The sequence below is a fragment of the Sinohyriopsis cumingii genome, chromosome 11 (assembly GCF_028554795.1).
Source record: "Sinohyriopsis cumingii isolate HCF-2022 chromosome 11, ASM2855479v2, whole genome shotgun sequence".
Lineage (NCBI taxonomy): Eukaryota > Metazoa > Mollusca > Bivalvia > Unionida > Unionidae > Sinohyriopsis > Sinohyriopsis cumingii.
Genome location: NC_142971.1, coordinates 109,628,066 through 109,916,423, shown reverse-complemented (window position 1 = coordinate 109,916,423; position 288,358 = coordinate 109,628,066). Strand labels below are relative to the sequence as shown.

Here is a 288,358-nt window from a genome sequence, read left to right as displayed (position 1 = left end):
TATAAATAGCACGATAGATATGAATACAAACTCAGTTTATTTTTCCCCTTTCTCATACATCATCATCATCATCATCATCTCTCTCTCTCTCTCTCTCTCCATGCGCATGCGAGTACTGGACAGTATTTTGCATTTGAAATATTGATGCTGAGTATAATTATTAAAGTATTTCAAAATTTAAAACGACATGCTCTAATCAAATCAGTAGGTTATACATACATACATACATACATACATACATACATACATACTATGCGCATTTAGTTATAGCGCCCCGTTCTAAAGAATTCTTTGATTTGTGTGATTACTTTTCTTATTGGAATTCTGTGTAATGGAAATATTCCTTGGCCCAAAATAACTAGCCAGTTACTAGGAGCAACTGTCACGGAGTGGAGTGTTAGTGAGTTTCCATTATGCCATAGTTCACTTTTAGTGAATTCAGGTCAAAACCGAATGAGTGTCCCTGTCGTCCCTATTAAAATCTAGTGGTGTACATTGGTGGTGTGACTGCAGTGACAGTGTTTACGGTAGGAAAGGGGAAAGGGGTAAATTACACAACGGAATCAATAAGAAGGGACTTGGCAGATACCGTTTATGTCGCCTTGGTGGCAAAAATGAAGCAGTTTAACTGGCTAAATGTGCCTGGAAGCCATGAATTGACTGGCCTAAGGATGCGTAGTTAAAACAGATCCGTGTGCTGGGGGATAGTTGTATAGTATCTACGGCATGAACTGCTGACGGTACGGAAAGTTGATGAAGAGAAACCATGCAGATGTGCAGTTGATAGACAATTGGCAGTTTGTGAGATCTGTTGTCTTCGATTGATTAGAGTATAATTTATGTATAGAATGGACACGTCGTGCTTTCTAATTTACAACTGAAGTTGTATAGAAGTCTTTGGAAATTTGGGGTAGATATTGCATTATCTTTACGTTTCTTTATATATATATATATATATATATATATATATATATATATATATATATATATATATATATATATATATATATATATATATATATATATATGTGTGTGTGTGTGTGTATGTGTGTATGTATATATGTGTATATGTATGCATATGTGTATATAGGTATATGTGTGTATGTATATCTGTGTGTATGTATATATACGTGTGTATGTATGTATATGTGTATGAACATATGTATGTGTGTGTATATATATGTGTATGTATGTATATATATGTATATGTATATGTAAAGCGTACTGTAAGTCCATTAATGTCAAACTATGTTCCTATCTTTTCTGTATTAACGAAAAAATTAACTTAATGAAATCTCTTCTGAAGAGGAAATAAAAAAAAGTCAGTGAGTCATACATACAAACAAACATACATATATACATACATACATACATATCTGTATGTGTGTGTGTGTGTGTGTGTGTGTGTGTGTGTGAGAGAGAGAGAGAGATCCTTAGATAACGCGTTTAAGTCAACAAAATTATACACAAGAGTTATCCTCATAGTAGCTATTATTATTAGTACCGGAAGTCTTCTCTAATATAGAAGATAATGAAGACGGACGAGTTGTAATTTTAACGTTATCATAGATGTTATTAAAATAATGTATGATATGGTACCTATCCATCACACACCATCACACACACACACACACACACACACACACACACACACCATATATTTCCCAATATTCCCACATTAGAGTAAACAGATTAGATTACGTTTAATTTCCTACACAGGAAGGAAAAATATCTCGTGCGTGCGCAGACCCAGTGCGGATTTACGAGTCTGTCATAATAAAAAAGCCCAGAGAATTTCAATAAACACTTGTGCTTTTATTGTCAGAGCATGTTTCGTAACAATTTCTTTTTATCTGCTTGTTTGTTCATTGATGATTCCCTTTGCAAAAACTTAGTATTTACTGTTGTTTCAACTGATAGTACCGAATCGAGTTGAACAAGGTCATAAAAGGATATATCGATAAGCCATGCAATTACGAATAATAGAACTCACTAGCAGACATTAATCTAATCTTGCTGTTCCTGCGTAAACCACGAAACTAAAATAAGGGTATTGTTGTTGTCCTTTTTTTCAAATTCAAAATGTCGAATGATATTTTTGAATTGAAAAGTTTCTGAAAACACGACAATACAATTTTTGATAATAGCCGTATTTCAGTACAAATATTGTGACTATATAACATTTGATTTCATACTGAAATGTGCACTAGTTAACCATAACGATTCTGTCAGTCTTATAAAAAATAAGTTTCGGTAAACAAATTTTTTTTTCACGAGTGTGGCAGAAAGTTTACAATGGCACTCAGTTACATCACGTAAAGAGGATACAAAAAAGTAGATATCCAGATGAAGGTAATGATGCGCGCTGTTTATATATCATTGTAGGCTGTTTTTCCGATTCTGTTTCATTTTATAATAATTACTCAGTGGAATTCACATCTCTTATGTATGTAAGTGGGTATTGGGTGCAAATTATTTTGTGCAAGTTAAATTTACATACCTTAAAGACAATTCCTGGGCGAAGAGATAAAGGAAGAAGACAACAAATGTTGGTGTTGTTTTTGCTTTTTTGTGGGTTTACATGTCCGCCTGTATCAGTGGTAGAGGAAGAGACCGGGAAAACCCCGGTAAGACCCGACAAATCCATGGGAAGAAAGCAAATAAGAAAAGAAGCATCAGATGGCATCTTATTATGTACAGGCACAGGAATTCAGGAGAGGTTACAAAACTGCTGTCTTACACTCTGTACCACGAGCTTGCCATCTGCACACTCAATCAACGCCCGTATGAAACGACAGGTTATTTGTATAGCATCCAAACTTTTGGGGTCAAAAAAGTGCGGTGACTGTGGTCGAAAGGCAACAAAAGAAGCATTTACCAATGATTTCGGAGACTGTTATATATGTATATATATATATATATATATATATATATATATATATATATATATATATATATATATATATATATATATAGAGAGAGAGAGAGAGAGAGAGAGAGAGAGAGAGAGAGAGAGAGAGAGAGAGAGGAACTGTTGAGAAGTGTAGTTGCTACGAGTATAGTAAAAACAGTGATATGAAAAAATAAAGAAAAACTACAGGTTGACACTTGGCATATTATTAAATAATTTTTTTCAAAAGAGAGATCGAGTAGATTATTTCAGAACATGTTACATCTATAATCAGTGCACTTTCCGTTAAGGAGAGACATTGACGCACAGGGTGACAAATCTGCAACAAGAACTGGCAACTCATCAAAACCATTTTGTACGTCTTTACTTTGAAGAAAATAAACTACATTTTATGGAACGTATTGCATGCGAAAATTGCGCGATGTTAGTGTACTTTCATTTAACGGCTTAACTGCGATTTGGCTTGGGGCTTTTTTTGTCGTCGGCCCCCTGATATTGTTCATCTGTTTTGAAAGTCATAAGTAGTGAATGGGGACGATTCAGCCTCAAGGGGAATTAGCATTACAGGACCCCCTGGGACTGTTTAGCCTCAATGGAAATTTAACATGGGAAAAAATCGTGGGACTGTTTAGCCTCAAGGGAATTTAACATGGGAATAGATTTTGGGTCTGTATAGCGTCAAGGGAAATTTAACATGGAAATCAATCGTGGGCCTGAATAGCGTCAAGGGAAAATGGAATAGGGTCGGGACCCTATTTTAATATGGTCCCGACCTGATAGGTCTATGGAAAGGGAACAGGGGAGAGGGATATAAAACACACACACACACATATATAAAATGGGGTAGGCAAAATGAAAGTCTATCTCTTTTCGAGAAACGAGGGTGGCCCTGAAAAGGGCCTTTGGTTTCCTTCTTCTTCTGATTTCTTCTATTTCTCCACCAGCTTCTTATTTTCTGTCCAACACTTTTTCTATTCTTTTCTTTCTTTTCTTCCTCCTTTTTCTTCTTTTTCTCTTCTTTCTGCTTCTCCTCCTCTTCTTTCTTCCTCTTCTCATTTTCTTCTTCCTTTTCAATTTTTTCGTTCCATGCTCTCATCCTTATCTTTTCCTCTTCATCCTCCTTCTCCTCCTTGATTTCTTTCAGCAGAGCACTGATGATTTCCTTAAGTTTTCGTAAGTTGTTAATCTCCATCTTCACTCGATAGGGACTATAAGAATAGTGATCCTCGTTTAGCCTAACTAACATTTGCTCCATCATGCCCAAATTGTCCAGGACGTCTTGCAATTTTTTCATTTTATCAAGGTGGTTCGAAGCCATCTTCTTTTTTATTCTTTGCAGAATGGTGTGAATGACGAACTTTGTGGGTTCTTATAGTTAAAGTGCGGACGTGAAGGAAAACATCCCCCTAAAACAAAATTGATCTTACCTAGATTATCACTTAAAACGTGCGGACGTGAAGGAAACCATCCCCTACTTTTCTCATTTCATATTATCTACTATTCACATACGTGAAGCAGCAATAAACAAACCCTAAATCTACTATCCACACACGCAAAGCATTATAATTAAACTCAATAATCTACTAACCACATAAACTTACTTGAGCCCTTACAAACACACACACACACACACACACACACACACACACACACACACACACACAATTTAAAAAGAGTCCGTGTTTATATTCACACTACTCTACATACACACATTGGCAAATCGATTACTATTTCTTTTCTAAAGGTTTGGGTAGCCCTGAAAATAGCTGTTTGTTTTTGAACTCCAGTGCCACCTGGTTAATGATGGCACCTTCCAGGCCTGGTACCACACACACATCTTCTTCCCCAGTCTCCTTTTACTTTTTTTCTTGGGAGTGCAGAGGCGGGATGATTGGCTTCAGCACCCCAATCCTCTGTCTCTGGTATCTTGTAATTCATCCTCTCTCCTATTTTCTTTTCCTCCTCTTCCCTCTGTCTTCTCTCCTCCTCTTCTTTCTTTATCCTTGCCTCTTCTACTATGGCCTCTGCAGCCAGCTCATTCACTATACACCTGGCATATTCCAGGTGTACATGAAGTTCAATCAGTTTTGCTAGTCTGGTGTTCATTCTCTTGATCAATCAACAAGGGTAGCTAGACTGACGAGCGATTTTCAATTTATACTAAAAGCGCGGACGTGAAGGAAAACATCCCCTAAAACAAAATTGATATTACCTAGATCATGACCAAACAACGCGCGGACTTAAAAGAAACACTCACTGACATTTTTATACTACCCATTACTATTCTAAAACATTTCATTAAACAAATAATATACTATCCACTAACGCATAGCAGTCAAATCAAACCCCAAATCTACTATCCACGCACGTCAAACAGCAAAAAAAAAACCATGACCATAATCTACTATCCACACAAACGTACTTGAGCACTTACAATCACTCACACATATAAACATATACAATCACACCAGAAAAGAGTAAGTGTTTATATTCACACTACTCTACATACACACATCGGCAAATCCATTGTTATTTCTTTTCTAGAGATTTGGGGTAGCCCTGAAAAGGGCTGTTTATTTTGCTTGCGTGAAGTTGAAGCTAGGGCCATCTTTTAGTTTCTAAGAATGCGACGTCCTCTGACGATAGACTTTCTCTCGATAGGTCTGCTTCTTCGGAAAGAGAAGAAGAACTCTTTGGTGTCGGTACGACAATCGACAAAACCTCTGCCAGGTTCAGGTTGCTGCTGTTGTTGTTGTTGCTGCTCTCTCTGCTGTTTCTGAAGTCTGTACTTCTCTGTCCAGTCTTCGTTCTCCTTGTTCATTTCTTCTCTGAAGAGCTCTTCTATCAGGTCTTCAGTGACTTTTAACATTCTCACATTCTCTATCTCTTCAGGCTTTGGTATCAGACTGTGTCTGACCCTATGCAAATTCACGTAGGCTTCGTTTAGCTTAGCTAGTTTGGAGCACATCTTCGTAGGAGGATGAGTCGACAATGGATGGGTAGACTGGAAACTACCCCGGTTCTTAAAGTCAAAGCGCGGACGTGAAGGAAAACATCCCTATACGGTTTTCGAGCCGGAACGTTTAATGAGTGTCATGAGAGAGATAGAGAGAAGTCAAAGTGCATGAATCAACATTCTTATAGCCAAACAAAAGACAAAGGCATTTTATCTTCAAAACACAACATTTTTTTATTCAAAAATCACTTAACACTAACCAACAACAATAACATTTTTAACAATAATCTAACAATTTAACATCAAACATTTTTTTCAAATACCAAACTTTTTAATTCACACGTTATTTTGGACAGGGCTGACAACGTTGTGAATGAAATTGTGATTTCCACTGTTGGAAGTCATTAGGCCATTGATGGACACTACGTTTCCTAGCTTGAGACAAAAGATAAGCATACTGGTCACAAAACCATCGATCTACTTTCACATCGTTTCTAGAAGACGAACGAGGATCAAAATGAGTTACTAAATGTTCTAAGGAATAGCCCAGGCTGCGATGATGCAGAAAATACACACAATATTGTCCACACACCGAGGAATCTGTGCCTTGTAATTTCACATTATTGAATCGGGTGGTCTGAGCATTTCTTCTCATAAAGTCAATGATATCGTCTTCCAAAGGAGGCAATCCATAGGAATTGTAATATTCCACACATCATTCTTGAGGAAAGTAGACGGCTACCTAGTGGGTTCCTGGGAGATGACTGTCGTCCGAGTTGATCACATAAGCTTGATGGTCTTGAGGTTTGCGATGAGGGAGTTCATCTTTAACACAGACGACAGGATTCCAAGAAGCAGTGTACGAACTGTGGTTCAAAAGGTAATAAAGTTCCCAGGTATCCATGTTTTTGTGTTGTTTTTTTTCTTCACAGGTAATGATAAATCATCAATTCGATGCTGACTTTTTGCTTGAAAATGTCTGACAAGTAAAAGGCGTTTGGCTCCGACTTCTTATTCTGGTCAAAGAGAGATTCGATGCGACGGCACTCCAGAGTCGTTAATGGAGGAGAAGAATGTTTATCCAAGCCTTTATACCACCCGTTCAACACGAATTCTATCTCGATGATTCCCCAAGCTTTGTCCAGATATTCGTCCAATTTTTCTTCTTGACTCAACATCAGACATTTGTCGTGTTGAATTTGACTGGGATGGTCGTTGTGACATCCATAGCACTCTTCCTTGATCAATTCTTTCATTATATCTGTCAGGAATGTAGCAAAACAGGAGACTAAATGGGCTTCTTGTTCTGGCCATCTTGACTTCATCATGATAACTTCTTCGTCTTTGTCTTGGGATTCTTCTTCCGCGGTCTCCTCACATTTCATGTCCAAAGTTTCTCCACTAGGTAAAGAGGGATAACAGTCTTCCACGGCTTCTAATAATCTAGAATGACTTCTCTTAAACTGTTGATTTCTATGGTATTGTCAAATTCTGCATACAGGAGGACGTTCACTGTGTCAGGTAGAGGATTAGTAAACTGAAGTTCCACACGAATCTGGCCGGAGTTTATAGGGTGGAAATGTCTCTCGTCGCTGCCTTGGTCTGGAATGAAATCAAACGTTCACAAACCGTAGCCTCCTGTACAATCCTCGTACGATATGCCGTGACTGGTGTTGGTTCCTAACTGTCCGGTGGCTTCGTACAGGGACAAGTACGACCTCAAGTAATTCCTGTCACCAAACTTAGGCTCAAACGGTCGGGTACACAGTGCCTTGCCATCGCGACTGACTTCGATCTTGGCTACGTTGTAATGATGAAACAGGAAAGGATTTTCGTTGTGGACTCCGTTGAAGGCTGAATTCTTGACGATACCAAGGATCAAACGCTTGGGTAACTGACCTTGGAACAGATGATCTTCGATTATGGATCGCTGTCCAGCAGGAATGGTGAACGTTTTTACTTCCACGCGTCGTATGGGATACTTGGCGGTCGTTCTGCTCAACGTTTGACTGATGTCGTTTCCCACTTTGGGTAACACTTCCACGCGTCGCACGTAGAGTCTGGCTTCTTGGATGATGGTTTTGTACTCGTTAGCATGGGCCAACAAATGGAAAGCGGTACTGCTACGATTCAGTCTCAGGCGAATATCCACTCCGTTCAGTAAATACTTTTCTTGTAACCACATGTCCAAATGTAAACGATCCATCAGTTCTAAACTACGTCCTTGCAGAATTTTATTTCTACGTGTGTTAAACCCCACATTGTGAGGATCGTCATCTGCTGTGAGGGCTGTATCGTTAAACGTGTTATCACCCGCTGTGTCAGGTTTCCATACCACGCAAGCATCCAGATGAGTATTCTTGGCTTCTTTTCCGTACGTCAAGAGATTTTCAAGGTAGGCACGATACGGGTAAGTATCCATGCTGCTGCTGACCAGTTTGTTATTCAAGTACAAGTCCACTTCGCTGAACAAGGAATGCATGAAATTGTTGACGGGCGCTACCCTATCATTGACTCCAGGATTGGTGTTGTCCGTTTTGATCACTTTGACTTTCAAATACAGGTAACTGCTATTCAGATCGATGTAATCTTCGGGCTGACCTTTGATGTCAAACTCGATGGGAGCAGAATCCGTCAAAGAGGAGACGGGATGAAATTCCACCCACTGGGATTCTTGCATCGTCATCATGGTGGGTGGCATGGCAAACAGATCCAGTTCCGACCTGGAACAAGCGCAAGACTCTCGGTGCATCATTTTTTCTCTGAGTCTCAATATTTTAATAATCGAAAACGTCTAAGTCTCGAACGGTTCTTCTTTTCTTTGTCTTTCTAGCTTTAGAAGTATGAAGTCTGGTGAAAGGGTGTTTTCTTCGTCGTCTCTTTCTGCCTTGTTCTTGCTGAATGCCTGAGTCGGTAGCATGCAGGGCATTTATAGGCGTTTCTCGTCGACCCAAAAGGTCTTTACCCGTTTGCAGCAAGACATTTTTGCCTGCCCTCAAGAAAGCTTCTTTGGGGTTTTGTTTGTCGATGATGACATTTTGGAGAAATTCTTTGCCTTGTGTCAGTGCCGCATCTTTCAAGGCGTGGAATCCGCGTGTCACCATCGATTTCAACACCGGAGCCACCGAACGAAAAGCCGATTTTAACATATCTCCTAAACCGTGTCCTCGCTGTCGAGCAACCCCTCGGTACACTGGATACATGACTTAACGAGTCGTGAGAGAACCGTTTTCGAAAATGGAGTTTCACCGTGACTTTCCCTTTGGTGAATGAAATATTTTGTCCCAGATCTCCTTTTATAGCAATGTTGACCGTGTCCAAATAAGACTTGCTGACAGGCAAATAGTGAGGATGTACAAATTCGCGGTGAACGTGATAAGTGTTTCCACCTTCCTCGTCAGTGGCCGTGGCAGAATCCACTTTGAAAGGAATGACACGCAGTAACGGTACAGAGGTGTCTCCCACCACGTTGTACTCCACCATATCGGAGTACACAAAGATCAAATTCAGTCCTTGGTTCAGTTCTACCGGGGAACGAAATAACTTGTTAAAAGAATCGTTGTCGGAAATGACTGGTAATTCGTTTTTCTTGATCATGGCCATTCTCATGTCCATGTCTCCGCCCAACATGTCAAACAATTCAGGACAAAATAAAATGGACACGATTTTACCCCCGTCAAATTTCATCAGGAAGCGACGAGCTGCTTTGTGGTACTCCATGGTGGCACTTTTTTTGACACTTTCCAAAGCTTTCAGAAACACGACATTAAATCTGGAGGTAATGGTGCTGACCAAATGTTGACCACTAAAATAATAGCCTGAGGGAATGAACAAGTGGTAGGACCACTTTTGAGTTTTGTCATCATAGGTTTTGTGATCATATTTGAGATGGGTATTCAAGTACTTTTGCATTGACTCGTCATGAACTTCCACCGTAAAAAAATTTTGATTAGGAAGGACATTGAGGACTTGGGTCGGGTGAATGATTTCCACTAAAGCCACTTCCCAATGGGCTTCGTGATCTAATGGGATGGCCTGAGGTAATTTGGCCGTGTAACAGCACAACGTGTTCTTGGGAAACACCTCCATGGAACTGTCACTGGGTAACGTTAAGTAAAATTGGTTGTTATTGCTCATAATTCCAGAGTTCTGTGGCTGTCCGAGGGGTTACTGGGCGTCAGAGGTGTGTCTTCGCCCAAAATGGGGTTATTGTTGTTATTGGAGTGGTGACTGGCACTGACACTGGACACAAGGTTCCCGTTGTTCCCGTTAGAGGTGAATTTCAGGGAGGGATTAGGAAGCAGGTAACCGATGCAACTGCTCATTAAAATGGTCGCAATTGTTTGTTTCCTTGTTGTAAACTCAGATTGGCAATGGCTGCTCCGATGACACAATACACCACGAAGATTTGGCAGAAAAAGACGATTTGCGTTTTAGGCACACGTTCTCCACACCACACCCACAAGGGTTGTTTTTGTAAATCTTGCAGAGAAGAACTGGGTGAAGGAGTGGTAGCCGTAGTAGCTGCGTCTGTGTGAAAGGGCATGATGGTCACTTCTTTTTATAGTCGATGACTTGCGAAGCGTCGATCCAAGAATCGAAACTGGGTGGATATCCTTTCCAACGTACTTTGACTTCTTTGACACGTGGTTTGCCCACGTTACGGGTTCTGCGTTCGAGAATGTTTTCGATGTCGTACACGTCGTCTTCTGTTTTGGCGACACGTTGTAACTCGGGCAAATAAAACGTTCCTTTGAGTACTTCTCCGTTCATGTCTTCCAATTTATAGACGGCAGGATCACGGCCATGCACTCGTCGAGTGACACGAAACAATTCAGTAGTCCAGTTAGGTAAGTATCCTTTGTCAAAAGTGCGTTTGGTTTTGCCAATGCGCACCCCATCTCCAATGGCCAACACTCCACAAACACTAGCACTTCGTTGTCGGGAGTCACTTCTTGCGGGGCACGTCCGATGCTTCGATGGTAAGATTGGTTGTACACTTGCACTAGGTGCGGAAAGATGTCAATGTACTTCAGAGTGTGGTGATGCGTAAAATATTTCCACATGCGTTCTTTCAAAGTGCGTTGAAAACGTTCTACGATGCTGGCTTTGGTTTCAGGATTCTCGGTGGTAAAAAAATGAATGTGACGTTTCTTTAATTCTTTTTGGAAAGCTTGGTTCAGAAATTCGGTACCTTTGTCCGTTTGCCATCGAAGAGGGTGACGACCGCTTTGTTTCAACACCCGCTGCAGGGCTCGCACTAACTCGCTGCTCGATTTGGAAGTCAAGGGCACGACCCAGGCAAATTTGGAAAAGACGTCGATGACACAAAACAAATATTTGTAGCCACGATTGTAGCTGGCGAAATGAGAGACATCGGCTAAATCGGCTTGCCATTGATGATCGATGCCTTCCACTTGGGTGCGACTTCTGGCAAACTTGCGTCGAATGGGTTTGTGTAAAGTGTAGATAGCTTGTTCTTGTAACCATCGTTGCACTTGAGGTAAACGGAGACTTTTCAGTCGCGTTTTGGCAGCACGATACAATTTTTGAACTCCTGCGTAACCTGCAGGATGGGAGGGATCGTAATAAATGCTGGCTAACACTTTTTCCATGTGTTGGTTTGTGTGTTAATAAGGCACCCACTCTTCGAGCATGCTACTTTGGGAGGGACGAAAGGGTGGTTTGGAAACGGATTTACGTGTCCGATGGGCTACGGGAGTAGAAGTCGAAAGTAGTAGTGGTGGAGGTGGCAATGGAATGGCTTTGATCTTCTTTTCTTTTTTCACTTCTGGTTTCCCTTCTTTCTTTTTCACTTCTGTCGAAGGAGGAGTGGACATGATCTTTTTAACCCATGCTTTCATTTCTTCTCGTTGGGGTGTGGGGGACGGGGTCAACAAGGATGCTGCAATCTTACTTGACATGGGAGCTGCTGACGGTGTTTGAAACACTTCTCGTATCTCTTCTTCCTCAGGTCTTCGTGGGGTAGCATCTCTGGTGACCCCTGGGAATGGTAGTAGTGGTGGTGGTGATGGTGGTAGTGATGATGGTGCTGGACTTTTCATCAAGGTCTTAAAATCTTTCAGAGTGGGTAGAGCTGTTTCGTCTAAATTTTTCTGGTGAAAGAGTTGCAGTCGTTGCAAGAGTTGACCGTACTTTTGCGATTTTTCTGTTTCGGACAAATCTTGGCGATCCATCAAGGACTGCAATTCGTGTTGTAACTGGGACATCTCGCTCAAACTGGGATTGGGAGGTAAATGCGGGGTGCGTTGTTCTTGCCAACGATGGTATTCCATCCATCGTTTGTAAGGTACTAAAGCTAGTTTTCGTCCTTCCATGGGCTGTCAGGGGTCGATTCTGAGATCTTGGGACTCCAGAGGGCCTTTTTATCTTGTTCCCACCAGTCCTCCCAACACGGTTCCCAAGACTCCTTTCAGCAACGGGCCTAACAAGAGGGGTAAAATTCCTCCACGTTGAACTAAGATCTTCTTCTTTTGACGAAGGGGGATTTTCTTTTGAACCATTTGGCGAAGAACATGACGATGTTTGCCTAAGCATTGTTTCTGGTGTTTGGAGAAAGGGATCGTGCCTTTCAAGACGTTCAAACAACATTCGCACACGGTAGCGATGACCTCTTCGGAGGCTGATTGAATGAGTTTTTTTCGTAGGGGTGGAGAAGCTTTGGACAGGACAGATAACATGTCCCCATGTTTGACTAAACGAGGAGGCAGTCCTTTCCTTTTCTTTCCTTGGGTTTTAGAAGAGGGATGTTTTCTGGAGGGTGACATCTTTGAGTCTTCAGCACCAAAAACACTGATACCCCTACTTAGTCACAGACCTTTTTTATACTGGAACGCGTCGCCACTGATTGTCTTTACGTCGTATCAACTTGAGGACAGGCATGACACGTCGTGCAGGGGTACGTAACGGACTAAATCGGACCAGTTCTTGCTTGGACAAATCCAGTAAACTTTGTAACATGCCCGATCTCTCTTCGACTTTGATTTTGGGAGCAGGTACTTTGTGAGCCGCGTCTACTGTCGCTAAATGGGAAGGTCCTGCCACTGGGGAAGTTCTTGGTGTTATCAACGTCTCCAAGTACTGTTCAGTTCTTGGTGACATCAACGGAGAAGTGACTGAACTTGAGGCTACCGGAGACGCAGTCACCGCCGTGGCAGGTCGTGGTTTGCGAGTGTAAGGTTGCGTCCTGGCCGAAGTGCCTCTCTTGCGACTAGTTTTCTTCTGTGGGCTTTTCTTTTTCTGGGGACTTTTTCTCTGTTTCTTTTTCTGGGGCTTTTCTTTTTCCGGGATGGTGTCTGGTAAAAGGAGGGTCCCGCCACTGGAGAAGTTCTTGGAGACTCGGGTCTCTTTGGGGACCTGGTCTTTTTCTTCTTCTTGGAGCTTCGTTTGACTTCTTTTTTCTTGGGGAGAACTTTGGGAGCATTAGGATCCCATCTTAAGAGAGAGCGAATGATGACCCCTCCCTAGAGTACCGCTCCCTCCAGGTTTCAAAATGATTTGTTTTTTGGTTTGAGTGTCGATGCGGGGATCGGCCAGTTGGGTCAAAGCGACTTTGTTTCGATCAAAAAAGCGTTTGGTTTGATGAGGAATCTGAATGATCCCTTGGAGTAATTGACGTGCTGCCACCGTGAACCATCGTAAGACTTCTTTGATACTAGCTTCTAAGACACGAGCTCGTATTTGTGGATTTTTTTCTCGACTGATGCCATACAAGGCACGAATCAATTTGACGGGAAGATGTGACTGAAGGGACGTCATGCTCACACTGTGTGAGACAGACGAAAAGTGTCTGAGGTTTTTATAGATTTTTTTAGAGTGAAGTTAAGTCGAGGACGGAGACGTGTACAGGACAGGCCCTCCGTCTTGGCACCAGTGGTGAAACAAGTGAGTACGAAATCGCAAATCCTCGGGGGTCGTAGGTTTCAAATCGACGAGTAAATAGGCGTGTGGAGTGTGAGTGGCATCGTCGTACGCCTGAGTCAGCCAAGGCGTTCCTAACTGTTTGGCTGAGACTTGCACTTGCGATTTATCTCGAGGGCTTTTAAACAAGACCACGTAATGCGCATTGAGACCGATGGTGCGATGGGCTTTACTTTGTTGAAACAAATTTTGAGTGATGCAAACGTCACTGGCATTACGATGATGCCCTTTGCGCGTGAACCACAGTTTAATTTCTTCTTCGTCTTCTCTTAACATGTCGTCGAAAATGACCAAATGGGTTTGACGGGAGTCAGATACAATGCCATCGTCTTCTTTTGGAAATGCCTTCCACAAACACGATGGAATCGCCTTGACTTTCTCGCAAGAGACTGTATGCGGATTGCCACTCTTTGTAACACCACACGATGCGTTGAGGTGGACGATCGATCAAATGATATTTGTGTTCGATCAAACGTTTGACAAATTCGGTTTTGCCTGAACCGCTAGGTCCAGCAATGAGCATGTTAAAGGGATGGCGAAGATACAAAGCCTCCCAACTGGCACGATCTAAGTGTTCGTCGATGACTTTGACAGTAGAGGAAGAGGAAGCAGAGACAGCAGAGGTAGCCATAGTGTGAGGAATGTCACTTGTGACACGAAAACAGACAAGACAAGAGTTTATATACCTTTTTCAGGACACGTTTATTGAATGTATTGAACATGAATACGAAAGACAAAAATACATAAAAGCCAAAGGCTTAACTACAACGATAAAAGGCACATCGAAATTATCAACGTGGAATAGAAACAAGTGTCTGTACGACATGTTTTGGGTAAGGTTCTGACCAGTTCTACAGGGGGTAAGGTCACACAAGTGTCCTTCCGAAAGGTTCTTTCAGGCATGTCCACGACAGTCCTGTCCTGGGTGACGGGTTCTTCTGGCACCGTCACTAACACAGGTTGAAAAGTGACTTTTTTCCTTGAACAACTCTCGTGCATACTGGGCCACTTCTTGGGTCCAAGCCTCAAAATCCCATTCTTTCCAGGCACGGACATCTGTCCAATGGGGGTGTAAGTCACAAGCTACACACACATCGTCATACACGTCTTGGGTAGCTAAAAGTTGACGAATCTTTTTTTCCCGTAGAGGTCGAGAAGTATCCAGATGAAAACGCAAGGCTTTGAGCAAAAGGAGTCTTTCGTGACCATTTAAGGCCATTGGGGTGGTAAGTACTGATCGTAAAGAATCCACAAGGAATCGGCTGGTAAACGAAATCCTAGAAAACAAGTCACTAAGACACACACCACTTGTCGACCCAAATTGAATGGATACAGTTCTTGTAATAATCGATATTAATGATCCACGGTTTGAATATGGTCATTGAGTTCCTTCCACGGAATCTGTTCAATTACATGTGACATAAGTCGTGGCATGGCAGCCTGTTTTTATAGTCTCTTTGTTTCGGAAACAATACACGTACGTTCTAGCCAGAGATCTTCGTTCTCCAGTGGGGAATCTAAATCTTGCATACTGTAACCGAAACGTCAGAGTTCGTTTAGAAGTTTCCTCTTCAGCTAAGTAGATTCCACATGAAATATGTTGGTAATCCTTTAACTTGTCTTCCTCAATGCTCTAGGTGAATCTCGAAGTAACCAAAATTATGAACACGTGGATCATCGGGGGCCTGGAAGTATTGAACAAGGTCTGACCACTGAAACAATTTCTGACGAATCAGTTCTCTTATACCATTCAGGTACCAGTGGCTAAAGATCTGGTGACGTAACGGATGCAACTGTTCTTTACGTTTGACTTGTATTTTGACCAGCTCTCGGTAAATGCGTTCTCTCAACTCCACAGGCAAAGCACGAATGTTCTCTTGTAAAGTATCCATGAATAGGTCATACTAAATCCTCTTTTGTCTGACACAATAAATGTACTGTTTGCACAGACATGGTTTTAATTCATTGTCGAATCTAAATCGTTTAATCATTAATTTACACATTACAATTCGTTCAGAAGTTTCCTCTTTCACTAAGCTGACATTGTGTAAAAGATGTTGATAATTCGTTAACTCATCCTCTGGAATTCGATGCAGTAAGTTTACAATGTAGTAGATAGAATTATCAGTACCAAACCAATTCTTTTTAAAACCAGGGGATCGTTGATCAATGTCTGTCCAATGGAACACTTTCAACTCAATCAGTCCTTGTATAGCATTCAGGTACCAATGGTTCAAACACCGGTGACGTAACGGATGCAATTCTTCTTTACGTTTGACTTGTATTTTGACCAGCTCTCGGTAAATCCTTTCTCTCAACTCCACAGGCAAAGCACAAATGTTCTCTTGTAAAGTATCCATAAACAGGTTATGGTAAGTTACTTCAATGTCTCGGTCCCACTAAGGGTAAGTAATGACAATTCGGTGACCATTGAGCATGTTCTACGTAGGCCGAATCTTGTGGTTCCCAGTGGTGAAGTGACACACCGCAACTGAAGCACTTGACTGTATCCCCGTCGCCCAAGTAGAACAATCCGGCTCTGGCTAATTCTTCGAGGGTTGGTCCTCCCAGATACTTAGGCCATTTTCCTTTGAACGATTGAAGACGATTTTCAAAGTCGCAGTATTCAGACAAACGCACTGGAAACGAATATTCCTCTTTCACAGGTTCGTTTCGATGAGGGTTGGGTGACATGGACAGAAGTTTGCTCAGGGCTGGATGACATCCGTAGGGGGGTAAACGTGAAGGTTGACATCCTTCTTTAAAATGAAACCCAGTAAAGTGTCCAAGAGAACGAGCGGCATCGCTTTCGCATCCCTAAGGTTTGGCACGCACAGCATCACTTTCCATGATAGGGGTAGTGACACTAAAGTTCCCATGATGCTTTACGGCATCGCTAAGGTCACAGCGTACAGCATCGTTCCCATCGCAAGGCTCACAATCGCATTCTACTTCAGAAGCGCCACACTTGAAGTGTACCTGTCTGAACTTGTTTTGTGTTTGTCTGAAAGTATTCATCTTGTTCGCTTGGTCTTGTTAGTCACAATGAACTATCGATCTTGACCATAGCCCCTTTTTATACTAGTCGCAATGCAGTCTCAAGCTTGTACATCGTTCCTTTTTTATGTTTTTTATGTCTAGTTTTGGAAGGTACCGTCTCTAAGGTGCCGTCATAATTGTACCGTAGTGTCATGGGTGGAAAGGCCATAGAAAGGTAAGGACAGTGCGGAGACCATCGAGTATGTTCCAGAATAGCTGAATCTTTGTAGATACATAGATCCATTCGTAACTTCAGTCCGCAAGCGAAACACTGTACTTCGTATCCCAATCCTGACTCAGGTCCCAAGTAGACAAATCCTGTTCTAGCTGAAACATGCGAAGAAGGTAATCCTTCCCTATCCGTAGGCCATTTCCGAAACGTGTCCAATCGACGGGCACAATCACAATAGTCAGGTAAGAAGACTGGAAAAGGGTAGGGTTTGAACTTGGAGTTCTCATCGGGTTTCTCACTCGATTCTTTCTGTGGCGAAGTCATGCTTCTGGTGGGTGACTATCCACTTACAACCAATGGTTTATACCAACGTGTCCATACGGTAAAGTAAAGTGGTTGGGAAGTCGCACTCGCTTCTGGTACACGATTTGATAGACTTTTTCCAAGGGTCGACTGACGAAGTGATGAGTGGGTAAACGTACAATCTTGTTCGGTTGGTAGGTGGTCACTTTAAAGTTTGCATCCTCTCCCGATTGCAAGGCTTCTTTCAATACCCCAAAATTGACCACACGACTGGTACGATAATTTAGAGTCAATCCTTTCACTTTACACTTCGTGTGCACTTCTCCTTGTTTGTCCCGGTATTCGTAGCCGTACTTTTTAGGACCGCCACTGGCAAAACTTAGAATCTTGTCGTCGGGGTGCTCGTCTGTCCAGGCTCCTAAACGGTCTCCTTCGATGTCAGGGTGCTGTTGACTCGGGTGATCGATGTAAATGCAACTGTATGTGTCAAAGTACAGGACACGTTCCCTTAACAGTTCTAAAGCTTCGTACAATTTTAAGCGAGCATGAGCTGTCACGTAAGCCGCAATGATGACATTTCCAAAGGGGTCGTCTTGTACAAAGTCCAGATCTTCTTCGTAATTGACTAAGATCGCGAACGACGTCCACGTGTTTCATGAATTTGGTTTTGTCGTGAATCATCTGAAAGTAACGGGAAGGTTCTGTCAAATATTCCATCTTGGGTAAACACGGGCGTTGTGCCATTTTACCCCACAAGCAATTTAACATCACTTTGGCAAACGATCGCCTGCCTTCGTTTTTCTCGATGTGATCTAAAGTGATGCCTTCTTGTTCATAGTATTTCTCTTTGAATTGTATTTGGTCTTCGGGAGTGTGACACCAGGAAGGATAGCCGCTGATTTCTTGTTTCAGTTTCAAAAAGGCATCCACGTAGTCTGCGAAAATGCCTTTCTGCGTGGGGTCACCCTTGTGGTATTGTTGTGTCTTGGGAAAGTGGCAAATTTCGTACACTTCTAACAGTTGGTATCCCATGTCCAGAGCTTTGAACAATTCTACGCTGACCCACGTCCCCGTCAAGGCCCGTTCTTCCTGGGTGTGCTGACAAGTCTGGTCTTGGTTGCACGTTTCGGCACAAGTACGGCACAAAGGAAACATCAATTTGCCTTGGCAATGGTGAGGTAAGACAGGATGGTACAAGTTCCTGGGAGGTAAAACTTTACACTTGATCAAACCTTCGTATTGTCGAATGTTTTTCAGGTCGATGTGTTCCGTCAACAATTGTGGGTGCCCTGCAGGAAAGCGACAATATTTGCACACGTAGGGATACAGCGAACACACGTCCAAGTATTTCATTTCTTCTCCTTTCTCTTCATCGGCTTGGTACAACAAACAGGTGGCATTGGTCCTTCCTCCGTACAAACTATCCCTCGGGTTCAGCGGGTCCATGAACTAGTAACTTTCCACGAGGCGTTTAAATTCGGGATCGGTTTTCAAACGGTGATCGTACTCGTGTTCCCACATTTCCACCACTTGGTATCCTTGCTGTTCTAACTTTAGGCGTCGCTGACAAGTGGCCTGGTACAAGTCTTCCATGGTTCGTTGTAAAAACTGATTTTTAGTGCCACGGTCAGGGTAACAGACGGGACATCCGTGAAATAAGCAGCCGTTAAACTCGTACACGATCTTGGGGTTTTCTAAGTCCCAGCCATCGACCGAATGTGTTCCGATGGTCTTTTCGCCCCCTCCGTTGCGGGCATGCTGAATCCACTTGTCTTCCTTGTCGCACAAGTAATGTAACCAGCGTAGGGCTTTGAACGAGTATTGACGTTTGACATAGTTGGTCGTTTGAGGACTGATGACAGCCACGGTGTTTTCAGGCTTGAATCGTTGTCTGTACACTAAGGAACACGCTTTGGCAATGGTGCAAGCTTCTTTCAAAGGATCGACCCCTCCGTGTTCCATGAACAGTTCTCGAAATTTTCCACAGCATCGTCGTAAAATGTCCACGTCGGAACGACAATACTTTAACATTTCTTCTTGAAAGTCGAAAGGGTCGGAGGCATGAGCCTGGTACCAAGCGTAGAAAGCTTCTCGTTGTTCGGTACCCATGTTGTCGGGGTCGTAACAGTGAGCCTCAGGTAAATGGGGTAGAACGGCGTGTTGATTGGCTTCGGTATTGAAAATTGAGGAAAATACCCTTTAGCCATTTCTGTCATTCCAAATGTTTTAGGCATTCGGCTCAAAGGCATGGCGAAGTAGCTCATCAAATCTTTAAACTGTACTTGTCCCACTTGCATGAAAATGATTTTGGCTCCGTTCAAAGTGACTTTAGGACGCTCGGTGCCTTGTTCCGTATAGTATCTGAGAAGAAACTGTCCATCGTATCCGGAGAAATTGTGAGCCATCACCGTGGCATGACGATGACAATCTGCGTAACGTTCGATGTCCTCTTGGCTCCACGTCTTGTCGATGGGGTCTAAGACCCATCGAGCGAAATCGGCTAGCGTGTTCGGTCCTCGAAAGATTTTTTCACGCCCTCCAGGAATCTTACTGCAGTGAGGGCAATGACTGAAGATAGGTTCTTGAATGAACTTTTCGCACGCTCGATGAGCCACGCAGAAATTAGGAATGTGAATACCGGTCTCTTGCATGTATTCGAAATCGAAAAAGATGAAATTGCCTTTCTTCTTGTGACCATCCTCTTTCTCTGATTGGGGTTGGTATTTTTGCACGTAGCATTGGTGTTCCAAGTCCACGATGTGGTGACAAATGTGACATTTTTTCTTTCCTGAACATAAGTGTGCCTTGGCACTGTTGGTACGTATGCCTTGTCCACACGTAGGGCACAATCTCAGGAGCTGACAAGCACATTTCTGCTGTGAACCTTGCGCCTTCAGATGTTGTTGGTAACAGGCAGGGCTGACAAACGTGCGCAGACAAGCAGGACAATGCACTGGTTCTTGCCCTTCGCTCAGACAGGGTGGAGAGGCCAAACATCCTGAGCATTTCGATCCGCAATGCTTGTGTTGCTCTCGATTATTATAACCATGGTCACATTTCTCACAGTAATAACCGTATCCCAGGAATGCAGTGATACTGGTAATGGTATCGAAATGGTCATCGTGATGATAAAGGTGAATGTATTTTCCATCCTTAAAGTCTTTCCCTCGAAACAACAGAGGCCCGCGCACTTCTTGAGGGTGTACTTTCAAGGTGTAGCGTGGAGCTAGGACATCTTGCAATTTTTGCATTTCAGGAATGCCGCAGGGTGTGTCTGTGGACAGGCCGGCTTGTTGTAGCAGGAATTCTGCTTCACTTCGTTGTTTGGCTCGGTCCGATTGTCGAATAGTTTTCCAGGCTCTTTTCCATTCTGCCGTGTCGTTCTTGTTGGCATAGGTTCGTCCCACCACGATAGCCCTGGCTAAACACATCTGATCTTGAGGTTTGTGAATTTGGACGAGGCTCTTTTTGGTGCTGCGAAGGTCGTTCACCAATAACACTTTATTGCGTTGTCCGGTCCCTTGAGGAGGAGAGACGTGGGTCATGTCCAGTGTGGCTTTTCCATCGGTGATGTCAAACTGGTCATTGGATTGTTGCACGTGTTGAATCTTGTCCATGACTTTGGAAGCGGTCAATTCTGCAGGGCTGCTAAACTCGATCCAAACAGGGGATTTTAAACCGTCGTGTTGTATGGAAAGTCTCAAGCGATCGTCTTCTTTGGGTTGACATTGTCGCTTGAGTGTGGTGAGTAAAGAATCCCACACCCCGGTGATGAACCCTTCTGCTTTCTCCAACTGTACTTCGGACTTGAAATCTTTAAATTTCACCGTGTATTTGTAAGCCGTGTTTCTAAATTTTCTAGAGGAGCGCTTTTCTATCTCTCGAATGGAATAGTATTTTTCAGGGTTAACTAAGGGTGGTGAATTTTGTTTAGAGGGTTTGGATTCTGGTTCACTCATGTCCTCTTCAAAATCACTGGCATGAATTTGTGCCAAGACTTCAGCTCTGGTAAGAGGCGATAGATCACGTTTCTGCCTCTTACTTTCTTCTTCTTTCTTCTCAAATGAATTGGATCGTTTCATCTTGAAAGCAAAAAGTCAAATGACTAAAGTTTAAACACCATGGGCTACTTTATAGTTATGGCAGACCAGAGTATATAAAAGGGTATGTGTCTTGTCCTTTCACTATTCATTTCACTCTCTAACCGAACACAACGATGGAAGAGACTAGCCAAATCGAACGTTTCATCAAAGCTTTGCGAGGGGTCATTAGAAAATTTTCTTCAGACCAGCCTTCAGACTACTCTCCTTCTTTTCGAGATAAAAGTGAAGATACTTGCTATATCTGTCAAAAGAAAGGGCATTGGTCTTCAGAGTGTCCAGACCGTCAAAAAAGAAAAAAGGGGCTAGAAAAGACAAAAGTCAAGATACCTGTTATCATTGTCAAGAAAAAGGACACTGGTCTCCAGATTGCCCAAACAAAGAAACAAGAGGAGTCAGAAGAAGAGAGGGATTCATGAGAGAAAGAAGAAGAAGAGGAAGAAGAGGAGGAAGAAAGCAGACAGGTGAAGAAAAAGAAACAGGAGAAGAAAAGAAGAAGGGAAGAAAGTGAGGAGGAAGAAGAGGAAAAGACTGTGAGGATGAAGAATTTGAAAATGCAGAGAGAGTAAATAATGAGACAGAAGAAATAAATGAACTTTTTAAGAGTGATTTGTTATGAATTGTGAATTTGAATTGTAAATATTGATAAAAGAATAAATTAATTATAAAAGGTAAGTGTCTTTGGTTTTTTGATTTTAAAGTAAGAACCTATACTCACGCACTCATACACAGACACGTACTATAGGGGTAAAATGTTTTTTTTTTTTTTTTTTTTTTTTTTTTTTTGAGTTGTTGGCAACTGAAAGTCTATCTCTTTTCGAGAGACGTGGGTGGCCCTGAAAAGGACCTTTTTGGTGTAGGGGTGAGTTTAAGCAATCAACTTTAACTGCCTTAAGCCTTTGCCACGGCCGAGGCCTACTTCTGATGATGATTTGGTTGAAGTCACTAAGGGTGGTACGGGGGGTTTAGTCACAGGGCTGGAGTGTTTAGCTCGGGAAGGTCGTATTCTCTTCGGTCGTGATAAAGAAGTCTGATACAATTGTTTCAGAATTCTTAACTCCGCTAAAATGTCCAACAGTAGCTTGACGGTTTGACTTTCACCCTCTTGTTTCTTTGCTGCTTCTTCTTGCTGTTTTTTTCTTACCTCTTCTTGCTGCTGTTGCTGTAGAAGAAAAGCTTGTTCTGCTTCCTTTTGCTGCTGCATAAATTTCTCCAATTCTTCTTTCTGTCTCTGTCTAAAATTCTCCACGTGTGGTAATGAAGGAGAAGGTGACGAAGGTTCTGGAACAAATTCTTGCGAGGTAAGAAAATCCACATAATCCCAATTTACCTCTTCTGAAAGTAAGTCCGGGTTCCCTTCTGTAGTCTCAACGGCTGGTACACCCCAATTGATCGTTTTCTGAGTTTCCGTCATGTTGAAAAACTGTCACATGGATTGACTACACACAGGCGCTAGCGAATCTATATAGACCACGTGACGTCACAGACTGCTCTCTTCCGATTGGACGTGGGCTGACTGAATTTTGTAACGCGTGTTTGGATTGGTCAATGAACTCAATCCGTTTCAATCCTTCCTCTACCTATAAATAAGCGCAGTTCACTGCATTGATTCACCTGTTCTCGGCGCCTCAACATGTGGACCGACGTTCAATCTTCTACGCTTGTGTCTTCGATGATGTTCAGGACGGACATACCGATGTATGTCCGGTCCAAGTGGACAGTTGTCCATAGGACCACCACCAGCCTATGGATACGTAGGATTTACGTGGAGAGGCAAGGATGCCTCAAAAGAGTCCTGATTTACGGTCCTACAGTGAGGCGCAGCCTAAGAACAAGAAGACCAATGCGGTGCCCTTTATGTTAATGGATACATTAACATAAACCCAAAGGCCCTTTTCAGGGCCACTCCAATTTCTCGAAAAGAGATCTACTTTCAATTGCCTACCCCCAATTTTTATTTTATATATGTGTGTGTGTGTTTTATATCCCTCTCCCCTGTTCCCTTTCCATAGACCTATCAGGTCGGGATCGTATTAAAATAGGGTCCCGACCCTATTCCATTTTCCCTTGACGCTATTCAGGCCCACGATTGATTCCCATGTTAAATTTCCCTTGACGCTATACAGACCCAAAATCTATTCCCATGTTAAATTCCTTTGAGGCTAAACAGTCCCACGATTTTTTCCCATGTTAAATTTCCATTGAGGCTAAACAGTCCCAGGGGGTCCTGTAATGCTAATTCCCCTTGAGGCTGAATCGTCCCCATTCACTACTGTCATACATAAAAGAACTATTTGCAGGCAAGATTATATATATATATATATATATATATATATATATATATATATATATATATATATATATATATATATATATATATATATATATATATATGTATGTATATGAGAGAGAGAGAGAGAGAGAGAGAGAGAGAGAGAGAGAGTATTATAAATATACACCAGACAGAACGGAAAGTGCTATTCCTGGATTCCTATAGAATAATGCTTGACAATAGTAGACAGAATTACTATTTTAATACAAATAATACTATTAATAATAATAATAATCTCATTTTTATATACCTCTAAATTTCAGATAATGTTTAATAAAATCACTTTACTTAACTCAAAATCAAAATAAATTGCTAAACATTTAAAGCGTTTTTATTCGAATTTCAACCATGAACAAAATTACATATTGATCAGCGGACATGCTTGTGACTATCGCAGATTTTGAATGAAGTTTGCGAAACAACTCATTTTAACCATGATAACTGCACAGATTCTTCGACGCGTGGAGGCAGCTTACCCATAAACGTGATGTACAGATACTGTGCAGTTCTCAAATTTTGCATCACGGAGGATTTCAACAGCTGAGTCACTCTGAATGTATGTCTCTGAGGCTGGCTAACGGTGTGAGATGCTCTGATGGGGTCTTGGTATGAGAATTACGGTATTAGATTGACAGTTATTTACAACCGGATTGGACAAATTGTTCGAACATGATGGTACCGATTTGTTACAGAAGCCAAGCTATGTTACGGTTTAGTTGTTCACGCTTGCCGGGACATAATCTAAGAAAAAGTATTTCCAGCCTCGTTTAAGAGGATGCTGATATGAGATCAGCAAACGAAAATATAATTTTCCGACTTGCATACAATGATGATAAAATTCTGTCTCTTTCATGAGTATAAAGTTGATTGGTGTGTAATAAAACTCCTTCCACAGATACTGCCAACTTCGTAAACTATGAAATATGGCAGTACTCATTCGTACGTAAGCAGCCTTGGTAATTCAGCCAGTAGCAACTTAAAAGAAATAATGTGTGTTGTGCAATGGAGCCAGAGACTCCGCCAAGCATAAAGACAGAAGGAGGGTGAAAAGAAAACATCATATCGTCTATGAAGCAAATGAAGATCAACCAGGAACAGTATGACGAGTTACCCCTTCCACATGCTCACTCTCGTACAACGGAGGTTAGAGCACCACTACCTTCCTTGAAAAGGCTAAATGGAAGGTTACACCAAGAAGTAGATCTCCGTGTTTTGTTGTAGTTGACACTACTGGTACCGCTAGTAATAATGTTCGAAAAAGAAGAGAAAAAAAAAACCGAGATCTAATGAAGAAAAAAAGAACATAAAAATAAATGAAAAGACATACAGAACTGAAGTGGTTCATGTTTGTTTTGAAATGACACAATCCACAGATAATTCAATTCTAACTGCATTTGTAAATGCCCGTGTTAGTAATGATATGGTCAATCCCATAGATGTTAAAAACGTTAAAATTAAAATAAAAAACGTAAAAAAGCGCATTTTTTCTCAATAAATAAAAAACGAAAAAAAACGTTCTAGTAGTTTTTAGGCAACACAAAAATCAATATTTTACTTATTTACACGCTACATACCAGTTTTAAAGTTTCAGTGATACAAATATGAAAAAATGTCAAAAGTTTTAAACCGTAGTCCAGATAACATTGAAATTTTTTTCACTCAATGGTCGTTATCACCATCTGACTGACCTGACCACTCTATGGTTTCCTCCATATAATTTATATTGTCCAGCTTTTCCTTTAGGCGAAGATTTGCATGCACAAACACTACATCTCGCACTCTCTTGCACTGCATACGGTTTCGCTTTTTCGTGTGAATGAAGTCATATAAAAAACGCAAAAACATAAAAAACGTAAAAAGAACGCGTTTTTCGAGGTAAAATAAAAAACGAAAAAAACGTTTTTATCATCTATGGTCAACCTCTATACATCTTTTATAGTATGCAGACCCAGAGCGCATTGTATATATTACTTGTCCAAACTTCATTCACTTTCCTACAGTGTATATCGACGTGTTTTTTTATTTATTTTATTAAATGCATTAATCTTAATATTCAGATGAGATTATCTAGTGAGATAAAAAAAATCATTACATTGCAACCAATATTGTTACCAAGCAGGCGATTTAAAAAATCCTTGTGATGCAGACTGTCAACGCGATTGGCGGAGTCTGTACGTTTATATTATTTATAAGAAATAACATTTTCTATCAGTTCTTATCTCCTTATGTTGGGACATTTAGACAGATTATGTGTATGGTTATTGTAAGAGGCAAGTTTGCAGATTAAAGATAAGTAATGGCCGACTTTCACATATGGATGATGTCGACGTATGTGTCTGGCGAACACTAATAGTTCTTGGAGAATAGCTTAAGATATCACATCGAAGGCGTACTGATAACAATTTAATAATTTCGTCATATTCCTTGTGTTTAAAGCTAACGTGATTTCAAACAGTACTCTTTAGTTGCTTACTGAGGTCTTTACACTGGCTTATTCAACAGTGATTGACCGTAAACCATTACTAAACCATGTGTTCAACCGATTATGGTATTCTTTCTTTCTTTGTACAAACTTTCATTCAATAGGCAAATCTGAATTGTGTACACACTTATTAAGTACATGTGTACCTTTAGTAGCTATCGATACTAGAATTTTCAGGCCATTGGAGAACTTTCCATTCATGTGAAATATAATTTATAGGCGTATATTATCTTAAATTTGTATGTGTGCTTCATTTTTTTATATTAACCAGTTGCAATATTAATTCTTTTTCTTTATTTCTAACGTAAGTATCTGAATATCTCAATACCTTCTACACATATCAAGGGAACATTGCATGTCAGCATGATTATCTACGAGAAGTGTAGTGTCATCAACGTATAAAATCTATATAACATAACATATTTACAAGATCATTATGTTTGGAGGGTACATCATTGATTCTAGGTCATTTACGAATAAGAAATATAATAACGGAGATACTTTTCCATTGTCTTAAATCTTTTCACAGGAGGATAAACCGTGAAATGCAATATTTACACAGACACGTGATTTGATATCATTATAAATAATTAATATAACAATAAAACATAGCAATAAAACACGTTCTTCTGTTGACTAACAAATACAACTTATGCCATAATCCCGCTCTTCGTTAACAGTCAAAAGTACTTTCAAAATGATCAAACGTACCAATTTTTTTGTTATATCAGCATCTACTAAATTCAGCAATGCTGTACAAAAGAAAGTTATTGTCTATTTTTAAATAACCATTTCCAGTTTGAGTCTCAGGCAGTAAATTGCTTTCATCATTGATTTAAGATAATCTTAAATTTAATATAGCTGTAAAAACTTTACCAAAAAAAACAAAAAACAAAACAGATAAGGCAGTAGGTCTATTATTGTATATATTGGTTTTATCAACTGTATTTTTATCAATTCACACAATAATACATTTACTATAAACCTCTGGTATGAAGCAATTATACAAAGATTATATTATAATTTCCTACATGCCCATTTAACATTTCAGCAATTGAGATTTTTTTATATATTCGTTCAATATACTATCAACTTGATTTATTATATAGAGATTTTAAAAAACTTTTAATATGTGTTCAGCTGTAATTGGTCCATTTACACGATTTATTGACTGCATCTGCCGCTTGCGCCGTTTCGCGGATTATTCGCTCGTCACTCTGTGTCCACTGAATTTATTGCTTTCAAATATTATTGCAGTACGACATTCTGAACGCGTCTTTTCTTACCGACATTATTTATAATATTCCAGTATCACTTTCCTCTGCAATGTTTTTATTATAACGAGAGTGATTATTTGCGCCAGTTTTCTTATACTGTCTACTATGATGACCCCGGGTGTCCGAGTGATCTAAGGCGCTCGCCTTTACAGAATACTCACAGATCTCACTGATGTCAGCACAAGTTTGAATCTCGCGTAGACCAAAGCGGATATCTGATAAAGCTTGCCAGTAGCTTCCTGTGGGTCGGTGGTTCTTCCGTGGGTCTTCATGGATTTTTATAGTTTGGTTCTCTGCTTTGTATCCTCCATGCATTGCACTCGGCGGATGAGCATACTAAGGTTCCTCCTTCACCAATTATATGGCCGCCATATATAACCTATCATGTGCTGAAAAGTTCCGTTAAACCATACAGAACCAAATAATATCGTCTACTTGCTGTTAGCATATTGGCTTTATGCTCAATGCATCTGTTCCACTTTCGTGAACTTTCCTATACAAGTGGTAATGCTTTTTCTGGCTTACATACGCGTATTGCCAGACTCAAGCTTAGAGTTGGCTTCATATTTCTTACATCTATCCATTTGATACCGTCAAACGCTTACTGGGTCAAATTCTGGGTCAATATTGCTACGCTTCAGCATTGTTCGCGATACTGAAGGGGCCTCAGATACGGTATATGTAAGATTCTGGATTATAAACATCAGCAGTCGGCCAGGGAAGGTTTTGACGTGGAAATAGTGGGTACCCATTCACATATGTTGTTGCTATCTTTTCATGCGTTAGTTTGCCGTTGACAGTATGTTTGCAAGAAGGTTTGACTCTTAAAGTTATATCTTTCTGTACTTTCCTGAAAGTTAAAAACGGTGTTCGTCGTTCGAAAAATGTTTTGAAAACTTTTCATGTATGCGATGCCGTCTGCCCTTGTTTGGAGGTACTGTTTGTCTTAAGGTTTCGCGATTCTTTTAGTGAGGGTATTTAATAATAATCGGTCGAAATTTTAGTCCCTTCATTTGGTGTTTATCCACCGATGTTCCCGTCTTCGATGAATTTATCACACGCACGCGTTCAAGTCCAAGATTTGTGGGATCAATCTGCAGATCTTTTGTCGTATAACATTTTTGCGCACCTTTTCATCGTTGCAATCTTCGTTTCGAGTCTCAGTTATTCAAGTAAATACCAAATTGTCTCTTATATTTATACTTTTTCTTTTCAGGTTGTAACGTAGCTAGTGTTTTGTCTATACTACTCGGTTGCTTTCTTATCCTTGGTTGTTTTTTTTTTGTTTGTTTGATCAGTCTGCTTGTTTGCCTTAAACCGCATAGATGTTTCAAAAGATTCATGATGACTTCTCATACATAGATGTCCATGTTAACTCTCTGAACTGAGTCTAGATCATCTATTTTTCTCACATGATACATAGCAGAACTTAATTTTGTCTTTTATCCTATTTCCACTAAATATTGTGTAACATCAGAATTCCGTATCCAGGCCTGACCAACTATTCTATTACAGTTTTTACTTCATGTAGTAAGTGGTAAGAGCATCCTTGGATGCAGGAGATCGATGGTTTGAAACCCGGTCGAGTCATAACAAAGACATGAAAATGGTACAAGCAGTTGCCTCGCCAGGCGCTCAGCATTAAGAGGTTAGTGCTAGGACTGGTCGACCTGGAATCAGGATAATGTGACCGGGTGGAACATAATGCTACATGTCTGCGACATGATGCCCCAATGCTAGACATCTCTTTAAGCTGTCACATTGCAGACTTTGAAGCGATGTGACTGAAAAATTGTTAAAAGCTACGTTAACAGTCTAAACACACACACACACACACACACGCGCGGTGTTAACGTAGTATGATAATAATAGGGTTGAACTTTTGTAACAGTTACAGGTCAAAGTGTTCTGCTTCATATGACTCTGTCCTCGCAACACAAGCGTGTGCATGGGAGGTCACATACGCACCCGCCAAACAAAGTTAGCATGAGGTGCCCATGCCAGAGAATATTCTAGGTCTCAAATATTGATTGGCACTTCCACTAACAATAATTGGAGTACCATTTCACATTGATAATTATCAGTTTGATCGGCTCTTGCATAAAAACGAGAAATGTTTAATTCTGCTTGAAAATAATAAGCGCCCCAGCATACTCCTTTTTTTTTGGTTAAGAACTACTGGTAATGCACGATTTAGTATAGATGGGTGGGGTGGTACTCTGATTCTGAAGAAATGGCTAAAAGTGTGGTAATAGCGACATTCCATTTCTCGTAGTTAATTATCATGCACCGTTTAGCAATGAGAATGTAAAGGAATAACGTATAATAAGCACAGTTCTATACTATTTTTGTCCACAGATTTTGATGTAGTGCACGTCAATATGGAGTTTGTATGTGGTGAAAATGAAATGCCACTGACATTTGTGAATAATCCAATTAGTGTCAAGGAGAAGTGGATTTTTAATAAAACTTTGAGAAATTGAGCATGAATTCTTGCTGCACTCGCTGTTTGCAAATAAAATGGATTCTAGTCAGTTCTGAACAACCTTGACACTAGTTCCTAAAAAAATGTATGAAGGCCTGAATTAACCATAATAAGCAATTAATTTATAATGAAGACAATAACAATTCTTCATGCATCTGCGTGATAATGATAATAATAACTAGTAAAAATGCCATGATGTTCCCCTAAATCAAGAGTCTGGAATATTTATATACTCTGCTCACATGACTTCCTGTACATGCTGAACTATCTATTGTACCACAATTGTTAATTCAGTTTTGTGAACTTCAAAAATGAATGATTTAGAAATTTCTAACAACTTTCTTAGTATCCTAATAATGGTCTAAAGGCAAAATGTACGAAGTCTAAGACTTTGTTTTAATATTTTCACTTTATGTTGACCACCAGCCAAATTAAACTGAATCATTGTATCTTGAAGAGTTCATGTTAAGTATAAGGTATGATGAGAAATCATTTTTCCTATATCTGGAAATGTATGTCAGTGAATCCCTAATTAGCAATGTAGCGTAGTTACGATAATAAGTGAAGTCCACCAATTCGTGTGTAATTAAGCTGCGAATTCTCTTAAACCGAGAATAGCAGAGCGTGTACCGTCTGACATAGTTTTAATGTATAGCCACAGCGAGGCGGTAATAGTAACTGAGGGGGCTAATACCTGACTGAACAGTGGAACGAGAGGCTAGTCTGCAATCAAGAGGATGATGAAGAGAGAGAGAGAGAGAGAGAGAGAGAGAGAGAGAGAGAGGAAAAACAATACGGAAACGCCTACCTATCACCAACAGCCATTGGGAAAAGACCGGAAGCACCCGGTCATGCTGACACACCGGCAATTTGAATTCGAGCAGTCACTCGATTATACGACGAAATATGTTCTATCAGTATAACAGAACGGCAAATTGAATTTTGCATACATTTTGTTATTCTATTTCCAAGGACGATGGTTTGTTAGAAATTTTTAGATTCGGAAATTATACCCCCACACATTACTTTACAAATATGGATTCAGTGATACTGCATTATGTCTTTCTGAATGTTAGGTGCCGTATAGCAATTTGTCGTTTAAAAAAAAAAACAGGGTTATACCCAGACTTTATCACCTTATAAATATGTTTTAGGGTTTTATATCGAATTTTACACTGAATAAGATATGAATAGCAAACGAGTTGCTCAATCATTCAACTTTAAAAAGAGATCAGTATCCGAATATTTAAAGTATAAATGAAACGTGCTTACTGTCTGGAAGAAAACAATACGTTCAAAGTTGGATTTTTAAAAAGGAACTAATGTGACATGATGTAAGCAAAAACTGACATCAAAATGTGTTACGCATGCATAAAACGAAGGTTGCATCAGGATAATTTACTGGAATAGCAATGCCTAACGATATAGCATTTGCAGGAAGCAGACATCTGATCAGATTATTTGATCTGAAAGGAGTTGATGACGACAGAACTAGGCACGACACTATCTGGGTTTTAGACTTAATATAGCTCTTGTGTAAACCTTGGAAGTGGTTGAAAGTGGAACTAAGTCCACGAACCGGGAAACATCTGGTTCCAGTCAGTTTATGATGTTCGTCCATCGGTGTCGATGAGGACCATTTAATGTCATCGATTCACTAGGGGTGGGTCCGGAGATAGCTGATCAGTCCGATCCAGGCCCGGAAGAATCTGCTGCAGTGGTGACATGGCTGTACAGGTTGCTGACTGGGAGGTGCGAAACTGCTGTTCCTGGATTTGTGCAGATCACGTTTCTCATCTGCGTCCACCAGTCTTTTATGCTCAAAGGCTGTCGCACGAGCAGTGACTAGACTGCGCCAAGCAGATCTATCCAGTCAGATACGATTACTTCGGTCGTAATCACCCGTGCAATCAGTAAATGACCGAAAAGGATTCAATGCAACCTGGACAAACCTTACATGCGATTCAGCCAGAAGGAACTCAAAGTATGTTATGGCAACTTGCATAAAAGAATGTGATCTATAAAAGCTTTTCAACTTAGCAATAGAAAAATCTTAGTAATATTACATGTCTGCTAAAAATGATCTATAATTGGACAACAGTTTGCAAAAGACACTACGTATTTACTTGATGAAAAAGAAAAGCAAAAGTTAAATAGTAATGGTCTTCATACATGTTACACTGATAACCACTGCATCTGTATGATTTGAATAGATATGATAAGAAACTGTATGGTAATGTTTTTAAATTGGATAATGTTCATCACGGAATTCACGTTTAAACCATTAGAAAAGAAAATATAGATGCTCGCACAATGTATAATTATTTTTGTCTCAGATGCTCGTACAATAATTCAAAACAATCAGCTAAGTTAATCGTATTTTAGGCATGTATTAATGTCTTTTAAATAATTTCGCAGCGTGATAGTATGTAGGTTGATAGTAGTGAAGGGGGATACTTTACGGACAATGGGAATCAGCATTACAGAACCCCTTGGGACACTTTACGGACAATGGAAATTTAACATGGCGAAAAATCGTGGGACACTTTACGGACAAGGGGAATTAACATGGGAATAAATCGTGGGACACTCTACGGACAAGGGGAATTTAACATGGGAATAAATCGTGGGACAATCTACGGACAAGGGGAATTTAACATGGGAATAAATCGTGGGTCACTTTACGTACAAGGGAAATTTAACATGGGGAATAGATCGTGGGACTGTCTAGGGACAATGGGAAATTTAACATTACGGAAACCCCTGGGGGATATAGCCTCAAGGGAATTTAACATATGGAAATTGAACATGGTGGATCTGTATAGCGTCAAGGGGAATTGAACATGGTGGGACTATCTAGGGACAATGATGGTAGAGGGTCAAACACAACAGAGACAGAAACATACATACACTAGTACAAGCGTGGGATTTATATGTAAAGCATTACCAAGACCTGAAATCTTGCTGGGGTGTTCAAAAATTTGCATAATTGTAATGATGCTATAAATAGCTATAATCAAGGAAATGCTCAACGACAAAATGGATGTGACTAAAAGTAACGTTAAAATGACGAAATTGTCCCAGAATTTAAAGGAAAGTAAACATATCCCCGAAAATTAAGTTACAATGGTTTAGACTAAAATGGATAAAATTAGTAACTACTTACAATATCAACTTCTGTGACGATCGTGGATAAATACCTATGTATCTATAATCAGCTGAAATTCCTATGAAATCCCACTATCTATTTATAGCTCCAACTTGTGGGTTTTTCCTTTGGAAAATCCCACTATCTTTTTATAGCCTCAGCTTGAGTGACGTTCCTGTTTATGAATTCTAGTATATATGTATAGCTACAAAATGTGGAAATCCCCAAGTCGATATTTATAGTCTCGAAATTTCCAGCGTCAGTGACGTCACTGTACTGAACACTAGGGATAAAATATCAACAGTGTTGCAAGTGGCTGACCTGAATACGCGCTACTGTAGGTAGGTAGGTAGAGTGTATCTGATAGGGATAAAGTGAGTTTTATACGGACAAACAGAGACCAATAGACACACACAACGTACGCGCGCAGACACACACACACACACACACAAACACACAAACACACACACAACGTACGCGCGCCGACATACTCACACACACACATATACTCACACACACACACACACACAGAAACACACAACGTACGCGCGCAGACATACTCACACACACACATAAACACACACACTATAAAATAGATAAAATTAGTAACTACTTACAATATCAACTTCTGTGACGATCGTCGATAAATACCTATGTATTTATAATCAGCTGAAATTCCTATGAAATCCCACTATCTATTTATAGCTCCAACTTGTGGGTTTTTCCTTTGGAAAATCCCACTATCTTTTTATAGCCTCAGCTTGAGTGACGTTCCTGTTTATGAATTCTAGTATATATGTATAGCTACAAAATGTGGAAATCCCCAAGTCGATATTTATAGTCTCGAAATTTCCAGCGTCAGTGACGTCACTGTACTGAACACTAGGGATAAAATATCAACAGTGTTGCAAGTGGCTGACCTGAATACGCGCTACTGTAGGTAGGTAGGTAGAGTGTATCTGATAGGGATAAAGTGAGTTTTATACGGACAAACAGAGACCAATAGACACACACAACGTACGCGCGCAGACACACACACACACAAACACACAAACACACACACAACGTATGCGCGCCGACATACTCACACACACACATATACTCACACACACACACACACACACACAGAAACACACAACGTACGCGCGCAGACATACTCACACACACACATAAACACACACACTATAAAATAGATAAAATTAGTAACTACTTACAATATCAACTTCTGTGACGATCGTCGATAAATACCTATGTATCTATAATCAGCTGAAATTCCTATGAAATCCCACTATCTATTTATAGCTCCAACTTGTGGGTTTTTCCTTTGGAAAATCCCACTATCTTTTTATAGCCTCAGCTTGAGTGACGTTCCTGTTTATGAATTCTAGTATATATGTATAGCTACAAAATGTGGAAATCCCCAAGTCGATATTTATAGTCTCGAAATTTCCAGCGTCAGTGACGTCACTGTACTGAACACTAGGGATAAAATATCAACGGTGTTGCAAGTGGCTGACCTGAATACGCGCTACTGCAGGTAGGTAGGTAGAGTGTATCTGATAGGGATAAAGTGAGTTTTATACGGACAAACAGAGACCAATAGACACACACAACGTACGCGCGCAGACACACACACACACAAACACACAAAGACACACACACACAACGTACGCGCGCCGACATACTCACACACACACACACACACACATACTCTCACACACACACACACACAGAAACACACAACGTACGCGCGCAGACATACTCACACACACACACACATAAACACACACACTATAAAATAGATAAAATTAGTAACTACTTACAATATCAACTTCTGTGACGATCGTCGATAAATACCTATGTATTTATAATCAGCTGAAATTCCTATGAAATCCCACTATCTATTTATAGCTCCAACTTGTGGGTTTTTCCTTTGGAAAATCCCACTATCTTTTTATAGCCTCAGCTTGAGTGACGTTCCTGTTTATGAATTCTAGTATATATGTATAGCTACAAAATGTGGAAATCCCCAAGTCGATATTTATAGTCTCGAAATTTCCAGCGTCAGTGACGTCACTGTACTGAACACTAGGGATAAAATATCAACGGTGTTGCAAGTGGCTGACCTGAATACGCGCTACTGCAGGTAGGTAGGTAGAGTGTATCTGATAGGGATAAAGTGAGTTTTATACGGACAAACAGAGACCAATAGACACACACAACGTACGCGCGCAGACACACACACACACACACACACACAAACACACAAAGACACACACACACACAACGTACGCGCGCCGACATACTCGCACACACACACACACACATACTCTCACACACACACACACACAGAAACACACAACGTACGCGCGCAGACATACTCACACACACACATAAACACACACACTATAAAATAGATAAAATTAGTAACTACTTACAATATCAACTTCTGTGACGATCGTCGATAAATACCTATGTATCTATAATCAGCTGAAATTCCTATGAAATCCCACTATCTATTTATAGCTCCAACTTGTGGGTTTTTCCTTTGGAAAATCCCACTATCTTTTTATAGCCTCAGCTTGAGTGACGTTCCTGTTTATGAATTCTAGTATATATGTATAGCTACAAAATGTGGAAATCCCCAAGTCGATATTTATAGTCTCGAAATTTCCAGCGTCAGTGACGTCACTGTACTGAACACTAGGGATAAATATCAACAGTGTTGCAAGTGGCTGACCTGAATGCATGCTACTGCAGGTAGGTAGGTAGAGTGTATCTGATAGGGATAAAGTGAGTTTTATACGGACAAACAGAGACCAATACACACACCCACACAACGTACGCGCGCAGACACACACACACACACATACACACACACACACACACACACACACACACATACAGAGGGAAGAGGAAAAAACAAACCCCAAATATACTATCAACACAGAAGGGAGATGATACAAACCCCAAATAAACTATCCACACAAACGTACGCGAACGCATACAAACCCCAAATATACTATCAACACAGAAGGGAGATGATACAAACCCCAAATAAACTATCCACACAAACGTACGCGAACGCATACAAACCCCAAATATACTATCAACACAGAAGGGAGATGATACAAACCCCAAATAAACTATCCACACAAACGTACGCGAACGCATACAAACCCCAAATATACTATCAACACAGAGTGAAGAAGTAAAAGTTTTTTGAAAGCACCTAAGCCCTCACCTGCAATGACCAACTCTGCCAAACACCTACACCCCACCCCACCCCCCCACTCCCAACACTACAAAACCCATTTAACCCGTTATTTTATGGCATCAGTGTGTGATTTAGGAAACATCAAGACACAAAATAATGGAGGAATAGACTGACTATTGTTTACCGACTTGCATGCCTAAAGAGCGTGCGTGAAGGAAAACATCCTTCCATTTCAATTCTAACTAAAACATGATCCAGAGGGATAGAGATAGGTGAAAGGGCACAATTTCATAAAGTGTGAGTAGAAAACAAAACACGCCATCCTTATTATACAATGTCAAGACCAAGAGACACGTACGTGTTCTTTCTGGTCTATTCTCTTTTAGAAGGTAATATGAAATTTCACATCAGGGCCAACGCATCGGCTCACATTGTCAATTTTTCCATTTCCATGTCTTTACTGGCACAAGTTCTTCATCATCTTCAATTTCCTCTTCTTCTGAATCCCTCTTCTCTCTTTCGTCTTGTTTTTGTTTCTTCTCTTTTCTCGTAGGGCACTCTTGGCCATTCTCGTCACTGTCTGAATAGCTACTCAAGTCAATTCGAAGCGAACGCGGTAAGAAAATAAGTATAGCCAATGAAATGGCTTACAACGGGTGATGCATTGTTTTGTTCTAGGACTGTGTGGCATAATAATCCCTATGTTCTTGCGTTGTTACCATTACAGTGCAGACAGACTGAAATGTGAACTTACAAGCCCTCTTTGTGTGTGTTGTACCATTTCCTCTTACCACATCAAAATACTGAGCGTCACAGTATTGGTTCGCGTTTTCAAACTGACCATTTTTTTTATATCTCACTTAAACATTTCGACATAAACACTCACACTCACATCGGTAGAGTCAGAACAGACGTGTTACAGTATTGAGGGGCATGTTATCTTTTCGTTTTCAAACTAATAAATTTGGGGCTTGTATGAAGTAAAGAACCGAAAGTACAGTGAAACTCAAGGATGATGACCCAATCTGTCTGTCTATTGATGCGTGTATTTACTTAAGAAGAAATATGACCTCTAAAACACAAAGAGATACGGCAAGCATGATTAGATCAAACACAACGATGTTTTCCTTCACGCCCGTGTAATTTAGAGTTTCAATCGTCTTTGAAGACAAACTTGGTCTCATTTTGTAGGGCTTGAAATAATAAAAGAAACTGAAAAATCTTAAGCACTTTGCTATAGATAATTTCATCAACAGACTAAACAACATAAATACCGTTACAACAATAGAAAGCCTTAAATCTTCTATCAAAAAGAAATGCATGAAAAAAATTAAAGATTAACGATAACTAACCAATGAAACCGAATTTAACAAAGGCAATGACATGTGAACAAATGCCTCTCACTTTGGAAAAGTAGGCGAATGTACTCTGTCATGCACCATCAACTTGAAAAAAATTATAAACAGAGAGAAACCTGAATTCCAAATTCAGTTGTTTCTTTTTCTTCAAAATTGTTTCGTTTCTTTTTTCTTTTTTTTTGGAACAAATCTAAGCACTAATATAGAGTGGAAAAGGGAAAATGCACATACAAGCTTTGATATTTCTGAAAAAATGAGGGGATATTCCTAACGTTCATAACCACCTATATATGCTTGGACTTGTCTGTGACTTATCCACAAAACAAGATGTACATATTTCTGGTCAAGCTGCAAGTGTGTGCGTGTTTTTGAAAATGGTAAAAATGGGATATACAATTTTCTCGTGACACTTATAAAGTGAAGAGTCTGTGCAAGTGTCAAAAGCCAAAGTCATATAAGTTTTGTATTTTGTACGGCTTGTAAAGATTTCCACTTTAGAAAATGTGAAGTATCACAAGTTATTATCACAAACAGAAGTGGAACATAGGGGCTTGCAAGAAGGAAAATAACCCAGACAGTTGGTGTCATCAAGAGTGCTAGAGACGGTACCCGAACTTGCTTGCTTGCTTACTTGAATTAAAGTGATTTTCGCTCTAATGGAGCATGTATCACTGGTTTAATAACGCACCGCGTGATTTTTAATTACTCCTGGGGAAGGAAAGAGAGCCTCATCCCCCCAGGCTTTTATGTACTTACAGACTACTTTTAAATTTAGCCAATCAGGTGTAGGACTAACTAGTCCTTAACAACCTGACTGAAAGGCTTTAAACATGAGTGGGAATTGTCTCACCACACACTCATTTTTCTGTCCGAGCGTGGTAAAGGAGGAAAAAGGTGCTCAGCAAGACAGCCATGGATGTTAAGTACTCACCAAAACGCTAGCCCGTACTTATTTCAAATCAAGTCGTGTCACCAAAAAAGACGACGTGTACGACATCAAAGGCATTGTCAAACGCAGAATACCTCAGTGCTAACTGGCTAGGTCTGCATTTCTTGCTCCCGCTGCTGTTGCGTATATTTCTTCCCTCCACACCGAGTTCTGGGCCTAATTCTTTAAATTTCGTTGTACCCGAACTTATATTATCCATATTATCACCAACAAAAAAAAAAAAAAAACAAAAAAAAAAAAACAAAAAAAAAAAACAAAAAACGCACAGACCTAAAAGAAACACTCACTCACTTTTTACAGAACATTACTATTTTTAAAATTTTGATAAGCGACGGAAACGAACAACTTAGAGTCACACTTTCTAACCAAGATAAAGAAATCATGTGTTGATAGACTCACTTCTGTATTTTTTCTTCTAACTGACTAACATATCATAGGCAATGGAATGTTATTTCTTTTCGAGAGTATGGGGTAGCCCTAAAAATTTTTTGGGGAACTTGAATCGATCGCCAAAGCCATAGCTTCAAGTTCCCCAAAAATTTTTAGGGCTACCCCATACTCTCGAAAAGAAATAACATTCCATTGCCTATGATATGTTAGTCAGTTAGAAGAAAAAATACAGAAGTGAGTCTATCAACACATGATTTCTTTATCTTGGTTAGAAAGTGTGACTCTAAGTTGTTCGTTTCCGTCGCTTATCAAAATTTTAAAAATAGTAATGTTCTGTAAAAAGTGAGTGAGTGTTTCTTTTAGGTCTGTGCGTTTTTTGTTTTTTTTTTTTGTTTTTTTTTTTTTGTTTTTTTTTTTTTTTTGTTGGTGATAATATGGATAATATAAGTTCGGGTACAACGAAATTTAAAGAATTAGGCCCAGAACTCGGTGTGGAGGGAAGAAATATACGCAACAGCAGCGGGAGCAAGAAATGCAGACCTAGCCAGTTAGCACTGAGGTATTCTGCGTTTGACAATGCCTTTGATGTCGTACACGTCGTCTTTTTTGGTGACACGACTTGATTTGAAATAAGTACGGGCTAGCGTTTTGGTGAGTACTTAACATCCATGGCTGTCTTGCTGAGCACCTTTTTCCTCCTTTACCACGCTCGGACAGAAAAATGAGTGTGTGGTGAGACAATTCCCACTCATGTTTAAAGCCTTTCAGTCAGGTTGTTAAGGACTAGTTAGTCCTACACCTGATTGGCTAAATTTAAAAGTAGTCTGTGAGTACATAAAAGCCTGGGGGGATGAGGCTCTCTTTCCTTCCCCAGGAGTAATTAAAAATCACGCGGTGCGTTATTAAACCAGTGATACATGCTCCATTAGAGCGAAAATCACTTTAATTCAAGTAAGCAAGCAAGCAAGTTCGGGTACCGTCTCTAGCACTCTTGATGACACCAACTGTCTGGGTTATTTTCCTTCTTGCAAGCCCCTATGTTCCACTTCTGTTTGTGATAATAACTTGTGATACTTCACATTTTCTAAAGTGGAAATCTTTACAAGCCGTACAAAATACAAAACTTATATGACTTTGGCTTTTGACACTTGCACAGACTCTTCACTTTATAAGTGTCACGAGAAAATTGTATATCCCATTTTTACCATTTTCAAAAACACGCACACACTTGCAGCTTGACCAGAAATATGTACATCTTGTTTTGTGGATAAGTCACAGACAAGTCCAAGCATATATAGGTGGTTATGAACGTTAGGAATATCCCCTCATTTTTTCAGAAATATCAAAGCTTGTATGTGCATTTTCCCTTTTCCACTCTATATTAGTGCTTAGATTTGTTCCAAAAAAAAAGAAAAAAGAAACGAAACAATTTTGAAGAAAAAGAAACAACTGAATTTGGAATTCAGGTTTCTCTCTGTTTATAATTTTTTTCAAGTTGATGGTGCATGACAGAGTACATTCGCCTACTTTTCCAAAGTGAGAGGCATTTGTTCACATGTCATTGCCTTTGTTAAATTCGGTTTCATTGGTTAGTTATCGTTAATCTTTAATTTTTTTCATGCATTTCTTTTTGATAGAAGATTTAAGGCTTTCTATTGTTGTAACGGTATTTATGTTGTTTAGTCTGTTGATGAAATTATCTATAGCAAAGTGCTTAAGATTTTTCAGTTTCTTTTATTATTTCAAGCCCTACAAAATGAGACCAAGTTTGTCTTCAAAGACGATTGAAACTCTAAATTACACGGGCGTGAAGGAAAACATCGTTGTGTTTGATCTAATCATGCTTGCCGTATCTCTTTGTGTTTTAGAGGTCATATTTCTTCTTAAGTAAATACACGCATCAATAGACAGACAGATTGGGTCATCATCCTTGAGTTTCACTGTACTTTCGGTTCTTTACTTCATACAAGCCCCAAATTTATTAGTTTGAAAACGAAAAGATAACATGCCCCTCAATACTGTAACACGTCTGTTCTGACTCTACCGATGTGAGTGTGAGTGTTTATGTCGAAATGTTTAAGTGAGATATAAAAAAAATGGTCAGTTTGAAAACGCGAACCAATACTGTGACGCTCAGTATTTTGATGTGGTAAGAGGAAATGGTACAACACACACAAAGAGGGCTTGTAAGTTCACATTTCAGTCTGTCTGCACTGTAATGGTAACAACGCAAGAACATAGGGATTATTATGCCACACAGTCCTAGAACAAAACAATGCATCACCCGTTGTAAGCCATTTCATTGGCTATACTTATTTTCTTACCGCGTTCGCTTCGAATTGACTTGAGTAGCTATTCAGACAGTGACGAGAATGGCCAAGAGTGCCCTACGAGAAAAGAGAAGAAACAAAAACAAGACGAAAGAGAGAAGAGGGATTCAGAAGAAGAGGAAATTGAAGATGATGAAGAACTTGTGCCAGTAAAGACATGGAAATGGAAAAATTGACAATGTGAGCCGATGCGTTGGCCCTGATGTGAAATTTCATATTACCTTCTAAAAGAGAATAGACCAGAAAGAACACGTACGTGTCTCTTGGTCTTGACATTGTATAATAAGGATGGCGTGTTTTGTTTTCTACTCACACTTTATGAAATTGTGCCCTTTCACCTATCTCTATCCCTCTGGATCATGTTTTAGTTAGAATTGAAATGGAAGGATGTTTTCCTTCACGCACGCTCTTTAGGCATGCAAGTCGGTAAACAATAGTCAGTCTATTCCTCCATTATTTTGTGTCTTGATGTTTCCTAAATCACACACTGATGCCATAAAATAACGGGTTAAATGGGTTTTGTAGTGTTGGGAGTGGGGGGGTGGGGTGGGGTGTAGGTGTTTGGCAGAGTTGGTCATTGCAGGTGAGGGCTTAGGTGCTTTCAAAAAACTTTTACTTCTTCACTCTGTGTTGATAGTATATTTGGGGTTTGTATGCGTTCGCGTACGTTTGTGTGGATAGTTTATTTGGGGTTTGTATCATCTCCCTTCTGTGTTGATAGTATATTTGGGGTTTGTATGCGTTCGCGTACGTTTGTGTGGATAGTTTATTTGGGGTTTGTATCATCTCCCTTCTGTGTTGATAGTATATTTGGGGTTTGTATGCGTTCGCGTACGTTTGTGTGGATAGTTTATTTGGGGTTTGTATCATCTCCCTTCTGTGTTGATAGTATATTTGGGGTTTGTTTTTTCCTCTTCCCTCTGTATGTGTGTGTGTGTGTGTGTGTGTGTGTGTGTGTGTATGTGTGTGTGTCTGCGCGCGTACGTTGTGTGGGTGTGTGTATTGGTCTCTGTTTGTCCGTATAAAACTCACTTTATCCCTATCAGATACACTCTACCTACCTACCTGCAGTAGCATGCATTCAGGTCAGCCACTTGCAACACTGTTGATATTTATCCCTAGTGTTCAGTACAGTGACGTCACTGACGCTGGAAATTTCGAGACTATAAATATCGACTTGGGGATTTCCACATTTTGTAGCTATACATATATACTAGAATTCATAAACAGGAACGTCACTCAAGCTGAGGCTATAAAAAGATAGTGGGATTTTCCAAAGGAAAAACCCACAAGTTGGAGCTATAAATAGATAGTGGGATTTCATAGGAATTTCAGCTGATTATAGATACATAGGTATTTATCGACGATCGTCACAGAAGTTGATATTGTAAGTAGTTACTAATTTTATCTATTTTATAGTGTGTGTGTTTATGTGTGTGTGTGAGTATGTCTGCGCGCGTACGTTGTGTGTTTCTGTGTGTGTGTGTGTGTGAGAGTATGTGTGTGTGTGTGTGTGCGAGTATGTCGGCGCGCGTACGTTGTGTGTGTGTGTGTCTTTGTGTGTTTGTGTGTGTGTGTGTGTGTGTGTGTGTCTGCGCGCGTACGTTGTGTGTGTCTATTGGTCTCTGTTTGTCCGTATAAAACTCACTTTATCCCTATCAGATACACTCTACCTACCTACCTGCAGTAGCGCGTATTCAGGTCAGCCACTTGCAACACCGTTGATATTTTATCCCTAGTGTTCAGTACAGTGACGTCACTGACGCTGGAAATTTCGAGACTATAAATATCGACTTGGGGATTTCCACATTTTGTAGCTATACATATATACTAGAATTCATAAACAGGAACGTCACTCAAGCTGAGGCTATAAAAAGATAGTGGGATTTTCCAAAGGAAAAACCCACAAGTTGGAGCTATAAATAGATAGTGGGATTTCATAGGAATTTCAGCTGATTATAAATACATAGGTATTTATCGACGATCGTCACAGAAGTTGATATTGTAAGTAGTTACTAATTTTATCTATTTTATAGTGTGTGTGTTTATGTGTGTGTGTGTGTGAGTATGTCTGCGCGCGTACGTTGTGTGTTTCTGTGTGTGAGAGTATGTGTGTGTGTGTGTGTGTGTGAGTATGTCGGCGCGCGTACGTTGTGTGTGTGTGTCTTTGTGTGTTTGTGTGTGTGTGTCTGCGCGCGTACGTTGTGTGTGTCTATTGGTCTCTGTTTGTCCGTATAAAACTCACTTTATCCCTATCAGATACACTCTACCTACCTACCTGCAGTAGCGCGTATTCAGGTCAGCCACTTGCAACACCGTTGATATTTTATCCCTAGTGTTCAGTACAGTGACGTCACTGACGCTGGAAATTTCGAGACTATAAATATCGACTTGGGGATTTCCACATTTTGTAGCTATACATATATACTAGAATTCATAAACAGGAACGTCACTCAAGCTGAGGCTATAAAAAGATAGTGGGATTTTCCAAAGGAAAAACCCACAAGTTGGAGCTATAAATAGATAGTGGGATTTCATAGGAATTTCAGCTGATTATAGATACATAGGTATTTATCGACGATCGTCACAGAAGTTGATATTGTAAGTAGTTACTAATTTTATCTATTTTATAGTGTGTGTGTTTATGTGTGTGTGTGAGTATGTCTGCGCGCGTACGTTGTGTGTTTCTGTGTGTGTGTGTGTGTGTGAGTATATGTGTGTGTGTGAGTATGTCGGCGCGCATACGTTGTGTGTGTGTTTGTGTGTGTGTGTCTGCGCGCGTACGTTGTGTGTGTCTATTGGTCTCTGTTTGTCCGTATAAAACTCACTTTATCCCTATCAGATACACTCTACCTACCTACCTACAGTAGCGCGTATTCAGGTCAGCCACTTGCAACACTGTTGATATTTTATCCCTAGTGTTCAGTACAGTGACGTCACTGACGCTGGAAATTTCGAGACTATAAATATCGACTTGGGGATTTCCACATTTTGTAGCTATACATATATACTAGAATTCATAAACAGGAACGTCACTCAAGCTGAGGCTATAAAAAGATAGTGGGATTTTCCAAAGGAAAAACCCACAAGTTGGAGCTATAAATAGATAGTGGGATTTCATAGGAATTTCAGCTGATTATAAATACATAGGTATTTATCGACGATCGTCACAGAAGTTGATATTGTAAGTAGTTACTAATTTTATCTATTTTATAGTGTGTGTGTTTATGTGTGTGTGTGAGTATGTCTGCGCGCGTACGTTGTGTGTTTCTGTGTGTGTGTGTGAGTATATGTGTGTGTGTGAGTATGTCGGCGCGCGTACGTTGTGTGTGTGTTTGTGTGTGTGTGTGTGTGTGTCTGCGCGCGTACGTTGTGTGTGTCTATTGGTCTCTGTTTGTCCGTATAAAACTCACTTTATCCCTATCAGATACACTCTACCTACCTACCTACAGTAGCGCGTATTCAGGTCAGCCACTTGCAACACTGTTGATATTTTATCCCTAGTGTTCAGTACAGTGACGTCACTGACGCTGGAAATTTCGAGACTATAAATATCGACTTGGGGATTTCCACATTTTGTAGCTATACATATATACTAGAATTCATAAACAGGAACGTCACTCAAGCTGAGGCTATAAAAAGATAGTGGGATTTTCCAAAGGAAAAACCCACAAGTTGGAGCTATAAATAGATAGTGGGATTTCATAGGAATTTCAGCTGATTATAAATACATAGGTATTTATCGACGATCGTCACAGAAGTTGATATTGTAAGTAGTTACTAATTTTATCTATTTTATAGTGTGTGTTTATGTGTGTGTGTGTGTGAGTATGTCTGCGCGCGTACGTTGTGTGTTTCTGTGTGTGTGTGTGTGTGTGAGTATGTATGTGTGTGTGTGTGTGTGTGTGTGAGTATGTCGGCGCGCGTACGTTGTGTGTGTGTGTGTGTGTGTGTTTGTGTGTGTGTGTCTGCGCGCGTACGTTGTGTGTGTCTATTGGTCTCTGTTTGTCCGTATAAAACTCACTTTATCCCTATCAGATACACTCTACCTACCTACCTACAGTAGCGCGTATTCAGGTCAGCCACTTGCAACACTGTTGATATTTATCCCTAGTGTTCAGTACAGTGACGTCACTGACGCTGGAAATTTCGAGACTATAAATATCGACTTGGGGATTTCCACATTTTGTAGCTATACATATATACTAGAATTCATAAACAGGAACGTCACTCAAGCTGAGGCTATAAAAAGATAGTGGGATTTTCCAAAGGAAAAACCCACAAGTTGGAGCTATAAATAGATAGTGGGATTTCATAGGAATTTCAGCTGATTATAGATACATAGGTATTTATCCACGATCGTCACAGAAGTTGATATTGTAAGTAGTTACTAATTTTATCCATTTTAGTCTAAACCATTGTAACTTAATTTTCGGGGATATGTTTACTTTCCTTTAAATTCTGGGACAATTTCGTCATTTTAACGTTACTTTTAGTCACATCCATTTTGTCGTTGAGCATTTCCTTGATTATAGCTATTTATAGCATCATTACAATTATGCAAATTTTTGAACACCCCAGCAAGATTTCAGGTCTTGGTAATGCTTTACATATAAATCCCACGCTTGTACTAGTGTATGTATGTTTCTGTCTCTGTTGTGTTTGACCCTCTACCATCATTGTCCCTAGATAGTCCCACCATGTTCAATTCCCCTTGACGCTATACAGATCCACCATGTTCAATTTCCATATGTTAAATTCCCTTGAGGCTATATCCCCCAGGGGTTTCCGTAATGTTAAATTTCCCATTGTCCCTAGACAGTCCCACGATCTATTCCCCATGTTAAATTTCCCTTGTACGTAAAGTGACCCACGATTTATTCCCATGTTAAATTCCCCTTGTCCGTAGATTGTCCCACGATTTATTCCCATGTTAAATTCCCCTTGTCCGTAGAGTGTCCCACGATTTATTCCCATGTTAATTCCCCTTGTCCGTAAAGTGTCCCACGATTTTTCGCCATGTTAAATTTCCATTGTCCGTAAAGTGTCCCAAGGGGTTCTGTAATGCTGATTCCCATTGTCCGTAAAGTATCCCCCTTCACTACTGTTGATTAACTACGGAAAGAACTTGTCTGTATTTAATATGATGAGAGACTGAATACAATAACCATTTTTTACTTATTATAGAAACTGGGTACAATAGTATTTATTACTGTATCGTCATTAGTATTTATTATTGTATCGTCATTCTCTGTCGAACGCTTCTACAGAACACCTTTGAGATGTAAAGTGGTTGGTCATTAATAAAAAGGGTATAGTGATAGTTCCTGGTGATAAATTGGGTAAGATGCTCGATGATTTCTAACGAGGAATCAATACATGTATTTCGTTTATGATTGATGAGTATCATTATGTTGAAGATGTTACAAAATAGAACTATCCGAACAAAAGTAGCTTCTAGTGGTAGACGTTTTGAATATCATTATGAATAATTATACATAGTACAACTTCTTTATCAGGCTAAAGGGAAAATGCAAGAATGTTAGTGGAATTCTACAGCAAGGACGAGTCAAGGTTAGTTTGGACACTGTGTGTTTTGTTCGATAAACAACTGTCAAATTTTTCACAACAACAAATTGCAACATATGACCAACAACAGTGGAACATTTCTTGCTGAAAGTCACAAGGGTCAAAATAGGGAGACCGGTGTAGAAAAAGTCTCGCTATGCCCAGCTCACATATTAGCTGGTCTAATATATTGTGTTTCGGGAAAATGGGGTAGCACTAGGTGTTCACTTTTCTCGATGTTAAAAATTTTAGGAAACTATCTTTTAGCCATTTCAGTCATTTCAAGCGTTTTAGTCATCTTACTCTAAGGCATAGACCATTTAGCCCGTGGTATCATATTGGCTCGAACGCATGCAGAGAAGAACTATACAGCATAACGAAAATTAATATGAAAAAAAAAAAAAACATTAGACGATCGGAAAGACTCAAACAACGGAGATAAGCAGAACTTCTTGTAGAACAAGTAGGCATTTGCAAAGAGATCGTGTGTGTAGTTCCAGAAATGCAGGAAAAGTGTCTTCTCAATTCGTTCGTGTAGACCTCGATACAACCTTATCGTAAAATGGTGCATTGGTCAGTCATTACAACTACGACTCTATGGTTTTAAATAAAGTAATAGAAAACGAAAACCAAGTTTTTAAAACTTAAATAATTTATTTCCCTAGAACACAAAGTGAAAATTTAAAAAGAACTAAAGAGTATTACGAATTAAATCCCCAAAAGTCTAAAAAGTTCCATCACCAGACCTAATGAATAAAGTTCTAATTAAATCATAATGGTAATCTAAGTAAGATCCAGCGCTGAAGGCATCGATGTGTCTGTATTCTTGAGTGTTTTATGTACCAATAGCCTGAAGTGGGATGATGTACTGATTATCTTCCAATTAATCAAAATAATATAATCCAATATGTCCTTGTCTAAATTCACTATAACTCCGAATTCATGTTCCTGTCCAAGAATATTATAGATGAGCACTTTGGTATTTCCAGTAGAAAATATTCTGAATAATTAATTTTACCAAAAATAAAACCTCAACACACCAATACGATTGATTCTGCATATAGATGTTAAAGCAAGAATGAATAATTTTTCAAGTGAATAAGATTATATAAAACTAATACGATACAAAAGAAGAGCCAAGAGGTAGGTTCAAAGTTCATTTCTATAAAATTCTAAACTGTAAACAGATAAAATATGTTACTAAAATAATAAAAAGAATGTGATAAATATCAGGTACAACAAGTTATTGCTAATGATCTTAATATTGAAACCATACTCATATGGAAATATTAACTATATATTATTTGTTTACCAAACTAAAAGTTACTGGTCAGGTAGCTAATGTACTTGATTTTGGACTAGGTCAAGTCCAAAATACAATTTTACATACCATATAATCATGGAAAGAAAAAACCTAACAAATAATTCAAATTAAATATACATAAAATTACACATTTATATTTTCAGTGGGTTAGAGGGTTCGAGGCTCCTGGCGGCAATGTTATTAGTGGCGCCCATACTCTACCACAAAGAACAGTTTTTGTGTCACTTGTCAGCGTTCCTCCTTCTTAAACATGTTTTGTTAAGAATTAAACCGTTACACTAAGGTGAGGTGTAATACTATGAACAGCTATAAATAAATAAATGATAAATAAGAAATAACTCCAGACGCCAGGGGGCAAGTGCCACTATATATATTAAAACTACTTGTAACTGTAGAGTAAAACAGAGTAAGATATATTCAATGAAATTGATTTTTCGTTTTTAATTTTTTAATAGAATATATCTGGGATAGTGGGCAAGTAACACGATTATGATTTTTATGTAACTAGTTATATAACAAATGTATGTATGTATGTATGTATGTATGTATCTATGTCCGATGACGTAAGTTAATAATTTATTGTTTATAGTGGGTGAAACAGCTCAAAGAGGCTGATGTTTCTCATTATGTTATGTAAGTTCGACTGAAAATATTTTATAAAAGAAATGTCAGTGTCTATATATTTTCTTAATTCTATTAAAGTTAATCAGCTGCTTCGTTTTCATACACATAAACAGGGCCGGATCAGTTCAAGTGGGGGATCGGGGAAGGGGGGGGGGGTTAAAAATTTAGAAAGGGCCTCGACTTTCCTCGAAAGGGCGCTACAGCAAAAGTCTATTTACTCAAAGCGTGCATAATACCCAAGAAACGTATGCAAGATGATATAAAACCCAAGGATGGCCCCCTCCCCTTCCAAGCCCCTAGTGAAAATACCGAGTTTCATTAGATGACTATCACTGGACTTTGAAAAAGTTGTCACTCAAAATGTGCTCAACTTTAAAAGGATATAATAAACAATGTTCACATTAAAACCGAGTATACAATATTTAAAATCAATCTTAAAAGTATAGTTCTGACAATGTATATTTTTAGATGTTGTAAGCTGGAATGCATTCTCGAAGAGGATATTAGTTTATTGTAAACCTAACTAATTTTGAGCACTGTTTGCCTTCCCGCTAAATCGGAACCGGAAATCATGGGTTAGGAACATGCGCCTTAATTAGCGCACGGATCAATATTATCCGGCGAGACGCTATCCCAAATTTTGATACATATTCCTTGGATTTAAAGAGATAAAAACTTGAAAGCTGATAAGCACAAGGTATGTTTTATTCCATGTGTCTTTACTGTATCGCATGAATAAGTATTGTTGATCCAGTAGTGTAAATTATTACTCTAATGTATGCAACAGAGGGTCGTTGTCTGCATGAGCGTTCATGTTGATGGGGGAAAACAAAAACATTTTCTTCCATATCAACATCTAGACACTGGCATATGTTATGGACGTAGAATTGACCACAAACAGTTGGTTTCATCAATATTCTGTACGTGTATTTTGTATAGAATGTCCAGTCTTTGGCTTCACATACGTAATTTTACGTCTAAACCGGAAGTGGACAGCATGCATCGCGCAGGTTATCTCCCCCACCACAATTTGGAATTTGATTACTCGATTTACGTCGCGTGCGCCCAAAAGGGCTACAGGAGTAGCAGTACAACCCTAAATCTAAACTACCAAGGTGGAACTCGGGCCTAATGTAAGCTCTTACATGGGCTATGATAGTACATCGGGTAGTTATATGGTTAAAGAAGGTCATTTGATGGATAAAACATATATCAACCCTGCTAAATTTATACCACATTATTGTTTTCATTCATCAAAACCAGTATATTACCGGGAGGACAGGGAAAACCCGCACCATAAATTTTTTTTTTGAAAAACAGGGTGTCACTTCTAAGTTCTAACCAGCCATATATGCTGGGATGGAGCTAAGAGGTGTCAACAAACAAAAGGGCATGTGCGACGGGATTATTTATGCATAGCGGGATGTTAAATGTTCCTGGGGGAAGGAATTAGTGCCACATCCCACAGGCGTTTATGTGCTCAAGGAGCACAGCTAATTTAGCCATCAGGTCGTAGGACTGTATGTCCCTAAAGACCTGAATGAAGGGCTTTCATGAGTGGGAATGGACCCGACACAATCCGTTATTGACTGTACTAGGTGTCGACCCAAGCAGTATGTAATGCCTGTTGCGATTGGTCGCAACAGTGACGTCACATCGGGACACCTAGCTTTAGGCGGGTGGAAATTGTTCCACGTCTCTGCCGTTATACGATGTCCAAGAGAGGCAAGAGGGCAAGGAACTCAGCAAGCCAGCCATGGATGTCGTGCACTCCCAATAACGCCAGCCCATACTAAGTCAGATTTAGTCTAGTTATACTTACTAATGGACAATAAAAATGTCAATAATGTGTTAGCCACCTGTGCAGTTGGGTCAAATCAAAACAAGTTATAAAATTTTCCTATATACTAACAATCGGAAAAATTCTAGTACATAGTGTACATTGTTATTGCCCTACAAATTTGTAATAACTAATATGTCTGAGTGACATAAAACGTTTGGTCACTGCTAGATCATAAAAGGTTTGAATTTTGAAGTGGTATATTGAAGGATTAAGTTATTAATAATAATAATAATGAGGACTTTGTATAGCGCCTAGTCTTTAGAAGCTCTAAGCGCTTTACAACATTAGACAACACCTATAAGATAAAAAACATAATAATATTATTACAAAAACAGACATGAAATTAGAAAAACATTAAAAAAATAAAAAACATGCTGAGAATATTTCAGGTAAGAAACATTATTAGGTCTTTAAGTTTGTTCTTGCAGTCGAAATAAGTGAGTTTTGAGAGCCCTCTTGAATGTGATCACTGTCTTTGTGTCTAAGTTCAGTGGGCAATTCATTCCACGTTGCTGGGCCCTGGTATACAAAAGAATGCTATCCATATGACCTTGTTTTCATAGTGGGAATAATGAGTATACGATCGTCAGAAGAGGAGCATAAGTATCTTGCTGGTGTGTACACATGGGTGAGGTCAGATAGGTATGTTGGACTAGAGTCCAACAGTGAAATATAGCACAGAGAACAAATTTTGTGTTTGATTCTGGATCGAATGGATAGCCAGTGTAGGGTACAGAGCAGCAGGGAGGTGTGCTGTGATCGTGGTACTCTAAGTATGATCCGAGCAGCTGTGTTTTGAAGTTTCTGGAGTAGATATTGAGATAAACCAGACAGAATTGAGTTACAATAGTCCAGTCTTGAAAGTACTAATGAACACACAAGTGTTTTAGTGGCATCAGCTGAAAGATATTTGTGAATTGAGCTGATGCATCTCAACTCAAGATATGCAGCCTTGCATATGTTCATGACATGTTGGTGCAGTGTGAGAGTACTGTCCAGAGTAACACCTAGGTTTCGTACTGATTGTGTGAATTTAATGTTGGCGTTGCTGATATTTATTGTTTGAGGTAAAGGATGTGAATGAGAAAGTCTTTGTGTTGTGATCAGAATGGCCTCAGTTTTATCATCATTCATCTGCAGCTTGTTACAAGTCATCCATGATTTCACATCAGAAATGCACCTCTCTACACCTTGGATGGTAGCATCAACTTCAGTTGGGTGGCTAGATTTGTATATTTGGGTGTCATCAGCGTACAATTGGTGAGACACTGGATGATCTATGACACTTGAGAGCGACTGAGTGTATAGAATGAAGAGAACAGGTCCAAGAACAGACCCCTGTGGAACACCACAACATAGATCAACTGGGCTGGAGTGTATTCCATTTGCAGATACAATTTGTGTCCTGTTGACCAAGTAGGACTTGAACCACAGCAGGGCTGAGAAAATTTATTTTTTAACCACTAGTCCAGGACAAGTGGTTTCAGAAAATTCACTAGTCCCACCTTACTTTTCATGGCTTCCAAAATGGTAATCACTTGCCTAGATTTGATGAGACGTATATACCTAATCCATAGAAAGAAAGAAACAAAATAATATACATAATAATTTTTTAAAAGAATTTAACTTTTCAGAAACATTGGTTGTTATACATTTGGCTTCTTCAGGTTCATATATATATGTTTTTAGCTGATGGATTTGAAAATATGTCCATGTATATGTCTGCCAAATGCACCAGCACTAAGCCAGCAGTTGACAGCTGTGTCTGGGTTAAAGTCCTCAAACTCTGGTCCATTTGCAGAAATGTTCATTAGCATTTGTAAACTTTCTTGGTTTAAGGAATTCCTTAAAGAAGTCTTGATTAAGTTCATTGAACAAAATCCTCGTTCACACCCAGCAGTGGATGGGTTTATTACAAACATGATTTCTAATAGTTAGCATAATTGACTGAGGCAAGGTGGAGTATTTACTAAGAGTGTGCCAGTTTTGTATATTGTTTGCAGTAAATGTAAAACATCTTTCCTTCGAAGTCAGTATATTCAAGCCAGGGATGACAATCAACCCAATGCGGCTGAAAATTTCTGTCTCTTAGTAGTGTCATATTTGACATTTTTTTCCATCACAGATTGTTGCTTATGTCTCTTTGGAGAAATAGCTACTGCACACTGAGTATCTGTCTTATGTTTTATCCCTTCATTTTCAAACAAATTTACCTTCTCCGAATCACCATTTTTACCTTCCTTGTGAAAATAATTTAACAAACTCATTTTATCCACAGAGTAACTATCAGCTTGCTTGACAACTACTTCGAAAGTGATCTAACATTAATTTTCTCTTTTAAATACGAAATGAAACAGCTCATTAATTAGCGTAATTGTTTCACTTCAAACACAATATTGCACGTGGAAGTTAATCATCTGTATAATCAGTTATAAATTAAAGAATCATTACTGTCATTTAATCAGTTCATAAAGGAAACCAACACTGATGTCGGTAAAGTACCTTTCATTAATTTAATTACACTGACTCGCTGGATTAAAATCATAGAGAGCCGCTCGTTGCGATCTAGATTGAGTAAACTCATTGTAACAAAAACGCTTACAACACTGCTAATTGATCATACTGGCTTTCTTTTGTTTGATGTGTTTTGATTTGCCGATAATTTGGTCTCTTAGTCCAGTATGCAGTCAAGCTGTAACAGGATGTAAATGTATACACAAGGAGGGGTAGAATCAAGTATTCATTATGCCCGGAGGGCATGATTGGCCAAATAAAGAGAGATATAGTGATTAAAGCACGAAAAAAGAACTAGTCCGACTTTTTTAAAAGTACACTTCTCCCGGACTAGTGACTTGGAAAATTTTACTTGCCCGACTTCAAAAATGACTAGTCCGGGACGTCAGGCTATGGGATTTGCTCAGCCCTGCACAGTAAGGCTGTATCATGAATGCCAAAAACATGCTGGAGACGGTGAAGTAATATATCATGGTCTGTTGTGTCAAATACTGCAGACAAATCAAGGAGGGCGAGGACTATAATCTTTCCGCTATCCAACGCAGAGAGAATGTCATTAACTACTTTTAGAAAAGCAGTGTCAGTACTATGGCAAGGGCGATATACAGATTGTACATTGCTAAAAAGACTTTGAATTTAGGTGAGATACAAGCTGGGATAGAACAACTTTTTCTAAGATTTTTGAAATGAATGGGAGATTAAAAACGGAGCTGTAGTTCTTTAAATCGTTATGGTCTAGTGCTATAATATAGTTTTATCAAAACGGAATACCAAGCCAAAATGGTTTCCTGGATAAGAGGCAATATTGGTAGCCCTTAGACTTTTTAAGCAGAAGTTCCATGTTTTTGTTCTGCTTCTTTACATTTCGACGCAGTCCTATTTCCTCTCAGGTAATTTCAGGGAAATGGTTGCTGTGTACCATAGAAATATAGTTAGCTGCTGGACTAGGTAGTTCTTGTAGGCTTCTTGATAGAGTTGTGTAAGGTTTCTGACACCATAGTGCCACTCGCTGTTCATTTATTTTTGCTTTTATTTATGTTAGGTGTTTCATGCACACGTTGCACGCTTATTTGTGTCCCACCGAGGCAAGGGAGGAAGTGACCAGGAAGGCAGGTGACCATCTGCAGGCAGGAGTCCACTCGTTCTAGGGTACTGTTCTAAATGGATGTACTTGCACGAATTTTGAGTTTTGGTTCTTGTGTCCGAAATTGTTTTAAAGATGAGCTACATTGGATTGGATGGAAAACTCTGTGCTGCTTTAGTATTAGTATGGTCTATATCACAGAAGTAGGCCGCAGTATTATCTTGCCTGTCTTTCATCTTAGGGCTTGGTAGAGAGCAGAGATTTTTAGAAGATATAAAATATTTGATTTTTAAGGATATATTTGTGATTTAAGAAGACAGGAACCTTTGCTGAGTATTCAGGTCCCTAGGGATGTATCAAAAGCGCCCGTCTGTTAATTAATTGTTGCTGTTGTTGTAGGGTTTAATGCCATTTTTCAGCACACGATAGACTATACATGGCGGTCAGTAGGCCTATTAATGGTGGAGGAAGAACCCGAGAAATCCCCGGAAAGAACCACCGACCCACGAGAAGCTACTGGCAAGCTTTCTCACATACCCACATTGGCTGAATCCAAGACTCGAACCCACACAGACAGAGGTGAGATGGCAGTGATCTGTAACGAAGAGCGCTTTAGACCACTTGGGGCCCCAATGTTAATTAATCTAGTTTTAGAGAGTGTTTGGGTGGGTTATGTCTGTTTTACAGGTAGTTATGTTTGAGGTAGAGGGACACACTTGCTCAGTACCCAGGACATGTCAAGGGTGCCCATCTGCTAGTGGAAATTTATTTTTAAGTGAGGTCGGTTTGTTTGTTTTTAGGGTGTTTTATATTTTTTCTTTTAGCTTGAATGTGTCTAGGAATTTAAGTATGTTATGGTAGGTCAAATTTATATTGGGGTTATCATTTTTAAGGAAGTCTGGGTAAGTGGTAGGGGATCCAATTTTTTTTGGGGGGGGGAGCTTTTTGAAATTCAGTTCTGGCTACCTGATATTTTGAGCAGCTATTGAATATATGCGACATGTCTTTAATGGTTTTGCAGTGATAGCAAATGATATTAGCAGGCTTGGGCCCTAGATATTTGCAAAAACTTCCCGCTGATTTTGTTTTTTCGGTTACGATGCGATTTATAATTTTTTGGTCCAGGCTGTTCACTTTGGGTGGTTTGATGGACCTATTGATTTCTTTTATAATGGAGTAGAGTATTCTGCCTTTGGTAGTGGAGTTTCAGTGCTCCTGCCATTTCTGGTTAATATAGTTTCTTGTTATGTTTTGGGCTTCTGTTATGCTGTATTTGAGTGGGGCAGGGTTAGGGTTCCCTAATTTATGTTTTGCGACTTTTTTGGCTAGCTCGTTACCAGTGATTCCTATAAGCGAGGGTATCCACATGAATTCAACTATCTGATCCACTGTGGATAATTCCTTAAGCATATAGAAAGCTTTAGCCAAGAATTGCTCTCTTGATTTGGTGCTGTGAGATTTGATGGATTCTATTACACTAAGTGAGTCACTATTGGAACTTTTTGGTCTTCAATCCATTTTAATGATTTTATTATTTCCCTGAACTCTGTGGTGAAAATAGAGCAGTGGTCTGGTAATCTGGATCCCATTTGTATGTTGAATTTGTGAATAACCACTGCAGCTGCTGATCTGGAGGATTCGGTTGTTTTGGACCTGTCAGTGAAAATTTTTATGAAGCAGATTAAGTGTCTTGTATTTTCTATTGCTATGACAGTTTTGAGTTTAGATTCTTGGTCAATTTGTTTCCATAATTGGTGACTCTAGTGTTGATCCTAGGGATAGGGTTTGTCCAAGGGGCGGGATCAGGGAAGTGAGTGTACTCTTCTTATAGAGCAAGTGTTGGCAGCTTTTCTAGGATGAGTTCTAGGATTTGTTTGCCACCTGGTGGGTTAGGAACTAGTTTGCGCCTAAATGGTTTGTTGCATTTGCTAATGGCTATTTTTGTAGGATGTGAGTCGGGGTGATTTGTTAATCAATTGGGGTATCGGATGAGCATTTCGTGTCTTATCTTTAATGGCAGTTCACCGGTGAGGACTTGAAGTTCATCCAGTGTGTCGATGGTAGAGTGCCAGTGCAAACAGATAATGCTTTCCTTTGGATGGTACAGTAAAACCTGTTATGAGAGACCGCCCCTTCTGCCAACCAAAAGTGGTCTCTCAAGACAGGTGGTCTCTCATAAGAGGTGTGTGAAGATGGACTGGTTTTCAGGGTCAATAGTTAACATTGTTGAAAAATAAATAATACCCATACTCACTGTACATGTATCATATCCTTTATTCATAAATCTTGTTAAATATTGCATGCATTCCTCTCAAAATATCTTTATATAATAAAGATATACATCTATCAAACAACGAGAATAAAATTTATATTTCAACATCACATTAATATGTACAAATAATGAACAGTTAGATATGATGTACATGTACTCCTTGCAACACAAAACCACCCCCATACTCACTCGTTCAGATCTCCGTAAACTGTCTGTCGTGCCGTGGCATATTTCCTCTGTGCTTGTGCACCTTTCTGCCATTCGTTTCTAATGGACTTCTTGTCTTTGATTACATTTTGAACTTGCGTTTTACCGACGCTTAAGCTGACTGCTATTTTGCGAGTGGTTTCGCCTTTTTCATTTCTTTCAATGACATTAATCCTTTCTTCCAGTGTTAAAATTTTTCTTTTTTTCAGCGGAGATTCTGCCATTGTTATTAGTGTTGACGTTATAAAGACTATCAGTTTTGATTAGGTTTTGCGGAAATGTGGAATAAATATATATTATATACCAATGATTGAAACCAAAAGACATAATTAACTCATCAAGAAACAATACATTTATTCTGAGACGAAGTTTAAATCAACAGCATTATAGCTCGATAAACAAATGTTCCGACCATCTGCACCCAGGTAAACAGATGGTGGCTTGGTGAAACACTAACAAAAGAAATAAAAAATAATTTTTAAAAAATCCGGAAATGATTCTCACTTACTAGGATTAAAGACAATGAGCTCATTCACCCTCCAGGCATTATGGATTAAGTGGAAAGACAAACGACGTACTCAAACCTACACTGAAGCCCTTTCAAACGATTTCTCACTGGGACATAAGGGCTACCGGCGTTTATTGAGTTTTCATAAAGATAAAGAAAAAATACAAACCTCTAAATTGACTGCGTATATCCATCATTACTCCCTTTGATGTTACTCTTACTGGCTATTCACATGACTTCGGCCACTACAATGGCGGTTAGTGACATGTACTTTAGTCTGGTTTACTGCAGTTTACAAATGACACCGTACGCTGGAGTTGTAAATTTCACAAAACTGGTACTGTAGCAAGACAAATTCTTTTCAAATACTCTATTAGAGCAATCTTTGCTATTTATGCAGTCTTTGTTACAAAGGATTAAATGATGGTTAGACATGTTTATCCTGATATATGGTTGTTCAACTATAGTGTTATTTAATGTGCACTTTGCATACTACATTTATCCCGAGCTCTAGTGTTTACAAAGGATTAAGTTAAGGTCAGTGGTGTCAATCTGTTTTGATTTTTTGGCGATGCGGTCGTTCATAGCAGTGTCAAAATGCATATTTTGCCAAGAAATCGTGGTCGCTGGTCGCGTTCAGCAGGTGGTCGTTCATAACAGAGCGTTTATATAGTAAAATCGATCCGTGCATTACGATTGTGGTCGGAAATGACAGGTGGTCGCTCATAGCAGAGGTCGCTCATGACAGGTTTTACTGTATCCAGTTTGTTCAGTAATGTTTGTTTCGCGAATTGTAAACTTAGCATCCATAATGTAGCTTTGACCTTATAAGTGATCTATAGATGGTTAATAAGGTTTCTTGTTTGGATTCCCAGTTGGTCCCTTTAAGATTTCTTAAGAGATTAATATCTTTATTGCAATTTTTAATTGCTTGTTCAATCTGGTGTTTCCAAGTTAGAAGATTATCAAAGAACACACCTAGGAATTTTACTTCCTTAGCATATTTGTTTAACTGGTTTTGAATATAGAAGTTGGGATAAATTGTCTGGTTATTGCATTTAGGGGAGAAGATTACTGCTACTGTATGTTCATGTGAGATCTTAAAACCCCATTTATCTGCCCATCTCCCTATGTTATCTAGGCTTTTCTGGATTTCTTTGACTACTTGATTGCTAGCAGGGTTTCCTGCCCTCCAGACACTGCTGCCATCAGCGAATTGGGAAATTTTAACCCACTTTTGTTGCTAGGTTGAGGCCAAAGTCATTAATCATGATGTTGAATAGCATAGGACTGAGTACACTCCCTTGTGGGGTACCAATTTCAAGGGGGTATTCTTTTGAGGTGGTGTTTCTTACTCTAGTGTTAGGAAGTTTTCGATCCAGTTAAACATGCATCCATTAATTCCAAATTGGGTTTTTCAATCAATCCTTTCGTCCAGACAAGATCAAACACTTTTTCAAGGTCAAGAAAGATTGCTAAAAGTTGTCTGGTTTTCTTTTGGAGTTGAAAGCTAGTTTGATATCCGCTTCTAATCTTAAAAGTTGATCTGTGGTGGAGTGCCTGTTACGGCAGCCACATTGGTTTTTTGATAATAGTTTGTTACTTTCTAGGTGGTGTTTTAATCTGTTGGCTAGGATTGTTTCCGTCATTTTATATATGTTATTACTATTAGTGAGTGATATGGGATGATACTAGTTAATATTATTAGGGTCTTTACCTGGTTTAGGGATTGGGATGACAGTTGCTTGTTTCCAGCTGAGTGGTAGTTTTCCATTTTGCCAAATTTGATTGAGCAGTTTTATAAAGGTTGTTGTAATGTTGTTTTTTATATATGATATATCCAATTTGATCTTTCCAGGTGAGGTTTCTTTTTTAGACCCTAGCGCTATTTTCCATTGGTATATAGTGATTTTGGAGTTCTTGAACCCTTTGTCGTTAAAGAGGTTAGGAAGTGTGGTTTCAGCTTTCTGTCTGTGTTCTTGGAAGTTCCTAGTGTGGTTGGTATTACTGCTTGTGGCTGAGAAATGGTTAGCAAGTAGGTCAGCTTTGTCATGGTTTGTTGTAGTGTTTTTCAGCTTAGGTGTTAAGTTAATAGCTTCCCCCGGATAGATTTTATGTTGTCCCATACTTGTTTAAAGTTAGATTTGAGGTTCAATTTGGAGCAGAAGTGTTGCCATGTTTATTCTTTGGCTAGTTTTATGATCCCTTTAAGGTGTTTTTCTTTGTCTTTATATTGGATGAAATCTATTGAGTCTCTTGTTCGCTTATATTTGTTAAGTGCTTTTTTAAAAATATCTGTGTGCTTTTTGACATTGATCATCCCACCACGGTGCTGATTGTTTAATTTGAGTGTTTGTTTTGGGGGTAATATTTAGAGTAGCTGCATTAAGAGTGGTATTAATTATGTTGTCATGGAATATTGTTATATGTGGGCCTTGAAGCTCTTTGGTATTAATAATGACTAGAGTGTTTCTAAAGTTATCCCAATCATCTTTGTCATATCTCCATTTGTGTTGGGCTTCATGGGGGTTGTGCTGAACTGATATTTGGAGGGAGATTATGATGGGGAAATGGTCGCTAGCTAATGTGTTATCTAATTTTGGAATAATAATAAATGATAAGTAGAGAATATGCCCAGACTTAAAGTATATTAGGCATGTCCAGATACATTAATTCAGACTTGGTCACTGTGAAATAAACCTGAACTTGAGCTTTCTTTCAAACTAAAATTAGCTTCAGAGTATAATTTTTGCATAAATCAGTTTGTACGTACCCCCCCCCCCATTCAATAACAAAAATCGTTAATGTGATTTTTTTTAAAAATGCGCAGAATTTAGTAATTTCGTTCATTGACTTATAATTTCTAACCTGACTGTGACCAGGGTGGCCATAACACTATCATTGTAGGCACATTTCATGCTTAACGGAGTGTTGATACAAACACTGCGCAATATTATGTACACTATGGTTAAGTATATTTTCCTCAGACAACAGAGTGACATGGTTCATCCTCTTCAGTAACTGATGGATAATTTCATAAATTACTGCAAGGTTGAGTTATATCCCATTGCACAGATGTGTATAGAAAATTACCCTGCCTGTTCGCATTTCAAACCAGTTTGAATGAGCCTATAGTCTGACTATACATCCCCATTTGTTTGTACCCCCATATCACTTTTAATAATGAAAAGGTTTAATGTGATAACAAGTGTACAGAACTAAGTCACCCGAGTCATTGATTTATCATTTCTAACCTGACTGACCAGAATGGCACTAATACTGGCATCCCCTGCACCTTTCATACATTACAGACTTTACATACTACACCACTCCCTCGATAACTCGCGCACATCGGGGTCCAGAAACATCGACCGCACTATAAGCGAGGGGCGAGTTATCGAGGGACCTATAAAATAAGCCCAAAACCAATAAAGTGATTGACGACATAACGGAAAAATGGGGGGGGGGGGTAGGCAGATTATACTGTTGAATACTCACTTTATAATCGTTCTGAGATTAACTGTTAGTAAATATCTCTTCATAACGGTGTACTTTATTATTTTCTCATAGGACAACATTAAAAATTTCAGGATTAATTACAGTATATTGAGGCGATCATCGAAAACATTATTCCACGTGGTTTCCGTTCGCTGAACATGTGTACCACTTCACACATTGTGTACTACGTCACTAAGTTTTATGTTGAATTGTATACATTCTAGTTTCATTGTTTGAGCCAAATTAGAAGTTTTTTATACACAAAAGATCGACTCTTTTCGAGAAACAGTGTCGATCGAACGATAGATAGATAGATTTTAATGCGATAGAAGTAAAATGGAAAACAAAAAAAAAAACAAGAGTTAATCAGTACTGACATATTTAATTGGTCTACAAATTTAAAACAACGTAAATTAGAACAAGTTAATACTTGCCGTTTGTGCCACGCTTGACAAATATCAATACACTTTTTGAAAAAATCAGTTAATTTTTTTTGTGTGTGTTACTCCTTGGTTTCTCTGCCGCCAAGCAAAATCCCTCAGATTTCTCAACTGCATGAGCTTTACGTAGTCAACATTTTGGGTCTCCAGCCACCTTATGGCAATATCAAAATATTTGCTTCCTGTGCAGAGGGGTGGGGGTGCAACATCTGTGTCTGCATCACTTTCAACACTTGTGTTACTCCAGTTAGAATCGTCTTCTGCTGCAAATTTGTTCGCTATAGAAATAATTATAGTTTCATCTGACATGTATTCGGCTGTAGGGCAATCATTGTCAGCACAAATCCACTCCTCCATCAAGAGAAACGCCCATCTCAGGACCATGAGTCTTTACTAATTTCTCCCAAACAGCCTCGGCATTAATGACATCAGTTTCACTGAAACATTCGAAGTCACTATCGTCGTCGTTGTCTCTGTTACTGTTTTGCTTTACGTCAAAGGCAGCTCCAAGACCCTTAATTCAGCACCCGAGGTCTCTTGTAACCGATTTTTTTTTTAATGCAACAAACACTTCCCCAAGTTGTTGATCAAAACAAAGCCGGCATGTACATGTAATTAGGTTCTCACAGAAGTACTCACGGGTTTCGATGTGACGGTCGATTGACTCTTTTCATGTTTTCAATGAACAGACTATGTTGTGATTATAATGTTTACACTGAAACGGAATTAAAGGATTAGAACGTGACTTTCACACAGGAAGTCGTTTAATTGGTGTTTATTTCATTCTCTGTTGCCACCTGTTAACAATTATCAGAAGTTTTCATTGATCGCTATTTCACCAGACTGTTTATTTACAGTATAATGACAACTATTTATCCTAAAAACTTACATAATATATGATATCTTTAAACAGACGTCTCACTAGGATTTTAAAACTGGGTCTTTCTGCCTCTGAATTCAATCACTAAATATCAGTATATTTTCTCACTCGGCCGCCAAGTCAAAGCCTTTGAACTAGCCGCCTAGCTGTTGCATCATGTTCTTTTTTTTTTAATGTACTCTTATGAAATAGCAACAGTACATCAAAGAGTCTTTCAGTCACTGAATTCTGTCATTGTAAATATCAGCACAGTAAACTGATCAACACATTTTCCCACAAAGCAGGTGGCTGAAACAGGACCGGCAAATCTTTGAATTTTCCCGCGCACCTATTACATGCGTACGGAGGACTCCAGCCTCAGTGATTTTCTGCGTCCCAGATCAAAAATTGGCGTCCAAATACGCGTAATTAAGCGTTTTCGAGATCTCTGAAATTAATTCTTCTCTAAAGATATTTTAAATACATTTTGTCTGGAAAAAATCGGGAGCCAAGACGGACACCGCGTTATAAGCGGGATCGCGAGTTATCCGGGCGCGAGTTATCGAGGGAGCGGTGTATCACGGTGCCATACTGTATACACTTTGAGCTAGTTTATTTCCATCGGACAACATGATGACTTAGACTCATCCTATTCATTAACTGCTGGATAATTTAGCAAGTTACCATAATGTTGAGAGTTTGGAATTTTATCCCTTTGCACACATGAATATAGAAATTAAACTGCCTGTTAAATCCATGTGAAAGATGAATTTGTTGTTGTCATTCTTTTCCTTTGCTTGATTCGACATTGTAAATATCGGAAGCACGTGGCATATGTATGTACATATCTAGTCGTGCACACACCTCTTTGCTGAAAATGGACTTGTCCAGAAACTGGAAATGGATCTTGAGCATGTCTGTCTGTTATATTGAAAACTTCTGTTAAGCATGAAACATGCAGATATTAATAATAGTGTTAAGGTCATTCAACTCAGCCAGATTAAAAATTATAAAACAATGAATGAATCGACTATGTTTTGTGCACTTTTAATCACTTTAAAGCTTACCGTTTTTTAAATCGGTTGGGGGGTACAAACAATTGGGGAGGTACATTACAGACTTGATACAGACTTATTTTATAAAGTAAATTTTAAATTTTTAATTGATATAAGCGACTTGGGCCCTTTACAGTTGACAAGTGCCATCCTTTGTTAATCTGTTAAGTTTAGACTACAGAAACGTGTTATCTAAGTAAATGTTCCCTTGAACACTAAACAGTCCCACATGTGTATCGCACTCACAGTTTGCAATAAACATAAATTCATAACACGTGCAAATGACAATCTTTTTGCCAACCTGTTGAACAGCAAGATATCCCCCCACCCCTGATCATTCCTTATTTCGTACTAATCACATTTAATTGCTTCTCAGTAACATCTTATTCCTCATCTACTGACATGATCTACTGACTGCCACAGAGAGTGAGAACAGGTATTAGGCGGCCTGCGACACTTGTATTAATCCTGTACTGAAGTTACATTGTGCAGTGCACTATAAATAGAGCACTGTTACCTAGTTAACTCCATACACATAGGCCTGCCTGTTGACTGTTAATAGCAGTGTAGTATATGTTACGTTCAACAACAATTTAAACATTTGACATTTTCTGCATACATTTAATATGTTCAGAAATATTTAAGAGTAAAATCTGATCATTATAGCTCAGTAACTTTTTTTAACTGAAGAATTTTTTATGTGCCTTAAAATCTTGAGCGAACTTGTTCACTGTCAAGCCAGTGCAGCTGTGTGACCAACCATCACTGCCATTTCAATTATTAAAACAATGGGTATAATCGGTATCGGCAGAAATAATCTGTACCAATGTAAACAAATTTCCAAAATATAAATTCATTTATAACATTCATCTTGACATGTCTTAAATTTTAAATCAGAATTAAATAGTGGAAATTAAGGAATAAACATTTGATTTGGGGGTTAATTGAAAGACATTCTTAAAGTAAATACTTTTTAACACACTTGCTGTAAACTACTGCTGATTGTCTGCACTCTACAAATTATCAATACCATGGTGTGTGCATCCATCTAGCCACATGGACAACTTAGTAGTAACTTGATTTCAAACATTGTTTCAAGAGCGCGAATTGATTGGATTATTAATATTGACTAGCGATTGTCCACTATTAAAAATACTACCAAGCCTATGCAAAATGTCGAACTTGAAATTCTCAAGTTTAGTCTGGAATTACTTCAGAGTAAATGCAGTTGACGAGTCCAAAGCAAATTGCACGCTTTGCAAAGCATGCATATCCAGAGGTGGAAAGGATTTTAAAAACTGTATGACATCAAATAAGTCCAGCACTTGCTCTGCAAGCACATTGTCGAACATGGCCTGTTTCTGGCAGATAAAAAAGAAAAGAATGCTGCGCAGTTAACCTCAGCAGCTACAGCAACTCATACTCTGACTAGCCATTTGCGTTTGATGACCCGAGATCTATTTGTTGGCACAGAGCTATTGTAGAGTTCATGGCAGTATATGTGCAACAGTTTTCCGTTGTTGAAGACATTGGATTTTGATGTATGATTGCCAAGGTAGAACTGCGCTATAAAATTCCAAGTCATAAGTACTTTTCCACATCCTTGATAACTGAAAGGCTTAATGAGATACAAAGCAAGGTGCGTGATTTAGTTTCTGCCCAATCTTACCTTAGTTTGACCTCTGATGCGTGGTGGTCAGACGCGTCCATTGTCGTAGCCTTGAGTCTTTACTGTCTTATGGCACACTGGCTGACAGAAGATTTTCAGTGGAAACAGGTGATTTTAGCAGCAACACCTCTCGATGAATCACACACAGAAGAATATTTGGTGAGCAAACTGGACAAATTATGTGAGGAATACAACATTCCCAAAACTAATATCCATGTTCTGCTGTGTTATGGAGGTGCAAACATAGTTAAAGCAATGCGCCTGGCTGAAATCAATAGCATTAGCTGTTGCAATGAGCTGTCAAAGATGTTCTAGCAATCTCGCGATCCATAGTCGGCAAGTTCCGGCACTCCATCCTGGCATAAAAGCATCTCGAAGATCAGCAGGAAAAATATGGTGATGCCCATAAGAAACTCATCCAGGATGTCCAGACACGCTGGAATTCTACATACAATATGTTGGTTTCGTTATATGGACAAAAGCAAATCTTGGGGGCTTACACTACTCTAAGACCTGCCTAGCCTAACAGTCCAGCAGTGGGTATTGATTGACAATGTTGTGGACACGTTAGGCCCATTCGCAGACATTACCAAGGAAGTAAGTGATAGCCAAACATCACTATCTCATTCTTACAAGCTGAAAATGCTCCGAATGTTGCTGGCTAGAGAGCATGAAGCAAGTCAAGGTATTCAGACAATGCGCCGTGATATGGTGACATCACTGAACACATGCTTTGCTGATGTTGCCAGCAACAAGAAGCTTGTCTTGGCTACCATCTTGGATCCACAATTCAAACATCAGCTATTCAGCGAAGAATTACTTGTGACTAGATCCAAGAATAGCTTTGAGCAGAATGCATCATAGTTGCATCAACTGACAAGCAGGAGTACCTCCCACCCCCGACCCAAAAAATAAAAAGTGCAACTGAAACAAACGCCATTGGACCATCAACAACATATCTCTGGGATTTGTTTTCCGTGGCCTGTGATGAAACTTGTCCCTACCATCAACGACACTGTTGACTTGATGCTTGAATTGTATCTGGCCACCCGTGTTGCCACGAGAAGACATACGGCTGGTGGAACACTCACAGGTTTCAGTTACACTACTTTGCCAGATAGCTAGATGATATTTGTCTGTACCAGTTTCAAGCATTCCAAGCGAGCCGCTGTTTAGTGGTGCAGGCCAGGTTTTTTGGGATTGCTGTGGATTGTTACTTGGTGATAAGGGTGAAATGTTACTGTTGCTTAAACATAGCTGCCAACCCTCACGAATTTGGTGTGAATTTCAGAACTTTTTCAGTGATTCATGGATTCATGCCGCAAGCCAAAAATTCACGAATTCTCCAATCCTCAATTATTTTAAATCTTTAATAAAATAACTGATTTCCCGTTAAGCACTAGTCGTGATATTCTCAGTTGCTGAAACTGTCCGGTACTGCTGATCGCGATATTACTAGATCTACAGCCGATCAGTACAGTTGGCCCGGTAGCAAGCATTTTAGCCTACTTTGAATCTATATGTATAAGAGTAGTTTTACAAATGCTTTTGAGAGAAACTGGGGCCTAACCGGAATTTTGCGCCGCGCATGCATCCCCAACACTGATTTGAGTTAACATTCAGCATCGCATGTAAGATCTTGAAAATGTCTTCACCAGCAAGGAAAAAGAAATGTATTACTCAAAAGGTGTAGTTTGGAATATATCAAAAATTGGCCATGCATTCTGCCATTAAACATTGATATTCATTATGCTTTTTGCACTCAGTGTGCCGTCGCAGAGACGATGTGAGGAAGCATGTCGGTTGCAAAAAACATGTAGAAGTTGGGAAAATTAAGAATTTGCAGATTTCAGCTCTGGAATATTTTAAACCATTGGCGGAAGACCTGCAGGCTACCAACGTTGAAGCATTATTTGTGAGTTTTCTTGTCGAACACAATCGACCTTTATCAGCTGGAGACCATGCTAAACACTTGTTCTGACAAATGTTCCCGGACTAAAAAATCGCTTCCAAATTTTCCTGTGGAAGGACCAAAAGTGATGCAGCTCCTGTGCATTCCTGACAGCAACAGTGACAGCGAAAGAGTATTTTCTCTAGTGACGAAAAATAAGACAGACTTAGGGCCTTCTTAGCTGCAGAAAATTTGTCAGCAATTTTAGTCACCAAGATCAACCAGCAGGCAAGAAGTCTGAACTGTTTAGAAAACAAATTTACGATCAAGCAGTTGAGGAAGTTCAAGTCTGGCACAGTATCATGTCTTGACAAATAAATATTTCTGCATATATGTAATGTTTTAGTTTTATATTGCGAACTTGATATAGTGTAGTATTGACACTATTGAGTTGATGGAGTGGTCAGAGTGGATGGAGTTATTGTCATGGTATTTTTCATGAATTCATGTCCAAATTCACGACTATTTGTCCCTATTTTCACTAATTGTGAGCCTGGAAGGTTGGCAGCTATGCTTAAGTACCTCAACTAGGCTGTCAGTATTAGCTGCAGCCAGCATACAGTGACGTCCATCTTTAGCATTAAAGCATGCATATTATTAATTTTAATTATTATTGGGCTATTGTTATTATAGTTTTAGTGATTTATTGAAATTTAGTAATGGTGACCTGCATCATTGAACGTAAGTTAAAAGACTAGCTTAATAGATTTTCATTTATTTATATCTTAAATTAGCAAACCATATGTTTTATCAGTGTTAGTTTTAAAGATTTTCAAGTTTTATGTTTGTGTGATCGTTGTTTTCTATAAATAGCAATGTACTTCTTATCCACTTTGTTGTTGTAAAAAGTTCAAATTCACTTGTTGCATAAACAACCTTGTTATAACTCAAACGGCAAAATACCTGCTTGCATTACACTAATTGGATTATGTTTCTGAACCAGTCATTGTTAAAAAAACAAATAATAATAAAAAAATCTGTCTCATAATCAGTATAGGCAATTTTAATAATTGGCTATATGCAGTATTGCAGGGCTCGAATTTAACACTAATTTCTGTGTAGTCAGAAGGACTAGTATATTGAGAAATTTACTAGTCCTGGCAAATCTTTACTAGTCCTGTTCACAAAACAATGTCACACAGCTTTCAGGTACGTTTACCAATTCATTTTTAAAGTTCGAACAACCCAAATAACGTTCCTTTCCTCGTCATAATTCAGCCATTCCCTGTCTTTTGTCCATTTCTTCTGAAATTTTCCATTATACTTTTCCCTATCATAAGAATTATTCCTCATCATTCTTATTCAACTTTAGCTTTTTTTCTGGTGGCTGAACACCTTCTATCAAATGCCACATTTTGCCTCTCTTATAAGGAGGGAATTGTGCCTTGTTTTGAAATACGAGATGTTATAGTATAGCAGACACAAATTATTTAAAGCAAGAAAAGGAATGGCACAGTGTCCTTTATATGAGAAAGTCAGAGCAAGAAACACATTTCAAAACATGTGTCTTTGCCCCCTCCCACAATTAAATGGCCTCTCCCTAACAAAGACTTAACTTCAGCGGATGTTCTGCATGAACAAAGCAGTGGCTATTGTAAACACTGTTATAAAATATTAGCATCAGAAGAATTTCAGCCTGGAAAAGGTGTGTTCCCATCAAATGAAGCCATCTGACAATCGGCGAGTTGTATTTAACAGCTCTAGTTACGGTATCATAAGTCGTAAGTTTGGTAATTGTTCCTAATTAATCGAACCTGTGTGTTGTTGAAATTAATAATAAGGTGGAAAATTTTAAAATCTTAGATGCCCATCCTCAGAGATTTTAATTCCCAACAAATGTACGGCATTCTGCTTGGATATCTCCACGTGTAATCAATTATTTGTTCATTTTTGTAAGGTAAAAATACAAAAACTATTCTTATCATCATAGAAAAAGTAGTTGTATGGAAAGGATGTGTCAATAACGTAATCGTAATAAATTGATCTGAATCTTATAATTATTTCGATGGAAATGTAAAATACATAGTTTCCTGTTTGTGACTGTTGGAGCGTTTTGGTAGTGAGGAAAGAAAAAAAGAATCTTAAACAAAAACGTGCAAACTAATTTCTTGAATAGTTTTTGCCGTGTTTTTTTGTGTAGTATACCGCTTTGTAGTTTGTTACTGTGGTCGAGTGAATAAAGTGTGATACCATGTCATTTTTTCATTTAACTCGTTATGAGATTAATTAGGATCAATTACCGAACTTCCGTTGTTAATGACGGGATCATAATTTACGCTGTTAAGTGAAATGCACAAAATCAGATGGATTCTTTTATAGAAACGCACCTTTCCGAGGCAGAAATTGACTTAATCTTCTCATGGTAATATTTTATGACTGTGTTTACAATGGCCACTGCTTTGGGTCTACATAACATCTGCTAAGTCAACTCTTTATGAATGGCGTAAACAAATGCTGACTATTGATAACCGAAACTTACTAGCCCATCGGACTATTAACATTATGAAAGTTACTAGTCCGACAGGAAATCTGCCAGCTTAGGGCTAGCGGACTATCACTAATTTCGAGCCCTTTATTGGCATAATCGGCAAAAAGTGACATCATTACAGCTTTATGCAGAAGAGAACAAGTCAACATGATTTCCGTGTTTCAGTAGTGAAGTCATTGGTTCAGGAAGTAGGAAATGTGTCTGAACCTACTAGGAGAGGACACAAATTTGCTAATGAGCAACCCGAATGCCTCTTCGGGAGGCATTTCCCTGAATTAATTCCAGCTACACCTGGAGGTAAACGAGCACACCCTGCATGTCATTGTGTTACTTGTAATAAGAGAAGAAAGGACTGAGGGATTCAGAACAAAGCAAACATCTTTCAGATGTGAGACATGCCAAGTGGCACTTTGTGTACCTGATTGTTTTAGGTTATTCCACACACGTGTAAATTACAAAGTGAATCTAATAGTTCAGATGAGTTAGAATAACACCTGAACAAGTAATAAACACAATAGGTGACTGTAAGCTCACAAGTGGATATGAGATAATGCAAATATATTGGAATAAATAACGAGTGAAAAATTTTCATGAACATTTATTACTGACTCTGGGGTCTAAACTTACTCTGAAATTCATGGAGTGGATGTTTACAAAATTGTTACCTTTTCTTTACCTGTGATTTTCACAATTTAGATGTAACATTGTAACAGAAATAACATGTACATGGTTGAACTACTAAAGAATATAATATTGATTAGATATATTTGAACTTTTACATATATTTGCTACTGTACATGCAAATATGCTAAACTTACACTTGTGTCTTGATGCTAATCTTAAAGTTTAGACATCCACCATCATTTTTCAGATAGGATTTGTGTATATTTTTTGAAATACATGCAATTTAAAAACTGAATTTTTTTCTTTTTTTTTCTCAAACAATATAGCATTTCAAGGGTTAATATGCAGTTGTCACTAAAAAAAATGTATGGGGCAATACTATGTTGTGGAATTCGTGAGAATAGAGAAGTGTTATAAGGTCAAAGTTATTTTCTGACTTGTCTTTTATATGTGAAAGTACAGAAAAAAAGCAGATATGGTTTAACCAGTGTCTAAAATTACTACCATAAATACTGGCCACCATGTATAGCCTATTGTGTGCTAAAAATGCCGTTAAACCTTACAACAACAAATCTTCCTAAAATTCAACTTTACCCTTGCATACCTGAAATTTACCAGTTACAGTCTATATCACTAAATCATCTGCATTTGATAAATTATAAAATCTGTTGCCTACATAAATATCTGAACCTTAACTTAAGTTATTGAAGCTTTTATAGTAGTGATTTTAATCGTTCAAACTCCAGGAAAGTTCTGAACGAAATCCCCGGCCTCCATTTGGGAGAATCCGACCCCATTACTTTGAATAGCATATTACTACTAGAGTTTAAATAGCAACCATGTGGTCTGACTTAATGGTCATTCAAATCAACGAATGTAGTTCCTAATAGGGGATATTTCCCAAAGGTGGTGCTACAAAAACCAGTTCAAAATGGCTGATGTTTACAGCTGGCATCCAAAGGTGGTTGTATGAGAATGGTGTAGATGTGTCCAAAGGCACTTCATGCGAATAGTGTAGAGGCATCCAAAGGTGCTTACATGAGGTAAAGGGTTAATGAAAAATGGAAGATTTACTTTATAAAAATTTGTCACCTGCACCTTTCGCCAGTAGGTAAAAAATAGCGCCACATTCAAAATTCTCTCACATTTGGTGACAAATGCAAAGTCTAGCTGAGGCCCTGACCATGAGTTTTTCTTGTGTTCAGAAAACACAATTTTCATTAATTTTGAAAAAACCTAACAAAAAAAATATTATATGCCCATTACCTGTAGCATAAGCAGTCATGAGTAGAGCTGATGCAAAAATATCCCTTTTAAGGTTTAGATAGTGGCAATTAAAGACAAAGAGTTCACCTATAAACTACCATTTCACATTTTGCTAATTTGCATAGGGAGGATCAAGTTGTGGAACAACCCATTATACGTAAATCAAAGAGATGCTAGTTGCCTGTAAGAACGACAGTTAGTACACACAATTGACTTGAATCAGAATCTTTAAGCCATATGTATTATATTTTTGACAAGTTTGTTAACAGTGGCAGCAGTTCCTTGAAGTTGGATTTTATTGCATATATAGGATGCAAAGCAGGATCATTTCAGTTGTCATAATAGTGTTCTATTTTTGAAGCCAATTCAGGTTAGCTATCACCAAAGCCGAACAAAGATTAATTTCACAACTCTTGGTTGATGAACTTGACTTTGTGAAGCACATAAGCGTAGCTATGAACAATAATGACACTTTCATTACCTTCAAACCCCTTTGAACCCTATAGAATTTATATTCGAATTGTAGCTACTGCATTAAAAAAAGGGGAAATTTTGGGCACATGGAATTTGGAGTACTGGCTTGTGGAATTTCAGTTGGGGCTTTTGAGTTTAGTTGAGTCAACAGCCCGGGGTCTGTGTTTAAAAAAGATTTCTTTGAACACTTTTTGTTCTGAAATAAAGTTTTATGCTGTCCAAGGCTTAAATCACTTTACTTTATCTGTACAGCTATCAAGAAACTGATTGTTACAAAGAATGAGTAATTAAAAAGAAGACTTAATGGCATGCATATTTTATTACCACATTACCCCATAGTTATTTGTCATTCTCGTCTGAAATTCAAGTAGGAAACACATTTTAAAAGCTATTTTCTGGATACATCCTAATACATCAACTTCCACCTGATCTTCCAGTAACATTATGCCTATTTGTTGTTGTTGTAGGATTTAATGGCATTTTTCAGCACATGGTAGGCTATACATGGTGGCCAGTATTAATGGTGGAGGAAGAATCTGGGAAAACCTCGGAAAGAACCACCGACCCACGAGAAGCTACTGGCAAGCTTTCTCACATACCCACATTAGCCAAATCCGAGACTCGAATCCTAGAAGACATTGGTGAGATGGCAGTGATCTGTAACGGAGAGCGCTTTAGACCACTCAGCTACTTGGGGACCCCTTGCCTGTTTGTGTTACAACATCATTTTTCATTGGCTATTTGTCTCTCACATGAGCAGAAGGGTAAAAGTTGGAGTTCTTTTTTTTTGTGCTTAACGGACTGATTATTTTTGTATCGAGACCACTCTTTATTCCAAATGCCCATCTTATCCTACTTTCTGCAAAGGTTCATCTGTCTGTTTGCAGTTCATACCATTCTGCCTTAGATCTGAGACCAAAAAGTCTAAAATTTGGACACAAAATTGGATTCCGACCACAGACAAATTTTGGGTGGGAAAAAATCGGGTCCAAAAATGAGGTTTTTCCCTCTGTATTTTGTAGTGCAACTAGAAATTTCAGATTATTTGGTATCATTGTAGAGCTACATCTGTCTACCTTTCTATAATACCACCCACTTTAGTGTATCATACATGACCTTGACGCTACAGAGCTTGGCAGTAGGCTACTACCTCCTGCCATGTAAACTCGTCACCCGGGGTTAATATGTTAACCATATTATGTCAAAATTTGGGATTTTTTGAATCCAATTTTATTTATTTCATTATTAACACCCCTGTCAGCAAGTAGTGAAATACAGACATTAGTTATACAGTCGCTTGGTACAGTATGGTCACTTACTTTCACTTTTTCCACATATTCATTATATTCCCCAGGGGTGAAAAATTGAGGTTTAAAAAAATCCTTGGTGTCAGAAATGTGATTCAAGTGAAAATGTGTGTTTTAGTTGTATATTTGAGTTTGGTTTAAATATAATGATCATAAATACAATGTGCCCTGTTGTATTCAAGCGTGAAATATGTCAGTCTACCATAACAGCTATGTCAGCGAACTCTCACTAAGTGCCAACAGTTTTTTTATACCTAATTTGCATAAATATTTGTTATTTTGCTGATATCCTTGTATTACCACATTATGTCTTTTGTATCAAATAACAGGTAGACTAATTGAAAAGTTATAAGGCATGTAAATCCAACCTGTGTAAGAGCTAGCGGCCCCAGTCTAGTGTCAGGTCAACTTGTTTCAAGCAATCAATCGAACACTGTTACATTTTGGGGTGGGGAGAACGTAACATAATTAAACTACCTTAAACTAGCATACTATCAGGGCTTCTGATAATGCACAGATGTGCATCCCTGATGCAATTTAATTTAAAAATGACTTAATAAACCCCAACGTAGGGTGCAATAAAAATTGCTGACCTAGTCAACTCCAGCTTGCAGAAAAGGTTGAGGTTTCTCAAAACAGAGGTCTCAAGGATCTTCTAATGCCATCTGTTGAGGTCATGCTCATTAATTATACAGTGTGCTCATTTCTGAGTGTAGCCAAATAAGTATGGTGCATCAGATCTCAAAGGGGTGACATGCTATGGATTCAAATTAAATTAGAAGATAAACTCTATGATAATAAATATTACTACCATTTGTTGCTTTCACATTGAGACTTTGAAAAAATGCAGTTTGCAAAATTTTCACATTTTTTGGGGTTAAACGCATACATGCCGGCCATTATGCTTTTGTCGTAATCATTATACTTATTTTTCTCAAGAAATTACGTTGTATATTCTTCAGTATATGGATTACACTCTTTTGGTCAATTAAAAACGAAAGAATTAGTAAACAGTTGTCTTTATCGTTTTTAGTATTATCTCTTTAATACCACCCATATAAACTCAAGAATCTGCTTTAAAAACATCACTCTACTTAAGAATTTTCCTTGTTTTCTATATTATAGCAACTGTATATGACCCCTTTTATTTCCAAGAAAACTGACGGGTTTCATCAATTTGAACTTAGCCTCACAGATTCATTACTATTCATAATAAAATTTGGTAGCAGATCAGTCTGTGGTTTTAGAGAAAATGACACCAGATTATAAGCAAGATGGTCTACTGTGTGACTTATGGATGTTATACAATAAAAAATGTTAGAGCATGTGGATCTTTGCAAACTTCAACAACCGCTCCAGTGGCCTCGTGGTTAGAGTGTCTGCCTCGTATGCGGTAGGTCGTGGGTTTGATCCCCAGCCGATGCATACCAAAGACTTACAAAAATGGGACTAACAGCTGCCTCGCTTGGCGCTCAGCATTAAGAGGTTAGTGTTAGGAATGGTCAGCCTGGTGTCAGGATAATGTGACTGTGTGGGACATGATGCTACATGTCTGCGGCATGATGCTCCACCAGTGCTAGACATCACTTTAAACTGCCACATTGCAGATATCGTAGTGATATGACTGAAGAATTGTTAAAGCTACGTTAAACATCCAAGTCACACACACACATTATTGAGTGAGAACATTGAAAGTACTGCTTAATTCATACTAATAATAGAATGCCGATTTCTGCGGATGTGAGTGCTTGCATGTAGTTGATGAATAAAAAAAGTAACATTGATTACTGTGATTGTATCTTTGGGAAATTGACTAATGCCATAGTCCTGAGTCTGAGATATATGTACATCATTGAAAATAAAGCATTCGGATTTGGAGGAGAAAAGTTGCTTCATGTATATTATATTTGTCTTGAGTGTAATGATTATGCATATATACTTTTTCAGCATTGATACCAAGATTTTAAGAATCAGTACAAAACAAATGATACTTACCCTTGCAGATTACTTAAATCTTTAGCAGTCAATTATTAGTTATTTGCCTTTTTATTCTTTAAAAGTTGCAGGCGTATACACTTATGTGTGTCAGATTAAAGAACACACCAGCTGTCATAATGTTTAAAATTTGGCTCCCTCTATTCCTCCCACCCTTAGTCAGATTGATGTGAATTTTTTCATACAGTTGGCATGTTCAGCAACTGGTAACAAATATTGAAGTAAAGGAGACAATCCATACTTGTTTTTCCTATGATTTAAATAATTTACTGATCATTTAATAACCACATTTATGAGAAGCTTCTCCAATGCTTTATATCTTTTTTACTTGGATTGAATTTGAAGTTTTTTTGTCCAGTGAGTCTTACAGTGAAATATATTGCTTTAACTTCTGATTTGTGGTTTTTTGTTTGTTCATGTCAAGGTTAAAGCAATGATAACCACCAATCAAAACTAACTGGAGCGTATTCACTGATTTCATACTGGAAGAATTGCATCAAGACACAATCCAAATAGAAAGCAACCAGTAAACTTTGTGTAAACGTGACTGTGAAATGATCTGTAAAATACTTAGGTCATACATTAAGACAAAGATTAGAATGTATACTTTTGCGTTGATATATGCAATCAGCAACCATTCGTGTCGATAGGATAATAAAATTTATCACAGAATTGGTGACGAAGAACATTCCAAACAGTGCAGGTTACAGTCACTTTGTTAATTTCTAGAAGGCAAATAAAAAAAAAATGTGTGTTGATAATTTCCTATTTAACTGACAGATGTGAGTGCTTGTGGCCATGGCATTTGTTTTGTATCTGCAGGAAGTACAGTGTGATGGATTGGGTTGTTACTCATCTTCGCTCCCATACTTGGACTTGTTTTGTTGGAGATTTTTGTGCAGGAGAAAATTGCTCTATTTCTTTTGTTTTGAAGATAAGACTGTAATGCCTTCCAAATTTAAGTGAAGACATGAGGGTTTCAAATCATTCATGAGTGCAAAATTGGTGACCAAGATGAATCAGCTGGAATGGCCTAATAAAAATCACTTGACACCTAACATGTAGTGCTTTTCCATTTTCCTCGTCAAGGATGAGAATGGCTTATGAACAGATGATAATTCTATGTCTCTCTGTAAGCTGTATAGTGGAAATAAATCCAAGATTTTAACACATGAAAAGCATCACCACCCTACCATTGAGAGATCTTCAAGAGATGAAAAGACTCAGGTTAATATGTATATCAATAATATGTCACTCGTAGGCTGTGTATCATGAGTTGTATCGGTATGTGGCATTAGTATATCATATCACCTCTTGAATTGCCCACTTGACAATACTTTCATTTACTTTATTTTTCAGGTACAGGTTTCAACCAAGGTTCTTTGTTGTTGGCATGGGCAGGTGGCAAAATGGTTCTGGACTTTGATGTCAAAATCTTCACTGAGAACCTTAGGGCTACTAAACCACCATATGAGTGTCCAGTGAAAGACTGTGGCCGTGTTTATAAAAGTTACTGTGGAATCCGATTTCACCTTTACAACTTTGACCATGAAAATCCAGAAAATAACACTCCATCTCCCCAAAAGAAGACGCCTACAAGCAAAAAGAAGCAAAAGTGGCACCATCGACAGAAGTTAAGGCGTACACCTTCACCACCAGATTTTATTCGCTCCCCTCAGAGAGAGACTCTTAGTTATGCTGAAGCCCAGCGTTTGGTTGAAATTGACCTAGATGGCAAAATTCATAGGTTAAATATTTATGAGCCACTAGAAATCATCACTCAGGATGAAATTGACAACCACTGTAACACGGAGAAGGAAGAAAAGGCTGAAAAGTCACCCCAGAAGAATAGTAAGCACATGGAAAACCAAAAGAATCGAAAAGAGAATAGTGTTTCTAGTCACACAACCAATGTCAAATTGCCAGAGGCTCAGTTCAAAGTGATTGAGGATTATGTAAAACCTAGTCACATTTCAGCTCTTCCAAACTCTTATTATAGATATATGGAGAAGTCACCAGATGAATTAGATGACGAGATTGAATATGACATGGATGAAGAGGTATGACATAATCAGGGCATTTATTTAAACTTCCTGTCTTCAGTTTAGTGGTAATATAGTGTAGTTTATGTATATGCATGTATGCACACATTGATCTGTATGGAACAGAAATCTGTCCAAAACTATATAAGACTTGTGACTTGCACTGCACAACTTTTGCATAGATCTAATTTTCATATATTTTTGGGGTTGATAAAGAGTAGATAGTATGCAACATCTCCATTAGAAATAGAATTTTATATATTTTTTAGCAATATTTAACTGGGTTATGGAACTATTTCACTAATCTCCTAGAAGACAAGATCTAGTTATGTTACATTTTGCACTGTGGCAGTCACTTCCAGGAAATATTGCAGGTTGTTTTGGTCTAAAGATCTTTCTTTGCATAAACAAGGGGCTTTCACCAAAGTACTTCTTATGGTGTCTAGTTGGTCATAAATGAAAATGGTGCTGATCTGACAACCAATGTGGCCACCATACCAGCCATATTAAAGTTTTGTTTGTTGCTATTCCTGTTAAATGGATGGTCATAGGGTTTTCACCAAAAAACTGGCTATGATATCTATCAGCTCTTTATGAAAATGATGCCATCTTAAATGAGATATAACTGTCATAACAACCATCATGAAAATGATACTGCTGCTTCATTGGAATGGAAGGTTACACACTGTATTAACATTGGGTTTTCACCAAAAGGACTTCCAATGATGTATGGTGGGTCCTTGATGAAAATGGTGCAAATTATGCATCCAAATGGCTGGTACATCTGTGAATGTAAATATCTTATTAATGCTCTGAAATGTAAGAGATGGTTTCAAAATTCAGTAGTTAAAAGAAGAAACAGTCTCATCTTGGATTCCTGGACATTGTGGGAGGGGGGGGGACTTTTGCCTCAGGTAGTGGTATTCTGACAATTAGATAAAAACTAATTCCAAAAATTATGTTTCATGGTCAAATGTGACCATTTTTGAAAACTCCATTTTGTGATGTCTTTTGTGAGATACAGGCAATTTAGCAGTCGTCATATTTCAGATCCCTGGATTGGCTGTTGGTAGATTCTGTGACCTCCATTGATAGGTGATGAGTTGAAAACCAATTTCATTAAACAAGATTGATCTCGATGTTTACATCAGGATTGTTTTTTCAGCAGGAAAATATGTGTCGTACTTGCGTGCAGAAATGGTTCTAGCAGTGATTATTAACTCATTCAGCCCCAGACCCGTTATCAGTATCACTGCTGCTATGCCCCAGCAGCGCTAAGCTGTGTCTAGCTGCGTGTGCCCCAGAGTTTTTACCTGTTTGAAAAATTTTGTAAACATCGTGCACATGCATTCACTCTTACCTTAATTTCTCTGCTTATATCCAATTAAAATCCAAGAAAGTTTCACCATTTATTGCAAATGAATTTGTCTACACAGTGATGTATTTTTTTTTCCCTATTTGTCCAAGTCTTTCACGACTTATTTATAAAGAATTTACAAAATTATGTGCAACGTTTATCCGCAAGAACTCGATCATCATCGCTGTCAGCATCCTCATCTTCGGACGATTCAATCTCGGAAACTTCTATGTCCGAATCGAAATCTCACAAAATATCCAACTGCCGAACATATCTTTCCTCAGCTTGCTCAGTATTTTCAAGATCAAACCCGAGAAACTCCTCATTTTTGCTCTCATCAAAAATCACTCTTACATCCGCCATCATTTACGATTTTTCATGACCAGAACACGTGTAGTTAAACCGCTTTCAAAACAGGAGCCCTTAGCTTCTGAACAATTCAAATTTCCGCAAATGAAAGTAAAATCATTTCTGATTGGTTTAATAGTTGTTAGTTCTTGGAATAAACCCATTTCTAACCAATCAGAGACGTTGAATCTAACACACATTCATCACGCTTGGAGACGGGATCGGCCATTGAATGCAGTAAAAATATCACGACTACAGGCGGGATCGGCCATTGAATGCAGAAACCGGATCACGCCTACAGACGGGATCGGGGCTTAAAGGGTTAATTTCAATTTCAGGAAATGAAAATAGTATGTAAAGTTCACTACAAAGAATCAGTGGTTTGCAAAAACACCTCACTCCCCATGTTAGGTTGCTATGATCAAGCTGCATACAAGTTCATTTTTAAAGGCTATAGAATTTTTTTTTATATGAAATAGAAAAGGAACGAGTTAATTACACTGGTCGGCCTGGTGTCAGGATAATGTGACTGGGTGGGACGTCATGCTGCATGTCTGTGGCATGCAGCCCCAGTGCTAGACATCACTATAACCTGCCACACTGCAGACATTGTTGCCATATGACTGATTTTTTTTTTTAAAGCTACATTAAAAATCCAAATCATACACACACACATTTATTATATGCCTGCAGAGCATATCATTTTTTTGGCACATTTTTCTGTCCATCCATTTCTCCAACAGTTTATTCCCCATTTTGTTTCTGCAAAATCTACCATTACTCAACTTTATTAAAATGTTTGCTTTTTGAGTGAGGATGAACAATATTTGGATCAAAATTTATTAGGACAAGAGCATTGTGGCTTGAAGAAAGTTGGGTTTTGCACAGTTATTTTTATTTTAGAGTTAAGTTGCCTAATTTTGTGGATGGCTTGAAGGTAATAAAGAAACTTGTATATTTTTATGATTGGGATTTTAATGTCAATGGTCATTGTAAATTTTATGGTTCTTTATTCACATCTGCTGTTTGCATCTTTTAAAAAAATGCTGAACAAAATTGAAAAGAAAGTATCTTAGTATTAAGGTCTTTCAAACTTGTTGAAATGATGCCAATCTGCCTTCAAATCTGGCTACCATTAATAAACATAGAGGAACCTAAAGAGAACTTTTTATCAAACAATGCACAACAGAACTTGACCAGATTTGACAGAAAGCATTGTGACACAAAGGGCTATCAAATTTGTACCATTGATGCCACTTGGGACTTTTGTTAGTGGATTGCTGTGAAACTCCTATCTATTATGCTCATTATCAGAAGATACAAAGTTGACCATTCATTTTCCTCAGACTATTTTCAGATGAGTTCTACGTCATTTTCTTTACCTCCAGATTGTGGGGTTGGGGTGAGAGGAATAATAATAATAATGACTTTATTTGAAGAGGTGACAAAGTTGTATGGAACTGTTACCCTTGTGGCTCATATTGCTGTATATGAATACATGTATTTACAAGGTACATTAACAACACACAGACAGACACACACATGGACACACATGACTGACAATAAGCTATATTTATATATGGACATAATAAACAGAAAAGTTAAAAGAACAGGCTCCAACTAGGTACATTGGTATATAAGGTACAAAAGTAGTGAGACCACAAAGTGGAAGGTTAGTGAATTTATACTTTTAAGTTGTAATGTATTGGTGAAATTAGATTTTGATTAAATGCATTTATACTTGTACTTTTTTGAATTTTCTCCAACTTAGTGATCCTGAATATTGAAAACTTTTTATTTGGTTTTGGGAGGAAAGGTGGTTAGCTGAAATTGATCTTAAATTTTAAGTACTGCCTTGTTTTTAGAAGGAAGTAATTCATTTAGATATAATGGGACCATATTGTTCGAAACTATGTGCACAAGGCTAGCATTTCTCAAAAATATTTGTTCACATACTGTTAACATTTTAATATCATTCATTTCATTAGGGATGTTTTCAGCATTATCTGAGTCAGCAAGCTCTTTTTTTGCAAGCAGAATAATTTGTAAATATTCTTGTCAGGAGTATTTCCCCAGATAACATTACAGTATTTTAGATATGGTTCTGTATTGCATTTGTAATATAGTAACCTATGTTTAGTTGATATATATGGCCTTATCTGCTAAATAGCTACAGACATGAATTGATTCTGACATATGACTTGAATATGATCATTCCATTGCAAATTGTTTTCATCTGTGACCTCAGTGATTTTGTCATGGGTAACCATTTCTAGGCAGATTTAATTCAGCTTAATATTGAAACTATTTCCAGTTTTGCTCCCATTGTTTGGTAGTTAGGTGGAAAAAAACATGTTTTCCATCGTCCGACCATACCTTTTTTCCATTTCCGACCTAGCACTCCACCCCCCCCACCCCCCGTTTAAAAAAATAAAAATAATTTCAAAAAATCACATTAAATATAATTTTTTTACACCTGTCTATCCTAAATTTAAAACAGGAAACATGCATACTTTTTTTGTTGGTTCTGATCAATAATACTTTTAGTCTTGTCTGTGTTTACTTTTATGCCATTTTCCAATACACCAGGAATCCTCTAGGTAAGGCTGTCAGAAGGTCTGATTTTATCTGTTTGAAATCTGATAGTGTGGTATCATTGGCTTGTAAGTTAGTAGATGAAATATAGTTGCTTATTTTCTACAGCAGATCATTTATGAAAATGAGAAGAAGGAGTGGACCTAGGATTGATCCCTGTGGTACTCCACATTTAATTAGTTCTTCTTTAGAAAAAGAGCCATTTATTTTGACACACTGTTTTCGCATTGTTAGATGTTATGTATTTAATCTGCAGCAGCCTTCAGAAGATGTGGTCCATTAATATCTAATTGATTATTTGTTGCAGTAGTTAGCAAAAACTTAAAAACATTTCAGTTGGTACTGCAGAGATAACATTTTGTGTAAGGTGGAATTTTTTCTTAAATTTTTAGTTCATTGATTAGAGTTGACAGTGGAGGTTATGCTGACAAAAATATTTGTTGAATGTATTTGCTAATTTCAACATCATCAGTAATCTGGATTTCTTGCCACAGTAGTTGGATTTTGGATGACCTTGTGGAACACTTACCTGCACATAGTTTGTTTAAAAGAAAAACTTAACCCATATAATTCTTATTGCAATTACTTTCTAGGGCCGACTGATAGTAATTCTTCTTTGCCTGATTGATCGGTTCAGTGTATCCCCTAGGGGTGCAAGACTGAGTTAAAAATCCCCTTGATGTCAGAATTGGGAGTCTGAGTTAAAAAACGTATCAAAACTGGGGGTCATGTGAAAAATTTGCAGGTCTCTGAAGTACAAATAAGGGTAAAGGGAAACACTGTTGGTTACTTTATTTCCTCTTTTTTTTTGTAATGTGGTTGTTGGCCAAAAAATTTAAAATGATCACAGGTTTTCATAGCATGTAGGCCAAATGTAAGATGTTTTCCTGTGTCTCCCAATGCTAAAAAAATCCCACTGACTAATAAATAAGAAACTTGTGATTACATCTCATGGCCAACTCAGAAATTTTCTCCTAGGAATTAAATTAGCTTGGAGGTAGAAGTGAACTGATTAGTCAGTATATTGATGTATCAGTACTTTTTCCATATCAATACAAAAGGTGTTATGTATAGCTATATTTTATATAACTTTTGGTGCATGAATCTGTATTGTGCGCAGTTTTTGTTCATGACTGTAAATTGTAGTGATCATTTATAAACAAGATATTACAGCTATGTTTTTGTCCATGGCTGTAGATTCTATTTTAAAGATATCCAGCTATAAACAGTTGTTTAGAAGTTAAATTCAACCTATAAATTGAACCCGTTGACAGATTTGGAGTAGTTTCTCATTGGCTTGTGAGGTCAGGCAGGTTCTTGATGTTAATTCCCATTAGAAGAGCTGTTCAGATGAGTGTTTTGACTTGTGGTATTATGAAATGTCATGTGGTGAGTAGGAAACAAATTGTGTTTTAGGACAACATGAGTGTATATAAGTAGGTAGAGCTGGACAATTAATTCATTCTTATTTTTTATTTCCTATGATTCTGTTTGAACATCAGCCTGCAGATGTGTTTAAATTGTGCTTAGGTATAATTTTTAAAAGAAACATATATTTGGATTATTCATTGAAATTATAGAATACTCTCGGAGTAAAATAATATTTTGGGACTAATGTTAATTTTATCAAAGGACTTTTGGAGAATGACATTGATACATCAGAATTGTTGGCAGACCAATACATCTGATGATCTGAAATTCATTCAGAGCACTTGATTATTTTGGACTTGTAGAACTTTTTAGGATTATTTTTGGCCAATGAATGCAGAAACTGGATCACTCCTACAGACAGGATCAGGACCGAATGAGTTAATAACTACATTGCTTCACATTTTGTCTGCTTGCATTGAATTTGAGGGCAATACTTTCAGTGTGACATACAGAGAAATGTCACATTTAATTCTGATTTTTTGTTATTTTTTGTTCAGGTCCAGAGTAAAACGATAAATACCAGTCAGAGCTAATTGTGTCATTTGTGGCACACTTTAACTAATGCATCTGAACTAAGCAAATTTTGATACAGATCAACAGAGAAACTTTGTGCACATGGTGCTGTTAAATGATTAGTAAAGTACTTCAGTTGTCAACAGATTTTTTTTTGCTGGCAGAAACGAGTGTAGGTGGTGGTTGTTTTATTTACATCTGAAGGAAGTACAGGAAGGATTTATTTGTTAGTCATCTCTGTTCGTACACTGATTTCTTCTAGACAAGATTTCCCTTGCCCTTGAAAATTGCACTTTTAATAACAATAATCTCTTTTTGTATTGCATAGCTGGTACTTTTCTGAATGGAAAATACCCTAGTGAATGACCAAAATTCTGTCTTAGTATTAGGGGGAACCAGAATCTTCCAGAAACTGAATCAACCTTGAATGAGAGCCCCATATATTGGACAGGTGTAAAGCACCCTCTCATAATGTTCAGTCGCTGTGTTGTAAGGTTTAACATGCTTACATAAAAATGATTGCCTTTTACATGGGTCATTGAGCAAATTTATCATGTGTTAAATATTCTTTGTGAACTTCTGGAACTTTTGTCACTGTTTAAACTTTAATTGATCTCTCTTGAGATGTTTTTATATAGACTTTACCATGTAACGTGTTCATCATGGCATTTATTTTTCCTTGTGAGGGTCTTAGTGATTCAGTTTATTGTTTTAAATGTATTCAAATAACTTTTTCAAAGCTGCAAGGGTGGGTATTCTATTTTAATTTTCCCATTCTTATATTTTTGCATTCTGTGGAATCCCATGCCAATCTTGTTACTCACTTTGCCTATATTGTGAACTGTGACATTTTAACATGGTAGACAGATCACATGCCACTCTTTAAATTCATATGTTTTTATAGTTTATTTGGATAGCTTTCAGTAATTTTTTCCTTGTATTAGCAATTGTAACCAATTGTTTTTTTTACTAATTCCTTTATAGTCCCTTGCTTTAATAAAACCAATTATAATTAAGCTGGTTGACTAAATTATTGTCTTTTCTGTCCAGAAAGCTTAGTGTTCCTTACTATTTATTCTTGGTGAAACACTCTTTTATTGTGTCTTCCCTAAATAAATAATATTTAGGAAGACTTAGTCCACACATTTTTTCAAAGTTTTTGTGTATACTTTTCTCTTACCTTCTTTATTTCAGGAACATTGTATGAGCGTGGGATCTCACATATATTCAGTTAGACTATCAGTGAGGAAGAAGGTATCTTTGTCTTTGTCAGTGTTGCCCAGGTTCTTGTTTTCTTTAACCCATGGGTCTGAGAGAAAGGTCAGTCATGTCTCCTTGAAGACTCCTTGGATTAGTGGGCCCCTTCCCAAAGGATGGTATAAACAGGTGGAGAGTGAGTCACACCCTCCTGTAAGGGTGGAGCAGTGTCTCCATTGCATGAGGGTAGAGAGGGAAGAGGAGCACTCCCTATTGTAATCACTAGGATAGAGAGTGAGTCGTACCCTCCCCTTAGGTAGGAATGTAACCCTCACACATTTAAAAGAGGAGAGAGTCACTCCCACCCTCACATCGCTTGCTAGGGGTGAGCAGCATCCCCTGCTGACTCACAACTCAGTATTGGCTGCTTGTGAGTAGAGCCCCGTCCTATTAGATGGGGAGCAGCACCCTTTCTGTCCCAATGACCCATTGTTGGTGACACGATTTAGTTACTTGAAGAAGGGAATGGTCAGAACCAACTCTTAACAGATTAAGGATGGCTCATGCTTCAGATTTCAGTTGCCTGTAGAGTCATTGCCTGGGTACCTGTTACTGCTCTGGGCATGTATCTTTGAATTCCGTGTGGTACAGGGATAAGTATCAGGCTCATTCCTTCCCTCTCTCCGGACTACTTTTTCATCCCACGAGGGACTGGAAATTAGTCTACAGATGCCAGATGACGGTAGCGGATTGGATTAGCATCTCTTCCCTCTTATTCCTTGTAATCCCTAGTGAATGTTTGGTGTTCCACAAGGAAGCGGTTGGGCCTTTACTTTCACACAGTCTTGGTGGACTTCTAGACCTGGGATGCATAGTAGTGAGGTTGCACCTGTGGGCCATAGACCTACTTCGTTTGTATGTAAAAAGAGAAATGGAGATATACCTTCCCCAAAATGCTCTAGGCAGGCAACGAATTGCTGTAAAACATCAACAAAAATCGCATTAAAAGTTTCTGCAGGAGTAATTTTTCTCCTATCAATTCTCCTCCTGGCAGAGAGACACCTGGTCACGTATTCCTGCTTTCCAGGAGAGAGTTCAGGATAAAGATGTCCTTTCTCTTCCTGTTGATGACAGTGAGTTTAACTTGTAGGAGGCCAGTGTTGTACCCATCCATTTGGGTCACCTAGCCTTTCTCAGCCTGCAGTTAATGGGGCAGAGGAGGAGGAACCTGGTTGTTTGATAAAGCTGTGAATGTGGTGTTACACCTCTTGCCTAATGATTTGTATCTTAAGCCTTCAGGTTCTGGTGACTCCAAATGTTTTCTAGTTTAAATATACTTCCTGTGTCAAACTCTTCACCAGATCTCTTGCTACATACTTGTTCAGTTACAATCAAAGAGCTTTCTCAAAGGTTTAGTAAGGGCCAAGCCTTTGTTAGATAATGTTGGGGATGGTCTGTTACAGCCGTCACTAGATGCTTCTAGCTATATGGTTCATACTCATTCCTGATCTGCTAAAATTCACATTATGGATGATGAAGCAGCACCAGTGGCTATTTCTACAGGGACTTGGGCTTACCTTCCAGTGAAAATACTGGATCCTTACAACAAAAGGATGGTCATTAGTGACTGTATCCTCTCATCTGCTGACATCTTTTGAGCAACCTCATTCAGCCTGCTCAAGGGAAGAATCTCTTTTGTCTATAGCTTTCCATCATTTGTTATCAGACCTCTGTAGTGATGTGGTACTGAACATTTCCAAGGTCATCATTGAACTGCCCTTCTGGAGGGTTCATCCCTATTCACTTCTGGCTCTTGATCAAGAAACAAAATTATTCTGACTGCTGTCACATGCCATCAGTTAAATTCTTTAAAGTCTTGCAGCCCCAGTCGAAGCAACAGTTCCAGTTCAGAGCTGTCCTTAAGCAGGCGGTCTCAAGAAAGACGCAGGGAAGAAGTTGACATGGCTTTCGCCGTTTTGTAAGGACAAGGGTGGACTGTCCTAAGGGCTCACTCTTTCTCTCCAGCAGTCCATGCTTCTTTCTTTGATCTCTTTTGGCACCAGACTAAACCTCTTTTTGCAGGCTTGGTCTTCCCTACCAAATGTCTGCAGGAGGAACCATTGAAGATGGAGACCACAGTCTCAGTGAGGAATGCTGTAAGACCTGGTGATTGGGCAGTCTCCCTCAATCTTCAGGATGTATATTTTCACATCCCTGTCTTTCCTCCACTCAGAAAATGCTGTAGATTTTATTTGGATGAGGAGGTCTTCCAATTCTGAGCTCTGCATTTCAGCCTTTCCTCTTCACCTAGAGCTTTTACCAAGGTCATGGGTAGTGTTGTTCCGATTATCGATTATAATCGATCATCGGTTGGTTGAGTGAACCAATAAGATAATCGATTGTGAAACTCCATAATCGATTATGTGTAAAGGGAGACTACTTTTTAGTTGTATGCAAAGCACAAAGGTTAGTAAAACTCCCAGCCACTAAAGTTGACCTGAAATTTATTAATTCCCTTCACAACTACAAATAAAAAACCATATATTTCATAGGTGCAAAATTTCATAATTAGGAACATGTAGCCATTATTACAGGATCAGGTTGTTAAATAGTTAATAAATTTAAACACATTTTGTTGATTTGTTTCAGTTTTAAATGCTACATTATTTGTAGTATTTGTAAACAATGACAAACAAGAAAAGCATGTCCTTCTACACTTAAAATTATAGACACATCACATATGAATGAAAGGATTTTGGGGGATTGTAGCAGTATTTCTGTTGCATATGACTTATCAGCCATAAAAAGTTGCGTTCATTTAACAAAGATGTAGAACAAAAATAACACAACAGAATAGACAAAAATGTAATATTATTATCAGGTTAAAGTATACATGTCATTAAAAGAGATTACTCATGTACATTTACTAACATCTTGAACTATTGATCAAAGATGTAACTGAATAACAAATAAAAATTAAAATTTGCTCTTAGTAACCGATTATAATCAATTATCAGTTGGTTAAGTGGAACCGATTATCAATTATGAATTTCTGACCAATTCCCATCACTAGTCATGGGAGTAGCTGTAACCCATTTAAGGTGTTTGTGTATCTCAGTCCTCCAGTATTTTGACAGTTGGTTGATCCACAATGGCATTGTAGAGCTCCTCAGACTAGACCTGTCTTGCTGTTGGTCCATAGTGACCAGGTTGGGTCTCCTAAGAAACTTAGAGAAATGTGAGCTGAATCATTTCAAGATTTTGTTGAGGTGGGGATGAATATTCTAACATACGGGGTTAATCCGGGTTCTTGTGGACAGTACAGCTAATACTTCAGCTAGTACCATTTCAAGGTGGTTTGCATTAACTATCAAGAGAGGTTAACAATCCCATCCTGATAGGGACCTGTCCTTTGTGATAATTAAAACCCATGAAGTTTGTGCCATTGCTGCCATTGATCTTTGGAGGATGTGATGAGGTCTCCAGTTTGGCACTGGGTGGAAGGCTTGCCAGTCTTGCTTCAACTACTGAGTCAGAAAATATGTTGATCAATTGATCATTTTAGCTGTGCTGATACACCGCTTCCTCGATAACTCGCGCACAATGGGGTCCAAAAACATCGACCGCACTGTAAGCGAGGGCGCATATTACTGAGGGACCTATAAAAAAAACTAATAAAGAGATGGAGATCGACAGAGAGAGGCGGGGGGGGGGGTTTGCATTGTTAAATACTCGTTTTATAATCGTGCTGAAAATAACTGTGAATAAATATTTCTTTATAAAGGTGTTGTTCGTTTTTCTTTATAAATTACCTTTCATTTCTGGATAAAGTATCTTGAAAAGATCGTAAAAACAAACATTATTCCACGAGGTATCAGTACTCTTAACATGTGTATCGCTAACACATTGTGTATTACGTCACTGCTTTTTGTGTTGATTTGGATACATTCTAGTTTTATTGTTTGTTCAAAATGAATCAAGATTTCTTTTATCAAAAAAGATAACATTCATATCGAAAAACGATGTTGAAACTTGTGTTGCTCTAAAAAAAAAAATCTGCTATCACTAGATAGATAGATAAGATAGATAGATAGATAGATAGATAGATAGATAGATAGAGTAAAATGTAAAAAAATAAATTCACAAAGATAAACCATTACCAACCATGAATTTAATGGGTCTAAACGTCAGACATGTAAAAAAAAAATTTAAAAAAAGATATTTAAATACAAATACGCGAGTGAGAATACGACAATATTTGCTGGGCAATTGTCTAATAGCAGTAGAGCTTTCTCCTCTAAGCCCCTGGATCGCAGGTGGTTTCTGACGGCGGGGACAAACATCTTAGAAAACCACTCCGTAAATATTGTTGCAGTCATCCATGCATTTCCACTATTTCTATATACAAATGGAAGGGTGTCCATATTCATGTGATGAAAACAACGGGGAGACTTGTATTTACCAACACATAATGGTTTCATTTTATGTGTGCCAGTTTTGTTAACACAAAACAAAAGTGTTAATCTCTCTTTGTTCAGCTTGAAACCCTCATTTTTGTGTGTATCATCTCTGGTAGCTAGAGTTTTGTCTGGCATCATCTGATAGCATAGACCAGCCTCATCACAATTATAAACTTGGTCGTCTGTATATCCATCACGGGTCAGTATCTCTCGGAGTTGGTTGGGATAACTAGATGCGGCCGCCTGATTTGCTGAGCGTATCTCTCCCGACAACGAATTTTGTTTTATTCCATGTCGGCGCTGGAATCTACAAAGCCATCCATGGCTTGCCATGAAATCTGAATCAGTATCCATAGTTTTGGCCATTTTCTCTGCCTGGGCCTTGAGAATTGTTCCTGAAATCGGAACACCTTGTTCACATTGCTGTGTGAACCAGGTGTACACAGCATCATCGAATTCTGTGTCGTTTGCAGTGCATGCCCGTTTCCATTTAAATCCATCATCAGAATCAACTTCATGCAAATAATCCTGAAATTTCGTCTCATCCTTGAGCCAACCTCTGAGTGTCGACTCGGCAAGTTTAAGTTCACTACAAACTTTAGATCTTGATCCACCATTATGAACCCTCTCTATGACAGTAAGCTTTTCATTCACCGAGTACGCCTTTCGCTTGATTCCCTTGATTTCCATGATCACATTTACAAATGATTAGGATAAATTACTGATTAATATATACTTTAATGACAATAAGTACATACTATTTGAAACCATGTTCGATTGGTCAGTTAAATGGATTGATGTTGAGACACGATATTGACCACAAGAGTTTATGCATGTAGGATTTGCATTCCTTTGAACTTTTGTATTTTTGTACGTCTTTTACCTGATTTGATACAAAAGACCGATTTAACGTGATAAAACAAAGCAGGTCTATTTTAATTGATTTTTACAATGCAACAAACACTTGCCCAAGTCGTCGATCAAAACGCAGCCGGCACTTAATTAGGTTCTCACAGATGTGCTCGCGGGCATCGATGTGATGGTCAGTTGACTCTTTTCATGTTTGAATAGAAGAGAACATGCAATGATTATACTGCTTACACTGCAACACAATGTAAAGATTAAAACACTAATTTCCCCTGACAAGACATATTTATTTAGTGTTCATTTCATTCAGTGTTGCCACCTGTTAGCATTTACTATAATTCATTGATTGCTGTTTCGCCGTATACATATACAGTATTATTATTTACAGTGAACTGAGAAAATATTTTTTCCGATGAAATCTAACAAGATTTGTGATTCCTTATTAAAACCTGAAAATTTCACGATGTTGATTCTAACTTTTCGGGCACTAACCGCCATTTTCGACGATAAAACGGGCGATATATCAAGGTTTCATTCATCAGTTCTGATCATGATTTTCTTCATTTTTTAAAAATATTTTTTTTAAAAAAACGGGATCCACACCGGACACCGCGTTATAAACGGGTTCGCGAGTTATCAGGGCGCGAGTTATCGAGGGAGCGGTGTATTTACAATGACATAACTCAGTGGCTGAAAGACCCCCAGATGTACATGTTGTCATTATAAGAGTACATCAAAAGAATATGGTGCAGTATCTGGGTGGGAGGTTAAAAGACCTTGAATAAGCCACTGACCTGTGGGAAAATGTGCGGATATTTACAATGACTGAATTCAGAGCCAGGAAGACCCAGAGATGTACATGTGCTCATTAAAAGAATACAGCAGTTGAATAACTTTAGCTTTCATTTTTGTCTTTGTTTCCTAGTGTAGCTGAATAAGTAGTGTATGTGACCCGAAAGTAAGACACGTTGAAACTTAAGCAAAATGCCATTTGCTAATTTCAATTATGATTTTGTGTTAACTGACATATTGACGAAGATGGTGACGTGATTCCTAAGAGTGATAAAGTTGCTTGAACTGATTTTTAGGTTGAACAGTAGCCAAGTGTAAGAAAGTGTTTGATGCCTGGCTAAGTGTTTGGAACAAGGTATTTTACTGAATTGACAAAATTTCAGTCTCAATTTGATATACAAACAAGAGCTCTATGTTAGTAGTGTAAAGAATATGGAAAATTAAACTCAGCAACAACTACTGGTTCTTTTTATCTGGACATTTAGCCACTTCAGGTATGGCCGATATACTTATGAGAGGGTGTTCAACTTTTGCTGGTGGGACTACTATTTTGGTAAAAATAGGAGTCCTGGACTCCCAGTTTTAAAGCCCTTGCAAGACCTCTGACATCATGTGCAGGAATGGGAGCCACCCCACAGGGTTCAGAGGAGGGTAAGGGATGAAATCAGTATCCCCTTCTTACTTATTACTGTTATGAAATGTTCAGCCTTATATCTCAAGGGAATTGTTCTTTCTTGCTTTAATAGACTACTGGACCCAGAGTAAAACTTATGCTGCAGCTCATGAACCACCATTAATGCCTTATCAGGTGGTATCAACCAGAGAGGTTGGAGACATGCCTTCATTACCATCCAGGTAAGACCAGATATCTTGTCCTACCACTGGAACTAATATTACACAGAGGCCCTACTCACTATGTGGAGTTACAGGCAGTGGCGCTGATTGCTCCTCTGTCACCCTCACCTCCAACACGCATTGTGAGACCTAGTCATTCCCACGTACAGAGTGAGACAAGATGTTGCTTTGTCTATCATCGTTGACCCTAGTGAGTGCAGAATCTACGTATTGTTGCCTACTATCAGGCCCACTACCTTCTCTCAGTTGGATGAAGAGGAGACCTAGTTCATTGATAGGGTGGTTAATGAAGTGCACTGCCTCTACCTCCTTTCTTGTTCCTGAAATAGGTAAACAGTTCAAGAAGATTCTTCTCAGTTTGGGAAGGATCTCATTGACCCAAAGTCAACCAGATCTGCTTCCTCGTGTGTCCACAATTGAAGAAATATCTACGAGGTTTCCTTTAGACCAGGATATTCCTTGGCAAAGATAAATATGGTCAGTTTCTTCCTATATTTGAAGATAATGGTCTCTGTCATGAACTACTGGGTACATTTCCTTTTGGCCTATTGAGCCTCCCCACGTGGACACTAGCTTGTCTCAAGTGAGGTTTCTTCGATTGGAGCCTGGGTCCACATTCAGTCAAAGCTACTCAGCAGAAAGACTGGTTGTTGCCATAGCTTCTCATGCCAACTACTTTCCAGCAACTTCATTTAGCATGCTCACTAAGCCCAGCCACATTGCAATGTGTGTTGGAAGCAGTGCTATCTTCCTGACATGTGCTTACTGTCTTAATAACTTTATCAACAGAAGTTGTGCAGATCTGCTGCGATTTTGTTTTGGACTTCAAGGTCTTAGTCAACCATGGTAATGACCTTATCATGGATGCTCCTTTAGGAAGTGAAACCCTCATCAGAGGACTCATTCCTAGCATGGCTCCTAAGATCAGGACGATCAGCAACACAGATCCTGAACAATTACTACTTGCCTATCACAATTTGCCAGAAAGCTCGGTAATGTGAAAATGTGAATTGTCCTCATGGGCAAGTCTGCAAGTTCTTTAAACATATGGAGCCCCCCCCTCTCCAATCTTTAAACTCAATTTAAATCTCCTGCACAGTTGGGTTAAAGATGCAGTCAGTGTGAGACCCCTAAGAGGAAGTTCTTTAATCCTTTCTTTCTTGAGTAAAGCATTGTGTGTGTGTGTGGGAACAGCCTTAGGTACTAATCAAGGCCTATTCCCAGAGGCTTGATCAAGTATTGTGAAGATGGATGGATTGTTTCTATTGTAATCAAGTGTTACAGGCTAGTTTCCAGAAATGCCCCCACTGTCAGGTGTCCCCCCTCCCTTTTTTTCCTACCAATCCAATCTGGTGAAATGACTGAGAAAGGTGCACACCCATTTACAGAAGGGACAGTTGAGAGTGTTCTGAACAATCAGCCTTCATCATTCTACTCCTGAACGTTCCTGGTCACCAAGAAAAGTATGAAATGTCATTCATAATCAATTTCTGTCCTTTAAACTGGTTTCTTCTGGAGGAATCTGTCAAGAAGGAGACTACATCCTTAACCCAGAATGCAATGCATCTTGAGATTGACCATCAGAATGCTTATTTGCACATTCTGATAGTTTGTTTTCATTGCAAATATCTCAGGTTTTGCTTGGACCAAGAAGTCTTCTAAGTCTGGTTTCTGCCATTTGGAATTGCTGCTGAACTCAGAACTGTTACACTAGATATCTGCGTAGCTGTGGTATATCTCCAATTGCTGGGAATTATGATCATCCAGTGCTTCAATGAATGACTGATTTGCAATGTTCAGGTACACTCCCTCCATCAGTATCTGTTTCGTTGCTGGTTGACAGTAAACCTTGAGAACCCAGAGTTCATTATGTCTTAGGTCTTCATTTATGTCAGGATGAATTTTCTCACATGCCTGAACTTGGTCTCATAAAAAACCAGATAGAATAAATCCGGACACTTCTAGATGTTCTACTAGCTTAGGCATTGTTGTCTGCTTGCCTTTACCTCTCCCTATCGGAAACCTTCAATGCAGATGCAAATCTGGTACCATTACGATATATCCTTATGCAACCCCTACAGTTTCTTTTCACAAAGGAAAACCATGCTCAGCTATGCTTCTGTTAGGACCAGACTTTCATTACCACCTGCATTAGTGGTTCAATCAGGACAGGTTTCTGACTGGACAGTGGGTCCCCACATGCACAGAACCTCAACTCCTATTGGTAATACAATGCATCAGATTGATATTGGGATGCACATTTTGATCCAGAGGGTCTATCCTCCAGGATCACTGTTTTGTCCCACCACATCAACAATTAGAAATGAAGGCTGTATTTCAAACTTTGCAAGGTACATTGAGAGAGTAAGGGGTTGATGTGTCTTGGTCTCCTGACAACATGTCTGTCTCGTTATATCTCTGTTGTCAAGGCAGCACTCTTGTCCCATCTATTTTCTTAGTGGTCTGGAACCTCTTTCATTGGACACCATTGGAGAACATCGTACTCCAAATTTCCCACATTCCAGCCAAGAAGAATATATCAGCATACAGTCTGTCAAGGGCAGGCAAACAGTCTTCACATAATGGTCACTAAACCGATTCATTACAGAAGTCCTTTTTCACTGTGGGGGAAAGCCTTTGTTGGACTTCTTCTGACCAGGCTCAACAAGACTTCCCTCTTATGTTTTCCAGTCCTGGATCAGAGGGCATGGGCACTGAATGCATTATGCTTCCAGTGGGATCATCTTTTGTGATCTGTATAGAAAACCCCCATCTTTTTTCACAACCCTTACATTGTCCACCTTCACACTTCTCTGAATTCAAGCATTCTGTCTGCCAGAACAAGTTTTCATGTAGGGTTGCAAGTTGCATCATTTAAACCAGGAGAGATTTTGCATCCTGGGCCAATGATGCCCTGTTGAATATCTGATGGGATTGGTGCAGTAGGAAACACACTGATCATAGCTTTCCCCAAGAGAGTTCAGTTGCTGATTTCCTTTTGTTTCTTTTGAGAACAAAGGATGTTCAATAGTGTCAAGAGCTATAGAACTGCCACTTCCAAGGCACTTAATTTCTCTCATGGCAGGGTGATTGGTTTATTTTGCACCTTGCTGAACTTTTCAATTATTTTGAACTGTAGAGACTTGTCTCCTATGCTCATATGCCAGATGTTGTCTTGTTTTGTGATTTTTAAGGAAACCTTAAGTTAACCATTGAGTGAGAACTCCTTACAGAACTTTACACCCAAGACTGTTTTTGATTCATTTTGGTATGTACAAGAAAGTGGGGAGAGCTTCATGTCTTGCCTATCAACACAGGCTGTCTCCAGTTTAATCATAATTATGTATCATTTTCTTAATTTCCAACCAGAATTTTTATTCAGATCAGTTACCTTGAGTAGCTCCACTATGCGTAGAGATCCCCAGTTTCTGTAGATTTAGTGTTGGATAGGTTTTATGTCTTGTGCGGGCACTATGTTTCTATCTCACTGCCTCCAAAAGGAAATGAAGGGTTCAGAAATGTCCTTTACTTTCTCTTCAGGGCTCAATGATATTTTGGTTTCCACCATTTCATGGTGGAAAGTCACTGACATCAGAAGAGTTCAGTAGAGTTCTTACTGAGAGAGACACTTAAAACCCGTGAGGTTCAAACATTTGCTGCCTCATGGGTTTACTTGATCATTTCTCCTTATAGGATATCATGAAGGTAGCAATCTGGCAATTTCTGTTTTCTTCTGCTATCTTTACATTTTAATGCAACAGAGCACAGGCATTTTGTCTTCAGAGACCAATAGTTTCAGTAAAACATGTGGCCCAGAGAAATAAGTAAATACAGGTAAGTGGATCTTTCTCCCAAATGGTATGTTCCATTTTTCTCTGTTTTGACCAGTTCTAATACATCAACCAATTCACCTGACAACTTCAGTCATACAGTAATAATGGTTAAGCATTACAGCCAATAAAATTTTGTGTAGAGTGAAACTAAGTTTAATTATGTAATACTTACCAGTTGCTATTGCCAAATGCCATCCTCCTACTCTATCATGTTGTGTTATAATCATCATCTATGAAAAAAGTTATTGTTTTGTGCATGGGCATGCAAAGTACCTCAGTGGACTGTGTCCTAATGATAATTCTCCATTCCAAGGGAGGGTTGTGTTCACATTAAACAGACAAGGTATTTTGTCATGAAAAAGAGAAAGGTACACAGTAGCGTCAGGTAAGTATTACGTAATGAAAGTTAGTTTTATCCCCATCAAAAAAAGCAACATCGTCCTTTACAGAACTTTTTTTAATGGGTTCACATATTGTCATGAGTGTAAATGAGAGATAATGTTCTTTACATCAATCCAAATTTCTTTCAATTTCAGGACCATGCATGGCTGGAGCTAATGAATGACAGTCGTAAAAAGAATGGCCTCATTACAGTTACACAAGAACACTTTGAATTGTTAATGGACAGATTCGAGAAGGAGGCATTTTTCCAGAGTCAGTCATCTGGAAAAGAACTAACTCCATCAATTGATGAAGATGCGGTGTGTTCCATATGCAATGATGGGGAGTGTCAGAACAGTAATGTAATTCTATTTTGTGACATGTGCAATCTTGCAGTGCATCAGGAGTGTTATGGAGTGCCATATATTCCTGAAGGACAGTGGTTGTGTCGACGGTGTCTGCAGTCACCGTCACGAGCTGTTAACTGTTGCCTCTGTCCAAACAAAGGAGGAGCTTTTAAACAGACAGATGATGGGCGCTGGGCGCATGTTGTTTGTGCTTTATGGATTCCAGAAGTGGGATTTGCTAATACTGTATTTCTTGAACCAGTTGATAGCATAGATAGAATACCTCCAGCTCGATGGAAGCTCTCATGCTATATCTGCAAACAGCGAGGCACTGGAGCTTGTATTCAGTGTCACAAGACAAACTGTTACACTGCATTTCATGTGACTTGTGCTCAGCAAGCTGGACTCTACATGAGAATTGAGGCCATTCGTGAGCCTAGTTCTGGTGGGAGTGCAGTCAGTGTACGGAAGACAGCTTACTGTGATGTTCACACTCCTCCAGATCATGAATACAAACCTGTACTTGCAGGCAGTGATGATGAAAAATCAAACTCTATTAAGAAAGCAAAGGAAAAATCTCGTATAAAAATGCGCAAAGCAAGGAAAATACTAGCAGAAAAAAGAAATGCTATGCCGGTTGTAAATTTGCCTATGATTCCACAGCCAAGGTAAGAATATATTGACTCACTTGTTTTATATTTTGATTTAATTTATTGCGGGGTGGGTGGGGGGTAGTTTAATAATTATTGAGAAGCTATTCATTTTATTTTGTTATACTATTTATGGGTGCCAATGTTTCTTTTTTAAATCAGTATAGGAATATTTTCCAGTTAGAAATAAAGAATAAAAAAAGGTAATTGTTGCAGGAATTAGATTTTAGATTTTTAAATCACAATCTGCTAAAATAGTTTTCACTTGGTTTGGAATATCTTGTACTATGTCTTTAAAGTATGTTCAAATACCTTTCATTTGCCTAACCTGTTTTTACATACAGGTAACCTGGGACACCTGGGCAATCAATGCATGAACTTCAAAGGACTAGATTGCACAAAGGCCATTTCTAGCCTCTTTCTTATGCAACTCTTGCTGATGGGGTTTGGTCAACATTACTGATTTGAATATCATATTTTGGTGTGTATAATGTGCACTATTTAGACCTATTTCTCTTATTTTCAATAAGTCGTATGCATTATATAAAAGAACTTTTAAAAAAAAACTTTTCCAGGTCGATCTAACGAATGGATAAAGGCATTCTAGCTGCCTAAATGTGTCACATTCACTCCTTGTGAAATATAAAATCTGTTTTGCTTGTTGAATTGTAACCAAGTTTTTTTTATACTTGTACATGTACTAGTCAACGTTTAATTGACTCAGAATCATTTTTTTGAATGGTAATTAAAGCCAGCGAAAGCTTTGATGTACCAAGCACAACTACAATGTATTGTCTTGATAAATTCATATGTGGACATGGAAATATGTTTGCAATGTATTACTCTCTTCAGAAAATAAACTTTAACTGACTCATTGTATTGTTTTTAAAGATAATCACTGTCTACTAAAGCCTTGATGTGACATAGTTACAATGCACTGTATTGGTCATTTCTAGCTAGGACAGAGAGATATTTTTTGTTGGATCTCATGAAAGTCCAAATAAGCATAAATACTGGACATGAACTTTCATATAGTATCCTGTGTTCAATCTTGCATCTGAATGAATATAAAATCAGTATCTGTCTTTATACACATTTGTGTGTCAGATGCGTGTCAGAAATATTTGCACACTTTTTGTTGCTTTACTTATTTTGTATGTAAAGTATTCACTTGGCAGTCAGGATTTGTTCAATCTCCAATGTAGAGGCCATAGGATGGCAGTATGTCTGCTTCGAGTGTAGGCATTATGAGTAGCTTCCCCTAATAGTATGTGCTCTTGAGCAATTTCCTTCAAGTTCAGCAATCTGTAATCCAGACAAATGCACCTTAATGCTTTTCCAACTGAACAAAAGACCATTAGATGAAAATGATGTTGGTTTAGACTCGCCAGTCAAGAAAGTGAAAGAAGCAGAACAGAGCAAGGTAATTGTGGAGCATAACTTGTAAGAAAATTGGAGGAATATTTATTTGGACAACCAGCCTGATACGTATTCGCGTGATTGTGAAGACTGCAAAAGTGAATAATCTGTATGTGACCAGGTATAAGATTTATAAAAAATTGGCCCTTGTTTCCCATGAGGTATCTGGAGAACACATTAGCATTCAAAGTATTTTTTCACAATGAAAATACGTTTCTGCATTTCAGAGTTTTCTCTGGCAAATTGGATTCTTTTTTTGTGGACATGCCCGATGGTCACCTCTCTTAGAATACAGGACAGTCCCGATCTGAAATTAGAGGGGCCCTGTGTGTCAGGCTATTGGAATTTTTAGCACTGTATTATATCACTTGCACATGAGTGTTTTTTCTTCTTATTCTGGGTGAAATATAAGGGTATACATTATACATTTGAACCTTGCTATAACACCATAATTGGAGTCCAAAAAATTGGATCACGTTAATATTGGGGTCACGTTAATGCAGGGTTTTACAGTATTTTACTTTTTTCAGAGAACAACTCATTGGCACACATACGTATATTCATGTCTAATGTATATGATGAAAAGGGTATCAACACCATTTACTATCGTGCCCTCAAGTCATGCAGTTCATCTACAATGCATGTAATTCCACTGAAAAATTGCACAGATTTACAATATTCAATAATTTTTTTACTTTAGATTTTGTGAATATCAAAAGAAGTGTGTGAAAACTACTATACTAATCATTGCGCAAAGTGCAGAGAACAATTTGCATTTGTGAACTTGCTTTTCCATTAATGGTAAAATATTTATAAAAAAAATAGGAAATTAATAACGAGTTCATAAACAAACACCGTACCCATGTAAAACCAGAGAACTAAGTGCAGTAGGCCTGCAATGGTCACAAGTCACTTTTATAAAAAAAATTAAGCTGAATGCATGTACAATTTCATACCCTTTCAATTTCCAGCTAATAAATTGGACATTATTTACAATCAACTGATTGCATCTAATAACACCGGCAAGCCCAGCAAACATGTTGGCTGCTTACGTTTTTTGATGTTTATTAACCCTTTACCTCGTGCAAGCATCTTTGGATGTCTCTACTCCATTCACATGGAAGCGCCTTTTGACGCCTGCTGTAAACAGCAGCCATTTTGAGGTGGTTTTCGTAGCGCCACCTTTGGGGACCCCCCCCCCCCCCATTAGATACTACATTCATTTCTGCGAATGACAATTAGATAAGATCACGTGGTCGCTGTTTATGCACTGGTCGATATCTGCTATTTAAAGTAACTGGGTCATAACCTCCACTCTCCAAAATGGCGATTGCGGATTTCATTCAGTACTTATGAAGTTTTCATGATTAGAATTACAACTATGAAAGATTCAATAACTTAGGTAAAGGCTCTGATATTGATGAAGGCAGCGGTTAGTTTTTATAAATTATCAAATTCAGATGACTTAGTGATGTAGACGCAGATGAAAAACATGTAAATTTTGAGTATGGGAAATGGCAGCTACAGTTGGTCACGTGGCCTCACTGACATGACAGTGAACGAGTTCTAAGATTTTAAAGCACATAAAACTTTCTTCCGTGAAAAATAATTACACAACAATCGGACTTTACTCTTTAATTTTTCTACATATAATATATGTGTACCAAAAATGTAAAATGGTGAAAATTGCTGTTAAACATAACATACACTACATTGCTTAACAGTTCACATGCAGGCCTATGCGTGTGCTGTCAATTAGGTGTTCTATTTATAGTGTGCTGCACTTTGTCACTATGCTCTATGAGGTAACGGGTTAAATTGTGAGAATCTTTTATCAACCACCACATTGTCTGCTGCTTGGTTGTGTATGCAGTTAAAGAAAAAACACGTGTTGGCTGTTGTTTGAGCAATTTTATACATAATTAATTGAAGACACTCACAAAGACGACTTACTGGCTTTACTAATGGACCAGTAATAAGTAACATTTTCGATAATGTTTATTTTGGCATAACACTTCAAGAACCTGGTGATATTGTTAAATTTCAGAAGCTACACCACGATCATATTAGATTCAAATTCATACGCGAACTCTTCCCCAAAACATTTTATACACTATTTCTCGTACTTTAAAAAATGTATTTTTCCTGGTACAAGATAAATACATGTACATGTAATTAAAATTTTAGGAATCATGCCATGATCATATTAAATTCGATTTCATATGCGAGCTCTTCCCCAAATGATAATAAATTTTTAATTCACTATTTCATGTACCTTGAACAAAAACTATTTTTTCATGTGTGAATGAATATACAACATTTCGGGAGCCACACCATGACTGCATTATATCCAAATTTGCGTTATAGCGGGGCACATTAATTTAGGGTTGCACTGTACATCAATGCACATTATGCACACCAAAATACAATAGCCAGTGCATTATGACCATCTGATGAAAGTTGTCTTATGGTGATTACATAGGTGGATATTTTGTTTAAAAATTCATTAAGGAGAGTTTTGTGTATTTAATCCATGAGTGTCCAGAAAAGGTTGATTCGTTTCTTCTTTTTGAAATTGTTACTAATGGGAAAAATGTATTTGCTTTCCCAGTTCTGTTTAAATGTAATTGAAGAATTTCACTTTAATAAAAGCAGTTACTTATCCTGTCACTATTGCTTAGCTAAGTTATTTTCATGCCGAAAATATACTGTTTGTATGATGTGAATACATCCTCCCAGAGTGGAGAAAAAGTCAGTATGAGCCTTTGACCTTGTGCACACCACTCTGTCGCATGGTCATGCGCAGAAGGTAGCTGTACCGATGTCATTCTTTTCACAGACACCGTTCTATATAGACGTCTGAAGCCTTTGTTACCAAGAAATTATGCCAGTGGACAACTAATATATTAAAGTTGTTGATCTCTCTCAACAGTGTTTAATAATTTTCAGTGTTACTACTGTCTGTTCGTTTCTAAAACTGTATTGTAGCTTTTTGTTTTCCCTCTTAGAACTTTGTTCTTTGCGGGAATTCGGAAGCTACTTTGTGTTCTACCCATGGTGGTAGACACTTTTACTTAAAATATTTACTGAATGATACAGGTAAGTCTCTGTGTTCTAGGAACAATAATAGGCCTTGTTAAAATGTTGAGGACATTGTTTCCTCTAGTTTTATTTTCAACACATCATCAGAACTGGAATATCTTGTTTCTTTCAATAAATAGGGAAATACTCTAATGATAATTTCCCTCCTTTTGTTTATTTGTGTGTCATTTGAGTGTCACAATAACAAGGGACCACAACACTAATTAATTTTTAAAAAATTAACAAAATGTTTTAGTGACAAAACAGTTTGTGGGGCAAAGTGACCACAAAAAAGGCCTGGTGGGACTCACAGACAGACTGTATCGAGTGCTCCAGGTGCACTCAGAAAAGCTGTTGCACCATTTGTGATTTCTGGCCTTCCAGCACCTGAAATTAGATTTCAGGTGTACCTATCAAGAAAAATCAGAAGAACATTCACTCTTCTTCATCTGCTCTGGTGGCCTAGTGGTTAGAGCATCTGACTTGGATGTGGGAGGTCTTGGGTTCGATCTATGGGTGAGTCATTCCAAAGACTTAAAAATGGTACTAACAGCTGCCTCAATAGGCATTCAGCATTAAGAGGGTAGTATTAGGACTGGTCGGCCTGGTGTTAGGATAATCTGACTCGGTGGGACATCTTGCTGCTTGTCTGTGGCATGATGCCCCAGTGCTCAACATCACTATAAACTGCCACATTGCAGACATCATAGTGATATGACTGAAAAATTGTTAAAGCTACATTAAAAATCCAAATCACATCACATCATCTGATTTTTCTGGCAAGCTGTGCCTTCCCATGAGGAGGTAGAGCACTGTGATAGCGGGTTGCACAATCCCTCTAAGGTAGTTGAGAACTGCAACAGTGGGTTGCCACCTCCTTTGAAGGAGGTTGAGCACTGTAACCATTGGTTGCACCCTTCTTTAAGGAGATTGAGCACCACAATAGCACGTTGCTCACTCCCATTAGTTTCAGAAACCTGTCTTTCGCTCCCTTATGCCTAGATGGAATCTTTCCTGTGTTTTTGGTCATTAACAAAAGCATCTTATAAAGCAAATAGTGACGCTTCCTTTTTGAATCTCACACTCAAAACTCTGTTCCTTCTCACCCTTGCCTCAGCAAGATGAAGTGAAATTCATACCTTGTCCATCGACTCTGGCTGTCTTGTCCCCTTATCCATAGAGATTCTCAGTCTCAGTAAAATATGCACAGGGGATTATCAAAATAGATTTTTGTGGCCTGTGCATGCTCTTTGCTTCTATCTTAATCCGTTTTAGCCTGAATACGCCTGCGGTCATAATACCTCATTCTATCTGAATACGCCAGCAGTCGTAGTATTCCATTTTATCCTGAATTCGATTACGGTCGTACTCTACTATGTATGTGTGTAGCATCTTTAGAAACACGTGTGATACATCGCAAATATTTGCATACTTCTTCACCTACACAGGAAATGGTTAAAGCACGCATGCGCAGTGAAATTAAAAAAAAAAACTTGGTTGGAAAAGAAACTGTTGACTTGAAAACCAATTGATAAAATGATGGAAGACAACTCTGATGTAAACATGGATGTTGATAGTGAGGGTAGCGACATTGAAGTTGAGGATTTGGATGATTCTGATAATGATATAGACTTAAATGATGGGTTACAATTGAATAAAGTTGATGAAAAAGATGATGCATGGCTTCATGCACTTTTCGATAGTGATTCAGAGAATGAGGCTGACTTTGAAGGCTTTCAAGAGGATAGGGTCCAGGATGATTTTTTGCTTCACTTGCAGCCAAGATTTAAATTGTTAGAAGGAGCAACTGTTCAACACCCAGAAGAAGCCAATGGACAGCATTATTTTGAGTTACTTTAGGGTCATTTATTATGGAAAAAACTTGTTGATGAAACAAATCGTTATGCTGAACAGGAGCGTAGACCCCCACCCCCAAGTCACCAAGATGGACACCAGTCGATATTCCTACAATGAAGGCATTTATAGGCTTATGTTTTGCCATGGGAATAATTCGTCTTCCATCAAGACATAGTTATTGGTGACAAAATAAGCATATATTTGTCATATCATTCAATAAAATCATGTCTCGTGACAGATTTGATCTGATTTGGAGATACTTGCATCTCCATGACAATGAAGGACAAGCTGCAGAACCTCAGCCAGAGGGAAGACCAGATAAGTTAAAGAAAATTGGATGGTACCTTGATTATTTGGACCAGAGATTTTCATCAAATTTCACACCAAAAACAACTGCAACGATTGATGAAAGCATGATCAAATACAAAGGAAGACTCTCTTTTAGACAGTATCTTCCAGCAAAGCCAACAAAATGGGGGAGGGGGTGAAACTCTGGAATATGGTCGACAGCTCAACTGGATACATGCACCAATTCCAGGTAAACACCGGCAAAGAAGATGGGCAAGAAAAGGGACTGGCTTACAGAATGGTCATGGATTTCTGCTCACACATGTTTGGAAAAAATCAGTCTATTTTGACAACTTTTACACAAGTACAGATTTATTGAGAGACTTACATACTATAGGGGTGATGGCCTGTGGAACAGTCCGTAACAACAGGAAGGGGTTGCCAAAAGACTTGCGGCCAAAACAGCTGAAACTGAAGAAACACGAGTACAAAGTCGCACAGAAGGATGAACTTACATTTTGTGTTTGGCAAGATACAAAAGCTGTTTGTGTCTTGTCAAATTTTCATGATCCATCATCACGTGGCATTGTAAACAGACGTTCTGGTATGGCTTTTCAGCAACAGATTGAAGTTCCCAAAATGCTATCAGATTACCAGCAAAACATGAAGGGAATAGATCTCTGTGACCAGATGGTTGGGTACTATCTTCTACATCACCAGTCAAAAAAAATGGTGGTGTCGAATTTTCTTTTATCTAATGGAAACTTCGGTGTACAATGCGTATGTGATTGCAAGGGACACAAATCCAGAGAGAGTCAAAAGTGTGTGGCCAAAATTTCAGAGCTATCTGGAGGACTTCATTGCATCTCTGGTTGGTGACACTAGCGCTGGAAAGGCTGCAGCACTTGTTCCAGAGCCTACCAGAGGAACAGTGCAACATACAGTTGAAAAAATGTTTGACAAAAAAAAACCTGTCATGAATGTTCACTGACTGTTCAACCTGGAGCGAGAAGAGGGGTGACAAAATTTGATTGCAGGGAATGCAATGTCCCTGTTCATACAGAATGCCAGGGAAAACACATCACTAGTTGTATAAATGCTTAAAAGCTGATGTTTAGACAACGACTGATGTATGGCTGTTTTAAAAATAAAATATGTTTTTGCAATGTAATGTGCACATTTTTATTCACCGTTAAAGTAATATTGTTATTACTGACATTGTAATGATGTGGACTTAAAAATTTAGACAAAAATTATACTGATTAATTGCTTTTATCTTATTGTGACAAGTTTTCATGAGAAACTGCATGCTGAAGTACATGTTGCAGAATGTGAAATAAACAAATTGTTCATTGTGTCATGTTGTCCAATTTTAGTAAAATTATAATAACTTTTGAACTAACAGTGCTAGAAACTTCAAATTGGACCAAAATACTAGAAATTGAATTATCTTGATTTTATTCACATACTGTTAGGAGCATTTCATTCATCTTCATGGACAAACGATTCATTGAACATCATGGTAAGTTTTTTAATTTGTTTTTTTTTCTTCTTGCAAGTCATATTTCAAAATACAGTTGTGAGCATGTAAATTGGTAAATGATAACAAAACATGTATCACTGTGTTGCAAATTGTATTATCTTTTCAAAGATACAGGGCTCGAAATTAGCAGATTTCCTGTCGGAACTTTCATGATGTTAATAGTACGATGGGCTAATAAGTTTTGGTTATCAATAGTCAGCGTTTGTTTACGCCATTCCCTAATAAAGACTTGACTTAGCAGATGTTCTGTAGAATCAAAGCAGTGGCCGTTGTAAACACAGTCATAAAGTACTAGCATGAGAAGATGAAGTCAATTTCTGCATTTCACTTAACAGTGCAAATTATGGTCCCGTAATTAACAACAGAAGTTTGGTAATTGATCCTAATTAATCTGATATCGAATTAAATGAAAAAATGAGATTTCACACTTTATTCCCTCGCCCACAGTAACAAATTACAAAGCGGTATACCACTCAAAAGAACACGCCAAAAACTATTCAAAGAAAGTTCGCACGTTTTTTGTGTGTTTAAGGTTGTGTTTTTCTTGCTTGCTACCCAAACGCTCCAACAGTCACAAACAGGAAACTACATATTTTAAATTTCCATTGAAATAATTATAAGAATTTGATCAATTTATTACGATTACATTATTGACACATCCTTTCCATACAACTACTTTTTCTATGATGATAAGAATAGTTTTTATATTTTTCCTTTACAAGAATGAACAAATAATTGAATATACATGTGGAGATATCCAAGCAGAATTCCGTTACATTTGTGTGTAGAGCATAACTTCTTTTACCGATACCATGAAGAGCAGTTTAAGAAGTGGTAGAACATAGTGAGCATTTTTAAATAATTACATGTACACATCTATTAAATAACTTTGTATAAAAGACTGACAGATAAATTTTAGTGTTTACAATTGTAATTTTGTCTTCAAGTCATGGATTTCAATACTAGTCTTATGGATGTCAATAACTTTAGACAATCAAATAGATACAGGGTAGTTCTTGTTAAGGCTTGAACAATATGGGTCTTACTGATGGAGGAGTGGGTATTGTTTGCAAGTTATGCACTGATTACTTGTTACATGTGCTATCAGTTTAAAAATTGGATATGCCTGTTGAAAAAGGCACAGCAGTGACTTGCTCACTTAGAGTATGCCATACATGGTGAACAAAACATAACTGACCTCATTTCTTGATCTGATGCCATGGCTAAGTCTTTTTCCAGTGAACTTGGGAAGTCTGACTACATTTATCTTTATTATAGTTTTGCTCCTTTTCAATAATGGGATATTTGATGTCATGCGGTGCAACACATTTATAGCAGACAATACCCCTTACGTTAGTTCTTGCCCCCGCCACAAAATTCACAAGATTTAGCAATTTCAAGCGATATATACGCTATTACAGATATGATTATGTGTTCAGCTTATGTGTACAGTATAGATATGACATGATCATCTTATGCATAATACAGTACAGGTTGAACAAGAAGAAATACCAGTCGGATAAAACTAAAACCAAACCGACATACCAACCTGGAGGCTGTTTATTATACAGAACATACAAAGGTATCTAGGAGATACCCATTTCACAAATAAGATTGCATAATAATAGACATTTTGGTTGAATTACAAAAGATCAGATGATATCATGGCTGTTCAAGAGAAATTAACTGCTACTGTAATCAGATTAAAATCAGATCTCCAGTTATACATGAAGATCTTAAGCACTGCCATGGGGTCATGTTCTGATAACCTATGTTATTAACACTGATTTTATCAACCACTCAGATGAAATCTAATATCTTTGTGTTTGGAGAAAGAGTACTGTTGATGAAGAGCATGAATATGTACTGAACAATTTGATTCCCTTTCAGATTTTTGAAAGCTGCAATTTCCATTGGCTTATTAAAAGGTCACCAGAACATGACCCAGAAGTGGTCATCGTCATATCTTCACATAGGACAGTGGAGATCTGATTTTGGTCAGATTGCTGATACTTTACGATGAAAAAGACAAGAAACTTCCTCTGTCTGCACATATGGTCCCCACCCTGGTTTTCTATCATGTGTACATCTATGTCTTCAGGCAGTGAACCTTCAATTATTACAAATTTTAATTTAACTTGTCCAAAAACTTTGTGTGACTTAAATTTGGTTCCCAATGATTCACTGCTGTTTGGGTAATTAAGGTTATAATTTCACACTGTTTTCCTAATAGTTAAAACCCTTTATAAATACACATTGGGTCAGTGTTCATTGGTGACAATATTTTATTTGTATTGACATAAACGTTTTTAAATGGATAAATAGATAACAGTGTAACAGATTAATAACTAAACTGATCAACAGTATTTGCTTGACATTAAGGAATAGTTTTGCAGTAATTGTCATGTGGATTGAAATAATATACTCTACATAACAAATTTCATTTTTTTCAAAGCTTTCACCCATACTAGTGGTAATATTAAACTCGTCAACTGACCAAATGAGAAATCAGAGCATATCTTCAAAGTTGTTGCTTGTATACATGTGCTTCATAGTGCCTGTATTTAAACAGTGGGTCTACGATAAAAGTAAACATGTGCCTAGTTCATATGAAAATTTGTCACATGTACATGTATATGGTGTTGCAAGTACTAAGCAGACTCGGCTAGTAGAAGTTGTACATAGCTGCCAATCCTCATGATTTTGGCATGAATTTCACAACTTTTTCAACGATTCACGCCTCATGCAAAATAATAATGAATTCCCCAATTCTCATTTATTTTAAATCTTTAATGATTTGTTTCCCATTAATCACTAGTCAGCAGTTGCCGAAATGGTGTGGTACTGCTTGTGTCAATATTAGTGGAACTATATCTGATTGGTCCAGTTGGCCCAGTAACAAGCATTTTAGCATATTTTAATCTATATGTATAAGAGTTGTTTTAGAAATGCTTTTGAGAGAAACTGGGTCCTAACTGGAATTTTGCTCCGCGCATGTGCTGCAAGCACTGATTTGAGTTTCCATCATGATTTGGCACCGCATCTTGAAAATGTCTTCACCAACAAGGAAAAAGAAATGTATTGCACAAAAAGTGAAGTTTAGTTTGGAATATACCAAAAATTGGCCTTACATGCAGCCGATCAATACACCGAGATACATCATGCTTTTTGCACACAGTGTGCCACAAATATTAGCAATGGGCATGGTGGTAGAAGATGTGAGGAAGCACATTGGTAGCAAAAAGCACATAGAGGTTGGGAAAATTAGAACTCGCAGCAGATTTCAGCTCTCAATGGAAGACCTACAAGCTGCCAATGCTGAAGCATAGTTTTTGAGTTTTCTTGCTGAACGCAGTGAACCTTTATCAGCTGGAGACCATGCTAAACATTTGTTCAGACAAATATTCCAGACTCGAAGATTGCTTCACGAATTCATGTCAGAATTCACTAATTTGTATTCCTATTTTCACTAATTGTGAGCCTGGAGGGTTGGCAGCTATTGTTGTATTTAGGATAGTGCTATGTATATTTAATTGTTTGTGAACAAGTTAAACAATTTAAAAAATGACAGGGAGAATGAAAAAATAAAAAACCTCATTTCTGGCATTTTTAAAAGTTTTAATATTGAAATGAAACCTACTAATGATTATGTGTGATTTCTCTTTCCTTTTGTTTAAAAGTAGAACTTTCATTAAAATTACTATTATTAAATATAGGTACTGTATACATACTGTGTGAAGCACCTAAGTAGTCTCAGAATTCTTTGCTTGTAAATAGTTATCTTTCATCTCTAACAATATGCATATTAGAATACATTTTAGAGGGGTAGTCTTTGAATATTAAATGGCATTTTGAACACTTGAAAATAGCATTCTGCGTGACAGGAAGAACTAGCAAAGCAACTGAGAATCTTCACTCTAAAGTCATTAATATATAAAGTACATAAACAGAGGTGCTGTCAGATTGTGCAATTGCATGAGTTGTGAAAGATATGTACGAATTTGCACACTTGTAGAACTCTGATGTGCAAGAACTCCGGTAAATTACTTTAAAGTCTCTCATATGAAAATATGCTTGGCAGAGTAAATAATTTTTATTTAACTGATCTTGTCGCTAAATGTTTTTCGGGTAGGCAACAGTTTACACATCTGGGGTCTTCAGACATGACAAAAATGGTTGTTAAACTAAATTTGATTGGTACATTGTGGCCTGGAATAAGCATTATGATATAGTTTGAACCATCCATGAAGAGTTTTTCAAATGTGTGTTTAAAATACGGGCCACCTAGAAAACACAAAATGTTTGATTCCCTGTGTGGTTCATTATATTTTCAGTCATCAAATACTGGCTAGTGATAGTGATGTTGACAACAATTTTTAAAGTTATGATGTTTATTGGATTATTGAAGTTGGAAAATTGTTAATGAAGATATGAGTGAGTGGTTTTGAGCCCGAAAAGGATGTTAAATACTAGTCAGATGTACATATTGGAAGGACAAAAATAGAGGGCATGATGGTCAGTCTCCCTTTTAGTGGTATTTCAAAATTAAATGTAGAAATGGCAGAATACTGAGCCTAATTAAAATAAAGACAATTTCAAAGTAGAAAGCAATTTTTATTTTTTATATATCATTCAGTATAGAGTATATCATTCAGTATAGCCCTACAAATCATGTTACAAAACATATCCATATCAGGGTTAAGATCAGCTTTGCTAGCCAAGGTTCTTATAACCCTATCTGCATCTTGGCATATCAAGCAGATATTTTTGTGCTTCGGGTCTATGAATTCATTGGATGTGGCGGCAAGCCACCATATCCAATCAAAATTAAGTTGTTCAAATTTGAACACTGTTCCAGTGTGATCAAGATGAGGAGCAAACAACTTGAATGGACTGGTAAATAAGCAATTTTCCAGTGCCTGTCTGTGTTTGCACAAATACCTTACACTCAAATACATCTGTAATGGCTTCCCTTTTGTACATAGTTATACTTTCAATGTTAAACTTATAAAGTTCCCTTTCTAGGTCAATTGCCCCCACCATTTTCAGCTGATGTACAATGCACCACGCTATTGGTTAGTTGGCATTACATACTGAGGGAGTTAACACATGAAATCTAATGGATGTCGCAAGGACAAAGCACCAGTATAGCTGTTTTATCTGCCAAGGTGTAGATAAGGTTATCGGAACCATGGCTAGCGACGATGGGTTAAGATAAATTGAAAACGTAAGATGAGAAAATGAAATTAAAAAGTAAAGCTATTTATTTGAATACCTCTGTCTGCACAAGCAGTTGATGGCATTGATTGACTCAAAATCCTAATACAGCATCATGGAACAGATAAGAAATCTGGCATAGTAGTCAGTAAACTACTGATTCAAGAAAGTAATATTTGTGTTAGTGAAAAATCCTAGTTTGGAGCAGATGTATCCGAATGGAAATATCTGTGAGCTCTGGAAAATTCTAAATAACAGCCACAAAGGTCAGTTTCCCAACATCTTCAAGCTGACAGAGATAGCTGTGCATATGCCCTTTCAGAAGGAAGCATGAAAATATATTCATACACAGATAAGGAACAGAATATGCTCCAAAATATTTAACAGATTAATACCCATACATCTAGAGGTGATTTCAGTAGAGCTCTGAAAAAGTGGAGTATTGAAATGCAAGGTAAATATTGAACTATGACTGTTTCCTCCTCCCTCCCCTTTGGTGACAAAGGGTGAAGTCCCCCTTAAGTTAAATCATGGCAGCATCTCTCCTTAAATGGTACATGGGGAACAAAATTTGATTTTCTCTTTTTATGCAGAGATATTTAACCAGTGAATGAAGATGCTGATGGAATAAATAAAATTACCACAGAATCAGCAAGGGGGCAGATTTCAAACAACTGAAGTTTATCTCCTTGTGTAGAATTTTTAAAAAAATATAGAATGGGACTGGGTGTTGTCAGTAGTTTTCCTTCTTCACTAACAAATACAAGCACTTGAGGCCACATCATTCTTTTGCATCTGCAGGAAGTATAATGTGATAGATTTTGCTGGTAATCATCTTCATTCCTATGCTCAGATTTGTTCTAGATGAGATTTTTGTGTGCATGAGGAAACAGCTTTATTTGTTACGTTTTGAAGATATCATCATAACATTTTCCAGGTTTAAGTTAGACATGAAATTGGTAATAAGATGTTTTCAAAGCATTCATTCAGTGCAAAACAAAGTGCCTGGTAAAGTCACCATTAAACGGCCTAAAAAGATGAATAAAACTCACTGACAACCCAAAAATAGTCTGTTTGAAAGTATGTCTCTCTCTGTAATCAGCATACAGGAAATACAACCATTATGTCAACATACATAAAGGGGCACCACCTACCTTTGAAAGATGGAAAGACCATCAAGTGTATCCGTATGTATCATATCACAGGCTGTGTATCATGAATCGTATCGACACGTAGCACAGTTGTATCATTTCACCCCTAGTATGTTTGTATGCAAACAGAATTTGAATTTGGGACCATTTTGATAAAAAGTCTGGGCAAACCCTGCTCCTCATGATTTGCTAACACTTATTAATAAAAATGTGTAGGTCAGAGGCACCTGGACAGGCATATTTTAAAAAAAATTATTGTTGTTTTAGGGTTTAACGCCATTTTTCAGCACAAGATAGGCTATACATAGTGGCCAGTATAACTGGTGGAGGAAGAACCCTGGAAAACTCAGGGAAGAACCACCGACCCATGAGAAGCTACTGGCAGGCTTTCTCATGTACCCATGTTAGCCGAGCCTGAGACTTGAACCCATGCAGACAGAGGTGAGATGGCAGTGATCCGGAATTGTGCATCTCTAGACCACTCAGCCACTTAGGGCCCCTGAAAAAAAATAACATTCATTGTTTTGTGATTTAGCAAAATATATCTATAGAGATAATGACTTGAATAGAGTTGTCTTTTTATTGCAGAATGGCCAGAATATCTCAAATTGTTAATTTACCAAAGAAGATGCAGTTTTTAACCCGTTTGCTAAGTTATTGGACGTTGAAGAGACAATCTAGAAATGGTGTACCACTGTTAAGAAGACTTCAGACAAACCACATGTCAAGGAACAAGGCAGAGGTTAGTAGTTGGCAGTGTGAAAGAGATAATGGTGTCAAGTATTGTATTAATCTCATGAAACCTGGGGACATTTTTTAGGTCTTTTTCTCATAGATAAGCTTACTATAGTACTTGCTAAACATACTTAATCTGTTCCAGCTTTTGCCAGGAATTTAGCAGCTAAAATACATTTCTAAGTTTGAAGTGAGATTCAGTTTTATGTAAAAAAAATTAAAGCATAAAATTGAAATATGAGAATTTTTTTTTATGTATTTGGAGTCCAGAGGTTTCGATTTATTTTGAAAAAAAAGTGATAACACTATAGAAAGAAAAATTTGGGACTCTAAAGAAAATATGGTTGTGTGGGGATGCAAGTATATGGAGGTCTCAGTTTTGAGGAGTTTCACAGTATCAGTAAAAGAAAACCTTGATAACTCGAACATCAAATGATCAAATATTCACTATCACTTGATTGATTTTTGTGCATATCTCATGGTAAAGGTATCCTTTACCTTTGACTTGGAAAACTTGAAATACCTTAGAATTCTAACAAGACAGTATGGGCTATCAGCACTTGGAGAATTTAAAGTTTCACTTTATTTTTTTCTTGTGAAATTGCATTGACCTTTTGGGACGTTGAAGTTATTCAGTAAATTTGATCAACATCATTTGAAATTAACATATATTATGACTACCAGTTTCGTGCAGTGTATGATGTCATGTTGGCTAAACTTTGGGTAGGACCATTCAGGCTTCAGAACTTATGGGATGATTTGTTGTCCATTGTCTATCCATTAGCCCATGTTTGTTATCGCTGTGCCTCAAATGCTTTGAGGATTGCCTTGAAATTTTACACAGACAGACAGACTCACACACAGACACACACACACACTCTCTTTCTCTCTTTTCCCATGATCTAGGTGGTTCTAGATCAGAATGGCACTGCTTGTACAACTGATATGTCCACTGCCACAGTGGACATCTTGAAAATCTTATTGCTACTCCAGAAAGGATAGTCAGTCACATCAACATATGGCCATCACCTCAGCCATTTTGAAAATCTCATTGCTACTCCACCTCAATTGATGGGCATATCAGCATAGAGTTTTCAGTTAATGACTTGTTATGATGTCTAGTTGGTTCTAAATGAAAATGGTGCGTGAAACTCTACACAAATTCAGCCTATGATCGAGTTGGTCCTAGATGAAAATCGTGCTGCTTACACATCTAATATGCATACTGTGGAGGGCATCTTAACATTTTTTCTTTGCTTTTTCAGTAACATGGATGGTCATATTAATATGGGTTTTCACTTAAAAGACTTCTTCTGATGTCTATTTTGTCCTAAATAAAAATGATGCAAATGTAAAGTCCAGTATGGCCACCCTTTTTGGATAATCTTCTAGCAGCTCCTAAATATAAAGTTACATTGATGTAGGATTTTCACCAAAAAGCCTTATCATGGCCAATTAGTCTTAAATGAACATGGTGTGATCTAAAATCCAATGGCGTCCACACAGTGTCCCTCTTGAAAATCTTGTCACTGTTCCCCAATGAATGTAAAATGGTGCTGATCTGACACTGACATCTCATATTGCCACCACAGCAGCTATGTAGAAAATCACTATTCCTCCGGAATGGAAAGTCATTGACATGGGGGTTTCACCAAAAGACTTCTTATGATGTCTGCTTGGTACAAATGAAAATGGTGCTCATCTGGCATGCCCCAGTGGCCAGCTTAATGGAAAATGATGCTGATCTGGCATCAAGCATTTGGCCATCTTGAAAATCTTGTTTTGGCCTCTCTTCTTAAAGGGAAAGTCACTTTGATATGGGAATTTTCATCAGAAGAGTTCTTATGGTGTCTAGTTGGTCATACATGAAAATGACTAATCCTCAATATGGTCACCATGGTGGCTATCTTGAAAATATTGTATCTGTACTCCCAAATGGATGGCTATACCAACATGAGATTTTCACAGTTAGACTTCTTATGAAACCTAGTTAGTCCTAAATGAAAATGGTGTTAAGTCATACATCAGTTATGATTGCTGTGATAGCTGTTATGAAAATCTTGTTGTCACTAATCTCCTTGAACAGATGATCATAATGACATGTGGTATTGACCAAAAGACTTATTGTGATATCGATTTTGGCCTAAATGAAGATGGTACCAGTATGACATCCAGTAAGTTCACCAAAGCAGGTAATTTGAAAATCTTGTTATTGCCTAGTAGAACTTCAGTCCTTTCAAGGGACTAATTTTTAGATGACTTTTCATGCATCATCCAAGACTGTCCAAGGCATGTTGGCCATTATTAGATTTTCAACCTGTGTAGACCATCACAGAAGCATAGCAGCATGAGCTAAAAGCACGTATCCATCAAAATGGAGCATTCTTTTGCCAAATTATTTGGGCCCTTTGTCAAAAAGTCCATGAGGATTATTTAGGTGTTTTTCCCCCAAGTTGCCACTATCCACCATATGTAGCTAGTCATTTTAAGAAAATTTTTAAAAAAATATGCTTACCCCAATTGCACATGTTTAAAAAGTGCTTATAAATAATAAAAACTTTTAATAAATTTTCTTTCAGACCAAAAATGACAAACAGAGTAGTGCACTACGAGAGCAGTTAAAGTATTGGCAACGGCTGCGTCAAGATTTGGAGAAAGCAAGACTTCTGGTAGAACTTATTCGGAAAAGAGAAAAATTTAAAAGAGAACAGGTAAGGTTGTATCATTTACTTAGCAAAGAGTATTTGTTAGCTGAGCATCCAGCTTGCTTTATGTGTCAAATATCCACAGTTATTTGTATTTCTCAACAAAAAACATTAAACTGGTAACCACCAAATTGACAGAGTGCATCGTGGCATTTAAATCTGTTTAAAACGATGCCAGTATGTCCCATTGTGAAAAATAGCAAAACATTTATACGAATCTTAACACTTGCATAACAGTATTTGATAGAATTTGAAAGAAAGCATCCTAGAATTAAAGGGCTGTCAGGTTTGTGTAAATGACCTTAGGAGCACATGGGCCTCTTGTTTTAATGAGTTAATACCCCCATGCATTATTGATATATTGTGTGATATCTTCTGTCTCGCCATCCAGCTGCCAGTCCATTACATCTCCTGAACCAGTTACTTAAAATGAGGGATGAAAGATTTCACCATGTGTAAGTGGGGGGGGGGGAGGTGGCAAAGCAGGTAAAATGCTTAACCGATTCAGCCTCGATCCCGTCTGTAGGCATGATGAGGCTGTACCCTACTTCCAAGCTCTGCAGCATCAAGGTCATTTAAGATACACCAATGTGGGTGGTATTAAAAAAAAGCAGACAGATATAGCTCTAAAATGATCTAAAATAATCTGGAAGTTCTAGTTGCACTACAAAATACAGAGAGAAGAACCTCATTTTTTGGACCCATTTTTTTTTTTTTCTCACCCAAAATTCGCTTGAGATCGGAATGCGATTTTGTGTTTGGATTTTAGACCTTTTGGCCTCAGATCTAAGGCATACTGGTCTTAACTGCACACAGACAGGTGAACCTTTGCAAAAACTAGGATAAGGTGGGCATTCGGAATAAATTGCGGTCTCCATATGAAAATGATGGGTCCATTTAGCACACAAAAAAAAAGAATTCCAATTTTTACCCTTCTGCTCATGCGCAAGCAAAATAACCAATGGAAAATGATGTTTCTAATACAACTAGACATTAGTCTCATGGAAAATCTGTTGAAAGCTGATGGATTCAGAAATAGCCCCCCAAATGTCTTTCCTATGCACATTTCCAGCAAAAATGACAAAAACCTCTGTGGCCAAATGAGTTAAGGTCATGGACCACAAGAGCAAGAACAGTTCCTTATCACTCGCTAATTATGCATATTAATTACAATGCATATTTTCCGAAGGACTGCCTGCATGTCTGCTGGCCATGCAGTTTGAAGGACTGGACTGTGTGTGGCCTGTGCGTCAATGCCAACCATTAAGCTTTTGGCATAATTATTGTATTTTTCACCAAATTACATTTTATGCTCACCTGTATATAGATTACACTTTTTTGGTTCATTAAAAATGTTTAAAAAATAAAGTAATAAAAAGTTAGTTTTTTGTCATTTTTTATCATCTCGTTTAAAAATTTGAGAATATTCTTAAAAAGATGACTGCTGCATAAGAATAACATAGAGTACTTTCCTTATTTACTATTTAAAGCAACTGTATATGACCCATTTCCAAGAAAACACACATTTCCTCAAATATGAACTTTGCCTCAGAGATTCATTATATTGGTAAACTGGTTAGTTAGCAGACCAGTCTGTACTTTTATTCTTTTATTTGAACAAGATGATTAGTGAGATGTTTTATGTTGTGAGTTGTGGATGTTATATGACAGAAAATGTTAGAGCAGATGGATCTTTTCAAACTTCAACAAGTCAGATCAGAAAACAAGGACAAATCAACACTGCTTTACGGATTTGAAAAGAGGGATGAGAGTAATGTAATACAGCACTTTGAGCACATGATCATTGCAGAATTCAAGTTCATGATCATTCAATGAAAACTATACATGTAGACTAGTTCATGTGAGTGATGAACATATATTATTGTTCAGTATATTTTATGTTTGTATTCTGGTTCTAATCCATATGGATTTTGACCTTTGAGACAAGAATTTTGACCAGCTGCAGAACCAGGTTAGTAGCAAAGATAAATGCATCTTTTTCATTCTTGCTTCATGTAATATATAGATTACACTTTTTACACCCAGATTACACTTTTTTGCCACTTAAAATAGCAATAATTATGCTTATACCTCTCATGGATTTGGCTTATATGCGTGTGGGCCATGGTTTGAGCATGCTTGGTGTAGATAATTTGATATTTTGATACCTGAGTAGAAAATGTGAAAAATTTATACATAATCAATACTTTCCCAGTCAAGTTAATGAAAGTCTTCACTGATCATGAATAATTATTAGTTGCTTGTCTCTTGATTCTTTAAATATACATTGATATGTATCATGATACTTATCAATACATGACACAGGCAAATAGTATCACTCTTGTTGAAAATGTGAAGAACTTAATAGTTGATGTTCTTCTTTGAGTGACCATCTTCAAAATTGATGGGGATGTGGTTCATCCTTGGCTAGTGTCTCTGGAGTCTTTGGATAGGGTCATAGGTCAGCTATTAAAAAAATGTCACTAACAGTGACATTTTCTGGTTTTTCCCTGTTAAAACTTTATATATGCAGTCATGGCAAGATGCTGTCTCGTGTAGTGGGTTTGTATTATGGTCCCTGATTCACTATCATGGCTAGGGTATGGAGTGCTGTTGGAATTCACATTAAAACAATAGGGGTTTGTGATGGCAAGCCATTGCATTTGCGTTACTTATTAAATATGCTAGCATTGATAATTCAGACTTTTGAATGTTATGATGAAATCCTTTATGATAAGAAAACAAAGCTAAAACATTCTTTCACTGGATCCCCATGACAAACATTAAAACTCTGGCTGAAATATAACAACTTTGACCAGAGAGGTACAATTTTTATAACTTGCCCAGAAATGTTTTCAGAATATGATCTCTTATTTAGCTTTCCTGGTTATAATTTGTTATTGCTACTTCTCTTAAACTACAGAAAGGATTGCATTGAAACTTGACACATACGTTCATCCAATGAGTCTAGATGGTTCAAAATGAAAATGTTGCCACTTGGGCATCCAGTAAGGATGCAGCATTGGCCATCTTTAAAACCTTTTCACAGCAAAGCCTCTTTTGAAAGACTACTACCATGGAACACCACTTGTTTTAAGAGTCATAATGACATGAGGCTTTCACCAAAAGTCTTTTAATTGTTGTCTTGTTTGGCCTCCTTGCAAGTGATACTGAGCTTACATCATGTCACTGAAGATTGTCAAGTTGTTTAAATGCATGGCACTTAAAATAGAAGAAATGGTCTACTTAAGAATTCCAGGAAATTCTTTTTGATAGGACAGTGCCAGTCCCTAAAGGTACTCTTGTTTATTGTTTAGATGTTTTGGTCATCAACAGAACCATTGTTAAAATCCTCAGATCCTCATACACAAAGATGTTAACATACTTTTGAATTTTTTTTTTTTTTTTTTTTAAATACAGAAATAGTGGTATTATCCATGAATTTATGACAATGGGATAGTCATAAAGTCAAAATAATGTCAAGATTTTTATCATCATGAATGAACAAGTCCACTTGCCTGACAAGGTTATATTCGACTAGGACAAACTCAGATTTGCAAGGTATTTGTTGTGGGCAAGTCCAAATAATTTGAGAGAGATGTTCAGTCTGAAATGCAGTGTATTCTGCAAACACCCCCCCCCCCACAGTATGTATATAAGGAATTCATTTATTATGTATATGTACCATATGCTTCTGTTACATAAATTTGCGTCACTATTATTCATCTTTTGATCTTTTATTCACAATACACAGTCTTCTACTTTCATCATGTAGTCTTTGTCAAAATTGGTTTCACATTTTGTCGTTGATAATGTGAATGCTTACTATTGAAACTAGTTTTGACAGGTTGAGAATAAATATTTATATTTTAACTTGTTAATTAACATTTTAATTGAAATATTTGTAAGTGTACAGGATTCACCAACTGTCAGGTTGTAACCTATTCACAGATAGTGAATGATTGGGCCCCTCCCTGATCATTATGCTCAACACTGAATCTGCCAGGTTGACTTTCTAATCTAAGGAAGTTTATCAAGCTTGCTGACTGCTCTAAGACATTCCACTAACAACTATATATTGAAATAAAAGATTCTTCAGGTCTAGAACTTAGTGCAGGTTTCTTCGTAGCCAGAAAAACTTGTAGATTGAGAAATATACTAGTCCTGGCAAGACTTCACAAGTCTGTCTTCACAACTGAAACTTTGCTAGCCATCGGACTACTGGAATTCCAAAAAATACTATTCTGAGATGAAGTCTACTAGCATCAAATTAATAGACTACCACTAGTTTCAAGCTCTGCACTTGTTTTTAAGGATTAATCACGTGGATTCTTTAGAAAGCACAATTTATATACAAAACATCAGCCACCCATGAGCAGTGTTTATCATATATTGTTAACTAATATTGGAATATTTCATGGATATAATTGACCTGACTTTGATTTCTTGCTAGATGGATCCTTAACGCTGTATGATCAGTTAAACTTTGAGTGCTTATATTCATCTGTGTTTTGTTTTCTTAATGTAGGACATCATATAAATCAGATGTATGAAATATAGATAAAGAAAAATGTTATGCTCAGCATTATTGAATTCAGTTCACAGTTCTGTTCTTAGTTATGTTTAACTTTTTAAATTCAGGATCTTTACCTAACCGTCTCTCCCTTCGTCCCCGTCTCACTCTCGAGTCATAAATTGCACTGCACATATTTGACATGTTCAGACTAGGAAAATAACAATTGTCAGGTTTTCTTAAAATATCTAGTTATTAAATAATTTCCAAAACCCTTTTCTGTCTACCCTTCCATCTTTTTCTATCTATACAATGCAATTCTGTTCTCTAGCTGTCAACTCAAATTCTTCCTTTCTTTTTCACCTACATACACTCTACATGTACTATCAGTAATGTAGTTTAGGAGAACTTTAGGTACTAACACGTTATTAATGTGCAAGAATAAAAAATTTAAAACAATCTGTTTGTATAATAATTTACACAGTTTCAAGAAAACATGAGTTTGGACCTTTTGGCTTCAGTATTTAAAGTTTGTCAAGATCTCTCTGCATTATCTCATAATGCTAAAATGACAAAATCTAAATGACCAAAATACAACATGAAATCTAATAATGGATAGAAACTGGAATCCTGTTCAATGGAATCAAATTCAGAGAGATATGAATATGCATTTTGCCCTTCTGTTAAGTGGATTTTAAAAAGGTCTTCCTAGATTCAGTCCAGATAGCACCAGTCATGAGCAAGGTCTGGCTGGCAGGCAGCAACCAGAATCTACCCATAGGCAAGAAACGATGCTCAATATTTGCAGAGTTCATTTTGACTCCAGAGGAAACATGGATCCAGTTATGATACATTATCTCCAAAGTGCTGTGTTAAACAGTGATGAAGACTGCTACAAGTATATTCCAAGCAATGATCTACTTAAAAATGCTTACAATGCATGTTCTACTTATAAGGACTGTATGAAAGGCAACAAATTACTGTGAAAGGACTGATGTAATGAGATGATGTGCATATTTTAAGGCAGAAAGAAAGAACTTTGTTGAGTAGTTGTCTTTTCAATTTGAATGTAAAAATGGGGTTCTTGAAAATCCATCTGATTTGAAGTCAAATCACTGGACAAAATTTTGCAAATCTGCTGATTTGTACAAATTCAACCCTGCAGTTCTGTCACATTTATGCTCATGAAGTATAGAGATATGTGATAAATTATGTGGAAGTGTTGATGTGTGTGTGTGTGTGTGTGTGCATGCTGGCTACGTATCGAGCATACATGCTCAGATACAACTTTATTTCACATGAAATAATTTACCAATTCTTCACATTTAGCAAAAAAAATTGAGGCAATGAAAGAATTGCGAAATGTTTATCACATTCGTTAATTTTGAAATTAAGAACAGCGCTCTCTCATTATGATGTTCCTTGTTATAACTGATTCCAGATATAACATGGTCATACTATGGACACCATGACCAGAATCATACCAATGTATAACAATAAAAGTTGAAATAAAACAAGTTGAAACAGATAAAAGTTGAAAGAAACAAGGTGAAACTAAGTCTTATATCTTCATTTCCTTTTCAAAACTCCATATTTTAATTTTTTTTTAGAGTCACCGCTTTGTCATGGTTCTGTATATTATTGTATTCTCAATATATTGCATTATTCTTAGAAATCGTGCTTCTCGGCATAACACAGTTCAGTACATAATGCAGTTGGTGGTAAAGGACCTCAACTACCTTGTTATAACAGAAGAGACCTGTACATAAAAGAAATGTCCATTTAAGTTGATCAACTAAATGTTTTTTCTGCATTCATGAACCCATGCGCACATAACTGAAGGGTCTCCTAGTTTTCTTTCAAAGCATTTTGCAGTGCATGAAAGAGGTTGATAGTTGTCTTTTTGTAATCTTGACCCAGAAGATAACATGGGGTGTATACAGATATTTTGTTATAAGAAACATATAACTATTGTATTTTGTTAAAGAATTCTCTTCATAGAGTTTTTGAAACTAGAAACCCAGTACAATACCCATCCCCCCCACAGGTGCAGTATTCTATTCACACAGTTTTAACAAACTTGCAGCTAAAAATCAAAATCTGATGGTTCTGAAAACTGAGATGCTTTCTGCATGTAGTTATATCAAGTGACCTTTTTTTAATGTCTATCTCCAGCATGTTAACTTTACCTTTTGATTTCACAGCTATATGAAATATGAGACAGCTGCTGCTACATTGGTCAGCCTTTGCAAGGTAAACATAGCCATGAAGCAGGTGAGGCCTTCTTCCTGTGTTTAATATATTAATAGTTCAGGGCAGGTTAATGTCTTTGATGGAGTGATACAATGCACAGGAAACAATCACTTGAAACAACCACTGGCCTGACACTTAGGTTGATCTTAATTGGCAGCCAAATTGTAAATTTCAACAGCTGTTCAAGAGCCAGGGGCTGTCTGTTTTAAGTCCATTCCATCGCTTGACTTCATACAAAGTACATATACTACCTGTTTCTTGATGTGGATGCTGATGCTGCTATTACTGGTGGTGCAAAAGCTTATCAGAGCGTCTGCAGATGCTTTTTCAACCTTTCATGAATAATCGGGTTACATCATTGTGACATCTGTAAAATACACTAAACTGTTTTTTTAACTTTATATTTAGGATTTGAAGTTTCGTTAGAAAACTTCTCCATTGCTGATTTGTTTGGAACATATATAGAGCAATGATTTGCATTTAGATGAAAATTTATGAATAAATTTTTTTGTAGAATTTGTTCTGAATGTGGTCAATACACAGGTTAGTTGGTACTAGTTATTGTAGATGGGGAATGATGCCTCAGATTCATAAATGCTGTGCCAAACATAGACAAGATGACTTTTGGTGTTGATATTGGCAAGAGTCTAGTTTCCTTGCTTTGACCTTTCCCATCTTATGTTAAATATTTGGACAGGTTTGTTGAGGTGGGGTCTGCTTATGAAAAGTTGGCATTTGCTAACATTGTGTGCTAGCATCATACGATGGGCACTTTACAGTCTTCCATCATTAACTGACCTTGTGTCAGATCCTGTCTGCCTGAAATTGCCAAGCAGAATATTTATATTCTTTCACATGGCAATTTTAACAACAGCTTAGCTTTAGTAAACCAGTTGATCATTCAGTATTTAACAGATTTTACTTTGTGATGGCTCATTGCCTTATCACATGAACACCAAATCTAATTGCCTTCGTAGTTGAATGCAAATTATCATCTGCCTCTTCACTTCTCAGGTTTCTTTAAATCATGATTCTTTAACATCTGATGCCAAGATGATGTGAAATTTTGAATTGCATCAGCAAGCAGTATGAGAAGTAGACCAGTATGAGGTCCATTTTGTATGTGCTGTAATTTTTGCTGAGTGGCATTTTAAAAAAGAAATGAAATATGTTTAATATGTTTTGGTAAATAATCTGTAAATTTCATGAAGTTAGAGCTTGATGCAGGGTTGCATCAACCTTATGCTGCTACTGTGCAGTTTTTGACCCAATTCCATCTTTTTAATAGTGCATGTGCTCTCAATTCCCATCCCAGCTTCACTGTTGAAATAGTTAACAATTGGTGGGAAAAGTATTTAAAAAAAGCTATCACTGATAATAGAATTTTCAGTATTGACATTGTCATTCTGGTTGTATTTTTATATTGAGCTCTAATCTTGCACATTTATTTGCATGGTTATGAAACTTGGGGGAGTATTTTATCATTATGCTCCTTGCTGTAAAGTTAGGGTGGTCTACTTTTTCAAACTTTTGGAGTTATATTTGATTTTAGAGATCTGCAAACATTTGATCACATTGGGCATATCATTCTGTGAAATTCTTGCAACTGTGCTGGTCAGTAGTTAAGATTAGAGGCAATACTATCTCCTACAGAGCTACAACTTTGGTTGCATATAATATGGGTTATGAATTTTTGCTTTGGAATTGAAATGCGCTGTTACTGTATCTGTAGACAGAAGCCAGACTTCAAATTACTTATTCTCCTTGTCAGAAAGTATCAAGGAATGTCTGGTTCTTTCTCTCCCACTACAGAATTTTATTTATCCAAGGGCTAGAAGCTTAGAGAAACCAGTCTGTTTTGTTAGTCAACAGATCTTTTGTACTTTATGTTCAGTGATACTCTGCTACAGTGGGTGCTTACAAGTACATACAAACTTGCCATATGCAACCTAATAGATGCAGGTCTTGTAACCGTTTGGCCATGTTAGATTTTATTAAGTACATAATTTTCAATATGAACACTGCAGTTGTAAATCCTAGAGTACATTGTATTTTCTGCACTTGTTAGATCTTTGTTTAAATGTTCCCAAATGCAAACGACTGATAAACTGCAAATAAATAAATAGTGAAAATAATGAACATGTAGAGATGAAGATTTTGGTGTATGCATTAATTTGAGTGGCTCTTGATGATGTTATAAACATTCTCTGGGATTTCATACCAGTTCAAAAGACCACCTGTATCAGTGTTGGTTCTCAAAGCTGTAGGTAGATATCTACAAAGATTTGATCAACCCTTTAGGTGCCATATACTAACCATTGATGTATTTGCAAACTCTTGCAAATGGCATAAAACCACTCTCAAGGGCAAAGTTGCTAAGTATTTATATAGTAACTGCAATATTCAGCTGTTAATATATTTTGCTTTTTAGCCATAACTTTCATGAATTCATTTAAGAAGCATAAATGCAGTAAGAAGTAAATAAATATTGATTTGTTTAATGAAACTCATTTTAAAGTTTTGTGACTGAATTTGCAAAGGGTTCAGGGCAGAAAAGTGCACTCTTGTGGTAGAGGTGCATTGTAAGTAGGGTATGTTGTGTCTTGATGTTATTTTTTACAAGTAACTACACTAGCAAGGTTTCACTGTATTTAAAGTATACCACTGAAGTTTGGGATTCATATTTTGACACTTGGCTTTACAGAACAATTCCAAAACCTGATGTCTAATTGCAGTGTACTTCATTTATAGGAGGTAAACTTATATGGTTATATATGAATGTGTGTCCATTCTGCACAGTGAGGGAATTTATTTAATAAACCCCAATGATCTTTTAGTAATGATGCATGTATTCTGATGGAGTACAGATCATATTCATTAGTGTTTTGTATGGTCCATGCTGAGTCTCAGCTGGTGCAGTGTAAAGAAGTAGTGGAGTCTGTTACTACTATCCATCATGCATGTAGTTGGAGCCTGATAAAGATGGGATGTCAGGCCATTAGATTTCTTAGATATTTTTCACATACATCATCATGGTGCAGCTTGTTTTGCCACCTGGATGATCCATACATCATAATTCAGTCGCAGCAGCTGCTTGTAACTGTCACTTAGTATGCTTAAACATAGTAAAAGCTATCATTCAGATGATAGCGATTCTGCTTGTTTGGTCATCCATACTTTGATTAATATAGTGTCCTGGCCTAAATTTGTTTAATCACTACTGTATAGCAGGGTTCTTCATATGATTTTGAAATTTGCAGTCCAGGATTCCTGCATTGGAAAAAGTTGTAGCCCCAGACATAAAACTAGAAGTTCCAATAATGATACTTCATTTATAAAAAAAAAGTGCAGTAATTCAGAACATTGTGTTTATTGTTGTGTCACCAATATGTCATCAAATTGCTAATGCTCATTTATTTTGAATATTTAATATTAAATTAAAGAAAAATTAAGGCAGTTGATAACCATGATAATTATGATTGTGTAGTTACAACTGTGACAATTCTTAGTGCCATTATTCTGCCATTCTTTAATTGTTGTGCAGCTAGAAGGAATCAAGGAGATTACACTTTCTTTTCTATACTAATTTATTAACATAGTTCAATTCCATTCTGATAAATAAATTTCCAAGACACTTTAAGTAGAAACAAAAGACCTTATTGCATTCAGTTTTTTTCTTCATTTCATCTTTAAGCAACACAGCATAGCACAGTGTACATTCACATTTTAAAACAAATAAAACCTGAACATAGCAGGTTTCAGATAAAAATCCTGAAGTTCTTGACCTGGTGTTCCTTTGGTTTTCCATTGCATTTTTCTCTACACAGTTGTGAGACCAGACTTGCAGTTTGAGTATACTTTTTGGTATGATTTTAAAACTTTATATATCCTTGTGTAATGTCCAACCTAATGCAACACTGGTTTTTCAAACATTTGGCTTTCCAGTTTATAGTTGTAAGTTTGCATTAAAATGTTATGGTTTAGATATTTCATGGATTGACTGGTTGATTGATTATTAGGGCCTTTTGTCATGGTCACAGCTGTTCCCTATCAAAACAGAAACATGGTAGCTGCATTGGGTAACAAGATAAGAAAGTTAAGCAGCACTGTATTGAACCATACCTGGCTTAAATTGATAAGTAAAGCTATTTTATCTTCTAAGACTTAATTAAAATATGATTTGTAACTTTAGTGTAATTGTCAATTGACTTAATATTGTTACATGAATGGTATGTTAATTGTAACCTGCATAGCTTACAATTGGATATCATTTGGTTGGTGAATTGCCTATTTCAGGTCCAGCTTGAATGGAGTTGTTGCTCCTTTCGATTAATATTAAATCTTCACTACAGCTGATTCTTGTAGCCTTCATAGCTCAGTAACCATTTAGAATAGCAATATGCAATTTGGTTTTGTATATTGTCTCAAGATTTGTATGTGCTTTTGTGGATTTGGTCTTGTCAGCTCCAATTTGGAGTTATGGTCATTGACCGTTAGCTTCATTTAGATCTTGCATATCTTTAGTTTACTAATTTTTGTGATGTACTGGCTTTTCTGGAATCTGTTGTTACTATAAATCATGAATTTGATGACCAATGAATGACGGTCCCTCTGTGGAAACACTAGGACCCTTTACTAATAAAACCATGAAAACTGATACCCATGAATTGTATATGTCACTCAATAAAGGGGAAGCAATACAGTGTGTTACACATGGGGGAGGGGTAATATCCTATTTGTATTGCATCTCTAAACTTCAGTTAACTTTCTTAGGCAAGGGTCATATTCAGTTCAGTAACAATTGATCCAGGTTGGAAGTTCAAACTGTCTCTGAAACTTCGGAGACCTTTGCATGCATCTGCATTAATGATGACAAGAGGTAGGCTGGGTAATAAGGAGTGGTACATAATTTATGGATGTTAAGGTGAGCCCAGTAAACCATAAGGGTCATGCATAGTGAAAGTATATATCCATTTATATACCATACATACCCATTTAAAAAACATAACGCTAGTCTGAAAGAAAAGAAAATAAGTTGGAAAGCTGGGGAAAATGCTTAAATTTCCAAGTAATTATTCAGTTTGTTTTTAGCAATTTGTCATATACCAGACAAGCTTATGGAATGGCATGTTGTCATTAGCCACTAGCACAAATTATGTATTGGTACTCCCTCCTAAACTACTTAGAGGACAGGTACAGAACTTTATTCCATGGTCTAAAATGGTCATTAATGAATTGGTTTGGCTCGGACATTCAAATATTATTGCCACAGTGGTCATCTTAAAAATCGTTATCACTGCTCCTTCTGAACAGAAAGTTATATTGACATGGAGTTTTCACCATCAGACTTCTGATGTCTAGTTGGTCCCAAATGCTTAAATGTGAATGTTGCAGAACTGTCTGTCTTGAAAATTTCCTATTGCTGCTCTTCTTGAACAGATGGTTGTATCTTGATGGCGCTTTCCTCAAAGGTCTGTTTGATGTCATTGTTGTTTTGCCTTGACTCATTAACCACCAGAGGAGACTATTTCTTAATACATCCTAATACATCGACTTCCAAGAGATTTCAGAGATTTCCCATTAACCTAGTGCCTTATTGTGTTACAAACATTGTTTTTCATTGGCTATTTTGCTCGCGCATGAGCAGAAGGGTAAAAGTTGGAGGTTTTTTTCTTCTTTGCTTAATGGACCCATCATTTTCGCATCAAGACCACTCATTATTCCAAATGTCCATCTTATCCTACTTGTTGCAAAGGTTCACATGTCTGTGTTCAGTTCAGACCAGTCTGCCTTAGATCTGAGGCCCAATAGTATAAGATACGGACACAAAATCGGATTCTGACCATGAGCAAATTTTGGGTGGAAGAAGAATTTGGTTCAGAAAATTAGAATTTTCTCTCTGTATTTTGTAGTGCAACTAGAATGTCCAGATTATTTGGTATCATTTTAGAGCTACGTCTGTCTACCTTTCTATAATACCACCAACTTTTTTATTGTTTCTTACATGACCTTGACGCTACAGAGCTTGGCCGTAGGCTACTATCTCCTGACACAAAAACTCTGCACCAGGGGTTATTGAGTTAATGAAAAGTGATACTGATATGCAGGGTTCTCACCGGAAGACTTTATGGTTTCTAGATGGTCCTAAATGAAAATGATGCTGATCTGACATCTTCTGTGTCAACTATGGCAGCCATCTTGACAATTTTGTTATCATTAATGTTCCTGAAAGGATGGTCATATTAACACAGGTTTTTAACCAAAAGGCTTAATATGAAATGTAGTTAATCATAAGCAAAATTGGTGATGATTTTACATCCAATATGGGTACTAGAAAGGTCATCTTGAAATATAACTGCTGAATTGAAGGTCATATTGGCAGGGGGTTTTCACTATATGACTTCCTATGCCATGTTGGTCCTAAATGAAAACGATACAGATCTTACATGCCACCACAGCAACCATTTTGGAAATTATGTTCTTGCTCCAATACTGATCTTTCAGATATTACCACCACAGCAACAATTTTGAAACTAATGTTGTTGCTCCAAAATATCAGATGTGGTTTCAATACTCTGCAGATAAAGAAACTGTCTTGTCATGGAATCGTGGAAATTCTTTTCAGCCAATTGAGCACAAGTTCCTTAGAGGGAATACTGTTTTTAAATGTCATCAGATACATATCCATGTTATCTTAATAGGGATAAAAATTTAAAAAGAAACAAAAAAAACTGAAATGCCGAAAATTCAACTAGTTTCACATTTATTCTTCTTCAGGCACGAGATGTTTTGAAAGAAACGGAAAACGGATTTCTTTTAATTTAAAGTAACAATTACGTCATTGTGTAATGTCATAAATGATATATATATATATATATATATATATATATATATATATATATATATATATATATATATATATATATATGTATATGAGACAGGATCTAAAGGATACATGAGTCTCTAATGAAACCTGAATCAGTAAAATAATAAAATAGAGACAAACAGTCATACATATTATATTGTTAAAAAATATACAATATTTCATTTTATTAATTTTTTTTATAAAAAATTACCCAAAAAATAATTATACAGTTTTTATAGTGCATTGGCATTAATGCCATTAGGATACAAATTATCTAACTTACGAATCCAATAAGTTTATTTATGAGTCTATTCATGTCACCATGCACAATATCTACTGGCATGAAAGAAAAATCAGTAGAGAGTGATTACTGGTGTTAAAGTGTTAACACTAACTGCAGATTAACTGATGTGATTTATTTGATAACCTGTAAAAAATGTAGCATGCAATATGTTGGACAACTACTTCAACAAGTTTCTAAGAGAATGAATAATCATTGCTTTCATATAAAAAATTATAGAGATCCTCTGTTTTCCTCTAATATTTCAACACAATTTAACACCAATAATTACTCTCTACTCGATTTTTATTTCATGCCAGTAGATACTGTGCATGGTGACATGAGCAGACTCATAAAAGAGAATTATCCTAATGGCCTTAATGACAATACACTATAGAACATTGTATAATTTTTTAAAAATATATGTGACTGTTTGTCTCCATTTTATTTTATTATTTTTATTATTTTTCCATGTGATCTTGGACATTTTGCATATTGTGTATAATAATTGCAAGCCCCAACTTGTTTATTTTGATGAATCCCACCTATACCACCACCATTTTTATTTGTAGAATTCACCCAGGGATTAGATAAAGGGAAAGAGAAATGTTAAGATAACAAGTTAAAGTGCAAATATTTTCAAAACCCTTTCTTGTCCGACATCAGAAGTCGGAAAGAAAAATGTAAGAAATAGTAACATGGAAGATCGACATGGGTCTTTCAGTGCCTCCGATCAGATCCTATAAGTAGTTATTGCCAATGTCAAATATATATATATATATATATATATATATATATATATATATATATATATATATATATATATATATATATATATATAAAATAAAAATAAAATTCATTTTTGACAATGTAGCCCCTGAATGTTAAATCATGATCACTGGAAATTTGGTCAAGGACATTAGTAGGAATTTTGTCTTGACTGATTTGATGAGGTGCACACCTTTTGTCTTCCTTTCGATATAGCATAAATTTATCCAATTGTTACAAAGGAAAAGTAATCCTCCGAGATAAGGACATTGATATTCCAAATGACAACCACTGCTATTTTAGAACAAAAGAACAGAAGACACTGACTTTGCATTGAAATTCAAACCATGTACTTAGACCTTTAGCAGTAATTATGATACATACTGCCAACAATAGGATTTGTTCTTGAGTTTTGGATGAAAACAACTTTGAGCCATCTAGATCAGGGGTTGGCAATATATTTTACATAGCTTGCCACTTTTTCTGGATTAATTACAAAATGAATGAGTGAGTGCCACCAGTAAGAATAACATTGTTAAAATCTATATTTTTGTCTGTCCTTCATGTGCCACACAAAACCTCCTGACATGCCACCTTGTGGCACACATGCCATAGATTGCCAACCCCATGTATAGATTTTGATGTAAATACAGTACGGTTAGAGACTGATCATTTAATCAGCGCATGTATGTGTGTGTGGGATTAATAATAATAATAATAATAATAATAATAATAATCGTGTAATGAAAGAAACAAAAAATATCAGAAAGAAAATCTTGCTCTCACACACACACATGCATAAACCTCCCCCACACACCTGCATACTTAAAATGGAAGTTTATATATGTCTTCAATGAAACTGAATTAAATTTATTGCTTAAATAAACAGATCACTAAAATCCAGCTGTAATAAATGCATGGCACAAATGGACAGGTGTTATACCACTCATCAGATATTATTATCAAAAGAGTCTTTGCATCAAACTAGCCTGGTGTAAGCATCCAAGCACTGTTGCATTATTGATAATAACAAATGATATATAGGGGCCCCGAGTGTCCAAGTGGTCTAAAGTGCTCACCGTTATGGATCATTGCTGTATTACATGTCTGCGTTGTTTAGAGTCTTAGTTTTGGCCAATGTGGGTATGTGAGAAAGCTTGCCAGTAGCTTCTTGTAGGTTGGTGGTTCCTTCTGGTTCTTTTCCGGGTTCTTCCACAATTGATACTGGCCACCATATATAGTCTATCTTGTGCTGAAAAATGGCGTTAAACCCTACAACAACAACAACAACAAATGGTAATGGGATCCAGGCTACTACTATTATCGGACCATCTTGTGTTTCCTTTAGAAAGACAGTTATGCTCCATTTGTCTTGGCACAAAGTAACCTACTTGTGCTGTGCAATAATACAGCAAACCAGACCAAACCAAATATTACTTTAGATAAAAGGTCTTGAGCACAAAATTTGGCATATAGTACCAATAACAGTGATAACGATGACTTCATAGTTTGGGGAAGGGTGGAGGCTTGAATACTTGAATATCTCTTGAAGTTGATACACATGCTGTCAAAGGAAAGAGTGCTTCAACTACATGTTAGATTGATAGTTCTGTTGTATGATATTGGACCAAAATAACCCACATGGTTCACAGAAGAAATGTGATTTAGATGCACCCGTAAGAGCTCAGTTAGTTGTAGATGGTATTGTCCATTGATACAGTATATCAGTTTTAATGATGGCATAGAAATGATGAAGCACATTTTACTACAAATGCTAGTAAGATACAGACCACAAAGGTGGCCTAAGTGGTTACTGTGTCTTCCTCAGATGTGTGAAAGTAGGGGTTTGAACCTTGGCTGAGTTGTAACAGACTTACAAACATGGTACTGTCAGCTGCCTCAGTTGGCACTCAGCATAATCCATTAAACGTTAAAGTGTTAGGACTGGTTGGCCTGGTGTCAGGATAATATGACTGGATGGACCATGATGCTACATGATGTATGCAACATGCTAGACATCACTATAAACTTCCACACTGCAGACATTGTAGCAATATGAATAAAATTGCTAAAGGTATGTTGAAAATCTAAATAACACACATGTATGCACACACACACATACACGTGCGTGCACACACATGCACGCACACACACACACACACACACACAAGGGTGTGAACTTGACATATTCTTATCAAAGACCATCAAGCCATGCTAAAGTCTTGGAAGAAGGAATACAAATTCTCTCACCTGGGTGTCCCCATTTTTAACTCAAATGAAAAGTATTAGTGACCATTTGAAAAAATTAGTACAGAACTACAAATCTTTGCACAAAATTCATGGTTTATGACTTGGAACATTACTGCCTGTTCTGAGTAGTTAATGTTGCATTACAGTATTTTAACTCATTCGGCCCCAGCACTGTTTTCAGTATCTCTGCTGATATGCCTTAGAAGCACAAAGCCGTGTCTAACTGCTTGTGCCCATAGTTTTTACCTGTTTGAAAACATCGTGCACATGCATTCACTCTTACCTTTATTTCTCTTATATCCAAACAAAATCCACGAATTTTTCACCATTTATTTCAAATGAATTTGTCGACACATTGATGCAATTTTTTCCCTATTTGTCGAAGTTTTTCACAACTTATTTATCCAGTATTTACAAACTTATGCGCAACATTTATCCGCAAGAACTCCGTCATCATCGCTGTCAGCATCATCATTTTCGGACGATTCAATCTCAGAAACTTCTACGTCCAAATCTAAATCTCACAAAATATTCAACTGCTCAACATATCTTTCCTCAGCTTGCTCAATATTTTCGAGATCAAACCCGAGAAACTCCACATTTTTGCTCTCATCAAAACTCACTCTTCCGTCCGCCATCATTTACGATTTTTCATGAACAGAACACATGTAGTTAAACCGCTCTCAAACTTTAGCCTTTTGCTTCAGAACAATTCAAATTTCCACAAATGAAAGTAAAATCATTTCTGATTGGTTTAATAGTTGTTTAGTTCTTGGAATAAACCATTTCTAACCAATCAGAGACGTTGTATCTAACACACATTCATCACGCCTGGAGACGGGATCGGCCATTGAATGCAGTAAACAATTCACGACTACAGGCGGGATCGGCCAATGAATGCAGAAACCGGATCACGCCTACAGATGAGATTGGGGCCGAATGAGTTAAAGTAGGATATCTTATAAGCTGGGTGGGTGGGCTGCCAGTCTGTCAGGTGTGTGGCCCTAGTGGTCTCTTGGTGCTATTTCAACTCCAGTAGTAGACCTAAAATTTCAGTATAGCTCTCTGAATGCTCATGATAAAACAAATGTTTCTTAGTATAGACGTATCCTTGATAACAAGCTTCTCTGTGGAAAAAAACCATATGGTTTGGGGCATTTTTTGATCTGCTGAATGTTCTAATCTCAAGTCTGTAAAAGAACTGAAATTATTTTTACTTAAATTTTACTTTTCCTTATCAATAAATTATTGGTCCTCCAAAAACTATCTATAAAAACAATGAATAAATGTGAGCACAAAAATGCCTGCATGAATACCTACCCTACTGCCTGGCATGTACCTGTTGTAAAAGGACATGGTTGTCCTTTTTGTGGTCAAAGTCTGAGATATTGCTGAAAACATTTAGGCTACAAAGGGAGGAAGGGGGAGGCCTTCCTATTTTTTTTTTGTAATTTCAGGGTTTTCCCCTCACCGAGTCCGTTTAGAAATGTACAAAGATGATGAGATGCCTCTCAAGGGTGGGAACAAGTTTTCCATTGCTGAGATGCTGTTGTCTCAGAATATGATTGGATCAGTCTCTTTAGAAGTGTGCATTGGGCCCATTGAGTCCTTAAAAGGAGGAAAATAAGCAGAGAATAAGCTACTCCCACCCCAATCTCACCCACAAGAGAGGAGCAACACCCTTTTCATACCCACAGGGCAGAGAAAATGCCACAGTGTCAGATCTATAAACCTTTTGTTTTTTGGGGGGGTTAACACCATCAGTGCATGATAGGTTCATGATGGCCAGCATAACTGGTAGAGCAAGTCAGGTCTGCTGGTACACGATGTTTGAATGAATTGGCTTGACCAATGAGGTTTTTTTTAAAGTCCATTAATACATTACTTAAGTATTCATCAGTGATGCCTTCCTTTTCTCATATGGTCTCCATCACTGGCTTAGCATTTGATATGTGGAATTATGATTTTAATTCTTCTTTATAGTCTTTATTTATTGGGAAATCTAGTAGTTGAGTTAGCCCATAAATGAGGCAAGATGATTCGATTGTATGTAAATTTAAGAAGCACCTTCAGTGTTATGACTGAACACATCAAATAATGACACTGCTTGCTAATTGCATAGAGTAAGTTGCATTTGATAGATGTTTGGTTCACATGTGGAATGATAATATTATCTGGACTGATGGGGGATGTAATTTGAATTTTACCACTTAACTCGTATTAATGCTATTGCCTTTAGAACGTATTGACAGTACAACTTTATGGACAGTGGTTTAAGTAAACGATTATACACTTGTGCTTTAATAACCTATTTCCTTAGTGTTGTTGGCTGCTTCAGCTTCCATTGATGTTGAGCACTCAGACAAAAACATTAAGTGATCATAATCTTGATATTTGATTTGTGCCTGTACAGGTGGTAGTATAGTTTTTAACCATTGAAGTGGCAGTCAGTTGTTGTGAACATTATTTTTTAATTATTTATTTTGGGTATTGTAGTGTTCATGTAATTAAAATACCTACAAATATGCAATCTTGCACAGCCAAATCCATGAATTTAAGTATCTACAGAGAAGGTTGGTTTGTGATATAGCTTTCACTTGCCCATTGAAAATTTGCACATTCTCCTGACTGTCAGAAACTATATTTTCTTTGTCCAGATACATCTTTTAATGCACCAGCATTTTTCTGTGGAATGGGACATAATTCATTAACCTATGTCCATCCATGCCATCAGATCACATGTCATGTCGGTCATGGATTTCTTCCAGTTGTTTTTTAAAGACTTCATGGATTTAAATTAGTTGTATAGAGAATTGATATTGACAAATTTTTGTCAAGTTTCATTTCAATCCCAAATAAATTTGGATTGAGATATGGCTCCTCATTGGCTTAAAACTACCTTTCATTTGGATCGTGTTAGAGAGGGCAACCATGTCTTATGGATGCAATTCTGGTTATTTTCATGAATGCTGTATTTTAATTGCAAGCTTATTTTGATTATCTTTCAGATGCGGATCCACCAGCTGGCCACAGAGATGCAGCTGCAGCCATTTCTGTTTCTTCTGCGATACACAGTAGATCAGATGATGGAGAAGGATCCCACTGGTATTTTTGCCAAACCTGTTTCATTGGATGAGGTACCTATGACGATAGGGGCTTTTGGTTTAGCATTTATACATTTAGCATCCAAAGGGTTTTCTATACAAGATGAGTGATGTAATATAATGCTTATATGAACAGAACCCAACCAGTGACAACATTAATTTTGTATGTCACAGTATGTTGAAAGAATGTTTTTCAGATTAACGACAGATGAACAGGAAAATGTATATTACATCTGTGTACTTATTGCTTTTCTGCAAAATTAGAAAATGATAAGAGTGATAAGAAAATACGATAACATGATTATTTAGCATTAATACATGATTGAACCCATGCTTTTCTTAGCCAGTGCTTGAGAGAAGGGAGCTTTTGCTATCTCCACAAAATTGTGGGTGTCTCTGTGTAGGCATTAACAAATGTACACCTTTATTTTTGGGTTTGTTTCTCAAATGCAGTTGCTTGTACAGTCATGAAACATCATGTTTTAAATCTTCAGAGTACTTCACTCTGTTATTAAAAGTAGATTACTCTGACTTCATTTCATTCTGCTGTGATAATGCACTTTTCATGCTTTAGGGACACTTGTACGTCAATGAAATTACATTATCTTGCATCCTTCGTAATTATTATGCCAGTTTACCAAATTAGGTCACTTTTAGCTACTTTTCATATGCATGATACTGTACACTTATGATAGGTCAGTTCTGTGACACTGTTGCTTGTACAGTCATGAACAGAGGCATGTGCATGCATCCAGAGAATTAATATGCTGCCAGTAGGTCACTGATCAACTTGTTTATGTTCATGTCAGTATGCACATTTGTAGGATTATGTTAGTTTCTGGGATAATGTTACTTGTTTTGTTATCCAACTCTGTGAATGCATCCTGTGAAGCATTATACTGTAAAGTCACAAGTAGGTCAAAATGAGTTGCTGGTCACACTCCAGCAGTTATGTGCCCTTTTGTTATGTTATGGCTAGTGTCTGGAACACTCTTTGAATGTACATGTTATGAAACTTTCAGTGTAGGTACATTTTTTGTGACTGCTACATAACTACTGAGAAATAATTCACCATGACATGCTTTTTAGGCTTTAATAACAATATACATCTGTTTTCTTTAGGTGGATTTCTGTGACACTGTACAGTGTTGAAACTTTTTAAATGCATTCTGATTAATACTACACTGTAGATATCAAAAGTGAGTGTGACCTACTTTTAATAATTCAGTAAATTTTGTATGCCTTTGATGTCAGAATTCAAGGACATGAACTGGAACAAGAGCAGTTGCTTTTGTACAGCAACTTCTACATAACAGTTCTGAACTAAAATTAGTTTGACTTGCTGGGTAAAGTACAAGATTCGATATTTCATTCAAAAAGGTGAAATGTCACTGGCTAAAACATTTCAGTTCTTTACCATGAAATGTCACTAAAGTTTGTAGCTGGCTTACACTTTGCGTAAAAGAGAAGCCAGTTGGGTTGGGTTCTTTGGGAGTCAGAAGGTCAGAGGTCAAGGTCACTGAATGAAAGAAGCAAAATTTAATTTTTGCATAATATTTGTTCCATACATTGTACTGTTACCAAAGTTTGTAGAGGGCTTTCACCTAATGTAAGAAAGGTATATGCTGATTTGGAGTTCAAAAGGACCATGATGAACGTTTTGCACAGTAATTTTTTCTCTCAAGTATGTTCCTTGGCAAAACTATATGGATGATTTGTACTTTGGGCAGGAAATTTTGGGAGCTAAACTTCAGAGATTAAGGTCACATCGAGTCTGATAGGAAAATAATAGTTTATGCACATCACTGTTTTTTCTTCTTCGGGGTTGGGGTTGGGTTATAGGACTGAATGTCTTGACCAAAGCTCATTGAAACCCATTTATCAATAATATTCCAAGTCATCCTCGCCATGCTATGCTAGTTCCTGCATAGAGTGCCATGTTAAGCATGGGGAAGGAGTATAATGCGTCATTCATAGTACTCTTGTTCAAACATCATTTATTTGGCACTATAAAGTCAGTATTGTATTGACATGCCATCAAACTCAATACATAACCATACATCAGACTATAATAAAATAAGAACATTTGTTTGGTAAAAAGTCAGTTGATGTGTAATAAGGTGAGCAACATAGGTCCACTTTGGCCATTTGCTAACAAATTTCGTGAGCTGCCAGCCATGATTCTTCCAGCCCAGATTCTGAATATTTATTCATCCTAAACATAGTATTGGCAGTGTGCAATAGTTGTGCAGGCAGGTTTTACTTTTAGCGCTACTGAGCATAGACTAGAAGAATTGATGGGATCCTTTTTTGGCAGTCATCTATCTGTTTGGACAAGTTTTTTATAGCCACTCTTAAAACTACTGGAAGGATTTCTGCGAAACTTTATATGCACATTTTTTTCCATGATTTAGTTGGTCCTAAATGAAAATGTTGCTGCTCTGATATCCAGTATGACTACCACTACAGCCATCTTAAAAATCTTGTGATTGTTTCTTCTCCTAAATGGATGGTCATATGAAGATGGGGTTTTCACTGGAAGACTTGGGCTCTCTAGTTAGTCCTAAATGAAATCTGTGCCAATCTGATGTCCAGTATGGCCATCACAACAGCTAGTTTGAATATCTCATTATTATTACTCCTGAACAAAAAGTCATTGACATCGGGCTTTCAACAGTTTTTGTTATGCTTACTTTGTATTTGTAGACAGTGTGCTTTTACCAGAAGACTCTTTATGAAGCCTAGTTCATTCTAAATGAAAATGGTGAACATATGCTATCCAATAAGGCCATCACGGCAGCCTGTTTGAAAGTCTTATTATTGTTACCTCAGCAAAGTGAAAAGTCATATCACCTTGGGGTTTCCACCCTAAGACTTCATATAATGTTTTGTTTGTCCTGAATTAAAATGATGTTGAGCTGATGTCCAGTATGACCATCATGGTGACCATCTTGAAAATTTTGTTATTGCTACTCATCTTATGTGGAAAGCCATTTTGATACGGGATTTTCATCGGAAGAGTTCTTATGGTGCCTGGTTGGTCCTAAGTGAAAATGTTGCAAATTGATGTCCAGTATTGATTCCCCCAGTGACCATATTGAAAATATTGTTACATCTACTTTTCCCAAAAGGATGGTTATGTCATCATGGAGTTTTCACCAGTAGATTTTTAAAATATCTAGTTGGTCCTAAATGCAGATGGTGCCGATCATACATTCAAAATATGGCTGCCACAGTGGTTGTGGTGTAAATCTAATGGTTTTGCTTCTCCAAAATTAATAGGGATAAAATATTAGGCTTTCACCTAAAGACTTCTAATTATGTTTAATTTAGCATCAATGAAATTAGTGCCAAATTGTTATCCAATGTGTCCACCACAGCAGCAAATTAAAAATTAAATTGTTCACCAGAGCAGCAAATTAAATTATCACTGGAGATATCAGAGATGGTTTCAGCACTTATTCATTTTTGCCTAGTAGGATATAAGTCACATGGAGGGACTCATGTTTATGGCTTGCAAATGTAGATGCATTTACCCTTTTGAACGTCTTAGGCTGACCTTCTTTTCCCTGCTTGTTTGTTGATAGGTGGCCATAGTAGCGCAGTTGATAAGCATCACCCTTTATCCAAGAGTTGCAGGTTCAATACCAACCCATTCCAGCACAGTTAACAGCTATCTCAGTATGTTCTTGTAGAAAGCACTTAGCTCCCATTTCCTTGGGTTGATGTGGCCAATAATGTGTAAATGGTTAAATTGTACTGTTAAAACAATTTAAAAAAAAAAAAAAACTCATTTGATGACATTCTCTCCCTCAGGTTCCTGACTACTTGAATTACATTGAGCAACCAATGGATTTCTCAACCATGAGGAACAAGATTGACACCCACCAGTACAAGTCAATTGAAGACTTCGAGGCTGACTTCCAGCTTATGATTAAAAACTGCATGGCCTACAACGCTAAGGATACCTTGTACTACAGAACAGCTGTCAAGCTGAGAGATCAGGTATACAAGCCAGTGATGTTGGGAGGGGATATAGCATTTTGTCCATTTGTTTTTGTGTGTTCATCTGTTCATAAGGATGTTTGTTTATATGTTTATTTATTCATTTCTTTGTTATTCCCTCAATAAATTGTGTATGTGGATGCTTCTCCATGTATGTATGTATGTAACCATATCCACAAAATAGTCAAACTAATTTTCATGCTTGAATGGCTTTTGTAGTTTCAGCTATCTGTTCATTACTCCTGCAGTATCTTTGACAATAATTCACATACACTGATGAAAATTGGTATGTTAATGCATTTCAAAAAGAGTAATTCAATCATACCAAACTATAATCTGAATATACCTCCATGTTCTTTTGTTCCCTCCTACCAATTTCGGTAACAGAGATCTTTAATGTAGTTAAAAGTGCACAGAACATAGTCAATTCGTTCATTGATTTATAATTTCTAACCATACTTTGACCAGAGTGGCCCTAACACTGGCATCCTCTATGCCTTTCATGCATAATGGACTTTACATACTAACACGGCACCATATTGTGTATACTATGGGCGAGTCTCTTTTCTTCAGACAACATTGTGATGTAGTTCATCCTATTTACTGCTGGATAATTCCATAAATTACCAGAATGTTGAGTTTAGAGTTGTATCTCTTTGCACACATGAACATAGAAATTACCACTTGTTAAATCCAAGTAAAAGGCAGATTTGTAGTTGTCAATCTTTTCTTTTCCTTGATTCGACATTGTAAATATCAGAAGCAGACAACATAGTATTTTCCTTCTATGATCATACATGTGTAGTCATGCATATACCCCTTCGCTGAATATGGACTTGTCCAGGAACAAGAAATGACTGGCTAGCATGGTCATCTTTTTTACTGAAAATTTCCACTTGGAGTGAAACATTCAGATGATAACAGCGTTAAGACCCCCATGGGTATAGTCAGGTTTGAAATTATAAATTAATATATGAACTAAGTTCTGTGCATCTTTTATCTCATGTGCTTTTCTTTTTTTAAATCGGTAGGTGGGTACAAACAAACGGGGAGGTATATCAAGACTATATGTTTGAAATAATTTTCATGCTTTAGCAAAATGTATTTTCAGGTATCTCTGTTCATTACTCCTTCAATATCTTGGACACTATTTCACTTAACACCTATAAAAGTATATGTGGATGCATTTCAAGGAGGGTAATATGGCCATAACAAAACTAGATCCTGGCCATAAAAAAACTAGATCCCTGTGAACTAATTGACCTATCGCCAGTTGTCAATCATTCTGCTCGATTGACCAATCAGCGAGCGCTATTATACACACCTCCAGACACTGTTTACGCCCGCCATTTTCCTCCGACAAGCTGCTTCTGTCGATATCGACTCGGCTATTGTATATATTTACAAATTTCGCAACGGTTCGGAGAAGTCGCCCCACTTCGCCTGGAGAAGTCTCCCCAAGGATCATATATAGTAATTCTACAGTAATTCTGAGATATAGCCACATGGTTAAAGCTATATTTATTGTTGTTTTTCTTCAACTTAATAACTTACTAAATTTATAAAATTTGCAACTTTTAAATTTGTCCATTTGATCAACTCCGCTTCTGTACTTAACGAAAAATAAGTGTTATCTGTCCCTTTTGCTCTGCTCTTCAAATCATTAGATGCATTTTAATAATATTTATAGAGATAGTGTTATCAATATTTTTTTTTACATTTACATCTAAAAATGAAACAAGCGTACTAGATGCAGTATAAGTAAATTTAATCGTCGGGTGAAAATGATTTAGGTGATCAATCATTTTTTTCAGTTCTTCAGTTGAATGCTTCCAGATCATAAATATGTCATCTAAAAATCTGAACCACAGAGATGGATTAAACTTTTCGTTTTGAATAAAATCCTTTTCTAATTCACCCATGAAAGGGAAGAGTATATATGAGCCATATTAATACCCATTATCTGTATGTAATTCGTATTATTAAATTGAAAATAATTATTTTCCAAGATAAGTTTTATTATTTTACAAATATCTTCGCTAGATAGTGTGCTATTATTAGGATTGTTATCAAGAAAATATTTGCACGCTTCTATACCATCTGCATGTGGAATGTTGGTATATAGTGATGTTACATCCAATGATACCAGGATTGAAATTATCAGATAGATGTGGAATAGACTTCGGCTTTTTAATGAAAGTAGTTGTATCTTTAATGTATGAAGGAAGTGATTTCATTAAAGGTTGTATAACACTATCAATAAATTTGGATAGGTTTTCAGTATATGAATTACAACCTGATATAATGGGTCGTCCTGGAAAAGTTAAAGGTAAATTATGGTCAGGATTTTTATGAGTTTTGGGTAATATTTAGAATCGAGGGTGTACGTATGTTAAGAGGGATAGTATCAAATTCCTCATATACGGAATTATTATTTTTGAGGTGTACGTATGTTAAGAGGGAAAGTATCAAATTCCTCACATACAGAATTATTATTTTTAGCGATCTCATTAATGCATGTTGAAATTTTTTATTTAATTTCTAATTGACGTTCAACTTCTTTAACATAATCATTTCGATTCACAATAATAATAGTGTTTGACTTATCATCCCCTTTTTAATCACTATACTTTCGTCATTCATTAGATTATATACAGACTTAATTTCGTCCTTATAAATATTACTATGATATTGCTTTAATTTAGTTAATATCTCTTTTGTGATCGTGTATATATATATATATATATATATATATATATATATATATATATATATGAATTACATAAAAGATGACTTAATTGTGTTATATAAAGGTTATTTGGGTGACAAGTTTTGGGATGACTTCTCCAACCAATTGGGGCGACTTCTCCAGATACATGGGGGCGAGTTCTCCACATACCGACGTAACTTGGAGAAGTGCAAGCGATGGATAAATGCTCTCGCTTTCTGTCTCTGTCTCAGTGTTGTTTCATATGGCAAATATTGCTCACCAATATCGTATGGTATATCTTTTAATGTTATCACGCATGCCATTTTCACAGAATGTTTGTCGGAGGTTAAGACGTCAAGTCACGTGTTCAGTAGGCAAAGCGATCTACCTTCTGGCGTAAGGTCAAGTTTATTATTTGAATGAAATTTGTATTGTTGCCTACTTGTATATTACATCTTTTTCATCTCTGACCCTATTGTAACCTTGACTATCACATTTCATTTCAAACAGAAACTGATGAAACTTTGATGCTGATGCATCTTTGTTATTAGTATATTGCATTAGTATTTCCTGCCCCCACATTGTGGTCCAATAGTTAGCTTAGACTCAATACTAGGGTAGCATGGGTTGGCTTTCATGGTGCATCTTCGAGCAAGGCACTTATCTCACTAGCCTTGGCACTGAGCTGCTAGTTTAGTGATTAAGGCATAGACTTGAGACCTGAAGTCACACCTGATTAGCCCAGACAGTACACATGGTGTTTTCTTGGGCAAGGCAATGTACTCTGATCCCCTAGGCATGACATAACCTTCATAGTGTTAATGTGCATAAAACACCAAAACCAGTAACAAAACCAAAACCCATCACCTTGGCATCAATCATTCATGTGAGTCTTTTATATTATTAGCTACTATGAATGTGATCCTGTTTGTGAGAGGAGTCGTGTTTATGAGTAAACACCTTGTTTTATTTTTAATCTCGGGTGAAATTAACATCCTTTCAGATGGACATAGAACATCTGGAACATGAAACAATAGCATAATTTATATAGATGATACAGCAGGAGCAGAACACTGACAAATTTAGATTTAATACTTGAAATTAAATTGTTTTTATAATTTTTGGTCAAATTGCATAAAATGTGTAAATAAACTGCTCATCAAGAGTTCTGGCTTCCATTAATTCCATCACTCAAACAGGACTGCATATTCAGAGTTTTGTTTATTAAAAAAGATAACACAAGCTAAAGTGTTTTTTTAAATATATAATCCTATTGGAACTTACACCAAATTGGAGATATGTTCAGCTGTATCTATGGCTAGCATTTTGGGTGTTAGTAGTCCTTATGGGCATGTATCCATATTTATTGGACAACTTTAAGAACTAATTCATGACACTGTTAATGAATATCATAGTATGCCAGGGTAAATTTTGTTTCAAGCAAGGTTTTGTCATAACAGTGGTTGATTAGTATTTACTGGCTTTTTCAACACAGGATATTTCATGCCAAGGAAATATCAGGTAATTGCATATGTCAAGCACATCCCAAGGCAATCAACAGAGGCTGGTCTATTCAGGTTTGCTGAAACATGACTGTCAAGAAAACAAATGAAAATGCTTTTGAAACCTCACGATAAAACAAATGACAACAGAGTACATGTAAAACCTCATCATATGATATTTTATTGGTCAGAAGGGAAAATCTTAAGTTCAAGGTAAACATGAATTAACACAATTTTAAAATTTTAATGGGATCTGAGTATGTCATGTGTATAAAGTAAAACCTGTCTTTGAACTACTGCTACTATGAGAGACCACCTGTCTTAACAGATTTGATTCCTAATGCACATATTAATTGATACTATAGTATTTTGACCTGTCTAGAGAAACCATAAGTTATTGGCAGACAGGGATGTCTTTTAAGACAGGGTTTTTTTAAATATGGAGAGCCATGATATACTGAGGGGCTGTATAGTAAGGTGCAGTATTAAACAATCTAAAGTCATCAAATACATTCATCAAGCTACTCTGTAAGGATGTACAATGAAACTTTCCTAAAATGGAGATTAAGTGGATTACAAATGGACTGTAACTTTTTCCTTTTTCAACAGTTGTCTTTTATATAGAGGTGAAATATGATGATAAAATAAAGAAGTTGGGAAGGGTTTTTATGGAGGTATACTTTTTATATATTTGCTTGCCAGATGAGGTTTCACTGTAGTGAGATGAAACAAAAGTCTTTTCTTTAAAACAACATTCAGATGGATGTGACATTTTCATGGTCATCATTTTAGTCACGATGATAAAACTAGACACCTTTTTCTACATGGGCTGGACCAATGTGGGTATGTTAGAAAGCTTACCACCCATGGGTTGGTCGTATTACTGGGGTTTCCTTGGTTCTTCTGCCGCCAGTTATACTGGTCACCATGTATATTATAATGGTATAACTGTAATTTATATCTGGCCTTTTTGCAGTGTGGTATAATAATACGTGCTGCCAGGAGAATGATTGAAAAAGTGGGCTATGATCCTGAGACTGGTCTCCATTTACCTGAGCCACCAGAAGAGAAATCACATGATCCACTTATCCTGGATGATTGTAAATACACTTTATATCATAATGAGATATTTTAATACATCACTGGTAGAAAATTTAGATTGCCACACTTTATTATGTATGTTATAATAAGATATCTGAATGCATCAGTGAGAGAAAATTTTTGTTGCCTCACTTTCATTACTTTCATTTCCAATTGGGAAATATATCTGCCTTTAAGTTTGTTATTCAAAAATTATATTTCCTTATTGTGGCCTATTTCATTAATATTTATGTTTAGTGCGTCTAGGTCTTACTGCTTAAATAATGGCGCTATGTAGTGTGTTTCGATGTTGACTGACATCGTAACGAAAGTAAAATTTTCAGGAATATCTCACACAGCTGGAAGCTGATGATGATGCTTTTCTACAAAGTAAAGTCATAATGCTTTAGTCAGACTTTACTTACTCTGATCTCTTTTATCAAGTAAATTCAAAATTCATATAAAAGAAATGGACCTGTTTTCAAGTTTCGTTGTCCTACATTTCACTTGGTTGGAATGCGATGGAAGCCGGGAATGCTGAAATCAGGTTAAGTTGAAGTATACTTCTTTAACAAAATGAATAAAAATATATCAGTATTGAAGAAAGTGTTTAGATAGCTTCGTTTCATTCAAGATTCTTATCATCCTTTTAATCAATTTATTTATTCCAGAAAATTTGTTCTGATGTTAACATCAGAGCATGCTATACAGCACCGTTATTTGGGCATTTTTATTTTAAACCCCACAACAACAACAACCAAAACACACCAGCTAAGTAAATGGGATGCACATATTAAGGTTTTGAAAAAATTCTTTTCATAATATCTGATACAGGTAAGGCCTCAGATGAAAATTGAGAAAGGGAAGAGAGTTTGAGAGTCATTCAGTTTTGTATGGAGAAACTCAAATGGAATATTTGACTGTAATTGTCATCACCAGCTATTAGTATAGTTGCAGATAAGCTTTTGGCATGGTTTTATATAGGCACTCAGTCAAGTTCACTTAGTTTTGTAGTAAACAAGAATATTTTTTTAACTTTATTTCTTCACATGGAAGTTAAATTTTACCTTGTCTGCATTGTAATTACTGTCCTGGGAGTGATAGCGTCAACACTGAGATGCTGTCATAAAAGTCTTTTCCAAAACCAATACAGTAATGGTACCTTGTGGTAAGACGATGCTTTCCTCAGAACCCCTGTTAAATTATAATAATAAAATAGGTCTTCAAATCGGAGTTGTACTTTGAATTTGTTGATGCAAAAACCAAACTTTTGAAAAAGTAACAAGGAAATTATTTGTTCCTTTCTGAAATTATGGACTTTTTAAGAATAGTTGAAGAGAGGCCAAAGTATAATGGCAATTTCCTAAATTTTGAATACATGAAGTTAAGTACAATAAACACCAATAGGTTATCCAAAGAAAAAAAAAATAACATCTTTTTCCAAAATTTTTCAGTTGATAGTTTTCTTGAGAAAAAGGATGGACTTCCTCTAGAGGAGCAACTCAATATTCTCCTGGAAAAGATGGACATGGCTATTTTGTCCAGTAAGTTCCGCAGTAATGATAAAGGTAAAGGTTTCTGAAGTTTACTAAGCGACTCGGATGGCTGGTTGTCAACAGTTTTGCTTTCTACTACTCTGGAGTCCATATTTCTGATCTGATTTCAATCATACTAGGAATATATGTTTATAAACATTCAAAATCTTGAACAAGTTTGATAATTAGTGAGATCCATGTATTTTAATGCAATGATCTTTCACCTCAATCACTAGCCTTGTTACCACTCTCTTAGGGTGTATTTCTCATCCAGTTATGATCAAATTTGGACTTTATGCTTATATCACGATCTTGGATGACCTCGATAATGACTAAGAGCCACATAAACTAATGAGGTCATCAGTATCTTGGATAAGTTCATTGATAAGCAAGATCTATGCATATCACTGAGGTAGTCTTGCATCTGGTTGGCTGACCTTGTTACCACTCTGTATTTCTGATTCATTTTATATTAAACTTGGAATCCTTACTTGTATCATCAAGATCTAAGGCTAGTTAAAAATTGAGCACGATGCACATATAATGATGAAGTGATCTTGTGTCAGTTTGTCTGAGCTTGTTAAAGCTTTGGAGACCATTTTCCTGATCCAGTTTTGTTAGACATGGGATGTTTGCTTATATCATACATTTTTTAACAGGTTAGATAAAGAATGAGGTGATATGTCATCAGATGGGGCAAATCAGATCCAGTTTTGATCAAATTTAAAATTTGGGCTTGTACCATCAAGAGGTTGTGTTGGTTCAGAATAAGTGAAATTCATATCAATGATGCAGCCTTGCCTCAAATTGGCTCAGCTTGTTACCATTCTAGAGATTGTAGTTCCGATCATTTTGATCAGACTTGGTAAATAAGCTTAAATCATTAAGATCTTAAACAGCTAAAATCATGAGCATAATAACAATGTGATTTTACATGTTACTGATTGAACCTGTCAACAGTTTTGGAATTCTGTTTCTGGTAAAATGTTGTTAAAAAGTACCCAACTTGGTAGATAACCATGTGTCATCAAGATGTACATGATTTATTATGAGCAGTATCTTCAAATTAATGCTGATCCTGTATATGATTGGCTGAGCTTCATGACACATGAATGTATTTTTGATCCAGTTTTGATCAGACTTGGTAAATAGGCAAATATTGTCAGTATGTTGGATGATTTTTACTATGAGCAAGTCTTCTTGAAGTATTTGCATCTGATTATAGGCTTTATTTTGTCACTCCAGACACTTTTTAAAAAAACAGGATTTTGATCAGTTTCAGAAAATAAGCCTAAGTTTAGTTTGGTTATAATTGAAATTCAAGCATATTAATGATTGACCTTGCATATGCATGGTTGAAATGTGAACTACACTTCTGACAGATTGTTGAATAGTCTTTATAATAAAGATGTTCATTGATTTTGATTATGTGTAAGATCTGCTAATATTAATGAGTTAATCTTGCATCTGATTGGTTGAAATTGTCACCACTTTGGAGACGGAATTGTAATCAGAGTTTGCTCCACATTAAACTTATATTATCATTGTTGTAGACAGGTTCTGTAATAAGTGCTGCATGTGCATATTAAAGAATTACTTTGAATCTGATGGGCTGCTAGTGTCCTTTCCAAACCTAGAGGCTACATGTCTCATCTAAGTTCTGTGAAACTTTGTAAATGGCTTTATATCATGGATCATTGGATGTGCAGAATGTGCCATAGGCATCTCAGATGGAAGCTGTTGAGTTTCCTCTCGTGGCTCACATAGGTGGTCCTTGCCTCGCTGCTGTAGAGGAGTGTGCTGAGCACACAGACCTTGTAGATGTGCGATTCAGTCTTCTCAGTGAGGTTGGGGTTGTTCCAGACCCTCTGGTTCAGTCTGCCCATAAAGACTGCTGCCTTGGCAATCCAGCTGTTCACCTCAGCATCAGTGGAGAGTGAGCTGGAGATGGTGGACCTGAGGTATGTGAAGTTCTTAACAACTTTCAGGTTGTACCCATCGATGGCAATGGTGGGAGGGGAGTCTGCGTTTTGCACCATGACATTCGTTTTCATCAGACTGATGGTCATTCCAAACCAATTACAGGAGTGGGAGAGGCGGTATATCAGCTGCTGTATTCCAACTTCCATGTGTGATGTCACGGCTGCATCGTCAGCAAAGAGCAGTTCATGGATGAAAACCTATGACTTTAGTCTTAGCACGGAGAAGGGCGATGCTGAACAGCTTGCCATCAGCCCTGGTATGGATGTACATTACCTCGCTGCAGTTCTTGAAGGTGTACTGAAGGAGCCTTTAGAAGAAGATGGCAAAGAGTGTCGGCTCAAGGATGTAGCCTTGTTTCACTCTGCTGCTGACTGGGAAGGCCTCCGATGTTACACCATTGAAGCACACTGTGCTGGGCATATTCTCTTGGTACGATGTGATGACGGGGCCCCGAGTGGCCGAGTGGTCTAAAGCGCTCACCGTTACGGATCGCTGCCATCTCAGACTGCGTGGGTTCGAGTCTCAGGCTCGGCTGACGTGGGTATGTGAGAAAGCCTGCCAGTAGCTTCTCGTGGGTCGGTGGTTCTTCCAGGGGTTTTTCAGGGTTCTTCCTCCACCAATTATACTGGCCGCCATGTATAGCCTATCTTGTGCTGAAAAATGGCGTTAAACCCTACAACAACAACAACAACAACAACAATGTGATGACAGTGAGCAGTCGTGGGGGGCAGCAGATCTTCTGCTCCGACTGACCAGGTCAGAAGCCATCATCAGGTCTATAAAGGTAATGTAGAGGTGTGTCTCCTGCTCACGACACTTCTCCTGCAGCTGGTGTAGTGAGAAGATCATGTCTACAGTTGACCAGCCAGCTTGGAAGCCTCACTGGGACTCTGGTTAGAAGCAGGGGTCTGCAAGCGTACCAGGGTGTCACGGGCGAAAGCCTTTTCGATGATGCTGAGGAGGGATATGCCCTGGTAATTGTCGTAGTTGCTGTGGTCTCCTTTGTTCAGAGAAGTATGTGCAGCGGCTGGAGCAGTACTGATTTCCCATTCTGTAGGACTTCAGGCATGATTCCATTGCTCAAAGGAGCCTTCCCACAAGCGAGGCAATCAGTGGCTTTTCCAAGCTCTTCCATGGTGGGCAGTGTGTCTAGTTCCTTCATGACTGGCAGGTCTGGTATGGCGTCCAGGGCAGTGTTGGTGACTGTGTTTTGGGTTGTATACAGCTCAAGATAGTGTCAACCGCTGCAGCTGTTTGCCCTGGTCTGTGATGACTTTGCCCATCTTAGACTTGAGGGGGCGGTCATGGCGGTGGGGTGGCCTGTTGCCTTCTAGATACCCTCGTACATGCCTCTTGCATCCCCAGTGTTGGCAGCTGTCTGTATACTGGTGCAGTGGCTCAGCCAGTAGGTGTTGGCGCAGTTGTGGTCGGTCTGCTGGGCGTTGTTTTTGGTAGTCCTGAGGGCTTGTAGTGTACTAGGGCTAGATGCAGCCTTGTATGCCAGGAGGGCTTTCATCTTTGCCTCAGTCACGGGCTCCATCTCCTATTAGTTGGCCTCATACCAGTCAGCATTTTTATGCTCATTCTTCCCATAGCCAGTGAAGGCTGAATTGTACACATCGTCCTGGAGGTAGGACCACTTTAAGTCAATGGTGTCATCTTTTGTGTCTTTGGTGAGAGCCTCCTGCAGTAATCTCATGAACTGCTGTGTTTTCTCTGGGTTGCTTGCTCAGCAGGTGTTGATGCGTGGGCAACCATTCTTCTTGGTGTGGTGTTGTTATTGTTGTTGTAATAGGTTTAACGCCATTTTTCAGCACACGATAGGCTATACATGGCGGCCAGTATTAATGGTGGAGGAAGAACCCGGGAAAACCCTGGAAAGAACCACCGACCCACGAGAAGCTACTGGCATGCTTTCTCACATATCCACATTGACCGAGCTTGAGACTCATACCCACGCAGACAGGTGAGATGGCAGTGATCTTTGATGGAGAGAGCTTTAGACCACTCAGCCACTTGGGCCCCTTGGTGTGGTGTAACTTCTTGGGTATTATTTGCACCTTGCTGGTCACAAGGGAGTGGACAGTGTCGCAGTTGACACTGTGGTAGCTGTGGGTGAGGAGGACACTGGCAAGTTAAGCACGCCTGGTGATGATATGGTCTAGCTGGTGCCAGTGGCGGGAACGTGGGTGTCTCGATGACACCTGGTGGATCTCCTTGTATTTGAAGGTGTTGGTCACACAAAGGCTGTGAGAGCAGCACATCTCCAACAGGCGCTGACCATTCTCATTGATTTTGCCCTTTTCTGTGAGAGCTGAGACAAGTGGGCCAGGCCTCATGGTCAGCACCCACTTTAGCATTGAAGTCTCATAGTAGGTAGAGGCCTTCATTGTTGAGGATATTGGATATGGCTTCATCTAGAGCCTTGTAGAACTTGTCTTTCTCCTCGTGGGTGGCGCAAAGGGTTGGGGCGTACACGCTGAAGATGTTGGCTAGGCCTGAGGATGTTGACAGCCAGAGGGTAAGGATTCTCTCAGTTCCTGATGACAGAGGCTCAATGAAGGTGACTAGCATGTTCTTTACAGCGAAGCAGACACCGTGCTGCCTAGGTTCATCCAGGGGCTTCGCTTGCCAAAAGAAGATGTAGTTGGCTTCCCTGATGGTGCCACTGTCAGCCAATTGGGTCTGCTGGAGGCAGGCAATGTTGACGTTCAGTCAGGAGAGTTCTGTCAATGACAGCAGTCTTCCATGCATCGTTGATCTGCTCTAGGTCGGAGGTGAATCCAGGACACATGGTCCTGATGTTCCAGCTAGCAAAACACAGAGCTGGAGTCTTATTCCTTCTTTGGGTCTTGCCTGGTGCAGAGTTTGTTGCCCACTTTCCAAGATGGTTCTCAAAGCTCCACACACCCAGTGAAGCAGGCAGGCCATGGCAGGTAGCACCTTACTAACTGGGGGCTGCCCAGCTTGAGGCAGGTGGTAGCTGTCCAATGAGACATGGTGATCTCTCCCACCATTGAAAGCAACCCCTGTTGCCAAGCTCTATGCCAATCGAACTTTGGCATAGAACTGGTAAACTGCAGTTTCCCATATTGTGCCAACGCCTTAGGACAACACTGGAATGATGTTGAAGTCGGTGTAGACCGCCATAGGGACTCTGTCTCTGGATTTTCTGGTGAGGTTTATTCCCTTAGCCTTTTCCTTGAGTGGGTATAGCCGCAAGGCAGCGGAGGTATGGAATTGGAGTTTTCCTTCTCCTAGATAAGCTACCATCCAAGGTTTACGAGTCCCATCTACCTGAAGCGACTGGTTTTAAGGTGCCAGTGGCCCACCATCACCCCTTCTCCTGTTAGACATGGAGTATATGTATAATGTGCTGTTCACGGTAATCTTGATGGATTGCCATGAAACTTAATATTATAATCATCACCTTATGAAGTATATATTGATAGATATATTTGCTTCTGCAATGTTTATTAGATTTATTGCCCATTTTGTCTTGTAGCTGAATGTAGTGTGCCACAGGATATTGTGACTGCAACTAGACTCAGTTTTTACTGCACTGCCATGAGACTTTTTACATGTTATGGTAATGTTATGGTAATCATCTTAAGAATTTAATATCAGCAAATCACCATGCTCACAGTGTTTCTCTTTTTGTCCAGCAGCTTAATGCAGTGTTCGATAAAATCTTGTCTCTGCTTGTGATTTGGATTTTTAAGGTAGCTTTAAAACAAATAGTCATATCACTATGATGTCTGCAGTGTGACTGTTTATAGAGAAGTATAGCACTGGGGCATCATGCCACATACATATCACATCATGTCCCATCCAGTCACATTATCCTGACACCAGGCTGACCAGTCCTAGCACTTACCTCTTAATGCTGAGTACCAAGTGAGGCACCTGATAGTACCATTTTTATAAGTCTTTGGTATAACTTGGCAGGGGTTCAAAATTACACTTGTAGTTTTGTATAGATCACTATGATACTTGGTCATTATTTAAAGGTGCACATATAAACAAGCATTGTGCTGCCTTGACATTTGTAAATTATGGTCCTTTTGACATATAACTTTTGATAATTGCAAACATATTTGCAGTTTTCAAGTGAATTGCTGTGTAACTTGTTATATATTTTATCAGAAGATATGCATGTTGACCAATCATTTCACTCGTGTTGTATTCAGAAGAGTTTTGCCCTGAAATCGTACAATAACAGCGTTTATAGGTTACTGCATTTGTATGGGAAAATATGAATGAGTTTTTCGATATAAATACTGCACGACTTTGGGAGTGCAGTATATCCGTTCGACAAAACGCGTTCATATTTTCCCATACAAATGCAGTAACCTTTTTAATATATGTTCATTTTCTTATTCTACCAAATGCTTAATTATATTAACAAAATACACTACAAGAAACAAAGTAACTGAATGTTTGCCGTATTCCAAAATAAATACACAAGAGCAGATTCATCATTACACAACAACATTATTACTCGCACAAAACTCCGCCCAGATAAATTTGAACTTAGTCTTGTGCTCAACATAACTTTTGAAAGAAAATGGCATGTCTAGTTAAAATTGAAATTTTGGAGGGATATTGTGAATGAATGTACATTGCAACAACTTTTCCATTAGATCTGGAATGAATAGATTTTTAAAAAAATTTTCATTCTACAAAATTTTGTGATTATGGACTGGATTTATATGTGACAATTCCACATGAAATACATCGGATTGAAGAAGTGAGGGAGAAGCATGTTTACACCTGCAGATGTGTTTCTGTTTCTGCCATTGAATGTTTGAAATCATAATGTGGCAAAAATACGAAGTTTTTCAATTGTAATTATCAAAAAGATGCTTTGGAATTTAATGCTTATTTCATTTTGAGTGCAGCAAGGAGGATGTAATTGCACTTACATTAAAAATTACAGTACAGTTTCAAAATGTGTAATCAAGTTTGAGAACCCATGACATGGCTCATGTAATTTGGATTTGCAGAACTAAGAAAGTTCATTTTGAGGAAATTCAGGAAGTAAAACTAAGTATATTTTTTGCCAGCTAAAGAAGAGTTTATCCCTTGTCACTTGTATGTTATTTGTAAGGACCCTTTCTGGCGTCAACTATATAGCTAACCTATATCCGAAACATTGTATCAAAAAGTTGACACAGAATGTGCCAAAGCAGCTGGAATGTGGCAGTCAGCAAAACATTTGCTTTACTTCATTCAGAAACAAATTTAATCTACTAAAACGTAAAGCGCCTACTGTGCAAGTGTATGCGATTTGTTTACAAATCAAAAGTGCTGGCGTCTGCGTCTGTTGTTTGTTTACAATAGAAAGTAGTTTCTTTATGCATGTGAATGCAATATAAAGGTGTGCAATATCCTAAAATATTGAACGATTCTGACAATGAGCATATAATAATTTTATATATTGAGCTCAGATTCCAGATGGGACAATGGTTGTGTTTGACTCCCACAGGACGATCTTTAGTGAGTCACATATTAACCTTGTCAAACAGTGCTTTACCCATTTTCAACTGGGATTACTACAGCAGTGGCAAAATTTGTGTGTATTTACGCTTTTGTACAAGAGTTCTTTGCATCTTGGTCACTGTTGAGTGAATATTTTTGTTCCAGAAACAAATTGGTACCTTTGTAGTTGTATTGATGTGTTGTTTAATGTGTGTATGTATGCATTTGTAAATTAAGTCATCCTGAAGAAGTATTTGTGTTCCATTAACTCGTTTTTTAGTTATATTTGTTGGTTGTTGAATGTGTGTTATGTACGTTTATGTACAGGAGTTCTGATTTTATTTCCTTATGACTTGAATATAATACCATTTTTTTGGTGCATACATTTCTCATCTTTAATGATTCAGAATGTTTTTTTTTTTTATTGTGTCTGTAATTTTAATTTTGTTATTTCATTACAGAAAGGAGGTCAAAATTAGCCAAGAGAATCAGAAAAGAAATAATTAAAGTGCGTCGTAAGCTTGCAATTGAAAAAGGACACAGCATTAGTGATGCAGATATGGATGAAAGTACTCATGAGACAGGTATTAACTATTAGCTTTTCTAGAGAGTGCTATTTTCTTAAGAACATTTTTTTTTATTGTGTAACCATGTACTAAGATTTTACAAGTAGCTTCATGTTTAAATTCAAAGTCTTGTACATGCTGTTCAAATGTTATCGTAAACAGTAAAAACTTGCACTCTCTTTCATAATGGTATTGTTTTGTATTAAGATATTAAGATTACCATCAGTGACCTGAATATCTGGGTGCCAGAAGATAGTTTCTTTCTCGGTGCCCAGATAATTTTTGTTGAAATGAAAATCATATATTTTAATGAATATTGTTTGAAAATTAATATCTTTATTGTCACAATTTTGCCCATCAAGTACAGTGTCTAGGTAGGTAAATTTTAGAGGTACCATTATATCCTTGCTTGCTTGCCTATAAAGAACACTTTCATTTTGGTTGCATTCTAGTGTTTCTTCATTTGGAAATCTCCAGCAGTGTGTTCATTTTGTACATTTAATGTTGGTGGTGACGAGTTTCCCTTGATGTAAAGATTGTCTTTGAGATCAGAATATGTCATCTAAATAAAATATCTTTACTCATATTATCCTAAATCAGAAAATCTGTGAGATAGTCCATATTTTCCCTAAAAAATGCTTGAACCAATCTCAACACTAAAACTACAAATATGGCAGTCATTGCCCAAATTTGTTAATTAAGCCAAATAACTTGGACTGGTTAATGAGTTTAATTCCAGACAATCATTGTTTGTACCCCAATTATAGGTATGAGGCTGACCCAGCTACATCCAAAATGTGGTTACCAAGGGTGTGACTGTATGTGTGTGGTTTGGATTTTTAATGTAGCTTTAACAATTTTTCAATCATATCACTACGATGTCTGCAGTGTGGCAGTTTTTTCTCCCTTAATTATTATAAGAGTTCTTGCCCTTATGTACACAGCTAGGATATATGACAGAATTTTGTGAATGGATTAGGTCTTTGAGTTCTTCGTTGATTAGTGTGTGTCATAGTACATATTATTGACATCTTCTAAAGATATGCATGTTGATCAATCATAAATAGTAGCACTGTTTTACAGAACAGTTATGCCCATTTTTTCTTCAGGCTCGACTCGCATAAGATGTTGGAGAAACTTGCAGATTTGCACATCATTCTTTTTAATTTTTATTTTTTAAATTCTACTTAACATTTTGAAACTTAATCATATGAAAAAATACAGATGTACCCTATAGGTTAAATTATTTATCTGTGCTGCTTCAGTTTTTTTGGTTGGTTTAAATAGTTGTATATTTATATAGATCATTGATATGTAGTATGTATATTATGGGCCCAAGAATACTGTATTGATGGATAAGTATGATTACAAATTTTCTTTTCTGCCATCTCAGTCCTTGAATGACCACCGCTTAAACATGTCAAAATTTGGAGGATTTTAAAAAATTCAGTAATAAAAATAATTTTGACTGTTTTAAATGTGAATGTTTGACCATCTAAAGTCAATCTGGATAAAATCAGATCTCCACTGTCCTACATGAAGATTTGAGAGCAATTGCTTAGGGGTCTTATTCAGGTGACCTTTGAATTAGCCAATGGAAGTGCAGCTTTCAGAAATATAAAAGGGAATCTAAGTGTTCTGCATATATTGATGCACTTAAGCCATACTACTCAGTTTCCCAAATGTGAAGATATGACTTCACAGATTGACTGATAAAATGAGCAGTAATGGTAATAATATAGGTCAACAGAGCCTGACCCCTAAGTGGTCACTGTTAGATCTTCATGTAGGACAGTGGAGATCTGATTATAATCAGACTAATATACAAGCAACATTTAAAGCTTGTTTATGGTATCTTTGACAAGAAAGCTTACCAACATGCTCCATTTATTTAAAATTCTGATATAATTCATAATATATGCCATGTTTTTTTTCTTCTATATTAGAAGTATATACTTATGAAGAAGACATAAACAATTTATTTTTACTTCTTTTTATCACAATAGCATCAGACACTGCTTCTCATAGTTCTCTCAGTCCACCATCTTCACCACTCAGAAAGGAGGTGCAGCAGTCCAGGGCTCTAAGGGTCTCCACACCAACTACACCAAAATCTCCCGTGGATAAATCTACACCATCCACACCTAGGTCCCCCAGGTCAACCAGATCCCCACCCCCACCAACTCTGACAAGGAGTGTCTCCTTGGGACGAGGCAGAGGAAGAGGTAGAGGCAAGGGCCGTTCACTGAGCACCAGGAGTGAATCAGAGATGGAGCCAACATTAACGCGTCAGCAAGGTGAGAAAGCTTTGTCATCAGTGTTTTAAAATGTAGCAAAACAATATAGTTGAAGGTACATAAGATTGTAGGGATAATGCACAATCTATTTTGTGCAAAATCTGGCCAGAGCACAAGGAAAGAGTTTGAGGGTTCAGTCTCTGGGTGCTGTGAAAAACTGTGAATTATTGCTATTATGTTATCAGTTACTATATACATAAGGCTTCCCAAGTGGCTGAGTGGTCAAAAGCACTTGCCTTTACTGATCACTGCTAACTCAACTCTGCCTATGTGGGTTTGAGTGTTGGGCTCAGCTAATGTGGTTATGTAAGAAAGCTACCCATAGCTTAGCTTGGGTCAGTGGTTCTTACCAGGATTTTTCCGGGTTCTTCTTCCACCAGTTATACTGGCTGCCATGTATAATCTATCTTGCACTAAGAGATGGCTTAACCCCCCCAAAAAAAAAAGAAAAGAAAGGACAACTAGGTATTTAAATTTTATACTAAATTGTATTTGAGCAGTATGTGAAATTTCCATGTTTATGAGCACATAACACCATATCAGTTAAGCTGGCCCTATCATGTAATGATTTTTAATATACTTTATCTTGAATGATTTAGGTGGTTGGGGAAAAAAATGGAAAAGAATTTTACATAACATTAGTAATTCTTGTCCAGTTTCTGTAATTGTTTTGTAAACCATGTATATTTCAGATGCATTTCAAAATTATATTTGTACATATGAGTCTGAAAATCAAACTCACTTTGTTGCCTAATTTGAGGACTGAATTTTGCTCTTATTGAATACTGGTTCACAAAAGAAGGGTTATATTGGAAAAATATGAACTAGATGGAAATGAGAAGTTGATATTGATCGAAGATTCCCGATTTTGGAATGCCAGCTGTATTTCATTTTGCATGCTGTTGCTATTTCACCCAAAAGATCTACATTTCATTGTTTCAGATGAGAAGAGAAACCTTGAAAGTTCCAATAAATCAACCATTGTTTCTGCACAAACTCCTGATTCTAGGTCAGCCCCATCTACCCCGCCAACTGGAGGTGTTAACCGCAGAACAGCTGTTCTCTTCAGTAAAAAGGGCTTCAAAAAGGATAATGGGAAGGATAGTGGGTCCAGTGCTCCTAGTACACCAGCACGTAAGCCTGGCAGACCACCCAAAAATAAAGTTCCTGTGCCACCGTCTGATTCTCCACAACCCCCTGTGTTGGAGCTTATGACCCCCTCCCCACAAAGGTCTCCAAAGAGTCCAGGCTCTAGAAAGAGATCAGCAAGTGCTGTGACCTCACAAGACATGGAGTGTAGGCCATCACCACCAAAGCGTCAGTCATCAATGACAGAACCTTTGCCATCATTCTCTGATCCACCAGACATCACTAAAAAGGACAGCTTCATGGTGTATCGGGGAACAGAGCATCTGCGCAGCTCGTCCGAGTCGGAGAGTACATCAGGCATCAGCAGCAGTGATGAATCTCTGTCAGAAACATCAGAGTCAGGGTCTAGTGATAGTAGATCTGGTAGGTGAAAAAAACAACAACAAAAGCACATTTAATTTGGCTTAGCATCACTCATTGTGTATACATTGTACTATCGGAGCTTGTGTGCTATACATGATCTTTTTTTTAATCCTCAATGCTTCATTTTAGTGTAGAGACTTCATGCTAAAGTTTACTATTTCCCTTAAGATAATGCTTCATAGTAGAGTCAATAATAGCTGCTAGCAATTACTATTTCTTCTTTATACAGATGTCTTTACATGCTCATATTCCAATATCTATTTGGAATATTTATTCTTCTTGTGTAGAATGCTTGTCCTAATCTTAAAACACTAACAAAGCTAAAGTTCTGATAGTAATTCTTAGATTTCCTGTTATATTTCCTTCACATATATAGTATAGGTGGACAAAAACTTTATTTTTAATGACATCGGTGCCAATATTATTGGTGGTAGAGTTGATTAAATACTAGTCTAATCTTGCTAGCTATAATTTCTAAAAGTGTCCACAAAGAATACTTCAAGCTTCCATAGAACTGATTGAGCTTTGTGGTGGAGCTGCCTGATTAATTGAGTCTAAAAGGTAGGGCTTGTCAAAAACTTTTCCCGAGCACTCCAGTATTTCATTTTTCTCAAAGTATATTTATACTTTTTATCAAAATTAGTTATAATTTTCATTAGTAAAATCACAGATTTGGATAGGGGGCTACATTTTTATGATAAAACATAGAGCAAATATTTGATGTTAAAATGTGTGCCATACAAGTTTTATAGGTCTTCTTTATGATATGATGCACTCAGGGTATTGGTTGTATTTTCATGTTATTATTAGTGAAATAATAAGGCATGGTCCAAAATATTTGCAGCCGTGAATGATGTACAATGAATCAGGATTCATCACTGAATCTGTGATTGTCTGTGGTAATTGTCATAAATAATATCTTTGTTGTAGTTTTAAATTATGGGCCTTGTTCAGTTGTATCAGTCTGATTTGGGTTCATGCATTGCTATCTTTTGTTTTAAGAAGACTTGATAAAACAAGTATCCATGATGCTTTGTAGAGTGGTCTGGAAAACACTTCTTAAAATGCGCAAGATAGATTGAATAAATAACTTAGGGCAGATTATAGGATATGTGGTGGGATAAACATTTGAAAAGATGAATGTTGAGTTAAAGAACATTGTGCCAGATATGTGTGTGTATGTGTGTATGCCAGATTTATAAGTATGAAATACATGTACATTCTTGAGTTAGATTTGGCTATAGGACTTGGTAGATTAGTATTAACTGAGAAGTGTTTTACTATACATGATCAGTCTAAAATTTATTAATATATTTAAAATAGATAACTAGTGCGGTTGATGTAAAATATTTTTCCAATTAATGGTTTTAGAGCCTTGTGTTAGAGATAAATAAATTCTCAGCATTTTTGATGACTTTTGTTTTTATTTCACATTTAGATGTTTTAGGGTTTCTCTATTAAATAATCTCAGATAATACATAGAAAACATAGAAAATTTACATCTTACCCATAATTTGGCATGAACTTTGGGTGCATTTAGCAAAGCTTGAATTTTGAATAAGGTGTTGATTTTAAAGCTGTTGAGATTTCATTACTATTCACTGCTTGAAAATTTGTTTTCATCTCTCCAGAAGAGGATTTTTGTTAACGAAATTGGAAAAGAATTGAACATTTTACATTCATTTTATGTATTAATGTCTTGCCAATTGATGCAGTTTTGACTTTTAAGAAATATTTTGAACTTGTCCTGGACTGCTAGATGAGAAATTTTCAAGCCCTGTTCTAAGCTCACCTGGCCATTAGACCGAATGAGCTCATGGCATGGCTTTGTGTTCATGATGTGCCATATCAACTGTTATGTGTTGTCTATCCATCAACAACTGCTATTAAGTCCATATTTCTTATCTGATTGCAGTCTGATCTCAGTTTCACAGGAGTTAAATAATGAGATCCATGCATATTAATGAAGTGATCTTTCACCTGATTGGCTAATTTTGTTATCATTATGGGGGTCATTCAGTTGAATTAGTGTGATTTTTAGTGTGATCTTGGATTGGTTGAGCTTGTTACTTAACTGAATTTCAGTCATATTTCTATCAGAATTTGATTACAGTTGGAATGTTTGCTTTTATCTAGATTCATATCAGTTCATTAATTAGTAATATGTTGGACAGGTTTGATAAAGAGTATGATCCATGCATACCAATTAGGTGTTCTTGCATCTAATTGACTGAGCATGTTACTTTACTGGAAGCCATATTTTTGGTTAGATTTTGATCAAAATTGAAACATAAAAGCTCTTGTACAAGTTCAGTAATGTGCAAAATGTACGTATATTTATGAGTTGATCTTGAAGCTGAGTGCTTGCTTGTTGCCACTCTGGAAGTCATATTTCTGATTCAATTTTGATCAGACTTGAAATATAAAATTGCATCATAAGATCTTGGATTCATTTGATAATGATCGAGATCCATGCATATTGATGTAATTCTCCATCAGGTTGACTAAACGTTTTACCACTTTATAAGGCATATTTGTAATCTGATTTTGATAAAACTTAGACTGTATGCAGCCTATATGCATATATCCTCGAGACTTTTGAGTAATGAGTGAAAGCCTTGTGTTTATGTGTTGATAATACAAGTGAATGGCAGAGTTTATTACCACTCAGGAAACCTTAATTCTGAAAAATGTTTGATCAGAGTTGTAATGTGGGCTTATATCATGAAGATCTTGGACAATTTTGAAAGTAAGTGGGAGTAGGCATATTAATGAGTTTCTTGCATCAGATTGGCTGAGCTCGTTACTACTCTTGAAGCCTTATTTTGATCTCTTATTTCATTATCATCAAAATTGTGGTTAGTTTCAGTTATGAGCAAGAGACAGCATTTTAATTGTATCTTTATTTTTAGAGAGAATTTCTGTTGCATTATAGTAAGGTAGTCACATCGTACAATAAACATGATATAAATTTGGGAGGTATTTTTTGTAGGATGTGTTCATGTACAATACTACAAAAACCTGTTTAGTGAAATGGTTGACTATTAAGTTATATAAGCCTTTTGTTACAAATTTATTATAAATATGTAGACATCTGATTTTAGTGGGATATATAAAAAGCAGTATTTTGGAGTATCATAAAGAAAGACTGGTGTAGAACTATAAAAAATACCTTTGATAAAAATATATTCCAAAGCAAGGGTTTCTAAAAATGATACAAGTATGTCTGTGGTTTGGATTTGTCAACATGATACCATAAAAAAATCCACTTTTTGGAAAATGTGAAAAATATAACACCTGTTGTGAATTTTGTTTTCATAAAAAAGGCCAAGAAGCTATGAAATGGCTAAAGAAAGGTAAATGAAGGAAAAATATTTTGACTGTTGGTCATCTTGACCTTGAAAGGGTTGCTTCTAATGTTTTTAGTCTCTATCTACGTGTTCTGCATGTGGCCCATATGCATGTTTAGCATGTGGCCTGTAACCTGTAGACCCTTAGCTTGCATACTAATTGGCAAATGTACAGGAGTTGATCATAAGATGACATGGTACCTATGTTTGTGATCCATTTTTTTAACATTTTGAATACAGTGACCATTAGGTACTTGAGTACATGCTTTTGTTATCCAATCTTTTGTATACAAACTGGCACAAGTAGTGTGGCCTTTAGATATCACAGCACACACTTTTGTAAACCAGTTGCGATTAGGTACCATAGTACATCCTTTTATTATCCAATCTTTTGTATGCAAACTGGCACAAGTATAGTGGCCTTTAGATATCACAGCACACACTTTTGTAAACCAGTTGCGATTAGTTACCATAGTACATCCTTTTATTATCCAATCTTTTGTATACAAACTGGCACAAATATAGTGGCCTTTAGATACCACAGCACACACTTTTGTAAACCAGTTGCGATTAGTTACCATAGTACATTCTTTTATTATCCAATTTTTTTTTTATACAAACTGGCACAAGTAGTGTGGCCTTTAGATATCACAGCACACACTTTTGTAAACCAGTTGCGATTAGGTACCATAGTACATTCTTTTATTATCCAATCTTTTGTATACAAACTGGCACAAGTAGTGTGGCCTTCAGATATCACAGCACACACTGTTGTAAACCAGTTGTGATTAGTTACCATAGTACATCCTTTTATTATCCAATTTTTTTATGCAAACTGGCATAAGCATAGTATCGTTTCGGTACCATGGTATGTGCTTTTGTTTTCCATTTTTTTTGTACACTGACTGGCATAAGTATATCAGCCAGATGGTTCCACAGTACATACTTTTGTAATCTGTAATTTTGTACACAAACAGGCATAAGCATAGAGTCATTAGGCACCATGGTACTTGCTTTTGCTGCCCAATCATGGTGAGTGTTTCTGTAGAATCATATTAAAATTGCAAGGTGAAGGAATGGGATTCTTGATTTGAATAATGGTTACCTCTAAATACAATGGTCTATCTCTTTAATGGTCTTAAAGGGCACCATAAAAGTGTTCCAAATTACATGGTAAGTCAGATTACCAAGGGTGGTTCAACATCAAATCCAGTTATCCCATAAATGGGATCTATGATCATACTTATGTTATAATGAGGGACTGCACTATACTACATCACTGTATTGTGAGGAACACTAGGTACAATTCTAAAGAAGCACAAGAAGTAACAAATCAAAAAGAAATTAGTTACAATTTCTCAGAATTTAATGCAAGTTAAAGGCAGGTAGGTTACCGCTTTCTAATTGTCAAATAAAAGGTTTCTGATAGTACTTGAAGGTATACTACATTTCAAACATACATGATAAAATGCCTAATTTACCATATTTATCTATATCTAGAACACTTGTAACTGAGAATTGCAACAAGTTTGATCTGCCAGCACAATATCTGACTACAGATCTGTCTTGTTTGAATGAAATGGAGTTGAACAAAGAACATGGATCCAGATCTGCTGGCTCATTATGTATCAGAAGATATGGTCAAATCCTAAAAGTAGGCTCTTGAACTTGAGATTTTTTTTTGCCAATCACAAACATGACATTTAAAAAATGTTTCTGGTTTAATGATATTGGAAGCTGAATCTCAGACTTAAGCTCTGAATTGTTTTACCTTGGAGCTCCACGCTAGGATCTACATTTGCCATGGATATGTGGAATTAATGTTTTTGAATGCAAAGAAAATGTTCATATAAAGTGGTACCAGACTTATCCAAACTTTTGAGTCCTCCATATGGTATATTTCATTGAACTAGGAGTATTCTTGCTCACCACAGTATTTGGCCTAAGTTTGGATCCACTTCATGACTACACGATTTACAGAGGTTACATAATATGTTGCATGTTTTGATCTGTTCTATTTATGATGCAGAAGCATAGCCAATGTCAGATATTGAAGGGGAAAAAGGTCCACAAATGGTGAAAATCCCAAGGAGATTGAAATATAGTATATTCTATATTTTAAATCGAAGCACTGACATCATAATTTTTGGCAGATTGCATGTAAAATAATTTGGTAGTTTAGAATTTCTGAATTTTATTTTATATTTTTGATTTGACTAGGTAAATAGGTTGGGGAGTGGAACAGGTTAATTTATTGCACAAGTGTGTTGCTTATTGCATGCTTTGGTTTGATGCTTGCTGCTTCCTCCCTTTCCATGTGTAGAACTAAGCACGTCACAAATGCCTCGGATACGCACAGACAGTGAGGGTAGTGTGTCTTCTGGCAGCTCTTCATCCAATTCCAACCCATTACGGAGGTCAGGTGAGCTCCTTTTGGCAAATTTGGCAGATTTGTCTTGACTGCTTATGCAAAGTCTAGTCTCGTTGATCTCATTCAAACTGTGTCCATTAAAATCATCAAAATATCTCCGCAGCTTGATAATTGGCTTTATATGAATATAAATACCAATAAATCTTTGATTTTGTTATTGACAGCATTTGTCAAAGAAATAGAATTTACATAAACGAGACTCGACTTTGCATTTATGAAAAGTTAACACTATCGTAAATGCACGAATCTTTGCATGCTTATTAAGCACCAGTTTCTGAATTTTGGAAGAAGGTACTAAAGAATAATATTGAACGGAAAAAACTCTGATCTTTAAATTCAATGTTTGTGCCTGTCCATAAAATGTATACACTGTGTTCTAAAATCAAAGGAGTTGTCATTTGTTAAATTTGCTGGGATTATACATACTAGAAGCATTTTGCCATCATCAGGATTATTTTTGGAAAGTCAAAACAATGTAAATTCTTTTAAATATGTTTATTCAGTGTTGTATTTTAATACACATGGTCAGTGAAACAAAGGTTTCATATGACGAGAATGGTTTACCCATTTGATTTTTTAGGGAATTTTTTCATCTTTTTTTCCAAATAAATTATTGGTCATTTAGAAAGGAGTAAGAAATCTGCACATCATTTAAGTCTCCAACGGAATGGAAGCAGCTTCAAGTCGGCAACAGCAACCAGCAGCACCTACAAGAATGCTGATTTTCATAGATGTTTTATAAATGAAGAAAAATCACAGAAAGCATTTGTTTCAAAAGTTCCAGATGAGAGAACTAAGAACTATGATTGCCATTTTGATGCAGTCAGTGATCTTATAATTAGGACAGTGAACAATGGTGTGGATTCTCATGTCCTAAGTGAGTTGATTAATCACCCATCTAGCGATAACAGTAAAAGTATTATGATGGATTTATCAGATGCAGTGTCCAATCGTACAGGTGATATGGTAAATGCAGAGCATTGTATGCAGATGGGTGTCCGCACCACAGTAAAGATTCTTGGAGTGTCCAACTTTATTGAGATGTATCATGAAGAAGATGAGGAAAAACCACTGAATCAGATTCACAGTTTGGAAGACAGAGATCTGAACAAGTCCCAGAACATCGACAGCATTGTTTGTACTATTTTAGTGCCACCAAAGACCAATTCATTCTCTTGTGCTAAAACTGAGTCCTCACAAGAAATCAGGCAAAATATGTCACAGGGTAAATCTGTGCATATTGATCAGAAAAAGCATGGGGACAAGAAAGAAATTATTACTCATAAGTCAGGATTATCAAAACCTTATGATATGATGATGCATACAAGAAGTAGAACTAATGTAGAGTCCAAAATGACTGGTAAGGATGTCACTTTTGACAGTACCCTGGCTGGATTGTCTTCAAAAATCGAGGATAAACCATCTTGTTTTGATTTCTTCATGAAGACAACAACATTAAGAAGGTGTCAAAAAAGGAATAGTTCAAAATCTCAAAATGTGTATTTGAAATACAAACCTGACCAGTTGAAAAGGTCTTCAGTGCAGTATAAAGACGTTGAAAAGAGGAATGCCAAACCTGTCAAAACTTCATTATCTGAAAAGAGAGAGAAAGATGACAATTTGCTATCCCTGCTAGAAAACCCCAAAATAAAAACATTCAATACATCTCAAAATGGAATGCCAGAGTATACACACACATGCAGAAGTTTGAAAAGAAATACAAATGCATTTCAAATAGGAAAAGAACAGATCTTTCCTGAAATTATCAGGAACTCAGCAGTAGAGGAGAATTTGCAGCTTTCTGGTAGTGAGGGTGATAATGGAAACGAAGACCTAGTCCAGATTGAGGGTATTCTTGAATTCAGGTTACAGTTGACTGGTTTTTATTTTATTCAGTTTAAATCTCTTGCATGAAATTTAGTGCATGCCATTTCTTTGTTTTACATAATTTTAATTGTGTATTTTTGTTAAAAAAATTTTACTAGCAGGATTTATTTTTGTTGCAGTGTTTTTTCTTCTTCTGTCATATGTTACCATCAAATTGGATCTTGTTTACCACAACAATTCAGAACTTGTCATTCCTGTGAACTTGACAGAAATGTTGGTGTACAGATTGGGAGTGAGTGGGTATAAAAGTGTGATGTGTTGAAAATATTTCAGTCTTATGCTAGTTTTTACCTTTTATTGCTTTGTGCATTTATAAAAGGAAGATACTTTCTGAGAAATGGTTGCTGGTTTTTATGAAAATTGGGACTTTAAATATTTTTTTCATGACGGCTTGGGATTCTTTTTCATTGTTGCTGTTACATTATGCTTCATAAATGAAGCACATAGAGCTTTGTTTAATCTTCCATTTTAAAATGCAGTAATTTACATACAAATAAACTTAGATTTTGTAGAATGGATTTGTACATGCTCCAAAGCATGATTGGATTCACTTTCTTGGGTAGTGATATTAATAAGAGTATCATGAAATAGATTAATTTATTTGGAAGACACTCATAAATATGCAAAATATCAGCCGTGCATCAGGTGGTATCATTTAAGAGTTGTTAATTGATCATAAAAAGGAGGGATCAGTTGTGTTTCCATTGTCGACAGTTTCTTCTGAAGATTCAAGTCCCCAAGGATCTTGGTCTGGAAATCTTGAAAATCTCTGAATTTAGATTGAGCTTGAGATTTTGTTTTGACCAACCACAAATGATGTTACATCTGAAAAGATATTTTTGATTGGCTGATAGTGGAAACTCAATCTTAACACAAGCTCTGATTTATGATTTCCAGGCCAGGTGGTGCTTGATCTTATTAACACTTCAGGAATTAGTCCTATTGGTGACAATTTTATATATATTACACGCTTAGAAATTTAAAGAATCAAGACTGATTGCTTATGGCTGCATTATTATGATTGGTGTCATACCTAAATTTGACAAGTCAGTTTGGCAGATTGTAACATCAGAAAATATCAGTCTTTCAATTGGATAGGCATTGATGTTATGCTGGAATGATTATATTATATGTAGTCTTGGATATACGCTCTAAATTATAGTCATTCATAATTCTACATGGTGTATGATCAGTAGGAAAAATTAAAGACAGCTATTCCTGTACCTTTTCCAGAGATGTTGGTACAGTGGTCCCCGTCTTATAGACCACCCCTTCTGCATCGGTAAAGTGGCCTTATAAAACTGGTGGCCCTTCTAGAGGGGGGCTATATTTGTGAGATGTGTATGTATATCTGTATATAGCAGGAAAGCTACATATAACTTAAAGCAGTTAATATCTTTGTTTAAAAGTAGCATTAATTATTAAAATGTTCTTGTCTTATTTCAGGGTAACATAAATTAATAGTTCTTATTCTTAGGCGTGGAATCTTGAGTTGGATATTGTTGGCATGCGCATTACAAAACCATTCAAAAACTTTATTTAAATCTTGGTACATACATTGTTTCATATTTAAAATAATTATCTTTCCATTTACTCCATTTTCCCACTGTACAGAATATTCTATTTATCTTTTATGATCTCGTTTATTTGAATCTTGCCAACATAAAATCTTTTGGCAAGTGAACTCTCCCCGTTGTCATCAAGTTGAAAAACTTTTCCTTCTAAGGTATTATTTCTTCATTTAAGTGATGACATGTTAAAGTTTTGTGATGATTTATTCCTATGTTGCTAATTGTACACTGCTGCAATTTAATTTTGCAGATGAAGCTGTCATAAACGAAAAACCTTGTTATAATCGAAGTGATACATATACTGTCATGTGATTTGTTGTCTTTGTCTGGTAATCTGTTTTCTTCAAGGTTAATTGTTTTTCTGTGTGTGTTAATTCACAAAATCTATATTTAGCCCATCTGACCATGTTATGATCTTGACAATTAGATCAGTCATAATTGTCAATTTTTAAAGAAAAAAAATCCACTCTGTTAAGCCCAAAACTCTATCAAAACATTGCTGACCCCATTTCTATCTGACCATGTTATAATTGTAACTTTTACATCTAGTCATAATCAACAAGGGATTCTGGCCACAAAGAGTGGGTGGCTGCTGTTCAGGCGGGCCGTTCATGAGGGGGACCTCTGTGTAATTAACAACAGTCTATACATGACAGGTTCTTGAGTCTGTTGTCAGCAAAATGTCAATTTGGACTACCATTCTGATCAAAGTACTAAATATGTGTAATGGGTCTCGTTGTTGACTACCTGAGGTTGGGGTGGGGTGCTTCCAGTGTTATGTTTAATTATTACAGAAGACCTACCCTGGCTAGTTTTTGTTAGAAATTGAAGTAGTGATAGAGATGCAAAGCCCCAAGTCAGCGATGCCAACAGTTAAATTACTGAATACACAAAAGGTGAAATTCAAACAAACAACAAATTTAATGCCGTTCAGTTACAGATAATCCTTCCTCAAATGAAATTCAATATTCAGAACCCTGTTACTCGTCTTTCACTCGACCAAGTGACTGCCTATTTCAGAATTTGACTTAGTGTGATAGATTTTCCTCCTCCTGTGTTTCTACTCATCTGTAGTATTTCTTGACTGGTACCCAGTACTCCTTCAGTCCAACAACCGCGTCCTTCACCCTTCCACTTCCTCCACTTTTGTTCTTTCCTTTTCTTGTCTCCCAGAGACTGGGGACCAACTGTACCAGGGTATTTCCCTTCTCTGTCCCCTACAGTTCCTCTGGTCCCTAAAAGCTTCCTGTCCGAACACACACAAAGACATTAGTATTTTCCTCTAGCTATCTAGCTTCACACTAAGCAACAGTCTATCATCAGATAAGCCATTACCTTCTTTGGTCACGCATTCGTGCACATCGAAATACCCATACTTTCTGGTATGGTATCAGCTGCTTATCGTGCATATATCAATAGATTTCATCACATTGGTATATATAGATTCTCAATCTTATTATACAGAACAATATCACGTAATCAGACGCATTTCTGTACATTACACTTCTACAAAGTGTACACAGATATCCACATATCCATGTGCTGATATATCCTTACACATTATACTCCTACAAAGTATACACAAATAGTCAGATACTCGTATTAACTAATGTTGCACATTGCAACCATTATACAAAGTTATAATTCAATTCAACATTTGCAAATCTAGAATATCACATGAATAAATGCATGAGGTTACTACGAATTAACCAAATAGCGAATTACAATATTAATTCTTTACATAAACATTGCTCATATCTCAAAATGTGCATGTAGATCAAACACTACAAATGAATCAAACCCTACACATGGTAATTCTACGTACTAACGATTCCAGTAATGAAGTATACATACTGCATATAATTAAAGTACAATTACCTTGCCGTAATAGATTGCGACAATCGAGCAAATAAGTCACTGACCTTTCTGAAGCTCCTTTGTAATTCCCAGAATAACAATGTTTCCTGCCAATTTTGAATGATGTTGGAGTAGCTTAGAACTTCCTTATGTAATTCCCGCAAGATGGTTTAGCGACTACTGACATTTAGTTTCAAGACACTAGATTAAAACTTGCGATTCCAATGGTGGCCACACCTTGATCAATTCCGAGTGGATGTCGATTCACCCGTGGTCTACATAATTAGCAGACATTGCCCCCACCCCGGCAGTCTGTCAAGGGTGGATTTATGACCCTCATTTGATGTTCTTTTGAGCCCAAACTGGCAATTCCTGCCACTTACCTGTGAATCGCACACCGCTGAATAAGGCACCAGTAACAAGTTCCAATGGCCATATTATATACAACTGGCTTCTTCCCGTCTTTTTTATGTTAGTGTACACTCACAACATTTATGAAGCGACTAATTAGCCTGAGGGTCTAGAATATACACGTTGCAATCTGGCTATTGTTCCTTACTTATAACGTGACAATATGCAAGAAATCTCGTAAGGAAGTTTTGAATGAATATTTGTAGGGAAAAATTTCTGTTATGTGAATTTGTAGTGTTCCAGTTATAATTTATCCACCCACACCCCTTAAATTTGTGTCCATAAACATTTCCAGGTGTAACATACAGAAGGTTCAGGATATTTCAGTTCATCATGATACACATGTCAAGAAAGTTGTTATATCTGTATAAAAAATTTTTTTACCATGGAAACAAATTGTAGCACCAGTATGTGGTATAAAACTTGAGGGTATTAGACCATAGGGTATATGCATAACTAGGATCCTAATAAACCTTTTCATAGGAACTGTTCTGAAACCTGTTATGTTTATTAGTCAACAGACACGTTTGCCATTTTTCATAGGATGTGCAGTGGCAAATAGTAAAATGTTTGGTGAAAATAAATATTACCATATCTGCATGCATTAGTTTTGGTGCATTTAAATTGATATCACATGACACTGTATCCAGAAAATAGTGATGAAAATGTCTGCACATACCATAGATGCATGCTGTAAAATTGTTTATGTGTGTGGGATCTGATAGACTATGTTTTCTCCAAATAATTGTCTTTATTTATTTTTATATGCTTGAATTTTGATGATTAGTGATAGCTAACAGAAATCATTAAAATCTTGGTCAATCAGAAATCTAACGACATTTAAATTTCCCTATATACATGGTTATGGGCTATTCAAGGGATCCTTTTTAACTATACCACTGACACGGTTTTGTTTAAAGCTTTTATTTCCATTAATTGTTTTAACATCCGGCATTTCAAGGGTGGGGGAAGGGGTCACTGGGCAGCTTTGGTTAAAGTTTCCAGCACTTGTAGCTCATTAACCACTTAGATGATTTATGTGATATCTGGAATATAATAATATCCCATACTCCCTTTCCATATCACTTTTGTCCAAGGGTTTGCCCTTGGGGTCAGGTATTGTAACACGTTTTGGGTCAAGTTTCTTTGTCAATAACCACATTCCTGATTCACTTTGTACATGTAATTGGAATTCACTTTGATTGATAAATAATTATAATAGAAACATAGTTTGGTTCAAGTTTTGGGTTTTAAAAAAATTCTTCATTTATTTTTTCATATTCTTTTACAACTCACTTCATATTTGGAATGTAAAATCATCACATACCTCCTTCCAGTATGACTTCTGACCCTGGGTGGGGACAGTGGGAACAAGAATTACATTTGGAACTCATTTGAACTGTTGTTTATTTATTATTTACAAAGATTACTTGGAGGATACATTTTGTTTAAAGGTTTTTTCTTTACTTTTTATTTCTGTAACCCAAACCTATATACTTCACATTTGGAATAGCAATTTTACTACTCCACAAGAAGAAGGAGAGCTTTAGGGTCAAGAAATACATGTAGAGTTTTATCACTTAAATTTAGGACTCCATCTAATTCACTTGATACTGAAAATGTAATTGATAAATTTACCCTCTTTCCCTTAACTCATACCCATAGGTCAAATTTCTGGGTGGGGTCACTGTAGAATATGAAAAGGTTATTATTATGGGCTGCTTTCTTGGATGTGGCCATTGGGTCCAAAAATTAGTTCACGTAGTTCATTTTCTAATATACGCTGGGGTTTTTTAAAATATAAAAACATTGTATCTTCTCTTATTTCCAGTAGTATTACTGCCCTTTTGTCCAATCACTGGCTGGGGGGTGTTGTATTTGTGTGGGGGCCTTTAGCATGTGATTTTTAGACCATATTTCTTGTTCAGTGTTTACGTGCATCAGGTCTGATGCACAAAACTGAAATAGGTGCAAGTTAAGCCCAGAATAATCCTGTACATCCCTTCAGATTGCAAGCATAGACGTAACGCTTCCTAGCTTCTGTGATGCTATAGCAGTTGTATATAATAGTAGGACAGATATCTTGCATGGTGCTGAGGACATCACAGTATTGAGTATAAAGACTCATGTACATGTATGTAGGAATTGTGATTAGTTGCACTTGGAATGAGTTTTTATTGTATATCATTTAGTGCAATTGATGTTACATCATATGCTACATACAAACCTGTTATGGATCAAGAAGCTGTTGATAAATATATTCCTACAGCTTGCTTTGTAAAGGAATTTCATCTGGTCTACACTCAACAGTTTGTCTCCAATCTACATCTCATGCCATCCTTGGTGGTCTTGTACCAGGAGAATACTTCTAAACCTTGTTCTTTTCCTTCTAAAAGAGTGAGGAGTTATGCAAGATTTTCTCTTGTATGACCAAAGCCAATCATGATTAGCTTTCTAGTATAATACATACATACATACAACAAAAACACATGCGTGCACACACATTCATGCATCCATTCGGCTTGAATGAGATGTAAAGTTTGATATGCTTCTTCATTGTTGAATAGATGACCTAAAAGTGCTCAGCAAATACTGATTTAAACTCTTGTCTAAATTTAAACCTACCCTGTATTGTAGACGTGTGTGTACATACACACACACACACACACACATTATTTAGTAGTTCAGTTCACCATTGCCATTATATGTACATGATGCAGTTATATTGCATGATTTTCTCCAGCAAATTTATATTGAGAGTGGACAATTTTTACTTTGCAGTGATATTTGAAATGTGAATTTTTTTCTATTTGCTTATATATTATTGTTCCGTTAGAATTGGTAGGGTGCGTGAATATGGATACAATTCTACTTTTGAATGTTACCTTTTTGACATTGCTTGTGTGTGTGTGTGTGTGTGTGTGTGTGTGTGTGTGTGTGTGTGTGTGTCCTGTGAAACTTAGAGGTTACATTTCTAATGGTAATGTTGTTGACACATTTGGTTCCATTTCTCTGACTTTGTTGCATGTACACCTTGGTGCATGCTGTAACAGGATAGACCTGAATGGATTGCTTGGATCAAATGACAACACAACACATTGTGATGAAAGATGGAAGTTCATGAAATGAATTAATAAAAATATGTATATACTCTACAAATAAGTGTCATTCTTTTGTGCTCAGAAAATACGACTCATTCAGGTACTTTGCACAAACATTCACAAATAGGTAAACAAAAATATGATTCATATATTCTCATGCAATGAAGGTGAGATTCATATAATCTCATGTAATGTATATAACATAATCACGTTACGAAAGTGAGATTAAAATAATCTCATGTAATGAAAGTAAGATTGAAATATTCTCACGTAATGAAAGTAACTCAATTGTAATCAATTGAAACAACATAATCAATTGAAACAAACATAACACTCATGACTCAGTCATTTATACAGCCCGTATGATTCACAACCATGTATGACTCTAAAATTCTTTTAAAAAGGTGCAAATTAAAACATTTCAATCTGGTTTATGTGTCCATTGTCAAACCAGACAGTTCTCCTGAATTCTTGGGTTGGCCCACACCTGTATTGGCCACACACACCCTTCATGGATCCACCATGCACACAAGTTTACAAATCGGCAGTTCTGTCCTTGTATGGCTTTGATGGTCACATCAGCTTCCATCCCCATACAGATGGCCAGATCAACAGCCTGATATACCTCCACACACATATGCACTGACAGCTACAATAAAACCAAACTGGTCATAATAACTGGTACGGAATTAAAATCTACAGATACATGCTACTAAATTAAACTCTTAATAGCAACTTGTAACAATTCAAAAATTCACAACATTTCAAATCCGCATAGTGGTAAAAGCAACATTTCACACTATGACATTAAAAACTGAATATGCTTCACATATCAAATAAAATAAAAAAATTACACTTACCCCTATTGCTGTTGAACAAAAATAGATAACATACACTCCTTGACAATATCAAAAAGACCACTGTGTCAATTAGAAGAAAAAAAACTTGCCTTAAATCTACAGGAGAATGAGTAAGGGTAAAAATACCTGTGCATACCGTGCTCTTTGTGTCTCCCACCACAAGCTATCTGTGACGAGATGCATGCCAGTCCAGTCACTTAACTAGAAAAACAAATTGTCCACCCTAGGTAACGTTGTATACATATATAAAGAAAATGATCAAATTGTTCTAAGGCAAAACCAAGTTATTTCATGACTTATTCTGTGACACATGCTTTGATTTTGTCACGGGCTACTTGTTACCATCAATATTAAGTCATATTGGTCTTATTTTTCACATTGTACTGATTATGTTCAGAATGATTGCTTGTGAAATGTTAGATTATTAACTTTCTGAGAATTGAAATTTGACTTGGTTATCCATAAATGTATAGGTTCATGTACTTTTACTTACTCTATACTCGTTTAAAATGTCTATCCCCATGTAAGGTCATGACATATTAAAGTATGGGAAACAGTTCCCTGTCACCCTCCATAAAAAATAGCTGGCAGGGTATTTAAAATATCATAAGAAGATTGTAGATTTCTTGTATATGGTACATTGAGAAAGTGTATGTCGGTGAGTGAAGGTGTTTGCTTGGACAAAATGATTAAGCTTGTATTGGAATTCTAACATGGATTGCCTGTAAGGCCAGTTGACGACAGGTCATATATCGCTAATGATTTACCCACGTTTTCACTAGTTTCTGTTGATTTTATCATTTTCTTTTCACAACACTTTTCAAGCAATAGTTAAGAAAGTAAAGTACACACATTTGTATTTAAAAAAATGTATGTAAGGGACAAATCTCAATCACATAACCTTTACTTGCAATGTTTTCCAGAGTTCATAGTACTATAACACAGTAATTTAACGAGACACATGCAAAACAAAAGAAGTAATGATCAGAATATTTTTAGCTGTGAAGTACACATTGTTTTTAACACAGTAGATATTCCCAGGTTTTTGTGTGTAGCTCTACTCCTTTGATTCTGATGCAAATACGGTCATTATACTTAATGGGTTTGTTCATATAAGGGATACTACTTGTCACTGACCTATTTCTCATGGGTTAAGTTTTCATGTGTAGCACTTGCTTATTAAGTAATAAATAGAAGGGCATTATATTTTTTTGAATTATTATTCACACTCTGAAAAGGAGGTTACTGACCCACACTATTCTTGCATAAGTGATTTTGAGCTGTTTTTGCATTATGCTTTGGTGGAGCTGGCAAGACGATATTCTCCTGAATTCTTGTTTTGAAAAAGCTATTTTAACCCTTGTGTAAAAATGGTACAGACAGTTATTGATGAGGAACATCAAACTGCTAGTTCTAAAAGTAAATATGTATAATACAAACATTATTAAGTAAATATATTTTCTTAATAAAACTTAAGAATTTTGATATGCTAGCCACTTGAGTTAGAACCAGAGTTAGAATAATTTAAATAAAATTTTGAGAGATTATATTGCCTTCATGAAGAGAAGAAGGAGGGCTACATCATTTTCATTGCAGTTTTTATGTGTACATGCAAATGACAATTATGTACCTGATGAGATCAACAGCAGAAGTTCTTCCCATCAGGAGTCCAATTATTTATGTTGTACCTGCCAAGTTTCACACCAATGGAAAATTCAGCAGCTAACCTGCTTCTCAGGCTGATTAAAGGGCACCTTCTAATAGAGTATGCAACATGCTTAACAGTGAGGGAGAGAGATTATATTATTATTTAGGAAAATAATACAAGCACACTGTGTGTGTGTGTATCTGTGTGTGTGTGTGTGTGTGTTAGAAGAGACTAAACAGTATCATGTATCCATTGGGATGGGGGGGTGTCTAAAAGAAAAACAAATTGGGTGTGGCAGGAAAAAGCACAATAATTATTAGCAAAATGTTGCATGTCTGATTGCATCTGTGCTGCTTAAACATATGCCACAGGGAGATTGGCTAGCTACTGGGCAATGATCGTTAAGATTAGAAAATCTGACAGAAGGAAAGTCACCCTACAGCTAAATAAATAATTCCAACCACTGAGTTTCAATCTTAGCAACTGAGTGACCAAGGGGCATGCAAAATATATGAAATTGGAAACATAGGTACAAACAGCAGATGAGTTGAACAAGAGGTTAGCACAGGGAGGCAGACTCACACAAGTGAGGGAGCTGTTCCCTCCATTGGCATTAGTTATAATGAGCAAATCCTTTACTGGGAAGCATTTGGTTTCCCATGGGCATGTTGTGTAAAATAGGAAGTTATCTGGATAAATGAGGGTAAACACCCTAGCACTTGGAACATGCTTCTAAACTTTGAAGAGTTTTTCTATGAGGAACAGTGGAAATAAAAGCCTTTTGTTTTCTACAGAACCTTTGTGTTTTCATGACTTTATTAATATATAATTATAATAATAATGAGGACTTTGTATAGTGCCTAGTCTTTAGAACCTCTAAGCGCTTTACAACATTAGACAACATCTATAAGATAAAATACATATATAATGATATGATTACAAAAACAAACACCATGAAATTAGAAAACAAAAAAACATGCTGAAAATATTTAAGGTAGGAAACATTATTAGGCCTTGCTGTTTTGCATACCCAATGAGTATGGTAAAGTTGATTGGGCAGTGTTTATAGCAGTGCAACAACTGAACTACATGAAGCCAGATACCACTAGCTTACCAGGAACATTTGGCATCAAGCATGATTGCACCATACATGCCATATTTCCAGGCAGTCTTGGATTGTGTTGAGGTCCCAAGGGGGTGAAAGTTTGGACCTAAAGAAGTGACATTGTCTCATTGAGAATAAGTTCTCTTTTCCTTCAAGCCTATATAAAATTACTTGAAATTCAAATATGATTTAAACAAAAGAAGAAAATAACACATTTTCTTGATGGCATTTAAATATACCTATAATCCAAAAATGGTTGGTAGACTTAAGCGTTGTCCAGTATCACCACCACCCATGTACATGCACTCACATAAACACAACAAAACAGACATTTTATATATACATACATATATACATTTTGATTTTTTTTCTCAGCTAAGGAAATGATCTTTCAGCATCTTCATTGCTATAAAGGAATGGCAAGATGCTGGGTGGTGTTGCTGTGTCAACAGATGCTGTAAACTCCAGACTGATTAATATTGATATAGTGTTTGCAACATGTGCATACAAAAAATTGCCCCCCCTCCCCCCATGCTGCTATGAATACAAAGTCAAACTCTGTCCAGGTGTTCAGAAATTTAATTTTGCTGGGCTTTGCTCATTTTGCAGATAGCTCATCTTTTTGTAAATCATGCCTGCATTTCAACATTTTGCTTTAATAAAATGAACCACATTTGTGCACTATTGTGACTGTTGAAATAATTGTTTTGCAAATTAATTTTTAGTAAATCTTTACTTCAGAGAAAAGTTTCAACTGATCACACACTTGGCAGTTATCTTTAATTATGATGGCTGAAAAATTCTTATTTCATGTTAATAATGTATAATAACATTTGTTCTTCAGCACACATCTTTGTACCTAACTCAAATGAATTGGGTTGTTCAATTAGTATACTTTACCTTTGCAAATTAGCCTAGTAGGCTGTCCTACAGAATTGTTCAAAGGACTTGTCACTGCATTATCCCAGTTATTCTCATGCAATTAAGTAATCTCTGAAAAGGTGGTTACTTATCTCTGACTGCCTTACCTTTTTCATTAACTCCATGATAACCAGCTGTAGAAAGTGCCCCGAGGATAGTTTACATGGGTCCTAAGCAGGACTCTTTTACTGTTACAGACTAGGTACTTCGGACATGGATAGTGGTAGTTTAAAAAAAGCCCACCCCCCTTGAAAATCATATTTTTCGAAACACAACTGCCCTGAGAGTCAGATAGCATGGGGTTTGGGGTTGGGTGTTTTTTTTGCATGGTACATGTATGTCATGTTATGGCAGGTATGTTGCATGCACCTCACCTAACTAGAACTGTACATGTACACCTAGTGTTGTTTGCTTCCAGCAATTATTGGTACTGGGCCCAACATTAATTTTTACACCAATGCAATCAGTTTTGACACATTGCACCCATCACAAAGGGCCAAAACCTATGAAGTTGGATGGGTCAAGACTAGAACTTTTGCTGAAATTTCTGCATACTTCAAAATTTTGAGATTATAGTGATACTGGAATGTAACTTCATAGAGGTAATACTCAGAGAACATGTTTGGTAGTGGCAAGCTCCTGCTGAAATTATTTTGTGGTTCATCAAAGTGTGCATATCCCATTATCTACAGGCTGGGAGGAGGAGAGTTTAAGGGATACATGCATCATATTCTATTTTGGCACGCTTGCACACACACGCAAACACACACACATCAGATTGCAATTTTTATGTCAGTGGCTCAGATGTAATTTTGGATTAACACTAGCATTGAGATATGGCCACAGATACCAACAGTCGGCTCAAGAAAATAAGATTTTTATTATCAAATCAGTTAGGGTAGTTTTTGTCCTTGTCATGGTCATTCTGTCCACAAAACATTGCTAATTCTAATATAGGAGGATTATGTCAATCAGTATGCAGTTAATCCAACCAGCATATTGGTAATTCAGATGTTAACAAAATCATTCACTTGCCTTCTTCTTTCATTTTTTTTTTTACATTCTGTTTAATGCGACAATATAGCAATTTCAAACATTTATACCAGAAAGTTGGAGATGTATTTTCTGATTAAATATGCCTAAAATGAATTATACTTCTTCCTCCTAAGACTCGACTTAAACATGTTAAATAGAATGTTTAAAGTAATGGGTTTTTTATGTGAATAAAAAAATTGCATTAATAAAAAGAATAAAAGTTGAGATTTTGTTTTAACAGTAAAATATATGTACATCATTAAAAAGACACCTGTCATGCTCATTTGTGTTTGTTTTGGTTTGATTAGGGTTTGGTGTTATGTGGCACAGTAACACAGATAGGTTATTTAGTGTGGGGGCAATGGGAATAATGTGACTTGCCCAAGAATACACCATGGCTGGTCTGGCAGTAGCATTTGCACACTTTCAGTCCTGAGTTGCATGCTAGCCACTTAGCCACTTTGGCTTAATTGTTAAAGGCAAGAACTCGTGAAAGAACACAAAACAGTTTCTCCTTGCAAATGAATGCATCTTAAGTTCAGAGGTAGAGTTTTGTGTGTGTGTTTGTTTTGTGAAAGGATATGTAGTGCCAAGGTTATGGGAGTTCACTGTGTTGCCCACAGACAAAGAACAGTCAATCCAGGCTGATCTGCATGGGATTTGGCTTGCCAGTCCATCATTTCAACCACTGAGTTGCCATGGCTTCCCCAAGAGAGGGGAAAGGAGAGAGAATTGAGATATCATATTTGATCTTGATATAAGTATATTTTGTCTAGTAATAAATCCAGCACAATAATGCTGTGCAATCAAGATTCTTTTTTTTAAAAGTGTTTTTATAATAAAAAATCCCTATTGAAACTCGTTCAAGGAACAAGTTCTTCAGTGTTGAGTCAAGCATGACAGGACATTTTTTGATTTTGTATAGATAGCAAAGAACTCAGTGCCTGAATTTATTGTAGATGTAAATTATCACTCAACATGATGCCTTTTTCTCTGGTCAGTTTTAGTGTATTTTATGCAAAAATGTGATGAGTCTGACATATATTTATGCATTCATAGCAAAGATAAAACTCCACTTTTAAAGGAATAAGACGGACCTTGCTGGCAAAAAAGTACTGACCTAAACCTTAACTTGTTGAACTTTAAATCTCTTGCTTTCCATACATTTTGAGACAACTTAAATGCTTTTCTTTTTGGTAACATGCGAGTATGTAGACTAGTTGATTTGCTCCTTGTATGCCTATATTAATTTTATAGAAGATGGAATTGCTCCTGGAGTATAATCTAAAGTGCCAAGAGCATTAGTGTGTGCCTATCGATTTGAGTTACTTTCACATTTCTGAAAGTTGCATTTCAGTTGGGTAACTTAAAGGTCACCAGAAAATGACCCCATAGTGATCGATCGCTGTCAGACATCAGAGATTTGATTCTAATCAGACTGGACTTTTGATTGGCGCAAAGCTTGGAGATTATGATCTCCAGTCATGACCCACTGGTCATGAAACTGAGTACAAAATTTTGAACTGTGCAGAATTTTAAAAAATACTTATCTTCTACAACTTCACACCAACAGGGGTTAGAATTAAAAAAAGTGTTAAAAATATCTAAGTATTTATGACTCTACAGACATGCCCTAGTTCTACTTGATTCAGTAACTCATTGTACCATAATTGATCTAAATATCCTGATACTCACATACAATTACTTTTCTTTCAATCTGGATAATTCATATACAAATGAAAAGTACCAATTAGGAAAATTAACATTGTGTATTGATGAGCCTGACAGGTGCAATGCCCAGTATGTAAACCAAGTTGCATTATATCCTTGGCTGCCAATAATGAATATGCATGATGTTGATTGAACGTTCTTATACAAATAAAGAAATTTGGTTATATTTCTTATATTGGTGATTCTTTTTGTTTTGTAAAACTAGGATGGTCTGCTTATCATGTTCACATACTTCCACTGGTAATAATCTGGTAGGAATTTTTCTCAACAAATATGACCCATCTGAAAGATAATCTATATTTTCCTTTAGAGAGGCTCAAAGTGATCTTGTATGTGTGTGTGTGATCTAGATTTTTAACATAACTCTAAAAAAAAAATTCAGTCCTATCACTACAGTGTCTGCATTGTGGCCTTTTATAGTGATGTTGAGCATTGGGGCATCATGCTGCAGGCATGTAGCATGATGTCCCACCCAGTCACATTATCCTGACACCAGGCCAACCAGTCATAACACTAACCTCTTCATGCTCCTGAAGTGATCTTGACACTAAAACTAGATAGTGATCATTGACCTAGATATGATATGTAATCATTTAGACTGGTTCAGGAATTTAACTGCAGGATACAGTTATTTAAATTTGGGTTATAGGTAGGAAGATTGAGCTGACAAGATACAAAATGAAGTTATCGGGGGTGGGGTGGGGAATGTGCCAATGAATATAAAACTGAAACATCAAAAACTTTTGAAACGTGTGTCATTAATGTAGGCCACTTTATCAGAAACAAATGGGGAAGCAAAAATAACCCATATAGATATTTGAATACATGCTCACAAAATTATCCACTCGAGTGACAGTAAGAAAAGAGGTGTATTACTGCTTTGCATCCCTTTGTTCTCTCTAGAGGTACATATAAATGAAGCCTGCTGGCACATGTTGGCTGGAAGTAACACCAATGACCATTGAGTGTACAGTTATTAGTGTTTCATTAATTAATTTGACCAGCTGTTTCAAAGTGAAAGGTTGTTTTTACTTTTATCATTAACTTTAACAACTACGCAGCTCTCTTTGTTTTGGAATATGCTCGATCATGATTTGTGGAATGTGTCAGCTGTCTTTATTGCTGCCTACTGACAACACTTCAGTCAATACACATGAAAAATAGGGTTATCAAAGCAGTTTCATGGCTTGAGAGTTCACTATTCAATAGCCATTTTTGTAATACAGATATATGTCTTATTTTACATTCCCCCTATTTTTACATTGTCTTGAGAAAAACAATTTTCTTATCTGTATAAAAATGTGAAATATATTGTCTAGAAAACTTAAATATTTGGGTTAGTTCTGGTGTGGTGGGGAAGGGATGAATCTGAGCTAAATTTCCATGTGTAGTCAGGTTTTTGGTCAGGTCTTTACTGTTTGTTTGAAATATTGATTGAAATAAAGAAAGTCAACTCTGATCTTCATGCACATTAGACTATGGCAGATCTATGATTAGCAGCAGGGTGAATGTTACTTGAGAAAATAAAGTTTTAGGTGAAGTTGAAAGTCAAATTTTGTTAGAGGATATAGAAGATATATTGGTATGTTACAGAAAACTTTCTGACTGGAGTTTCCAGTAATGATATTACACTAACACGTTTGATCCATGTGCCTAATGCTGGCTTTCTGCAGTGAAAATGATCATTATGATCAGATGATTGACTAAGTGGCTGTTCATTAAATTCCTTCCAATTATTAGGAACTGTTGGCAAGGAAGAAAAACAAAAAACATATAGGGATTTAATCAGACAGAAGAAGAAGAAAAAAATAAGTTGGCATGTAATCAGAGGGATTTTGGTTCATCCAGGGTCTTTGGGTAACTAGATCTTTAATATATTGGAATTGAAACATGTATTGGATGATTGGAAAATATGTTGTTACATGTCTGAACCCAGTTAGAAGAAACTTTAGAAAGACCTGTTAATTTCTCCCACCTTTTAAAAGCAAAGCCAGGGACATAGTATCTGCTTTGCTGTCCATCCATCCATCCATCCCACTTGAGAGTAGGTATAAATATTTGGTATATTTGTACATCTTCACTGTAATGTGCATCACATTGCAAATTTGGGATGCTATCTTCAAGGGCAAGGTCACAGCTTATATTTTATATTTTTCATAACACTTTTCCCTTCCACTCTATAAATTTAAAGCCATTTGATATGCATGTATATCATCACTAAAAGGTAGGTTATGTACTACATTGGATGTCCTAAGGTCAATGTAAGTTTTATCTCATACTTTCATTTCCATGATTTAACTTTAAAACTGTTTGAGATTAAGGTTTGGTTCATTTTGGTGCTATATGACACAGCAACACAGGTACGTCATTTAGTGCCAAGGTAATTGGTGTAAAGTGCCATGCCCAAGAACATACCATTTTAGCCAACGCCTGTTGATCCAGTGGTAAGATTCAAACCTGCAATTTTTAGGTCACAAATCCAGCACACAAAGTACTGAGTCACCATGGCTCCTTGAGATTAAGAGATGTAACTTTGTATATTTATCATTATAAGATGTATTTTGTTCCATATAGGGAGTTCTTTAAGGTCAAGGTCACAAGTCAGTATTTTAAGTTCTTCCTCACACTTTCCTTTCCATCTATATAACACTCAAACCATTTGAGATTAAGAGATGAAACACGACATACATCATCATTAGAAGGTGTCATGCACCACATTAAGAATCCCATCTTTAAGGGGGGCCACAAATGGCCAAGTGGTCTATGGTGCTCACCATTCCGGATCACTACCATCTCACCTCTTTCTGCATGGATTCAAGTCTAAGGTTCGGCTAACATTTAACATTGGTACATGAGAAAGCCTGCCAATAGCTTCTCATGGGTTGGTGGTTCTTCCGAGGGTTTTCCATGGTTCTTGCTCCACCTTTTATACTGGCCTCCATATATAGCCTGTCTTGTGCTGAAAAACTGGCATTGAACCCTACAACAACCACCACCTTCAGGGTCAAGGTTACAGGTAAATATGTGAAATAATTTATCACATTTCATTCCACTCAAACTTCACAGCTGTTTGAGGTTAAGAGGTGAAGCATGATATCTTCATACATATCATTAGAAGATGTTTTGTGAGCCATATGGGGATCCATTTCTCAAGTTCATAATAATTGCTCAGTATTTAAAGTTTTCATCACTCTTTCCATTTTATTCTTTAACTTTAGAGCTGTTTGAGATTGAGGGATAGAACTTGTATTCATACATCATCACTTGAAGGTACGTTTATGTGTGTCACATTGGTGGATCCTGTCATACTTGAAGCTTTTGAGATGATAACCGGTACCGTTATTGCAAAGTATCTCTTGTAGCTCAAGGGAGGGGGGGCTGTCTCAGCCTTAAGGCTAGTTTTTCATCACACTTTCCTTACCTCTCTATAACTTTAGACATTTGAGATTAAGAGATAAAACAATCTACTTATACAATATCATTGTTAGGTCCATTTTTCATGGTCATGGTAATGTGTCAGGCTTGTACGTTTTCCTTTATTCTTTAATTTTCATTGTATAACTTTGCAGCTATAGGAGATTAAGGGATGAAACTTGGTATAGTTGTTGTATACTATGTTGAAAGTTTTGTATTTGAGGTTAAGGTCACAAGTCAATAGTTTAGGTTTCAGTGACATTCTCATTCAGCTCTATAATATTTGGTATATTTGCACATTGTTAATAGAGGATGTTTTGTAATCTACTTTGAGGGTATTATTTTCAGGGTCAGTGTGACATATATATATTTCATGGTTGTTTTTGTTTCTGTATTAAAATTTAAAAGTTGAGGTTTTGGGATCACATGTTATACACTAACATTTCTCATTTTGATGGCACCTTTTTATGAGTTTTATCCGCAAACCACAATCACTAATCAGTTTTATCCCCCTTTTTGCACTTTAACTCATGTCTTTTGAGACAGAATTTTTTTAACTTTCCATGTCAGTCTTGTAAGTCTTTGATTCTTTCATAAGAGTTACAACCAAATTTCAATCACTGTGTGTGTGTGTGTGTGGGGGTAACATCACAATAGGCAGGAACAAAAATTCACCGAATTGTTGACTTTGGTGCCTAGTGTCGTGTTCATAGAGTATATCCTTTTTTTTTGTTGCATGAATTTAGTTACCAACTGTTATGGTCATAATTATAGATGCATTGAAATGATCTATAAGCAAGAAGAATTGTAAGGGTGAAATGTGTTTCAGTTGCCACCTTTTTAGTTATGTATTGTTGTCAACCATTTCGGTCCAGCTATATGTACCTGTTGGGCCATCCATCCCTGCAGTATTAGTTTTCCTTGTAAATTGAACTCCAACATTTGGAATTTAGATAGAGTGATCATATTTGGTATGTTTCATAAATATGGGTAATGGACAATAAAGCTTACAGATTGGAAAGCAATACAAAATGGAGGTGAGGTGAATTTTGAGAATTATAAGAGGGTCAGGGCCGGAAGTCACATATATTGGCAATAAAAAGTGGATTTGAACATACAAAATTCACTCAAAAGTTGAACAAAATGAAACACTTGTCAAGGGACATTTGCTGATTTTAAAAAAAAAAGGAAATTTATTTTGCAACTTTGATGTGTACTTAGTTTTTCATGGAAATCTTGTAAAGTTGTTAACTCTGGTAATATATCCATCTCCTCCCCCTTTATGTTGAAAAAATTACTATGTAATACTCAAGGCTGTGTTTATGTAAACAATAATCATTGGGGTTTTTTGGGTGGGGGGAGACAAAATCAATAGAATACATATATATTGTACAATGGATATTTTTTTTAAATAAGGGAAGGCAACACACCCTCCCAACCCTACCCTGTGGATGTCCATGCATATATTGTTTTCCTGATGGCTTTTAGGATCTGATGTATTTACCTCTGTACATTTCCAACTGTGAACAGCATAAAACCAGATCTGCATCTTCACGGTGCTCCAGCAGATTAAGGTAAGCACTAATAGCTATTGGTTCAAGTAGAACAAACGGTAATTCCAGATCTGTTGGAGGATTATATTTTGGCAGATCTGGATGTATGCAGTCTGCTGGTGGATGTGAATTTTACAAGAACAAACATGACAGATATCTTGTGCCCATTCTTCTAATCAATGGCATGTTCACTATTTATGGTGGCACAGTATATCTTCCAGTACATACATGTATATATAGGAGATTTTATTTGTTTTTATAAATTATTTAGTTACCATACCTGAACTTCAATGTCTTAATTGATAAATCTGCATCTTGTCTTCACAGTACAGAAATATTGCTATGCAGGAAATACTTGTATTAGATAAACATTGAAATTCATCTACATTAGAAATTGTTATGAATTCTGTTGGTCTTAAAATATTTTCTGTAAAGGCATGAACCATTTAATTGAAAGGTATGGGGAAGGAAAAGTTTTTCTATCACAGTACATTATTTTACTCATTCTATATTAAGAACAGATTTGTTTTCCAGTTGATAACATGGGATATGTGAAGACTGTGAAGCAAAAGAAAATTTGCATAGTATAGGAGTTTAAAATTTGAAACAAATAGGAAAATCATTCAGTGAATCCCCAGACATCCTTTAAAAAGATGAAATGGGTGGCAAAATGCTGTTAGTTTTCAGATCATAAGGGTTCAGGCAACATGATAATGATGTGTTTGAAAATGTTATTTTTCAGCTGATTTCTTTATCAAAGAAAATTTTACATCTACCTGTAGTTCTTCATACTTTGTATTGCATTATTCTATTCTGGTCCATCATACATTGTTGATACTGTACATGTTTGTTAACGGAGATGGGTTGGGGGAACATTAGTAAAATGAACCTTAACATTTTTAATAAGTTTAATGTGCTTAAAATGCAGAAAATAGATCAGCTAAGCAAATAATTGTGTAGCCTTCTCAAATTCTAGAGTATGTGACCTGCCTTTAGCCGCTGCTTGCAAACAAAGGACTTTTCTCAGTCTTTCACAAGTCTGTTAATATATTGAACCTCAACAAAATGTTTCTACAGTTAATTGTAGCTCCAGGGAACTTTCAAATACTTTAGTTAGCCTATTAAAGGGTAATGATTCTTATTTCTTCGAACACTATTTTAGAAGCTTTATCCCTGTACAGCCTATTGACAACAGGATAAATTCCAAAATTGCATTGCATTACATGCCTGCATATTGGGGTTAACATTGTTTGCATAAAATCATAATTACAACAAATAGTGGATTGCATGCTTAAAACAAAGACTGGAGAGCCAGAATAGATGGGGTTGAATGGGCTGGCAGATAGCAGACATTTGTCAGTGCTTTTTACAGTTGGCCATTTACTGAAGTGTATACAGCTAAAATTGGTAAATGCTACTAGTATACAGGGATTCCTGACTTTTCTGGTTAGTATGATGTCAAGTTTTCTGCATGACACAATGCAACTTGTACCAATCTCAAAATCTGGCAAATTAAGAGAATAATATTTCCAAATATTGGATGAAAATTGTTCAGTTCTTCTAAACATTTGAAATTTTCAAACTGACCTGGTCTGTCACAGTGCCTAGAGTGTTGTATCTATTCCCACTCAAAGTGATCGGCTTTTATAATTTATGCTGAGATGCTAGCAGCAGATATTTTATAAAAGAGGTGAAATGTATATATAAAATACCCTAGTTTGCTAAATGTTCACTTAGATATATATCTGTAGCTGGCTGAATGGCTCACTTGAGCATGCACAACCAACTTGCCCAGAAAATAGAAGTGTGCAGGGGACACCAGGCACAGAATTAACATTACAAAAGCCTGTCAGATCTGGTGGAATATTACAGTAGTCTTGTCATTGAGATATGGAAAGTTGATGTTAAAAGAATTTAAACATTTTTATTTGTTTTAGAACTACATGTATTGTGCTTTTATTTAATTGGATCTAGATGAGACTGCAGAAGGTCCTAGAAAAAAATAGAGCAGAATTGCATTATGTCACAGCTGACAAAAATGTAGAAAATATACATGCAGGAGATGGGGAAAATTGATTTTTAAATTAAACCTTTTATGTGCTTAAATATTCTGTTTCATTTCAGCTTGAACACAATAGTGTAATTTTTGTCGCTTTTAATTTGAAGCTGAAAAGTATTTAATATTTATTTTTACAATGGTATTTGTTACAGCACATTAGTTTAAAAAATTAGAAAGTCACAACTTCGGAGACATAATAAGAACTTTGTGGTGAACACAGATGTGTGACACAAGAAAAATATTAGCCATTCAGAACAAATGGATTAATCCTATCAAAAACAATTACAGTGGTAGTGTTACCTAGCACTGACACAGATTAATATTTTCAGTACATACTGATATTAAAAAATACTGGAAGATTTTAAACATAAACAAGACAAAGTTTGGCAACATTGGTAGTGTGTACAGTTTACACTGTTAACTGCTGTAGTATACTGTGTTGTTTTTAGTTTACTGTGTCACATGGATCCAACTGCAACAAATTATTGGCTGTACCAGGGTCCAATCGCAAACAGAGACATTGATCTGCCATTGTATATTGTGCTGGCAGATCTGGATCTATATTTGTTCTTAATAAAAACGAACCATGGCACATCTGGATCTACGCAGTTGGATCCATCTTATAATTTAGTATATACAGTAATACATTGCTTTTGAATAGTAGTAGTTTGCACTTTATAATATTTTTAAATAAGGCAATATTTATTTATTTTTGTAGGTATAAATTGTTATGGTTCTACAAAAATGACGTTTTTGTTGGTAATTATAGAATTATGAAAGGTGGATAGATTCATTGGGTCTTCAAACTTATGGTTCATAGCAACCACAAAATCCATTAAGATTTTGTACCTCATGAAAAACTGTCACAATATACCATTTGAAATGGCTATACTCAGTTCAGATTACTAAATATTGGAGATTTTCAAACCCTAAATGTGTTTGTGGCCCATTCACAGCATAAAAGAGGTGACTTTAATAAATATAGTTTGAGTCACATTACAGTTGTGGCAGAGGGAAATTGAGTACCTTCTAATTTGGTTTCTTGTATGCATTGCAATCATTGAACATCTGTGATGTGCCCTTGAAGGAAACAAAAATGATATTAGTTAATGTAATAGACAAATCTTGGAGTGGGGTTGGGGGTTGTTTGCCTCGTAATGTCACATCAAAATCTTATTTATCCATGTCAGCTGTTACAGTTATTGCATGTCTGTTTGCCTGTGTAAACACAAATATATAAAAGCCCAGAAACATAGATAGAGGTACCATAAGATTCAGATGCTTCCATGAGAGACATTTTGGGTTGTTTCAAGATAGAGAAAGAAAGAAATTACATAAAATCTAGCTTACCCAAGAGAAACACATCATTGTATATGTGTTTCTTTGGAAGGATAAAGCTGTAGAAAAACCAGGACACTAAATATAAAGGTCAATGTTAATGGTTTGGGTTTTCTAAATTAAAAAAAAGACCCGAAAAGCTGAGCATTGATCATATTGGCATTCAAAGAGTTAAAAGCTGCCTAAAACAATAAAATGCATATTTGACTTCTTTCAGGTCGAGTGCATCGCAGTGCAAGTTATGACTCCGAAGATGTGATTCCTTTAGAGCCACTTGACCTGGTATGGGCAAAGTGTCGTGGTTACCCCTGGTACCCTGCATTGGTAGGTTGACATGCCACATTTAATTCCACTTCATGCCCATTGGCACACAAGGTCAAAGCAGTCCTTACAAATGTTCTGTTTTTAGTATTTGTCTTGGCTTTTCTGTATTAGTATTTTCTTGCCTGTATTAAGAAATAGGAGTATGTAAGTATTGATTTATGCTGGCAGTGTTTTCTTAATCGTCTTTGTTGTCCATGGCCATAAGATTTGGAAATATTTTGCATGTTAATGTCATAGCATGATTTACATGAGACATGCACATAATTTTGCATCTGTCATAGAATATTTAATACACGAGACAGTCATGTAATTTTGCATGTTAGTGTCACAGATTGGTTCATACATGAAATATGTAATTTTGCACGCTACATCATTGCATGGCTCACACATGAGATATGCATTTAATGTTCTGCAGAGCCATTCTTTCGTAATGATTTGGTTTGATGCTTTACAGCACAGCAATACAAGTAGGTCATTTAGTGCTTAGACAATCTGAGTGAAGTGCCTTGCCAAAGGACACACAATATTAGCTGACAAGGGCTGGTCCAATGGTAGGATTTGAACCTCCACCCTATATGTTTTGAGTCCAGCACACTAACTATTCAGTCTTTGCAGCACCCCTCTTTGATAATGACATTTTAATCCATATCCTTAACTCTTAATTTTGCTTCTGCTTATGTGACTGTTCCATGTGATGCCTCTCTGGGGTCATTCTCTATTCCTCTTCCCAAATGGTGTCATTGCATCACAATTTTTATTAGTCGGAAGTTTCTTTTTTAAGTTTGTGTCACATTTATTCCATATCATGTTCATTTTATTTATGAAGTACTTGTAGTTTTTTTTTAGCAAAGTTTAAAATCAAACGTTTCTTCACACACTTTCTGATGAAAATACACAAGACATTTGTTTTATGAAACAAAGCATTATAGAATGCCAAGAAATCAGAATGGGGAATGAATATTTAAGGCAATCATATCCAATATTTAAGGCAATCATATCCAACAGAAGAAAAGTAATACACGGATACTGTATTAGAATATGTCCTGAGCTTGTTTTTTTCTTGGATGTGTAACTGTAACTATCACTTTACAATCATAATTCATTGCATACACCATGGATGTTAAGTTACAGACTTTCTTGAAAGAAGAGATTAATGATCTCTATTGATAGTAAGACTGCATATTGTGATCTTTAAATTTCTGAAACCAAAATAGTTAAAACAGATAACCAAGTCAGTTTGTTTTCATTCAATCAATAGATCATAAATCCCAAGATGCCAAAGACAGGCTACTTCCATAATGGTGTTCCCATCCCTGTACCCCCTGAAGATGTGCTACTGCTTCAGAGGAGATATGATGAAATGGTCTACTTGGTCCTTTTCTTTGATACCAAGAGGACTTGGTAAGTCTATGAGGTGGAGATGCAAATCTGAATGTCACCAGTATTACTTAAGTCAGGCAGGACTTGAACTGAATTTCAGGTTGGCAATCTAATTAAACAAAAATCAAGGTCTTGCCTATATTTGTTTAATCAAAGGTCTTGACTTAAATATATTGGTGAAATTTGAACATAGTGTCTCCTGTTTGGTCCCATTACTCTTCATGCACTCAAGAATGCACAGAACTTTTCTGTGAAAAGTCCCCAAACTTCTGCTTGAAACTCACTTGTTACAAATCTTAGTTTTATGCCAGTCTGAAACTTTCATTAGGGTTAGCATTATTTTATTTGGAGGTATTTAAAATTTGCATGCTTCATCATGAATGTGGGAGGGGCATAATGTTACCCATGTCTGTTCATCAGTCCAGCCAACCATTTTGCTAGAAAGTTGTTCACAAGGATTTAAATGTCATGCTTTTAAGACATTCATTAAGTGTTGCATTTAGGATGGTGTCCAGATATGCTTCTAGAGCACACGATCGCATGCAGAATTTGTACAAACTTTGCACTTGGAAAGTGGTGATGCACAAGAACTCCCACAAATTAGTTTCAAGTCGTGCATATGAAAATGTACTCAGTGCAGTATAGTTTTATTCAGCCGTTCACCCTTAAAGTGCTTGTCATGACAAAAGTCAAGCCAGTAGAAATATTGTAGACTAGTTGGTCATAGTGATGAAGGCAATTAATTTTTAAAGTTATTAAGTATATCAAACTATTTGAGCTGGGAAAATGTTGATGGAGATAACACTGAGTGATTTTGAACCCGAAAAAGGTGTTAGTCTGATGTACATGCTTGATGGACAAAAACAGACGGCATGATGATCAACCCATCATTTCAGAGATAGATCAAAATTAATGCGTTTCATGCAATGAACCCTTTACCTTGAAACACTTTATGATAGATTGTTTCAATTTCCAACCTACATGTGATCACTACTGCAATATTCAGCACATGAAGAAACTTTTTGATACACTAAATGTGAATTGCATTTTAAATTTCTTGAAGAAAGTTTATTCTGCAATCCTATTTCCTTTTTGAATATTTTTAACCATCATTTATATTGTTAATCACCCTAATTCATTTTTATTATCTAATTACCCTGAGGAACCTTCATATATTTTCACCATGTCATCATTTGTTTTGGGTTTGTTTTTGTACTTCCATCACTCATTGGTAATAAATCTTGATACGTACTATTTTTCCCATACAACCTTTTCTTTTGTTGTTGTATCACTGTATAGCCTTACAGTGCTGATGTGCTGTAAAATCTACAATCATTTATGATCACAATCTTCATGCATGGATTGACGTTATTATATACTGTAAATACACTGTGATTAACAACCACCTGCAGAATGTGTCTGGCAACCATGTTTTTCTGGCAAAAAAAGGCAGTTCAACACTGATATGAATGATTGTTATGCAGAAACAAATGGACACTGCTGACATTTTTAAATCCATTGTAACCACAACCACTTTTGAGTGTTTGCAAAGTGCAGATTGTTCTAAAATTGCATCGCTATAAATGACTGCATCACAAAAAAAAACAGAGATAAATACCTTTGATCAGTGAGCTTTATTTAATCCTTTGAATCCAAGACCATTAATGAGAATGTTTTTGCTATAAGAAAAATTTAAAAAATACAATAGTCAAGTATGGCTACCAGTTCCTAAAATAGAGTTGCTGCAGCTTGCCATCTCATGCTACAGACCATAAACCAGACCAAAGTACAAGTCACTAACTACCACTGTAGCGCTGAAGACCTGTAAATCCCCATTATCATTAACCTTTGCTTCATTAAAATGAGCTGTCACAGATATAAGGTCTGTAGTGCTTATTTAGCTTTTGTGAAAAGTCGCAAAACCCCAATAATGCCCTAAATGAGTGTTCATTTGAATGGGCTTCATTGTAGCGATCGAGTATGTCGTATGTAATTGGAAATGATCCATAATGCGGGGAGTGAATTAGCTCTTTACCCTTGTTTTTAATAAGTGATGAATGTTTTCCAGATTTTGTAAAAATGGTGGTGGTGGCCTAGTGGTTAGAGCATCCACCTCGGAAGTGGGAGATCGTGGGTTCAGACCCTGGCGGAGTCATAGAAAAGACTTTAAAAAATTGTACTAACAGCTGCCTCACTAGGCACTCAGTATTAAGAGGTTAGTGTTAGGACTGGTCGGTCTGATGTCAGGAGAATGTGACTGGGTGGGACATCATGCTACATGTCTACAGTATGGTGCCCCGGTGTTAGACATCACTATAAACTGTCACACTGCAGACATCGTAGCAATATGACTGAAAGATTGTTAAAGCTACGTTAAAAATCCTAATCACACACATTGTTAAGGTTCTTGTTCGTTGACTTTTTTATGTTACTGTTATTAAAACCCACACGAAGTCCTCATCTGCTCACTCTGGTGCAGACCAGTTACACCCTTTGTTTATCGACTTAATCTCTTTATGTCAATGGTGAATTAAGTTTTTTGGTTTGTCTTCAGATCAGTTAATTTTGTTATTCGATGGATTCTTTTGATTTCATTCATCAGTATATATATATTCCATATTTACCTAAAGCATGCTCGGTGCTGCTATTTATTTAGGGTCAGATTTTTATATATATTGGACTGCAGGGCCATACAAAAGTGGATTAGGGCATTCATGTTCTTTGGATAAATATTGGGTAAATATTCAGTCTTGAAAGATTGATGAATTCAAGACAGAGCCTATATTCTACCTGAAAAACTACAAAAACAGATATAGTGCTTTGAAGTTGATCTAAATCTTTATAATTGGATATGCATGAAGAGAAGAAGAAAAAAAAAAACAGGAAAGTACCAAAAGTGCCATGATTTGAATTGTTCATCTTCAAAGCAACAGAATCTTGAAATTGTTGTAGAACAGGTGTGAGGGTGACCATTATGCTAACATGTTTCAAGAATGTAGCTTCTGCTCATTCTTTTGGAAGTAAGAAAATTACTGTTGCAGATGAGAAGATAAAGTCCACAGTTAGAGTCTGCTCTCAATTATCTTAATAAAGTCTTGCATTAAAATTTGTTGAATTGACGTGATTGTTGGCTGAAACCAATACTACTAAAAGACCTTCTCTTTCAGGTTTATGTACATGCAGTGAAAAAGTTTGTTGGGTTTATTTTTCTAACGTAATACTTTTTTCCAAAATGCTATTTTCATGCTCTCTAGTTTTATTTTTTTGATTATGGATCCAGATAGGTTGTAATATATACTGGAAGGTGGTAAATTTTGACGGGATTAATAATTTCACTCATGAGACTGCTAACTTAATAAAAATGTGACTGTGCTAAAAATATTATGTGTGCATTATGGTATGCTAGAAACACACAAGTGCATTAGAGATTGACTACTATTTTGGATTAATAACTTTTAGGATTTACTCTATCCTCCCAAAGGTTAAGTTTGGTACACATCTGTTTGTTCGTTACAATGCATAGCATAACAATTTACTTGTGCCATATGAGTTCAGCAGGTAAGCATAAGATAATCATGTTACAACAGAGAATAGATAAAGTGTATTTTAAAGTATTTTTTAAAAAGAAGACTGTCAAAGTACAAACATGAAACTTGGTTAAATGGTTAACATTTAATTCATTAACCCCTGGCGCTGCATTTACGCATCAGGAGGTAGTAGCCTACTGCCAACTCTGTAGCATCAAGGTCATGTATGATACACTAAAGTGGGTGGTATTATAGAAAAATAGACAGTTGTAGCTCTACAATGATACCAAAGAATCTGGATGTTCTAATTGCATTACAAAATACAGAGGGAAAACTTAATTTGTTTGACCGATTTTTGTTTTCCACCTAAAATTCACCCATGGTCAGAATCTGATTTGTGTCTGGATTATAGACTTTTTGGCCTCAACTCTAAGGCAGACTAGTCTGAATTGCACACAGACAGGTGAACCTTTGCAAAAAGTAGGATAAGATGGGCATTTGGAATAAAGAGTGGTCTCAATACCAAAACCTCCAGGAGTAAATGAGAAGGTACAGTATTCCCTTATAATGCTGTCAGTGGTAGTCATCGAGTATACCGCCTCAGTGAGACTGCCTTATAGTGAAATACATGATACAAATTTTACTACCATTTGATGAAAAGGGATCCACACCCATACTTGCCTTATAACAGAAATTGTTATAATGAAGGGCCTTATAGTGAGTAAGTGCTGTACTTGGTTAAAGAGAGTTTGGATAAATTAGTCAAGACTGTTGCAGCCAGTCAAAATTGATGTATAAAAGTTAGAATAAATTGCTTTGCCATTGATCAGAAACAAGCTTTTGTGCCCGAAACTCGAGCTTGCCAAGTTATATGATCCTCAGTCATGGTATTGTTAAATAGAATAGTCTTGATGGTTAGGATATGAACTTTATGATAAATTAATAAACATCTGCTTGATATGTTTGAGCTTCTTCCTACCTCAGAGATTTTGAAGTGTGCAGTTTTATGATGTGATGAGATTATGGATAAAATTATATTTTTTTCATAATTAAAACTAGTGTGGTGAATCTGCACAAGATTGGATCTGTCTATTCTGCAACATTAATTTTACTTTTGCAGTTGCAATCTTTTGCTGTTCCTTTTAGTCCCATCAGTATTCTGTGGTGTGGAGTCAAAGAGTTTTTTTCTTCAGAACTGCCAATCCTTGAAACCCAGCATGTTACGAATTTAGTTTCTATTCAGTAACTTTTAAAGGGCTTGATAAATTTAACCAAACATGTTATGCATCAATTGTAAAGAAAACCCAAGTCTTGGTCAAGTTGGGTTGTAACCTATTGACATATTATAGCGCTTCATTGACTGAGATATTTTCTGTGGCATCATGAAGTTTGAATCCATGTTAATAGACTTAATGGATTGAAATCAAAGTTAGTTTGAGGGTTAATATTTGTACCATGGAAACATATTTCAGTCAAGTTTTCACCATTTTTTTTTGTTTTGTTTGTAGGGACCTAAAATTTTACTGAATTATTGTGTTTGACTATGAAGTTTGCCCTTGCAGTATGATTCATACCCATTCCAAAATCTTGAAGCTTTGCATGGAATTAAATCAGATTTGATATGGACCTGAATATTTGGTTAATCAAAATCAAACTTTGTTTTCACTTTTTTAACATCATAATTCGAATTAATGGCATCTGCTTGATTTCTGAAAGCTTGTTTTTGCCTCTTGAACAGATTTGTTTCAAATAATCATACATGCCATCAAGACACATTTCTAATCTTGTCTTAAATTGGTTATCTTTAGAATCATAGTGGTTCTTTAAGAATTTCACCCAAACATCTAAACAACTTGTCTAATTCTTAAGTATCCAGCCATACATAAAACTTTATCCAAATTTTATATTTTTCATCAGGGTTCACACAGTCTTGAAATGTGCTTGAACTTTAGTTGTTACCTAGAAAAGTGCTTGAATCTGAGAATGGCTTCCAAAGTACTAGAAAAGTTTGGGGGCCCCGAGTGGCCGAGTGGTCTAAAGTGCTTTCCGTTATGGATCACTGCCATCTCACCTCTGTCTGCGTGGGTTCGAGTATAGGATTCGGCCAATGTGGGTATGTGAGAAAGCTTGCCAGCAGCTTCTCGTGGGTCGGTTGTTCTTCCTGGGGTTTTCCCGGGTTCTTCCTCCACCATTAATACTGGCCGCCATGCATAGCCTATCATGTGCTGAAAAATGGCATTAAACCCCACAACAACAACAACAACAACTAGAAAAGTTCTTGAAAATGCTCATTAGTCCATGAAAAATACATTAATTTTAAGAGAAACACGTTTAAAAAGCAACAATTTACTCACATAAATATTACAATAAAAAAGAAAAGATCTGTTAAGAAAGCTATAAACCCAGCCTTCCTTGAACTATAGTTTCATGTCGAGTTGCCTACATATTCATCAAGACTTCCAGTTGGGTCACTTACGTGCTGAATAGTACTCAGCCTCATTTGGGATTGTAACCACCTCATGATGAAAATGAAAAGATGCTGTGTTGACTGGGCTGTTAAAAGCTGATAACAAATATATCAAATACTCAGCAATGGGAAGTTTATTTTCATAAAAGACTGCTGTATGTTATATTCATGCAGTGTTGTGTTTGTTGAAATCCATTGGATCAACATTAGCTGAAGTCAGGAGGTTATCTTAGTCATAATAATAGTGGGAACATTGCCAGCAACTTAGAAAATGATTACAATAAGAAAAAACAAGTTTAAAAATGGTATGTTTCTGACCTTGTTGCACCAAGAATTGCACCAGCAAGGAGAAAAGTGCTTTTAGAATACAGTATGATACTTCAGTAATTAAAATTGATGAAGAACTATACCATAGAACATTACCGAGTACAAAAAAAAGTTCTAACTTACATTTATGCACTTAACCTTAGTTAAAAGATCCCCACCATCAGTATAACTAGTGACTTGCAGAGCCCAAGAAACATATTTGCTTTGAAATTGCTTGGCAAGAGGAAAAAAGAATAATTAAAAATGTGGAAATATCTAGATATAGGAATGACTTTACAAGATACTTTTGCATAAACATGAAGAAGTTATGAATTGGGAAAGAAGATTGATAAATCCCAACATGATGTATATGAAATGACTGCAACCTCTAGCCCCATGTCCAAAGACTCTTGAGCTACAGTGTCTTCAATTAGGCCTAGTTAAGCAAAAGATAATTTTGATTTTTTTACAAGAATAACTTACTTAAATCTGAAATGTTGTGGACTCAACAACTCTACATACCATAATCAGCATTCTTTATAAGTAGTTAATTATTGTGCTTGAAAATTACATTTTTTGCTTTTGAAAAGTCTGTGAAGAGGGCATGAAATTTTTAATACTAAATTTCACACTACCAACCATAATAATTTAAAAGTTTGGAGAAAAAAGTAAGAAATATTAGAAAACTAACAAAGGGTTATAACAAAATAAACAATAATCTGTTTTCATTTGCTTACAATGTTTCTTTATTAAATTAAAAATGAGATTTATATTTCTACTGATTCAGCTTAAATTCAGACATGTGCCTACTACTAACCTGTTTTTTCCCAGTATACAAGTGGAAATTAGCTTGAGAAAGCTTTAGATTTTACTGGAGAAATCATTTGAACGGCATTTACAAGTAAATAAATTTCCTTATTGCAGAATTCACTCTTAACTAAATATGTACCCTGAAAAGTGGAAGTCTATGTTTTATATTTTTACTTTTTGTATGAGTCATCACTTAGAAGTAGATAGACAATAATTGTTATTTATAGTAGATCAGTTGGTACACAGACCTTCATACCAGTGCCATTTTTGAACAAAGTACCCAGTATATGCAGGTCTCATAATGTCTGAAATTTCCTGCTTGAGGACATACGAGAAGTGCCTTTGCACAAAGAGTTATGCTCACTTCATCATAATGAATGACTTCTTACTTTAGGGTCAGACATGAAAGTGACAGAGGCATGCAACTGCATTAAAAGGTTACCAGCAATTACATCATTCTTTTCTAGAAATTGTAAGGAGAGATTTGTAACTTGAGAAACGAATTGCCCTTATCTTTTACACACTGTGAGTAAATCACAGCAAATAAAATTGTATCCAAGATATTAAGCAAAGTTGGCAAAGTTTGCCAGATCAGTTTTGGTCCTGTTTCTTTTTGTAGGACTTGATTTATGTTCAAGGGATGCCAAATTGATCGGTAACCTAGTAGCCTACAAATTCCTGTGCCTGAGAAACATCTATTTAGTCTGTGGATCACTTACCTCCATATACTATACCCAGAAGTGCAAGAGTTGAGTAATTATAAAGATATCATGGCTAACATAATTAGAGCTAAGAATTGATGAATTAAAAAGCTGTCATTTTTATGGATCAGATGCTAGGTCTTGTGCTGTGCCAAGAAAATCTTCACATTTTCATTTGATTGGTTGGAAATTAGTTTTGTTCCATGGAATTGACATTAAGTTGGAAATCACAGGGCATGATATTCAAGTAAACTAGCAAATATACAGTTCAAAAGTCAGTTCCTGCTGCAAATATAGACCCTGACTTAACATCAGATAATGCACTATCATGTCAAGGATGATTTTTTTTTGGTTCTATTCATTGCTCTTGACAAACTGCATAGACCCAAATCTGCCAGTGCAATATGTGCTGGCCGATCTGGGTCTCTACAGTCTGCAGTTGGAGCTGACATAATTGAGTATATCTGGTAGGTACGTTTATGAAGCCAGACATAGCTGATTACAGATAATGTATTCTTTAGCCTTCCACACAGAATAGCTTTGTTAGTCTTTCTTGTATTGTTTCTTCAGTGCAGATTTTGCTGTTACCAGTGATATGCACCATAAGAAATGGCACCTTTTTGACATCTTACATCACACTGAGATGACATCAAGATAAGCACAAATGACATTTTCTAATCCACTTCAAGTGTTTGTGAACTTATTTTTCTAGTTTGTGTTACATTTGACAAAAATCTTTATAAACATTTGCTTGGACAGGATAGATTTTTCTTAGGTCAGCTCAGTACCAATCAGTTTGAGGGTTCCAGGTAGCCAAATAGTCAAAAGCACTGGACTATATCAATCACTTCCATCTCATCTCTGTCCGTATGGGTTTAAGTTATGTGGTTGGCCAGTGTGGGTATGTGTGAAAACTTGCCACTAGCTTCACATGGGTGAGTGATTCTTACCGGTTGTGCCTGGGTTCTTCATCCACCAGTTATACTCACTGCCATGTATAGCCTATCTTGCATTGAGAAATGACATTAAACCCCAAAACATCAGCAAGCAAACAATTTGTCATGATTTGTTTTCTCTAAAAGTTTCACATGAGTATTGGTAAATTAATAAACAATGAATCCTTTCAGGGTAATCAAATACAGCTAAACCCACTTATCTTGACCTCAGTTATCTTAAGAACCTGTGCATGTTGAGACTTTTGGTCTAGTCCCAAAACAAATCCTTTGTTATGCTAATTTTTCCTGCTTATCTCAACCCCATTTAAGTCATCAACTCCATTATATTGAGCATCAGTTTTGGTCTGAAGTAACTTGAGGATCCACTCATTTTGACAAAGTGCAACTTTTAATGTCCATCTTGAAGAAATTTTAAAAGAAATGATTAGCAAATCCAATAAATTTTCACGCACAATTTGGTCAGTTATGTTTTGGTACTAGTTACAAGTCAACACTAACAAAAGAAAATACTTATAAATTTACAGTCCTACATATTTTGTGAAATTAAAATTCTAATACAACAGAACAAGGCCCATGAGTTTTTGCAGAGAGCTCATATCAGTGCAGTCAGTCGCACGATACAGCAAAACCATTATTAATGTGTGCTCTATTCTTGATATATCAGATTTTTTTCCAAGTTGCTACGACATCAGCTGGTTTCTGTTTGTTCTTCTCAGAAAAATATATTGAGAATTAAATATCCTTTAATTCTTTTATAAACAGCATGTGACTTTAATATTTTTGTATTTTTGTACAGCGATATTGGAAAGGAGTTTATTGTTATGTGACTTTTCAGCCTCTGATGTCATTGACATGTAGGTAGTGAGATGTGTCTAGTCATGTGACCAGAAATGCAGACAGTGGTACCAGGTCAGATTTCATCAGTGCTGTAGTTGTGTCTCATCCGTCAGTGGATTAAATACATAATGATTACAATACTCACAATTGGTCAGAAAAATCAATTTCCTATCAATTTCATGCAGGCATGACTCAACACAACATTGTTTAAGTTTGCCAGTCCTGCGGGTAAGCTGCTGCTATAACTGTTTTCCTAATTCAGAAAATATAAAGAACAAAAGAAACCCAATCATTTCTTTTAGCCATTACAGTGTATTAAGCGAGGTCAGATGGTAATTAATGGTTTGGGTTTTTTTTGTTTTTAATTTTGATTCTGTCTTCAGCCCATAAAATTTGACAATTACACTATCTGACACATTATAGGGTGTCAGTAGCCAGTACATGTAAATAATATTTGTAGTTAGAGCCATAGCAGCTGTAAGTATATGTATGCCATACTTGCATTTTTATTCCTTAAAACACTTGATTGAATCATTAAAATGCACGGATGCAAGCAGATCAATCATTAGCAATTGACAGATGTAAAATAATACTGGAAGTCTGCAAATTAAGCATGCAAAATGTTGATCACCAGACTAAACTTTATCTTCATCAATTGAACAGTTTGTTCTCCATAATAGCTAAAACTGTCATCAGTAGTATCATATTACCATATGTTCTATATGATACAACTTGTTGAAAATGGATTTACTGGCAGAAGGCTAGAACCAGCCACAGGGAATTCCTCATCTACAAGACTTATTTGCACTACAGGGCATCAGACATCCCAGGTCTGAAAAGGATTTAACAGTAAATTATGAAAAAAATAAGCATATTCAGACTTGCCAGGATCAATGGAAGGAGGCTTTCTGTGGGTTGAGTGTGATGACAAGAGGCTGTTCATGTTTTTTCAGCATGTACAGCATACCAAAAATCAATCAGATGTTCAAGTGCCTTATTCAGAGGCACATCCATTTTTATAACAGATCCATTGATAGCATGTGAAACAAGCAAAGAGCACCAGGTAGAAGGGTTATTAATAGTAAATAAACCTACCCCTCTCGATCATCAAGACCCTGATTCCAGCCTTTGTAAAGCAGAATTCACAACCATCTATTCACAATGTCAGAGGAACCAGATCTAGAAGATTTTTGTCCTGATGAGACCCTTTGTCCACTGACTGCTTTCTTTGGAGAAAGCCAGCACTTGACACATTCACTCCGAGGGCCAAGTCAAGGGTCATCTGAGTTTGAGCAATTGGTCAAGTAGTCTGGTTTTTTTCTGACCCTTCCCCCTACCAATTTTAGATATTTTGATGACAAAAATTTCAAAATGTCATAAATGGGGTGAGAAAGGTCAGAGGAATCTTTGAGTATCTGCCAGGTGAATAGTTGGGGCTACTGACTGCATATAAATTGACTATTGGTATTTTCCCATCTGTTTCAGTGAATGTGCTTTGTATAGTAAATGTGTTTTATTTTTTTTGAGTGTTTAATATTTTTTGAGAACTTTTAGACTTGAACTTTTGTAACAACATCACTGAGATTCAAAGAGGATCCACCAATAGAATCCATGATTATTTGATTTGAAAATTTTAAAATGTTTTGGTTAGTTAAATATAGTTACAATCGAATAAACAATCAAGTAGTTGTCTGAATTTTCAGTTTGCATTAATTTTGTTTTTTATTCCTGACTTTCGTTTATGTTAATGCATTACAGTAAATATTTGCATATCAGATTTAGCTGTTGGACCAATCCTTGGCTTATTATGTGGACCTGGGCAGTTTAGGATCCTACTAGTCCTGGGTAAAAGTGAAATTTTCAGGCCTTTCTGAGGTTTTCATGTTTTCATCCGAAGACATCTTAGGATAACATAGATGGTCCTAAATGAAAATGGTGCCAAGCAAATCATACATCCAATAAGGTTGTCTCATTAGCTGTCTTGAAAATCTTACTGTTGCTACCACACACAGACACACAAGTGGAGGGGCATATTGACAAATATGATTTCATCATGAGAGTCTGATGTATTCTTTGTTTTGAATGAAAATCATACCAATATGAAGTTTAATATGTCCACCACAGCTAATTTGAAGATCTTCTTGTCACTGTAGACTATCAGAGATGTTTGCAACATTCAGCAGTTATGACCCAGAGTGGTGAACTAATATGTCTGCAGACATTCACAATGTTTTGTAATAGAGTCAGCGGTGTTTTTCTGTATTTGTATAATCCCCAAAGCATGAAAAAACATCATTTAATATATCACCAAAAAAACAGTTGGATTTGTTTCCAAAACTGACATTGAGTTTGTATGTTCAAATTGATTACCATGTATACACACTTGAAAATAGAGACCAACTGCAAACTGCACAAACTCCAGTCAGCTGTCGCATAATGTGCTGGCATATCTTAGTTGGTGCAGTTTGTTAAGATTAATCGGAAGAGCACACAACATTGCCTCTGATATATCAGCACATTATGTGTTTGTTCAGAGTTTGTATTGTTTGCTGTTGGACTCGTATCTATGATATACATAAAATTAATTTTTTTAACGTGTCAGCTGTCTGGAATTTCTTAAATGTGAATAAAGTAATTATTACACCATTTCAGTACAGAACAGTATTGTGTCCATGATCCTTTATTGCCTTATACCTGTTGATCACCATAAAAAAAATGTCAGACTTCTTCCAGTTAAATAAAAAACATCAAACAACTTCTCTATTGTTATAATATAATTTTTATTTCAGTCATTTGAAACTATCAAGTTATATTTTAAATTCTTTAATTCATTGGTTAGTACTTTAGTCAGTGTACATGTATACTTCGTTGTAAAATTTTTATTCATGACCAGGCAGATTTAAGGTGAAATAAACAACTAAGAAGGTAGAAAATACCACGCAAGTATAAATGGGGGCAAATAAATAAAATGTAATTCAGATTACAGTTGCCCTATGGAAAGCTATCATGCACGCCAAGCATTTGATTGGTTAAATGAGATTTAAAGGTCAGAACAGGTCTGTTTTTATATACAACTCTCTGAGTTCTGTTGAAATAATAAGATTTAATTGTTTGAGAAATTCCAGTGAATCAGACTTGTTTGTTTGAAATGTAAAAGGACACTATATAATGAGCATACACAACACATATTCTATTCTTGCAGTTATGTTAGCATTTGTAAGAGTCATTGAAAGGAAGTGATATTTGTTCGTTAAAAGGGAACTTGTGATTCATTTGTAATATGTCATTGGTAATGGATGTAATTGAGTGAATAATCTTTAATTTAAACAGTCAGTACTTTGGGATTATATGATTATATTCAAGAACTTGAATATTTAATTAATGCAATCGGATTATGTGAAACTTTCAAGGACTTAAGTGATATTCTTCGTTCATGAGATTACATTGAAGTAAAAACATTTGGATTGTTTTATGTTCAGTTCACATGACAGTAACATACAAGCACTCTAGTAGCTTCATTCAGAATAAGACGGCTATAGTGGCCAAGTGGTTAGAGCATCCGCCTCGGATGCGGGAGGTTGTGGGTTCGATCCCCGGCTGATTCATACCAAAGACTTACAAAAATGGTACTCACAGCTGCCTCGCTTGGCACTCAGCATTAAGAGGTTAGTGTTAGGACTGGTCGGCCTGGTGTCAGGATAATGTGACTGGGTGGGACATCATGCTACATGTCTGCGGCATGATGCCTCAGTGCTAGATATCACCATAAACTGCCACACTGCAGACATCATAGCGATATGACTGAAAATTGTTAAAGCTACGTTAAAAATCCAAATCACACACACACATACACACTCATTCAGAATACCTTAGAACATTTTCCAGATCAGTGAGAAAATAGTGCATTAATAGGATTACATTCTAGAATTTCATACACTGAGTTATTTTTAATTCTTTCACCTTTTTTGTTTTATTTTTTATTTAAATTATATTTTTGAAACTTGAATGTTTGTTGGATATACCTTGTCCTGTTACTTCAGTTTAAACTCCGAGATGTAACATTGTCAAACACATGGCACATCAGCACTCGGCTTTTCCTGCAGTCCAGGTTTTATGAGTTCTCAACTATAGAAGAAGGTTCTTGATGGTCTTTAACAAAGTTCTTGACATTAGGGTGAGGAAAACCAAATGATCACTGTTCTCATGTCTTGCCCATAAACATCCTAAGCTTTCTTCGCTGACATACTGTCCTGTTTAAGTGATATTGAAAACTTTGTAACAGTAGAAATAAACCAATCCCAGTTTGTGTAGTCCAGTACCAAAACTTTTGCATCAGAAAAAATTCAATAAAATATTTACATTCCAGTTCCTGTAAATACAAAATATAAAATACTTGAAAAATGAATATATTTGTTAGTTGCTGGATTAAAATTTTTAAAAAATATTCTGAAGTGAAATCGATTCCTCAGTCTGCAACTGCTATTTTGTGGGTTTAACTTTTAGTCCTAATCACATTGGAGGATCAGACACTACTTTCTATACAATGGCTTTGAAACATGAAACGATTTTTCCTTAAGTGAAGTGTGAGCAGTTCGCCAAATATTTTAATGACAAAGCTATTTCATCTGCAGACAAAGCAGTTTAAAGGATTGGCTCTCACTTTGCTGTGTCTTCCAGCAACTTTATGAATAGTGAAAGATGATATGCCCATTTTTTGGCAATTTTACTTGATCTGGCAAGAGCATATCAGAGAATAAACCATATTCCCCACTTTTTAAAAACCGTAGCTTCAGATTGAGCATATTACATTATGTTGTCCACCAGTATAATTTCTGCACAATCACTTAAGTTGACTACCACACTTTGTGGATTGCTTGCACATGGCAAAGGAAAAGCCCTATCAACTGATGCTCAGAGACTCTGAGTTCAAGGTCACTGTGTCAGAAGGAGGCAGAATGGTTCCAGACAAAAACTTATGCTCATCATCTACAGCTATTAAACTTTGTGAATGGCTCGCACTAGAGGTAAGGATAAACACTATTGATTCCAGCACAAAAAGTTAAATGTCATAGTCACTGACCACAAGATGGAAAATGGTTTCTGCACAGTAATTTGAGTTCTATATCATTTATGGCTCCCAAAGCTTTTGGATAGCTTGTACATGGGATGAGGAAGAATGTTATCGATTTTGTAGTAAAAAAAAGTCAAAGTCTTGGTCACTGTGACTGAAAGAATAAAATGGTTTCAGCTCTATGACATTAGTTCAAAATCATCTCTGTGACCAAATTTTGTGAATAGCTTGCACTTTAAGGAAGAAGCCTTTTGATTCTGGGATCAAAAGGTTAAAGATTAAAGTCACTGACTGAATAAAGAAAAAAGGTTTTTACACAATACCATTAATTTTACATAAAGACCTTGACCAAACTTAGGGATGGCTTGCATTTTGGGTGAGGAAGATCTGTCTTGATTTTGTGGTCAAAGGTTAAGGTCACAGACTGAAAACAAAATGATTTTTGCACAAAAATTTCAGTTATTAATGTAGAAGACAAATTAAACATTATAGGCGAGCATGTATAATCTGCCTTTCATGGTATTCTTGTTGCAGAGTGTATTAGGTTGGCTCAACGGTCTTGTCTTCCAAGAAATACAATGAATCATAGAGAAATCCAGTTCAGACTATACAGCAATTATTCGTTGCAAGTTTTGTTTGCATTGCAAAAGGAAAAAAAGAATAAAATAATTATACTCATCTGCCAGTTCTGAACTTCGTGTTACAAAAATATGTTATTGTCAATGAATAAGCTGGTGATTCAGCATACATATGATAGGAATAAACAAGGTTTATTTGTCAAGCCCTTACATTATGTCCTTTACTGTCAAATCCAATCAGACAATGAAGCTCTGGCAGCTTATATGGGTCAGTGTTGGTGTCGAGATTATTATTATATAATAGGTAAGAGATGGAAGAGATTTATGCAGCTTGAAATGTAGGCTGTATATTTCCCAACACGTTACCAGGCCCTATCTATTTTATACCATTTTGAGGCTACATGTATGTACAATATGTTTTAAAACTCTGAGACATAAAGGCTCAAATTTCATTTTGGATTTTGCTTGTCTTATTTTAGGTTGCAAACAAAAGTTTGCATTACATCAAGACTAATTCATTAAAGTAATGTGGAATATGCATGGGATCATTGTTTTAGTTATTGAAGTATATATTATTTCTTTGGACATGACTGCATCATGTGTAAGTTTTTTTTAATAACTCCATTAGAAAAACACTTGAACTATTTAAATTGCAGCTTGTAGATATTTTGGCTGTAAATCAGTTTCTTCATTATTGGTCATCAAATTTAAGTTGAATTTGCATTTACAGAGTGTCATGAATACGTTTCCAGGACTACCATCATGCCAAAAAGTTAAATTTTATAGTCAACACATTTCAGTTAGATTTAACTTTCACCAGTCACAAAGCTCTTTTCTGGACTTGAATCTATCTATGCCTATTATTAAAGACAGGAAGGGGTGCTGTATATACTCATAAGTAAAGTCAAACTGCAAACAAGCAAGATCCTGATCTGTCATGGCATAATGCACCTGCATATCAGGGTATAATGTTTGTTCTACAGATCACTCCCAACAATCTCCACAGACTCAGGTCTACCCGGCACATTATGTGATGACAAATCTGGATTTGTGCAGTTTGCAGTTGGACTCGTCTTATATGTAAGTATAAACATGGGGTGTTTTTTTAAACACATTTTTTTGAAACAATTGATTTCAGAACAAAATCAGCTTTTTATTTGCTTGATGCTGTTGATAATAAAGACAAAAAATATTGGAAAATTTTGTCTTCTGATGACTGACATTAGATGTAACAAGGATGAACAATATCATCTGTCATCTTTCAATAAATTATTGTTGGAAAATAAATCTTCTGAAAGACCTGTTTATCCTCTTTGCCTATGCAACAAGATCTCTTTTGTTAAAGCTCTGCTGGTCATAGACCAGAAGAACTTATGGAGTGTCTTGTTGCCCATCCTGCTTTGTTCATTGTTAGTCCATCTGTTAAAACAAGTTCGTTTTAGCTACACCGCCTAAACTGCTTTGTTCATCGTTAGTCTGTCAACTGTTACCACAAGTTCATTTTAGCTACTCCTCCTAAACTGCTTTGTTCATCGTTAGTCAGTCAATCTGTTACCACAAGTTCAGTTTAGCTACTCCTCCTAAACTACTTTGTTCATCTTTAGTCCATCTGTTACCACGAGTTCATTTTAGCTACTCATCCTAAACTACTTTGAGGGTAACATTGACACTTTTCACACACATACATCTCATGGTTTAGTTGGTCCTGAATGATGTATGTGCTGTTCAGATATCTCATATAGATGCCACAGCCTCTTGAAATTTTATTGCTATTAATCCAGAAATGAACATTGGGTTTTCACCAAAAGACTTTTCATGATATCTAAATAATGATAGGAATGTATGCCCAAAACGTCTCGAATTTGGAGAATATTATATACCCCAAAATGAGCCTGTCAAATCTGTCACACACTACTGAACATAGATGTCTGCCTGTCTGTATTAGAAGAGAATTTGTCATAAATATTTAATTAAAACTATTAAGCATTGTCTAATGCTGTTTGCTGTTACATCAAAACAGCTGTGGATTGGGATTAAATTGTTTGGAAAGTTGGGCTGAGTGTTCACAGATGAATATACATGGTAGAAATTGTGCACTTGTGACTAATGCACTCCTCCATCAACCACATGTTGCTGTGCAAGTAAAATTTGGCTTTACTGCCTCACTTGTTAGGAATGGCCATAAAATATGTTTTTATTCTTGAGCGGTCTGATGTAGTAGTTTATCATGAAAGTTCATGATATTGTTGGAGAATTAGAAATGACATTGTTGATTGTAATGTTACTCTATTTAGTTAATGTCTTTCTTTAATGCCTACCGGTATGTTATGACTTGCTTTGTTATCACTTCCAGATAATCCTATGGGCATGCTCTCATTCCATGTGCACACAAAATTCTATTATCTGCATCAGTATGATAGATTGATTCTAAATTTTACAGCACACCAGCATGGTAAGGTTATCAGTATGAAGAAGAGAAAAAGAAAATGGTGTGAAATATCAGTGTAAACTTTCTTGGCATAGTCTACAATAACATGTCAAGTGCAGTTCATACAAGATCTTAAAACACCGAACTTTAGCAACATTTAAATAAAAATGAAAATCTGACCACAATTTGTATGTTTCCAAAATATTTACTGTATATACCCGTGTATAAGCCAAATAATTTAAAAGAAGAAGAAAAAAGGCCTGGATGAAGTGGAGGGGGTGTCAGTGTCTAACCTTGACAGTTTTTAGGTCTTTTCATTGTCTACTGTATTGGTTGTAAATCTAGGGACATAAAACAATAATTTTTTCTGTGTCCTAAGACATAGGCATGTAAAAATAAAAAATAAACTTTCGGTGACCTGACAATTGTTAAACTGTTATAAAGTACTATGATTAATCTTGTTACTGTTTTGCATGTGCATATTTTCTGGATTTTTCCAACACGAAATTAAATAAAGGTAAATACAGCCTTCATAATTTGCGGGCCAGTTGAGTTTACCAGAGAGACCATGCTGAACTATAATGTACAGTACTTATGCAGTGCAAAGTGTGCATAGCATCGCTTAAATCCTTACTTATTCCCAAACATATTAGATGCAGATTTTACTTTATTCATTGTTTTAACCAAATTGCATTCTTCTAGATAACATTTCAGCCATTCCTTAATAGCTGTTTCATTTATGTTGAATCACGTGCTCACAAGTTACTCATTTTCAATGATATAAGCAATCCTACAAATTGAGGTAATATTTTTAAAAAGGTACACAAACATTTAATTGTACAAGGCACATAACCATCATAATTTATATGTTCATGAAGAGTGGTTAATAATAAAGGCTAAAATTCTCATATAGATCAACTAAGATCAACATCAGACAATTTTAGTTTTGTGTTTTAGCTGAACAAACATGATAACTTTCCACACAATGGAAAGCTTCATGTTTTGGCATCTTCTATGTTGATATTCAGCAAATTTGTATTTCATTTTGCGACAGCAGTACAGGTCAGTTAATCATTAAAACCCTGAAACTGGCTTGTGATAAGAGGGAATTTTGACCAGTAACTTTACCAGTACATTTATGTGTAATTGCCTTTTATTCCATAATATTAACATGATTATCATAGTTTTGTAAAACAGGGTGTAAGGCATACATATGAACTTTTCAAAAGCCAAGTAGGGAGACTGAATTAAAAAAATAATAGAGATTGGGACCTAAAATTGGGAGTTTTTCGTGGCATTTTTAAAGTCTTGTTTTCACTAAATATTGATCGATCTTCCTGGTCCAATATGCCTGAAATTTGCCCAAAAAAAGACTCGCTGTTTCTCCCTGTGATGTGCCATATTTTCTTCCAAGACGTGCCCTATTTTCATATTCTGGTCAGCTTTGGCCAAACTGCGCAATAGCTTAAGATTAGTCTTAAGCAAGCAAGAAAGCCAGCATGACTAATTAAAAGTTAATCTTTATCCATGCAGATATTTTGCAAAAATGATTGGCCCTCCATCATAATTCAAAGAAACCATGTTCTACACTATCATGTGTTATGCAAGCACCAGCAATTGATTGGAAAATAAAGGATTCCCAATTTTGTTGATCTAAAGGTACCAAAATAGCCAGTCTTATGGTATCATACATGTGGCAACTTTTTTCCCTTCTTTGTATATCTGACTGTATTCCCTTATTGTCAACTCGTAAAGCATTTAGTCTTGTTTATTATAAAACGTGTATTCTGAATTAGTTTTTTGAAGACACATTTGCTGTGAGGTATGTATTTTCATTCCTTCTTTTAATTTTTTGATGGAATTTAACATGAGTATATACAGTATAAAAATGACGTGTTCACTCGTGTAAGTTCATTTCATGGGAATGGCGCTATAGCTTATGGAGTTACAGCGTTTGCAGTGATCATTCTTGGGATTGAAATTAATTGTGGACGATTTTATTGTTCTGTTTTTTTGTTGTTGTTCTGGTTTATTTATGTTTGTATTGTTGTAGAGGGGGGAAAAAATCATTAATTTACGTGAATAATGTTTAAACATAACATTCTACTTAGTGAAGAAGTGAATTCTTTATAGTAAAGTAATTATTTCGTCACAACAATAATTCACAGGTGTTACAGCAGAACATGTTGGATTTTCCTTGTTTAGAAGAAATGAAAATCGAAGACATAATATAGTAAAGGGGAGTCCTCTGCAAAAATTGGAAGATATTATGAAATCGAGAGGTTGGTGTTGAGCAACCCCAAAAATCGGGAGGTTTTTTTTCTCCTCCTGGCGTGAAAGTTGACAGGTATTGTGTAAGTCGCTTACATCAAAGCAAAATACAACTCAGCTTTTACGGTATTAGCATAATTTCCAAACCTTTATTATTGTATTTTGTAGATATCATTAAAGTTATGCGCAATGGTACCCATGATTTGACTCCAACATATGTACTTTATTCACGATTAATCAAACCTACAATGTACATGCGGTGGCGCCATTATGCAGATAAGTTCAGTAGCCTAATTGTGAGCATTGAATCGAACCATATTGTTTGTTCGTTGTGTTGTCATACTGGAATTACATTTTAATGGGTTAGGTATTTACAATTTCAAAGCAAAGTAAACCTTAATTACTGGTGCACTGATATAAAATGTCCAATGTTATAATGCATAAATAAGCAATAATTGAGTCAGAAGGGAGAGGTAGTGTTACAGCAACTTGCGATTGCTAAATTCTTGTCATCATTTGATCAAATTATACACAAATCTAAATTAGGCAGAAACAAAAAGAAAACAGACAATTAAATAAATTACTTTATACCATTTCTTTTTAATAATCGTGCTCGCCAACCACGAGTTAACTATATGTTTTTTTTTAAATAAGAGTTTGCCTAAATAAATGCATTTAGATCTTACCTCGTGCATCTTGAGGTGTCTCAGAGTTGTAGGTCGGCTTATTTGCAGGTCATGCACTTTTTAGTGTTTATACCTGTTCACTTTGGGGGTTGGCTTATACACGAACAGGCTTATACGCGAGTATATATGGTACATCATAACCTCAAATAAAGGTTGAAAGAGTCTTGCAAATTCTGCTATGTGATTAAAGTCATGAAAGCAACATATGGACCAATAGCACACATCCCTGTCACAGAAGAAATGAAGATGTCATTTAAAATGGAGTCATGGCTTAAGAAATGCAAGCCAGGTCCAGAGTTCATAAACCATTGAATTTAGAGACTTGAATGTTTAATCATAATCCAGTTTCTATAAATTAGTTATACTTGTGCAAAAAGCAGGTATATTTTATGCAAGAAAGAAATTGTATGCATATACAGTATCGTAAGTTGCTTTGGGATACCGCATTTTGATGTTTTGAATAAATTCTCAATCACAGTCATGGAAGTTTCATTAATTCAAAGCCAGATATTGTCATGAGGGTTGTCTTTCAGGTGGTGGGAAGCAAATCACAACTGTTCACATGGAACCAATAATATATGCATGTACCAGCTCTAGGTGTTGAGGTATTATTTTGTGAGGTTTAATGCCATTTTGAACATATGATAGACTATACATGGCAGCCAGTGGAGGTGGAGGAAGAACCACAAACCTACTGGTCATCTTTCTCGCATACATGTGTTGCTGAGTGGTTGAGCTGAGACTCAAGTTTGCATACACAACAGGTGAGATGTGTGAGTGATCTGTCAAGGCGAGTGCCTTAGACCACTCAGCATCTGGGTATTGACCCAAGGACTGCAGTGTTTTAAAGTGAATGTAGTAGTACTACTGAGCTAAACTTTATACATGCCCATTTGTAGCTATCTTATTAGTATGTAATTTTGGCTGGTTTGCAAAACTTAGGGATTGCTTTGTCTGTTCATCTGTTTGTCTGGCAGCAACATTCAGATTTTGGTTTGCATTTAGGGCATTTTCTCAGACACTTGCTCATCCTGTTACTGAAGTTAATATTTAGATGGATCATGTAGAACAGAGTTAAAATTAGATTACTGTGACCTGTATTTCACAATCCATTGATTTTTGTTGATTTTGCATGAGCTCATTTTCTCAGGTACTGTTTCCTACAGTCACATATTTTAGTATGTAACTGCATAAAAAGTTCTGTGACTGTCAATGAAAAGTAGGTTACAATGACCTAAATTGAATGGTTTAGTAGCTTGCACTCACCTTTGCATCAAGCTAAATGTCTCTAACTTTGGTTTTTATCCATTTTCTGATACTATCTCTTGTCTCATAGGATATTTTGATGTGTCATATGGAGTTCTCGTTTTTTTTGGTAAAAATTAGGCTACTCTTTCATGGTCAATGGAGTGACATAAATAGGTACATCATTGCATCTAGGCTGTGTGATTGCAAGATTCCCTCCATTGTGCTAGCATATCCCAAGAGAATACAGAGTTGTGAAATTGTACAAAAGAAAGTAAAGTTCCCTCGTATATAATATGCATGATAATTATAATACAGTTATTCAGTTCAGATGGTTTTATCCTTTCCACAAATCATACCAGTCTTCTTTCCATAAGCTGGTACAATGCAGCATGGTTTATACATATATTTAGAACTTGAATTCTTAGGAAGTTACCTATGTGTTTGTGCACTGATATGTATTAATACCTAGAAGGGTATAAAAATTGCTGTCCATTTGCTAGGACATACACAAAGTTGCCATTCTTAGCATTTATCAAGTCTTGTAGTTTCTAGCAGAGTACAGACAGCTGGGAGGAATTAAATGTGGTCCAAATACTATTGGTGCCATTCAATGGCATGTGTTGAAAAATTGTTGCAAATTGATGAGTAATCGTCTCCTCCCACTGTATGCTGTAGTCTTTTGGGCAGGCTGATAAAGAGTTCCCCATTCTTGTAAATTCCTGGATGCAACAATATAGGTATTTTATTGCATCACCAGTGATCCAGCCATCTATGAAAACTGGATCACATGACTTGCATTGCATGGTTCAGTGATTCATGCTTACCTTTTAATCAAGGTTAGGTTTTCTATTTATGTAATTTTCACATACTGGTAATTTGATGTTTAGCTGTGTCAAAGAACCCCAAAAGGCTACAAAGATTGGTATCTCTTGGATGAAAGTAACAGTATTCATGGTTTGCAGTTTGACTATACCATTGACAATTTCCTTTTACATGTTTTGCAGGCAGTGGTTGCCAAGAAACAAACTAGAACCACTAGGGGTGGACTCAGCATTAGACAAGAGTAAACTTCTGGAGAACAAGAAACCCAATGTAAGGAAAGCTGTACAGAAGGCTTATGAGAAAGCTATACGACATCGATGCAGCGTCACTGGGGAACCAAATCCATTATCTGGGGACTCGAGCAGTGAAGATTGAAATATCTTTGCCAGGTTTTATCATAGATTCATCAAGCTTGAAGGTTCAGTTTCTTATGCAAATTTGACAGGTGGCAACAACATGAGTAATGTTTTCTTCAAACATTATTTGAAAAGAGGAACAAAATAAAGTTTTATAGTATGTTGACCCTGAGGAAGACCTGAACTTTGTTATTCATCAGTGTTGAGCAGTTTTAAATATTAGTTTATAAGTTGTTCAGAGAAGTATTGACCTTAAGCTAGATAAATGTGAGTGATAGTTGCATAACAGTTTCAATACTTTTTTATGTAACTGATTAATCCTCATGTTTGTAATATTTTAATTTGTATAATCATCATCTTTTGAACTTCAGTGACGCGGTGTTTGTTTTGTTTGAAATATGTTTATGGTGATGAACATTATTTGGAGGGAGAGACATCTTGCAGGTGAAATTCATGATTCAAGTTTGCGTGTAAAAGGGATTGTAAATCATAATATCCACACTTCAATAAATAATCATTATTAAGGAAAAAATTTCATTACATGTAATCTCATAATAAAAACACACAAACATTATTATTGACAATATCATGTGTATATTGATGGATTAACTCCTTTCTTTATGTTGGGAACTGTCCAGTGGAGAGACATTATCGCATGGTTGCCGCGAACTATTCTCCAGAGACATAAGTAACCAGTTCTACTACTGCCTGTACAAACTACCTCTAGGGTCAGCCTCATTTGAGTTGTCACCATAGTCATTTTTTCATTGAAAAGGTAGCAATAATAGTGCTAGGATTGAAGGCTAGAGTCCCAATATTCAGTATGTCCCACTACTATTTAGAATCCCCTCAAAAATGAGGTTGACACAAGATTAGGCATTTCTGCAAGAAACTGACTGATTGCATTTTGTGTGGCATTTATTGAGTGAAATGCTCAAATGCTGCCTGAAAAGCAGTTTGATTGAATATAAATAAGATACAATTTGGAAACTGATTTAACTAAGTTACCATAGATAATGAGCCAGATCCATCAGTAAACTGCATAGACCCAGATCACACAGTGCATCAGCACATCTATGTTTGTGCAGTTTCTTTGGAATAATCAGCAGAACAAACATTATAGACCCTGATCTGCTAAGCATATAATGTGTGATAGCTCATTAGGGTCAGTGTTTGCATTTGGATCCTACATATGGTAAATGATGGTGAGAATCAGTCATGCACGGTTGTAAGTTTCAGAAAAATAGTCTTGTTCCAGGCAGATTTATAGTGTATCCCTGATTTACAAGAGTGCAGTCAGGTAGTTTGTAAGTTTTGTCTGCCAGAGCAGTTGTCTGATGTCTTTTTTATGCAGCTTAGAATTTTTGTGTTTGTTGTTTACTTATTACTGTAAGTAAGCTGTACAAATTTCACAGTTATTAAGAAATTTAACTTGAGCTTCATAATTATTAGGAATGTAATCCATTATGGATAAGACTTCAGAATTTTTTTTTTATTTAGTAGTCAAAATGATTTTACTTATGAATCAATTAATAATTTTACTAATGAATCGATTTACATAATGACCTTTATATTTGATGTGTTATATAAGCTGTACAGTTTTTAAAGGTCTTTTTTTTTTTAAATTTATGTATTATTAATATTTGCATTATATATTGTAGAGCAACTTCAGATTTATCTATGAGGATACTTTTGGAGACTTCAAACTCCATGATTATTAATTGCATTCTCGGACTATAAACTGAAACCCAAACCCAAAATACTAATGTCTGACTGCATTCAATGTCACTAATAGTTCTGGCAAGCAGATGTCAGTGGTTTGGTCTTTGACGATGTTTCAACACATAGAAGTGTATATCATGCCAAATTAATTGGAGTAAAGCACCTTGCCCAGAGGCACCTTAGTAGCCAACCTGGCCTGGTCCAGGCAGGAATCAAGCCAACAGCCTTCTGGGTTCAAATCCAGCCTACTAACCACTGAGCAACTGAGGTGTCAGAATTTAGTAGCTGAATCTGAATTGGAACATGATAATGTTTTACAAGTTAAACTTCATGTTTTGCATGATTCATGAAGTTCATGACTCTTGGAAGCAGTTACACAATGCACAAAAGTTCTTAACAAAATAAAGGCCATTCATACGTATATTGTAATTCATTTTCATTCTATTGACTTCATGAATCCCTTAATATATGAAGTTCAATTCTTATCATTAAAAATGGATATGAAAATAATAACAGGTAGGTCTTAAAGAAATACATAACAGAACTATATTTAAACCATGGTCTACAAATATGGCCAAAGCATACAAGAATGGTGCATGATTAGTAATTGGGGCCCCAGGTGGACAAGTGGTCTAGGGTGCTTGCCTTTGCCAATCACTGACATCTTATCTCTGTCGGCATGGGTCCAGGTCTTGGCTCAACCCATGTAAGTATGTGAGAAAACTTGCCAATAGCTTCCCATAGGTTGGTGGTTCTTCCAGGGGTTTTCCCAGGTTTTTCCTCCTCCAAATGTACAAGCCGCCATGTATAACCTATCATTTGCTGTAAAGTGTCATTAAATCCACAAAATTAAATGTAGGTAATTCTTTTCTGATATTTGGGACTAATAGTGTCAAGGTTTCTGCATCGCATAATGTGATTTAAATGCTTATCACAAAGGCTTGATAAAAAATTCAGTCTTTATGGGAGGGGAAGTCATAAAATTTATGAAAGTGCTGTGTGTTTGAAAGGAAGATTTTTTAAAATAAATTTTCTTTTTCACTCACCAGTCACTAATATTAAAGGTTTTTGTCTGCCAAAGGTTGTATGAATACAGTCTCTTGAACTGAGGGTATTTACTGATTTATCCTTGATTGTAGATATAAAATGAATTATTCAGTAGAATTTTTACAGGTCAGTAGCGTACTTTATTAATGGATTTAAAAGAGTTGTCTTAAGAGCAGATGTAGTAATTGTTGGAAAGTGAGAAATTCTTCAAGCGTCAAACATTATACGACAGGTTTTGCAAGATTGATAAGAACATTTAAGATGGAAAGAAATTTGTTCATTAATTTGGTTACAAGAAATAACTTTTGTTATTACTGCCCATTACATTAATAGATATAAAATGTTCAGATATTATTTGCTTTATGACAATATAATCTCTTATAATTTCACCATAGACCATCAGACTCACATTCAATACATCAAAAAGGTTTTAATTGTTCATTTAAATTGGTGAGTTCAGATGGTACCAGAAGCTCTTTTTTTGTTTGATGAAATCATTCAAACTGTATATAAACCCATTTTCACTGATGAAATCTTTATTAACTCAAAAAATCCATACCATTCCCATTTTGTGTAAATTATTGCACAGTTGTAAATAGCTGTGAATTTAAGTTTTGAATATTATATTCATTCAAAGTTATATATTGTCACATATTTGTATGCTGTATTTACTTGTGAAGAAATAAAAGCCAGTAGTTAGGTGATAGGTTTGAAATTTTGGTCAGGAATATTTAATGGGTGCTGAACAATATTGAAAGGAGGATGTATTTAAATGCTCTTTAGGAATATCCTAGAAATGTAATGAGACATTTTATGTTATATTCAATACAGCAAGCAAATTTTTAAAAAAAATATTTACCACATTATTAGCATAAGTAATATTCGTGTATACATGTTTTGCTTTTAGTACATAGTTTTTTCAATGATTGGTGTAACAACTTGTGTTCTGTCATGTAAAATATTAATTCTTGTATTTACTTTTGGTAGTTTTGTAAAACATTGTCAAAAGGCTTTACTTGGATTAGTACCTCCATAAACAAAAGAACAAAATGAAATCTGAAGAAAACTTCACTAATGAGTTGTATACTTTTGATATTTTTAAGAAATTCATGCATATTGTTATTTTCATTATTTGTTGAATCTCTTCTTACGACCCATAACTTCTATAAGATTTTGATAGGGAAAGGTATTTTTACTTCCACCTCAAGAACATCAGTTTCGTTTTGAGTCATCATTTTGAAAAACTAACTAGCTGTCATATAACTTTCATTTTAACAGTTACTGTAGATCCTTGTTAATATATGAACCTTGTTCATCCACATTATTAGGTTATGAACCACATCTGTATCCCCTAAGCTTACATGATTGGTACAACCTGAACTTATTTATCTGTACTCATGTTTATCCCAATATTTTTATGTCAATCAAAAAAGTTCAGATTATTGAGGTTCTGCTATATTACAGTGCATCATTTTATATTTCAAAACGTTACTAACTTTGAGATTAATTTAGACAACGCAAGGCTATCAAATTCATGTTTCATAGCTGTCATCAATTTCAGTATGGACTTTCATAGCTAAATTGTTTCCTTTCTTGATGAGTGTTAACTATTAAAAGTGAATCGACAAGGGAATACTTTGATTCATGGAAATAATGTTGTTAAAGCAAGTCTAATTTGCTTGTAGTTTAAGGTAGACCAGGGTTTATGACAACATTGTTGTGATGGGCTTTATGATAGGGTTATTATATAAAGTAAAAGCTGTCCTTACAGATACCTTTATGTTAACATCACTAACAAAAGGAAGAAAAAATTTTTAAACCTCCTTTTTTTAGAGGATACCTGTCCCAAAGGACAAGGTTTTGAGGTTCCTTGAATATCCTGCATATATTTATTTCTTTGTATTCATTAAAAATTTGCTGTGTCAGAAGACACAAAATTCTTGAACACAGTTAAATAGTTATGTGGGTCCTTTTTTAAAATACTGATTGGGTTTGGCAAATTTAGTATGGATTCAAAGTAACTCGAGTCCTTGAGTGCATGTGTTAATTCTTTTGTAAATACTAGTGAATATTATCATTGTTATCATCTTGATTTATATATCATCAACAAAGCATTTTCTAATGCATTTACTTAGATAGTTCATGAACACACATTATGGAATACATTTCAACCTGTGTAAGTGGACACTTGTATATAAAGCACACATCATAAAGAAAAAATCCATTGACATTCAAATTGTCATTTGTAAATTTAACGTATACATAAAGAACAAGGGATACCACTGTATGTTCAATTGAATGTGTTTTATAGAGAGGTTTCACAAGCTTGTCAATTACATAGATAAAATCAGTACATACGCTGGTATATTATATTCTGGCATGCATTAATAGAGATATAGAAACTTCTTTAACATAGCATGTCATCATTTAAGAGCAATGATGAGTTTTAAGCCATTAATTCATAACGTTTTATTATGCTAATAAAGTGAACCCCATGTTGTACTTGGTTTTGCAAGCAAGACAGAAATGTTTAACTAGTGGACTAGAATTGTTAATGCCTATCTTTATCTGTGCACAGATCTGAAGAAATACAGATCCTATCAAAACATACATACACTAAAACCTTTGAAGACTGAAAGTCAGATTAAATTTTCAGAATAGAGGGGTTTTCAGTTTATTGAGGTTCACTATTAAAGTTTAAAATCCAATGTGGTTATGGGTTCTCTGACATGCAAGAATTTTTTTAATTTTATCAACAGCCAGCCAATATTTAAAATAGATACATGTGAAAACATGGATTTCACTGCAACTGTACATGTTTCTGTGTTGGATTTTATTTTGCCTCATATCACTTGAAGCTGCTTAAAGACCATTGGCTGGCAATATGATCAGATTCGGTTTTGATTCAAGTGTCTGATTGATATTTTGGACCGATATTTTTTCTTCAGATTTCAGAGTAGAGGGCTTTCGGTTTGCTTAGTTGATGTTTATGGAAACTAAAGAAAAAAAGTTCGGGACCAGAAAACTAATTTGGTTTTAAGGAAATTTTGGTTTTTTGGAGGCTTGGTCCTCGCATGTGCGCATGTGTGTTTGTGTGTGTGTGAGAAACATACAATGATCCACAAAAATGGTGGTCATCATTTCAACACATATAACTAATGTCTTGCTGATTCTAGTTTCAGACATGCTATTATTTCCATGTTTGCACTATTATACACACACAAAATAGTGTTGATTACGTTCTAGGATACAACATTTCCTTTGTTTAACATGAAATACAATATTTCCTGTTTAATATTTGATTTCAATTCCCCAGCCCATTTCCTAATATATATTCTCAAGGCCTTGTTATAATGTTCCTTTGTTATGTTTAATTGGTTATACAAAATGTTATCACCTGACAAACCAAAAGCCAGAAAAACAAGGGCAGTCATTAAAACATTCATCCACAGTCAGTAAATGATGAGGCATAACAAAGGTGCAAGGTAGCAAATTCATGATGATAAGACCTTGTTCATAATTGGTACTTTAGAATCATGGGTTGTTGGTTTAATTTTTTTAAAGCATTAGAGCATAAAATGAAATTATATTTTTGCACACTTTTTTGACTATATAATTTAGAAATATGATGGGAAAATTATTAAAGCTACGTTAAAAATCTAAATTTAGAAATATCCTTTAGCTGCCATTCTCTGTGTGTTGACTAACAGAGTACAGCTCAAAGAAAATCTCCCTTGAATTCTGAAAATGGCTGAAATTTGCATCAGAAAAACAAAAAGAATGGTTCTTTTGACACAAAGTTACATAAGCATTTGCATGTCTTTGAAAAACTGATCAGCAAAATCTAAGACTAATTGTAAACATATGGCTATTGACAATTTCTTTTCCATCCAAATAAAAAAGGGGCTAATTTACTAGTTATTGAACAAAAATATTTTCATATAAAAGTGATTTTTATGATTCACAGGCTGGTATATGTACCTATGTATTGACACTATTCAGATGGTAAACCTTGATGATTTATGGGTTTTTTCTTCACTTTAACATAAATGTATTTATACAAATCTGTGTTCCTTGAAAAAAGTTTTCTGACAGTATCATATCAATATAAATTATTTACTACATGCTTGTCTAGTGTCATCAACATGAACATAAACAATTTGAAAAATAATTGTATTTGGAAATAATGTTTCTTGATTGTAACTTCTAAAATCCCAGTTCCCTCTGAAATATTATAAAGATGAAACATGATAAACAGTCTTTACTGTATTTAGTATTTATTTAATGGGAAATTAGTTTTATAATGTAAAAGCTATGAATTCTTAATAACATACTGCTTTCCTTGTAAGTTACCTATAAAAATAAAGACATTGATGGTCTGCCCACTCCAGCTACCTGTCATTCAAAATATAACACATAGCAGCTAAAAGTGTTGTGCCTACTACATCTATCACAGGCTTAGTGAGTGCTAGGTAATTACAGCAAGGAGCAAGGCTTAAAATTTGTCACCTGGCTTGTCATAGCAGCTCTGAAACTTTCAAAATTGCCACTATATAAGATAATCCGAGTCAGATAATTCTAACATTCAAACTTCTTATCAAATTGTGAATTTTCAGCGTACTTTTGGAGGAACATTTTTTGCCCTAAAAAGAAAATATTTTATGCATACATTTTTACAGCTTTGAGGAAGCAGAATTATTTCAGTATTGGTGATCAACCTGACACTACTGCTTTATTGGCATATTCATTTTTATGTTTTCTTTTTTTTTAATTTGTTGAAAAGGTTTTCAATTATGTTGATGACATTGAATTTTTTCCTGTAAAGTTTCTAAAAACTTCAACCCTTATTTTTGTTACATGCTGTTGTGTAAACTTTAATATATCAACTAAAATTTGGTCAGTATTTAAGTGTCTTGCAGTGTGTACATTGAATTAGATTATTGCAGTTACTGCTGGTATGGGATTAGTTGCTTCATTTGTGTGACAAACAGGTTGGGTAGTGTGGCAGAAGGGTCAACAGAGTCACACAGGTTTGAAAACTTGATTATCAGAGATGTTCAGGCCACATGTACAGCCCAACCGTCTTATGGTAAAACTGTCTCCACAGATCATAAATTTAACTTATTATTCATCATCTCATCCCTTGTCTTTCTAAATTTTATATTTGCAAACACTTTGAACTTTAAAGGCCCAGATTTATTTTTCATGTGAAGTTGATTTCACAAGAATATGCATTTCACTGAACTGTGTTCATATCTTGAATAATCCAGAATGTTAGTGATACATATATTTCAAATACAATTTTTTTTAGATGCCTATAAAGATCTCATTTCAAAGATAGACCCTCAGCATGGCTCTGATAACATTTGGATTTATTATTGCTTTTATTTGGTTTTAGATCCCAAATTTTGTGATTTCAGACTGTAAGGTAAAATGTGAGCTTGATCACTTAGTTATTAATGGTTTGAGATCTTGATGTCAGAACTTAGTGTATACTGTATATAAGCGCTTACATTTTAGTCCAGCTGCAAACAACATAGACCTTGATGTGCCATCACATCAGATCCCGGTCTGTGTTTGTCGTCATGATAACTTCTAAAAAAACAGCATAGACACGGATCTTCTGATGCATTATGCACTGCCATGTCTGAGTCTTTACAGTTTGCAATTGGACTTACTTATTTGTGAGTATATACAATATCAAGAAACATCTGCATGCATCTTATTTTTACAGCTCTTAAAAACAAGAATAATTTTTTCAGCATGATATTTGTTTGTGACAGGATGTAGTCTCATTTGATGGCATCAGATTGAATGAATTTTACTGTGCTTTGAATTCTTATTCTGTAAAACTTAAACTTGGTATGCTCACGTTCTTGTTGACAATTATTTCCATACTGTATTGAAAGGTTCCTTCCACAAGTGCATTACATTCATGAACAGTTGACTTTCCTCCCTATATTAATGTCTTCTGATGTAGTCGATTTTGTTATAGGGACTACAGTACCAATTAGATGAAATAGCATTTCACAACAAAAGATTGTTTGGAAATAATTCAGTCAGTTATATGCGATCTTTATCCTCGGAAAATATTAAGTATTTTAGAAAATGATTGGATTTTAGTGCATTTTTTTACTGTTATATTGTGTTTATATAATTATAAACTGATAAAATAAATATTGTAAATATGTTGTTCATTGCCGTCATTGTTTTTTTTGTTGGGTTTTTGTTGTTGTTTCAACTGATACACGTCACGTTGCTCCAGAAATATACCCCATTTTTCACAGAGATATGTATAGCCATATCTGCTTTGAAAGCTCTAACAACTGTTACTGTCTCGGGCACACTTAAAGATTGTGACAGTTTCGTGCATGTGCATTGTGACAAAATAATTATTGGCTAATGTACCACTAAAGTACTTGGAAAATATTGAAATCATGCTTAAATCCAAACAGAAATGTTACAGATAATTTAGTAAAGGGTTGGGGGGGGGGGTCTTCTACAACTTTTAAACTGCAGCAAAAATGTGATTCAGCAGCCATCAGCTAAGTGTCAGAGAACTAAGCAAAACAGTGAGAAACCACCACATTCCATCAAGCTGAATGTTGAACCTGGGAAAGTGTATCATGCCCACTGTTCGTGCAGGCAGGATAGATTTAATTTTCTTTTAACCCTTTTTTTTTTTAAGATAATAGGAATTAAAAGAAACAAACAAACAGAAGAATAGAGACAAAGGGCAAAACTTACAAGTGGATAAACTGGTATACTGTATTGCAATGTTTAGAATCATTGATCAATTTTTTCTTTGGTGAGCAACCACTTGCACACATTACTTTGATTAATTTTAAATTATCAATTAAAATATTTAATTTGATTCTATTCATTATTTCAGTGCAAATTGTTACCAATGTACGAATCTTCCCTCCCACGTGACATGTCATCAAGAACAGTAAACGGCTGCCAAGCCAGATACTCCCGTCTTTCATAATGTATATTTCAGTAAAACTTTTTGGAGAGGCACAAGCTATTGGAAGCAGATGTAAAGTGTACATTTTTTAAAAAGCAAAACGGCCGAGAGATCGTGTCCCCGTGGATTTTAACAGAGGGAGTGAAATTAGTGATGTCTTTAACTCTACCTTTAGAAATTTATTTTTAAATTGGTGATAAATGGCAAATATTTAATTTAATTTACCAATAACATGAAATATATGGAAATTATTTAGGGTTCTTCTTCAGTTTTTTTTTTTTTTCTTTATGTAAAATCAGTTGTTTTTTAATGTATTTTCTATTTTTATTGTATGAATAAAAACTTTCTTAATTACAGAAATTGGTGTCACTCCTGATGATCCGGTACATTAAATTTGGTGGGTTTAACTCTAAAAGATGTAATAAACATGTCCCTTATTTATTACCAACATTTTCATGAATATAACCTGACAAGTATATTACCATTTTAATGATTTTATCATGGGTTTTTGCTTTTCTTTCCTTTCCTTTTTTCTTTATTTCCTTTTTCATTCCTGGTTATAGACCAAAGAGCTTACATGATGGTTGCTTGTCTACGATCTGTCTGTAAGCATAACTTGTTTATTGTTACTCCTACTAACAAACTACCTGGCGAATGGCCATGAAATTTTACGGGCACATTTTACCCCAGGTCTAGCTGGTTCTAAATGAAAATGGTGGTTATTGTGGGTCTAGCGCCCTTTTCAGCACATGATAGGCTATCATCATCATCATCAGTTCCGTAACCCGAGGTCTTTGGGGCACCACAATTGACTTTACAACCAATTCTCTCCATCTTTCCCAGTTCTCTACTGCCCTTTGGGCATCTCCAAACACCATGCTTATCCACTCTTAAATTTTGTTTGCACCTCTTATTCTGTCTGCTACTTCTTCTTCACCCCACCTCCCGCACTGTGCCTTGCAAGATTGTTTTTGCCAGTCCAGATGAGCTTTTTGCGTTTTTTTTCATATTGGTCAAGAGGTCTTCTTAGGGTTCGATGGCTCGTTGGATCCTGCTGTGGACCTCTTGTTAGGTTACATGGTCAATGTATGAAATGCCCAATATATTGTGCTACCTTTTCATTTCGAAGGCTTGAATCATTCTTTGTAGATTGTGAGCGACCATGTTTCACATGTTTGTAACACATTGTAGGCTATAGGTGGCAGCATATATGGTGCTGCTTGCGTATGCAGTATGGTTGCCACAGCAGCCATTTTTAAAATCGTACTATCGCTATCTTCCTGAACATATGGACATGTTCTGTTTTGATTTTTTTCTTCTTCATAGCTACTGGGTCATACCCCAGACGAGCTTATGGAAGGGTCTGTTGTTTGCCATCCCTTCATCCAGCATTTCATGTCATCCTTTAGCACAGTCTTGTACTGGTCATCAGAGGCGTAGCTGGGGGGGGGGGGCAGGGGGGTACATATGTCCCCGGGCGCTAAGGTATAGGGGCGCCAAAATGAGGCTTACAACGTTACATTATAATAAGTAAACAAGGGTAATATTCAAAAATGTGATTAAACGGGGAGGGGGCTGGGGCGCCAATTTTATAGTTCGTCCCCGGGCGCAAAATATCATAGCTACGCCTCTGCTGGTCATAAACTACTGGGAAGATGGCCATGAAACATTACACACACATTCATCTCATGGTATAGCTGGTCCAGTGTATATGTATGTGTGTGTGTGTGTGTGTATATATATATATATATATATATATATATATATATATATATATATATATATATATATATATATATTGTGAGTGCCACACTGACAGAAGTCTTGAAAATCGTGTTTTACTTCTTCAAAATGGATATCACATCAACAGGTTTTCCCCAAAAGGCTTCTGATTCGTGCATGGTCCTACATGAAAATGGCGCCACTTTGTGATTGACATTTTGAAAATGTTATCACTATTTTTCTTAAATGGACGATGTTATATCGATATGGAGTTTTCACCACAAGACTTATTATGAAGTCTGGTTGGTTTGAAGTGAAAATTGTTGTCAAATAGTGGCCGTCTTGAAAAATAAATGGTATTGCTACTCTTGCGTATCAGGTCCTAATTGACGTGGGGTTATCACTTAAAAACTTCTTATGATGCCTAGTCGGTCATACAAAAAAAGAGGTCAATTCAAAGATTGTTTCATGCATTTGTGTACTTTCCTGACCTTATTAATAGTGACTCGTTCATAAAGAGGTGATTTTTGAACTTTTACCAAACTTTGTATTTGGTTGTATTCCAATAACAAAGTTGATAGTCAACACTCCGACGCTGATTTTAAAGTCGGTGTTCATGACTTGAATGTTTTAAGCTGTTCTGGTTTGAGAACATTATAACATAAACTAGTATGAGTTTATTTTAATAAAGTCTAGTTTGTGCATATATGTGATGAATAGACTAAATAAGCCATTTAAATAGCCCCTTTTTCTTCATAAAAATAGTGTTTATAGACTTGTATAATACCGTAATAGTTATGGCTGCCGATTGCGCTTCTGACCTTATTATGTCTTTGACGTCGTGAGATTATGATACCCGTGCAGTGCTCACTTTTTATAACGTTCATAGGATTCCTAAAATGGCATGTATTATACACGATGGAGCCTCACTTGTACTGATGGATGATAGGTTGTTCATAATATTGTATAACAACACAAAATAGGGTCTTTAATGATGTGAAATCGGATTATAGTTGGTTCTCATTAGCCATGAACTAATAAAAATGCAAAGTGTCAATGATATCATTCAAATAATGTATTTGGAATCCATGACCATACCCGCGTTATAAGAGGAGAAGCGGTATATTGAGGGGTTTGCAGCGAGGGACCTCTGTACCATCTAAACACGAGATAGGTCTATGGCAGGTCATTAGAACGATGTCTTATGATTCATGTTAAACTTTAATTTTTGTCACACTTTAAGGAAGAATATAACTTTGTTATCAAATACGTGAATCTTCCTTAAACCACGTTCTCTGTAAACCAGCTTTGTCTGCAAACTGACCACGTTCCATTGCAATACAGCCGGTCTGGTACTAATTAAAGCTCTATACACTAGCCACCTCTATAAAACATTTTTTTATATATCCCACATTAGGAAAATTTCACAACAGGTTTAAATTAATTATTTATTACTTGCAATACCCTAAACTTATATGTACTTCTTCTGACAGCCATAGCTGACTAATAAACTGGCTTACAAATGTCATAATTTGAATTATCTGTTCTGGGTCAAATGCTCACGCGCTGCATGTGTAACAGTAATTTCATATGCTGACAAATGGCATGTCAAGAATTTAGGTACCATATTTAAAAGAAACTAAGAAATCGTGGTCTGGCCAATCTTCACTTGATTTGTTTGCATTTCCCCTCCATGAGGGGCCAACTGTAACTGTTTAAAGAAACATTTTTTGCCCTGGGTGCCATATGTCACAAATAATTAATTACAGAATGGATGGCTATGCAAACATTTTAAAGCTCGATGCACTGTGCGATATGTATATTAATAAGAAATGTGATGGCTAGTTTCAACTTTAGAAATTCTTGACATGCCATGTGTAAATACAAGAACAGCGGGTTTTCAGGCGATGGTATGCAGGACAATGGTAAGGTCACTTATCGAGTGTCATTCGTATACAACAAAACATTAAAACAAAATTGAGGCGATGCTGCCTGATCGGTTAATAAAAACTACTCACCCTTTGAAGGTGTAAATCAAATGATTGTCTATCAAAATAAGTTGTAAAACAGCTGGACTGAGTGATGTACTCGCAATGTTTTACAAAATTTGATATGCCCCTTCTTCAAATCTCCAGCAACAAAAAACGAACCATTCTATTCGCCAAGTACACGCCGCTGCCAATTATTGCCACTGTTTGTTTTTTTTTCTTTCTTTTTCCTATAACCATGAAGCATACTCGATTTAGAAATAGTTACACTTCATGATCTGACATTTTAAAAGCGGGTGAATGTGTGAATTGAACTATCACACAACTTCATTAAACACGGTTCTTATTGGATCACCTGTCCGTAATGCAAGCGAGCTTGTAGGGCGGCTGTGAGCCCTGGAAAGTCTCCTGTCAACATTTGTTATTTTAAGTTTTCCGACAAAACGACTGGACACATGTCAACCAGATTTGATTGAGAGCATCCTGGCAAGAAGAGATTTAAAGTTTATACAAATTGCGCCATCAAATATGGCCACCATTACCAGACATTTAAACACTTTCAAATGGCTTTTCTCCACAACTGTTTTTCAAAATATTACCAAGTTTGACATGAAACATTATTGCATGAATGGCTTTCAGTTTGTTACAAATTGTGCTTACCCGTCATCAAGCATATATCTATTTAAACGGCTTTTTATATTAAATAAATAACGATGCTCAACAGATTTGAACCAAATTCGACAGAAAGCGTGAATTTACAAATTGTTTAGATCCGCTATTAAAATGGCAGCCGTTACTAAAAACAGAAAAAACATTTTGAACAGCTTCTCAAACACCGCTGAACCAAATTCTTCAAGTTAGACATTATTCTGGTATGATTGGCACTCAGCTGTACATGAATGTCAATCCGCCATAAAATATGGAACCTTTTTCAGAATAATTGTTTTTGAAAGAAACAACCGTTTTTAATTAAAAACAAAATGCTCAAGATAATTTCACTAGTTACGAAAGAAAGTTCAATTTTTTTTTTATACTAAGTCTGACAGAAAGCGTCCTGGCATTAAGCTCTTGCAACATATGCAAACAACAACAGTGGAAGAAATTTCTTCAGAAAACACCGTACTGATGCAAATTGCTTCCCATCTTCTCTTGTATTTAACTAATAGGCAGAAGCCAGTCAGGTGAGTAATCTCAGGTCCACTTGGACCTCTTGTTATGTTTTTATATAAATCCTTTTGTTTATTTTGTAAAACAAAAACTATCACTGATGTACGTTTTTCATTTAGAATTGTTTCTCGTACTTTTTATTATTAAACTAGTGAATCAACGATACTCGAAAGTGTGTTGCCGTATACCTGCCATTTAGATAAATTAATGAACAAGATCCAAATATTAACAAAACAAAACAATACATATTCGAATAATGCTTGAACTTGCGTGAACTATTGGGAACTTCGCAAATGCAACTTCTTCACCGCAGTACTGGAGAAATTGAAATGTTCAAAGTATACACCCATAACCTTAAATAGAATAGTTTTATTTCTTTTGCATTAATTCACTTTAATAACTAATAATACTAAACTAAAATACTGCATACATGCGCATTTTCACAGATCGAAACACCCAGTATATTTTAAATGCTCTATAGTGCATTCAAAGTTATATGGTATTACCTTTTTCCGTCCGTCCTATCACGTTCAGACAGTCGCGAATTTCGTTTCCATTTAGTATCTTTTGAATGACTTCCTGGGCTGAAATAAGACTGATATGACGCTGGGTGTCAAGAAAACATAAGCTTGATTGTTCTAAAGCGCTCACCATTACGGATCACTACCATCACGTCTCTGTCGGCGTGGGTTAGAGTCTCTGGCACTCGCGATGTGGGTATGTGAGAAACCTTGCCAGTAGTTTAACACTGGGCAGTGGTTCTTACCTTGTTTTTCAGGGTTCTTCATCTTCTTGTTATACTAGCTACCATTTACAGCATATCTTGTGATGAAAATGGATTTAAACACATAGCAACAACGACAAACCTAGCAGAATTTTGATGAAAGTTTTACCTGGTACCTTGCTCTTCAATTGCATCTAGTTGTATATGCATGCTAATGTACGTCCGCATCGAGGAGGGGGAGTTTTCACCCGCTCCTGATTTTTTATATATACAGATCCATTGTGCACTATTGGTCTGGTTCCACTGCCTTTGGCTTTTGTTCCCCACCCCCACCCCCAAAAAACAAAGCCCTCTCTTCCACCCCCGGACATTCCTGCGGACGCCCACGTGGTGCATGCTGATTTTCAGGAACACTCGAACGCGTTTAGAGTTATGATCTGGATTTACGGTTGAGATATCAGTTCGAAGCCTTTATAGTGCTGTCAGCTGGTGTGATATAGCCCGAAAATGTAAGTTGAGAAAATATCCATTGTTATCATCATCGGTTGCGGCATCATCATTATCGTCGTCTTTATTATCATCGTATTGGTCTTCTTTGCCTTGACAGGTTGATTCTGATTTTTATTCCAGAATTTATAACATTGGGAAATACACTGAAAGTGCGGTTACCATTGTTTCACTGGGTATTATGTAAGTACACCACGGTGGATGGTCGCGAATTTTTTGTTTGACATTGATCAGCCGAGCAGCAGGGAGGGCGAACAGACCGACCTTTTTTTTGAAAAATAACACTTCCAAAAATAATAAAACAAAATAAACCCCCCTTGTGATAAAATAACCCTTATTTTTAGTAAATAAAGACCCGCTGACGGGTTCACCTCGTCGACGTAATTGAAAAAAATTAAATAATGGTGAAAAATTCGGCGAGAAGAGTTTTCTCTGAGCGCGTTAACGCGTGAGCGAAAATGCAAAGCCGCCGAGAAAAACATTTTTATGTCAACCATACAATGTATCAAGTCCAATACGGTATCTTGTTCTGGGATCGTGTAAATTTATTGTCACAAATCCGTGCGGGGTTCTTTGAGCGCGACTAAAGAAATTTTTGAATTTATTTATGTCCATATCGCCGCTACACCAGGTTTGATGAATATTTCTCAGCGTGTGAACATCAACTCCATTAAACACAGCAAGAAGATTACAGTTATCGCGGATTACTTTTGGTATTTGTGTGTAACGTTGAGTAACATAAATCACATCAGTGTTTTTATGACGACCCCGGGAAAATATTCTTGCAGGATTTTTTTGCTTGTCCAGCATCACATCATCGTACACTACTAAGTTATTTATTTCACCGTCGAGGTCTTCCACAGACGGAGCTTCCTCGATATCAGTTATAAATTCAACAACATCCTCGTCACTCAGCGCTTTTGCACTCTCATTAAAATCTTTTATAACATCATAACATCGCTGATCATCTACAGACGGAGCTACCAAATACATCTTATCCCACTTCATCCACTTCATTATCAAGTTCAGCAATAGCTGCGTTTTACCCGATCCTGACGGTCCTATAATAATCATCCGGATCGAGTTTGGTAGCACTGAATTATGTTTGACTGGTTCTTTCTTTCGCGTCGCAGAAAAATCAGTGATTTCCATTTGTATATAAAGAATAACAAATATGGATCTATATTGTGTGAAGTGCCGGGCACGAACTCCTACGAATGATTTAACAACGGTTACAACAAAAAATAACAGACAAGCAACTTCAGGTACTTGCACGCAATGTGGCACAAAAAAATTTAGATTTCAAAAAAAAAGCTTGACAAAGTCAGCGGAGGTGACATCGCAGCCGCCCTCGGACGACTTCCAGGTACCCCTTGGGGAAAATATCCCGGAGAAAAACATCTCCCAGGATACAATTACTGTGGTCCAGGGACACGACTAGATATCAGACTTGATGAACAATCTAAACCAAAACCGGGAGAGTATCCGATAAACGCTATTGACGCAGCGTGTCACATACATGATATTGCTTATCGAAGTAAAGATCTGCAAGACAGGCATATCGCGGATGTGAAATTAATTCACGCACTCGGCGCCATAAAAAATAAATCATTTAAGGAATCACTCGCTAATTGGTTAATAAGATCAGCGATGAAATCTAAATTAGTAATCGGGGCTGGATAATTAAATAAAAATGCAAGCGATTTATTATTCCCCAATCGGATACTGGAGAGGTAACTCAGCAATTAATAAACTCGCCAACGCGGCATCAGTAACACGCGAGGTTGACAAAAATTGGCTGTCAAAACAAGCAATATGGCAAATCTACTTACCACCACCTCGACGAATCAACTTTGCACATTTTGATGTTAGTACTCCTAATGAAGTTCATCAGGCTGACATACTATTCCTGCCTCATGATACTGTCCGTGGCCGAATATACAAATACGCGCTAACAGTAGTTGATGTTGCTAGTAGATACAAAGAAGCAGAACCGTTAGCGACTAAAACAGCATCCGAAGTCGCCTCTGCGTTTTCGCGAATTTATCAACGAGGACCTCTAAGCTGGCCACGATTATTACAAGTTGATCCTGGTAAAGAATTTCAGGGCGCGGTATCATCGTTGACAAAGCAGCATAACGTTACCGTGCGACGAGGACACACTGAAATTCATCACGATCAGGCAATTGTTGAGCGATTTAATAGAACACTCGCTGAGAGATTATTCGGATACCAGTACGCGAGGGAATTCATTTACGATACGAGATCTCGTGAATGGGTTGCAAGACTGCCAAACGTGATCCATGCACTGAATAATGAAATTACCAGAGCAATCAATATGAAACCTGTAAATGCAATTACAAAAAAATATATACCCCGCGTTAGTACACGCGGACAACAGCTAGCGTCTCCATTACTGGGTAATGTTACCGTTAGGTATTTATATGAACCCGGTGAACTAGAAGGAGGAAAAAAAAGAGCAACTGATCCCACGTGGAGTATTACTACACATAAGATATCCAGCGTGACCAGATCAACTGGAAGAAACGCAATCTACAGATTAGATTCGACAGCTCCTCAGCGTGGATTTACACGCGAGCAACTTCAGGTGATCCCCGCAGATACGCAATTACCACCCCGATCACTAAAGTGATCCGCGAAAGTGATCCGCGGAAGTGATCCACACTTAAATAACTGCAGCAGCACCTCTGCGTCGGTTACACTCAAGACAGGTCAACATTACATTTTTACGTGTGTAACCACGATTACTATCTATTCTATCTACGGTAAATTGTCTTGGGTCGTTTTTCGGATACTGCCATAATAATAAACAATTACAATTCGCGCAGTGATTATTCTGACGCTCACGTAACGATAACACAAATTCAGCATCCAGGTTAAACTCTCTATTATTTTTTTTGTCGCTTTGTCGGTAACTGTCTAATTTTTTTCCTATTTGATCTTTTTGTGTTAACGTGATAATGGCTGACTTCGTTGACGTATCTAATACAATCCTTCGCAACTGATCCATCTTTCTTACCCTGGACACTGCCAAGTAAACTAAATTTGACCATTCGATGCGGTCATCAACGATCCAAACAGTTGTATCAGAAATAGTTAATCCTTGTGCGGAATGAATCGTCATAGCATATCCTAGTGTCCACGGTGATTTACTCATCGCTAATGCGTCTTCGACCGCATCAACGTTAACTGTTACTATATCATTCAATACTAAATTTTGTTTCTCTGGCTGTGACTGAGTTCCGCGTCCTGGAATATTAACGTCGATATTTTGCAATCGTGTGTCATCTGGTCTATAACATAACGGAACTTCCCGCGTTGAAAATTTCTGCTGATGTAACTGAAATAGTCGCCGCTGAAGTGTATCCCTGACGGATTTTCTACTTGCGACAATTAAATCATCTGGTTTCCACGCCGTTAAAAAGTTATTAAACGAAGTCCTAGGAATTACCTTGCGCATTATTCCACATTGGACTTCATTGGTTTGTAGTCTAATCAACTTTTTAAATTTTTTTAATTTGTCATCAATCGCTCTGATGTCATCACACATTTCCTCGTAGTAGTTAACAAATCCTCGTAACCACTCGTGAGGAGATTCGCCGACAAATGGTGGCGGTTGACCGTGATCGCCGCACATCACTACCGCGGTATTTTTCTTTAGCAACCAATCCAAGAATGGTCGTAATATATCTAGTGACACAGTGTCTATCTCATCCCAGATGATGACCCCGGGAATATATTTTGTTCCCATTCGTTCAGGTGTCCACGTACCGCCACTGTATTTGAAAAAGCCGTGCCAAGTACAGGCTTTTACACCGCGTTGTGTCATTTCTCTGGCAAGTCTGTGTGTCGGTGTTAGCACAATCATGTCAACGCCGCGAAATAATTCGATTGCACGAGTTGTCTTACCGCAGCCTCCCGGCCCGTTTAGATAAACTGTTCTGTGTCTAGCAATTGGATCATACACAGAAGGCAACGACGGAGTTAACAAAGATACGGTTAAAGATTTACGATATTCATCCTTAATTTCAACATCAGCTGAATCACAGTACTCGTGTAATTCCTCCTGCTTTACTCGCCAGGTTGCCCATTCATCCGATATTGGTAAATCTAACGCGATTAATTCTTCCTGGGTAATGTAAAACGAATCAGTCGCAACCCTCACCGCGTTGGGAACTCTGTTGACCATAGACAATAAATTTATGGAAACATAAGCTAACATAGAAGATCTCAAATGGGTGTATTGGGATGAATCACCGTCGAGATAAGTAACAACCGTGCCTAATCGTTTTCCCGACATCTCTCCACACAGTAGTATATCCTCGCGAGAACAAAACGTATCTTTCGCAACAGTATCAGCGATAATGAATTTTAATTCTTCCTCGTCCATAATTAAGCGGCTATGATGTCGTTTATGATCAAACGCGCCCCCTTGAGTAAATTTACCTATTAATCTTCGGCCGAGATCTTTACAGTTGCGCTCATCGCGTTTCCACGCTAGTGTGTGCAATTCTTCTTCGGACGCATCATCACAGATTAATTTTAAGTCATCGGGAATCGGGTCGCGTTGTGGGGTTGGTAACCAAACCGAAGTTTGTTTCGCGTAGCAAATAATGGCTTCACTGACAATAACACATATTAAGATTTTTTTGTCAACCATAAACCGCAACAGCGGAAACGGCGCCCATTTCTTTTCAGAAAAATGTCTGCCAAACCAAACATAATTAATAGGATGTAGCCGCGCTGCAAATTCGAATGATTCCACGCGAGCAAATCCCGTCAAGTCGAAGTCAGGTAATGGTCCGTTAATAGCTACCCGTGTCATTAAATTTGTGGGGTGTCCAAATCGCTTAAAGTATTCAGCGCACTCACCACCGCCAAGAAAACTTCCAGGATAACACGCAATCATATCCACTGATACCATATCGTCGACGTTAAACGGTTTATTCCACAAACCACCGTGCCCGTATTCAACGCAACTCTGTTGGATATCTTCACGAAACGAAGTCGGAGTTGGTTTCCAATTATTTTTTTGTCGTGCCGTGTGTGCGACAACACTTGGAATAGTAAAACAGCAAGTTAGCAATTTTTTGTCGGCGTCATCAGTTGGATATCTTTCCGCGAGCGCGCTCATCTCCGCGTGTAACTCCGCGGTTCTATATATTTCTCCGTTTGGTTTCACGAACTGGTCATAACTACCAATTTCAGAACTTTTAAATAACCACACAGACACAGGATCGGTTTTACTCATTTGATAAATACAATCGAACATATCTCCGGAATAATACCTTACGACGCGATCTCGCGGAAATATTTTAACTGAGTCCGTCCAGGCGTGGCTGTTATGGTCAATAATTGTTATCGAAGCTCCACGAGAATTGTATTTACTTTTATATAATTGTTCACCGGTTAACGATAATACCGTTATAGGAAATTTTAATGATTTTTCCAACTCGGCAACGTCATTAATCGTAGCTCCCGTTGATGCTACTCGATTACCCCATTCGGTTATTTTTTTTTGTCTGATTGTTGTTAGACCATCCCCCCGAGTTGCGTTTTTAAAATGTTCCGTTATCCGTTCGGCCACACAATTTAATACCATTGATGTTTTCATCGGGGGTAGTCTGTTTATATCTCCGGCCGTGACCGGATATATTCCGTAAACGACCGCCGACGCCGGGTAAGACCGAGCGTAATACAGTGTATCAATTCCTGTTAACATTCCCGGTCTAGAATTTCCGCTTAGTAAAACAGTTCTTCCCCGGGCGTCAAGCACAGGCTCCCTCTTGTCGCGAATAATCCATCTGGTTTCACCAGAATCATCGATAATTTTAGTTATAAATTTTATCTGTATGTGATACCGCGTTGCGCCGAGACGTCCAATGATAATTCTCGCAATAACATCTGTCATAACGCCGTCATCAACAACACCGCCAGAGATAGATCGGTGTGTTGACCAAACGTGAGATGCTCCTTCGTCACGAAACTCTCTCTTAGCTGTTCTAATTTTGTCACTCAACACTAGTTTTTTCGGTCTTGGTCGTACACGAATTAATGCCCGCAACCAGTCAAAATCAAAAAGTCTTCGTGCGTTATTCATTCTATATATTTAAGGCCAAATCAACATCTAATTAAAAATTATCGTAATTGTATAATGCCTGAAAACTATTGTAGTTGGAGAATACTGTCAACGAATCAAATCTGTAATCGGAAGTGCCGAGGAGAGTTTTGTGCGAATCACAATCAGAGTATCAAAAGAGGATCCCCCGGTTGCGTATCATGCGTGATTTGCGGTGTCGCAGTCAGAGGAAAAACCCAATTGTGTTTGAGTCACGGAGGTAGAAGTTTTCGAGAACTTGCAAGATACCACTTGCGGAAACACAATCGCGTACTCACAGTACAACAATACATAGCAAACAGACAAATCAATCATTTAGACAAGCAAATTACCTTTTATATAGCATGGAATTCAGAAAACATCCCTTGTACGACAACTACGAATCCTCCCCCGATGGAACAATCAGACACTGCGTCCGAGGCAAGCCAGTGGGACGAGCGTTGACTAACACCGGGTATTGCAGATTAACAGTCCGCAAAAATGGTAAACAAAAAACTTATTGCGCCCACAGGTTTATTGTTGAGTGTCATCACGGACTAATCCCCGTGGGAAAGGTTGTAGATCACATTAACGGAAATAAAACAGATAACCGTGTGACAAATTTGCGAATTGTTACTCAGCAAGAAAATAGTAAACCACCATTATCACGAAACCCTCCTCGACCAGTAATCGCTGTAACCGACGACGATGAAATAGAATTTCCATCGTTGTATTCTGCAGCTAAATATTTTGATATAAACTCCGCCTCGGTTCGCAGAAATATTACCGGGGTGACAAAAACTGTTTACGTGCCGAAATATCGCACACGAGTAACTTTTCGTGAACCCGCTGACGACTCTGCTGACGAATCCGAATCTGAGTTTGAACTTAAATCCGAGTTGGATTTCAACGAAGACTCAGAATAAGATTTTAAGGATTATACCTCAGTGATATACTCAATTTAAACAAAAAAAATACTAATATATAATGAATGATGACCGTGTTGATGAACTTTGCGTCGAACTTGACGCCGTTGCTAAACTTCACTCAAATGAAATTTTCAACTCGGCTTGGTTGCGAGAACAGTACGATGATGTAGTAGATTCCCGCCTACAAGGATTTAAAACTCATAAAAATGAGTACCGAATAATAAAAACACTTGATACGCAGTTGCGATCTGATATTATTATTGGTCGCGATTTAAAATTGTTTATCGCGGTAGCAAAAAAAATTAAATTTATTCTCGCACAAATAGGAAAAGTGTTCGAAAAGGAGAAGACCGGAAAGGGTCTTTCCGTGCAACTTGATAAACTACTCGAAGAATTAACGTTGTAAATTTGACGTTGGACAATTTTCAATTACTGGTAATTGTCAGTAATTGTCACCGTAATCGTTATCATAATTACCAAATAATTGTTATCGTAACCGCAGTAACAATTTCTGAAATAAAAAAATCTGAGATGAAATCCAAGATTTTCAATCCAAGATTTTCAAAAATCTATTATTTATTTTTTTTTGCCCGTTTTTTTTTCTGCGGGTTATTATTATTATGGTAAAAATTACTCTCACTGAAACCCAAATACAAGAAATAAAACTCGCGCGAGAACTAACCCCGATTCGCGATATTGCACGGCAGTATCACATCGGATACGGTAGAATTTATGATATTTGGCGACAGGACAATCCTGCCTCGGTTCGAAACAAAGTTTCATCGAAGGATCTTATAATTCGCCAACTACAACAACGACTTGATGCGATTCCGAAAGACATCGCCGGGGACAATCAAAGATTATCAAAAGATAATCAGAAACTTATCGCGGATAATCAGAAACTTATCGCGGACAATCAAAGAATTTCTCAAGACAATCAAAAACTGTCTCTGGACAGTCAGAGACTGACTCAAGATAATCAAAGGATGTCTCTGGATAGTCAAAAATTGTTAAATCGATCAAAAGAGACCTTAGCGAAATGGGAAGCAGCAAAAAAAAAAGATTACGGAAAAAAATCAGAAACTCGTTGCGAAAAATCAGAAATTGTATCAGGATAATCAGAAATTTTCTCAAGACAATCAAAGATTGTACCAAGAAATTCAAAGATTATCTCCCAATCAAAAACTGGCCCTGGACAGTCAAAGACTGTCTCAAGATAGTCAAAGATTATTCAGAGTCGCGAGTAGTAAAACCGTTAACGAGATACTGTCACTGGCGCGTTCTTAATGGCAAAGCCGCGCGCGCTCAGCGAAGTAAATCGTGTAATTGCGCCGATGTCAGACACGAGTGAGCGTAATTGAGAATCTGACATCGATCACACACAATACTAGTAATAGGAGTCCGAGAAACGCTAGCGTGAGAAGTCAAAGGACTTCCAGCGATGTTTACATCGCCAGAAATGCTTTGCATTTTCAACTGCTGTAATTGACTTTCTGTCAGTAAAAAATCTTCATTACCGTGATTACCTATTCGGATATTAACGTTTTCATTTACGGGGTGTTTAAAGGCCTGTCTGATTGCTTGTTCGAGAATCTCCCTATCGTAAATAAATACTCGTTTGTGATAATACATTATATATTTTTTACTTGTCGATAATTGAAAATTATCAGTAATTGGAAGTCAAGGACTTCTCTGGCGATGTTTACATCGCTCACGCTAGCGTTTCCGGAAATTGTTTACGATTTCACTAGTAAGTGTACCGAGATTGTTTCACCACGCAAGTCCAACAAATTTCCTCGTTGGTCAGCAAGTTTGAAATTTATCGTTGACAACCACTGATTATTACACCGCAGATAAACGGGATTAATTGGTTCTTGCACAATCAAAAAACCCGGTGGATCTTTTGGTGTAAACGTATACAAGATAAATCCCTGCGTGGCTGTGTTAGCGTCAGAAACGTTTCCAGCGCTGTAGCTACCGTCGATGACGTCACATACAAGATTGACCGCGACCACATCTGTGATATTTACAATTCCCGGTGAGATGTGTCTGCCATCGGATGCTCTGCTGTTATCGTGCTTGAGAATAACCGGCTCTGGTTTTATTTGCGCGTACGCGGCAAGAATATCTTCGAAAGATTCCTCGATGAGATCCTGGACTGATTTTCGTAGCGCGGGTGCGTTATATCCGGGAAACTTAAAATCTGGAATCTTATTAATGTCGTCAATACCATACTTAATTGCAAAATCTGCTGTGATTATCTGTCTGTTACCACCACCGGAAACATCCTTGTAATCCAGTACAAGCTGAATTATTTTTTGATTTATAGTTTCTGTCGCGGATGCAAGTTTGTTTAGTTTTTCTACGGTTGTGATAATTTTATCGCTGGAAGTCCTTTGACTTCTTACGCCAGTAGAAACGCTAGCGTGAGCGATGTTTACATCGCCAGTTAAATCAGAAATATAATCTTGAAGGTGTGCTCGCAACAGTTTTAGCTGTTGGTCATGTGCTTGCGTGATCGGAATAAATAATTCAGTTTGTATATCAGCCAGAGGGTAATTGAATTTTTCCCCGGCACGTAGAACTTCTATACTCCAAGTATTCTTTGGTATTAAGATACTTTTTCCCGCTAGTAATTGATCTGCAAGGAGTAAATAATAACTGTACTCGAGATCGTGCAGTTCTTGTTTATCGGTTATGAAATCTGATTTCACGGGTGGTGGTAGAACCGGTCTGACTTCGGGGGGGTTTTGTGGCCATCCTAATACTGTTCGAAGAGAGCTGTTATAAATATCAACTGCGTATCCCCGAGTTGAGATTTCGATGATCGTAGACAGTGTCGGTTCATGCGCGGTTATAGATATTTTGGGCTCCTTACCGGTGATTCGTTTTATTTGGCGTTGTATCTCCGCGTTGATTTCTTCGATTTGATAACTCCCAGTGGGTAGCGTAATTGTATCCCATTCCGGAACATCATTAGGTTTGTTTTTCCACGAGAACACAAACGAATTATTCGGCTGCTGACCAGAAAATGATGCTGACCTGATATTGGGCCAGCTGTGATACACACTGAGCTTCGCCAACGCGATTTCGTTAACGGTAATTGGAGTTCGAAAATTAATACCGAATTGGGGTTTTGTCGACGATACTGAAATCATCGTTGTCCTTGTCGGTGTTGTGTTTGTAACTATTTGCTGAAGTAATTCCTGCGGTGTTGTCATTATTTATTTGTTTAGTTTTTAAATAATCATTGTACGCATCTGACATTAGTTGAAATTCAGAATCTGATATCAGCGCGGCGTCGCACGATTGTGCGTTTAACGCTGATGATATCATCGATGATAATTTCTGATATGCGGTCGCGGCTGCATTTAATTTTATCATGTAATCGTGTAATTTTGTGACCGCGCACGAGGATATTTTTTTTGCTATGATGCTGAAAACTCCTGCCGCGGTAGTTATTGTACAAATCGAGATTGTGACCGCGGCTGTCACCGGAGCAATCGCTGATAGTATTACTCCCGCGGATACAACAATGGCAGATACTGAATAAACCGCGATGTCTAACACTGTTATGCGTCGTTTGTATTTTTTTACCTTTTGACTGGTTGCTTCAATGACAGTTTTTAACTCAGATTGCCACTCACGGACTTGATTATATCGATATTGTTGAGCATCTGGAACCGTTAACATTGGAAATGTCAACATTGGAAATGTTTCGGATTTCAACGTTGACATTATTATTTAAAATCGCTGGTAATTTTTAATTACCGAGGAGGCAATGCAGCGACGAATTCCAAACACCACCAGTAATTGACAGTGGCTAATCCTTGTGGATTTTCAGGTTGTAGTGTAAAAATTTCTTCGGTTGTTTTGTTTATCACCACAGACGCAACTCGGGAAAAACTGTTAGTTAAATCATGCCTGGTAGATATCTTAAATTCTACAGCAGAGATTATTGTCAGTCTATATATTCCAGTGACTGTTGCAGTATGTTTGATAGTATTGTTTTGTTGTGACCAAGTTGCGAAATCCGATGATACCGTGAATACGATGTTGGTGATATACCCGGGAGTAACTTCAGCGGGGACCTTAATCAAACTGGTTTTGTTAACGATCTCAGGAATTCCCGATATTATATTGTTTTGTTTTTGTTTGATATCGTTGATATCGGTTTTGATATCAGCAAGTTTTACATCGACGACTGGAGGATTCACCGGTTTTTTGAAAGTTTCTTTGAAGTCTTTTAAACCCGTTCACGTGAACATCATACTCTGACCGTAGCGTATTTAGTTTACCGTCGACGATGTCTACATACTGCTTGTTTGACGCATCCTGGTTGGATTCGGGGTCCGCTAACGCAGTTATTTTTTTGCCACCGAGACTGAGTTCTCCCGTCATCGTGTCACCGGTCCTTTTCACACATTTATCAACGCCGCTATCAATATTGTCTTTGATGTTTACGATTGATATATTCGAATCCTTGATGTGGCCGTGTTCATTAAATGCAACGAAGTTATCCTTGGTAGCTCCAAGAACTCTGCGAATTATGTCGTTGACGGAAATGTTGCTCGTTCGCAGTTTTCCTTGCCGGTCCTGAAAAACAGCAACCTCATCTTTGTCAACTCCGGCTAGATCCAAAAGATTATTGATTTCATCTCGGGTCGCATATTTTGAGAGATCAACATCTGTGCTTGATTTAATTCTTCGCGTGGAAGATCTTCCGTAAATATCCACCATTATTCTTGTTACCGTTTTTTAAATGCTAAACATTTCTCGTGAGAAATCTTTGATTTCCAGCGGTGTATTCATGCACTACTCGATGAGGAGACTTTGCTGGATTTCTTGAGATTGCATCAAGAACACTCAGAACCTCGTTTCCACAAATGGGCGGATCAATTAATGTTTGTGTTGGTAGCGTCGACTGCCACACTGGAATTGAAAATCCTTTAGATTTCTTAGAAAATCTGGAAACATAATCGAGGAATTCAACTGGCGGTGCTAGTCCGTACGAATCGAAATAGATAATTCCACGTGGATCGATCGCGTAAGCAACCCAGTGAGTTCCAGGACCATCTTTGTTGTCGAGATTAATAATGCCAGTTTCTGGATTTCGCGGCCGCGTCGGTAATTGATCTCGCATAAATACCCCCCGGAAATGTTTTATACGCAATTTTTTAACAGCATCAAGTAAATCAAAATTGGACGCTGGAAGCTTTAACGCTGGAAGCTTCAACGGAGACACAAGGTGTCCTTGCGTTAGATTTTTTTTGGATACCATGATGCGGGAGTTCCCGGTAGTCTTAGTCCGCTTCCCTTTTTTTTCTTATAACCGTGTCCCGTTGCTTTCTTTAGTGCCATTCCAGCTGCGGTTCCAACTGCACCTAACGCTGCAGCTTTTGCCGCTGCGCCGAGTAATCCTGGAATTGCAGCGGCGAGTATTGGGATGAGAGGAAATATTCCACCGGTTTTAGTCATGTCTTTGATAGCTGCAGCAGAAAAATCAAGTCGGACACCGGTTTTTGCTGTTAACGCCTTATTAAAATGTTTAAGCTGAGTGGCCGTCAATGACAATTTGTTTGGACCACTACCAAGTTGATCTCGTCGCAACGTTATTGATGTCCCACACGTGCTTGCTTTCTTCGATTGCAATTTCTTTGTTTGACCGGAAGTCAAGGTGACATTAACGTGACTGTATGACATTATATTTCAGAAACTAATTTAATTGTTACATATTTTCTACTGGAGCGTCAATGATTCTCATTCGTCCGCCAACACCTTCAAGCAGCATTGCTTTGTCGGAGAGTATAACCGCGACAGCTCTAAAACCACCAGGAATTGCAGGTATGGCTGGAGGTCCAGCCACTGCAGCAACTGCAGCGGGAAACTCACCAACGTTAGCCCTGAAGTGTATATCAACGACAGATTGTTTTGTTAGATCAAGATGTTCCAACGAAAAGTAATAAATCGGATACAGCGTTGTAAAATCCAACTGTGATATTTGCAACCCAGTATCAATATTTTGATCACGTCCCATAAATGTCATTAGACGATGATACGCACGCGCGACCTGATTATTTGCGTAATCTATTAATATATCCTCGGATGGTTCCTGATGTCCGTTTATTCGCAGCGAAACCCCAGAAACAGCGAGTTTATCAAATATCATATGTGATCGGGTTTGATTATTTACTCGTGCGTTAGCTTGAAGTGCTATGAAAATATGTCGTGGTGCTGACACACCCTGCTGTGATGAGATATGCCACGTGAATTGTCCAACACCGGCACCTTGAATAGAATCTGTTGTTGTTGTTAACCATGATATCAGTGATTTACCGCCTGTGTCCATAAAAGAGAGTAACCGTTGCTCTTCAGCGAGTGATGGAGACATTACTGGCATCCACAACGCAAGCTTTGATAATATTACTTTACCGGCAGCGACAGCCGGATCATCGTCTCGCCAGATAGCGTCGTTGTCGTCACCCTTTCGCACAAATACAACTGTGTGCTTAGCTCCAAAAATAACCTTTCTGACATTTCTGCAGAACCCAAAGATGTGAGACAGTGGAATTGCGCATGAGAATCTCCTGCGTACATCCCCCAACATTAATTGACGCGTCTTAAATCCTAAATTATAATTAGGGTTGGGAAATACTAAATCTTCCACGTCGGCATTAAGAACAGCAGGAGCAGCACGGTCGTATGGTTGTCTAATAATGCTAGGTCTACCATCTGGTTCATCGTAATTATCCTTAGCAAACATCATAGTCGGACCAGCCGATCTGGTGTAATCATCTGAGTATCGTGCTAATCCGACGATTGTTGTAGCAACGTCAACATTATCCTGAATCGTTTCAATTTCTCTCCCGTCAATGCTGTATGAGGCACTTCTAAATAGTGCCATGATACCGTTATTAACAAACCCAACTTGGATATTAGCGTCGTATGGTGTATCAATAGGAACATCTGTTACAAGTTCCCCCGTGACTTCAAGAAATGCTTCAGCGGGCAAGAAATATCTACTTGTGTCCTGAACTTGTAATTCAATTCGTCCTCGCTGATTAGGATTTCTTGCTTCGTAAGAATAATACTGATAATCACGCACAGATTCGTCTTTGAGTATTGGTGCTTCCATATCAAATGCTGGATCAGATACGCGTTTAAACATTTTATATAAAATTATTGTCGTCTAAAACGAAGACCACTTCGGGAAATTCCGCTTCCTGATATCAGGCTCGTATTTATTTGTTCGGGTATTTGGGTTACAAGCTCTGCAAGTTTTTGATTAGCAGCTTGATTTATCACTTTACTGACGTCCGCGGGCATAAGTTCAGTACTGGCCAGTTTCACCGGTGGTGGTGATTTAACAGTTTTTGGTCTGCGAATTAATCGTGTCAATCTGTCTTTGATTGATTGAAATGCCTTCGTGGCAAGTTCACCAACACCACCAAGGGCTTTATCTTTGACAACATCAATAGCTTTCATCGACAATTGTTTTGCAATTGGAATCGCTTTAGGGGCTATTCTTGAAAACAAACCAGTAATTGTATCACCGAGACCATCACCGTAAGTTACTTTGTAGACTGGTAATCGCGAGTTCACTACGCGGACCTGTAACACACTAGCGTGTCCAGGCTGAGAATTGTGCACGATCATTTTATTTAATTATTGTTTCTTTAACTAAATTTACTAGTCGCTGTAGTAACCATCCACGAGTTCATCAATAAGTCCCCGGTAAACGCCAATATCCATAATACCACGCTGAAATAGTCTCTGACAAATATTTGCGGCTTCATTTATAATTTCCCGAGAGTTGTTTCCGGCGCGTTTTCCTCCTATGAGAACTTCCAACCGGGACACATCATTGACGATATTGTCAGGACATATGTGGTTGTTATATCCGCGACCGGTGTAACCTTTTCCTGTTTTCTTTTTTTCTTGTTGTTTTAATTCATTAATTTCTTTGTCTATTGCTTTAATTTCCTCATTTTTCTTTTGGTATTGTTCACGTGCGGCTTTGAATGCATCCTTATTTTTTTTATTTCTTCTATCAAGTTTATTTGTGTCTTCTACATTTTTATAAAGATCGGATAGTTCCTTCTCCAGGTTATTTTTTTTCTTGTATAATTCTTCTAATATTGGGTTGGGCGACGAAACAGGAGTGGTAAAATCATCATCATCATCGGGAGCACTAGCCCCCACGGGTTTACGCGATAAAAATTCAGGCACTGGATCAGGCAGTGTCATTGCGGGGTCTATTTTTAGAGCTGGTGGTTTCTTCTCCTGTAGTTTCGACTGTTTTTTCATTTCCTTTTCCTGTATTTTTTTCTTCTTTTCTTCCTCCCTTTCCTGCATTTTCATTTCCATTTCCTGTATTTTTGCCTGCCTTTCCATTTCCTTTGCCTTCAGTTGTTGGTCTCTTAGTTCCTTATTAACCCCAATTACGCCAGTTTTTATAAAATTATAAGTATCATCAGTGCTAGATATTCGAGGAATACCTCGGTTTACTTTGTAAACATAATCCCTCCAATCAGCCTGAGTTATACCCGAGGCAGCTCCTGGTTTTAGAAAATCTTGCCGGTTAGGATAATTTAAGACAATCCAAGCAGAAAACTCCTTAAGTTCATCCACGCTAGTAAGTGGAATATTTTTTATCTCAGTAATACCATCTTCGGTAAATTTATTAATAAATGTTTCCTTAGCAACTGTCACTACTCCGGCGGCACCTGGATCAACTACAGCACCTGTATCTGCCTGTTGTTGTTTAAGTTCTTCTATTGCTTGAAGTAACCCTCGTTTTGATTTGGCAGGGTCGGCAGGATCAGGTTTTCCTACAATTGCAGTTTTAACTTCACCAGTAGCTGCTGTAATAGGCTTAAATAATTCCTCCGCAGATGTTGCAAACTCAACTCGCGATTCTTGTCTTGCCTTTAATTTTTCTCTGACGGAATCACGAACGGGAAGAAATTTTTTAATTGCTTCGAGTCGTTCTCGTGCTAGTCTAGTTGTACGAGATTCGCCAATATTTGCCATTATTTATTTGTCCACGATTTAATTTCCTGGCGCGCTCAACTTGAAAACTCTTCGAGGGAAACTCTTCTCGCCGAATTTTTCACCATTATTTAATTTTTTTCAATTACGTCGACGAGGTGAACCCGTCAGCGGGTCTTTATTTACTAAAAATAAGGGTTATTTTATCACAAGGGGGGTTTATTTTGTTTTATTATTTTTGGAAGTGTTATTTTTCAAAAAAAAGGTCGGTCTGTTCGCCCTCCCTGCTGCTAGCCGCGATGTTTTATAGTATTTATGTACTTGAGACTTAAAATATGTATTTATATTATCAAGATGTTTGTGTTAAATAATGGGCGAGATCCAAGAAAACTGATAATATAATTTTTCATCTGATTAGATGACTCTGACCAGTATGGAGTTTGTGTTTCAAATCCAATTTGTATCAGACTATGCTTATATCAACGACATATTTGACATTTTCGATATTGAGCACGATCTGTACATATTAATGAGGTTGTTGTTGGTGTTGTTGTGGGTTTTAACGCCATTTTTCAGCACACGATATACTATGCATGGCGGCCAGTAATAATGGTGGAGGAAGAATTCGGGAAACCCCCGGGAAGAACCACCGACCCACGAGAAGCTACTGGCAAGCTTTCTCACATACCCACATTGGCCGAATCCTAGACTCGAACCCACGCAGACAGAGGTGAGATGGCAGTGATCCGTAACGGAAAGCGCTTTAGATCACTCTGACACTCGGGCCCCCTTTTAAAGAGGTGATAGTGCATCTGATTGGCTGAGCTTATTACCCCCTCGAGGAGCCATAATTGTTATCTGGTTTGAGTCAAAACTGAATAAAGGGGTTGTATCACCAAAATCTTCATAATATCAGAAGTGAACAGGTTTCACTCATATTAATGAGGTGATCTTGCATCGGAATGGATTAACTTTTGTTCTCTCACTAGAAGCCATACGTTTTTGACTCTGATTTTTTACAAAACTTCAAATATTGGCTAATTAGTGTGATACCTTGCATCTGATTGGGCAAGCCTTTTATCTCTCTAGATCTACAGATTATCCATTTTTATAAACCTTGGTAAATGGGTTACCATCATCAAGATCTCAGATGACTTCGAGTACAAAGCAAGAAACTGCGTTATAATCTTGTCATTCTCTTTGGAGCAAATTTATAGCAGGATATAGTATAATAGGTCAAATCAATGTGATATACAGTTTGAGATATAGTATATTGGCTTGGGTTCTTACAATATCGCATCATCATGCTCAGTGAAATGGTAAGCTTTGTAAGCCCAATTATGCAAGCAAGTTGAGTGATAACGGGCGCACTTAATCCTCTGGTTTATATACTTGCTTTTAACTCTTCTGCATGTATTTCTTCATATTTTTCTATCTATATCTTATGCTTAGGTGGCATAAATTTATAATCTATTCTTTAAATATTTTTCCAGATAAAAATAAACAATAACGAAGCTTATCGGCATAAATTAGATAAGAAGGAGCAGCCTTGTAAGAATTATCTTAAAGAAGTGACGGTGTAGATAGAAGAAAACCATGTTACTCTAATCACAATAAATTGGCCGAATTACCAGACAGCAAGAGCAGGAGATATGTCATATTGGATGTTAATGTTGGGTAAATGCTTGTGGAAGATCTGAATGAACGAAATTAGGTTAATCTAATTTCCTGAGTAAAATCTAATTTAAAAGATGTTTTTGGTGGTATAGATTTATTCTCTGTTATTTTCGATGAAAATTTTCATTGTTTGAATTTTGTACTGTTGTCACAAAAAGTACTACTTTTGGAGAGAACTATTTATTTGCACAACTTGTATGTGATCCATTTCACTGGGCATCGCATTATAAGGAAACCGTAGTCTGGCAGTCTAACTAAAGTAGTCCGTTAGCTCAAACACGGACAGGACATCGCGAACCCAAAAATAAAAATTTCCTTAAGCACAAGCAAAAGCACGTTCGTCACAGTAAACAGGAATTAAATTTTCATTAGTTATTTTTTTTTATTTCAGAATATGTGTTTTGCAAGAGTCAAATATTAACTGTTCATATATTTAATAGTAAATTTTCTCTTCAGCAACATGGTTTGTGCTTTGCATTATCTTTTCACGTTTTCTTGGTCAAGAGCAAAATATGGATATATTTTTGACGACTCCGAATAAATAAATAAATAAATATATAAATAAATAAATAAACGCTTGCATAATGTTCCTGTAGACACTGTTACAAACGATCAGCACACACCGCCACGATCTTGTTTCATGTTCATGGAGCGGCTGTCCTAAACAGAAATTTCCACGACATAATAAATTCCATCAGCAACCTGGAAGAAGTAGTTCGAAATCATTAGTCTATTGGTCTGCGCGACAGAGACGTGCCAGGTTCAACCCCAACCCCCCGTGACTGATATAATTTGCATCCCCTCCCGTTATGAGGGAGGGGATTCTTGTGCGATTCTCAGTAGCTGCCTAGCTAGTCGCCCGGGGATGGATTTCTACCGCATTAACGTGAATCTTACGACTGAACCGTAGCTCCGCCCCAAGCATTGGTTAGTTCCTAGTGACATAGTCCTTGCTATACGGTCTCCACGCGTTACTCTTGCCTTGGGATGATGATGCCTTCCAACCATGCGTCAGCAATTCAAAAACTAACCAACGGATACACGGGTGTTCTGTTCTAACAGGGGTTAATACTAAAAAATTGAGGTTCTGAAGGATTTAATGACATGGATCAAAAGAAGACAGGTTCTACTTACAATCCGCATACAAAAGTCAGTCGAAACAAATTTATTAATTACGAGCGAACTGCCGATAGTTCGACCGGAAAGGAGGCTGAAGACTTCATTCCAAACAGTGACTGGCATCGTTGGTCTTCGCTACCAGTAATGTCAGGAAAAAAGGCGGAGATCTACTTGTTGGTCTAAGCTCGAATGTATGCCGATAACTGCCATTCGGACCAAATTGTATTTGTTATTTACGAAATAAAGACTGGGCAAGGTGCCCGAGGCGATCCGAATAAATTGCGATTTCTTTTTTGCGAGATTTCCAACGAACAAACTATATCGTTTTTTTTCCTGCAAATTACTACGCTGATATACATCCGAGACTTGTTTTTGTTTCTAAGAAACAGCTAAGTCGAGGTAGTGACAGTGATAAATGGGACGTAATTAATGCAGGTACTTTTAATAATCATCGTTGATGTCAGGTGTCTTTACACCTTGTGATGTATACCGGAATCCCAGATTACATAATACTTGTAACACATACAAAAAATAAGTACCTGAGTAAGATAAAAACAAACACACCCCAACATATACATACACTAAAACTGAGCGACCTCCTTATAATTCATCAGCGTGTACGTTATATCAGTTTTTTTTCTCTCCGTTTTCTATGTTTAAGAGTATTTGACATACATTTACATATTGAATTAAACTTTTACCTTGCTGGGCATATCAACCTTTCCCCTCTGAAGGTTTAACATAAGGATATTTTGGTAAATACAGTTTATGATGCAATTCATAAGCTCTGCATTAATGTATAAAATAGCATTCCGTTTCAATATCACAAAGTTGTCGTATTCTTCCATAGTGCGGAGTATGGCCGTATCTTACGACCATGTATCTATCCATGTTGATTCTACCATTCAGATAACTGCCCCCAAGTTTGCAAAATAGGCCGATAATCATAAGAAATTAATAAATGTTTGATGAACCCATAAATTACAATTGGATAATAAGACCATTATATCTGTATATTATAACAGATTCTAGAAAGTCGACGGTGGAACATTGAACGTATTTTCAGCGAATATTTTATTTACTGTCAGGTTGTTTTAACATACATACATACATACATACATACATACATACATAGAGCTGTACACACATAGGTGGTATTGGTATTTGAGAAAAACATACATACATACATACATACATACACACATACATACATACATATATACATACATACATATATACATACATACATGCATGCATACACACAGACACATACATACATACATACATACATACATACACGCACGCACGCAAGCACAAAGAGTAGTAGGTATGTAATCTCTCAATTCAGACGCCTTTTTTTTTTTTAAAGCCGCAGAAATGAGCTGCATTGGATAGGACAAAGAGTATCGTTGTATACAAAATCTTCACCATTGACAGTTTCTAAATTACATTTGACCGAGAATAATACCTTAGACGCTTGTTCAGATAAGTTTTTGTTGTTATTGTTGTTGTTGGTATTTATACCAAATACTATGTCAGGAGAATACCACATAATGGATTTCTATTATGAAGACACTTTACATTTGTGATTCCCAATGCATTATTTACCAGGCATCCGTAGGCAGCCTCCTCTGCGGAAAAACACAACATTTTATTTATTCAAAATGAACCTTTAATCCACATACACCACAATAAGATTGAAGTCGATTCAGTCACATGTTTCATAAAATGCAACTACATGGGAACACAACTAGTTGTAACGTACCATCAGTATCTGCGTCATAACTGACAATGGACAATGTACTTTTAAGGTCATACCAGACAAAGAGAAAAGCATTGCTGATAGAATGCAACTTTGCAATAAGGGATATAGACTTTAACAAATGACCGTGCATATTAACATAGGACGATCGTGCGAAGCTAGACAAACGTAAAGTTGTAAAATCGTTGATCTGAAAAATGGGTTTAGGTTCAGGAGATTTGGTCGTACACAGCATCATGCTTCAAGTAAAATGGGCAATAACTCAGTATTACAGGAGTACGGTGATTGGTCAATATGCGCATTTTAGACTGTGATCATAATATTATCTACCTTTCATATCGATAGATTTAAATCTTCAAGAATGATCCCGTAATGTTAACAAGAATGTCATACAGTGGATTGATGTACAATACAAAATACACAATTACTGAAACAAAATTTACGAGATTTGTTGATATGCGCAACGTCCGTGGAAACCATACTATTTAAGACGTTTCAATACAATCCTTCAAAAACTGCACAATTGTGTGCCGGACAGAAGGACGGTCGGAAAGGAGGATTACTACACGCCCTGCCTGTATCCATTATAGAGACGGGGCTTTACAAATAATACATACACACAAAAGCCCGTAGAAACCATTTCGTTAGTGGCGATTTTATTTCTTAGTCTCACCTCATACCCGTCCAGAACAAGATTGGGGCATAACACTTACAGTGTTACCCTTTCCATTTATTTATCCCTCAGGCCGGAAATTGTATGAAAATCGAGCATAAGTACTAGCTAGCACCACCCTCCAAAAAATAAAAATATTCGTGCACAAGATTGTAATGCTGTCGTGCTAGTGAAAGCAAAAATGTCGATCTTAGTTTCTGGTAACTTTGACATCAAATATATAAAATAATGACGATTGTGAAAAAGCTCTCATTTAAAATTAAAACAATTACAGCGTGAAGATCGCTTTCTAACCAGTGAGTGTGAGCAGTACGTGCAGTGTAGCTTCAATGACCAATAACCCGCATACACCAACAACGGTTATGTCCAGGTAATGACAAGTTGCTAGATAGGTTCTCAACTGGGTTAATTATCCCACAAGACCCCTTTTAAGTTTTTCAATTAGTTTTGCCAGATACAACCCCAATTGAGTACTACACTGGAAAATAAATAAAATATTTGAAATGGTATCGAATAAATTCGTGTTTTATTTAATACAAATTTATTGGGATTTGCTGATAACGAATATTTTGATATTGTCTAGAAATTTTTTTTTTTTTGGTAAAAAGCCAAACTTGTTTTCAGTTCATTTGAAATTTTATGAAACTGATAATCAAAACTGTGTTGTACACCTGCTTGACAAATGAACTGTTTTACAGATAATTTGAAATGGAATCTAAATACAACGTAACAAGGCTGTCATTCTGACCATGTTGAATTGATAGCTATGTCTTTCAGTCCGCATGAAATGATAGAGTATAAAGTTGGCACGAGACGTTATCTCCGCGTTCCATCAAATTTAATCCCTTGCACGTTAAACAAATACAACACTGTATCAGTGAAAACTATAAATATCGAAATGACTTGAAGATAATCTCACGAGTCCAGTTAGTGATGTATGGATTTATTTAGAATATATGTGGGCATCTTATCATGGTCTACTAAATGCTTACAATACACTGCAGTAAAATGCACGCACTTGTGCACTTGTCAATTTTAGCACTGATACCACAACTATGTTTGTCAGACATCAACTACCGACGAAGAAAGTTTAAATTTTTTGCAGTGAGAACATATTCATGGATGAGAAAAGTAACAGACCAACAAACATGCACTGTGCACAATTTGACCAAGTCATCTGTTCAAGTGGTATATGTTTTGTGGCGGATGTGAAGGCATCCCTTCTGGAAGGTGTCACTGCACCTTCAGGAAGTTAGTTCCAGTGAGCAAATATCCGTGGGAAACATAATTAATGGTGATAAGCATTGACCCTGCACCATTACATGATGACTTTCGGAAAATGGGTTTAAATTTATCTGCATTAATGAAAATTCCGAATTCCGATTTAATCCTGGCTAGATACAATCTTAAGCAAAGACTTTTTGATGTGTTTATACATACAAAGAAATCGTCCATTTCAAAATCGACACAAACAACAACAAAAAAACCCAACCCTTAACCCCACCCAAACAAAACAACAACAGCAGCAAAACAATGCATATCTAATTTTAATGCATTTAAAATCAGACAGTTATTTATTTACAGATGTATGAATAATTATAAGACAAATATAATACATTGTCGACCGCACAATTTTTGCTTACACTTCGAAAAGAGCTATACGATAATTTGCCTAGACGTGAAAGATATGTACTAACTTTGCATGCCAAATTGCTAGGGTGATGAATTTCATTGTATCCTTGAATGCAGTTATCGGGAACAAAATAAACCAATTACCTCCCAAACTATATCAGACCAGATGTAGTAAACAATTTCAAGAAATATAATGACTTCTGAGAAAACTGGATTTTAGAAATATTAATATGATCACCATTTTTTAATTTGCAATAATTAAATTTCTAATCATCTTAATGTGTAGTGTAATTGCTTTTTATTTATTTATTTATTTATTTATTTATTTATTCTTCTTTCTATATGGAGACAAAAGTATGTGAGTAAATGTTCCATATACTGAGATATGTCAAATAATTTTTGTAATTCAACCCCACCCCACCCCCTCTCAAAAAACACAAATGGAGATATTTGGTTTTACAGTGTTCCATTGAATCTAACGGACTTTGCTAAATACTGCGACTATACGATGTGGGGTGACTGTATATCCTAGTAATATGGCTGCAACGTTAGTAGTTCTTTTTTTATTATAAATAAATATTTATACTGAGAGAAAGTAATATTAAATCAATGGAAGAAAAGTTTAAGTTCAAATGATATAAATCTTGTTTAAAATTGTAATAGCCCATTTCATGCAGACTTCGGTGAACTTCGTAATTTGCTCGGAATTTTAATCACGTGGCGGGTGGTCAGCTGATCGTAATAGCCACTCAATAGGTGGTGGGCAAAATATGGCTAACGCTTCAGCATCAACATCAACTTCTGTAACTACTTCAACATCGTTTATCGAGTTGAAAGATGCACATTCAACAGCGATGCTGCCGCAGATATTGACGAAATTTAATATTGAAACCATCCTTTTTTCTGGAAACCAGGGAGGATTTCAAACCCATACGAGAGAGTAGCTTTGAGCTGTTTACATCTGGACATGTACATGTAAGTAAGGAAACGGTGTCGAAGTAAACAAATTTAATCCTGACAATCAAAGAGCAAGTTGTTCAAACTATTTCTGTGCATCCGAAACGTCACTATAATACAATGCTTTTCATATGAGTTTATCAGATTTGTTTTTGAAAGTTTGTGGATAAATTACATATAAATTTCAATCATTTAATTAATTTTATTTCTGAAATATTTCTAAACAACAATGGACGCCATTTTGTTATGTACATGTACCCACCAGCGTTTGATTGGCTGGAATATAAAGTAACTCTGGAGGTTATTCGGATAATTACGGAGCAACTCGGTTAAATTCGGTATGAAATGGGCTATTCCAAATGCCGGGCTCACAGGAGGCCCCGCGCGTTAAGAGCGGGGGTACGGGTCACCGCCAATATGATCCTAATCGGGCTCCGCATTTGCCAAGGCCGTTATTGATCGTTTACACGTGTTTAACGGCTTGGTTTAGTTTACTGCCTAATAGCCTTTATAACTAGCAGTCAGGCTAACAAACCTAAAATTAGGGGGGAAAACGAAAAAATAAGTTCAGATATCCTTGACACGTCCCAGCGACCCAAGTAATTCGGCAAAGATATCTGTCTTATTAAAATAAAGTTAGCCTGAAATAAAATAACAACACATGAATAAAGCAAAACAAAATCAACTATCACATTAGTAAACAGGCTAATAAACTTAAAAACTAGGGAATAAATAAGATCTTAATAAATTAAAACTTAGCCTGGAAATAAAATAATAGCTCCATCATCAAAACTATGACAAAATAAACCAAACAACCCTAAAACACACATCAGGAACAACAAACAGCATTAAATCTTACTCTTTATTTAACCATCTAATTAATTATTTTATTTTTAATCTTAATTTAAAAATATAAAAATTAAATTTACAACTAATAAATAAACACATGAGTGAGTGAACACAATTCCCACTCATCCCATCAAGTGAAACATAATATTATTTCTAAATCATGAGAGTGTGTTGGGTCCATTCCCACTCATGTCAGCCCTCCATTCAGGCTGTTAGGGACCTATACGGACCCACGGCCTGAGGCTAAATTAACAGTGCTCCTTGAGCACATAAATGCCTGGGGGATGAGGCACTGATTCCTTCCCCCAGGAACAATTAACGGGCCCGAGGTACACGCTCTTAATGTGCGCACACCTCGTTAATTCAATAATAGATAGATAGCCTTTATAAAATTGGCAACATATTTATGTTTATTCTGTTCAACCGAAGTTGACGAGAATTGGTTGAAGCGCACATTACACAGCAGTTCGATTTACTGATGACGTTGCTAAACCTCGTTATTTACCGTAAAAAAATATTTCCTAACATAATCTTTTTTTAATGCTGACATAAAAAAAATTTATTAGTAGCATACTAACATAATTTGTTGTTAATAATATTTTAACAAAATTGAAACAACCCACCCCTTCAAATTTTCAAGCTACCGTACTATTCGTCAGCCATTGGGACCGCTCCGGTGGCCTACGTGGTTACAGCGTCCGCCTTGGATGCGGTAGGTCGCGGGTTCAAATCCCGGCCGAGTAATACCAAATATTTATTAAACGAAATGGTACTAGTAGCTGCCTCAGCATTAACAGGTTAGTGTTAGGACTGGTCGGCCTGGTGTCAGGATATTGTTGCTGGGTGGGACATGGTGCTACATGTCTGAGGCATGATGCTTCAGTGCTAAACATCACTATGAACTGCCATAGTGCAGACATCGTAGCGATATGACTGAAAAATTGTGAAAGCTACGTTAAAAATCCAGATATATCTCTCTCTCAATGCGCAGGTCCAAAATTAGTGTGTACGGATGCATTTATCGATTTGTTTCATCACGTACATATAGAAGTAGGACTAAATAATCAGGATGACCTGGGATATTTTTTTATCATATTGTCAGATGTATTAAAGAAAGCCATATATTTACCGAATTAGAAACAGTCGCAAATGGAGCGAGGTACTTAATACACATTGTAACAAGCAACAGTTAACAAACCTAACGTTTAGATACCGGGAAAAGTTAATTAAACTACATCGTTTCCGTTATTGTAAACCTGTACACGTTTAGAAATGTCAAACGTTGCAGTTTTACCTACTAGTGGATCCAGAGATGACAGGTAACATTTCCGGTTGGGTATTTCTAAAACGGTATCGCTTCTACATGTTCACTCAGCATCAATACATGTTCATCTAATTTATTTCGTTATGTGTGTACATTATCTTTGCTGTACTCAGAAATTTGAGACCTTCATAACTTCACATATAAATCTTGACGTTTCTTTTTATTTAAAGAGCAAATTTAAATTACCAATTACGGCAAGTTCAAACGATACCTTTTTCTGCAATATGTATATACTTGATATTTTACTAATTCAAGATTGTAAGGTGTTGATTTTACCACAGGTGCATTTGTATTGATTCATTTAGTTTGTTTTTCTTTCTTTCGTATGATATCGATATTCATACATTCTGGTTTCCAGGTATCTTTGTCATTTTTTTATAAAAATTCTTTCGTATCCCATTTGAGTCTTAATTGTGATATTAATATTATTTTGAGTTAATTGCTTCTGTTTTAGCATAATGTCATCGCTTGTGGCTGATGTATATGAATGAAAAATCGGATATTTATAATTTGACCGTATTGATGCGAATTGCAACCTTAAGTCAAATTTGTCACAGTCTTATTGATGTTGGCACTGGTTGACGATCCGTACACATGATACACATGCAGTGACTGGATGATCCATACTTATGATATACATGCTGAGACTGGATGATCCATACATCAGGTGGGACTGGATGATCCATACTTATGACACACATGCTGAGACCGGATGATCCATACATAAGGTGGGACTGGATGGTGATCCATACTTATGATACACATGCTGGGGCTGGATGATCCATACTTATGATGCACATGCTGAGACTGGATGATCCATACATAAGTTGGGACTGGATGATCCATACTTATGATACACATGCTGAAACTGGATGATCCATACATAAGGTGGGACTGGATGATCCATACTTATGACACACATGCTAAGACTGGATGATCAATACATAAGGTGGGACTGGATGGTGATCCATACATATGATACACATCCTGGGAGTGGATGATGATCCAAAACACATGCTGTGACTACATGATCCATACTTATGATTCATATGGCGGGACTGGATAATGATCCATATACACGATGCTTTTGCTGGGACTAAATGATGATTCATACACATGATACGATGCTAGGACTGGATGATCCGTACACATGCTACTGGTGCTGAAACTGGATAATGATCCATATACACGATGCTTTTGCTGGGACTAGATGATGATTCATACACATGATACGATGCTAGGACTGGATGATCCGTACACATGCTACTGGTGCTGAAACTGGATAATGATCCATATACACGATGCTTTTGCTGGGACTAGATGATGATCCGTACACAAGATAATGATGCTGGGACTGAATGATCCATATACATGATACACATGCTGGGGCTGGATGTTAGTAGTTAATGGAAACTGTTTAGCATCAATGGAAAATCTTTTTAAAAAGGTGTCCCGGCACTTTGGCGTCAAAATATATAGTGCCAAAGGGAAATCCAGTCAAAAAGGTGTCCCGGCACTATAGCGTCAAAATTGATCATGGACCACTAGAGCATCAAGGGAAAGTGGAAGATAGGTTTTTGTGTGTTTTATTGTTGTATTTTTTGGTGTGGGGACAATATGAGTTAAATACAAATAGTAGAGACAAATGCAGCACGATACAATTTCTGAACTCCTCCGTAACCTGCAGGATGGGATGGATCGTAGTAAATGCTGGCTAACACCACCTCAGACTTTTTAATAAGTCACCCACTTTCGCTGATGCTACTTTGGATGGGGCGAGATGGTGGTTTGGAAACGGCTGTACGTGTTCGACGTACCACAGGAGTAGAAGTCGAGGGTTATGATGGCGGTGGGGATGGTAATCAGATGACCTTGATCTTCGTTTCTTTTTTCACTTATTTTTTTTCACTTCTGTCGAAGCAGGAGTGGACATAATCTTTCTAACACAAGCTTTGAGTTCTTCTTGTTAAGTGGTGGGGGAAGGGGTCAACAAGGACGCTGAAATCTCACTAAGGATGGGAGCTGCTGACGGTGTCTGAAAGACTTCTCGTGCCTCTTCTTCCTCAGGCATTCGTGGCGCTTCGTCTGTCTTGGTCACTGGAAGTGATGGACTTTTTATCAGGGTCTTAAAATCTGTCAGAGTTTGGTAGAGCTGTTTTGTCTAAAGCTTTCTGGTGAAAGCGTTGCAGTCGTTGCAACAGCTGACCGTACCATTGGGATTTTTCCGTTTCTGACAAATCGCTGAGATCAATCAACGATTACAAAATGTGGTGTAATTGTGGCATCAAGGTCAAATGAGGATTGGGAGGTAAATGTGGGGTCCATTGGTCTTGCCAACAATGGCATTCCATTCATCGTTTTTAAGGCACTAAAGCCAATTTTCATACTTCCATCAGATTTCATCGGTCATGTCTGAGATCTTTTGATTCCAGAGGTCCCTTTTATCTTCCTGGCCCTCTTTATCTTGGAAGCATGGGTAAAATGCCTCCTAGGAGTCCCAACGTGGGTCGTACTATTCCTTTGACAATAGGTCCTAACATGTGTAAAAATCTTTCACGTTGGACCAACATCTTTTTCTTTTTGACAGATGGGGATTTTCTTTTGGACTATTTGGCGAAGAACGTGTCGATGTTTGGCTAAACAGTTTTTATGTTTAGACAAGGGTATCATTCCTTTCAAGAGATTCAAACAACATTCGCACACGTTATCAATGACGTCTTTAGAGGCCGTTTGAGTTTCTTTTCGCATGTGCGGAAAACCTTTGGGCAAGACGGACAACATGTTCACATGTTTGACTAAACAAGAAGGCGGTCCTTTCCTTTTCTTTCCTTTGGGGAGTGAAGAAGGGTGTCTTCTGGGGGTGACATCTTTGTTTGTTTGTTGGTTTTGGGGCACACACCAAATATGCAAGTCTTTGAGGGGACATCACTGGACGTTCAGGAGCACAAAATAAAAATACACTTAAGTCCATGACTTGACACGCGTACTTTTATTTCTTTTTTATGAAAGATTTTGTTCAAGGTTTTCTTTAAACTGATTCTTCTTTTCTTTGGGCGATAGGGTTTTTTCTTCTGGGGGTGACGTCGGTATATGGCTAAGCGGTTTTTTGAATGAAGAGACTGTCCTTTCCTTTTTCCTATTCATTTTTGGACAGGAGAACGACGATGGTGGTAACGGTGTGTATTTCATTGAGGGGGAATCTTTGGGCGTTCAGGAGCACAAAACAATAATTCCCATCGTTTGACTCAGATCTTTTTTTATATACTGGAATGCGTCGCCATTGATTGTCTTTACACCATATCAACTTTATTGCAGGTATCACGCGTCGGGAGGGGGGTTCGCAAAGGACGAAATCGGGAAAGTTCTTGCTTGGATAAATCCAGAAAACTCTGTAACATGCCCAATCTCTCTTTGACTTTGATACTGGGGGGAGGTACGTAGTGAGCTGCTGCCACTGCAGCTAAAGAGGAAAAGGGTGTCACCGCTGAAGGAGAAGTTCTTGGAGACACGGGTTTCCATTGTTTCATCAAATTAAGCAGAACAGCTGTCAAATTGGACTTGGCTTTCATCACCAGCAACGGAAAAGTGGAAGAAACCGAGGCTACCGGAGACACGGTCGCCGTCTCTGCAGGTCGTGGCTTGGGGATGTAAGGTTGCATCCTGGCCAAAGTACCTCTCTTGCGGGTAGAAGCTTTTTCTGAGGCCTTTTCTGGGGCCTTTTCTGGAGAGTTCTCTTTTTCTGAGGTTGTGACCTGATCTTGACACCGTTGCTCTTTTTCTCCTTCTGGGTACGTTAGGGAGTGGCTTTCTTCTTGGGAAGGACAATGGAGGCATTGGGATCCCATTTTTAGAGGGAGTGAATGATAACACCTCCTAGATAACCTCTACCTCCAGGTTTCAAAATGATTTGCTTTTTGGTTTGAATGTCGATGCAAGGATCGGACAGTTGCGTCAAGGCTAAATTGTTTCTGTTAGAAAAGCTTTTGGTTTGATGTCGACTGTGAATGATGACTTGCAGTAATTTGATGCAGTCACTGTAAACTAATGTAAGACTTCTTTGAGACTGGCTTCTATCACACGAAACGTATTTGTGGATTTTTTTTGCGACTGATGCCGTACAAGGCACTGATCAATTTGACTGGAAGATGAGACTGAAGGACGTTATGTTGACGCTGTATGGGACAGACCCAAAGTATTCAAGGTCTTTTCGATTTTGTTGTTGTTGTTGTTGTTAAGTCGACGGTGGGGACCTGTACACGACAGACCCTCCGTTTTGCCACCAATGGTGAAGCAGATGTGTACGAAATCGGAAATAATCGGGGGTGGTGGGTTTTAAATCCATGAATAAATAGGCGTGTGGGGTTTGAGTGGCATCGTCGTACGCATGAGTAAGCCATGGCGTTCCTAACTGTTTGGTTAAGACTTGCACTTGCGATTTATCTCTAGGGCTTTTTAAACAATACCACATAATGAGCATTGAGACTAATGTTGCGATAGGTTTTACTTTGTTGAAACAAATTTTGAGTGATGTAAATGACACTAGCATTACGATGATGCCCTTTGCGCGTAAACCAGTTTAATTTCTTCTTCGTCTTCTCCTAACATGTCGAAGATGACCAGGTGGGTTGACTGGGGTCAGACACGATCTCATCGTCTTCGCCAGGAATGACTTCCACAAACACGATGGAATAGCCTTGACTTTCTTGTAAGAGACTGTACGCCGATTGCACCGCTTTGTAACACCAAACGATCCGATGAGGTGGACAATCGATCAAATGATGTTTATGTTCGATTAAACGTTTGACAAATTCGGTTTTTCCTGAACCGCTGGGTCCGGCAATTAACATGTTAAAATGGCGAAGATACAAGGCCTCCCAACTAGCACGATCCAAGTTTTCCTCGATGACTCTGAAAGTGGAGGAAGATGGATCAGAGACAGCAGAGGTAGCCATAGCGTTGGGAATGTCACTTTTGATACGAGGACAGACAAGACAAGAGTTTTTATCCTTTTTTCAGGACACGTTTGATTGTTTGAAAAATAGAGCAACACGAAAGACAAAAATACATAAAAGCCAAATAGTTAAGTACATTGAAAAAATACACATCACAACGATCAAAGTGGAATATAATCAAGTCTCTGTATAAGATTTGTTTTGACGAAGGTGTGTTGTTCTAGGGACCGTGTGTAATATTTGAGAGTCTCTATATTTGGTAGTCACACAGGTGTTCTCCCTGAATGGCCTTTCGGGAATGTCCATGACAGTCCTCTCCTGAAGGGAATTTTTTTTGTTGGTGATGGCTTCTTCTGAAACTGTCACTAATACAGGTTTAAAGGTTACATTTTTGATTGGACGTTTGAATTTATAATCACAACTCTTGGGCATAATTGGCCACTTCTTTTCCCAAACCTCGAAGAACAAACTTTTCCAGTCACGTATATCTGGCAACTGAAGGTGAAAGGCACAAACTACACTCACACCGTCGTTTACATCCTCAGTAACTACAATTTGACGAATCTTTTCCCCGTAGAGATCGAGCAGTCTCCAGATGAAAGCGCAAGGCTTTTTACAGAGCGAGTCTCTGGTGGAGATTTATAGGCACCACTTTCACTTTTTTTTCACTCGTTATCTCTCTGTACAGATCGTACAGAGCGCATAAGGAATCTGCTGGTAAACGAAATCTCAGCAAGCAGGTCACTAGGATACACACTACACGACGACCAAAATTCATGGGACATAGAGCTCTTAAAAAGATACGGTAGTCTACCACTGACTGAATATTGTCATTGATTTCCTTCCACGGCAATCGTTGTATCACGAGTGATAACGGTCGTGGCATGGTAGTCCGTTTTTATTCCCTCTTTTCTCGGAGGTAATAAGTAAATTTTCTGCACGAGACTGATCGTACTCCGTCGTCGTATCCAAATCTTTTAGCCACAGTTCATATGTGAAACACTGCAAAGAATTTTCCTCTACAGACAAATTTCGATAGCGTACAAAGTTTGGTAATCCGTTAATTCTTCCGTTGGAATTCGATGTAGTATGGCCAACTTGTAAGTAGTAGGATGATTAGCATCGAAAGTCTTCTGGTCATCGTTACGTTCAACAATGTTTGACTGATATACCGTTTTCAAATGAATCAGTCCTCTTATACCATTCATGTACCAGTGGTTCCAAGATTGATGACCTAACGGATGATATTGTTCATTGCGTTGAACTTGTATTTTGACCAACTCTCGGTAGATGCGTTCTCTCAACTCTACATGCAGACCACGAATATTCTCTTGTACATTATCCATCCAGAGATTACTAACGTCGTCTCACTAAAGGTAGGTAGTGACAACCCGGAGACCATTGAGTATGTTCCAGGTAAGCCGAATCTTTCTCCTCCTACTTGTAAAGTGACACACCGCAACTGAAGCACTTGCCTTTATCCCTTCGCCCAGGATGATAAGTCCGTCTCTGGCTAATAATTCGGAGGTAGGTCCTTCCAGATATTTGGGCCATTTTCCTCGAAAGGTTTGGAATCGACTTTCAAAGTCGCAGTATTCAAGCAAACACACAGGGAACGAATATTAGTCTTTTACAGGCTCATTTCGATGAGAGTACGTTGAAATCTGACGAAGTTTACTTAGCGTTGGATGAAATGCGTAGGGTAGTAGACGCATGATTTCACTTGGGGGATGACATCCACCATGAAAACCAGTAAAGAGTCCATGATAACGAGTGGCATCATTTTCGCATCCAACTTGTTTGACAGGCACACCATCACTTTCCATGGTAGGTATGGTAGTAGTAGTAGTCAACGCAAAGTTCCCATGATGTGGTGTTGAATCAATGAGGTCACTGCGTACGGCATCCCTTCAATCACAAGGGACGGCACATCACTCCACTTGAGAATCAGCGATCTTGAATTGTGCCTATTGAAGTTTTATCGCGCTTCTCTGAAAGAATTCATCTTTCTCGACTGGTCCTGGTAATGAACTATTGGTCTTGGACATTTTCCATTTTGATACCAGCCGTAATGAAGTCTCGTACATCGTTCCTTTTTTATATCTAGCTTTGGAAGTCTTCCTTTTCTTCTTCCTGGACAACGGTACTACCTTCTCTAAGGTACCGTCATACCCTTACCATAGTGTGATGGGTGGAAAGGCCATAGAAAGGTAAGGACAGTGCGGAGACCATTGAGTATATCCCAGAATAGGTGAATCTTCATAGTTACATCGATCAATACGCAACTTCATACCATAACTGAAACACTGTACTTCGTATCCCAACCTAGTCGCAGGTCCCAAGTAGACAAATCCTGTTCTAGCTAAAACATTCGAAGTAGGCAATCCTTCCCTATATGTGGGCTTTTTTTAAAAACCTTTCTAATCACCTGGCACAATAAAAAGTCAGGAAAGAAGACAGGAAAATGGTTTGGTTTAAACTTGGAATTCGCAGTGGGTCTCTCGCCCGATTCTTTCTGTGTCGAAGTCATCCTTCTTGTTGGTGGTTATCCTCTTGGAACCATTTTTGTTATACCAGTGTGTCCGTACGGTAAAGTGAAGTGGTTGGGAAGTTGTAATCGCTTCTGGTACACGATTTGGTACACTTTTTCCAAAGGTCGACTGATGCTTTGGTGTTGCGGCTAAACGTACAATCTTGTGAGATTCGTAGGTGGTCACTCTAAAATCTCAATCCTTTCCAGACTGCAAAGCTTCTTTCAGCACGACAAAGTTCATCACTCAGTTGGTTTAATAATTGAGAGTCAATCCTTTCACTTTAAACTCGGTGTGCACTTCTCCTTGTTTTTCCCGGTATTTGTAGCTGCAATGTTTAGGACCGCCACTAGCAAAACTAGAATCGTGTCGTCGGAGTGCTCGTCCGTCCAGGCTGATAACGGTCTCCTTCGATCACAGGGTGACGGTGACCCAGGCGATCGATGTAGATGGAACTTTCTGTGTCAAAATACAGCACACAATCTCCTAGTTGGTGTAACGCTTCGTACACTTTTAAGCAAACATTGGCCGTCACGTAAGCCGCAATGATGAAATTTCCAAATTCGTCAGCTTCTAGAAAGTCCTATTCTTTTTCGTAGTTGACTATGATCAAGTCTTCACGAAGGACGTCCACATATTTCATGTATTTGGTTCTGTCCTGAAGCATCTGGAAGTAGCGGAAAGGATCGGACAAATAGTCCGTCTTGGGTAATCGTAATGTTGATTGGTTTTGGTATTGAAAAAGTGTGGAAAATAGCCTTCGGTCAATTCTGTCATTCCAAACGTTTTAGGAATTCGACTCAAAGGCATGGCCAAGTAACTCATGGAAATCTTTAAACTACACTTGTCCCACTTGCATAGAAATGATTTTGGCTCCGTTCAAAGTGACTTTAGGACGCTCGGTACATTGTACCGTATAGTATCTGAGAAAAAAATTGCCCATCGTACCCTGAGAAATTGTGAGCCATCACCGTGACATAGCGATGCCAATCTCCTTAATGTTCGATGTCCTCTTGGCTCCACATCTCGTCGATGGGGTCTAATTTCCATTGGATGAAATCGGTCAGCGTGTTGAGTCCTCGAATGTTTCTTTTCTTCACGTTCTCCAGGAATCTTGCTATAGTGAGGGAAATGACTAAAGATAGGCTCTTGCATGCATTTCTCGCACGCTCGGTAAGCAACGCGCACATTAGGCATGTGTATACTGGTCTCTTGCGTGCATTCAAAATAGAAAAAGATGAAATTGCCTTTCTTCTTCTTCTAGTCTTCTTCATCTTCATGTTTGAAATGGTATTTTTCAAAGTAGCATTCGTGTTCCAAGTCCACGATTTGGCGACAAATGTAACATCGTTTATTTCCTGAACGTACGTGTGACTTGGTACTGTTGGTACGTATGCTTTGTCCACAAGTAGGGAACAATCTCAGGAGCTGACAAGCACTTTTCTGCTCTGATCCTTGCGCCTTTAGATGTTCTTGGTAACAGGCAGGGCGGACAAAAGTGCGCTGACAAGCAGGGCAATGCACTCATTCTTGTCCTTCGTCAAGACAGGGTTTAGAGGCCAAACATCCCTGACATATCGATCCACATTGCTTGTGTTGCTCTCAGTTGTTATAGCCATATTCACATTTATCACAGTAATAACCGTATCCCAGGATACTGGTAATGAAATCGAAATGTTCATCGTGATGATAGACGTGAATGTATTTTCCATCTTTTAAATATTTGCCTCGAAACAACAGGGGTCCGCTCACTTCTTGAGGGTGTACTTTCAAGGTTTAGCGTGTGTCCAAGATGTCTTTATGTTTTTTTGGCATTTGTTTTTAGTGCTGCGAAGGTCATCTACCAATAACACCTTTCTGCGTCCTGGCCTTTGGGAAAAGACACGCGGATCATGAACAATGTCGCTTTTCCATTGATGATGTGAAACTTGTCGTTGGATTGTTGCACGTGTTGAATCTTGTCGATGACTTTTGAAGGTGCTAATTCTGATGGGCTGCTTAACTCAATCCAAATTGGTGACTTCAGACTCTCGTGATGAATGGAAAGTCTCAAGGTTCGTCTTCTTTGGCTTGACATTGTCATTCAATCTGGTTAACAAAGAATCCCACATCTCGGTCATGAACCCCTCTGCTTTTTCCAACGGTACGTCGGACTTGTATGTGTTGGCTGTGGTTCTAAATTTTCTGGAGGAGCGCTTTTCCTATCTCGAATGTGATAATACTTTTCAGGATTTTGGTGGTGAACTTTGGTTTGGTGTAGACTCTCTGGGTCTTGATCCTGGCTCACTCATGTCATCTTCAAAATCGCTGGCATGAATCTGAACCAAGACTTCAGCTACTATGTGAGGCGATATATCACGTTTCTGTCTGTTAATTTCTTCTCCTTTCTTTACAAAATGATGCGATCGTTTCATCTTGATTGCAAAAAGTGAAATGACTAATTTTAAACGTCATGGTCCCTATATATCAATATAAGGCCAGTGTCTTCCTTATATAAAGGGTCAGTATCATTTCACTCTCAGACCTACCAGAACGACGGAAGAGCCAACACAGATCGAACATCTGATAAGAACTTTGCGAGGTGTCATACGAAAGTTTTCTTCAGACAAGTCGACGGACTAATCCCCCTCATTTCGAAATAAAAGTCAAGATCCTTACTATATCTATCAGAAGAAAGGGCATTGGGCTACAGAATGTCCAGACCGTCAAAAAAGCAAGACAGGTGTCAGAAGAGACAAAGGTCAAGATACATGTTATCATTGTAAAGAGAAAGGGCATTGGTCTTCAGACTGCCCTAAGAAACAACATGAGCAAGAGGAAAGAGGGGTTCCGAACAGGAAGAAGAAGAGGTCCCCTCCCAAAAGGAACAACCCAGGCACGTCCAGAAAGAGAAGAAAGAGAAGACGAGAAGAAAGTGAGGAAGAAGAGGAAAACCATTGAAAGTGAAGAAATAAATTAAAACAACAGAGTGAACAATAGCAAAGAAGAAATATATGAACTTTTTAAATTGTGCTGTCAAATGATTGTAAAATTCTTAGGGCAAAAAGGGGATTTTGAGTTTTAATGGATTCTTGCAAAGTTATTAGTATTGCGTTTCGAGAGACGTGAGTGGCCTTTAAAAAGGCCGTTGGGTGTGTGTTTCTTTATATAAAAAAACAGAAAAGGGAAGCAACCAGCTTTAACTGCCTTAAACCTTTACCACGGACAAGGCCTACTTCTGGACTTGCTCCTTTTGATGATTTGGTAGAAATCACCAGGGCTGGTATCTCAGGTGTAGTAACAGGGTTGGGCTGTTTGGAAGGTCATTTTCTCTTGGGTTGTATTAAAAGAAGTCAGATACATTTGTTTCAGACTCCGTAACTCTGCCAAAATGTCTAAGACTTCCACTGTCCTCCTTCTGTCATAGACCGTGTTTCTTCTCTGCTGCTTGTTCTTCTTCTTCATAACGATTTCTTCTTCTTGTCTTCTTTTCTAGCTGTTGCTGTTGACGGAGAAAAGCCTGTTCGGCTTCTTTCTGCTTCTGTACAATTTCTTCAATTCTTCTTTCTGTCTCCGTTTAAAAACCTCTACGTGTTGTAAGGAAGGAGAAGGTGTGGAAGGTGCTGATACCGGAACAAATTTTTGCGAAGAAGAGAGGAAATAGACTAGATCCCAATTAAAATCGGTCTCTTCTTGAAGTAGGTCAGTGTTGACTTTGGTAGCCGCTGCTATACCATTGCTCCTCGTGTCCACGGCCGGTGCACCTCAGTTCTTTAATTCAATGCGCACAGACGCTAACACATCTATATAGGGAATGTAACAGGTAGCTCTCTTCGGATTGAAAGACAGACTCCGCGCTGTGACTGAATTTTGTAAAGCGTGTTTGGATTGGTGAAAAAAACTCAATCCGTTTCGATCCGCTCTTCAACTATAAATAACCGCGGTTCACTTCATTTCCTTCACCTGTTCTCTTCACAAGATGTGGACTAACGTTAAATCATCTACTCTCGTATCGTATCGTCGATGCGGTTTTGTACGGACTTAACCATGTATGTCAAATCATCATGGACAATCATCCGGATCAGCGATACGAGCGTTTGGAAACGATGGATCTATTTGGAGAGATAAGGATGTCTGAATATAGTCCTCATCTACGGTCCAGAACTCAGAAGAAGTTTGAGGAAGAGAAGAAGATCTATGTGATGCCCTCTATGTTAACAGAATGGTGTTAACAAGAAAACCAAAAGATTTGCTTTCTTGCCTAAAACAAAGTTTAGTCGATTTTATATTTTATGTTTGCCTCGAAAACATTTACTCTCTTGCCTACAATGTTTAGTCGATTTTGTATTTTAGGTTATTTTATATTTTAGATGTTCATCAATATATATATGTGTGTGCATGTCTTTGTCTTTAATGTATTTGTCTCTACTATTTTTTTAAATTTGTATTTGACTCGTATTGTCCCCATACAAAAAAAAAAACCCCAACCTATCCCTTACTTTCCCTTGACGATTTAGTGGCCCAAGGTCAGTTTTGACGCTATAGTGCCGAGACACCTTTTTGACTGGATTTCCCCGTGACGCTATAAATTTTGACCAAACGTGCCGGGACACTTTTTGACTGGATTTTCCATTGACGCTAAAGAGCCCCCATTCACTACTGATGTTCTATATCTGTGCTAGGACTGGATGATGATCCATGCACATGGAGTGACTGCATGCTCCATACTTATGATACATATGCTGGGACTGGATGATCCATAAATCTGCTGGGACTGGATGCTGATCCATACACATGCAGTGACTGCATGATCCATACTTATGGTACACATGCTGAGACTGGATAATCCATACATATGCTGAGACTTAATGATGATCCATACACATAATACACATGCTACTGGTGCTGAGACTGGATGATGATCCATACATATTCAGAGACTGAGTGACTCATACACTAGATTATAATGCTGGAATTTGACGATCCATGCAAACGATACTGGTGCTTGGACTGGCTGATGATCCATGCACATGATACCGATGCTGGGTGTGGGTGATCCATACTAATTATTATGGCGCTGCGACTGGCAGATGGTCTTTACACATGGTACTGGTGCTTGGGCTGGATTATGATCCATATACATGCTTTGAGTAGGTGATCCATACAAATGAGTCTTATGCTGGGACTGGATGATCCATACAAATGATTATGATACTGCGACTGGATGATCCATACACATTATACTGGTGTTGGGACTCAATGATGATCCATGCACATGATTATGATGCTGGGACTCAACGATCCTGGCACGTTATTCTGATGCTTGCTTTGGATGATCCATACACATGATACTGGTGCTGAGACTGAATGAAGATTCATATATCTGGTACTGGAACTGGATGACTATTTGTATTCATGATACTAGTGCTGGGACTGGATAATGATTCATACGCATGATAATAGTGCTTGAATTGGATAATGATTCATACGCATGATAATAATGCTGAGACTGGATGATGATCCATACACATGATACTGGTGCTGAGACTGGATGACGATTTATATTCATGATATTAGTGCTGGGACTGGATAATGATTCATACGCATGATACTGGTGCTGAGACTGCATAATGATTCATACGCATGATACTGGTGCTAGGACTGGATAATGATTCTCACGCATTATACTGGTGCTGAGACTAGATGATGATCCATACATATGATACTGGTGCAGCGACTGGATGATGATCCATGCACATGATTATGATGCTAGGACTGAATGATCCTGACACATGATTCTGATGCTGGGTCTGGATGATGATTCATACACATGATTATGATGCTGGGTCTGGATGATGATCCATACACATGATACTGGTGATTAGACTGGATGATGATTCATACACATGATACTGGTGCTGAGACTGCATAATGATTCATACGCATGATACTGGTGCTAGGACTGGAGAATGATTCATACGCATGATACTGGTGCTAGGACTGGATGATGATTCATACGCATGATACTGGTGCTAGGACTGGATAATGATTCATACGCATGATACTGGTGCTGAGACTGCATAATGATTCATACGCATGATACTGGTGCTAGGACTGGATAATGATTCATACGCATGATACTGGTGCTAGGACTGGATGATGATTCATACGCATGATACTGGTGCTGAGACTAGATGATGATCCATGCACATCATTATGATGCTAGGACTGAATGATCCTGACACATGATTCTGATGCTGGGTCTGGATGATGATTCATACACATGATTATGATGCTGGGTCTGGATGATGATCCATACACGTGATACTGGTGATTAGACTGGATAATGATTCATACACATGATACTGGTGCTGGGACCGGATATTGATTCATACATATGATACTGGTGCTGGGACTGGATAATGATTCATACACATGATACTGGTGCTGGGATTGGATAATGATTTATATTCATGATACAAGTGCTGGGACTGGATAATGATTCATACACATGATACTGGTGCTGGGACTGGATAATGATTCATACACATGATACTGGTGCTGGGATTGGATAATGATTTATATTCATGATACAAGTGCTGGGACTGGATAATGATTCATACGCATGATAATAATGCTGGGACTGGATGATGATCCATACACATGATACTGGTGATTAGACTGGATGAATATTCATACGTATGATACTGGTACTGGGACTGGATAATGATTCATACACATGATACAAGTGCTGGGATTGGATAATGATTCATACGCATGATACTGGTGCGGGGACTGGAAGATGATTCATGCGCATGATAATAATGCTGAGACTCGCTGATGATCCATACACGTGACGCTGCAACTAAGCTGAGCTAAATTAAGTACCTGGGTTCCAATACGTTACATTTTGCATTGATTACAGAAGACCCTTTGTATGGAATACACCACTCAATTAATGTTATATATGCCAAAATGCAATGTATTTAAACTGGAAAAAATTGCTTATATTGTCGCCATTATTATTATTATTATTATTATTATTATTATTATTATTCGTAAGTATTTGCTGAATACAGTAACATAACAGATATCGTTTCTTAAAGATTCCTTTAAAATATTCTCAGATCATCCTTCACATGGGCGCCCGCAAAACTATTTTTTGGAAGTGGGAAAGCATGTAATGGTTAGCTGTTTAGTTTTACGGATATAGGCTAAAATATGTTTAGAGGTGAAATGAGGGTGGTACAAGTGCCATGATCCTTCTTTATAGCAGGTTCTTTTACCTGAAAGGGAAAGTTGCCATTTTGTGCAGAAAATGTCCGTAAAGATGTAACGAAACGTTAAGTTAAATGCCGGCGACTAGAGCAAGAAATTAAAACTCATAAGATCGGAAACGTGAATGTTGACTCAACAAAAATAACTCGCTGTATGCAGCATCTTCGAGCAAAATAAGTTGTCTTCAAATAGGTTTGATGTTTACCTTATTCTTGTACTTCCACAAACAAAGACCGACAGTCACCTGGTCTTTTTTAAGTTCATACCATTTGGGCCAGGATGGTTTGATGTGTTAAGGCACAGCAACAGATTAACACTATTTCGTGCCGATGCAGTCAGAGCAAAGAGTCTTTTCTTGGGACACAATACGGTAGCCGACATAGGCTGTTTCCGATAGTCCGATTTGAACATGTACCTTTTTCCGATCGGGAGTCCGACACGCTAACGAATGGGTCGCCGACAACTAGGAAGATAGAGTTAAATACTGCTGCATCAGTAAGATAATACATTTGTAGACGAAGTCATATATATATATATATATATATATATATATATATATATATATATATATATATATATATATATATATATATATCCCGGTTTATGATTAAGTTTGCTTTGTACCGATTATAACTAATAGACTCTCTCTCTCTCTCCAGACTCCCTTCCCCCATTAGTTAACGGTATGGTTAATTACTTATGCAAGGTCATTTCTAAACTGATAAGTAAGCTTATCGTTCTTTCCAACAGTTTATATACTTGGACTAGGACATCGTATTACTTTGTCGTATTACTTTGTCGAAAGATACAATGGCAGAATAAACCAAATGTATTGCTACTGAACAATTTATTCAATCGGTGATATCATTTAAACCAGGTTCTGAATTCATAAAAGATTTTTGTACCGTACCAATGGAATTGCATATGACTTCCATTGCAAACGTTTATGAACACGAACGAAATAAAGGCCTCACAAATTTCAGTTAATTTATATTTTCCCCAACAGTGTCCTTAAATTAAGTGTATGTGAGAGCCACTACCAAGAGTGTATATATTTTTATTTTTTATTTTAATGCATAATAGTCGATGTAAACTGGCTCGTCTGTTACAAACTAATGGTCGGGAATTATCTTGGGTGTAAGTTAGTCAGGTAGAACAAAAATGATTATGGCACGTGCCATTTATCGTCAGCAAATTGTGCTGGCTCTGGAATATTCTGGGGTTGCTTTTTTTTTATAATTATAAGATCTTGCCTGGAATTTTAAACTCTATATGTTGAGAATTGCAGTCTACTTCCAATAGATATTTGCTACTGAATCTCTCCCCAACAAATATATCTCTATCTGGGGGACTGCATCCAGCCAAATCAATGATATAGTGACGCAAAGGAGAAACGAAACATGCGACCATATAATCATAGATAAATAAAAAAAATTTTTTTTATGAGCAAACATTAAAAAATGTTATACGCAAGCCTGACGTTAAATCTTTGTTTTTTACTCAGCAACGTCCTTCCCTTGTACGAAAATTTAAATCTACCTTATTCAGAGCGTGGATGAGTATAGATTACTGCGATTTTAGGGGGGATTTTTGTTGTTGTTGTTTTTTTTGGGGGGTTGGGGTTGTGATGTACCAATTCTAGCTGTTTTCGTTGCTGCCAACCACAGATTGAAACAATGATTCTTTACTGGAAAGAATAGAACCCCTTCTCCAACTCAAATTTAAGTAACAACGAAAATTTAAGTTCTCTTCAAATCACTAAAATTTATATCATCGAGAAAATCCAATGAATTCAAAGTATATCACTTTGGAGGAATTGGAAGAAAATCCTGTCTAATTTGTATGCTTTGATCACAAGGGATCAATTAGTAACAAAATTGTTGACCTCATGATAATAATTTTTAAATTCTGTTTTCTATGAGAATTTCACTTTGCTTTAGTTCTTACACTAAAGTCAAAAAGCATATGCAAAATGCGCCCGTATGTTTCTTCTAAGAAAAGTTATCTCGCTTATGTTGAGTTTTTGTACGGAAGTCAAATAGCATACGAAAAATGCGCCAGTGTTTTCTTGTTTTTTTTTTTCCTAAGAAAATATCACTCTCTTGCGTTTAGTTCTTGTATTGAAGTCAAACAGCATATGAAGAAAGAAAAAATGTGCCAGTACGTATTTTGTAAGAAGATGTGTTGTATCAGCACTTCTGAAGAAACCCAAGTCAGCATGACAATGAAGACGCCTTGTCATACAGTCGGCATTCACTTGGCCGCCCTGAAATTTGCAATCTAATAATAAATACCTACGTCTTTCACTCAAGTAGATGTTAGAATAATACAAAAATAGAGGCGCATTGATTACATTATTGGTATGTAATTCTATTATTGAACTATAATATCAACTTACCCAGAATTCTTTGGGGTTTTTTTGTTGTTTTTTTTTTGCTCTTTGGTGAAGGAAAGAAACCTATCTTGATATAACATAAATAGCAACAAAGAACAGAAGTCTCCGATTTTTACCGAGGCATGAATAGATGATGGGTTCTGATTTTTTTTAGTAAACTGATTTTACCTCTCCTGTGTTAAACTCGGCCACTAAAAAGTAATAGCATATTAAAATTTCAGGCCCAGTGTACAAAGAGAAATGAATAAACTTACACACTTGGTATCAATTTAGGCACTAATATTCGAAAGTGTCTGCGATGCAGATGTGTGTCATTTAGTGCAAATGAAATCTGTTCACCGTTATCTTCAGTACCTGCAAATCAGACGATATTCAAAACCGAGATATTAATGATCACGGAGGTATTCACGTTTGATCTTTAAACATTTATCATATCAACAGTGTGGGTCCATCTTGCTGAGTTCAGCCTAAGGTGGAGATCTGATAAAGAGGCTGAATATTTGAAATATTGCGTTGCCCCTAATAATCAATATCTTTGGTTTTGGTCAAATCCTTCGTAAACTGACGCCATAAAACCACAGACACGAACTGGGCCTACACGCCGCGTTCCGCGAAGCTTAGTAAGTCGACACGCGCCGTAGATTGGTAGTAAAGCATTCGACAGAATTTCGTAAGTGAACTAGGCAGACGCCCTTATACGATATTCTATTTCATAACTACTAAGCAAAACGACTAGTACCAAACGATCCATTTGATAGAATTTTAACTGTAAATTAAGTTTTTGGTAAGGCAAGTATGAGAGTGTCATCAGCTCCTACTCGAAATGGTACTAAAGTTATAAACTAAAATATGTCAACATGACCCACTCCATGACCTTCTTGAACCTGTAACCCAGAAAATCATATTTACTATGTATCTGTTAGAATCATACAAATAAATACATTATATAAAAGATGGAAACGTATAACTTAAAAATTCTGCATCTTAATCCTAGTTTCCAAATTTACAAGAAGTTGTCCCACACGTACAAAATCGTTTGCTACCCAACAGGCCAGCTTGCCGTCAGAACGGGATTCTAACGAAATTTCCCCGGGTTTAGCCTATTTCTAAATTCTCAAGTAATGTTTCCCCATAAACAAGACGTTGTAAACACATTACACCCTATTCATAGTTGTTTCTCTTCCACATAATAACTTTTTTTTTAGTTATAAAATGTTGAACTTTACTAACAAAGTTTTACAAGATCGGTTTAGTTGGCTTAATATCGCATTTATTGACATTGTTAGGTTGAATTTTGTAAAACTAGCTATAAACCTTACCTAATTACTCGACTGAACTGCTGACAGAAACAGTCCCATGTAATGTATTTCATTTCTATAGGCCGATGGATAAACATTACATCTTTTCAAAGCTGTGCGTAGAATTTGCTGACATATCGCTAGTCAAGAAAACACGGGGGTGGTATCCCGTGCGTCCAAAATTAATATTATTGAACAGAATATTCTGGTGACTATGGCCTCTTTTCAAATTGTAAGCATTGCAGTGTTTTATTTTCCTTAATCGGTCGAATTCGGTATGCGTTTTGTTTCAATATTGGAGACGGAAACCGTAGGTGCGCAGAAATGGCCGACAGCATTGTAATCGTAAGTCTGAAACTTTTAAAATACGTTGTGAAGATTTCTTGTCAAAAAAAGACTTTCAAAAGCACACCTGATTTGCCAACAAAATCGTTGTAAATAGCAACAAAATGTTTGAGACACTTTTGAAGACTGCCTAGCTGACAATTTCGAGAATTACAGATTGACTATGGACTCCTTAATAAGGACTATGGACTCGTTACTATGGACGATGCACTTCTTAGGTACCGACCATTTAATTTTTTCGGAGGATGAGGGTTGCTCTAAAGCTTCCTATCCAGTCGCATTTGTTCTCTTCTTTTATCTAAAGTTAAAATTTTGTTTCAGCTAGTACAATAGATGTAAGAGGTCCCTTTATATATCAATAAATCAGAGCAGGAATATTTTGGTCACTCACCCCCAATTAAAAATGGTTACTTAATATAACAAATTTCCACCAGACGACAATACATATCATTTCATTTAACTCAGTAAGTTCTGCATGCTTAATGTTTAAACTACACAGAATCGTCTGTAGATACGTAATCTGTGATATGTAAAAATAGTATTTTATACAACAATATAGCTCTAATCCTTTAATGATAATCATATCGCAGCAGTACCTTATCGTAGACAGTGGATGATAGAGCATAAAGAATGCACGATAGGCAATAGTCGTAGTGGCGCCTTGTTAGGATTGGAATAGTCTGGTACCTTGACCTTTATTTCTCTCGTGCTTCGTTTCATAAATGTAAAGGTAGTTTACTACGATTGTCACTCAAATGTCATTTGCTGAGTTAGCAATGTTCAACTTTTAAGTCCTTTTCTCCATAATTGTTAAAGTAAACAAAATACAAAATAAAAAATAAAATATCCTCCCAATATTTTAAAACATGAAAATGCTTACGATACCTTACGAAAATTCGTATCGCGTTTGACATAGATATAGGTTTGGCATGCCCTATATGGTTGGTGAAAATAACACCTTAGACCAGTTCTTTCTCGTAACACCATAAACGAAAGTCACGCTTTGGCTATATCTGAAGACGACCCCAGTATCTTAAACACTTTAAAATTGGTGCTTGTCCCTTTTTCACACATTTTGGTTCAGTATTTAAAAACTGATTCGTACAATCCCGTACACTTTATGTGTGCAAAAGAGTTGGGTTGAACTAAACAGAATGATTTGTATTGATTGTCAAGAATCGACTTGATCTATTTTCTAACACTGTCAGAATATTCAGGAAAATGTCAGAAAGCAAAGGCCTTCTGTTATTGGACTAATAAAGAAAGCTATCTCACAATTTTCACACGTATCATGTACTTCAATTGACTGCAAGATTGAAACAACTGCTTGAGCAGACGAACTCAATGCCCCCGATAAATGTTGTGTCTGATGGGAAGAAGTAAGTAACATTTATCGTATATATCCTTATTGTCGCATTACAACGTACTGTAATTATATCTAAATAAGAAATGTTAGATACATTGAATCTGTATAGTGGCCAAGGTAGTGGCCAAAATGGTTCTAAAATAAAATCATGTTCCTCGAATTGAAAAAGTATGATTTTCTAGACTGACTTTCAAGGTTGAAAAGCATCATACACATTTTTGAGCATGTAGGGGCTTAAAACTGAAGACGGGTCTGATTTTGGCAAGCGAAGCAGACCGATGTGAAAAAGCAAATGGTATAATTTGCTTACAAGACAGTTTCTCGCCTAATAATCAGTAGAATGACCCAGTTATTTTGTATATTCGTTTATAAGAGCTAAACTTGTCTTCAGACGAAAAAAAAAAAAGAAAAGAGAAAGGACATTCCACGTTTTGTTGTTGGTAAATTTTTCAATATACAGTTTACAGCAAGGTCTTCTTTCGTTAGGTAAAGTTTTCACCTGTTACCATCAGATTTATCTTACACCCCTTACCTTGCAATTACTATCCGCATCTATATTAATTTTTTTCTTCAAAGTAAGATTTGATTTTAATGATCATAAGTTTGCATCAAGAGGACGGCAAATATATACAACGCCCTTCGTAATCCATGTTTCGTCAAACGCCCATCTTAAGATACGTTTGGTCACAGCAGGTTATTGGTGTACGCAATTAATGTTTACCACTTTAGTCTGAACTTTCATCTCTTTTGATAAAAATGTAATTAAAGCATCCAGGATAAATTTTTGACGTCATTTACACTTGCATGTGTGCAAAGGAATGCGTTACAACCGCTATTAAATTTTCTTTGAACTTGTTTCCACCACTGTAGCGAGAATCCCCAACATCATATTTCGCATGTATCAAGCCACTAGGGCTAGGTGTTGGAACAAAACAATCCTTTCGTCAAATAGATCCCACGCCACTGAAATTGGTTATATCTGGAACCACGGATGCACCTTTGTTTTCCCAGACATTTGTGGTCGTCTGGAAAATGTCAGACCGACTTCTGAGTGAAGTCAATCAAAGGTCAGCAAGGAGACTGACACAAGTAATTTGGTTGATAGCATTATGCACCAATCAACACCAACACATACTATCAAACACTCTGGTTGTACAAAACATTTGTTAACTCTGACACTGCATCGAGATGTACACTGCGAAAACCCGGAACACATGAAACTCTGTTTTTTATATAACACAAAATGTACCAAGATAGCGGATATGTCAGATAACTTGTAAACTATGCTATTTTTGTCCCACACACTTCCAGTTCTATCTGGGATGGTAGTTTCCTTTGTCTTTTTTTTTTCTTCTTTCCAAAATCCAAATCGTTCCATTCATCAATCATTTTTGTAAAACCCTGTTATCAATCCATCAATACAGGTTTGATTTCCGTGGGGATATATAATGTAAAAAAGTAAGCCGCCCATAAATAAATAAACCCAAGTATGAAGATTTGTAAAACCTAGGCCTGTAAAGAAGTTGTAAAAAAGTACGCGAGCAGAAATTCTAAACCAGCGATATGTTTTGACGTGTATTAAATATAAATTACATTTGCAAATAAATAAATAATTTGGTCACAATGGGCTATTTTTGGGACATTTATATATTAAAATCTACGCTATAGCTGTATGCACACGTGTCTATCTTAAAATCTACGCTATAGCTGTATGCACACGTGTCTATCTTAAAATCTACGATGTAGCTGTATGCACACGTTATCTTAAAATCTATTCATATTTTGCCATATTGAATATGCGAGTACTGTACAAATATTGCAGATTTGTAACCTTGAAAGCTAGATAACGTTTGCCACACGTGAGCCGTGAGCGCCAGCAGCAGAGAGGGTGAACAGACCACTTGCTGGAAGGTCCATTTTTGAAAAACAAAGCTTCCTACAAAAAATGAAAATAAAAGGTCAATTGCGTCAAATCGAACCCTCTAACTAAAACCGAGTTTCTCTAATTGGGTTAGTTTATTTGACTACTTTATCTTTGTCGTTCGTGTTTTTCTAAATTTTGTTTACCCACCTTGACACTTATTTGTGGCCGCACCCTCTCTGCTGCTATAAATATGTGAGTAATTAAATCATTATTATATAAATCTCTCAACCAAATCTTTTATCAAGACCTAAACGATATCGCGATCGAGGATCATGTAAATTTATTGTTATAAATCCGTGTGGAGTAGATTGTGCTTTTGAAAAGAAGTTTTTGAACTTAATCATGTCCATATCCCCACTACACCAAGTCTGATGAATATTTCGCAGAGTATGTGTATCGACTCCATTAAACACAACTAAAATATTACAGTTATCTCTGATCACTTTAGGTATTTGTGTATATTGCTGAGTAACATAAATCACATCAGTATTTTTTTATGTCTGCCTCGAGAAAATATCCGAGCTGGATTTGATTGTTTGTCCAGCATTATCTAGTCATATACTACGAGATTATTAATAAATCCATCGAGGTCATATACAGATGGGACTTCATCAATATCAGTGATAAAATCAATAATATCATTACCATCCTCGTCCAACAATTTTGCATTTTCATTAAAATCTTTAAATACACCGTAACATCATCAACTGACAGAGCTACTAAATACAACTTATACCATTTGAGTCATCTCATTACACGATTAAGTAATAATTGCATTTTACCAGACCCAGATGAACCTATGATAATTGCTCTGATATAATTTGGTAGCGCTGGGTGATGTTTTACTGGCTCTTGCTTTCGTGTCGCTGAGAAATCAATGACATCCATGTTGTACAAATATAATAAATAATATTTATTTATATTGTGTTCGATGTATAGCATCTACCCCCACAAGTGGATTAACAACAATAATAACAAAAAAATAAAAGATCTGCACTTACAGACAAGTGTGTGAAATGTGGTAGAAATAAATATAAATGTATTTCGTCTCGTCTGAAGACATTTGGTGATATCGCTAATTTATATCTTGCAATATCATCGTTAGTTTCCTGGATTTGGTTATTATTTTCTGTGAAGTCTATGATAACCCTCATCAGCTGAGATATTCTTCTGACTCGAAACACTGCGAGATAAAATAAATTTGACCATTCGATACGATCATCGACGATCCAAACATATGTACCAGATCATTGTGATGAATGACTTGTCATTGCTAATCCTAGCGTCCATGGAGCGTTGCCCATATTTAACGCGCTCTCAACAACGCTGACAGGAACTAAAACAAGATCATGTAACAGAAGATTTTGCTCTCTGATGATCTTGGCATATCAACGTCGATATTCTGTCGTCGCGTATCTGCTTTTCGATAACACAATGGTACGGGGAGATTTTAAAAAAAATCTTTATGTAACAAAAATAATTTTTGTTGAAGGGTATCACGAACTATCTTTCTACTTGCCACTATCAAATAATTTAGTGTCCATAAATTTCAAAAATTGTTTATAGGAGTTTCTGAAATTATCTCGCACATTATTTAACACTGAATTTTATTTGGTTGTAGTCTGATTAATTTCTTAAACTCTCTTAATTCTGGATCAAGTGCTCTATGATTATTAGTTATTTCTTCGTAATAATCCATAAGTCTTTTGGGCAATTTATATGGAACAAAGGTCGGTGGTTAACCATGATCGCCACACATTATTACAGCAGTATTTTTGTCAATAACCAATCAAGAAATAGGTTTGACGTTTCTAATGAAACGGTGCCTATTTCATCCCAAACGATAATCCTTGGAATATGTTTCTCGTCCATTCGTTCATGAGTCCATTTATATCCCTTCCATCGAAAGAATGTACGATAAGTGCATGATTTAATATTTCTTTCATTCATTTCTCCTGCGAGTCTGTGTTAATACAACTAAATCAAAATTCCGAAATAGTTAAATACACGAGTTGTTTTGCCACAATCTCCTGGTCGATTGAGATAAACTGTTTTATGTCTAGCTACAGGATCATATACCGATGGGGCAGATGACAATTTTGATATTTGTTTTTTTATTACAATAAATATTCTTAATTTCAACGTCGGCGGATTGATAATAATTAAGTATTTTTTTCTTCTTTTCTTCTCCATTCGACAAATGATGCATAAGTGCCGATATGTAGTTGTTCTAGTAACCCTGTATTTTTTTTATTGGTATAAAATGAATCCGTAGCGACTTAAAAAAAACCCAACTCAGAATCTCTATTTATTATCGATAATAGATTTATCGAAACGTACGCGAGCACTGAAGATCTTAAATGAGTAAACTGCGGTGACCCACCATCAATATAGCTCACAATTATATATAATTTAGTTCCAGCTGATAAATTAACATCACTTCGACCTATAAACGTGTTTCTATTCGCTGTATCGGTAATTATTCAATCGAGTTCAGTGATCGATCATATCAATGTCAAAAACTCGATAACTCTTTAGATAATTTATGAACCATTACACAAAGCCAGGATAGCAGATTTGGTGGTACTGGTAAATATTCAAAAACTGCAAAACTTATTAAGTCTGTAAATAAAGAAACTAGCGAAGAAATAATAGTTCAATCAATGAAAGCAGCTGGAAATTATTTTGATACTTAAATGCATTCGGAAAAAAGGTTGCAGATAATATTACTAGATCTGCTTTTTCGAAGAAATATAAACAAAAAATAACTTTTTATTATTGTTGAAGGGAGATGACTCTGTAAAGTTAAGCTCACTCCGGTAGAGTAATTAAGTAGTTATCTCGCTTGTTACTGCGTAATTGACCGTATTTGTTTGTCATCGTAACTAATTATATACAAATATTCAGTAGTTTAACCATTATATAATAATTAGTATCAGTGAAGTAATATAATTTTGTAATAGTTCAAATTAGTGAAAGGATATTTACATCTTAATTTTGTCTCCCTTGGCAAAATCAATCGCCCGCTTTGTAATGCAGTAGTTATTTTTAGATCTCTCTGTTATACAGAAATACATGTATTTTAAACCCGACTTAGTCAAAGGCTGAAATATATACAATTTATGATAATTTTAATACGAAGTCTTCTGGAAAAAGGAAAATAAATCCATGTCCTGGTTCATTTGTAGGAAATCCAGCATAGGTAACTTCATAATAATTTCTGAAACATATATTTGTAAGGTATGGCCGTAGCGCAATTATATCGTGTTCATTCTCATACTTGAGGTCCGGCGTTCAAATCCCGTAACTGTAAACTGTCGACGGTGGCGATATTTCGCAATGTTTCATTAAAAAGTGGGGGTCCACCCCAAGCTCGAACTTAAACAGAAAAAATACACCCACCCGGACATGTCACCACGTGGTGGGTGATCTTTTGCATTCTCTCGGAGTTGATTATTGGGGGTGTGGGCGTGCAGAAATCTAATGAACGTAGAGAAGGCCCCTCATATGTATTGTGCCGTCCTTATAACTAAGATTACATTTTTTGTGCCGTCCTTAGAACTAAGATTATATGTATTGTGCCGTCCTTAGAACTAAGATTATATGTATTGTGACGTCCTTATAACTAAGATTACATTTGTTGTGCCGTCCTTAGAACTAAGATTATATGTATTGTGCCGTCCTTAGAACTAAGATTATATGTATTGTGACGTCCTTATAACTAAGATTACATGAATTGTGCCGTCCTTAGAACTAAGATTGTATAAATAGCTTAATACAGTGCTGTAAATAGCTTCATACATGTTGTGCCGTCCCTAGAATTAAGATTGTATATCGGCTGTAAATATGTAAATACGCTTAATACAATGCTGTACATATGCTACTATAATTAAGATCATGTGTTGTGCCGTCCTTACAACTAAGATTGTATATGATATGCTGTAAATAGCTCAATACAATGCTGTAAATAAATAAATAAATAAATGTATTATATATATATATATATATATATATATATATATATATATATATATATATATATATATATATATATATATATATATATATATATAAAATAAAAATATTTACATATTTATTGTATTAAGCTATTTACAACTATTTGTTCATTGTAGCAGATATATATATCTTGTCTCAAATCAATAATGTGTCCGGTCCGGTCAGTAAGTTTGAAATGTATTCTTGATAATAACGGATTATAACAACGTAGATAAACTGGATTAATAGGTTTTTGTACAATCAAATATCCAGGACGTACTTGAGTTGTAAATGTTTATAAAACATATCCTTGCTGAGCTTTATTGGTATTTGCAAGATCTATTTGATAGCTGACATCAATTGCACCACATACAAAATTAACTGCGATTGTTGATGTTATATTTAAAATTCCTAGTGAAATATGACGGCCTTCACCGAACGGATTATTGCTATGTCTGAGAATACCTGCTGGTGGATTTATTTTTCTCCATGCGGCTAATATTTTTGGGAAATTTTCATTGATAATGTTTATGACATTTCTTTTTAGTTTGTCAGTTTCAAATCCTGGTATTACAAACGTTTGTAAATCTGATTCAGTTAATCTATAATAAACGAGAATTATTTCTGTATAATTTTCTTTTCTATTATATTGTGGTATTGCAATATCTGCCTTAGTTGCATGCTGAATACTTTTTTGATTAATATAGTCAAGGTCTGATACAACTTGATTTAAATGTTATATTGTTTCAATTATTTTTTTTAGATCGTCATTAGGATACTCCAGAATATAATTTTAAAATAGGTTTACTAATGACGTGGACATAGTTATATGTTCATTTCTAATTTTGTTAGTTAATGAATTTAATGTTTCTTCTAATTAAATCCTTCCACCAATCTGACCATACTAGTAAAATAGGGGACATAAAGATTAGGATGTAATGGAGATTATTCTTCGCAATATTTTGGAGTTGTTATAAAAACATTATCATTTGTAAGGAATTCATTTAACTTTGATTCTGGTGGACTTTTATATTCTAATGGGATTTCAGGCCATCTTAAAACACTTGAGATTGAGGATTGATTTATATCTACATCAAAATCTTGCGAATATATTTCTATTGCAGCTGATAAAGTTGGTTCATGAACAGTGATAGCTTGATTCTCTTCCGAATTATTTGCTGGCAATCCACCAAATGATTCTGATTTGATATTTGGCCAGCTGTAATATATTCGTAATTGTGCTCGCGCTATTTCGTTCGTCGCAATTGCAGTTGGAAATTTAATGCTAAATTAAAGATTATTGGAGCTTACTGATATCATCCATGTTTTTGACGGCGCTACATTAATTACGATTTACTGGAGTAATTCGTTCGGCTTTGACCTTATTATTATTATTATTATTATTATTATTATTATTATTATTATTATTATTATTATTTAAATCAGGTGTGGATTCTATCACAGTCATTATTTCCTTGTAAATTCCAATGATGTATGTAAATTAAAAATCTGCTATTTTTCCATCACTAAGACTTGTTTATATTAATGAAGATAATTAGGAGTATGTTAGCGTCGCTGTTTGTAATTTTATTATATAATCATTTAATTTAGCATTTGTGCATGGACATATTTTTTGGCAATAATATTAAGAAGGACGGCAATTGTGTTGTTGCAGCTGAATCACATATTGTTACAACTGCTGGTGCCATCGCTAGAGATGGTGTTATTGTTAATAATAATACACCAGTTCCAGTAATAACAACAGACACCGAATAGACAATTATGTCAGCAACAACTACCATCTGCGATATTTTGTTGCTTTAATGTATATTCATTTTAGTTTTGTTTCCCATTCACGTGTTTGATTATATCTGTAATGTTGCACTGCACGTTGAACGTTGATCGGAATGTTAATTATGGTTTAATTAGTTGGGAATTTGGCGAATTATTCAAGACACAAATAGTAAATCAAAGCGAGTTTTTTTCTTCTTGTTCCACAGTAAATGTTTCCTCGTTGTTTTGCTCCAACACCAATAGCATAAATCCAGGAGATCCACCTGACGGAGTCTTGAGTGGATAACGCAGTGAAATTGGTAGATTTTGTAAATGTTGTAACGCAAAGTACTGAGAGCCTGTATATACCTGTAACCTCAGCGCGATGTTTGGTAGATGTATTAAGTGATGACCATAATGCTACTGTATATACTACACTGTTGGTAATTCTTTTATGTCGGAGAGTTTAATATCGATGGCTGGTGGACTTCCGAAAAATTCATTTGGATCTATTTTTGTTTCTACGAAAACTCAAAAACAATTGTACATGACTAGAATAATCAGTTGTAAATGATGTTATTTCATTATTAACTGAAACTAACGAGTTCATCATTGGAAGGATGTATTTTGTCGTTACAGCGTGATTGTCTGATTCTAGTTCTCCAAAATCAGTAATTTTATTATTAGACATATTGAGACAACCAGTCATTGTATCGCTGGAATGTACTCAACCACGAATATTATCTACTAGTATTGACATAATAACACCGGGTTAATTTTTCCATTATTATCCAACACAGCTATGCTATTTTCAGTTACTCCATTAATTTTAACGATATTATCTTTCAATGAAATATTGCTTGATTTTAAGTTTCCTTGCTTATCTTGATAAACAACAACTTCGTCTGGATCTGTCTTTGCAAGGTTTAATCAGATAATTCATCGCTAATCTGTTTACTTATATTTTCATGGGTTATTCCGTCAGGTTTTTGTTTTTGTTTCGATGAAGAGCTTCCGTAAATATCAACCATTATACTTTAAGTACTGTTTAAAATGAGGCGTCTACTTGCATAATCGTGCACGACTTTATGAGATGGTAATGTTGATGATGACATGGCGATGGGTACAGAAATTACTTCACGGCAACATCTTGGCGGATCGGCTATTGTTTGTGTTGGTAATGTGGAATACCAGACTGGAGTTTTTATTGTGTTTACGTAATTTAAAAATTCTTTTGATGGAGCCAGTCCATACGAATCAAAATAAATAATTCCACATGGATCAATCACGTATGGAACCTAATGAGTACCAGGGTAGGAACTTTTATCGAAATATTGTTTTGTTGTTTTGGTAATTGGTCACGCATAAAAATGCCCATGAAATATTTGATATTTAATTTTTTAGCAGCATTAATTAAATCAAAGTTTGACATAAGAAGAATCAGTGAAGTGTTCCTGGAAGTCTCAGACATTTTCCGTATCGGTAAAGAGTTCCTGGTTATCTTAGACCCCTTCCCCTTTTTTATAAATTCCTTTTCATGTTATTTTTTGTTGTTGCTGCTAATCCACCAACAATTCAAGCAGCACCAAGTGCAGCGGCCTTTTCAACAGTTGGGGCTGCAGCGGCTAATAAAGCTGACATAGCTGCAAGAAGTGGACATATACCACCAGTTTTAATCGAGTCTTTAATGGCACTGGCAGAAATATTGAGTTTAACGCCTGGCTTTGATTGTTTGGCATCTCTGAAATGCCCGAGTTGACGTTCTGAGAATGATAGTTTATTTTGACCACCTGTGATCTGATCTTTCTTTTTTGATATTTTTATTCCACAGTTCTTTTCTGAATTTGATTGAAGCTTTTTAATCTTACCAGGAGTCAGACTAAGACTAACATAATGATATGACATTTTTATAAGTAATACGTTATTTTCAACTGAGATGTTACATCTTTTCAATCGGTGAGTCAACAACTCGCATGCGCCCACCAGTGCTTTCAAGTAACATTGCTTTATCGCTGATTATAACTGCGATTGCTCTGTAATTAACGCCACCAGCTGGTTTTACGCGAGCTTTAAAATGAATATTAATGACATTATTATTGTTTGAATAATTCTATATGCTCCAGCAAAAATTATTATATCGGTATTCAATATTGTAAAATCTAACTGTGATATTTGTAAACCAGTATCTACATTCTGTTCACGCCCCATATATGTCATTAAACGATGATATGTACGTGATATATTGTTAGTTTAAAAATTTTACGTTATATCTTCAGATGGTTCCTGATGTCCATTTATCCGTAAACAAACTTCACTAACTGCAATTGTGTCAAATACCATATGACTACGTTCTTCATTATTTAGTCGATCAACATTTTGTAAAGCAATAAAAAATATGTCTTGGCTCAGAAACTCCTTGCTGTGATGCAATATGCCATGTAAATAACCCAGCAATATTACTTTTAGTGCTATCTGTAGTTACTGTTAACCATGAAAACAATGATTTTTCGCCTGAATTCATAAAACTAATTAACCTTTCTTCTTCAGCAATTTATTGAGTCATTACTGGCACACACAGTGAAAGTTTAAATAATATTACTTTACCAACAGCAGCAACAGCGTTTGGTCGCCAAATAGCATCATCATCATTACCCTTTCTCACAAGTACAATGAATGTTTCGCTCCAAAGAAACTTTTCTGACATTTCTATATATAAAAAATCGAAAAATATGTGATAATGGAATTGCGCATGAAAATCTTCTACGATCACCTTTTAACATTGATTTACGTGTAGTAAATCCTAGGTCATAATTTGGTTTGACTCCATGAACCACCGGCCACACATCAACGTCATTCGCGTTAGCGAAGTCTCTTGGTCGTTTTATATTATACTGGTCACTTTCAGGATGATCAGTGTTATCTTTAGCAAACATCATTGACGGACCAGCTGATCTTGTATAATCATCTGAATATCTAGCTAAATTTAATATTGTTGTAGCAACATCAACATCTTTTTGACCTGTTTCAATATTTCTTCCATCAATCATGTACGTAGCGCTGTCAACAAACGCTGTAATACAATTGTTAACAAAACCAACGATGACATTATCATAATATGGTGTATTAGCGACAACGTCTGTACAAGCTCTTCCTCTACTTCAATAAATGTTTCTGCAGATAAGAAATATATGCTTGCATCTTGAACTTGTATCTCAATTCGTCGGCGCTGATTTTGGTATACTTGCGTCATATGAATAATATTGATAATCGTGTATAGATTCATCTTTAAGAACTGGTGAGTCCATATCAAATGCAGATATACGCTTAAACATTTTTATTATAATTCTTAGCGTTTAACACGAAGACCACTCCCTGAAATAAAACTTGTATTTGCCGGCATAATTTCATTAGTCAACTTTGCAGGAATGACTTCATTAACAGCCACTTTTGCTATTTTTTTTTTTTCAGCTTGATTTATTATTGTACTGATATTTGCAGTCATAGTTTCAGTACTGGGAAATTTTACTGGCTGTGGTTTTCTTCCTACTAGTTGAGCTAATCTTTCTTTGATTGCGGAAAATGCTTTACCGGCAACATTACCAACAATACCTTTATCCCGAATAGCGTCAATAGCTTTCATTCGTAATTGTTTTGCAATCGGTATTGCTTTTGGAGCTATTATCTTAAATAAATCTTGAACAACAACACCGATTCCTTCTCCGTAAATCGCTTTGTACGTTGGTAACCGTGAATTTACCACCCTAACTATTACAGATCCACGCTGAGCATTGTGTATAATAATTTTATAAATTACAAGTTGATTAATTAATTGTTTTCAGTCGCTGTAGTAATCATCAACAATTTCATTAATGAGAGAGTGATAAACATTACGGTCCATAACACGGCATGTAATAAATCTTAGGCAAATATCAGATATTTAATTAATAATGGCTGGAGAATTATTTCAAGCGCGTTTTCCTCCAATCAGAACTAGTAATCGATTAACATCGGCAAGAACACTGTCAGGACAAATTCTTAAACCCCTTCCAGTTTTTGGAGTTTCTTCCAGCAGACTACTAAGAATATCTTCTTTTTGTTCTTGTTTAAATTGTTTTTTCCCATTTCATCTATTTTATCTACATATGCTCGGACAAAATCTCTATTATCTGAAAGTTTACAATCAAATCTGATGAGAAATACATCTCTAATCGAATCATCTCCTGACAAAGATCTATGTTTAGGTTTTAAATAATTACCTTTTTCATTATATTTTGCAGCAATATCTATTATCCAAGGATAATTTGCGTCCCTTATAGTTTTTAAAGACATAGCTGTAAATTTACTGATAGCTTCAGTTACAACTTTTAGTTAAGCGTCAGGTTGTTGTCGTGGTTGAGGATGTTGAGGAAGTTGTCGTGATTGAGGAGGTTGATGAAGTTGTCGTGGTTGAAGAGGCTGAGGAAGTTGTCGTGGTTGAGTAGATTGTGATGGAGCTTCAGTTACAATTTGTGGTTGTTGAGGTTCTTCTCTTTTTCTTACTTCATCTTTAAATTTTTTTAAATCAGGATCATGAGCTTTGAGAGAACTTTGTTTAGTAAAGATGAGATATACATCTCTAACCCAATCATATTTTGTCAAAGATTTAGTATGTTTTGTTCATACATATTTATCTGTAATTTTATATTTTGCAGCAATATCATAAACTTGTTCTGTTTTGCATTCGCGATAGCATTTAAACCTTTAATCGTAAATTTATCTTCAATAGCAACTTCAAGTTTAGATTTTTTAGATTATCTTTTAAGTTGTTGCCCTATCGCTAAATATTTATTTATTTCACTTACATATGAAATATAGTCAAAATCACCTGCCCTAGTTTGCTTCTTAACTCCTTTTTTTATTCGAAATATCCAACTGTACCAAGTTTTTTCTTGAAACCGGCTTATTAGCATATTCAGGTTTTAAATATCTTTCCCTATAACATTAACTTGCAACAGCAAATGCAGCTAAATCTGCTTCTGTTTGTTGTTTTCTTGTTGCCTTAATAGCATCTTCAGTAAATTTATTAATCGATTCAACATTTTCTTTTCCTTTATTTTTGTTTTTGTTTTGGTTCTTCACCAACAGCGCCTCCAAATTCTTCAAGTCGAGGAGCAGGTGCAGGTTGTGGTCGATATTGAACGGCAGCTATTCCAGCTGAAAGATCTCTTAAAATTATTTTTGTCTGTTTGGATCTTCTTGTCATCTTTTCAGTTTGATCAACAATTTGTTTTAATGCCGGAAGAAGACCTTCCGTAACTTCTGCAACTCTTTCAGTAACCTTTCAACAGGTTTAAATAATTGTTCTGTACCTTCTGCATGTTCAACTTGTGCGTCTTGGCATTCTTGCAGTTTTTGTTTGAGAGCATCACGAACAGGAAGATATCTTCGGATTGCTTCTAATCTTTCTTTAGCTTCTATACTAGCGTGAGATTTCATTATTGATAATGATTTAATTATTTACACATTTATAGCAGCAGAGAGGGTGCGACCACAGATAAGTGTCACAGCGGGTAAACAATATTTAGAAAAACACGAACGACAAAGATAAAGTAACAAAATAAACTAACCCAATTAGAGAAACTCTTGGTTTTTGTTAGAGGCTTCGATTTGACGTTACTGACCTTTTATTTTCATTTTTCGTAGGAAACTTTTTTCTTCTTCAAAAATGGACTTTCCAGCAAATGGTCTGTTCACCCTCTCTGCTGCTGCGCCAGGCTATATTTAGAGTCACACCCAGAGATCGTGAACTACTTGTGAAAGCTAGAGGATGTTTGACACACGTGAGCCGTGAGAGTCAGGTTTTATTTGGTGTCATAACCCACGATCATGTACCACTTGTAAAAGCCAGAGGACGTTTGACACATGTGAGCTGTGAGCGCCAAGCATTATTTGGAGTCAAGACCCACGATTATAAACTACTTTTAAAAGCTAGAAAACGTTTGACACACGTGAGCTTTGAGCGCCAGGCTTTATTTGAAGTCACAATCAACGATCATAAACTTCTTATAAGAGTACAAGATAAATAGTTCTCGTGACTCTTACGTCACAATTTTACTGGGAATTAATAATATAACTGCTATTGTAATATATTAACTAAGTTGTTATTGACAATAGTGCTAAATCGGCGTTACAACACTATTCATCTGGTAATAGACCGGTACGGTGGCCTTGTGGTTAGAGCGTCCGCCTCGGTTGCGGAAATTCGAGGGATCGAACCGCGGCCGAGTCATACCAAAGAC

At 36.9% G+C, this 288,358-nt stretch overlaps 1 protein-coding gene across 3 annotated transcripts; it reads left to right on the top strand.

Moving 5' to 3' along the window:
• The first annotated feature begins 49,504 nt into the window (after positions 1-49,504).
• Positions 49,505-221,332, top strand: LOC149789282 (peregrin-like). Of its 3 annotated transcripts, none has more exons than XM_089975473.1 (15): positions 49,505-49,603; positions 76,320-77,020; positions 95,787-96,646; positions 111,773-111,926; positions 114,499-114,630; positions 134,562-134,690; positions 138,474-138,662; positions 143,851-143,974; positions 145,409-145,498; positions 153,415-153,537; positions 155,526-155,816; positions 156,759-157,328; positions 187,818-187,924; positions 189,183-189,325; positions 212,195-221,332. In XM_089975473.1, exons 2-15 carry the CDS (start codon positions 76,370-76,372, stop codon positions 212,385-212,387), a joined length of 3,756 nt encoding a protein of 1,251 aa, XP_089831599.1. In that variant the 5' UTR covers positions 49,505-49,603; positions 76,320-76,369; the 3' UTR covers positions 212,388-221,332. The 3 variants fall into 3 exon arrangements, with proteins under 3 accessions (XP_089831599.1, XP_089831597.1, XP_089831600.1); XM_089975471.1 differs by having other exon boundaries at positions 145,409-145,522; XM_089975474.1 differs by lacking the exons at positions 187,818-187,924; positions 189,183-189,325 and having other exon boundaries at positions 145,409-145,522; positions 212,195-212,365.
• The last annotated feature ends 67,026 nt before the right edge of the window (positions 221,333-288,358 follow it).

What these genes read in the sequence shown, in the direction of transcription:
- LOC149789282 (XM_089975471.1), top strand. Translation starts at nt 76,370, where the DNA reads ATGGTTCTGGACTTTGATGTCAAAATCTTCACTGAGAACCTTAGGGCT. An exon ending in AATATGACATGGATGAAGAG is followed by an intron (nt 77,021 to 95,786) that starts GTATGACATAAT and finishes TTTCAATTTCAG; the next exon opens with GACCATGCATGGCTGGAGCT. An exon ending in TTTGATACCAAGAGGACTTG is followed by an intron (nt 189,326 to 212,194) that starts GTAAGTCTATGA and finishes CATGTTTTGCAG; the next exon opens with GCAGTGGTTGCCAAGAAACA.